Below are 232,002 nucleotides of genomic sequence, written 5' to 3'. Positions count from 1 at the left end.
AAGGTACCTCTTTATCTAGCCATTCTTGCAACTTTAACTCAATATTTGACTTTCCTGTTCTAAGAAAATTGAGAAGCTATTTGGGAATCAGCTGTTGTACAGAGGTTCCTAATTTAAATGGGTTATCTGAAACCCTTTCAGAATGGATTCTGGCCTGGGCATGGAAATACTCATGGATCACTAGGGTAGATGACTAGGGCCTAGAAGATGTGAATTTGCCCCTCTTCTATAGAAGTTCAATTAGACTTCCCACAACAATAGAAAATATGCAGATCCAAGTACCTCCAAAATCCACTTGGCCTTACTAGAGTTCAGCCTGAGTATTGTCTTTTGCATCTAGACTCTGATAATATCCAGACATGAAGACAGAACTTTGATGGCATTGCTTGGTTGATCTAAAGTTAAGATATGCCAATTGATGACTTCACTAAAGGTTTTTTACTACCAAGCATGGTACAAATAGGTTGAATCCCAACAAGAATAATATATTGTTTGTCCAGGAACACTTTGCTTTATTAACAGCCCCAGCAATTGCTCTGGGCAGGACTACATTCCCACTGAAGAAGCAGATCTGCAATTTACAGGCCCTTCTGGATTCATGGGTCCCACTAGAACAGCAAGCTATGGTTGGTGGAGCTTTGCCCAGTTTATGTGGATACATCTGAACTATGAAATCATGGTGATACACTGATTCAGGCCATCAATCACACATGCTTAGACTATAGTAGTATCCTCTGTATTGGGCTGTCTCTGATGATAATCCAGAATCTATGGTTTGTACAAAATGTGGCAGTCAGAATGCCAGAGAGTCATTGCTGAACATGATTATCCATTTGATGCACTGCCTACCAATAGATATCTGAGGTCACATTAAAAGGTTGGATTCGACCCCACTAGTCAGATATGAAGTTTCTTGGGTGAGGAATGAAACATTTTTTTAAAAAAAGTCCAGTTGCCTTTTGGAAAAAGCATCTTTGACACAACCATGACCTCGATGATTGAGAATCTCCATAGACGTTTGAAATGACAGCCTTGAGATAGTTTGTTTCTCTTTATGGCCAGTTTCAGTTATTGGTGGGGAAAGGGAACTAACCCTAGGCATGTAAGATGCCTGGGGATCCAACTCTTTCCACTTATTTAAAAACATCTAATTGAAGCCTTAAGTCATCAGTTGGCATATCTTAACTTTAGGTCAACCAAGCAATGCCATTAAAGTTCCATCTTCATGTCTGGACATTATCAGAGTCTGGATGCAAAAGAAAATACTCAGACTGAACTCTAGTAAGGCCAAGTGGATTTTGGAAGTACTTGGATTTGCATATATTCTATTGTTGCCTCTGGATGGGGTTGCACTATCCAGAAAGAAGTGGTGCATAGTTTGGAAGTCCAAGATTCACAGCTTCTGTTCAAAGAGCAGGACATGTTTGTAACCATAGCTGTAATGAGGAAGGCCTTTGACAGATCTATCTGGTTGCCAATATAAAAATTGGGCACAGAAAAAAAGAGAACTACCATAAAATAGTGCCTTCCACCCTAAATTAATATCTCTCATGGTACCCTTTTAGACAGCTTCAAGAATCTTCTTGGGAGATAGGCGACTATCTATCTATCTATCTATCTATCTATCTATCTATCTATCTATCTATCTATCTATCATCTATCTATCTATCATCTATCTATCTATCTATCTATCTATCTATCTATCTATCTATCCATCTCCCAAGAAGATTCTTGAAGCTGTCTAAAAGGGTGGCTTGAAACTTAAATGGGTCCAAGTAATCCACTTCCTCCAGAGTCTTCTGGAGTAGAAGCCCAAGTATTCTCCCTACCAACATCCCTAAAAAGGGAAGGTTAGACACTGGATAGTAGTTATCCAGGACTGATGGGGCTAGCAATGGATTCTTGAAGAGAAAATGCATCTCAGCCTCCTTTGAAGCTAATGGAACCACCTTACTGAAAGACACTGATACCATCACATGGAACCAACTATAGGGCAAGTTTCATGTAATTTTCACTACCAGGAAGGACTTATATCTAATAAGCAAGTGGTGAAGCTAACATATTGCAGAATCCTCACAAGTCACAGAATCAAACTCACAGATGAGCATATAAGTAATCCTTGATTTATGATCACAATTGGGACCAGAATTTCCATTGCTAAGCAGTTGTTAAATGAGTTGCACCTGATTTTACAACTTATTTTGCCATAGTTGTTAAACAAATCTCTGAAACTGTTAACTGAATCACGTGATTATTAAGCAAAACCAGCTTACCCCATTTACTTGGCTTGTCGGAAATGAGGGAACACATGATCCCAGGATGCAGCTACATGCCAGTGGCCAGGCACTGGAATTCTGATCATGGGCTGTGGGGATGCTGCAACAGTCATGAGTGTGGGGACGAGTCATAAGTCACTTTTGTCAGTTCCTTTGTAACTTCGAACAGTTGCTAAATGAATGGCTGTAAACTGAGGACTACTTCTACAAGCCCTTCTTCCAGGCACCTCAACAGGAACCAAACAGAGTCCAACTCTGAGCCGATCTAAGCAACTTTATCTGCCAAATGGCACAAATATTTCTCACAGCATCCCTGGAGATGATCCTATGGCCCATCCTTTCCAATGGGGAGTAGTGGGTTGCCTAAAATGGTACTGAAAAACATAGTAAAAGCAGAGAAAATTTGCTATCCTTAATATCAGTATGATGTATTCTTTAATATGGGTTCTTAGTCTTCCTCAATCGGATTCACTCTTCATCTTCCTCCTACACACTCCAAGCATCTCTTCACATACTTCATTTCCTGGAGCTCCTCAGAAAACCAAGACAGTGTGGGTGGCACCAATGAGCTGAAAAGGAGCAAGAAAGTGATTACTATGTCCTCCAAAATCAGATCACATCTCAGCTGCCCTGAGGAAATGTGAGACCTCCAGTATGCATCAGGCCTGTGACAACTTGAGACAAACCCATGGTTGCCAAGGAGGCCATGAACTCCCGAGTCACCTCAGACTTAACATTGTCAAGTGGCAAATTGAAATCCCTGAGCCGCATAAGCCTTGGGATCTTAATATGCTTCAGGTAGTTCCCTAAAGATCAACTTGTTGAAACGTTTACAAATTTGGAGCTCAGATGGCTCTCCTCCGTAGCTGCATCACTTAAATTTGATAGAAAACACATAGGCCAGCAATGAAGAGTTAATGGGGGGAGGGGCAGCAGGCACAACTAGCACAATTTTTCAAGAATATAGCAGCTTCTTAAACCCTAGCATTTTCTCACAGATAGATCCATTAACGATTTTGATTTGTTGCAAGCTTGGTGAGCATTTTCTTTTTCTAGAAACATTTCAGTGATTGGTCAAATTGGTTGTATTCCATCCCATCTTTCTCATTATCCCAAAACAGAACATATGCTACTGATCATTCTTCATTATATAACCAGCCTTGTTGCTTCTCAGTGAGCAACAATGAAAGGATCTCGTTTTTGTGTTGTACTGAAAGACTATTAGTTCAACATGAAGTTCCATTATTAATCAACTCTATCATGTGATTATAAAGGTGCCCTCAAGTTGAGTTCAACTTCTAATGATTGCATCTATCCAGTTTTCTTGGTAAAGTTACAGGGTAGTGTTCCATTGTCTTCTGAAATGTTTTTTAACTTCTCAAGTCAATTCAACACAAAGCTTCTACAAACACACCAATCAGAGACTTATGGCCTTTTGTTACTGTAAATACTCATCCAATTTTATATTCAAGGCTCCGCTATAACTTATTCACATGGTCATGGATAGTTTAATATAGCTCTTCTTTATAATGCAGGCAGCCCTTACTTAACAACGTACCAATCAGGCTTCAGGCCCAGGTACAGCACGGAGACGACATTGGTCGCGCTGGTGAATGCTCTCCGGCGGGCTCGGGACAGGGGATGTTCCTCAGTCCTAGTCCTGTTAGATCTCTCAGCGGCTTTTGATACCATCAACCATGGTATCCTACTGCGACGTCTCAGGGGTCGGTTCTCTCTCCCCTCTTGTTCAACATCTATATGAAGCCGCTAGGTGAGCTCATTCGTGGTTTCGGGGTGGGGTATCATCAGTATGCTGATGATACCCAGCTTTTTCTTTCCACCCCGAACCAACCCAGTGAGGCCCTCGACGTGATGTCCCGTTGCCTGGAGGTGGTCCGGGTTTGGATGGGGAGAAACAGGCTACGACTCAATCCTGCCAAGACTGAGTGGCTGTGCATACCGGCATCTCGGGAGAACCAGTTTTGTCCATCGTTAACTATGAGGGGTGAGGTGTTACCCCCCTGTTGATAGGGCTCGCAACTTGGGTGTTCTCCTGGATTCGCAGCTCAGTTTGGAAGATCATATAGGAGCCGTGACCAGGGGGGCTTTTGCCCAGGTTCACCTGGTGCGCCAGTTGCACCCCTATTTGGACCGAGATGCCCTACGCACAGTCACTCATGCACTCGTGACCTCCCGGTTAGACTACTGCAACGCTCTCTACATGGGGCTGCCCTTGAGGACCACTCGGAGGCTTCAGCTGGTGCAGAATGCGGCCGCGCAAGTTGTGATGGGAGTCTCCCGATACTCCCGTGTAACACCTCTTCTCCGCGAGCTGCATTGGCTTCCAGTTGCCCTCCGGGTGAGATTCAAGGTGCTGGTGATGACCTATAAAGCCCTAAATGGCTTGGGTCCGGACTATCTAAGGGAACACCTGCTGCCGGCATCAACTTCCCATTGTCCTGTGCGCTCCCATAGGGAGGGCCTCCTTAGGGTGCCGCCGGTCAGGGAATGCTAAGCACATTGATTTGTGCTTAGAGTGTAAGCCGCCCTGAGTCTTCGGAGAAGGGCGGGATATAAATGGGATTAAAAAAATAAATGCCGGCGGGTGATCCCCAGAGGGAGGGCATTCTCTGTGGGCGCGCCTGCCCTTTGGAATGATTTACCTGTGGAACTCCGGACTGCCCCCGACCTGCGCTCATTTCGCCAGGACCTGAAGACCTGGCTTTTCGATTTATCCAGCCTGGACTGAGGGGGGTTTTAGTTTTAAATTTTAACATTGTTTTATTGTTGGGCTATTATTAATTTAATTCTTTTTAATTCTATTTTTATCTTAATTTATATTGTCTTTTAAATATTGCCCTGTAAACCGCCCTGAGTCCTTCGGGAATAGGGCGGTATAGAAAACTAATTAATTAATTAATTAATTAATTAAATAAATTTTGGGCTTTAAATTTAATTAATTGTTTTTTAAAAAATTTAACTTTTGTATGGTATGATTTTAATTGCCCTGTAAACCGCCCTGAGTTCTATGGGAATAGGGCGGTATATAAGTCAAAATAATAAATAATAAATAAATAAATAAACAACCATTTGTTCAACAACTATTCAAACTTCCTATGGCACTGAATGAGTCTTACTTACAACTAGTCCTCAAAGTTCCAGTAGTCCCTGTGGTCATGTGATCATGATCCAGGCAGTTGACAAGTGGCCCAGATTTCTGACCATCACAATATGCTGTAGTAACATGATCATGATTTCCCTACCGGGTTTCCACAAGCAAAGTCAATGGGGAAGCCAGCAGGAAGTCAAAATACGTGATTATGTGAGGTCCTTGCTTAACAACTTGCAGTGATTGGCTCAATGGTAGTAACTGGGAATTGCCATAACTGATGTTGCTAATCATAGTGGTTACATGACATTGCTCTTTACAATCATATTGCTTAGCAATAGAAATTTGTGTCTTTGTTGCCATTGTTAAGTGAGGACTACTTGTATAACTGGATTTCAACAGTTACAACTATGACTTGCTTAATCATGGTTTGTTGAATAGCTGGATTTGCACAATAGTCTAAGCCAGACATGTCAAACTTACGACGTCACATGATGTCACGCAACGTATCAGGACAGTTTTGCCATTGCCGGCAATGGGATGGGCGCAGCTTCCACATGATGCATCCGGCCCACGGGCTGGCAGTTTGACACCCCTGGACTCTAAGCCTTTAATGCTTAGAACAGACCAATTAATTCTAAAAGGCATTAGTCATTAATAAAAAAACAGTTTGGAATAAATTATAAAAACACAGATTTCAACGTCTTCTGCTTATTGAAATATCATAAGTTGTCGTGTTTATTGCTTATTATGCAGTAGAATTATTTCAGGAAAGCTTTATTTTTGTCATAATACATTATGTGAATTTTGACAGTGATATATTAATTGAAAATCATATGCGTAAGTCAAGTACGTTTGTAGACTCCTTCGATGGAAGTTGAGTAGATAGGCAGCAAATATATTTTGCAAATAAATAGAAGTTGCGTGTCTGGGTGCCCCTGCCACTGGATAATTTCCATTTGTTTTAATGGAGCTCCTCAGGAGGAATTTAGTAATTTGTAGATAAATCTCCTATTTACAGAAATTCACACTCTCCAGAATTCAGAGATTAAAAAGAGGGACATTTGAGGGCATCTAACGCTATTTCTGAGCATCTCTGGGAGCTCTTTTCTCATGTCCATCATTATAAATTGCTTCTGCAGGCCTTCACTTAAAAAAAACAATGCACTGATTTACTTATTCAAGAAGTGTGAAGATTCTGAATTCATTTTTGAATACACATGTATAGCTCTGCACCGTCCTATTACAGAGAAGATCGACAAAGGAATTTCTGCCAGCCACAGCAGAAGCATAATTCACAAATGCTCTAAAAATGGAACTAAGCATCACAGGCCAGTTTGAAATTCTTTTAGTTGTCAGGAACTGGTTTGTATACTTAAAGGAACTATCCTTTCCGTGTTTACTTAAGCTTGAGAACGCCATCGAATACTCCGGGATTTACCCTGAATAAACACGCCTAGACTCTCTCGGGTTATCTTGAGTTCATCCTAACCGGCCCAACGAAAAGCGATTTTCAGTCCACCCGTCCTTCTTAAACCCACGCCACGTATTTACAGTTGTTGCTCTAACTGGAGCCGTTCCGAATAATCCGGGCCGGAGAAACATGTCGTGTCATAAACGTTCTACGGCCGAGTTCAGGGACCGAGCGATGGCTCCGATCCAGACGGACTTTCGGGGGAAATCCGACTCCGGGATTTGTCGCGTAGCGAGTGGGCGGGGCCAGGCCGGGCTAGCTCGGGGAAGTTGCTGAAGTTGGAGAGAGCGAGGGCTGAGCCTGGCAAAGCTTGCTTGGGCGGCCGGGCCTCGCTGGGTGTCTTCGGGGCTTCTCCTTTCGGGTCGGGCGGTGCATGATGGAAGCAGCATGGCGAGTCATTTTTCCATGACCCAGGTAAGGGCTTCCTTATGAGAAAAGGGGGCTGAGGTGTGCGGGCTTAGCTCGGGGAAGGTAGAAGGCAGCCAGGCGCTGAGCTGGCCTCCTCTCGCGAGGAGCAGCGGGGGTCGCGCTTCCAAGCGCTGGCGCAGAATCTCCTTCGCAATGTCGTCGTCGTAGTAGTCGTAGTCCGCTGCTCCGAGCTCTTTCCATCTTGGTGTATCCCCGCCTGGCCGGGCTATAGTCGTAGGGCTTCCGCCCGGCTCCTTCCCGGTTCGCACGTTCTCTTTGCCGCCCGAGCGTTATTGTTTTTGCATCGGGGGCGCGATGTTGCGGCATCTTTTCTCTTTCCCGCTCTCGTTTTTCGTAACTCGCCCTCGTCGTTTCTTTGGTTTTCCTTCATAGTCTCTTCCCCACCTACTTCGTTGTAGTCGGAGAGCCGAGCCGCCCTCTTTGACTATGCCGTGCCTACTACGCCTTGTATGCCGTGTGGACTCGCCTGCCCCCTTTCAGGCCGTCCTCCCCAGCTGCTGAAGTCAACCGACCTTCCAATTCATGCAGCATCAAAGATAGTGCCGGAGAGGGATTCCCTGCAATTCCTAAGCGGGCATTCATTTCTCTCTCCTTTCCAGTGTGGTTACTGCATGGATATGTTACCATATCCTGTGCTCTAATATGGATTGTTTTAAAATGGGCATTTCAAAAGGGTGCGTAGTTTTGGAATCTCTGGGCATTTCCAAGTCCGGTGATTACATTTCTGACACTGGAGATTGCTGGGTTTCCTTCATAGTCATAGTCCATGTGATTGCTTTTTCAGTTTGTGATCTGTTCTTATCGATTCCTTCAGTTTCTTAGGAGAGACATGCTTATTTTAGGCCCATGTATCTCTTTTCCACTTGGGCTTTTGGTATGATTTCTGGTGTTGAAAATTTTATTTTATTTTTTTTATTTTAATTCCATTTATATCCCGCCCTTCTCCGAAGACTCAGGGCGGCTTACAAGCTTAGCAGTAGCCTTCATTCTATGTATATGCCTGCTTATTAGGGCTTTCACACACACCCCAAGCGGCATTATTACAAAGTCAGCTTAATTGCCCCCAACAATCTGGGTCCTCATTTTACCTACCTCGGAAGGATGGAAGGCTGAGTCAACCTTGAGCCTGGTGGGATGCGAACCTGCACTAATTGCAGGCAGCTGGTGTTACTTAAGGAGGCATTAGCCCACAGTTAGATGTATTGCTCAGAAGGCGTCTCATAACAGCAGAGGTATGTTAAATAGTAAATTAAAGGAAGGGGTTCGTAACTGTAGTTGGAGGGCAGTAGCTTATTTTTCAAGGTTTCTGTAACGGCAAGCAAAAACAAACATTGTTTAAATTATTATTCATTATAGTGATTCTAGATGCTACTGGGTAATATAGATTTACTGGGAAAATCCCAAATTGTGCTCCTAGTTGAAATTCAAGTACATGAATTCCTACTTCATATGCATAGAAATGAATCATGTACTTCAGAGGGGCTGATATATGAACACTTAACTTTTAGAATGGGAGATGTAAAATCTTAGTTACTATATGAATCTGTAGTTCTTGGAATCTTCAGTATAAATCGGATTTATACTCCATCTTGTTGTGGATTTACGCAAAGAAAGCAGTTTATAACATAAGTTAGATCAAGGGGTCTTCAAACTCAGCCCTATTATGACTCATGGACTTCAACTCCCAGAATTCCTCAGCCAGGCACATTGGCTGAGGAGTTCTGGGAGTTGAAGTCCATGAGTCATAAAAGGGCTGAGTTTGAAGATCCCCGAGTTAAATGTTACGGTCAGTTTATATCAGACATGTCAAACTCATGACATCATGTGATTGTTTTGCCATTGCCATGGGGTGGGCGTGGCTTCCACATGATGTGTCTGGCCCACGGACCGGCAGTTTGACACCCCTGGTTTATATCAAACACTGCTCCACAGTGTTTATCATAAGATGCTAGCACATGGAGCCATCAAATGAAATTTAAAACTGCTATTCTAACTTGAGAGCCAGTTGGGTATAGTACAGGGGTTTCCAAATATGGCAACTTTAAGATTTGTGGACTTCAACTCCCAGAATTTCCATGGCTGGCTGAAGAATTCTGGGAGTTGAAATCATAAGTCTTAAAGTTGCCATGTTTGGAGACCCATGGCATAGTGGCATAGCTAAAAACTGGGAAATTGTGGTTCTAGTCTGTCCTTACGCCCAAAGCCAGCTGGGTGATTTGGGGTTTGTCACTTTCTCTTAGCCCTAGGAAGGAGACAATAGCAAACCACTTCTGAAAAACTTTGCCGAGAAAACTGTAGGGACTTGCCCAGTTTGAACTGAAGCAAAAAACTTCTATATTTGTTTATAAGAAAACTGCACAGATGCTGTCAACAGGAGTTGATTTTTAACTGAAAGGAGTTTTTACCATGTCGATGATGTGGGAAAGAAATTAGAGAATGGATATATGAACAAATGTGAGACTAGTATAAAGCAGCAAATACATTAGTGCTGTTATATGGGCTTCCATCTTATATCTCTCCCACCACCCTCCAGCATGTTTAGCAGCTTTGTTGTTGTTGTTGTTAGCTGCGAAGTTGTGTCCGACCCATCGCGACCCTATGGATAACATTCCTCCAGGCCTTCCTGTCCTCTACCGTGTTCTGGAGTCCATTTAAGCTCACGCCTACTGCTTCAATGACTCCATCCAGCCACCTCATTCTCTGTCGTCCCTTTCTTCTATTGCCCTCAATCTTTCCCAGCATTAGGCTCTTCTCCAGTGAGTCCTTCCTTCTCATTAGGTGGCCAAAGTATTTGAGTTTTAGCTTCAGGATCTGGCCTTCTAAAGAGCAGTCAGGGTTGATCTCCTCTAGGACTGACCAGTTTGATTGCCTTGCAGTCCAAGGGACTCGCAGGAGTCTTCTTCAGCACCATAGCTCAAAGGCTTCAATTCTTTGGCGCTCAGCCTTTCTTATGGTCCAGCTTTCACTGCCATACATTGCAACTGGGAAGACCATAGCCTTGACTATACGCACTTTTGTTGACAGGGTGATGTCTCTGCTTTTTAGTGTGCTGTCTAGATTTGCCATGGCTTTCCTCCCCAGGAGCAAGCGTCTTTTAATTTCTTGGCTACAGTCCCCATCTGCAGTGATCTTGGAGGCCAGGAAAGTAAAATCTGTCACTACCTCCATTTCTTCCCCATCTATTTGCCAGGAATTGAGAGGGCCGGATGCCATGAACTTGGTTTTCTTAATGTTAAGTTTCAACCCAAGTTTTGCAGTCTCCTCCTTCACTCGCAACAAGAGGCTCTTTAGTTCTTCTTCACTTTCTGCCATTAGAATGGTATCATTTGCATATCTTAGGTTGTTGATATTTCTTCCAGCAATCTTAATTCCAACTTTTGATTCATCTAGCCCTGCCTTTCTCATGATGTGCTCTACATATAAGTTAAATAGGCAGGGCGACAGTATACAGCCTTGCCGGACTCCTTTCCCAATTTTGAACCAATCAGTGTTTCCGTATTCAGTTCTCACTGTTGCTTCTTGGCCCACATATAGGTTTCTCAAGAGACAAATAAGATGGTCTGATACACCCATCTCTTTAAGAACTTGCCACAGTTTGTTATGATCCACACAATCAAAGGCTTTATCATAGTCAATGAAGCAGAAGTTGATGTTTTTCTGGAACTCTCTAGCTTTCTCCATGATCCAGCGTATGTTGGCAATTTGATCTCTAGTTCCTCTGCCTCTTCAAAATCCTGCCTGTACTTCTGGTAGTTCTCGATCCACATACTGCTGGAGTCTAGCTTGTAGGATTTTAAGCATAACTTTACTAGCATGAGAAATGAGTGCAATGGTGCGATAGTTTGAACATTCTTTGGCACTGCCTTTCTTTGGAATTGGAATGTAAACTGATCTTTTCCAATCTTGTGGCCACTGTTGAGTTTTCCAAATTTGCTGGCAAATTGAGTGTAGCACTTTTACTGCATCTTCTTTTAAGATTTTGAATAGCTCAGCTGGAATTAGCAGGTTATATAAGTTTAAATGTGATATGAAGACCTAAAACAGCCACTATTGTCAGTTCTCAATAAGTGGAATTTAAAACAACTGCAACTCACTAATTTTTGGTTAAGTGAACTTTGGTTTACAGAAGTAGCCTAACTTCCTTGGTTTGTACAAAATGCAGAACCAAAAACTTAAGCATACAGAGTCACAACTAGTCAAGTACCCATTTATCTAACATATTGCATATATTTGATATAATTCTGCTTTGAAAGTGAAAAAATATTTTGCACTAATTATAAGTGGAAAATCTCAGAACTCTGTAAACTATTTTTCTCTTCAGAGCAGAAAGTCTTAGGGAAATAGAATGTGAATTGAAATAGTATTTGGTAAAAAGACTGATAAAGCTGTGCAACTGAGCTAGGGTATACTAATAGTTTAATACAACTGAAATAGCTGTGTGCTTAAAACTTAGAATATTATGTGTGAATATGACTCACAATTTAGGAACTTTATTTTCTTTCGAAAACCAGTTTGCTTCTACTATAGCCAAATATCACCTAGGGTCACCGCATCCATTTAGCTTCAGGTCAGAGAATTTATGTCCAAGCAGCGTTTGTTAAACTTGGCTGTTTATATTGACCTCTGTGTATTATTTCTTTTCACAGTACCCTTTTTACAATATTGTGATGTGTGATCTATATTACACTCATTTGTTAAGCCCTGACATGCAAAAATATAAATGTTTTTAATTGAACTGGGAAAATTCCCTTGAAGGGAAAATTGTAGTTGTGAAAATCGCAGGATGTCAAGAATTGTTAGATTATTTTGTTTTCCAGTTTTGATGACATACTTAATGTGAAATGCTCAAGCTTGATATATGTTTTAGCATTACACAATATGTTTCTTCTTTTACTATATTACAGTGATGCAAAACTAAAATAATAGAAAAACAAGGTTTTTCTAAGATTCTAGCAAATATTTTAACTATATAAAAATCTTCTGAATTTTATACTTCAATTTTGTAATTATCCATTCAAGCAAGTGAAGCATCTGTGTATTAGAAGAGGAAAAAATCAGGTATGACAGCATTATACATTGTCTAAAGCAGGGGTGTCAAACTCGCAATGTCATGTGACGTGTCGCAACGTATCATGACTTTTTTTCCATTGCTGGAAATGGGGTGGACACAGTTTTGGCATGACGCATCCAGCCCGCAGGCCAGCAGTTTAACACCCCTGCTCTAAAGACTTGGAAATCAGTTTCAAAATTAGACACTCTAGAAACTCTTTCTGTCATCAGTTAAATATTACTGGTGGTTGTATTTTCAGAGCAATATATTCAATGATGATTCAGAATTAGAGTATATACAATCTACTCTTAGGCTTCCTTGAAGTATCAAAAAAGGAATGTTGCAGAGGGCTGTCGCCTGAAACTCTTAGTTACCCAAATTGCAAATGACATTAATTTAATTCTTACCTGTAATTCTGCTGGGAGCATGATAAGTCATCACTCTTCAGTAATGGATTATTAAAAATGATTTACATAAATAAACTATGTAAGAGCAGAATTATTACTGCAGGTAAAAGGCTATAACATTTTAATGTATTTTTAGCAATCATTTCTGTGTTTCTGAAGAAATTGAAATAAATGACCATCAGCTACAATCTTTCTAAAGATAAAAACTTTTTGTTTCATTTGATCACATCCTAACTTAATTTGCAATCCAGTGTTTTATAAATTTGATTGTTATATTGAATATTAATAACACAAATTATGTAACTTCAAATAATTTTACTACAGGGATATGTTTTAGGAGAGGGGATATTGTTGTTAGCAAAAAGCTAAAATAAAATCTGAAAAAGCTTGAGAAGAGTAAATAAAAATTAAAATATTAAGGGGGGGGGAAAGAAGAGAAGGTGCTTGCCTCAGTTTTGAGATTTTGGCCCCTGATATGCTGCTCAAAACCTGGTGTGGCTCTTGAGCTACCAGAAATTAGCTTACATTTGAGGTAAAAAACTGTTTGGCATCAGTGACATTTTGGAGCAAACAAATTGTGTTAGTGTAGCAAAAACCAGTTGTTCAGACAAATAACATGCACATAACTGATGAGAGGTGTATGTATGGAATTCACTGCATGGGAGAGGTAACTACAGGCAAGTTACACCACTGTTGCAAGCATTTAATTACCGTATATACTTGAGTATAAGCCGACTCGAGTATAAGCCGAGACCCCTAATTTTACCCCCCAAAACTGGAAAAATTATTGACTCGAGTATAAGTCGAGGCTGGGAAATGCAGCAGCTGGAGGCTGGATCCCCCGAAAGACGTCTCTGCTGAGATGAGAGAACGGGGTGGCAAGCTGCCAAGAGAATGGGGCGGTGGAGTGCTCCGCCGAGAGAATGGGGCGGCTTGCTGTTCTCTCGGTGCAGCACGGCAGAGGCAGAGGATCTCGCGAAAGAAGTCTCCGCTGAGCGAGAGAATGAGGCGTCTCAGCACCCATTTTCTCGGCGAAGACTTCTTTCGGGGGATGCAGCTTCTGCCGCCCCTTTCTCTCAGCTGCCCAGTGGAACAGCTTGCCACCAGAAATCAAGAGTGCTCCATCACTGGAGGTTTTTAAGAAGAGACTGGACATTCACCTGTCTGAGATGGTATCGGTCAGTGGTGGCGAAACTTTTAGAGACCGAGTGCCCAAACCGCAAGCCAAAACCCACTTGTTTATCACAAAGTGCCAAGGCAGCATCGGCATTCTGGTGCCCTCGGGGGAGGGGACAGGGAGGCGCCTCTGAGTGCCGCCTCTGGCACGAAAAAAAAGGGGGAGCAAAAAATGGGCCACCGTACCGCAAGGCACAAAAACGCCAACCGCCGCGCCGCAGGGTGCAGATACAAGGCACCGCACCACGTGAGAACGGGGCTGGGCTAGTGAGTATCACGCAGGCACTAGCCCCGCCCCCTTTGCAGCATGTGCCTGCTCGTGGCCCCGTGCGCGCATGCACGCATGTAAAATGCTTCCCCCTCCCTTTTCTTCCAGTCCACCAACCGACAAGGACCTGCTGCTGGCAGCGGTGGTGGCGCACGTGCCAACAGAGAGGGCTCTGAGTGCCACCTCTGGCAGGCGTGCCATAGGTTCACCACCACTGGTATAGGTCGTCCTGCTTGAGCAAGGGGCTGGACTAGAAGACCTCCAAGGTCCCTTCCAGCTCTATTCTATTCTATTCTATTCTATTCTATTCTATTCTATTCTATTCTATTCTATTCTATTCTATTCTATTCTATTCTATTCACTTTCTATATTTCTATTTTATTCTATTCTATTCTATTCTATTCACTTTCTATATTTCTATTCTATTCTATTCTATTCCATTCTATTCTATTCTATTCACTTTCTATATTTCTATTCTATTCTGTTCTGTTCTGTTCTGTTCTACGTTCTGTTCCATTCCATTCCATATTTTCTATTCCATTCTGTTCCACTGTCAGAGCCCATCGGAGGCAACCCAGTCAGCCCAAACAGGAGTTACACTAAGGCTACGCAGCCTCTCCTCTCAACCTGAACCCCTCCTTACCTTTCCTTTTATCTGCATCCTATTTTTAACTGCCGGCTCTGCCCTGCCCTATTTTGTCCTTGAGCACTCGTGAGCTCATCAAGAACAGAAGGTAACCGTGGGGGGAAAGGCAGGGCAAGATCTGCAAGATCCCCATTTGCATTTGACTTTGCCATCCCATCTGGTTCGAGATAACACACCACAGAGAGAGAGAGAGAGAGAGAGAGAGAGAGAGAGAGAGAGAGAGAGAGAGAGAGAGAGAGAGAGAGAGAGAGAGAGACACGCACACCTCAGCAAAAAAGAAAGAAAGAAAAAGAAGTAGTAGAAGAGGCAGAGAGCCCCTGTGGGTAGGAGTGAGGATGGGGAGAAACAGCAAGAAGACCGGGTGGGGTGGGGTGGGTTAATCACTAAACCTTCCAGTGTTTAACCAAAGCAGCTTTTGCATTTGTCAAGCTCTGCTAGCAGGGCACTGGACGGGCCTGGCGGAGCTGCTGAAGGTGAACGGGAGAAGGTGAGTCTTCGCCGAGAAAATCTCAGCGCCCATTTTCTCGGCGAAGACTTCTTTCGGGGGATGCAGCTTCTGCCGCCCCTTTCTCTCAGCTGCCCAGCCCGAGAGAAGGGGGTGACAGAGGCTGGATCCCCCGAAACAAGTCTCCGCTGAGACGAGAGAACGAGGCGTTGGAGCGCTCCGCGAAGTATGGGGCGGGGAAGCTTGCCGCCCATTCTCTCAGCGACAAAGACTTCTTTCGGGGGATCCAGCCTCTGTCGCCCCCTTCTCTCAGCTGCCCGGGCAGCTGAGAGAAAGGGGCGGCGGCAGAAGCTGCATCCTCCGAAAGAAGTCTTCGCTGAGAAAATCTCAGCGCCCATTTTCTCGGCGAAGACTTCTTTCGGGGGATGCAGCTTCTGCCGCCCCTTTCTCTCAGCTGCCCAGCTGAGAGAAGGGGGTGACAGAGGCTGGATCCCCCGAAACAAGTCTCCGCTGAGACGAGAGAACGAGGCGTTGGAGCGCTCCGCGAAGTATGGGGCGGGGAAGCTTGCCGCCCATTCTCTCAGCGACGAAGACTTCTTTCGGGGGATCCAGCCTCTGTCGCCCCCTTCTCTCAGCTGCCCAGCTGAGAGAAGGGGGTGACAGAGGCTGGATCCCCCGAAACAAGTCTCCGCTGAGACGAGAGAACGAGACGTTGGAGCGCTCCGCGAAGTATGGGGCGGGGAAGCTTGCCGCCCATTCTCTCAGCGACGAAGACTTCTTTCGGGGGATGCAGCTTCTGCCGCCCCTTTCTCTCAGCTGCCCAGCTGAGAGAAGGGGGTGACAGAGGCTGCATCCCCCGAAAGAAGTCTTCGCCGAGAAAATGGGTGGCAAGCTTCCACCGCCCCATTCTCTCAGCGGAGGCTTGCAGAGGTGGCGGCGGAGCTGCGCGCGCAGCTCTCCAAACTGCCGCAGCCCGTTTGGAGAGCTGCTGCCTTCGTCCATGTTTGATGAAAGCAGCAGCTCTCCAAACTGGGGGGTGGAAGTTCTTTTTTTTGTTGTTCACTGGAGTATAAGCCGAAGTGGATTTTTCAGCCCAAAAAGTGGGCTGAAAAATTCGGCTTATACTCAAGTATATACGGTACTTGCCAATAGGCTTCCAAGGGCCATGCAAAGTGCTAATTTCAACTTGTAAAGCTTTACATCCATTGGTTTCTAGATACTTTCAAGACTGACTTCTCACCTGTCTCTGGTGGCCAGGTTAGTCAGACCAGAGGTCCCCAACCTTTTGGGCACCAGGGACTGGTGCCATGGAGAAAGATTTTTCCATGGACCAGAGGGGGTATGGTTTTGAATACTGCCTGCATCCTGAGGATGGAGCTTTGCTTGTTTGTGCAGCCTGCTTGTTGCCATGCTGTGGACCAGTGCTGGTTCACAGACCTGGGGTTGGGGACCCCTGTGTTAGACTACTCCAGGGTTATGAGGTGAGAAGTATAGGATCCCAAAGGCAATATTTTTCTTTAATAGGCCCCCACCATATGGAACAGGTTTAAGTTATAGTTATGCTCCTTTTATTTAGGAAACCTTGAAAATGGCTCTTTTGCTAGATATTTGGAGCCTAATACTTTAGTTGTGTAGCACTGTGAGTTTCTGTTATGTTGCCTGTTTTTAATTATAGTACTCTGCTTACTTCATTGTGTTGATTTTATGAGGTAAACTTCTAAGAGTTGCTTGAAGCTGCTGGCTTACAAAAGGATACAGGCATGCTTTCTGAGGTACATTATATATCAAAACTTTATGCAGAAAGTTCTTGCAAAGGAAGATCAACTTTGCTAACACTTTTATATAGTTTTAGAAAAATTGTAACAAAATAAGGACTGAATGACCTAGATCTTGTACACTGGTGTTTTAAAAAGAAAGAATTATTGAACTACTTTGTGGTAGCAGAGATCCTAATTTGCTGAATCAGCTTTTTTGAAGTTGCATTAGCTAGCCTAAAATTTCCCTCCTCATTTTCCCTTCCTTTTGGGTATTTTTTTTCCTAATAAACTTCATAGCAGACTTCCTCACTGGATGGTAAGTCATTTTAATACCCAGATCTTTATCACTTTCCAGTTTTAATTTCATAATTCCTGAAAGTACTCTCAATGTAAAAACATGACAAAACTGTTACTGTTTTGGTTGACCTAATGCATTATCTGCAAAAAGCCCTAGTTAAAGTGACTATACCACATATAAAAAAATATAGTCTACTTTAAAATTGCTTCAATTTAAGTTATAATCAGTAGGATAATTTCAGTCATAAGTTTGCATAACTTTTTTTTACTGTATTCAGTATTTAATTCCCGTTATAAGTGATTATAATAGTGGCTGACAGCAAGAACATGAAAATATAATTTGTAAAAACAGCAAAGACATAATTAAGTCACAAATAGGAGACATACTACAATCATAACTATGAGGAGGTATAGTAAATCTGTGGAACCAACAGATTTATGAAAAACTAGCAGGTTCAAGAAATTTACCTTGACAGAAGTGCCACAGGGAAGCACTGGTAATGTTCTTCCCATAAACCAGAACAAAGGCATTAGAAAAGCTATAGTAGAAGCATGATCTATATTCAAACTATATCATAGTTTATTTTTTAAAAAAGTTAGGTGGCTTGGAAAGCAATAATTATTGGTTGCACAGCCAGATGTTTTAGACTGTATTTGGCATTTTTATCCAACAATTGAGTCCTTCCCAAGGACCGGAGATGGGCAAATATTGTTTTTTAATAATATCAAAGGTACTGTTTTAGGATGTAGACTGTTCCAAGTAAAGCTGCCTTTTACAATTGACTAATGTTCAAATGGTGGTCAACATGTCTTGGAATTGCACCCAAGGCACCTATTACTAATGGTATATCTTTGTGTTTTTTGGCCACAGTTATTGTACCTCTGTTCGCAGGTCTTTATGGTTAAATCTGTCTATATGTTGTGAAATTAAAAGAATTTTTGTCATGCCTTTTGATTGCCAGTAACTCACTACCCTTCCTGGATATCTTGATCAGCAGAGACCACAGTGGCAAACTAAAAACACAAGTCTACAGAAAAACCACCCATGCTAACCAGATGCTCCACTACCAAAGCAACAACCCAATCTCCCACAAGAGAATCTGTATAAGGACTTTATTTAAAAGAGCCCAAACTCACTGCAGCAACCCAGATCAGCAGAAAAAGGAAATGGAGCATCTATACAACACATTCCAACTATATGGATACCCATGCAACTTCATCAAAAAGTCCCTCACCACTCAACCCAATACAGCACAACCAACACAAACCCTAAAAAGAATTACACTGCCATACATCAAAAATATCTCAGAAACTGCAAATAGATTACTGCAACTACATGGAATCAGTGTAGCACAGGGGTGTCAAGCGGGTGGCCTGCAGGCTGGTTGCATCATGCGGAGGCCACGCCCACCCCAGCTCCCGCAAAGTGAAAAAAGTCATGATACATTGTGACACTTCGCATGGCAAGTTTGACACCCGTGGTGTAGCACATAAGCCAACTGAAGTCCTTCAAAACATCCTAAGTAAACCTAAAGACCCAGCAACCCCAGAAGTAAAAACAGGAGTTCATCTATAACATACAATGTAAGAACTGCAACAACCATTATGAGGACCAACAGGCAGAAGACTAGCAGAACTCATCCATGAACACTAACTGGCAGTCAAAAGGCATGACAAAAATTGTTTAATTTTACAACATATAGACATATTTAACCACTGCTTTGGTAGTGGAGCACCTGGTTAGTGTGGGTGGTTTTTCTGTAGACTTGCGTTTCTAGTTTGCCACTGTGGTCTCTGCTGATCAGGATGTCTAGGAAGGGTAGAGCGTTACTGGCAGTCAAAAGGCATGATGAAAATTATTTAATTTCACAACATATAGACAGATTTAACAGATTTAACCCTAATTTCAATTGGGAAAATGTGACAATCCTAGAGCCGGCCAAATCCAAAAGTGTCGGGGAATTTCTAGAAACCTGGCTCTCTGACAAATCAGCCATCAATAGGCACATACACATTTAGCAACATCTATAGATTATACAAAAGAGACAATCTACCAGCCCCAAAGAGAAGGAAGACTCCAGTACCTCTCCACCAGTAATCAGCACTCAGCTCAGCATAGATTAACTCTAAGGTCACCTTCAGACCAACAATCAAGTAAGCAACACCCCAATCAAGAAACTGCCACAGAACCATTAGTAAACAGCCCAACCAAAGAATCCCTAAGACCACCTCCAGCCACCCCGACAGGCAAGACACTAGAATATAAACAGACAGCAAACAGCACTGTGTACCAGATGTTACCTAGTTAGGGTAATGAAACATCTGCAAGAAAACAGGCAAGCTCAGAGAGCATCAAGAACCTCTGTAAAGTTATTTTCCACCACTTTATAACTTTGAATGGATGTTAAACAAGGCAGTTGTTATCGACAGCTACCTGTACATTTTCTAGCCTTTAGGGCCTGATTAGGAGAAGTTCTAAGCAAACATTTTTTATTATTTTTTTAAAAAACAACATTTTTGAGTGTAAAGTTTGAAAAGAGAAGTGTAGTCCAAGGCATATAATTCAAATAGACAGGAATGTGTTAGTTTTTCTGAAGTCTTATTCTTTATATATCTGCTGACTAAAGATGTTTGGGATGTTAAAATGAATGTTAAAATACAGGATGTGAAAGAGCATACCGTATGTTTCCTATGCTACAATAGCTTTAAATTTTTGTTTGAAAATGATGACTTTGCAATAATTGGCCTTAGATGTGACAATATTAATTACTGTATTAAGAGTAGAGAAGGAGAAACAAAAGGTAAATTTCATGCTTTGAATCACTAGGAAAAGAATTGAAAGTAGAACTGCTGATACAAAATGTCCGTATGCAAATTTGTGATGAGTTTATATTTGTTGTATATAGCTCTGACCACTGCATCTTAAAAAGGATATTATACCACTAGAAAATAGTGGAAAGAAGAAGCAACTAGAATGATTGGATGTCTGAGCAACTCCTCTGTGGGGTTAGACTACAGTCATTGCGGGTTTGGGATTGGAATGAAGATGGATAAGGGAGACAGTGACTGAGGTGTAAGCAACCACACAGGACATACTTTACTTTGAGACAGGGAAGTTTTGACTCTACATAGTATTAGAATTCAAGGTCATCTACTAAAACTAAATGCAGAGAGAGAATGACCTCCATAAATAAATACTTTTTCACACATTATATAATTAAACTTTGTAATGTGTTATGATTGGTCTTGAAGGAAGATTTTAAAATTTCCTGCAGAATCAGACCATTAATTATTATTAATTGTGCATGTGTTTGTATGTGTATTTTTTAAGAATTTTGGTTATAATAGTAACATGTAATACAAACTAAACATAAGAGAATAGAAAGGAGTAAAAACTGCAAGGAAAAAGGGAGAGAAAAGTAAGAATGTAATAAAGAAAAGAAAAAGAAATATACAGGCAGTCCTTAACTTACGACTGGTCACTTAATGACTGTTTGAAGTTACAATGGATTCAAATAAAGTTACTTAGGACCTATCTTCGAAGTTAAGACTGCTGTACCATCCCTCCAGTTACATGATCACATTTAGGGCATTGGCAAGTGGCTTGCATCCTATGGTCATATTTTATGACAATTTTGCCATTTTCTGGTAAAACCCAGCAAAAATGCCTGTTGGATAAAATGGGTTTGCAGTTACAACCGTGTGGTTCACTTATCCATCATAAAAATGGTCATAAAATCAAGTTTGGTCAAATGGTGCCTTGATTTATGACTGCAACAACTTATAACCAAAATTCCAGTCCCAATTGTGATAGTAAGTTAAAGATTACCTATATAAAGAAGTGACTTCCAACTTTTATGACAAGTATAAACAAATTTAGTGACCCTTTACCCCCTCTGAAATTACAAATATGTATTTCTTCATTCCATGTTCCATCTCTTATTCATAAACATCATCTTTTCAGGCCTGGTGTCATCACAAAATCCATAAAGAGTTGCCAGAAGTAAAAACATTTTATTTTAATTTTGATCAAATAAACCAACTTTATATTCCTTTCCCTTACTTCTAACAGTCCTGATCTTTAGTTCATTCAGATGTCATAGGATTTGATTTCTCTTCATCACGTCTTTGTCCCATCACACAGACTTCTTCAAGGCTTTAAAACAAGCCTCTTTTGTAAATCCAGTGGGGGAAAAATAACTAGGTCATTCTCTTGGTTTGTCATATGTCATATGTACATGTCATTTCTTCAGTAACCTTCCTCAGAAGTCGTCTAATGATTGCTACTATTGATGTTTGTTTACTACTCTTATCCCAGTTATATTTAGCATGACTACCGTACATTGGAGTCATCCTGGATTGACGGGGAATATAAGCCATAGCAAACAAATTATTTGTAAAAATAATAAAGGGATACAAATAAAATACTGTTGCTGGGAAATGACAGAGGAAAGGGTTATTTTCTTTCCATCTAAACTTGTGGTCTTATCAGGTACATCCACTTGGTCATTGCATAATGTGGAATGCTGGCCTAAATAAATAATTAAATCTTATTTCCTGTTTTAGTAGGGGTCTTCTAATGCCCCATTAAAGCCTAGAACTATAACTTGTCACTCTTGTTTGCCCCTTTGAATTTATTGATTTAAATTAAATTGAAATTTTGAAGTATTTGAGCTAATAAACAGTTTCACATACTTACAGTGCCTAATGATGAAATACAGATTCTCAAAACGAAGTTCCAAGCAATTTTAGAGATAATATTTCAGGGAAGAAGAATTTCTATTTTTGTTATAAGGTTGTAGAAAAGGATTGGGCAAACTTTTGGCCACAGGGACCACCACCATCCTATTTTATTTTTTTTGTAGGAGAGGAAATGCCATTGTAGAAAATTGTAACATTATAACATAGATAGGAGTGGGCAGTTGTTTTGAGCCTAAAGAAACTATGATTTTACTGCTTGTTTTCCTCATGATATGCCACCCTCAAAATGTAAATGTTGAGATTTATGAATAACAACCTCCTCAAGATGGAGTCTGTGTAAATTTTGTAATATTTCAAATTTTTATTTATCAAAATATAAAATGTTAGTTGCGAAGTCATGTCCGACCCATCGCGACCCCATGGACAACGTTCCTCCAGGCCTTCCTGTCCTCTACCATCTTCTGGAGTCCATTTAAGCTCACGCCTACTGCTTCAGTGGCTCCATCCAGCCACCTCATTCTCTGTTGTCCCCTTCTTCTATTGCCCTCAATCTTTCCCAGCATTAGACTCTTCTCCAGTGAGTCCTTCCTTCTCATTAGGTGGCCAAAGTATTTGAGTTTCAACTTCAGGATCTGACCTTCTAAAGAGCAGTCAGGGTTGATCTCCTCTAGGAGATCTCCTTGATTGCCTTGCAGTCCAAGGGACTCGCAGGAGTCTTCTCCAGCACCATAGTTCGAAAGCTTCAATTCTTTGGCACTCAGCCTTTCTTATGGTCCAACTTTCACAGCCATACATTGCAACTGGGAAGACCATAGCCTTGACTATACGCACTTTTGTTGGCAGGGTGATGTCTCTGCTTTTTAGTGTGCTGTCTAGATTTACCATGGCTTTCCTCCCCAGGAGCAAGCATCTTTTAATTTCTTGGCTGCAGTCCCCATCTGCGGTGATCTTGGAGCCCAGGAAAATAAAATCTGTTACTACCTCCATTTCTTCCCCATCTATTTGCCAGGAATTGAAAGGGCCGGATGCCATGATCTTGGTTTTCTTAATGTTTTGTTTCAACCCAACTTTTGCACTCTCCTTCTTCACCCGCAACAAGAGGCTCTTTAGTTCCTCTTCACTTTCTGCCATTAGAGTGGTATCATCTACATATCTCAGGTTGTTGATATTTCTCCCAGCAATCTTAATTCCAACCTTCGATTCATCTAGCCTTGCCTTTCTCATGATGTGCTCTGCATATAGGTTAAACAGGCAGGGTGACAGTATACAGCCTTGCCGGACTCCTTTCCCAATTTTGAACCAATCAGTGGTTCCGTGTCCAGTTCTCACTGTTTCTCAAGAGAGAAATAAGATGGTCTGGTACTCACATCTCTTTAAGAATTTGCCACAGTTTGTTGTGATCCACACAATCAAATGCTTTAGCATAGTCAATGAAACAGAAGTAGATGTTTTTCTGGAACTCCCTAGCTTTCTCCATGGTCCAGCGTATGTTGGCAATTTGATCTCTAGTTCCTCTGCCTCTTCAAAATCCTGCCTGTACTTCTGGTAGTTCTCGATCCACATACTGCTGGAGTCTAGCTTGTAGGATTTTAAGCATAACTTTACTAGCATGTGAAATGAGTGCAATGGTGCGATAGTTTGAACATTCTTTGGCATTGCCTTTCTTTGGAATTGGAATGTAAACTGATCTTTTCCAATCCTGTGGCCACTGTTGAGTTTTCCAAATTTGCTGGCAAATTGAGTGGCAAGTTTACTGCATCGTCTTTTAAGATTTTGAGTAGCTCAGCTGTAATACTGTCACCTCCACTAGCTTTGTTGTTGCTCAGCTTTTCTAAGGCCCATTTCACTTCACATTCTAAGATATCTGGCTCGAGGTCAGTGACCACCTCATTGTGGTTATCAGGGATGTTAAGCTCGTTCTTGTATAGTTGTTCTGTGTAGTTTTGCCACCTCTTCTTAATCTCTTCTGCGTCTGTTAGGTCCCTGCCATTTTGGTTCTTTATCCTGCCCATTTTTGCATGAAACGTTCCCTTCATCTCTCCAATTTTCTTGAAGAGATCTCTAGTCCTCCCTATTCTATTGTTTTCTTCTGTGCACTGTTCATTTAAGAAGGCATTCTTATCTCTTCTAGCTATTCTCTGGAATTCTGCATTCAATTGGGCGTATCTTTCTTTTTCTCCCTTGACTTTTGCTTCCCTCCTGTCCTCAGCTATTTGCAAAGCTTCCTCAGACAGCCATTTTGCTTTCTTGCATTTTTTTTCCTTTGGGATGTTTTAGTTGCTACTTGTACGAACTTCCGTCCATAGTTCTTCAGACACTCTGTCTATCAGATCTAATTCCTTAAATCTATTTGTCACCTCTACTGTATATTCGTCAGGGATAGTGCTTTTCCCTAGTTTCTTCAATTTAAGCCTAAATTTTGCAAGGAGAAGCTCATGGTCTGAGCCACAGTCAGCTTTTGGTCTTGTTTTTACTGACTGCATAGAGCTTCTCCATCTTTGACTGCAGAGCACATAGTCAATCTGATTTCTGTGTTGACCGTCTGGTGATGATGTCCATGTGTAGAGCCCTCTCTTGGGTTGTTGGAAAAGAGTGTTTGCTATGACCATCGTATTCTCTTGACAAAATTCTATCAGCCTGTGTGCCCTGCTTCATTTTTTACTCCAAGGCCAAACTTGCCTGTTATTCCAGTTATCTTTTGGCTTCCTACTTTAGCATTCCAATCCCCCATGATGATAAGGACATCATTTTTTGGTGTTAATTCTATAAGGTGCTGTAGGGCTTCATAGAACCAGTCAATTTCATCCTCTTCAGCACCGGTGGTTGGGACATAGACTTGGATTACTGTGATATTGAATGGTTTGCCTTGGATTCGAACTGAGATAATTCTGTCATTTTGGGGATTGTATCCCAGTATTGCTTTTCCTACTCTTTTATTGACTATGAAGGCTACTCCATTTCTTCTGAGGGATTCTTGCCCGCAGTATTATACCTGATGGTTATCTGAATTAAATTCACCCATTCCTGTCCATTTTAGTTCGCTGATTCCTAAGATGTCGATGTTCAGTCTTGTCATCTCTTGTTTGACCACGTCCAGCTTTCCTTGATTCATGGATCTTACATTCCAGGTTCCTATGGAGAAAAAATCTTTACAGCATCGGACTTTCCTTTCACCACCAGACACATCCACAGTTGAGCGTCCTTTCGGCTTTGGCCCAGTCGCTTCATTCTTTCTGGCACTACTAGTACTAGCCCTCTGCTCTTCCCCAGTAGCATATTGGACGCCTTCCAACCTGAGGGGCTCATCTTCCAGGGTCATATCTTTTTGCCTTTTGGTACTGTCCATGGGGTTTTCATGGCAAAGATACTGGAGTGGGTTGCCATTTCCTTCTCCAGTGGATCACGTTTTGTCAGAACTCTCTGTTATGACCTGTCCGTCTTGGGTGGCCCTGCATGGCATAGCTCATAGCTTCATTGAATTACGCAAGCCCCTTTGCCATGACAAGGCAGTAATCCATGAAGGGGAAAATATAAAATACAGAAATACAATTTTTTTAAAAAAAGAAAATAATAGGAAAATAGGGAAGGGAATGGGAAAAAGAAAAAGTGTAGGGGAAAGGGGAAAAGAGACAGAAAAGCATGAACTTCCGACACTTTTGGGTCAGTAGAATAAGGTAACACACAAACTCAACTTTTTACTAATGGGGTATATGTAGATTTTGGCACACAGGTTGCCACACAAGTAATGATCCTAAGTGTATTCAGTTGTATCAATGGAATTGTGGTGTCTTTAATCATTGATCTTTGCTCAGATGTATTGTAAGAAACAATAGAGCAACCAAGAACTGTTTCATATCCATAGTTGTCATCAATAAGTTGTTGCACTTGCACAAACAATAATGGAGCCAATAATGAGTGTGTACATAACTGTACCAGTGAATATACCTCTGCATGAGTGCTACCTTTTTGTGACTGAATTTTCTTGTGTTCAAACTATGAAATGAAGCATGTGCAAAAAGTGCCTGTAAAAGAAAGAAAACTAAGAGATCACAGTAATTCACTTATAAATAGATACCGTATTTTCCGGCGTATAAGGCGACTGGGCGTATAAGACGACCCCCTACTTTTCCTGTTAAATTATAGGGTTTGGGCTATACTCGCCGTATAAGACTACCCCACTGCATACAAAGTCTGCTTGGATTGGGTGGGTCAGCTCTCCCTGCCTGCCTGCCCAGCCCTCCCTGTCTCCAAGACGGTCCGAGCGGTAGTACGCAATTTTTTTTAAAAAAAAATCCCATTTATATCCTGCCCTTCTCCGAAGACTCAAGGCAGCTTACGATATAAAGCACAAATCAATGTGCTTAGCAATGTACAAAGTACACTTCCGGCATCCAGAGCCTGCCTGCGTTTCTTTAACCTCCACATGCTTCCGACTCTCGACAACTTCAGCGTTGTAAACCTTGCTGCTGTTAGTATCCTGGGTGACTCTTCTCCAAACCCCCTCTACCCCAACCCGGGTGAAAACACTAACGTCCTCCCTGTGTGTGCCTATCCCTCTCCAACCAACTGCCCCCCCTCATCCGTATCTGGCTCCAGCGGGCTCGTCCACACATCCCAGGGCCGCCCTCCAGCAGTCCCCGGCTCCGGTCCATCTGACACTGACGGAAAACAGCCGGCCCTTGCCTCCAGCGCGCAGGCTATAGCATGCAGTCCCGGCACAGGTCCGTCGGCAGGCAAGGGAACAGCTAGCATGTTTTGTAGTGCCCAGGCTTGTACGGCAAGGCAGACTGGGCTGTCCTCCTGAGTGCCTGCGGGGTCCTCAGCAAAGCCCTGCGATGCAGGCGCGTACAAACGCCGTGAAACAGCTGGTCGTCGGGTTTGCACAGCCAGGAACCGACGATCAACTGATAGTCGGGCTTACTGATTACGGGCGACCTCCTCCCTTGTTTGTCGGAGCGCCAGGTCATGGAGCGAGCCATGTGCAGTGGGGGGGTGTGAGTAGGTGAAGCAGGGCTTGTTTTTGGAACGAGACCCCCTGCGGGCTCGACAACGGACAGCAATTTTGTGATTCCCTCCCCCTTCCACCCTATCAATGAGCTGCCGAGGTTGGCTGCGTGTGTGTATGTGTGGAGGGGTGTTGCCTCTGGTTTTTCCTGTAACATCGGACAATAAAACTTCCCCTAACCCTAACACCCGGCGTATAAGACGACCCCCGACTTTTGAGAAGATTTTCATGGGTTAAAAAGTCGTCTTATACGCCGGAAAATACAGTAACTTGAGTTGTTTTAACATTCTGTAATCTTATCTCATGATGTGTAACTGCCATGATTTTACATGATGTATTGCCTTGTAAGATTTTCCTACTGTAAACTGTATCAGTGATTGGGATTACTACATGATGTAAATATAAATATTACCGTATATACTTGAGTATAAGCCGAATTTTTCAGCCCACTTTTTGGGCTGAAAAATTCCACTTCGGCTTATACTCCAGTCAACAAAAAAACTTACCGAGGACTTGTGCGCGGCCAAGGCTTTGGTGCTTCCGGGATCGCGCGCACCTCTCCCAAGCCACCGCCGTCCGGAGACCTGCCGAGGTTTGGGGAGGTGCGCGCCTCCCCAAACCTCCCCAAACGTCGGCAGTTCTCCGGACCTCCGCGCCCTGCCTGCCTGCTTCATTCCGCAGCGGAAAGAAGCAGGCAGGCAGGGCGCGGAAGTCCGGAGACCTGCCGACGTTTGGGGAGGTTTGGGGAGGTGCGCGCCTCCCCAAACCTCCCCAAACGTCGGCAGTTCTCCGGACCTCCGCGCCCTGCCTGCCTGCTTCTTTCAGCAGCGGAAAGAAGCAGGCAGGCAGGGCGCGGAAGTCCGGAGACCTGCCGACGTTTGGGGAGGCGCGCACCTCCCCAAACCTCCCCAAACGGCAGGTCTCCGGACCTCCGCGCCCTGCCTGCCTGCTTCTTTCCGCTGCGGAAAGAAGCAGGCAGGCAGGGCGCGGAAGTCCGGAGACCTGCCGACGTTTGGGGAGGTTTGGGGAGGTGCGCGCCTCCCCAAACCTCCCCAAACGTCGGCAGTTCTCCGGACCTCCGCGCCCTGCCTGCCTGCTTCTTTCCGCAGGCTTGCAGAACGGCGGATCGGCTTATACTCGAGTCAATAACTTTTTCCAGTTTTGGGGGGTGAAATTGGGGGTCTCGGCTTATACTCGAGTCGGCTTATACTCAAGTATATGCGGTAATACTATTAATACTATGATTTTGAAAATGTGTGGGCTGAAACTTGCTATTCTGCAAAAGACTGGCTGATATGAAATAGGAATAAAGAAATAAATAATTAGTATCCTAAGTAATGATTCATATATTTTACATTAATACCCTACTGAATTTGTGTTTCAGAACAACTGTCAAACCTTAAACACAAAATTTAACAGAACTGTCTTTCAGCATAAAGAGTTTTATGGCATAGTCTCAAGCTAATCATAATATTTTGTTGTATCTTACAGTAGTTGTTTCATATGAAAGGGAATCTATTACCATTTTGATTTCATAAGTTAATTCTATGCAAATACTCATATCTTTAGTTTTTGAATGTTTATCTAATTGTACTAATCTATTATATTTTTAAAATTAACCCATTTGGAAAATTGAGCAATAATATATTATTATTATATTTTGTTAGCTGTCAAGTGCAAATCCAGTATACGAAAAATATTATCGTCAGGTAAGTGTGAGCTTGTTTTCTTTGCTTTTATTTTAAAATAAAATAACTTCCCATTTGGTTGTTGTGGTTAATTGTCTTAAATAGAATAAAATAAACCACTTTGTAGTTTATAGAGCAAAATCAGCATTTTAAGTATGCTAAAAGTTAATTTTATATCTTAGCACAAAATCAAAGGACCTTGTTTCATATCCTGAATAATTCCAGTTCAAACTTTATCGTTGTTTAAGTGATTTGTTTGAATACAATGTTTATCAGTACTAATGGTATTTTATGCCCCCTGTCCTTGGTGCTCTCTGAGCTTGGTTGTTTCTAGCACTGATAATGTTACCTGTTCTGTACCAGCCTGCTACCGGCCCTGCAGAAAAGGCAGGGACAACCACTTTTACAAGAAGGCAAGAGGCTGGAACTAAGCCTGCCAAATTTATGGACACAAAAGCAAACAGAACAAGACACGAACCATGAAACAGAAGCTATTCAAACGGTTGCCTTTAGCAAACCAGCCCTCCCACGCATTCCCCTTTTAAACAGTTCAGGGCGTGGCTTCTCTCTGCCTCCTTCCGAGGTGCCTCATTGCCTTCCTCTGTTTACTCCTGATTGACTGCCTCCTGCGTCGGGTGTCCTTGAACAGGGCCAGCTGTGGGTCATCTTCATCCACGCTGTCAGGCTCACACAGCTGGGTCTGCGTCGTAACCAGGTGGGAGGGGCCTGGCTGAGGGCTCTCATCAGCAAGCTCTCCAACACCCTCAGCAACCTCTCCAACACCCCCCTCCTCCTCCTCTGAATCATCCAACCCAACTGCCGAACCCACAGGCTGACCCTGAATCACAACATTACCTGGCTTGGTAAATGAAACATATACAAGAAAACAACCAATATATATAAAAACAAACAAACAAACAAACAAATAAATAAATAAATAAATATTGACTCTAAGGCAGAAGTCCCCAACCTTTTTGGCACCAGGACTGGTTACATGGAGAGAGGTTTTTCCATGGACCAGAGGGGGCCTGATTTTGTGTGCTGTCTGCATCCTGTGGATGGGGCTTTTCTTGTTTGTGCAGACCAGTTGCTGGCATGCCACGGCCTGGTACTGATCCACAGACCGGGGGTTGGGGACACCTGCTCGAGAGCCTGCAAAGATGAAGTGAGAAAAGTTAAGGCTCAAAATGAACTAAGGCTTGTGACCAAAGTCAAAAATAACTACAGAAAAAGCTTCTTTCAACATGTAAAAAACAAGAAAATAGTGAAGGAAATGATTGGTCCATTGGTGGGTGAAAGTGGCAAGAAGGTGACAAGCAACAGGGAGAAAGCAGAACTATTTAACTCATTTTTTTGCATCTGTCTTTACACAAAGGGAAAAAACAGACCAACCTATCAAAAATAGTGCCATAAAAAACAGAATAGAAACACAAGTTAAGATAGGCAAGAAAATGGTAAGTGAGCACCTGTCCAGCCTAGACGAGTTCAAATCACAGGACCAGATGGATTACACCCCAAGGTTCTCAAGGAACTGGCAGATGTGATCTCAGAACGACTGAACTATATTTTTCAAAGATCCTGGAGCACTGAGGAAATACCAGAGGACTGGAAAACAGCTGATGTAGTTCCCATCTTCAAAAAAGGGGAAATGGATCCAGGAAATTACAGACCTATCAGCCTGACCTCAATACCTGGGAAGATTCTGGAAAAGATAATCAAACAACGAATCAGCGAAGACCTAGAGGCAAACAAAGTCATTACTGAAAGCCAACATGGGTTTGTCAAAAACAGATCATGCCAGACAAATCGTATTCCTTCTTTGACCAAGTGACAAAATTAGTGGATCAGAGGAATGCTGTGGATATAATTTACTTGGACTTCAGTAAGGCATTTGATAAAGTAGATCTACTACTTGATAAGACAGAAAAATGTGGGTTAGACAGCATCACCACCAGATGGATTCGTAGCTGGCTGACTGGCTGTACTCAGCATGTGGTCCTCAATGGAACCACATCTACATGGAGGGAAGTGTGTAGTGAGATGCCCCAGGGCTCTGTTCTGGGCCCAGTGCTCTTCAACATCTTCATTAACGATTTGGACAAGAGAATAGATGGGGAACTCATCAAATTTACAGACTACACCAAGCTGGCGGGAATAGCCAACACTCCAGAAGACAGGCTTAAGATACAGGAGGATCTGGACAGACTTGAGCACTGGGCGCTATCTAACAAAATGAAATTCAGTGGTGAAAAAAGTAAGGTTCTACATTTAGGCAAGAAAAACCAAATGTACAGGTATAGTAGGGCATACCTTGCTCAATAGTAGTAACTGTGAGAGGGATCTTGGAGTCCTAGTGGACAATCACTTAAATATGAGCCAGCAGTGGGCTGCAGCTGCCAAAAAAGCCAATACAGTGCTAGGCTGCATTAACGGAGGGATAGAATCAAGATCACGTGAAGTATTAATACCACTTTACAATGCCTTGGTAAGGCCACACTTGGAATACTGCATCCAGTTTTGGTCACCACGATGTAAAAAAGATGTTGAGACTAGAAAGAGTACAGAGAAGAGCAACAAAGATGATTGGGGACTGGAGGCTAAAACATATAAGGAACGGTTGCTGGAATTGGGTATGTCTAGTTTAATGAAAAAAGGGACGCGGTGGCTCAGTGGGTTAGGACGCTGAGCTTGTCGATCAGAAGGTCGGCAGTTTGGCGGGTCGAATCCCGAGTGCTGCGTAACAGAGTGAGCGCCTGTTACTCGTCCCAGCTTCTGCCAACCTAGCAGTTCGAAAGCACGTAAAAAGGCAAAGTAGAAAAATAGGGACCACTACGGTGGGAAGGTAACAGCGTTCCGTGCGCCTTTGGCATCTAGTCATGCCGGCCACATGACCACGGAGACGTCCTCGGACAAGCGCTGGCTCTTCGGCTTTGAAACGGAGATGAGCACCGGCCCCTAGAGTCGGAAACGACTAGCACGCATGTGCGGGGGAACCTTTACCTTTACCTTTAGTTTAATGAAGAGAAGGACTAGGAGAGACATGATAGCAGTGTTCCAATATCTCAGGGGCTCCCACAAAGAAGAGGGAGTCAAGCTATTTTCCAAAGCGCCTGAAGGCAGGACAAGAAGCAACGAATAGATACTAATCAAGGAAAGAAGCAACCAAGAACTAAGGAGAAACTTCCTGACAGTTAGAACAATTAACCGGTGGATCAACCTGCCTCCAGAAGTGGTGAATGCTTCAACACTGGAAGTTTTTAAGAAGAGACTGGACAGCCATTTGTCCTAAGTGGTATAGAGTTTCCTGCCTGAGCAGGGGGTTGGACTAGATGACCTCCAAGATCCATTCTAACTTTATTATTATTATTATTAGTAATAGTATTAATATTAGTATTAGTATTATATAACATCTGGGAGCTGGATAGATGTGTTTGAACATTTATTTGTTAAAAGTTGTTATAGATGTAACTTTTTGTAACTATATATGTACAACACCATGATTTTAGCATATGGTATACATGGTTCTACAGTATTGTGTATGCAACATAATTAAATATTCCATAATTCTTTACTCTATTTTCTGAGTTAATAATTTTTTTGTTAAAACTGTATATTTTTAAAAGATTTGCTTGTTTTAATTAGTTGTATTGCCTTTTTTGGCAGGTTGATCCTAGTAATTCTGGAAGAGTGTTGGCTTCTGATGCAGCTGTCTTTTTGAAAAAATCAGGACTAACAGATTTGATCCTTGGGAAGGTATTGATATCTTCAGATAAGGGGATAATCATCTATTTTGGCTTTTACGAAAACAAAAACACTGTAACTTGCAGAATCTTACATTTCACAGATTGCATTGTTATTGTAATTCTTATTGATATTATCTTATGCTGGTCTTTGACCGAAATAAACATTCAATTTGATCCTGCATATATTGCTATTTTGTTAACAATTTGTCTTACTGCTACATTCTGCATAGGAGTTATAGCTACATTTCTTTAATCATTTCTGTAATTAGTGGAACTTAATCATTTTTTTTAATTAAGTGTGATTATGTGTGTAAAATAAATCATTAAGTTCCACTGATTAAAGATACACGTATATAAAAAATTGTAATTATATTTTTATAAAATGGAATTAATCAGAAGTTGTGGGGGCTCCAAATGGTTGTCCAATGTCTTTTAAGAAGAGATTGGACAACCATTTGTCTGAAATGGTATAGGGTTTCCTGCTTGAGCAAGGGTTAGATTAGAAGACCTTCAAGGTCCCTTTTAACTCTGTTATTCTGCTATTCTTGGAAAGTAGTCATTTTAATTTTAAGTGGTTGAAGTGAATCCAATATTGGGTGTGTCCAGGAGTATTTAGTAGCTGCGTATTGAAAATGAAGCAGTAGGCGTGAGCTTAAATGGACTCCAGAAGATGGTAGAGGACAGGAAAGCCTGGAGGAACGTTGTCCATAGGGTCACGATGGGTCGGACACGACTTCGCAACTAACAACAACAACAACATTGAAAATGAAAGTATTACTTGATTAAATTAAAGATTCTCCAAGATTTAGTGTAATCTAAAGATTTTTAAATGCATAGAAAATATTTAATTTTTAAAGATATTCAAAAACTATAAAACCTGATTCAGATTGATTTCTAATAATTGTAATATTGTAATCTCTGTTAACTAAGATTAAAAAGTTAAGCTGTATTAGGATTGAAATATTGCCAATAATAAATACAACATTTTTAAAATAGATTGATAAGGTAAATAGAAGAACTTTCTGGCATCACTTCACATGCTTCTTTTATCTAACTATATTTTAGGTTTGGGACCTTGCTGATACAGATGGCAAAGGTATCTTAAACAAACAGGTAAGACATATTTTCTTTTGTATATAAATACAGTTATGAAATAACAACAGGAAAAAGCATCTCTCAAAATAGTTTAAAGAGATTTCGGTATCTGACTATAGTGTGAACATCTGTCTTTGTTTTATTAACAAGGTAGGGGAGCATGTGTAGAAAATAGCCTTGAAATTCTATATGTATGTATGTATGTATTTAGCATATGAGCTAGCAATCTATCTTAACAAATCACCTAGATTAATAAAACACTATAAAATATAAATATGTTCAAATACTAATGTCTAGGCCGTCTAAGCATTGAAGCACAGCATCGTTTATATTAAACAAAATCAGATACTGGACCAATATATGCCCTCAGTTTACAGCCAGTCACAATGTGATCTATGGTTTGACATGGGATCCTGCAGTCACACTGTCTGAAGGATACTGTGGCCCCATTTATACGGAGACTCCCAGCAGATGCCTTTTGAGGTGCAAATTCTATTCAGGATTGTCCATTGCTGACATGGTAGTTAAAAGCCTGGCACCTTTTTGGGGGTGTGTGTGTTATCATTTACACGTGTTAAAGTTGTTGGGCGGATGTTGTTCAAGTGCCGGCGGGGACTTCCTGGATTTGAGTCTTCCAGCTGTACCTGTATTTGCTTCTGTGTAATCGAGTAGCATTTTCACTTTTCCCTCATCTTGTCTCTGTCACTGTGTACGTGTGTGCGTGCACACATGTGCACGTGCATGCATGCTTGGAAGCACAAATAAGTTGCCTACGTTCTGCTGTGAGTCACATAACCAGGAGGGAGCAGTCATAGATTGGAGCAGACAGCAAACTTCTGAGAAATTATTTAACTGCCTCCGGCAGGAATGCACTAAGAATAGAAGGTGTGGAATATTTTGGCCTCTGCTTGGCCACTGTCTTACATAGGACACTCACCTTAATGGACCCTTGACCTGATTCAGCAGAACTCTTACAAAATAGAAGATTGACAAAGATGGAAATAAAATTTCTCATTAAGTCTGCACTCCTTGTTATATTAAGCCTAATAGATGGGAGCAAAATACATTGGGCATTGTATATCATTAAAAGTCTCTAAGACAAAAGAGAAATATTACAAATTACAGAATAATAAATTATACAATTAAGCCTTTTGGGAAATGTTCACTGTTTCTCAAGTCTAGCATAGAAAAGTTTATAAACAGACAAATCCTATTTAATTACATGAGCCCTCTGTGTGCTTCCCTCTTCCAATTTATACTTTAAAAACTGTTTAGGGAACAAATCACATTATTTTGTTAATAAAGCACATAATTTGAAAAACAAGGACAAACTTCAGTTCATATCAATGCACAATGCAGTGCAAAATTTTTTTTTAAAAAATTTGATGTTTGAGATTTGAATTAACCATGCGTTATCTATAAAACTGTTTTATGTTACTTTTTTTTCCTTTATAGGAATTTTTTGTGGCTTTAAGACTTGTAGCCTGTGCACAGAATGGATTGGATGTTTCGCTGAGTAGTCTTAACCTGCCTGTTCCTCCACCTAGATTTGTAAGGCACTTTAAAAAATGAGTTAATCCATTACAGGACAACAGAAAACTGTTCACTGATTTGATCAACAACTTAAACATTGTTATGTAATTGTGTTTGCCTGGATTGTGCCTTAATTGTTTAGTGATGGAAGATTTTTGTTTCAAATGTTTATTTTATTCAAAAAAAAAGTTTAAAACTCCAAAAGATTAAAAACAAACAAACAAAAACACATAGCAATAAGACATTTAAAAAAATTTGGGAAAAAAGAAAAGCTAACACCTATACACATCCCCACTAGTTGAATACTGATTGATACGTTACTACCATATTAATTTACCAACACTTGCAAAATAGGCTCAAAAGAATTTTAAGCTACTAAAACTATTTGCAAATTACTAACATGTCATCTATATACTATATTAATGACAAAACTGTTAACAGGAAGAACAATACTGATAAAAAAGACAAGGTAAAAGTTTCAAAAACCTCTGGTAACAACTATTATTGTAACCTGCTTATAGAAAATTTTGTCATGTTATCATCCAAAAAGTTAACAGTAATTCATCCTGGATCAAATATCCACATTTGTTTTTTAATTTCATATCTTATCAAAGTGGTGAGGCTGAAACTAGTTTTGCTCAGCACTACTGCTGGTCAGACCAGGCAAATCACTGCATATATTATTAGTGTAAATATCTGCTACCCTCTCTGCCCATTAATCACATTTTTTTTAATTTTCTGGATTTATTAATTTTATATCACTGTTGTATAGCTTTTTACTCTGTGCTCTCCAGAGTCATGAGATGGCCAGTCATATAAATATGAATGAATGAATAGATATAAGCAGAACATGTGCAGTCTCAAGGTTGGAAAAAGGATGAGCAAAACTTTAAAGGTGCATCAGATAGGGTTTGATTCTTATGTTCCATATAATTATGTGTAATTATTATCCTTTCTTCTCTGCAGTAAAAAGTTAATCTAGTAGTATTACAATTTTGAAATTTCAGCAATTATCTAGTTCCTAAATCTAAGGTTGTATTTCAAGAAGTATAAAGAATTTTGATTATACATGTCCCAAAATCTACACCAGACATTTCCTATGTGCATGATTGTTTTTACATGGAATTGTTTTCTAGTTGCAAAGCTGACATTATTCAGTGAGTTTTTGCGCAATTTCTCTTTTCTGTGAACTCTTGCATTAGTTGATTTCTAGGAATTTATTTTTTCTAATGTCAGAAAAATGGCTGGTTTTCTTTTTAGAGGGTTTTGTTCACAGCAGTTTATCTTTAAAATGTGTTGTATATCATGACTGAGCTATAACATAATTTTTGGTAGTTACCACTTATCCACCAAATTTCTCCACTCTCTGTACCAGAGCAATTCTGGGATTCTGTCTTCTTCAGATTATAATCATAATTCTGTATTTTCCAGTTCTTGTAGCTATTGCGAGAAACCATCATTATGTCAAGTTACCAAAGGTCATAACTGCCAGATAATGTCCCATCTTTCTCATGCATATTAAATAAGTAAGACATTTGGTAGGAAGATTTTTTCTATACTATAGCTTGGTTAATGACAGGTGGCATGCTTAACTCTTTAATAATTGAAAATAATCCTAGCAGCCTATTAAGAATGATCCAAACACCTGCCAGTAATAACCTGCGATGATATATAGTTTAGGAGAGAAAGATAATTCATTTAAATTTTTGAATTCTTTACTTGTGACAGGACCGAAAGAGGTATTTGTGAGTAGAAATAAATGGTGGCATTGAATGTGAAAAAACAGATTTATAACAAGCAATTCAGATAACACAAAATAGATTTTTAAAAACATCTTTTTATTTTATTTTCTATTAGAATGATTCCGCAAGTCCATTATTATGTGGGGGAGCTCCACCTGATATCCCTTGGGCTGTTAAGGTAAATGAATTAATTGCACTACAGCAAGTGATCTCAGTGAATATGCTTCATGGTATTGGATTCTTACTAGAAAAAGTGTTCCACTTTCCTTGTTCTAGCCACTTTTCCAGAACAAAAGCCAATTTGGTATAGTGGTTAAGGTGCTGATCTAGAAATCAGAAGACTATGAGTCCTGCCTTAGGCATGAAAGCCAGATGGATGACTCTGGTCCAGTCATTCTCTCTCAGCTCACCTTCCCCACAAGTTTCTTGTTGTTGTGGGGAAAGTAGAAGGAAGAAAGAAAACTAGATATGTTCGCTGCCTTGACCAGCTTATAAAGTAATAAAAGAGGGATAAACAACAAATAAAATAAATCTAATTGGGAAAACAGGTTTCTTTTTTTATGATGGTGCCTTGCTGTATTGTGATTTGGCAACTAAGCATAAAACCATAGCCACTTCACATATACTAGATACCTGGAAATGGGAGGGGGGTTGCTTAGGTCTTGAGCATATATGAAGGCATACAGCAGATATGGACTGCTATGTAACCCAGTCTTGAAACTATAGCTTTCTTGAATAAAAACTAAGTTATGTAACCCCTTAGTTTCTGGCCTTGATTATGACTTCCTGGCTGCTATTCCACTGCCAAAATACTTCACTTTCTTGTCCCTATATTCATAGACATCCCACCATAAATTCCTACACTACCTTTCTTCCTGCTTATTTCCAGCATAGGGTCCTTATGATTATTGTCCAAGTACTTTAATGGTCTTGTCATTATTGATGTCTGCATTCATATCTCATTATCTTAATATCTTGACATTTTCTTCTTCCAACTTTCTACAAGTAGTCCTCGACTTAAAATAGTTCATTTGGTGATGGTTTGAAGTTACAATGTCACTGAAAACAGTGACTTATCATTTTTTACACTTAAGACCATTACACTCATGTGATCAAAATTCAATCACTTGGCAATTGACTCATATGTATGGTGGTTGCAGTGTCCTGGAGTCATCCTGTACTCCTCTTTTGCAACCTTCTGACCAGCAAAGTCAACGGGGAAGCTAGATTCACTTAAGATCCATGTTACTAACTTAACCCCTGAAGTGATTCACTTAACAACTGTAGCAAGAAAAGTCATAAGAGCCTTGGTGGAGCAGTGGGCTAATGCCTCCTTAAGTAACACCAGCTGCCTGCAATTAGTGCAGGTTCGAGTCCCACCAGGCTCAAGGTTGACTCAGCCTTCCATCCTTCCCAGGTAGGTAAAATGAGGACCCAGATTGTTGGGGGCAATTAAGCTGACTTTGTAATAATGCCGCTTGGGGTGTGTGTGTGAAAGCCCTAATAAGCAGGCATCTACATAGAATGAAGGCTACTGCTAAGCTTGTAAGCCGCCCTGAGTCTTCGGAGAAGGGCGGGATATAAATGGAAATAAAATAAATAAATAAATAAATAAATAAAATGGAGCATAACTCACTTAACAAATGTCTCACTTAGCAACAGAAATGTTGGGCTCAATTGAGGTTGTAAGCCGATGGACCACCTGTAGATCTTACCTTTTGAAAGGTTCATTGATATCTTCAGTAACTCTGCTTTTTTCTCCTTAAGATACAGACTCATTCCAAATCGTTTTTAGGTCCCAATGGTTGTCATTTCTCTTTAAATACAACTTAAGGCCCCTGTCTTTTCTGTGACACAATCTCTTCTCCTCGATCTCTTGTTTACAATGTCCTTTTCTTTTTTCCCCCCCTTTTGTTTCCTTCTGTCAAATGGGTCTGAATCTCCCAATAGCAGTCTTTATTTCAATATATTTCTGAAGCATAATGCTTATTAATAATGCTGTCATTAAACTTGGGTGGTGAATGCCACAAAAGAAGGAATCAAAGTAGGGATTCAGAAAAACAAGGGGAGTCTCTGTTATATTCCAGAAGACTGAAGTATTTAGCTCTTTGAGCATACCTAGTAGTGATGGTATGTTGATCGATGGACGGAAAAGAGAAAACGGAAAGCTAAGAGGTAGGAAATGGAATAATCTGTTGGAAGTGGCACCCTGCTTTTAGGAGGTGAGGAAGTATGTTATAGCACCACATTGTAGGTTCTGTTTCTTTCCCACCTGGCATCGAATCTGTGCACTCCTATACTGGAAACAATAAGGAGTGAGGCAATGATTTCTGTGTATTTTACACATTCTTTAGGTATGCAGGAATGTATTCATTTATAATTTTTTTAAAAAAAATCCAAAATAGTTCATGGAGACCATCCCCTGCCTTTCAGATGTGGAATGTTGGCCACTGGGGAAAGAGAGAAGAATGTCTGAGCCATAATCCCAGGTTGAGGCATTGCTGGTGATGACCTATAAAGCCCTAAATGGCGAGGGTCCGGGATATCTGAGGGAACACCTGCTGCCAGCATCAAGCTCCCTTCGTCCAGTGTGCTCCCACAGGGAGGGTCTTCTCAGGGTGCCGCTGGTTAAAGATTGTCGCCGGGTAACACCCAGGGGTAGGGCCTTCTCAGTGGGCGCGCCTGCCCTTTGGAACCAGCTGCCCACGGAGCTTAGGACTACCCCCGACCTCCGTTCATTCCGCCGGGACCTGAAGACCTGGCTCTTCGAGCTCTCTGGCCCAGGCTGAGAATTTTTAACTTTTAATTTTAATTTTAACTGGGGTTTTTATTTTCTCTCAGGGTTTCATTTAATCTTTTTTAATTGTTTTAACTTTTGTATTGATTTTCTTTTAAATATCCTGTAAATCGCCCTGAGTCCTTCGGGAAAGGGCGGTATATAAATCTAAATAATAAATAAAATAAATAAATAATTAGATAAAAGTAATTTCTGCTGTGGTTTCAAGAAAAAAAGAAAGAAAAATAGATATCTGCACATCTGCACTGTGGCTGTTTAATCAGTTTTTTATAGCTTGTAAGCCCAATAAATGAATATTTTAGGGGCAAATGCTTTCCTTATAGTTTTATTCAGAAACAATAAAATCTCATAAATAAATAGGGCTTACTCTGTATTTGGCACATCTGATGTTTACAATTATATTGTTTCAAAGTACTCCTACAAAACATCAAGCAAAATCTCTAAGAAAATGGCCCTCTGATTTCTTCTCTTGCTGTCCTGTTTTCATTTCCTCTAATCCTCCTGAAACTGCTTTTGTTTGTCAGACTTTGTTAGATTTCCTAGGAAGGGTGACTGTACTTTTTTTTTAATATATAACACGTTCCTGAATTTTTGCATGTGCCAGTGTTGTAAATTAAGTATAGCATCTTATTATCTTTATAACCAGGTAGAAGACAAGGCCAAGTATGATGCCATCTTTGACAGCTTGAATCCAGTTAATGGATTATTGTCCGGTGATAAAGTGAAACCTGTTCTCTTAAACTCCAAACTACCAGTTGATATCTTGGGAAGGGTAAGAACAACAAAGAATTTCGCAAACCATAATATTTGTCCCTTTGAATTCTATAGTTAGAGTTGAAGAAATGTGCAATTGTCCCTCCACTCCCATTATTCACAGTTGCCTAAGGAGAGTCACTAAAAGGGGGCTGCTTGCAGATTGCTGGTTTCTCACAAGAACAGCTTTAAGGAGGTTTGGGGTAGAAAGATTAGTACTAGCAATTGGGCTCAAGATTGCCAGTTTCTAGCGATCTTGCTCAGAGTATGGATAACCCTTGCTTAACAACCACAGTTGGGACTGGCAGCTTGATCATTAAGGAAGACTTCACAAAATGTTGATAGACCTACGACCTCACTTCCATCGCAGTCATTAAGTGAATCACCCATGGTTGTTAAGCAAGCTCTCACGTGAGCACGACTTGTGATTTTACTGCTGGTTTCTCCATTGACTCGCCATTTGCATGTTTCACAGCCAGCTTCAGACAGGAAGCCAGCTGTGAAGCATGCAAATTGCGATTGCATGACTGTTGGCTGCTGTTGACAGTTATAAATGCCTGCCAATTGCAAAGTGCTGAAATCTTGATCACATGACTGTTGGAACACTGCGACAGTTTTAAGTGTGAAGTTGTTCCTTGCTTTCCCCTTAGGTAGCTGATCTCTCTAAATCATTAAGAATTGTTAAGGCCATGCATTAACAGGAGAGTCAGTCTGGTGCAGTGGTTAAGGCATCAGACTAGAAACCAGGAGATCATGAGTTCTAATCCCACTTTAGGCATAAAACCTGTTGGGTGTCATTGGGCCATTCAGTCTCACACAGTCCTAGGAAGGAAGAAATGGCAAACCCCTTCTAAAAACCTTGCCAAGAAAACTTCAGGGACTTGTCCATGTAGATGCCAGGAGTCAAGAGGGACTCAAAGGATCCGTCCTCCAAATGCGTAATTTAGGAAATATTGTTTTTTTGTCTTAAAACTATATATTTCTCCCCCAACCATAAAATGAAATTTTCTAATGATGTATCTAATAAAGATTTGCTGACATACTGTGTAGTCTTAATCCCAAAGATTTCGCTTTCATGTATAATGTTGTACATATGTTGCAAGTAAGAATAGGGGTGTTGGCTCTCCAGATATAGAATTATAATGTGAACCACTATGCTGCTAAATATTTCTCCTGCCAGTCACATGAATTATGTTTCAGCAACATGTGGAGATTCAAATGTGATTTATAAAAACAAAACATCCCTTTCTCAATAAGAATGACATTTTTAGTACTTTATTATTACATAAATGGCATACAAATTGCTCATTTGTATTAAAATGAAAATGAGTTTCTTTAAATTACATTCAGGAATAGGCAAATAGCATATCGGGGAAAAACTTTCTACCTTGTGTTTTCTTTGAAAATATTTTATAGGGAGGAAAAAGGGAGGGTGTTTTTGTTTTTTTAAATCCCATTTATATCCTGCCCTTCTCCGAAGACCTATGGCGGCTTACAATCTAAGAAGCACCAATCAATGTGCTTAGCAATAGCCTTCATTCTATGTATATGCCTGCTTATTGGGGCTTTCGCCCCCCAAGCGGCCTTATTACAAAGTCAGCTTATTGCCCCCAACAATCTGGGTCCTCATTTTACCTACCTCAGAAGGATGGAAGGCTGAGTCAACCTTGAGCCTGGTGGGACTCGAACCTGCACTAATTGCAGGCAGCTGGTGTTACTTAAGGAGGCATTAGCCCACTGCTCCACCAAGGCTCTTTGATGGATAGAAACATTCCTGACCTTGCTAATTTTCACCTGCTCCTGATTTCAGATTTAATTGGATATTGTGATGTGGGAAAGGGCGGTATATAAATCTAAATAAAATAAATAAAAAATAAATAAATATGAAATGTATGATTTGGTCTTGAAATGAATAATTTATCTCTAATCATAAAGGGGTTGGTAGGCCACTATGCCAGCAGTTTGAATATTTCTTAATGTCATAAAATATAATAATGAATATATGATAAAGTTAAGGTATTTGCCTTTAAGTTTAATTTTAATCTTTAACCTCTTAAAAACTACTTGATAACTGGTGCTGAGAATGTGTCACATTGACATATGTATGATCTTTTAAAAATGTAAAGAAAGCAAACGTTATCTGATAATTGACAGTAATTTGAAAAAGTAAAATATCTTGAGATGGGCTTTTTGTTGTTAGGTTTGGGAGTTAAGTGATATTGATCACGATGGAATGTTGGATCGGGATGAATTTGCTGTTGTAAGTATAAATTTATATATTACAAAATTTTGAAACAGTGTTTAAAATAGTTAAAAAGGGCATAATGTAATATTTCTTGTTGCATATAATTTTTTGGAGGAAGAGCTATTAAGGGATCTTAAAATGCAAATTCCAACAGTAATGGTTCTTTAAAAAATGCAATTTTTATCTTTTATCTAATGTGATACTGTTTTCCCATTACATGATGCCTCCATAAAGTGTTTGTTCAATTGGATATGGCTTCTACTTTTCAGAAGAGTTTTTTGAATGCTTATTGTGCACATTGGTCAAAATCCTTTCCCAGAAGGTGCAGATTTACTGTTTAAAGCACGTTCTTCAGTATTCATTTTATTTACAAAGCCAGCACATATATAATGTTCTAAGCTAAATATCAATATAAAATTACAAAGAAATATTGCGTATTTAACCTATATACAATCCTACTTATTTTGCTATACCATATAAGACTTTTAAGCTGTGTTCTACGCAATTGTATCCAAGGGTCCTGGAGGGATATTTCAGGATTTTCTGCGCTCACACATTCTGTTTAACATCTACATGAGGTTGCTGATGACCCATTGGTTTGGGATCATCAATATGTGGAATATACTCAAAGTTTCTCAATCTCAGACTGACCAGGTAATACTGCCAAGGTCAAGTCAGTCCTGACAAGTCTGTGATTGTGTTTTTTTGACACCTCTTGTTCCCAGTGCTAAGGATATTTCATATGTAGTCTTGAATGGGCAGCCCTTTTACCCTTTGGAACTGGTGCCTAGTTAAGGAGTTGTCCTGAATTTATAGCTTCTGCTAAGAGAAAAGGTGGCAGCTGTGGTTAAGAAGACCCTTACACACCAATTACACCAGGGGTCTTTAAACTTGGCCCTTTTATGACTTGTGGACTTCAACTCCCAAAATTCATCAGCCAGCGTGCCTGGTCTGAAGACCCCTGAATTATACCCTTATATGGACTGTGAGGCTCTTCAGATACTCATGCATTATTCACCTGATTAATATAAGGTACTCTGTATGATGCTGGCCTTGAAAAACACTCCAAAGCTGCAACAGGTCCAGCATGTGGTAACACAGCCAATTATGGGCGTGTCTCATCTTGTCTGCGCAATACTTTTGCTCCATGAGCTGCACTGGTTATCATTAGGCTTCTGGGTGCAATTCAAGGTGCTGATTAAAATTAAAATGTGATTCTTCACTCAGCTTTGGGTTGGAATGAATAGCAGGTACCCATGTATGTGAGGGTTGTTTTTTAATATGCTGCTCACAGTTGTTATAGACTTGAATAGCATTATAAATTTAATAAAATTAAAAGATGTCTAGTTTCTGTGCTTTTTTGCTTTACTATAATTTTAAATATAGTAAATGAGCAGAAGAGTAGCTAAGAGGAAAGTCGAAAACATTTAAGAGTTAGCTCAACTACTGCATTAACTATGAGTTTGCATAATAAGAAACTAATGTTTGGTTCATGTCTTTGATAACTTCAAAAACGTTTATTCAGGCCATGTTCTTGGTATACTGTGCTCTTGAGAAGGAACCTGTGCCAATGTCCTTACCTCCAGCGTTGGTGCCACCATCTAAAAGAAAAGGTATCAGCATTCCAGGTGTTGGGCAGTCAGTTTCACCTTCAACACCCAACAAAGAGTGTAATCAGTCCGTGTTACCTGTCAGCCTATTACCATCCACATCATCAGTAACACAGGTACCTTTGACAAAGAGTAATGTTTTGATCTGTTGGGTTCACAAAGTGTAATTGAAATGTAAAACTTAGTTATTGCTTTACTTTGTAGTGGGTTGTATCACCTACAGACAGGATAAAATATCATGAAATCTTCCTGAAAACAGACAAGGACATGGATGGCTTTGTCTCTGGTGTGGAAGCTAGAGAATTATTCTTGAAAACTGGTTTGCCTTCAGCTCTACTTGCACACATCTGGTAAGAGTTTTCCCAGCATTTCTTGAAAAGAATAAATAATCTAATTTCTTTAAAATTGATGAAAAATAACTGGTTATTCTAAATTTGGAATTTATTCTACATGCTGGTATTCAATTGTCACTCTAACCCAAATTATTATATTTTTAAGAATTGAAATAATTACTGTTGATGCTTTTTCTAAAGTGTATCCTAAATTATGATATAAAGTATGTGTTTAATGTCACTCTTCTGGGTGCCAACATGGATTTTGTCATGTTAGGTTCTAAACAGAGATCTTTAAAAAAAAAGATGAAAGACCTTGTATAGAATTGATTTAGAGCCAAGAGGCATAAAATGCAATAATAAATGTTACCTGCTTCAAAATGTACTCTACAAATATTTAGCTCAGTTGTATTAGATTGCTCTATCTTTTCTTTTTTTCTTTGAATCAAACATTCCCAAGTCAAGTCATTCTAAAATATAATGTCATTTATTAATTAGAGGCTTATTACGAAGTGTGAACTCAGGTATTATGAGCAAATGGAATGCAATATATATGGCTAGATTTCAAAAGTAAAGAGCTTTGTAATGATAGTCTTTTAGTACAATCTTTATTCTGTTTTTAGACCATTTTAGAGTTATAATGCTTTCTAAAATGCTATCCAGTTGGTCAACTTTTAAAATAAATGGGTTTTTTTAGTTGTCTCTTAATAAGCAGGCATATACATAGAATGAAGGCTACTGCTAAGCTTGTAAGCCGCCCTGAGTCTTCGGAGAAGGGCGGGATATAAATGGAATTAAAATAAAAAAATAAAAATAAATAAAATAAAGTTAAATAATGGTAGGCTTAGACTTAACAGCTTAATGTTACCTAGATGTGTAGGAGTACATCTCCCCTTATTTCTAACTACCGTATTTTCCGGCGTATAAGACGACTTTTTAACCCATGAAAATCACCTCAAAAGTTGGGTTGTCTTATACGCCCAGTCGTCTTATATGCCGGAAAATCAGCGGGTGGCGTCTGGCGGGAGCCGGCAGGGCAGTCCTGCACACGCGCGCACTCCCCGGCTGCTCCTTAGCAGCTGGGGAGTGCGCGCGTGTGCAGGACTGCCCTGCCGGCTCCCGCCCGACGCTCTTCCCTCTTGAGGCAGCATCGCTCCCCGGCTCCTAAGGAGTCCTCGGGGATGCTGCCTGAAGAGGGAAGAGCCGGCTCCCGTCCGACGCTCTTCCTTCTTGAGGCAGCAGCTGCCTCAAGAGGGAAGAGTGTCGGACGGGAGCCGGCAGGGAAGTCCTGCACAAGCGCGCGCACGTACTGTCCTGCGGGCTCCCGCCAGACGTCAGCCTGCCCTGCTTCCTCCACAGTGAGAGGGGAGGGCGTGCCTTCCCGGGCTCGCTGATTTTCCGGCGTATAAGACGAAAAATCTTGAAAATCATCTCAAAAGTTGGGGGGTCGTCTTATACGCCCAGTCGTCTTATACGCCAGAAAATACGGTAGTGTGACTGAAAGTTAGGTTGGAGAAAGATAACATCTTTCCTCATAAAAACTGCAGTGTTGGGTCAAAGCAAGATATGTCTAATTCCAGATTAATTTTTTTACCGAAAATAGCCAGTTATTTTGAACGTTTTCTAACTGGGCAGGAAGGTAATGCCTATCCACATATATTGGCCGTTCCATATTTTCTGCTGCTGCTATTCTGTGCAATAATGTGTGAACTATCGTATATCTGTAAAACCTTTTAAAGTATACATAGTGACATAATGTTACAGAATTGTTTTAATCATTGAACATAAGTAATTTTTAATCTAGACAGCATGTCCGTGCTATGAGAAATTTCATTAGTCATTTTCTTTCTTCAATGGATTTTACAGGGCTCTTTGTGACACAAAGGATTGTGGGAAACTTTCCAAGGAACAATTTGCTTTGGCCTTCCATTTAATCAATCAGAAGCTGACACAGGGCATTGATCCTCCTCAGGTGCTAACTACAGACATGATTCCTCCATCAGAGAGAACTGCTTCACAAAATGTGAGATTTCGAACATTTCATAAAATGTGATAAAGATTGGGAGTCCGAATAAAATATCGTACTATGTGTTTGAACTTGGTATCTCGGATAATAGTAGATATAGAAACTGATTAACAGGAACACACAAACTCTGCTCATATTATCTATAAACTTTCCTTCATCTCACTAGCCAACCAAGCAGATACAAGTTGTTTGTTTAAAATAAAATGTTACTTTATTAGAAAATGGATCTATGACTTGCAAGCTTAAAATTGCTTTATTGAGTGCTGTTATATCTTCCTGTTCATATTTTAGAGCTGATAACAATTCAGTTCAAAGACCAGGTGGATTAAGTGCTAATAAATTACTAGAGTCAATTCCATGTGCAGTAAAGCATGCATGCAGATGTGTTCTCAACATTGCAGTCAGTGGAAAGGCAAATAACATATTTCTGCTATATATTATGCAAGAAGCATCGAATCATAAATTTCTGATCTCTTTTATGAAGTATACTTATTGAAAAAAATTCCATGATTCCTAAGATGTTTATTTTAACAAGGACATACTGAAATAATTTCAGAATAAGCAGGATAAATTTATATGTTGTGTACTTTTGTGGCATTGTGCCATTTTAAACAATATCCACCCAATAAAAAAACAAAATGCTAAAGTTCTCCCAGTTTGATAATTGAGCTTCTTCTTGGTTGTGCTAAGCCATATTACTCAAAATAAACTGAACTCCTTATCAGAAATTACACTCAAAAGTTCTTCATTTTGTTTGACTTCTACAATACCAGATTTATTTTTGTTTATTTTGAAAAAAGTTGCTTTTATTTCTTGCTTTACTAATCTTTTTATATGTTTGCTTTCTTCCTATGTCTTTCCTAGTTTGGACTATATTTTCCATTCTGCACCATTCTGCTTTGCATCTTTATTATACTGTCAGTTTCTTAAATCTGCCATCACAAGGTTAGAGATTCTTCACTTTTCCAATATTGATTGTTTAGTAATGAACATCTTTTTCACATCACACATTTTCTTTTTAAACAGCAGAGTGCTGCTTAAATTTCTGAAAAAGCTGTGCTATTCTCACATCACTGTTCTTACTTCAGGATGCTGCATGTATTTCCAAAATTGACAGAACAATGTTCTGTGTACTTGATGCCTGCTGACAACAACAACATATTTTATAAACATTTATATTTTTTCACAGTTGTTTGGGCTTAAATATATGCCCTGAGTTTAAGATGCATACCTCAGTTGAATATTTAATTTTATTATCAGACATGAATTGTGAAGTCTTAACACATGTAATATCACACATATATGAACACACTAAGCCTTAAGCTATAATGAGGCTGTAATTATACTGTTGATAGTTGCAGAAAGGTTCTAACCTGAAATATGAAAAATAATGAATGACCATGCACCTTTAAAAAGGTGATTCTACAAGCAGAGGTCTGTCTTCATTGAAAATTAGGCTTTGTCCCTTTGCTTCACATTCTTGAAGGGAAATAAATATCACATATCCTTGTGTCTTTGGTGCAATGAATTATATGTATTAACAAGTGCAACTATGTGGTTTACTGTTGCAAGTTCAGAAATATGTCAAAAATTCTCAACTGAGAGAAAACAATTATCAAGGAGAACTCATTGCCAATAAATGAGTCAGTATAGGTATTATAGAAAACTCTGTTGAAGCATACACATTTATATCTATGTAGCAGAATAGACTAGTTCAGACCTGGATATTTTATGGTCCCTAGGCCACAGCCAGCCCTTTGGCTGTCTCTGTCCAGCCTGCATGAAGTCAGTTGGAAATTGGAAATCAAATGTTTCATAAGTACGCCACGGGTTGGGAGAATAAGTCGAGTCGGATCCAGATCTGCACATCACTATGCAGTCCTTCAGTCAGCTGGCCAGTTGCAGGAGGGCGAGAAAAGAGAGTGCTTTTCTGCACCTGTGCAGCACTCACCCCTCTGGAGAAATCTGAGGAGGCAATGGTAGTCATTGTATGAGGGGACCTGGGCTTGGCCACCCACTGCCACCTTGGTCAAAGCGCATCCCTGCAGGCACAGCTGAGAGCTCTTGGTTCAGCCTTCCACATCAGCCCCAGTTTTTGATGTGGCTCCTTGGGAAAATTAATTGTCCACCCCTGGAATAGTCAGTTTGATTGCTATGTTACAGTATATAGTTTTATCATCTTAAAAACTGATTGAAATCAAAGGAAACTCAGTTTAGCCTTTGAAGCTCACCACCTGTTTGGAGCTTATGTAAGCTTTACGTTTGGAGTTTAAAAAAAATAGGCGGTACATTTTCTTTGATCTTAAATTAGAAGCCAGTTAATTTTTTTCCACCGAGACAATCAGAGTATTTGTTCTGGAGGCAAGTAGAATCAGGCCATATTTCCTTGTTTATTTTTCAGAATTTACTACGGCCAAATTCTATAGCAGATTTTTCCGCAATCAAAGAGTTAGATTCTTTAAGCAATGAAATAATTGACCTTCAAAGGTAAGACAAAGAAATGTACAGTTCAATTATAGTGATTTTTAATGTTTGTTTTATTATTTAGATTTGTAAGAGCTGCTCCATGGAGCATAGACTGGGGGAAAAGCCAATTTTTTAAAGACTGTCTAAAAATGTGTACTTTTGATGCAGTCCAAAACTGGGCAAAGTGGGTTATTCCAAAGAGGTGGCACCATGCAGAGGGGCATGAAATATGCCTGCTTTGTTAGATCCTCCAGGATAGACAGAAGTAAGGAGAGAGATGTGGTCCCTCAGATAGCCAGGCCCTATGCCATGAACAGCTCTATAGGTGATGACTAGCATCTTTAATTGCAACCAGAAGCGTATTGATAACCAGTACAGCTCATGCAGCAGAGGTGCTACATGGTTGTATTGAATTTTGCCCAATTATTCACGTGGTTGCATTTTGGACCACCTGCACCTTCCGAGTGATCTTCAAGGGGACCCTCATGTTGAGCACATTGCAATAGTCACACCTAAAGTGATCAAGGTATGAATGACTGTGAGTAGACTCCAGTCCCTGAAACAGCTCAGTTGGCACACCAGATGACCCTGGAAAGGCCCTCTTTACACAACTGCCACTTGCTTATGGATAGGAGTTGTGAACCTAGAAAAAAAGCCCACATTATGCACCAGCTTTGTATGAGGGGGAACCATTCAGATCAGCAATTGAAAATCACCAGCATCAAGAGAACAATGTATTGTACCTATAGCCACATATTCTTTTAAGGATGAGTTTGAGCCTGTTCTTTCCTATCCAGACTCAGTCTTCAAGCACTGGGATATTACTTGGACTGCATTATTTAGTTAACTAAGACTCAAAATATACAGCTGAGTATCACTATATTGTTGGTACCTGACCATTGTTAGTAGATGACCTCACTAGACACTTTCCTGCAGATGTTAAATATTTATCTTACTATGGTATCTGATTCTGAAATGTATAACAAAAACTTTTATACAGCAACTGTGTTGATTCATAAACTGTTTAAATTCCTGAGCTCTGTCTTTTCCAAAAGTATTTGGATTATCTGGAACAATTTGTACTTCTTGGCATTATATTCAAATTAAGCATTTCTTCTGTGGATTATTTGATCCAGATGCTATTGCTGCTTGAAGTTCCAATGCCATTAGACATTCTAGAGGGATTAACTGCAGCTCCTGGCTCCTAAACCAGTAATCCTGCTTTGAAGGATGTTGATGAAATTGATACTACGTACTTATGTGTCCTTTGAAATAATGGGAATATCTTGTCCTGATAAATGGAACATTGCAGTATACAAAATGAAATTAGTTTCTGTAATTTTAAAATGAGATTTAGGTAACAACAACAATGAAATGCTTTGTGTGTTTTTGAAGCCTCAGTTTGTTCAAAAATTTTTTAGTTAAAATTAGTCTGCTCTTGAAGATATACAGTGCAATCAGAAAGTATTCAGACCCCTTTCACTTTTGTCAATTTTGTTATGCTGCAGCCTGATTCTAGACTTGTTGAAACTCATTTTTTTCTCATTAATCTACCCTCAGTATCCCATAATAACAAAGTGAAAACAGACTTTTAGAAATTTATTTATTAAATTTATTAAAAAGAAAAAACTGAAATGTCACATTGGCATAAGTATCCAGACCCTTCACTTAGTACTTTGTTGAAGCACCTTTGGCAGCTGGAGTCTTTTTGGGCATGATGCGACAAGCTCTTGGTCACCTATCTTACTAAGGCCCTTCTCCCCAAATTGCTTAGTTATTGGGCAACCAGCTCTTGGAAGAGTCCTGGTTGTGCCAAACTTCTTCCATCTGAGCATTATGGAGGCCACTGTGCTTTTAATAACCATCAGTGCAGCAGAAATTTTATTGTAGCCTTCCCTAGATCTGTGCCTTGCAGATTAATGAGAAAAAAATGAATTTCAATAACTAGAATCAAAATTGATAAAAATGAAGGAGGTCTGAATACTTTTATCTGAATGCACTATATCTTAGGAATTAGAGGATTAATCCATACAGTCTGGTCTGGCCCTGCTGTTGCATTTTGGGTTGGCAGCAACAGAACTGCTAATATGGTTCTGGATCATTTCTATATTAAAAAATATGCATGTTCTTCTTAGCTGTGATCCTCATATTTGGAATCTATCCAGCAGTGTTAATTTTTCTGGCATGAGGATTGGCTAAATGAATGATTATAAAACACAGAAGAAGAAGTCTGTCTGATTTGCAACACTAGACTGTTAACTGGTGTGTATGTGTAGTATTTTAATCTTTCTCATTTTTCAGAAAATTTGAACAATTGAAAAAAGATTGGGGATACTCTGCTGGATTTCAAAGATCCATTAAAATTGGTTTTTTCCCCAGTAGGTCTTAGGGGCAAAAGTGCTATGGAAAATTCCCTCATATGATTTAGCATTTTGTTGGAAATGGATTTATTTTGTCAATTAAGTGATCATTTGCCTCTAATATATTCCTGTATCATTGGTGACCTTTTACAGATACCTGCTTGCTTCTGTTTAGCTAAGCAGTTAAGATAACCTTCATGCCTTGGATGACCTTGGTAAGAGTATATACTCCTAGTGTGTACTCTGAGCATAGTTTGCTCATCCCTTCAGTGAACACACCACTACCACCACCACAATGAGGCAGCAAGGCAGACTTTGGAGAGGATTCCCTGTAGCACTAAAATCAAAATGTATTTTTACCATGATTTGCAGTGTTTCATCACCACTTCTTATTCTGATACATAGATGTTTTCCTAAATACTTTGGGGACAGTAACTTCTTGTTTTTTAAAGTATGGACTTTGGTGTTTTGTTTTATTTCTGAAGTATGAATTTTTTTTTTATTTTTTTTTATTGAAAAGTTTTAACATACAATTTTCCTTTAAAACCCCCCCTCCCCCTCCCTTCTCCCTCCCCCCCTACCTCTCCCCCCTCCCCCCCTCCCCCCCCCCGACTTCCCAGAGCTAAATACAAGGTATATAAAAAAACAATCATAAACAACCATATACTAACAACTATAAACTCTAAAATCCATCACTCTCTAGCTTATATAGGATAAAACAAACCTTAGTAATATTGAATATATATAAAAAAAACTAAAAGAAAAAAAGAAAAAAAGAAAGAAGACTCATTCAAATGCTACATAAAACTTCTTAACCCTATACTTGTTCTGGATAAACTCAATCCATTTTCTCCATTCCATAATATAGCGTTCTTGCGAGTGATCTTTCAAGTAGGCCGAAATCTTCGCCATTTCTGCCAGGTCGGAAACTTTTAAAGTCCACTCTTCTATGGTCGGCAGTTCCTCTTTCTTCCAATACTGACCTATCAAAAGTCTTGCTGCCGTAATAAAATTCAACATCAACTTAGTGTCCACAACTGTAGCATCTGTAATTATTCCCAACAAAAAAAGTTGCGGACAAAACTTTATCCTCTGTTTAAAAATCTTCTGCATGTTCCACCAGACTTTTATCCAAAAAGCCTTAACCTTTTTACAAGTCCACCATATGTGAAAATATGTTGCGTCTTCATCACCGCACCTCCAACATTTAGGCTGATAATTCGGATACATACTTGCAAGCTTTTTAGGATCTAGATGCCATCTATAAAACATTTTGTAAAAGTTCTCTCTTAGATTTTGAGCTTGTGTGAATTTTACGTTCCTCACCCAAATCTTTTCCCACGTATCCATTGTGATAACTTCCTGGATGTTTTGGGCCCATTTTATCATACAATCCTTAACAAGTTCTGTTTCCGAATCAATCTCTATCAGCGCAAGATATATCCGTTTAATATGTGCGGGTCCCTGATCTCTAATTTGCTTTATCAAATTTTCATCAGTCATTGTAAAACCATTTTTCTGGTCTTCTTTCCACCTGGCCCGTAACTGAGTATATTGAAACCAGTTTTGAACAACCTTCTCTTCTCGCAAGAGGCTATATGATTTCAAACACCAGACATTTCTTTCCAAACTTAGGATCTCCTTGTACGTAGTCACATCATGTTTGAAACCAGCATGTATATTTTCTATTGCGTGTTTTGGAATTGCCCATAGTGGTATCTTGCAATCTAACTTATGTCTATACTTCTTCCAGACTCTCAGCAATGCCTGTCTTAAAATATGCACTCTAAACACATTGTCTACCTTCTTATCATACAACAAATATGCATGCCAGCCAAACAACAAGTCATGGCCCTCAAGATTTAATAATCTCTCTTGTGTCAAATTAATCCAATCACTTATTGCTACTAATGCAGCAGCTTCATAATATAATTTAAAATTGGGCATTTTAAGCCCACCTCTCTCACGAGTATCCTGCATAATCTTAAGTTTAACTCGTGGCTTTTTCCCTGCCCACACAAATTTATTGATACCTCGCTGCCATTCCTCCAAATTAGAATCTTTCTTAAGAATCGGTATCATTTGAAATAAAAATAAAAATTTAGGCAGGACATTCATTTTCACTGCTGCAATCCGTCCCAACAAAGACAATTGCAATTTTCCCCAACTCTCCATTTCTTTTTGAATTTTACCCCATAGTTTTTCATAGTTATTTTTATATAACTTTGTATTAGAGGGTGACAAAAACACCCCCAGATATTTGACCCTTTTAGCAATCTCAAATCCAGTTAATCCTTCTAAAAGAGCCTTTTGCGATACTGTCATATTTCTGGCCAAAATTTTGGTTTTCTGTGTATTAACTTTAAATCCAGAAACCTTCCCATATTGTGTTATTATCTCCATCAGGTCCACAACAGAGTTCTCTGGCTGAGTCACTGTAACAACCAGATCATCTGCGAATGCTCTCAATCTATAATCCTGATCTCTAATTTGTATCCCCTTAATTTTTTCCGAATTCCGTATTTTAGTTAACAATATCTCTAATGTTAACACAAATAACAAGGGCGATAATGGGCAGTTTGTTTTTGATATAATGCCCTGATCGGTTGCACAAAATTTTCCCCAAAATCCATTTTATCTAAAACTTTCAACAAAAATTGCCAATTCAGTTGATCAAAAGCTTTTTCAGCATCTAAAAAAATTAGCGCCGCAGAGATCTGGTTGTTCCTTTCCAAAAACTCTAACACATCAACTATATGCCTCACATTATTTTTCATTTGCCTACCACTAATAAATCCTGTTTGGTCCCCATGAATCACCTGTTGCAGAACCCTCATCAGTCTATTAAGATTTTAAGGAGAAGGAAGGACTTTACATTTCTTGTGCAAGAGCTCAAGCAACGAGATATAAGGTTCAGATGGGAGATTCCAGAGGGGCTGATGGTGATGCATGAAGGTAAAAGGTATCGGCTGATTACTGTGAAGCAAGCGCGTGACTTCTATAATAACGTTTTAAAAGCAACCCCATTAACACTTCTGGAAGCTGCAAAGGGATCTGGAGAAGGAGAACATCAGGAGGTTGAAATAGAGGAAAACGGTGCTGGAGGAGATCAAGCTATAACTTCTTTGGATGATCCTAGAGAGCAAAGGGTAACGCGTGCTGCTTTAAAACGAGCAAAGAAAATAAAAGAACAAGACCAGCAAAAGTTTTTGGAACTTTCACAACGTACTTACAGCCAAGCAGTGGGAGGAGCACGGCCTAAAGAAGATAGTCCTGTCAAAGCAGTGCTCCAAGAGCTTTGGGAGGATATGCATGGCAACTAAATTTTTAACTTGGAACGTTAATGGACTAAATTCACCACAGAAGAGGAAGAAAGTTTTTCAATATTTAAAACAATTCAAGATAGATGTTATATGTTTGCAAGAAATGCATATTAGAGTTTTGGATCAAAAGTATTTATCGAATTCAAGGTTGGGTACGCAATTTGTCGCTTCTGCAATGAATAAGAAAAATGGAGTGGTTGTTTATGTTAAAAGTGCCTTAACAGCAGACTTAATTGAAGCAGATAAGCTTGGAAGATACGTTATGATAGAGCTGCTGTTAGAAGGTAAAAAGACGCTTTTAGTTGGACTATATGCACCTAATCAACAACAAGCTGACTTTTTTAGTTTGCTTCACACAAAGCTTACCCAGTTGGATTATAAATCTTTTATTTTTATGGGGGATTGGAATGGTGTTTTGGATGTACAGATGGACAAGGCTGGAGCTTTTAAGCGCATTCCAAGTCATGCTAGACTGCCTAAATCTTTTTTTGAAATGAAGGATGACTTGGAATTGCGAGATATTTGGCGTGAGAGACACTTGCAGGAAAAGGATTACACTTTTTATTCTGATAGACATCAATCTTTTTCGAGGATTGATTTTATTTTGTTGACTAATGATTTTTTTTTGAGGACTAAAAAGGTGAAGATTTGCGCAAGAACTATCTCTGATCATAGTCCAGTTTGGTTAGAGATTGATAAGGAGAAAAGGGATAGGCGCTCGTGGCGCGTCAATGAGAATTTGTTTAGAAATCAGAGAAATGTGGAGGAATGCAAACAGCGGATGAAGGATTTTTTTGAAATTAATATGAACAAGGGTACCTCTATGGATATGGTCTGGGATGCTAGCAAGGCCTACATGAGAGGGGTGTTGATATATATGAATAATAAACATAGACGTGCTGTGGAAGCTAGGAGGGAAGAACTGGAGAATGAAATAAAGGAAAAAAAAGGCTTTGATTTTGAACTCAGAGGATGTGAAGACTAAGGAGGCTATTAAACTGTTGGATAATTTGATGAATTTTTTAATGAACTGTTTGATTCTGCGTGCATTATTTTGTATTTGGGAGGTGAGTGGAGGAGAGAAAGACTTTGGGAAACTGTTATTTCACCCATTTTATTGACTTGTTTTGGGTATATATACTTGTGAAATTTGTATGAACAAATTCATGCAACTTTTTAGGCAACATCTTAGGACACATTTCTATTCTTCAGGCACTGAGATATTATTACTTGGACTGCATTACTTGGTTGACTAGAGGGAGGAGGATGATTGGCCCAATGTCATCTGTTGGCTTCTGTGCCTAAGGCTGGATTAGAACTAGTCCATTGCCTTAACTACTATGCCAAACTGGCATTGTTGTACATTAATTTTGACTTTAAAATGATATATCAGTCCCGGCAAATAAATTTAGTTAGCACTTTATTAATATAATGATTAAAAGGTAAATGATTAAAAGGTAAGTTAAAACCAGCCTTTCAAGTTGCTATATTCACTATGGTATGTCAGTAATAAAGCAGGCACAGTTATGCTTATTGCCTTCAAAAGCCAACTTAAAATATTTTTGAAGAACTACTGGATTTTAACAATAATTTGGCTTTTTTTTGCATTGAAGCAGGTTTGTCTATGTATTACTTACATTTTGTGAATGCATTAGTGTTCATTTATTAACTTTTCTTTAACCAAAGCAAAAGAAAGTGTTGATTTTGCATATTCAATGACACTATGAAAGTGTTATAATAGAAGAATTCAATAATAATAAGGATTTATGTGTCTTTTCCAGCTATTCCACTATCTAGATATAGGCTATGTTCATATATTTTTCAAAGCCGCAACATGGCTTGTTAGTTTTGGCTTATAATAATTTGAACTCCACCATACACATACTGTGGCTTAGTGTTACAGGTAACTGCAACTCCTGATATACAAGAGTTTGGCTTTAACAGTATTTCTTTTAGTATAATTTTTCAGCAACATGGAAAATAATGGTGGCAGGTGTAGAATAAGACATTCAGTGGGTGTGGTCAGGCGATTAATAAGGTAATACTAGAAATAGCCTGTGTGAATGATAAATACAATGTGTAAATGGATGCATGAATAATCTAGCTAAATCCAAAGGTGCTCTTTAGTTGGGAGACATCTTTAGCCCTTGGAAAAGGGTACGCTAAGCTAAAGCAAGGACATGGTCTCCTGTTTGATTTACTGTTAATGAATGAAAAAAAGCTGCTCTCGAATTGATGTAGTATAAGCTTTATGAAAGCTTCTATGAATGAATGTACAAAGAGGATTGTGAAATTGAACTGTTACATTTGTGGTTTTTCACATTCATTCCCTGACTGAAAACCTGATGAAAGCTGCAGCATCCTAAGGCATGGAAAAAAAATGTAGACATATAGCTTATCTTTAAGATTTTATGCTTCAAGTAACACAAACCTTAGTATTTTTATAGAGAAAAGAAGAGCTAGCACACGGCTTTCTATCTTGCATACAATACGTGCAATTCTAGTTCCAGAAGGGTTAAGTATATGAGAGTTGATGCAGTCCCTCCCTCTTTTTGCCAGACGGTTGTTCCATAGCAACAGTGAGATCACTGAAGACAGTATTTCATTGATTTTTTTCCCCTTTCCCCTTTGCTTTCTCTTTAAGCTGTCATTTCCACCTATCCATGTCTGGGAGAGTAGACATTTTTTTATATTTTAATATTTGAGCTACGTAGGACATTCCTTTCAGCTTTTCTTTCTAAAACAACAAAATCAGTCTTATAAAAATTACATGTTTAACTATGCATTTAAAAAGAGAGACTGGTTTGGGAGGTTGGATAACTGTGCCTGGCGTAACGGATGTTCTTAAATATTCCTGCCTTATTTGTTGGTCTTCTAGGGAAAAGAACAGTGTGGAGCAAGACCTGAAGGAAAAAGGAGAGACAATCAAGCAGAGGACAAGTGAGGTCCAGGTAATTGTCATTGGAATTTTCAGATTTGGTTGATATAAATAGAGGTTATTGCAAAAATGTCTTTCAGTGAATGGATTAGCCTTTTACCAAGTATGTTATTAGGATTTGTTCTCATTGTGATCGATATATTTGTTAGCTTAGGGATTGAAATGGACATGGTTAATTACATGAATGTCTACATTACTTGGGAAATAGGCTGAGGGGGAAATGCAGCATTTTTGTTAGATGACAATTTTGGCAGCGATGTTAGAATCCAAGCACTGTGGCTATGAATAACAGCTTCAGGTTTTTGTGTGATACGAACAAGGATTTGCATCTAGATTTTATATTTTCCTTAAAGTTGAAAATCTCTCTCAGTGCTTAAATGTAAATCCAGATGAGATTTATGCATGAATAAATGAATTGTGCATCCTAAGCTTTTACAGAATCATTTGATCCCTATCGTAACAGAAACAAATATGGAGCAAAATGCAGCCTGTTATTAAAGACTCCATAATAGTTCTTTTGGATGGAGCCTTTTTAATTTATTCTTAACCAGTATTTTGCTGATCATGCAAAATCAAGCAGCAACTTATATAACGCTATTTAGTTAGTTAACAGTTTTGCTACAGGTGTTGAGATATCTTAAGATTTCATATAATGCTAGCAAAATAATTCCCATGTATGATTTTTATTATTTCTTTCAGTGGATGACTTAGTCCTGTTCAATAGTGATTTCTAAAATATTTGCCCTAGGAGACCAAAGAAGCGACTACAGACCCCCGAATTTGGCTCTGGAAATTTCTCTCTCTCCCTCTCCCTCTCTCCCTCCCCCCCCCCACACACACTATCAGTAGTGTTCCATTGTAATGGAAATGAATTTTAAAATTTAGAAGAAAGGCTTTAACAGAGAAGTAAATTAATGGTTTCCCTTGAATGTTCTCTATTATAGATTGATGAACAGCTTGTTTTTGTACAATTATTTCTGTAGTTAGATTAATATTACATTAAGATTACAAGAAATATTACATTTCTTGCAATCATTCCAAGAAATACATTCCAAGAAATAATCCATGCAAAATAATAATAATAATCCAGCTTGCTTTATATGCTTTTCTGGGAAGACATTGACATTTTACAAGATATGATTTTTAAAAATTTATTATAATACATTTTTTGTCATGTCTTTGTACCCAAGGACTTTAGCCAGGAGTGAAACGTTCAGTATCATCACTATGAAGTAGGAATGTTTACAAAATGAGAATATAGCAGAACCCAAGTGTTCTACCAGAATAATCAAGTTAGTTGTGATTAAAATAATTAAAATAAAAATGGCTGAAACTTTTATTCTTATTTCAGAACAGCCCACTCTGAAGTTGAAATGGCCCGTTTTGTTTTCTGTGACTGGAAAGCCTTGATCTGTTCTGAAATTAGCATTTTATTCCCATAATAAAACAAACTGTCATAACATGTCTTGCTTCCAGTTAAAAAACATTTCACATTCAAATTGAAATGAAATACCACAAGTTTAATGAAGTTTAATTCTGTTAGTGATATTGAAAGTTGTGGTCAAGAAGCAATCTAAATTGTGTGAACCTTTTTACTGTTGATAAATCTTGAAATGTATTGTATTTCACTGATAGGTGCTTGTATCCTGCAGTGTCTTAGCAATGTCTTTGGATACAGGTTTTAGGTAGCACTGGATGAATTGCAGTCGTCCTGTTTGTGGGCCACTCTTATGAATAATGCCCAGCAATAGCCAACAGACATCAGTTTGGGAAACATTTTATTCTCTACCTTTAGCTGCCTATCTGCTATTTTCACCCACTGAATTGCACTACATTTGTTACTAAGAGGCAAATTTTCTCAGTAGTTTTGGTTAAGTATTGTTTTTTCGTTCCGTTTATCCAACTCATTACTTTCTCATACCCTTCCAACCTCTATTTTGATTTACCTTTGTCCTTTTCTGTGTGTATCCTATGAATTTCATATGGCCTTGTTCATGATAATCCTTGCAAAGTATGTATGCTGAGGCTATTTTCTTTTCTTCATTTTTTCAAATACGTACCTACCTGTTCACATCCTGTCCCCTTCATCTTACATCACAAAGTTAAAATCATTATCATATACAATCATTACAACATCATAGTTTAAGAAGAAATGCAGGCCTGTATTTTTCACTTTTCAGGATCTTCAAGATGAAGTAAGGAGGGAGAGCAATAACTTGCAGAACCTTTTGACCCAGAAGCAGGAGGCAGAAGAAATCCTGAATGGTCTAGATGAGGAGAAAGCCAAGTTGGAAGAGCAGCTTAGTATGATACGGCAGAAATGTACAGAAGAAGTTGATCTGGTGAGTATTTTTACCTCAGCTGTAGAAAGCTGCATTTTCTGCATGGTTTCACTGGGACTGTTGTATACATGTTGTATCTACTTAGGGATTCCTTGTATAAAGAGATTGGCATGGAAATAAATGATTAAAAATTATTTTTTTAAAAAAAGAATAATCCCTCGACATCATTGTTGATTTGATTGCTATGGGAATTGTTGGACTATTGTTAGTATTCTCTTGTGTTACATGGTTTAGAGTTTTAAGCATTTTTATTTATTCATTGAGGAAGCTTTAATTAATTGTATTTGTATTGTCGTTACTCTGGCTTTTATTAATTAAACAAAGGGAAAAAAATGAATTAGAGAAAAAGAAGGAAAGGAAAGGAAAGGCTAATTGTAGCCCCACATTTCTGGGACACGAAGGGGCTGAGGCTAAAAGGCGCTGCTCTTCTGTGGCAATGCTGATGCTGTGGAACAGCTTTCTACAGAGGTCTTTGCCTCCTCCCTTCTGGCTTTCAGGAAACTACTAAAAATGGAGTTATTCCGGAGGGCATTCTCTTAATTTAAGCATTACATCACCTTTATGTAATGGTTTCAGTAAAAGACTACTATAATTCATGGTAAACTTTCATACATGATCTGTCTTTCTAAGCATGAGTTTATAAATAAATAAATAAATCATTGTTATTAAATAAACAGAGAGAAACAACTGAGATAGGAAAATCTGGCAAAGAGCAGGACATTCAAGTCCACTCTAATTTTATGTTTTAAATTTTGAGAATAAACAAACATGAAAGTATGCAAGAGGAAGGAGGAAGCCTCTGGCACACTTTTCAGTTTCCCAAATCACGATTTTGCATTTCAGGAATATTTTATCTGGGCCATCTGGTAAAATGACACAGCAGGAATAATGTTTATGCAGTACAGCTTTCCTTGAATGTGCCATGAAAGCAATCTCATAATTCAACTATTAGAATGCTAGAGTGGAATATTTTATTTTTTTATTAATTTATTTCTATCCCGCCTTTTATTATTTTTTTACAAATAGCTCAAGGCGGTGAACATATCCAGTGCACCTTCCTCCTCTTATTTTCCCCACAATAACAACTCTGAGAAGTGGATTGAGCTGAGAGAGAAAGACTGACCCAAGTCCGGTGCCTTAATCACTAGACCAAACTGGCTCTGATATTCTTCTGTTTTGGTTAGCTCTTTCTTGTTAAAAATGTTGATGGAGAGAACTGCTAGCTAGTTTTATATTCACCTTTCACTTTATAGATTACATCTCTGAAAAAAGAAATAGGAGAGCAGGAATCCAAAATCTCTGGATATAAGGATGATTTGAGTAAAGCCCAGGAAGAGCTTAGCAGGCTACAGAAAGAAGCTTCAGAGTTAGAGAAAAGTGTGGAGGAAGGAAAATTGCAATTAGAACCTATTCAGCAGGATCTTCAACACTCCCAACAAGAAATTACTTCAGTAAGTAACCCCTGAGATTGTTCTTTTTCATCATGCTTCCATCGTTGGATTTCCTCAATTACAAATGTTATTACCATATCATTCTACATTTAACTAAGAAATAAACCTGAACTCAGATTTTTAAAGCTGAATTCCTCCTGTTTTGGCTTTCTGTGTCATTCATAATACATTTTTTTTATAGTATAAATACTCAAGTTTCATGGATTATAATTCAGATGAGTGAGAGCAGTGCTTTTTTGTAAAAGAAAAAGGTGCCGGAACTCACACATGTTATACAACCCGCCTTGCCTACCCTACAAGGTTCCATCCAAAAAAGGTGCCGGAACTCCGTTCTGAGCGTTCAATGAGAAAAAAAAGCCCTGAGTGAGAGCTATTACCATGAGATAGGGAAATATATGTGTATTTATGTTGCTTTTATATATTTAATGATTTTGTCAGAATCCATTTATATCACATTCATAAATGTATGTTTAAAACATTATCCCCCCCCCCTGGATTCTGCCATCTCCCGAGGAAGGAGGAGCGGATGTGGATTCAGCCTGCCTTAGGTTATTTCAAAGACCAAGGGAAACCTTTTGAACTGGGGGAACAAAGGGGAGGGTTAGGGAAGAAGGCATCTGGCCTGTGTCTCCATTTGAATCTGTAAAGGAAGAAGGCAATAACCGTAAAAGATCCGAAGTTCCCTTTTTCCCACGAAAGGGATGACACAAAGTAAATGATGGGGGGCTGACCAAATGGGGTTGAGGGAAGGGGGGTTGAACCAGGAACTCTTTATAAAGTTTCAATCTGTAAAACAATACCAGGTCCTGTCTTGTATTTCCACAACCAAACATGTCCTAGTAAAAATTCCTTTTGGGCTAGAACTGACTCCAAGAGTTTTTGTTTCCCTAAGACGTGGATTGGGGTGGGTCCTGACAGATTTATATGCCACCCATCACTATTTTAGCGCTCTGTGTTTTACAATATCATTGCTTTTTTATTGATAGCAATATTGAGCAATTGCTTTTTTGCAATTCTCCAAAACCATTTTATCAATCAGAAGTTGATGTTTTGCACCTCTGCTTTTCTTTTTATTTCCTTTCTGTTCCATTGGAAGGATAAGTAATCTTGGATGTGAGTATGTTAATGGCCTATAGGTTCATAGTGTTGTTCCTTTTGCTGGATTTTTTTTTGAATCAGATAAATGTTGCCAGTTATTAACCAGTCAAAGCTCTTTTCTTCTTTATGCAATATTTCATTAACCTGTTTAGCTGTAATTGGATGTTAACTAGTCAGATATGTGAGCCCAAAGTCACACAATTGATCATTTCCAGGTCTACTATTTAATCCTTTTTATTCAATTTTTAACTATTTCTGCTTTTATTGTCAGTTCTTCCATTTGATGTTTAGTAAATTCATCTTCAGATATTTTTATCCATCCAGCATTTTTATTATAGTCTTTTTGACTTTCCCATAATCTTTTTCTAAACTGGATTGTTTCCTTTTTGCTTGGTTTTCCATTTTCAGAATTTCTATTGCCATTTATTCTTTGGTAGAATTGTTTATTTTATTTGGTTTGTTTATTATCAGGCGCAAGAAAAATTGCTGGAGCTCAAAGAGTTGGAAAACAGCCAGTTTAACTGGGAAGTTCAGCCACATGGCATATTAATTAATGGGAATGCAGATCACTCTAGCCTCAGCAACAGCAGCAGTGAAACTGTTAATCTAAATGAGAATGCAGAAAGAGAAAATTCAGCAGATTCTGAACAAGTAAATTATGAAACTCCTGTGAGTGGTGCTTGGATTATTTTTCAAAAATCTGATGAAACTCAAGTGAAGCTTGGGTTTCAATGTGATAAATAAAATATACCAACTTTTGTTCTAGATAGAACAAGTCCAAAGTATATAAGTAAATTGATGAATTAAAGTATTTTTGAATAATTATTACCTAATTAGGAGATTTCAGAGAAGGTTGAATGTGTTGTTATACACTTTTTTGGGGGCGGGTGTTGCCCAAACGTAGTATAATATTAGAGAAATAGTGTAAAGGCCATGGATTTTCTTCTTCCAAAATAAAAAAAATGAATGAACTTAATTATTTACAAGGTTCACATAGTTCTTATAGATTTGATTCAACTGGTAACAAGAGATTTATATTGCCCTTTTAGATGTAACTTGGTATTTGTACCCTAAAAGGGTACAGTTGTAGCCACATTTAATTATATAAAAGTCTTCTTTATAAGGCTTGTTTCTTAACATGATTAAAAGAGTTTGCATGAACATTATTAATACAAAAAGTACATGTCAGAGTTGTATCCATTGTGAAGAATTATCATCAGGGAATGACATCATATAGATTTGTTGAGTCAATTTTTCTTAAAGTCACCAGAAAAAAATTATACCAATCTGTAGATTGTTGTTGGGAGAACTTCTATGTCTGATTCTTTTTTCTTTCTTTCTTTTTTTTTGCTCTGAAAGGCTAGAAATAGTCCTGAAGCGACACATGAAGATACAGAAGAAGAAAAAGAGGAACTGCCATCAGATGTTACCAAAAAAGTGAGTTTAAACATTTTAATGTTTAAGCATTTTAATGTACAACATTTAAGCATTTTAATATACAACTTCTAAGAAGCATCTACATTTTGTAGGTTGATGTGAGAACCTATACAGGTAGTCCTCAACTTACGACCACAATTGAGCCCAAAATTTCGCTTGCTAAGCGAGACAGTTGTTAAGTGAATTTTGCCCCATTTTACAATCTTTCTTATCATAGGTGTTAAGTGAATCACTATAGCTGTTAAGTTATAACACTATTGTTAAATGAATCTGGGTTCCCGCTTGACTTTGCTTGTCAAAAGGTCACAAAAAGGGATCACATCTTCCTGGGACACTTCAGCCGTTATAAATATGAGTCAATTGCCAAGCATCTGAATTTTGATCAAGTGACCATGAGGATGCTGCAACAGTCGTAAGTGTGAAAAATGGTCCTAAGTCACTTTTTTCAGTTTCATAACTTTGAACTGTCACTAAATGAACTGTTGTAAGTCGAGGACTACCTGTACAAGGAGTAGGTTTTTTCCCCCATTATTCCCATAAGAATCTTACAATTCCATGCTCTTCTGAAGTATCCTCCATACGAGACTGTATGGAAAAGTCAGACTAAAATAATTGGTGTACTAATGCTAAAACTGGGAGGATCCATAAGCAGAAACCCGCTCACTGATACACAGGATCCGAGCTCCACTTTATTATATTGTAATTTCCCTAAGGTTAATTACAAAGGATCGTGAGAGTACAGAAAAATAATGTACTCAAGATCTTTTTTTTTACTGATTTAATTAGTTTGGGAGAAGAGTTTCTTGTCTTTAGTGAGACGTAAGTGAAAGAGGGGACTTATATCGGAGTTCCCCAACCTTTTGGGGTTGGTGGCCTGGAGCTGGGGGAGGAAGAAAGAAGGGATGGTTTTGTGTGGGGATGAACCCGCATGCACTCACACAAATACCCATTGCTTGCGCGAGTGGGGGCATGAGCACTCTTGACGCTCACATGAGTGGGGCCACAAACACCCACAATGCTCATGCGAGTGGGATTGTGCGTACACACGCTCACCGGCCAGCCATTCACATGGCCCATTGGCCAATAGTGGTAGTGGGCCGCAACCCACAGTTGGGGACCCCTGACTTATGTAATAGGATGAATAACAATATGTACATTTAAACTTTTTTTCTTCTAGGAAGATCTAGTAAATGAAGATTCTCATCAACCCTCTGATCAGACAACAGAAGCCAACTTGGACTTTTTTGAGTCTGATCCCTTCGTTGGTAGTAAGTATGTTCAGTTTTCTTTCCCTAACAATTTACTAAGGATTCATAGTGATACTTCAATTGACCTTTGAACCAATTATCCAGTGAGTTAGTTTCATTTAATTGGACAGCCTTTTGATGAGAGTGGATTTCTGCATTTATCAAGGCGATTGAACTAAATTAATTATATCAATTTATACAAGTTTTTTTGTTACAGTAAATATTAAGTATATTATTGTCCCCACTTAAATTTTCCTTGTTTGAAAGCTTTGCCTTTTTTTAAAAAAAGTACTAAATAAAGGCTAAATAACTGAAGATCTGTCTATTGTTGCTCAATTGATATCAGCTTCACTAGACTAGATAACCTAGACCAGGGGTCGGCAACCTTAAACACTCAAAGAGCCACTTGGACCCGTTTCCTAGAGAAAAAAAACACTGGGATTAATTAAAAAGAAATAGAGGCTGCTGTGCATGAGTTTTCTCTCCCTCTCTCTTTCTCTCTCCCTCCCTTCCTCCCTCTCTCTCTCTCCCTCTCTCTCTCTCCCTCTCTTTCCCTCCCTCTCTCCCCCCCTCCCATTCTCCGATCTTCTGCTCACCTGGCAAGCTGGCTTCACACTGTTCTCGGACAAGCTGACACACATACTTATTGGGCTGGCTCTCCTGCTGCTGCTGCTGCTTCCTGTGGAAATGCAGCAAAGGCAGGAGCCCCGCCCAATAAGCTTTTCAGCTTCTCAGAGAACAGTGTGAGTTACACACACACACACACACACACAAGGGGGGGAGGAAGCACAAGTGCCTCTCTCTGTCTCTCTGCAAATGGCAGAGGACGACTGGGAGCCGCATGTCTAGGACCTAGTCCTAGACCAATAGGTTATTCAGAGTCACTTTGGATAATGAAATGGGCAGCAAGTAAAACTCCACAGGAAAGCTAAACCAGATTTTGAGATCAGCTATAATAAGATAACTTGTGTACCTCCTCCTCATAGTTGTGAACGTATCTTTCTGATCCAGTTCTGAATGTTATCTGGCTGTTTTGGATTTAAAATACATTTTATCCCTTGTCCCATTGGCAAAAGGGTTTCATATCTCTGACAAGGTCACCTTCCTTAGTTGACCTAGTTCCTCATTTCTATAGTTAAGCGACATTTGTTTCTTTTTTTGGTTTGTGGACACTAAGACTTCCAGTGGGAAAAAGTCCAAATAGTTATCAGTGGATATTAGTGAAGAATTTTTTTTAAAAAAAAGCTATTGCACTATATAGAGTGGTTGTGGCAAACAGAATGAGATAACTATAAACCTTTATCCATATTGCGATAATTTTGAACAAAGCTGAACAATGTTTTACTCTCTAAATAGATGATCCTTTCAAGGATGATCCATTTGGCAAGATTGGTGAGTATTTATTTTCTTTCCTTTTAATCTTTTAAAAGAAAAAAAAATCAAGATGGGAATCCATAATTAAAGAATGTTAAAGACTGCATAATGGGGTGGAATTCTTTATTGTATAAATCCTCCAAATATTTTGGTTTCAGTTAGTATATCAGCAAGCTAGAATGATGGGATTTGTAGATCAAACATTTGTGGGGGGATGGAGGGGACCATTTTGGAAAAGACTCATGTATGGTTAAAAATTGAGTGTGTTGAAGTAGCCTTTACGCTGGGGGACAAAATGCAACATGGAGCATTAATTAATGTTCTCATTGGTAGAGAATACATAAACTAGCAATATAATATTAAAGCTGGGCACGTTTTATAGTTTTTGTGATAAATATTTACAGTAGGAAACAACTAAGCACACTTCTAGTAACATTGTCTTCATTTTGCTGTCTTTAAGATCCTTTTGGTAGTGATCCCTTTAAAGGTTCAGATCCTTTTGCTGCTGATAACTTTTTTAAGCAGTCATCATCAGATCCCTTTGGGAATATCGATCCCTTCAGTGCAACCAGCAACAACAATTCCACAGTAAGTCTGAGAGAAGAGATTAGTATTGTGTGTATGGCGGATTTTGGTATGAAATGTCTCCATTAGTTTTCATATAAATAAACTTGCTTGTTCCTTGTCCTCTATGGACAGGTATATTTCACAGACATTAGACACTTGACCTTTTATTTGCACAGCTGCATCATGAATCTTTGCGATCACCTGGAGGTTTGGCTTAGACAACCTAAGTCTCTTGGTATTTAATGAAATCTAGAATTATTAGATAGCATGAGATTTCACAATGGCTAAATAGAACTGTTATATCTTAGGAAGTTCTCAAAACAACTGTTCCCCATTTCCCTTTTATTTTAAGTGAATCCACTTGATCCTTTAATTCATGGCCCATATAATTCATGGCCCAGCCTTGGTGGAGCAGTGGGCTAATGCCTCCTTAAGTAACACCAGCTGCCTGCAATTAGTGCAGGTTCGCATCCCACCAGGCTCAAGGTTGACTCAGTCTTCCATCCTTCCGAGGTAGGTAAAATGAGGACCCAGATTGTTGGGGGCAATTAAGCTGACTTTGTAATAATGCCGCTTGGGAGGGGTGTGAAAGCCCTAATAAGCAGGCATATACATAGAATGAAGGCTACTGCTAAGCTTGTAAGCCGCCCTGAGTCTTCGGAGAAGGGCGGGATATAAATGGAATTAAAATAAAAAATAAAAAAAATTAATGTGATACACTTAAATGGTTAAGAGTACCATGGTTAAGATTACTGGTGTTTGTGGAGAACCAGATGTAGACTAACAGTATTCTTCACAGTGCTGGTGTTTTAATAACTGCAGAAGGGATACCGGTTGGTTCAGTTTGTAACCATATATGAAAGGTTATTGATGCTTCAACCAGAAAAGAATTTGTTTTAATACTGCAGTTTTGAAAATAACTTTCTGAAAAGCTAAATACTGGAATGACTAGATGGAATATATTTTAAATGACTCAAGTATAGTTTAATGTTCATTTAGATTTCTCTCTTTAATACTCAGGCAAAAATTAGCATGTTTGATTTTAAGAATTTGTAGCAAGCTAGTTAATGGATTTTAAATTTTAGACAGAAACATTGAAACATAATGATCCTTTTGCTCCTGGTGGAACTGCTGTGACTGCATCAAGTGATCCAGGTAAGAAATTATGATGACAATATTAAACTATTTGAGATGTGAGGCATATTTGGATTTTTGAGAGTACATCATAGCTGCTTACCCAAAATGGCTCCCACAGTGGGCATAGATTATCAAGGAGCCTTTACAAGAAAGCAGAGTGAAGACAGTTCCTACGATACCTCCTCAACAATTATAATCAGGCCCAACTTACTTTACTTTTTTTCTTTCCAAGGCAAGTTTGCTCATTTACAGAATACTGGATTATGATTACCATTGACTGTTAAGCATGCTACTGAAATTATGCAGTTTAATAATTTTACTTTTAAATTCCTGTTAGATTAAAAGAAAGTAATGTAGGGGAATCTGATAGATACCAAGTAATGTCTCCATAGGAATTCGTTGTCCATAAGCTATATCAGGGGTCTCCAAACTTTGGCAACTTTAAGACTTGTGGACTTCAACCCCCAGAATACCTCAGCCAGCCATGGTGACTGAGGAATTCCATGAGTTGAAGTCTGTAAGTTTTAAAGTTGCTATGTTTGGACTATATTTTAGAACTCCCTTGTTATGAACAAGCCACGTTATACAGACTAAGCTTCATTACTTCCCCAATTTAAGTGTGTTAGATTTACCTGCATTTTTTAGGTTTCTAAAAGACATCAAGCTCAGTCAGATTAACCATTTTAATAGCTTAAGTACTTTATTTTTCAATCAAAAATGAACAGTTAATGCATTTTGATGTGTTTCATAATTTTAAGCATAACTTGACCTTACATCTGCCAGAATACATTTTTGTGTTCTCTTAACTTAGATTAACTTCTGTAAACATGTTAAATTTGATTAGCTTGAACCCAAGAAGTATAATTCATTTAAAATCATTAGCATTAAATGTGATTAGCACCATAATCAAATGTGATTATGTAATGGCTTTGAGGTACCGGTTTACAGAAATATTTGATACAATGGTACTTAATTATTATACTTTGAAGGCATCAAATTTGACATAATTGTCACACCCAACAGCAGACAAGGATTTAAACATTTTAAGAGCCGAGGAGTTATTTAACACACCAGAAGTGAAAGCATATTCTGACACTGCTTCCAGCATCTGACCATTTCACATTTAGAAGCTTTTATACTCAAAACTTTTCTGAATACTCCCTTTTCTATTTTTCCCAGTTAGACATAACATTTTGGTGTTATCTGAAAATCTGTTTAAGTTGAAAGCTGAAGTTCTGACAGCTGAATTTCTACATGCTGGTGTTTTAAGGGTTAAATAGATACTTGGACAAGTCCTAAATTGCTCTTCCAGCTCAGATGCTGCTTGGGCTAAGCTAGTCTTTATTCCTTATCAACTCTTCTCAGATTATAAAGTAATATCACATGAGCCTCATCATTTCAGAAAAAAATTGACCAAATGATTCATAACATTACATAAGGTTTTACTAATGTAGTAATAAATAAATTAGTAATAAATCAGTTTATTTGGACCCTCATGTGCGAACCCGGTCTTTTACACTATGACTTATTATATAAACATCCAAAGCTGCTTTTTCATGCTACCTGGGGTTTGTATTCAGATGCTACTGTTTTTGTGTCGGAAGCACCGAGTCACTTTTGGTTTGAAAGAATTAGTTAGTGACATCATTATTGCCCAGGAGACACCCAGTTGGGGGCTCCTTTCCTGTCTCCATTAATATGCCCAGCAAATGGGCACCTATTTATCTACTTGGGTTAGCACACTTTCAAACTGCTAGGTGGGCAGGAGCTGGAGCGAATGACAGTAATCTGTTTCCTGTTTTTCATCTTGCATGGTTTTTGGTTTTTGAGTCTCCAAATCAGTGTAGACTCCTGCCTAGACAAGTCCTTACTGCTTCCTGCCTGGACAAGTCCTTACTGCTTTCTTGGCAAAATTTCAGAGTTGGCTTGCCATTGCCTCCTTCCTAGGGCTGAGAGTCCAACCGAAGGCCACCCAACTGGCTTTGTGCCTAAGGCATATCTAGAACTCGCAGTCTCCCAGTTTTCTACCCTGATGCCTTTACCACTGCATCAAATTGGCTCTTTTTAGATCCTTGCATGTGTAGTCCATTGGATTTATCTTCTTTCCTTCATGTTTTCCTTTGCTTACTACAGCTACAGATCCCTTTGCATCTTTGTTTGGAAACGAATCATTTAGCTGTGACTTTGCTGATTTCAGCACTTTGTCAAAGGTAATTTGAAATAATTAATGCTTGTGGACAAAGCATAAACTTGTTGAGTAACAAAATAAAACCTCAGCAAACATTATTGTAATTTAAGCTAAATGGTAACTTAATTCCCATTTTGAACTATGTCTCATTAACTATGGGATTATTTGTTTTCCTAATAAAAGTGTTGTGGTTAATGGAAATTACACCGTGGGCACTCATACAGTCTCATGCATTAGCTGATTTTTTTCCCTTCAGTTCTCAGAATATAATCTCTGGAGTGGACTAGTTCAGCTTATTTCTGAAGTTATACTATTTGGTAATTCATTAAGCCAACCCATAATCTAAATTTGTTGCAGCAGAATTGACATTGAAATAGTGAAACTGAGTGTGCAATCCTTCAATTCAGTTTCGTCATTCACAGGAAATGATACAGCAAAAACACAACATTGAAGGACACACACAAACACACCATATAGTAACTTTACACACAAATAGTTTTTTCCAAAGGGGCCATCAAGATCTATACTCTTCATTTAAATTAAAAGGACTTTACAGTGGCAAACATCTGTCTATCATTAATATTTAATGAAGTGGTAATAAACAAAGATGAAAGATCTGAGTAGCTATAGAAATTATTACTTCTTGGAGCACCCTAAATCCCCATTAAATAATACACACTCTCCATGTTTAGTGACCACAAACCATTCCTTAAATTGGAAGCAAAATAATTAGAGAAAAAGAGAGGGTGCGAAGATCACTCGTTGCTGCCATCCTGTTTAGATAAAATTCTCTCATGCAGCATTATTCTCACTCCAGTGCACATTGTTGTCAAGTGCAGAAGTTGGATTGCAAGTGGAGTTGGAAAATGATTTTAAAAAATTATTATATTTAAAATTATTAAATTATTATTACCATCATACTGTGAATAGTTGCTAAATAAGGAGTGGCTGCATAGCCTTTGTTCTGTTTCCTGTAAATATACCATAAAATTGAAACTTCAGATAGCACCTCTAGGGAAAATATTAAAGCATGCATATATGATTACGGAGATCTTTATATTAAAGCATGCATATATGATTAGGAAGTCCTTAACTTTCAACCACAGTTGAGCCCAAAATTTATGTTGCTAAGTGACAAACTTGTTAAGTGAGTTTTGCCCAATTTTATTTTTTCTGGCCACATTTGTTTAGTGCAGGGGTCTTCAGACCTGGCCCTTTTATGACTTGTCCACAAGTCATAAAAGGGCTAAGTTTGAAGATCCCCGGTTTAGTAAATCACTGCAGTTGTTAAATTAGTATCATGGTTGTTAAGTGAATCTGGCTTCCCCACTGACTTTGCTTGTCAGAAGGTTACAAAAGGTGCTGAAATGATCCCAGGACGTTGCAACCGTCATAAATGTGAGTCAGTTGTCAAGCATCCAAATGAAAATCACGTGACCATGGGGATGCTGCAACGGTCATACAAGTGAAAAATGGTCATAAGTCACTTTTTTCAGTGCTGTTGTAACTTCGAACAGTCACTAAGTGAACTGTTGTAAGTCAAGGACTACCTGTACTGTAAAAATGAAAAATTGGATAAAGCATTGGTTTATGGTGAAAAACTGGCTGGTGGGAATCAAGTAATGACATTCATAGGAGCTTAATAAGCAGCAGTTGGGAGCAACAGTATGAGGCTTATAATGATCAGTAAATAAAAAAAAAGACACTAACTTGTGCATAATGGAGTTATTTCCTTTCTTTTTTTTAAGACGAACAATGAAGATCCTTTTAGTTCATCTGCAACAAGTACTGTTAACAATATAGTTATAACAAAAAATTTGTTTGAGGAAGCTCCAGTCAAAAATGAAGATATTCCTCCTGCTTTGCCTCCTAAAACTGGAACACCTACCAGACCTTGTCCTCCCCCACCTGGTAAGAAGCAGCATTAAATCTGTAAATACTGAGGTTTATATGGAGCTTTTTTCAGATGTAATGAAACTGTAAAAGGAGCGTTCTATATTTTTTAACAGAATAATAGAGTTCGAAGGGACCTTGGAGGTCTTCTAAGCTAATCTGCTCAGGCAGGAAATCTAATACCATTTTAGACAAATGGCTGTCCAGTCTCTTCTTAAAAACCTCCAGTGTTGGAACATTCACAGCTTCTGGAGGCAGGTTGTTCCACTGATTAATTGTTTTAACTGTCAGGAAATTTCTTCTTAGTTCTAGATTGCTTCTCTCTTTGGTTAGTTTCCATCCATTGCTTCTTGTCCTGTCTTGGTTAGTTTCCATCCATTGCTTCTTGTCCTGCCTTCAGGAGCTTTGGAGAATAGCTTGACTCCCTCTTCTTTGTGGCAACCACTGAGATATTGGAACACTGCTATCATGTCCCTCCTAGTCTTTCTTTTCATTAAATTAGACATACCCAATTCCAACAACCATTCTTTATATATTTTAGCCTCCAGTCCCCTAATCATCTTTGTTGCTCTTCTTTGCATTCTTCCTAGAGCCTCAACATCTTTTTTACATTGTGGTGGCCAAACTGGATGCAGTATTCCAAGTGTGGTCTTATCAAGGCGTTATAAAGTGGTATTAACACTTCACATGATCTTGATTCTATCCCTTTGTTAATGCAGCCTAGAACTGTGTTAGCTTTTTTAGCAACTGCAGCACCCTGTTGGCTCATATTTAAGTGATTGTCCACTAAGATTCCAAGATCCCTCTCGCACTTAACTATTATTGAGCCAAGCACCACTTTTAATATGTGCATTTGTTTTTTCTTCATAAATGTAGAACCTTACTTTTTTCACCATTGAATTTCATTTTGTTATATAGCGCCCAATGTTCAAGTCTGTCAAGATCCTTCTGTATCTTAAGCCTGTCTTCTGGAGTGTTGGCTATTCCTGCCAGCTTGGTGTTGTCTGCAAGTTTGATGAGTTCCCCATGTATCCCTTCATCCAAATCATTGATGAAGGATGTTGAACAGCACTGGGCCTAGAACAGAGCCTTGGGGCACCCCATTACACACTTCCCTCCATGTAGATGCAGTTCCATTGAGGACCACACGCTGAGTACGACTGGTCAGCCAGTTATGAATCCATCTGGTGGCCATGCTGTCTAATCCACATTTTTCTATCTTATCAAGTAGTAGGTTGTGGACTACTTGTATCAAATGCCTTACTGAAATCCAAGTAAATTATATCCACAGCATTCCTCTGGTCCACAAATTTTGTCACTTTGTCAAAGAATTCAATAAGATTTATCTGGCATGATCTGTTTTTTTACAAACCCATGTTGGCTTTTGGTTATGACTTTGTTTTCCTCTAGATGTTCGCTGATTCTTGCTTGATTATCTTTTCCAAAATCTTCCCAGGTATTGAGGTCAAGCTGATAGGTCTGTAATTTCCTGGATCCATTTTTCCCCCTTTTTTGAAGATGGGAACTACATCAGCTCTTTTCCATTCCTCTAGTAGTTCCCCAGTGCCTCAGGATCTTTGAAAGATATAGTTCAGTGGTTCTGAGATCACGTCTGTTGGGGTGTAATCCATCTGTTCCTGGTGATTTGAATTCATCTAAGGTAGACAGGTGCTCACTTACCTTTTTTTGCCTATTTTAACTTGTGTTTCTAATCTGTTTTTTACGGTACTGTTTTTGATAGATTGGACTGTTTTTTCCCTTTGTGTAAAGATGGATGTAAAAAACAAGTTAAATGGTTCTGCTTTCTCCCTATTGCTTTTTACCTTCTCCACTTTCTCCCATTAATGGACCAATTGTTTTCTTGACTTTTTTCTTGTTTTTTACATGTTGAAAGAAGCTTTTTTTTGTTATTTTTGACTTTTATTGCAAGCCTTAGTTCATTTTGAGCCTTAGCTTTCCTCACTTCATCTTTGCAGGCTCGGGCTATTTGCTGCTGTTCTACCTTAGTTATGTGTCCCTCTTTCCACTTTTTATACTTGTCCGTTTTGTCTTTCAATTTATAAAGAGAGTTCTTTACGCAGCCATACTGCTTTCTTTTGAGAGCTGTTATTTTTCTTCTTCATTGATATTGTGCTAGACTGGGCTTTTTCCCCACATTCTGTTACAAAAATGCCCAATTTAGTTACAAACTATTTTTTATTTTTTAAAAACTTTGGGTTATATTTTTTTACATATCCAAAGCAATAAATTATAAAAGAAGCTGTTCTTTTGTATTGCTATATTAATACTATAAAAAACTAAATTCAGTTTGATAAGGATGGCTGATTTGAACCATTTTTAACCTAGGCTAATATGAACATTGTGATTTGAATTAAATGACTAGTTCTCATTTTATATTTCCAAAAGCATCCGTATAATGAAAATAGTGGCACACATTATTTACTCTGCAAGTCAAAACCCTCATCCTTTAGAAACTTTAGAATATTTTAGAAAATCACATGAGTTTAGGATATGTAGCATTACTTATACTACTGTATACTGAATAAATTATTGTCATGTTCATAATTATGCTAACTGGTTATTTTGGTGTAGGAAAAAGACCTATCCACAAATTGGAGTCTTCAGAATCTTTTAAATTAAATGATCCTTTCCAGCCTTTCCCAAGTTCTGATGGTTGCAAAGGGAAGGAAGCTGACCCATTTGCTCCTAGTGGAGTAGGCAAAGAGATGGATTCCAATAATTTTGCTAATTTCAATACTGTAAGTATGGAGATATTCAGTTAAATAATGATTGTTTTGTAAGAACAGTGAATGTTCCTATGAACCTTGAGGATGGGAATGGGTTCCTATATATTAGCAATGTCTTGCTTAAAGAATACATCAGCAAGATCTATTTGGAGACAAATACTCATTGTTAGCCTTCCAATAAACACATTAACCACTACACAACAATTATATAGTAATTCTGAAAGTTCTCTCATGTTTTAATCTAGCTGTAATTGCATACAGTATTATACAATGTCCATATATCAACCTGTAAGAGTACTATTGGGACGCGGTGGCTCAGTGGGTTAGGACGCTGAGTTTGTCGATCAGAAGGTCGGCAGTTTGGTGGGTCGAATCCCGAGTGCTGCATAACAGAGTGAGCTCCTGTTACTCGTCCCAGCTTCTGCCAACCTAGCAGTTCGAAAGCACGTGATAATGCAAGTAGAAAAATAGGGACCACTACGGTGGGAAGGTAACAGTGTTCTGTGCGCCTTTGGCATCTAGTCATGCCGGCCACATGACCACGGAGACGTCCTTGGACAAGTGCTGGCTCTTCGGCTTTGAAACGGAGATGAGCACCGGCCCCTAGAGTTGGAAACAACTAGCACGCATGTGCGGGGAAACCTTTACCTTTTAAGAGTACTATATATGCTTCTGTTGCTGTTAGAAAATGCACTGTGCAGGATTTAAAAATATAAATTGATATTGCAACAAGACAATGTTAGCTCTGAACACTTTCCTTAGCAAGCAGTCATTCAGCAAGTTTCTTGTTTCCCGCCCAGGCATTTGAATAAGCAGCCGGCTGCAGTGTTTGCATGATCCTTAGTTACTGTGTTGCATGACAGTCATATGATATATATTTGCTTGAAAAAGGTGGAGAAAAAGTAAATAACGTTCTGAATCTATTGACCACATGATACAGAACTCTTCACAAATTTAGTTTTCTATTTTTTGTGATTAATTATAGTACTAGTATATTGTATGATGTATTTTAAAATAATTCATCTGTTTACTTAGCATATGAAAGCACATGGGACTTTTTGCCTGGGTTGGAAGCTAAGTGGAGTCTGATCTAGTTAATACTATGATGGGAGATTATCAGAAAAGTAAAAAAAAACATTTTAAGGAGAAGCAATGACATATTCCTTCCATATTATAGTGTTCATAAGTTCTTACTTGCTGTTCCACTAACAAGTCCATGTTTTTTTCTGTTTTAGTATCCTACTGAAGAAGTTATGATTGAATGGGCAAAAAGAGAAAGTGAGAGAGAAGAGAAAGAGCGACTAGCGAGATTGAAGCAGCAAGAGCAAGAAGATTTAGAACTAGCAATTGCACTCAGTAAATCTGAAATAGCAGAAGCATGAAGAGTTGTTTCAAATATTTCTCCTTTTCCCTGGATATCTAAGCTATACTTAAAGTAAATCAAGTTACATATGAATGGGAAAGTCAAAAGGCTTTAAATCCTGCAAATGTGATTTTTTGAGCAATTATCTTATTTGTAACTTTTTCATATCCATTATTTTCATTTGGTAATTGTTTAATATAGCAATTTTCCATTTGTACTTACCTTGGAATTCTTCTTACTGTACACTATTACACCAAAGTAGCTTATTTTAACATCAAAAAAAAAACCCCTGACAACTCTACATTTTAAAAATTAGAACACCGATGCACAGCAATATATTGTGGACAGTTTCAAAGGACAAATATGTTTCATGCAAAGTACTTTTTTCTATGTGTAATATATTCTTTGCAGTGTGAAAATCTTTAGAAATGCAGGTGTGAGTAACTGTGTGAAGTGAACACATTTGTCCTTTAAAGATGGCTAGGTCACATATAAGAGATTTATCTTCTAAAATATTCTTAGATGGCATGTTTTATGTCTTTTCAGAAGAGTCCTATTTGCAATACCTATAATACTGAATTATTTTAGTTCTTCCAGGTGGCCTGCATTTGGCCTGTAAGTAAAACTGGTGATATAGTTAAATCAAATTATAGTTATTTAAAAAGAAAAATCTAGCTTGCAAATATTCAGGTAATTAAAAATTCTGATAATCCTGCTTTGTGTTAAAATATTCATGTCTGGCAATACAGTATTAAATTTTATATTTTATGTTTTACAGATATAGCATTTCATATTTAATATATGAAGTGCATTATGCTTCTTGTTTTCTTTTTACTGGAAGCTCCAATAGTGGACTGGATATCTAATCGAAAGTATCTTTTCCCCCCTGCATTAACTACCTTTTTGCCTGTCCATTAAAAGTCTAAAGAAAGTTAGAATTTTTCCAGGGAGATCATAAAATTAGACTGGCCAAATTCACTGTCAGGAATTCTGATACTAATTGAGCCAGTTTCTTTTGTGAAATATGCAAAAATTGGTGATTTGACAGCTGAATATGAAATAAGGTAGGGAGTAGACTACACAAAAAAACAACTTACAACAGTCAGTTACTGTTGTGTATAATTTATTGAATGCCAACTGATGGTTGCACCTTAAATTAAATACCCTTATGTGGTCACCGAGTCAAAATAAGATTGAATGTTAAAGAAAATAAGTTATTTCCTATTCTGTATAGTATGTTACATAGTGCAGAGTGTTGAATTCATTCCAGTTATCTTCCTTTTTATTCTGAGATGCTTAGTTAGGCTGCAGGCCTACAAAATAGGTGGTCCTGTGTCATCACCACCCCACCCCAATGCATGATATGGTATTTATGACTGAATTGGATTTTTTTTTCTTCTGCTGCAAAGGATTCCATAATTGCCACTGTCAGGATAAGGTATTTCCATTTACCTGTGGATGCTGCTGTCAAGAATCTTTTGAAGAAAGTAGTGTGTCCTCATTTTTTAAATATTAGTTTAGATAAACTTTCTCTTTTGCACTGAGAAATGAGAATTTAAACACCTAATAAACAAAATAAAACCTCTTGCCAAGTATTAATAACCTTAATTTTCTCATGGACTTTCATGGCATTAATCATACAAATTGTGTGATTAACTGCATTTCTCATTTTTAAATGTTTACTTGGTGGACCAATACATTATCTGTGTCACCCATATTCATATATACATGTACATGCATATGTACACAAACATTAATTCATTCAGGCATAGGATTAAAAGTTCTGAGACCCCTGATGTGACATTTTATGTTACTGATAGATCACAGAACTTTTACTCAAAGTATCTCAATAAACCACTGCTATGTCAGCTTTGATGGCATTACTACTAAAGGCTTGTAAGAACTTTTTCAGGCAGGGTTAACCTCTATTTATAGACTTTGTTTAAAAATTCTAAATACAGCCTGTAATTATGAATTAAACTCTTTAAGTATATAAGATGAGCCTAGAGGGTTTTTTTAAATGTTTTATGTAAGGCATAAAGCATCACATCTTTGGATCACTGTTCAAAAATTACTTCGCCTGATACAAATATATAGAGAGGGGGGGAAACGGCTCAACTAATACTTCTGAATATGAGAAATATCCAACCTCCAGATGTAAATTGCCATCTCCCTATTAGCATGATATTAGATTTGCAGACCGACCAATTCCAGTATGGTACATGAGAATACCATCTTGAAAACTCATTCTGAAATAGAAAGTAAGAAAAGGATAAATACAGTGTCTTTTCACTTCAGTACTGTATTACAAAGCATGGAAAGTTTATAATTGATCCCCTTTTGAAAAGTCACCTTTTAGATTGTTACATGATTATTATACAGTTCCAATATGGTCTGCCATAAAACATCTGCATCAGTAATTTAGTGGCTGGATTTATTGTTTGCACGAAGTTGAACCCAAATAAACAAAATTATTGGTTAGCACAAATGTGCTAATCCAGCCACTGAAGTCAGATTAATTCTATTGACGAGTAGGATTTCAACTTTTCAAAATTTCCTTCTTTTAGGATCTAGTTAAGAGTTACCTTTGTCAATATTGGTCTAATTGAAGCCTTGCCCAACTTGCCTTTCTCCAGTTGGGTCAGTTCAGCAATTCCCAAATTGTTGCTCTGAGTTGCAGTCAACAGATTTAAAAGTATCACTTTGGGAAAAGCAGAGCTTTGCGTGTATTTTGATCTGTTTCAAGAGGCCGCATGTCTGTATTTGAGGATTTGCACATAAGAACACTCAAGTGGATATGAATGATGGAATGCCCTAATTGAGCAGAACAGTATATGAGTGCTGGTTGGTATCTGTTACATTTGTAATAGCTTTAAATGACCCACTTTACTAAGAAAACATCTTGATCTACAGCTCTTATTTCCCACTTACCTCTTTTATACTGCTCCCAACTTCCAACAATATGCATAAGAGTGTCCATGCTGAGAATAATTTAGAAGCATTTCTGATTGTACAAATCTTAACAGAAAAATAATGTCCTTGTGTGGTCTGGAGAACATCTAGATAGCCTTCATAGAATGCACAGTTTTAATACATAATCTATGCAGTTCATCAAGTAAAATGCCCTCAAAACCTGTCCTATGTATATTTTAACAGATCTGAAGGACTTGTGCTACTATAAAGTTTAAAATGACTTATCTACCCATCTGAAACTTTTGTAACCTTGGATGCTTTACATCAGTTATTCTGGTTGATACCTAATATTACTATTACATTGGTTAATTTTGCTTTTTTTAAAATTGACCTTAAATATTGAGGTATTTGATTCTGTCTACATAGAATGTAGAATGTACGCATGATCAACACACGTAGATTGATTATGTGCCATCAGGTTGATTTGATCTGGTCTGACTTTGGATAGAAACACGGCAGACTAGGATGTCTCTGTGAAATAGCGGGGATAATGCAGAGGCAAAGATCAACGGTCAGACAATACGCCCAAGCTAACAGAGCTTTTCCAGACAGAGCAGCCAGAGATGGGGGTAAGCTCCACATGAGGAAGCCCACAGGAAAAAGCACCCATATATCAGCCTTTCCAAGGAAATCAGACAGGAAATAACTAGATTTAGTTGCAAGTCTTAAAGTACAAATCTACTGCCATCTCTTTTTACTGACTGATAAGTTAGTGTGGATTCTCTTAAGTTTTTCAACCGTTAAACCCCTGGGAGCTCCTCCCACTCTGTCTATTTCCTAGGCAGTATCTTTTCCCCTTATCCCCCAAGATTACCCAAACCTCCAGATGTAAACTACCATCTTCTATTAGCATGGCATTAGCTCTACAGACTGACCAATTCCAATTGGTATATCACACTTGCAACTTTGTGCAAATTTTGTTTAAAGGATACTGCCTGATCCACTTTTTAAAGCACATTTAAATGAAGCAAATTTGACACTTGAGGGCACTTAAAGCCACTTGCATGAGTGTATCTTCGATCCACAAAAGATGAAAGTTGAAAAATGAAAATGCCAGTTACCAAGATTTTAAAAGAATTAAAATGCAAAAGGCTTATTGGGAGTTTAGAATAAGAAAGCTAAAAAACAGGCTAAAAGAACAGTTAAATTTGGAATATTGCTTCTTTAAAATACTTATTTTAATTGAACAGATAATATACAGTATATCTCTTTGGGAAAGAAAGAATATATTAAGGAAGCTGACTGACAGACTGTTAAAGAGATAAATAGAAGGGAAACATGAAGTTCTAAGAACATGTGATTACAGAAGTACGGAGTGCTGAATGGGACCAGTGTTATGAACATAAGGGGGGGGAAGCCTCACATTTACTCCCCTTTTATGGATTATAAATTTGAAATATATAAAAATGTTTATTACTAAAGGGCAAGAAAGTTATTGTTAGCCTTCATAGACAGCCCAGACAGGAAATGAGCAAATTCTATTTTATTGGAAAAGATAAAAGGTAAGGAGTCCCTCTGGTCCCTCCGCTAGTCGTTGCTGACTCTAGGGGGCAGTGCTCATCTCCATTTCAAGGCCATTGAGCCATCACCGTCCAAAGGCATATCCACGCTCGTGGCCAGCATGCAGACACAGAGCGATGTTACCTTCCCACCAAAGTGGTACCTGTTTACTTGTATGCTTTCAAATTGCTAGGTTGGCAGGAGCTGGGGCGAGGATGAGTGCTAACCCTGTCGCATGGCACTCGGATCTTGAACCTGGCTGCCAGGTTTCCAGCTGACAAGTCCAGTTTTCTTAACCACTGAGCCACCAGTATAAAAGATACATTAGAAGAGTTTTGAAAGTCTGAAAGTACAATTTTCCCATCCTCATCATTAAAAACCTTACAACTTGGTCTCTTCTGAGCCTCTTGTTCTACCCACCGCACAGCTGCAGGCTATGCTCGCTCTTATCTAGGCAGCATCTCTTCACCCCATCTTCCAAGGTCATTCCCACAGATCATTCCAGTTATAAAAATGCGATCTGAAAACGCATTTATTTGAACAAGCCGGCTTGGCCTGATGGGGGATGGGTTGGGTTTTTATTGTTCTTAATATTTGTATTTACTGTTTTTACCTTGGGCATTATGTTTAATTCCTTTTAACTTTTGTATTTTTGTATTTTTATACATTTGCCCTGTTCACCGCCCTGAGTCCTTCGGGAGAAGGGCGGTATATAAATAAAATTATTATTATTATTATTATTAAAAGGGAAGGGAGGATTGTTAGACCACTTCAAAATAATATATCTATGATAGTATCCTCTTGTATGAATTTATCTATTTCATTGGCCAGCAAGATTATTATATGTGCATAGAAGGCAGATATATTGAAGTTACCACAGTGGAAGATTTTATGGAATACTAAACCTGGACTTTTTGCTGGAACTGGAAGAACTAAAATAATTTTAAGACTGGACAATTAAAATAGCTTTGATGTGTGTGTGTGTGTGTGTGTGTGTTTGTGTGTGTATACATGTTAAAGAAATTACATTTTTTTAAAAAAAACTATGAGCAGAATAACTATGGTTTAATTTATACATCAGGCATTTGCTATTCAGCATAAAGAGTTGGGTGCATGTTTTCTTTTCCCTTGAACCACTTACGTTCTTCCTGTGAATTTAATTTTTAGACTAGCTGCCCATCCAGCCCTGTTGAAACCTTATGGATTGATCCGCGCGCCTCTCCCCCCACCCCGCAATTGCAGAACTTGTAAATTTCATACCAATGCGGAGAACACTTAATAATTAAATGAATCCATCTTTCCTTAAAAAACAAAACAAAAACCACCACCACCCTCACGCGTTCTTCTTCCTCTTGGTTGATGGATCCAGTCAGGAACTGTTCGATCTTCCTTCCAGCAAGAAGGAAAGACAGAGAAAAGAAAGAAATCTTTAGTCTTGGGCGTTTCAGATACGCAGGAAATTGATGGAAGAAGCCGCTTGCTTTGAAGCCTAAAAGCTCCCTCTTGGACTTGGCGCCACACCCAGATCAGACGCAAAGGAGCTCCTGGCCGAAGTTGGTGGACAGCAGCGCTTTCCTGGAGTCTGGAAGCGGCCCCGTTGAAGAAGCTAGAAGAAGAGGTGGAGCCCAACCGGCTGGAGGGTTGCTCCGAAGGTGCTGGAGCTTCGCTACGTTTCTGTTACGAGGACAGCCACTGGCTTGCAAGCTGAGGCGGGCCAGCTTCAAGCGCCCCCTGGAGTTCAGAGGAGAACCTCTCGTTAGCCAGTTCGGTTCTGACAAACGCTACCCTGCCGGGCCCGATGGATACGCAGCATACGCGGAGAAGGAGGGGCGAAGCCAAACACCCTAGGTAGATACGAAGACGGGGTGTGTGTGTGTGTTGGTCCCGTATTTGCGGGGATGGCGGTTTCCCTGATTTTCATGCCTTCTGCTTTTAACAGCACAGGCGTGATGGCAGGCAGAAAATCAACCGGTGAAGTTTTGGCTTATGACTAATCACCAGACGGACTGTCGTATTATTGGTCTTTACTGAGGTTGAAGATGCTGTATTTTGAATTACGGAGCACTGTTCTCCTTCCTTGCCTTCTTTCTGATTACTTGGAATCTTTTATGGAAATGTGTTACAGAAAGCAGACTATGGCTAGGCTCACTTGCTACACTGGTACAAAAAGGAACCATATTTTAATGAGTTTTCTGAACCTCTGTTCTTATCTAGTTGTTGCTGAATTTTTGCAGATAGCATATAGTCCTATTTGACCTACTGGATATTTCAAACCCAGAAGAGAGTGCAGTTAGTTTGTTCAGTGTGCTATTACAAACTGAGAAGGAGTTATTAGTTATTAATTAATTATTGACTAAAGTTTGATCTACTTAACGATTGGCAAATGTGCACTGCTTATAAATAAGTATGGAGCATATGCACGTAAGGAAGGTGACAACTGTACCAATGAACTGAAATCATGAGCAGATCTAAAGAACTAGCCGATAGAGAATGTAGTGGCCCTGTGGTCCTGAAGCATTTTTCTTAGTTATATAGGCTGGGGAGAAAGTAATAGTATGGTTTTCTTACAGTTCATGACCACTTTTAAGTCCTACTCCATAACTAGAGTTGTGGAAATAAGGATGAAACGAGCTAAGCAAATTGTACAGAGTAAAAAGCAAATGTGGTAAAAAATAAACCTAAAATACAGAAGTAGTTTTAAAATGTAGCAGCAGATAAAATTACATTTACTATCTGTTAGATAGTAAATAAGTACAATCCTACATTTTATTATCATAGCTAAGTAGAGAGATACCTTGATTAAAGATAAGACCAGAGTATCTTGAATTGTCTTCTTGATGAGTCATTTGACTGAAAAAGAGAATCAAAGCTGGGCAAGTAGGACTACTGAAAAAATAGATTATCTTAAATTATAAAATTTGGGGAGGGTTCTTTGCAGTCTTGGTTGTTGGGATGTGCCTGGCATGACAATTATAATATGGACTATAGTTAATAAACATTGACATAATAAATGTACTAGGCATTAAGGTGTAATTAAATTGGTAATTATTTCTGCTATAACATAGAACACAGCAACATTCTGGGAATTTGGATCCAAGGAGCACCTAGTCGTCGATTCAAATTATTACAATTAAACTACATAGTCATATCAGTAAATATCAGTATAAAGTCTCTCTGCCAGTTGTGGCCTTTTATAAAATCACCCTCACTGTCCTGGGGAAGGGGCTGAAAGACACATAAAAACTTATACACAGGAACCTAGCATAATATCAAATGTATATCTCTGTACCCTGAAAGATTAAGGGAAGGCAGGCTATATATTTTGATAACTTCAGTTTGATACTAACCAGAGTCAAGAAGAACAAGAAAAAGCTTGCTGCTTATTTCCTTTATTAGAGCCACCAAATATGACCTGCAAAAATCTGGATAATCACCAGATGACAGCAAAGTGGAACAGAAAGCAGCTATTTGCTGCCATCAGGTGATTATCCAGATTTTGTTGCTGCTCAGATCTGGAGCCCAGGTTTTGATGAGATGTGAAGTGAACTACAGGTAGAGGAGCTTTGCTTTTCACTCCTCAGGGCAGGTTACTAGGTACAAACAGCTGTAGAAAGTCTCTTGATGTGAAGTCGAGGCAGGGAAGCTCTGCTACTGTAGCCTGCTAGCATTGTAGACAAGGAGGGATCTAGTTCTCCTCCTGTGCATGTTGAGGAGGGAAGGAACAATTCAAGAGAAAATTGCTTCAGTTGGCTCTATGTCATTTTGTATATTTCCAAGACTGCTTTTTTTATGAGTGCTGAACAAATAATCCACTGTTCCTTTAAATCAAGATCATATGCCACTGTAATTCACTCCTTCCTCAGGATATTGCAACTAGGTGACTTCCTCATCTTTCCATAGCAACTCTAGCTGGGAAAGACACAGTAGTTGCCCACTGACATTCAACTCAGCTGACAAGAATTAACCTTCCAATCACCAAAAACATCTTTTGAATTACTTGTGAAAGGTTTTGCCCTAGAAAACCTTTCATACAGAATGCACAATTCTCCCCAGACTATCTTCTAAGGCAGTGTTTCTCAATCTTGGCAAACTTAAAGTGGAGAAAGGCCCGAAATCTGTACAGAACTAGTTTCCTAGCCTCTTACCCCACCCTTTATTAGGAGCTGCATCTAAGCCAGGAGTGTCAAACTCACAATGTCACGTGACGTGTCATGATGTATCGTGACTTTTTTCAATTGCCAGCAATGGGGTGGGCATGGTTTCGGCATGATGCATCCGGCCCGTTTGCCAGCAGTTTGACACCCCTGATCTAAGCAATCTCCACTTCTTGAGCAGCTGGCAGCCATTTTCTGCCATGGGAGTCTCTTCAGGAGGTGGCTCCCACAGGGCCTCTTTATCTGGCCTTGCCAAAAGGGGCCTCTTGTTAGGCCACAGGCTCCTCCTAAAGTGTGCCACAGGGCCTTTTGGGTACCTGCAGCTGCTGTGCTGTTTACAGAGTCTACAGCAGGGGTCGGCAACCTCGGCTCTTTTATGACTCGTGAACTTCAACTCCCAGAATTCCTGAGCCAGCATAGCTGGCTCAGGAATTCTGGGAGTTGAAGTCCACGAGTCATAAAAGAGCCGAGGTTGCCTACCCCTGGTCTACAGGCAGTCCTCGACTTACAATCATTTGTTTAGTGACTGTTTGATGTTACAGCAGCACAGAAAAAGATGACTCATGACTGTTTTTCAGTCTTGCAACCATTGCAGTACCCCCATAGTCACCCCATGATCAAATTCAGACCTTGGCAACTGATTGATATTCATGACAGTTGCAGTGTTCCCTTTTGCGACCTTCTGACAAGCAAAGTCAAAGGGGGAAGCCAGATTCACTTAACAACCATGTTATTAACTTACCTGCAGTGATTCACATTACAGTTGTGGCAAAAAAAGGGTCAAAAATGGGGCAAATGGGCCATTTAACTCTCTTAGTAATGGAAGTTTTGGGGTCAATTGTGGTTGTAAGTCAAGGACTTTCTGTACTGCCTAGCCCTTCCTGTTGGCCTGTTTCTGGCCTCCCAGGCCAAACCTGTTGACAGGCCTCTTCAAAAGCCTGAGTGTTGCTGGATAATCCCTGGTTTTCATTTTTCAAGTGCTGCTGAGTCTCCTACCTTGCCGTACCTTCTTTGCACCTATATCACCTGCTGTCAATTCGGGCATACCTAGCCATCTGCTATTTCATTAGATTTCAACAGCTGCAGCTATTTAGCTTAAAGGGAAACATACTTTTCATCTCCTTAAAACTTTTATTTCATTTTCTGTCTCCAAGCAGCCCAAATCTGGAAACCAAATCTGCATGCCTCCCCTCTCTCTCATGCTCCTTTGCTTTTCTTCCATAAACACACATGCAAATCCTGGCTAAGCTGGAAATTTCAGCTTTTCTCTCCTCAGTAACATTGGGGTAAGCAGGTGGAGAACATTGTATAAAAGCAACAGGGAAGGGAAGAGCTGTGAGGAATTTCTTTCCACGTCATGCTGGACCTTTTCCCTTTAATGTGTCCTTATGGTGCACAAAAGCATAAATGGATCTAAATATCCCATGAGCCTGTAGTACTTAAATGGCCTCAGACCAGCATTTCAATTTCTTTGGACTCTGTTCAAAAGAGCAATCCGGGAAAAATGAAATTATAAAGACAGTTTTGCATCTAAAACTGGTTAGCTAAAATCGTTGGAGAATTTAATCCTGATTTCTCATTATATAGCAGTGATCTTCTCAACACCTTGTATTATAAAACAGTCATCCAGTTCAAGAATGTATGTTATATATAGGTAAACATTTTTCATCTCTTGATTTTTTCCCCTTCATGTTCAATTGAATCTTAGAAAGACAAAGAAACAGTTCCAAATTGTCTGCCTCTGATTCAGTTCCAGTGACTGCTCTACTCTATACAAGGTCACATTGAGGCTTGGTAATTGTCCTGGATTACGGCCCTTAATAGAGCGGTATCGAGTGTAGTCTGGAGCTTCCATTGTAGCTTATCCCGGACCAGGAAACCCCAGCAGCAGTGAGTTACATCCTTATCCCCACATGTTTAAACCACTCTATGCCTTAGAAAATGATTCAGAAATTAAAACTGATACAGAGCATACTAAGGGAGGACATCTGTTACATCTTAAATCAGTGTTGTAGCTGTACTGATTGGCAATATTTTTTATTTATTTTATTTTAATCCCATTTATATCCCGCCCTTCTCCGAAGACTCAGGGCGGCTTACAATCTAAGCACAAATCAATGTGCTTAGCAATAGCCTTCATTCTATGTATATGCCTGCTTATTAGGGCTTTCACACACCCCCAAGCGGCATTATTACAAAGTCAGCTTATTGCCCCCAACAATCTGGGTCCTCATTTTACCTACCTCGGAAGGATAGGTAAAAGCAATAGCCTTCTGAGACCAAGTCATAATGCTAGTTTTCATGTTTAAAGTTCCATTTGGAGATCTGACGAAGTGGATTGGGAGCCAGGGAAGTTTCTATGAAAATAAATCTGTTAATCCCTAAGCATCTGGAAATCGCATTTTTTGGCCTCTATTTGACACCTAGTAACTACAAGATGGATTAGTATCAAAGGGTCACTATTGATTTTAGAGGATGTTGGCTAAAAGTTTTAATCATCTTGATTTTTTTTTCATTTTTCAATGAAAAAATAGAAATTGATGATATTTTATTTGTTGCCAAATTTTTAAGAATGCGGTCTCAAGAAATGCTCAAGGAGTTGAAAAGTACACTAAAAGACTGCATTCTAAAAGAGGATGCGTAGGTAGTTACGCTAGGCAAGAAGCAGAAAATTGGATATAATTGTTGCCTTCTTAAAATAAGCAGAAATATTTGTCTTTGTGAGATAAATTTGTGGAACCAATTATTCATTTAGAATTTATTCAAATTGAGAGATTCTTGACATTTTTTTCCTAAACAGCCAATTTATTGAGAATTAGTGAGTACAACATCTGTCCACCCAGCAGCTGGAAGCTATCTGCTTTGAAGTGTGAGAGAAGAACTAGTATGTGGATTGATTCCACTAGTTTTAGGCTCTCTTGCTGTATTAGGTTAGTAAATCAGCTTTAAATGACCTTATTTTGTTTCACTGTATTATTAAATTCATAGTCTGTGTTCTTATATAAGAATTCCAGGCCATTAACAAGAAGTAAAACAAATACAATATATAAATTGTGACATTAAAGTAAGCAAAAGCAATTAATTTTTTTTAATCTGTACAGATTATATTCTGATAGCTATCGTGTTGCTTTCCCGTGCACAAAGTGTTTCATGATTCTGCCAGAAAACTTAGTATTCATTCTTTTTTTTCTCCCCAGTTCATCTACAACAGATCTGAATGCTGCTCTCAATGAATGCATGGTAGCCGTCAATTTCTTTCTGAATAACAAATTCCAAGATGCCCTTACTTCTCTGCAAACTAAGTGAGCCACTGCTTCTATCTTCCCTCTTCTGGTTATGATCAACATACATAATTACAGGATTTAGAGACAGGGAAATGTTTTATAAGACTTCAAAAATTAAGAATTTCAAACATGTTGATAATAACAGCAATTAGTACCAGCTAACATGAATTTGTAAACAATCAATTGACAAACTGACAAAACTCTGCTAGGTTTAATGTAATGTACTGGACTGCATGGATAGATTAAATGAACTGTATATTGATTATAACAAAACATTTGAATAGGTGTCCTTTGCTACTTAGTATATGACATACAATAATAGTATTAAGTGGATTTACACCTAATTGCAGAAGTTGTCTCAAAGATTACGCTCTCATTTGGGCTTCAACAAACTAGAGGTTTTGAATATGAAATTTGCATGGTTGTCTTCAAGGCCTAGCATGCTTTTATTAATGATTTTGGTCAGAACTGAGGAATCTGAGCTATGGAATCTTCAGAATGGTAGCCTTGACCAGATGATCAAAGCCCGGTTACTTTTTACATGTGAGTGACACACATCTAAAAAGGAGGGACTTAAATTGCCTGGTTGTGCTTATCCTTTTGAAGTTGTTAATCTGACCCTGAAGATAAAACAATCTATGGCTAACGGGCACTCAGGTGGCCCTTCATTCCCATTTCTCCAAATCCTGACTGTGAACCTGATGACATGTTTCTCCTGCTATTTTAAATTAAGAAACATGAATGTGTAGTATAAACTCTATAATACATATAGTGTATAGTTAAGAAAAAATAAGGAAGCACTGAAAAAAATTCCTGAATTCTAAGAAAAATAAAAAATCTCAAGATTTTACCATCCCCCTCTTTGAAATCTGAAAGCTTCTTTTTATAGAAAAATAGAATTTGATTTTCCCTTGTTGAAGTAACAACTTTAAACCTTGCGTTTTTGAAATTAGGAAACAAGAGCTCATGGAAATTAGATTAATTAGAACTTCTGGGTGAAGATTTTTGGTGGCCTATTGTTTAATTATTCACCAGTGACAAAACTGTTCAGATTTTTGTATTGTAAAAATCTGAATAATGCAAACTTTGGGATATTTCAATATTCCTGAGGTCCAAATACATATTTTGAAACACATAATTAATGTACAGTTAAATCAGACATGTCAAACACAAGGCCCAGGGGCCGGATGCGACCCGCAAAGTGGTTTCATGTGGCCCGCGAACCCATCCTGGAAACAGTGAGGAAATGGCCCCCACTGCCTTGGCCCTGCCCCAGGCTGGCCAGGAGCCAATGTGCAATTTTGTGGTGGCCATCTATGTTGAAACACATTCAGCCTTAGCTCCACAAGGCCGTCTGGAAACAGCGAGGGACCAGCTGCTGCCGTGTCGGCCCCACCCACTGGGCGCACGCTGGGGAGGTATCATCCTTTGTGAGGAATGAAGAAATGCACCATTGCCTGGAAGTGGCCAGCACATGGCCCTCCCTACTTCGGGCAGACCAGGGGCTCGGCAGCATTGCGCTTCTCTTTAGATTCATGCCACGTGGCTCAGCCTCTCAGCACTGTGAGGAGAGCACCCCGTTGCCTGCCAAAACCAGGCAGGCTGGGGGCTGGGCAACACTGCACAGGTAACATTGACTCTCATGCTGCTTATGGCATCCCCTCCCCCAGAGCCCACCAAGATATGTGAAGTAGGCGAGGGCCATGTGCTGGCCACTTACAGGCGATGGTGCATTTCTTCATTCCTCATGAAGGATGACACTTCCACAGCTGCGTTTCTTGCCTGTTTTTCTCCCTCCCTCATCTCAAATATTTTCCCACCACTCGGAAGGAAGGAAGGAAAGAGAGGGAGGGTCTAAGAGAAGTCCTGCCTTAGTCCTTCCCTGCTAACCTTTCACCATCCCCTTGCCCCCTCCTCCTGGCCTATCCTGGGGGGGTGTCTCCCATCCTATTGCTAAGGAAGCTTTGGATACAAAGCCAGGTCTCCTCACATGGAGAGGGAGTGGGCCTCCCTCTTGACTTTGCCCTCGTACCCATCATAAGCAACCTGACTAAGAAGAGCAAGCACAGCAGCAGCAGCCTTGAGGAGGTAAGTGCAGCTGGGTGCACCCTTGGGGAATTGGGGCTGGGTTTAGTGCTCCGGGTGCTTGAGGGCTGGGCTGGGCATTTGACCTCCATGCCAATGTCCAGGGGCCCCCCCACATGGCCTGAGAGAGACAGTGAGGCTCCTCCAGTGGACCATGACTTGGCACTTGCCCCGGTCCCATCTCCTTCTGCCAGAGACCCTCAGATCTATCCCACTCCTGCCCAGGCCCCCATAGGTACCCTTGACGCGAATGATGTAGAGCTGGCCATGCCCACCCAGTAGGCCACATGCACTCTAGCAATGCCCACCCAGTAGACTGCACCCACCCTGGCCACATCAACCTGGCCCCCTGAGGGCAACCACAATGCTGATGCAGCCCTCATTGAAATTGAGTTTGACACCCCTGAGTTAAATGCACTAAAAAGACACTGAATGGCATAAAAACAGACAATGAAGGTAGTGATTACGATGACATGTAGTTAGCAGCTTAGGATTTTTGTCTGGGAGAATTTTCTATGTTTTATTTGAAGCTGTTTATATTTCCTGTTTGGTTGCAAACAAATAAAAATAAATTTACAAAAGGTATTTATTCAGAATTTAAACAGTGATTTATATAACCCTGGAGGACTGGATGTAAATTATGGTGTACTTTGCTGGGATGGTTTCTCAGTGTCAGTTTCTATTGATGCAGAACCTGTGGAAAGTCACTGATAGCCGTAGAGTGAAGAAGCATATTGACATTCTGTGTTCTGGGGGAAAACATGAATCATATGCTATTCCAGGGAATGCTAAAGGAAAATGATAACAATAATTATATTGAAGTATTGAAAAGATAGCTTTAAATGCTTTAATTTATTAAATTGGTAAGAAAGACTGAATAGTAATAGCAGGAACAGATATTTTATTGCATCTCATGATACATAAAATATCTAAATATATTCACACATGTATGGCTGTACGGTATTCTATTCTATTCTATTCTATTCTATTCTATTCTATTCTATTCTATTCTATTCTATTCTATTCTATTCTATTCTATTCTATTCTATTCTATTCTATTCTATTCCTTATCTAACTCTCTGTTCTGTGTCTGTTGAATGTATTGGTTATGAATCAGAAATGCTTGCTCACAAAGTTTCTCTATATTGAGGAATGTTGTGAAATGTATACTGTTTTAAATGCATCTTTTTAAAAAAATGTAGAACAGTAGGAGAATTTTTTTGTTTTAGCATAGTGGATACAGCTCTCCTTGTTATAGTTCAATCTGCTGTGCTATAGAGAGACACAAGATCCCCGAAAGAACAAAGCTCTGGAAAGTAATTTCTTGTTGGATGTTGCTGCAGTCTCACTTGTTTCTGTATGACACTGCAGATGGCTAATATTGTTGCCACTGGGGATTTTGGCTGATTGCCTGTGGAGATGTAAGAGAAAGGGATATGAGCAGCTGGAATGGACTGTCCTTGTGTAAGCGTTCCAACCAGATGGCCATTTTACAAGTGCTCTCCAGAAGTCCTTGAACTGACGGAAAAGTCTGTTGGCATAAAATTTGCTTCCCCAATTGCTGTGACTTTGCTCTGTTGTTGAACGTGAGACAACTTAAGGAAACCAGTAGATGGATTCCCCCAGTCTTTCCCATCCTATCAAGCTTAACCTACTAGCAGGACAACAACTATCAATCGGTCCTTAGCATGGGATGGGGCACCTTAGAGCTAATGAAAGTGGATAATTGAAATGGCATCTTTAGGGTGTTTTTTTTAAAAAAAAACAACAACTTTTTTTTAAATTGCATGTCACATTGCCCAACAGTCTGCAGGCAAGGAAGTATTTCATGTGTATATGACTGATCAAGCTGTTTCTTAACATGGTCTTATTGGGAAAGAAAGAAATGACTAAAACAGTGCCACTTACAAGTGCAAAGAAAGAACACCAATTGAGGCAAAAGGGAGCTGTTGGTAATGAGTAAGTGATATCCTTGACTTAATGTTGCCATAGAACAGCAGTGCCGGCAGCAGTTCTGTTCTTATGGCCATGCTGACGGCAAGTGGAAATAGCTCCTGAATGGCCAAACAGTCAGAATGAAGTAGGTAAAATAGCAGTGCCCCCCCCAACCCACCCATCAGAGTAATAACAGCATTTCAGGCCACGTGAAACTATTCTCTGTGAGAAGTGGTAAACCGGTAACGTCCCCAATTTTAAGAGAACCAGCAATATATAAGTAGGAGAACCTGACTTTCTTTTTTTAAATCAACCTCCTGTGTAGTTCTTCCAAAACAGTATTACAAGATTGCTACTCTTTCAGAGCCCCAAATCCACGTTTATAAACAATCTAACACTCTTTTCAAATGATGCAAAACTCATGTTTATAAGGAACCTGAATTACACCTGACAAATATTTCAGAAATTCTCGGTCAACTGAAAGAGCTTGATGCTTTCTCTCTCTTATGTAGCTTAATAACTACATAAAACCCCTGGATAAGTTCATGCATTAGTTTGGAGTCTGGCACCCTAAGTATGCTGATGATACCCAATTATACAATACATCCCAACCTGGGCCAGCCACATGATGCTGTCAATACAGGCAGTCCTCGACTTACCATCATTTGTTTAATGGCATTTGAAGTTATGACGGTGCTAAAAAAAAGTGACTTACAATCAGTCCTTGCATTTATGACAGTTACAGGGTCCCAGCAGTCATTGTGATCAAAATTTGGATATTTAGCAACTGGCATGTATTGGTTGCACTGTCCTAAGATCACATGATCACCATTTGTGACCATCCCAGCTGGCTTCTAACAAGAAAAGTCAATGGGTAAGCCAGATTTGCTTAATAACCACAATGATTTGCTTAATGACTACAGCAAAAAATATTTTACTGGGTTTAACTCATGCGCTTTGCTTAGTGACAGACGTTCCGGTCCCAATTTTGGCCGTGAGACGAGGACTACTTATATCCAGTGTTTAGAGGCTGTTTGGGTTTGGATGGGTAGAAAACAGACTTAAGGTCAATCCTGATAAGATTTGCTCATAAATTTTAATATGTAATCTGCCAGTCTGGCAACTGAGAAAACCTTGGCCTTCATAAAGCATTCCTTTATTGTCTGTGATTTTCTCACTTTCATTTTTTGTCTAGATTTCTAACATTCCTTCTCCAAAATAACAGATATCATTTTATTTCATGGTATCTGAAGCAGAACATCCAGATTCAGCCATAGTTTCATTCCATTAACCTTGTGAACTCTCAAGCTTCCTCCTTCCATTATATATTCAAGATGGACAGTATTTATTTATTTATTTGTTATGTATATGTAGAGGTGTGGGTCTATACCAGGGGTCTTCAAACTTGGCCCTTTTATGACTTGTGGACTTCAACTCCCAGAATTCCTCAGCCAGGCACGCTGGCTGAGGAATTATGGGAGTAGAAGTCCACAGGTCATAAAAGGGCCAGGTTTGAAGACCCCTGGTCTATACATATGTTGCATATAGTATGCTTAGGTGTGTGTCATGTATGTGCTTCATTTTGAGAGCGGGCAACTAAATTTCATTTTTGATGTGTGCCGTTGTGCCCACAGTAAAAAATGACAATAAAGGTTATCTTATCTTATCTTATCTTATCTTATCTTATCTTATCTTATCTTATCTTATCTTATCTTATCTTATCATCTTATCTTATCTTATCTTATCTTATCTTCTCATCTCATCTCATCTCATCTTATCTTATCTTATCTTATCTTATCATCTTCTCTTCTCATCTCATCTCATCTCATCTCATCTCATCTCATCTCATCTCATCTCATCTTATCTTATCTTATCTTACCTTACCTTACCTTACCTTACCTTATCTTATCTTATCTTACCTTATCTTATCATCTTATCATATTAGTGAATTTTTAATCCTAAGAAGACAACATCTGTTGTTTCTTCAGTTTCTTCTCCACCAGTTTGCATTGGGTTGTCATTGTATGTTGACATTGTTGACATAATCTTTGTTTTTTGTTTTGTTTTTAAAAAAGTTGGAGTAGTGGACTGCCTTTTGTATGCTCTACTTTCACCTTCAACAGAGTTTCTTTCAGTCTGTTATTTACAAGCCCTCCCCATAAAAATGCCTGATTAATTCAAATAAAATATATAAGGCCAGGATGGTAATAGGCATACGACACAGGCACAAGAATTTATAAAATAGTAAACTGTAAACTTTCAAAAACAAAACAAGACATATGATTTGATACATTATACGTGTTTTATAATTATAAATTAAAATGTGCATTATTTTAATTTATACATTTTTGTTTATTCATACTATTTTAAATATAAATATTGTGTTAGGAATATTTTGTATTATAAGGAACTGATGGGCTAATAACAAATTTAAGTTTATAGTGCTATCAGTTTGATATGGAAATGCAGGTGTTATAGGGAATATACTTTAGGGATTGTTGTAATTAGCTTCAGTTCAAGACCTCTTTAGGAATCACACAAGCCCATCTTTTGTTTCCCAGTGTATGATGTTCCCCAAAGAATAGTTGACTGTGCTGTATCTAATGTAATTAAGTGTTTCAGATAATGGATGTTCCTTTCCTTTACTTAAGAGCTCATTTAATTAACATTTTATCCTATTGGTATCTGTGTTAAGTAGAACATTGCAGAATGCAAAGACACTAATCTCACTGGTACTTCAAATTAAGGAGTGATACATGAAAGAACTGGAACAACCCTTTAGGGATAACAAATTACTGAATAAATTAAAATGAATGGCATCTTTTATACTCTTTAAAGGTTTCATAGAGGGGAAAATAGGATTAATAGAGAAGAAGAGGGAACACTTAAAATACAGGGACGAAAATGTAGACAGGCCTCTGTTTTATTGAATCTGGAGACTAGTCTCTGTAGTTATATTCTTTGTGGCTAGTAGTCCAGTTTCTGGTCTTGCAGTTTTCAATTTTATCATGTAAATATCTAGATGTCCATATGTCAGTGCAATAAATTATGTAATTCTTTCAAGTAATTTATTAGCAAATGAACATATTAGTAAACTGATCAAAGAGAATGATAAACAAAAAATACTGCAGTAGTTCTTTGAGAATGCTTTAGATCAGCCATTGTGACCCAATACAGGCAGACATACAGAAATTAAGCAAATCTATGTAAGAAACAGAAGTTTTAAAAAGAGCATTTAAAAGCAATGCTTTGTAAACATTGCATTGTTAAATTTAAAAAAACATAATTAGGAAATCCTGTAGGAAAGACTTTAGCAAAATGTAAACCTTATCTCCTTGATGCTTCTAAGGGGAGCAAGATTTTAGTGAAAGTGTCTGCCTTTCAATACGTTTTTGCAGAGGATGTCTGTTTTATTTTCAAGCATATTATTAGGAATACAATGAAAGAAAGACACGAACCATTCTTTAGGATCAGCCTCATGTGGAAAACCGCATCTGTAACATTTCGTTAGCCTCTCTTCCTCTAGGATATCTCATAGAGAAAACACTATATCCTAAAATAAATAGATGTGACTCTCAGTATGAAATTTAATTTATAAATAGGATAGATTTTATACTCTTAGATAGCACTGCCTTTAATGTTCCTGTACATTCTTAAAGACAAGTTTCTTTCTTTTGTTATGCTACCTTTGGGCCTTGTCTACATATTTCTCTAACTTCTCTCCTATAGAAAAAAGGATAGCATGTATCATGCTTTGACTTATGCTACCATTTTGGAAATTCAGGCCATGATGACCTTTGACTCCAGGGACATATTGAATGCGGGACATACAATGGAAGAAGCTCAAGTTATATGTCAGAAGTAAGCACATAAAATGCAATAATTATGCAATTAGTACATAAGATGCTATTTTTTTCTTCTGTTCAGTCATCTCCAGTTCTTGAAGACTGCCTGGACAAGTCCCTGAAGGTTTTTTTGGCAAGGTTTTTCAGAAATGGTTGTCACTGGCTTCTTCCTAGGGCCAAGAGTAAGTGACTGGCCAAGGTCACCCAGCTGAGTTTCTGTCCAAGGTGGGACAAGAATTCAGTTTCCCAGTTTCTAGCCTAGTGCCTTAATCACTATACCAGGCTGGCTCTCTAAGATGTTATTACAATAATGTTAATTGGAAACATATCTAAAAAGCCCAATAGTCTTTTTCAGAAGCCTGAAAGTAGCATGTATATAGTATACACACTATTCTCTTTCACATAAACTTTATAATCCAAATTACAGGAAAGGGTTAGAAAATGGTTAGCAAGTAAAATCAAATATATCAGCCAAGGAAGACAAAAAGGAACTATATGGTGGATCCATAAATCTCTTTCTCCATCAGAACTTTGTAATATTTTCATGTTATACTTTTTCAAATAAAAAAGAAGAGTTCGATTGGCTTAATAACTTAACCTTACCTGTATGCCCTCTGCCGGATCCTAAAGTGATTGGTTTGGGCACATTGTAGCCACTATGCTGTAAAAACAACTAAGGGACAGTTGCACCCCAAGTCTGCTCAAGCTGTTCTAGGCAGACTAGGATATCTAATTTAGCAATAGCTCTACAGGTCAAGGTATTCTTGCCTGCCTCCATCAACTAGGAGGTACATGTAATTTATTGATAGGGTGTGCAAATAGCCTAAAACTTTTGTTTTAATAGTAGAGTTCTGTTAAATTTAATATGGATATAGAGTAGAACCAATTAATTAAACTCAGAGCTGGCTTGGTTAAACGAGAAGATTTCCCCCACACACACACACTTTCATCCCCTTTCAGGTTAGCTTTTGAATCTTATGTCAGATTGATATAGGTAGCTCTCAACGCACAACCGGGTGCTTAGTGACCATTCATACGTATGGCAGAACCTCCCCCCAAATCTATTTATGTTATGATCCAGTTTCAAAGTTACAGTCACTGTAGTGTTCCCATAGTCATTCCTCCCTGCAACCAACTGCAGGGATGCGGCAGTGCCCCCTCTCAGCTATCTCTCCCTGTCCAATCCTGCCAGGTCCCCACAGGTCTTCGGTCTGTTTTCCACCTCACCAGACTCCACACCTCTCCAACCCTCCATCACTGCACACTTACCTTTAGAAGATATCCAGATCTCACGTTAGAGAAGGAGGGCAGGCTGTTCTATCTCTCAGTGTCACTAGTGCACGTGGTTCCACTCCAAAAGCGGATACCGTTTTTGGAATGGCCACAATGAATTTCAGGAGACCCAGTGGGGGAGGGGGGAATCAGGCCCAAGGTCTGCATGGACCCCAAAGGGCAAGAAGTAAACCCAGAGTGCCTCAGGGCTGGGGGGAAGTTTGGGAGGCTCAGGGGCAAGTGGGCCTCACCCAGCATTAGATCTTCCAGGGAGTCCCCCCATCTCTGAGGCACCCTATGTTCTGCTTAATGCCAGCTTGGTTGCTTAACAACTGCATTGGGGGGAGCAGGGATAGGGGTAGTTAAGTTAGGTTAACAACCGTCATGATGTGTGACCATAATAGGCAACCTCCATTACAGTCATGAATTGAAGACTACCTATATAACAGGTATGAAACTTACAAAGTGAAGAAAAGTAGCAAGAGTATTGAAGAGTGTCTTTCAAGAGTATTGAAAAAGATATGTAATTTTTTTGATTTGAGAATAAATGTCTATGTGCTTTTATTAAATACTAAATTTCAATGAATTAAAATACAGGGACGAAAATGTAGACAGGCCTCTGTTTTATTGAATCTGGAGACTAGTCTCTGTAGTTATATTCTTTGTGGCTAGTAGTCCAGTTTCTGGTCTTGCAGTTTTCAATTTTATCAATTTTATCATGTTTGGGAGGCTCAGGGGCAAGTGGGCCTCACCCAGCATTAGATCTTCCAGGGAGTCCCCCCATCTCTGAGGCACCCTATGTTCTGCTTAATGCCAGCTTGGTTGCTTAACAACTGCATTGGGGGGAGCAGGGATAGGGGTAGTTAAGTTAGGTTAACAACCGTCATGATGTGTGACCATAATAGGCAACCTCCATTACAGTCATGAATTGAAGACTACCTATATAACAGGTATGAAACTTACAAAGTGAAGAAAAGTAGCAAGAGTATTGAAGAGTGTCTTTCAAGAGTATTGAAAAAGATATGTAATTTTTTTGATTTGAGAATAAATGTCTATGTGCTTTTATTAAATACTAAATTTCAATGAATTAAGTGGGATTTACCTTCTAAGTAAACATATACAGAATTAATATCTGAGATTCATTTTCTCCCCAGGAGAGGGGATTACAGACCTGTTAACCCCCAGTATTTTAAACTAGGGTTCCTGTTAGCACCAATCATCATGTCTTACAGTTGTCAGGAATTATAGATTCAATCAATTCAGAAAATATGTTTCAATTTTGAGAAAAGTCAGAAATTCATGCATCCAATATTATGCATTCCAGAATGTGTGTCAATTATATTTCTGAATTATTTGCTTAACTGCAATATTGTAAGTATACTTTAAATCTTCAGCCTCTATAATTTTTCTTTAGGTTTCGGAAAAAGTCTTCTGTAGCAGACTCTTTCAACAATTTAGTGTACAAAGACAATCTTACTCAATTAACTGAAGGTAAACAAACAAAAAGTTAGCACTCTGTTATACTACAGATAGTCCTCGACTTATAACAGTTTGTTTAGTGACCATTCAAAGTTACAATGGCACTGAAAAAGTGACCTATGACTCTTTTTCACACTTATGACCATTGTAGCATCCCCACAGTCACATGAATCAAATTTGGATGCTTGGCAACTGATTCATATTTATGACGGTTGCAGTGTCCCGGGGTCATGTGATCCCCTTTTGTGACCTTCTGACAAGAAAAGTCAATGGGGGAACCAGATTCACTTAACAACCGTGATACTAATTTAACAACTGCCATGTTAATAATTTAACAACTGCAGCGATTCACTTAGCAACTGTGGCAAGAAAAGTCGTAAAATGGGGCAAAACTCAACAAATTTCTCATGTAACAACATAAATTTAGGGCTCAATTGTGGTTGTACGTCGAGGACTGCCTGTATTCTGTTGATATAACTGATGAATACGTACTGTAAACTTCAGATATTCAGATGTCTACCTAAGTTTGGGAAACAGTTCCATATCCGTTGTATTGTAGAAAGGATTTTATCTTCCTTTCACTTGCTTGTCTCTAAAAATGGCCTCTTAGAATTTTTAAGTGGTAATAGGCGGTCCTTCAGTTTCTTCTTTGAAAAACACTCTTTTTTACATTGATAATAATCACATTATGTAGAGAAAATTTGAAATATTTCTTTTTTACTTTTTCTAGAAGAAATCCATGCAGAAATTTGTTATGCTGAATGCTTGCTTCAGAGAGCGGCTCTTACATTCCTCCAGGTAAGGATGTTGTTTCAGGACCTGGTATTGTGAAGGCAGTCAGGGGAATGCGAGAGTGGCAAGTATGAGTTTTTGTTTTAAATACATAGTTTATCGCTTATGTTTTTTATGATATTTTATATGCAACTAATACATAATTAAGGGACGCAGTGGCTCAGTGGGTTAGGACGCTGAGCTCGTCGATCAGAAGGTCAGCAGTTTGGCGGGTCGAATCCCGAGTGCCGCATAACAGATTGAGCACCTGTTACTCGTCCCAGCTTCTGCCAACCTAGCAGTTCGAAAGCACGTAAAAATGCAAGTAGAAAAATAGGGACCACTACGGTGGGAAGGTAACATCGTTCCGTGCGCCTTTGGCGTCTAGTCATGCTGGCCACATGACCACGGAGTTGTCCTCGGACAAGCGCTGGCTCTTCGGCTTTGAAACGGAGATGAGCACCGGCCCCTACAGTTGGAAACGACTAGCACACATGTGCGGGGGAACCTTTACCTTAATACATAATTATCAAGGGAATTTTATGTTTTAGTTTATAAATAGCTAAATAGTGGGAAAAGTTTTTTTTATTACAGTTAGACTGAGTTTTAGCAATTTGCCAAATAATTATCTCATAATTAGTCACTGTCCATCTGAAGCAAAAGTATTTAATTGACTAATAAACTGATATAGACAATCTATTCTATTTTTCTTAGGATGAAAACATAATTAGCTTTGCGAAAGGCAGCATCAAAATAAGAAATAGTTATCAAACATACAGGTATGTGGTATTTGAAATTGTTTGATAATTGGTATTTTTACAGTGACAAACTGTATTACTCTAGATTAGGGGTGTCAAACTGCCGGCCCATGGGCCGGATGCGTCATGACGAAACCACACCCACCCCATTGCTGGCAATGGAAAAAAGTCACGATACATCACAACACATCATGTGATGTTGCGAGTTTGACACCCCTGCTCTAGATATTTCTGAATGTTTTTACGCATCACATAGTCCTTTAAGGTAGAGCAGATCAGGAAACATACTCCACAGGAAGATCAGAACTATATTTCTTGTAAATCTGATTGTGCTACTTCTCCCTTCCCTCTTCTTCCCCAATACTCAGGGAGGGGTTCTCCTGAGTCTCTTCTTAATGCTACAGAGAGTCCTTGACTTATGACCATAATTGGGATCAGCATTTCAGTTGTTCATTGATTTGGGCGTTACGTGAATCATCAGATGTCTGGATCTGATGTTTACCATGGTTGTTAAGGGAATCAGACTGTCTTTTTAAGTGAATCTGACTTCCCCAATTTACTTTGCTTTTTGGATGCTGTCTGCAAAGGTTGCAAATTATGATCACATGACTCTAAGATACTGCAGCTGTTATAAATGCAGGTTGGTTGCCAAGCACCTAAATTTAGATTATGTGACTGCAGGCATGATGTGACAGTCATAACTTTACGGATGGGTTGTAACTCACTTTTCTGAGGCTGTCTTCACCTTGAACTGATGTTAAATGAATGGTCATAAGTTGAGGACTATCTGTGCTGTTAATTTCTTTTCTTTTTATTTAATGTGTTTAAAGTACAATCTTTTATTCTAGAATTCTCACTAGACTTACAGCACTTAATAAATACAGTAAGATGATCTGAAAAATATAGCAATGAAACAAAAGCTGTTAAAGTAGAAAAAGTTGATGCAATCAAAATCACAATTAAAAATCATTATTTGCAGAGCCATTGTTTCTTCTCCATCATGTGGATAAATAGGCTAGTCAGGTCCAGATCAAGGAACTTCAAGACCTTCCCAGACTTCTGTGTCTTCTTTCTAAATGTTCAGTATTGGAAAGAGCAACTACATAGGCTAGTCGTAACTATCATTGGAACTTCTGTTTCCAAGCTTAGAGTTCATTACATCTTCAGTTTAGTTTAGTTTAGTTTAGTTTTATTTGATTTCTATACCGCCCTTCTCCCTAGGGACTCAGGGCGGTTCACAGGGCATATATAAATAACGATACAAAAGTTAAAAGGAAATTAAACCAGTGCCCAGTTAAAAAACAATAATAAAGTACTAAAAAACACCAATTTAAAAACCCATATTCCCCCATCAGGCCAGACCAGCTAATTCAAATAAGTGGGTCTTCAGCCCGCGGCGGAAGGTTCGGAGGTCTGATGCCATCCGGAGCTCAACCGGCAGTTGGTTCCATAATGCCGGAGCGCCCACAGAGAAGGCCCTCCCCCTGGGGGCCACCAGTCGGCATTCCCTGACCGGAGGCACCCTGAGGAGGCCCTCTCTGTGGGCACGTACTGGGCGGAGGGAAGTTGACGCCGGCAGCAGTCTTGAAGGGAAATCTGAGAGCCCTCATGGAATGCTGTCTCAGGAGGCAAAGGGTTAAAAAATATTTTAAGTATGCTTAAAAATGTGCAAATTCCTCTTCCCACCTTTGTGGAAGGGATTTTCATATTGTGGAGCTCAGTGGTGGGATTCAAATATGTGAACAACTGGTTCTCTGTGTGGATGCCGCTTCCGGAAGTCCATTCTGCTACTGGGCAATAAAAAATTAGCTACCAGTTCTTCCGAACTGGTGTGAACTGGCTGAATCCCACCACTGGTGGAGCTCCTCCCAAAAAGTCCAAATGTGGATAGTGCTTATTTATAAATAACATCAGGTTTTTCTCATGTCCCTGGGCTAATAATCGTTGCTTAAATTTGGTGAGCTCACCAAAATGGCTGCTATAGGAAGTTTTTTCATTCACAAAATGGTAACATGACATCTACCAAGCGAAATAGTTAATGCTTCACCTTCTAAACAAATGCATTGGCCTGTAGCTGTTCTCACTGTTATTTTCAGAGAATTCTTTTGGGGGCCCTGTGGAAATGAAAAACATGCTAGAGGCTGACACTTAGTTTTCCAACACTCTAGCTTCCAATTCATGTTAAAATTGAAACACTGTACTCTATTCACTTTCTAAAAATCAGATGACATAGGAAACCATGTAGGTGTCAAGGAAGGTGTCTCTTTGCTTATTGGTGACACATGCCCCATGTTTGACACCCAAAATTAATTATTTCTAGTGGCCCTTAATAATTACAGTATGTGAAAATGTTGTATATTGCTTTTATTTTTATGCTTAAAAAATTTGTTTAAAATGAGATCTTTGGTTTTGCTAGGGTACTGGAGAATTTAATACGGTCTCCCAATTATGTCAAAGGAGAAAATCATCCCCATTTTGAAGTTGGTGTAAAGTTGGGAGTTGGAGCATTTAATCTGGTATGTACTGAAGTTCTAATAAATATTTAAATAGAATTATTTTAACTTTGTGCCAGTTGTTCTGATGCTAGTATGTAGAGCACCAGCAAATAGTCCTTCAGGGCAATGGCAATGGCTCTTTCACATGAGCACTTTATTTTGGAATTGTCCCATCACAGATATGTAACATATGAGGGTGAAAGTTCATTCTCCGAGCTTTTGTTACCAGGCTGGGTAACATCTTCAGCGGAGTTTAGGGGATATCTGTGTTAGTGGTCTTCTGCTTATAAGGGCTTCAGGTGTGGGTGAAGTAACTCATGTCAAAAATATATCAGATTGCTATAAATACTCCCTGTATTAAAGAACATATACAACTAAACAGCATAAGCTTCAAACTGAACTTGAATACCTTTTCAAGATCCATTCAAACTATTCCATTATAAAAATAATTACAATAGTTCATAGGCAGCATTCTGTATTCTTGGAGGAAGGGTAGCTTTCAATTCCAAGTTTCACATAGGAAGGAAACTTCAATTATAAATGTGTTAATTTTTTTTAGAATTTTTAGCTTTATCAGCTGTCTCCTAAAACTCCTTAGTTCGCTTAGATCTCATCAGTTAACAGCTGCAAAATTGTCAAATGTTGTCAGCGTTATAGAGACCCAATTGTTCTTTTCATGTTGTCTCTATAACACATCCTGTTATTTTCTCTATATACTTCATCTGTGAATTTCTTTCACTACAGTGCTTCACGGGCAGTGCTGAATCTTAAAATCTTTGGGTTCCTCTACTGAGCAGTCCTGTATGGGAGGGTATATTAGGCTTCCTCACAAATCATGCTGTCTTAAAAGAGTTTATATCATTTACTACTAAATTTATTACCCATCTTTTTGTTTCAAGATTACTTGTGACTTCTTTGGTTCTAACTGCTTTGAAGCCAAATAAGTATAGAACAGCATATTTTCTTGAAATCTTCTTTGTACAATCTTCTCTCCACCAAATAGTCTCTCTGAGATGACTCTGAGCAGTACCAGGAAATGAGGGGTCCTTGGTACTCTCTGAGCTTGCTTGTTTTCTTGCAGACGCTTCATTACCCTAACTAGGTAACATCATCAGGACTAACACTGATGATGTTACCTACTTTTCAGTTACCTACTTTGGGTAATAAAACGTCTGCAAGAAAACAAGCAAGCTCAGAGAGCACCAAGGACCCCTCATTTCAACCCTGAGCTAGAAATATTCTCCTTCATTGGTAACAGGAAATTTTCATACAAGCAGCCCTTGACTTAATGACTGGCCACTTAGCAACCTTTTGAAGTTATGATAGATCCTCAAAAAATTACTTATGACCCATATTTGAAGTTTTCATGTTAGCCCCCCCTCCCACAACAGTAACTTGGTCATACTTTGTCCCTCAGCAACCAGCCCATATTTATAGCTGTTTGTAGTGTCCTGTAGTTGTTGTTGTTGTTAGTTGCGAAGTCGTGTCCGACCCATCGCGACCCTATGTACAATGTTCCTCCAGGCTTTCCTGTCCTCTACCATCTTCTGGAGTCCATTTAAGCTCACGCCTACTGCTTCAGTGACTCCATCCAGCCACCTCATTCTCTGTCGTCCCCTTCTTCTATTGCCCTCAATCTTTCCCAGCATTAGGCTCTTCTCCAGTGAGTCCTTCCTCCTCATTAGGTGGCCAAAGTATTTGAGTTTTAGCTTCAGGATCTGGCCTTCTAAAGAGCAGTCAGGGTTGATCTCCTGTAGTTAGTCCTGTAGTCCTGTAGTTACGTGACTGAAATTTATGTTTCTTTTGCTGGAAACTGGTATTTACCTCCAGTTTCTGGCAAAACCCGCCCCATTGTTAAAATTGGTTCACTTAGTGACCATGCTATTAAGTGAACATTGCAGTATTCACTTAACAAGCACCACAAAAAAAAAATCATTACATCAGATCTGGTCACATCGTGACCTGTTTTACAAATGTAATTGTGGGACTAAATTGTGATCGTAGTTCAAGCTCTTCTTGTGCTGTATTTAAGAATAATAAAAGAGCAGGAATATGAAGTTGACTTCAATGGATATGAACTACAGTGTAATGGAAAGACTATAAGTTCTTTTATTAATGAAGAACTTCTATAAAATTTATTTGAGCTTCGGATGGCCCCAGACCTCCGGTCCTTTCGCCGCGACCTCAAAACGTTCCTTTTCCATCAGGCTGACCTGGATTGATGATGGGTTTTTAAAAGTTTTAATTTTTAACTGTGTAATTAATATTTGGGGCTGTTATTTAATTTTTTCTTAACTTTTGTACTGTTGTTTTTTATTGCTGTTAGCCGCCCTGAGTCCTCTGGGAGATAGGGCAGCATATAAGTCCCATAATAAATAAATAAATAAAAATTTAGTGAGGGCAAGCTGTTTCTTTTTCTTTCTCCTCTCGCTCCAGACTCTATCTATGTTGCCAACAAGGATTGCACGATTACTGGAATTTGTTGGGTTTTCTGGAAATAAGGCAAGTGTTTAGTTTAATCTGCAACACATTAGTGACAAAGAGTATAGGTAGTCTTTGACTTACAACAGTTCATTCAGTGACCATTCAAAATTACAACAGTACTGAAAAAAAGTGATTTATGACCATTTTTTACACTTACGATTGTTGCAGCATCCCTATGGTCACGTGATCAAAATTAAAATGCTTGGCAACTGACTCATATTTATGACAGTTGCAGTGTCCCAGAGTCATGTGATCACCTTCTGACAAGCAAGACCAATGGGGAAGTCAGATTCACTTAATAACTGTGTTACTAACAATTACAATAATTCACTTAACTCTGGCGAGAAAGGTCATAAAATGAGGCAAAACTCACTTAACGGTAGCAGGAATGTTAATTGTGTTTGTAAGTTGAGGACTACCTGTGCTTCATATATTATTGTTTGTAAGACTGTATTTGTTACTGCTTATATTTTACAGATGCATCTTCCCATGGTTTTTAATCCTTGCTCTGTGGATGGGCATATCAAAGGATGGGGCCACAAGATACTTGAGGCATTGGGAATGCCATTTTTTAAGCTCAGTGGTAGGATAAATACATAATAAATGCAACGCTGCTATAGTTCCAGTTCTATTCCCTCCAAAAGCCTGCCATAAATTGAATGCATTTAATAATATTTAGCTTTATTAAATGGCTATAGACTACACTTATTTTACGGATGAGAATCTGTTGTAGAAAGGGAAAGAAAAAGAGAGATATATCCAAATAACTCAATAAATCCTAACAGGAAATTGAATTTTATACTCCTTAATCGAAGTTTGCATTAATTGCCTGGGATTCTTATCTCAAAACATAATTAACTAACGTAAGAATCACAGTTCCTGGTTTTAGAAGAGGAAAATTCTATTTATGATGAAAGGAGGAGGTGTATTTTTGGAATAATAGTGGAAAAAACCTCTATAAATAGTGAGCAAGTGGATTCTCAAATCAAGAAACGGGTTGCTAAATTATTATAATTAATCTTTAGATAATCTATTATTCAGAAGTTATAGCTTATTTCTGCCTTTTACTTAAGAAAACCACCCAGTGTCAGTTTTTCTTCCACCCTAAGTTCCTCATTCTGTTATTCTTCTGTGGCATTCCAGTATTTCCTATGCTTACTTACTATGTATCTTCAGATTTTATTCATGGTGGATTCTTACATGGAAACATGTAGGGGAGATTTTTAAAAAAGCGAATCTAACCAATATGCATAGACAAAACGCTGTTTAGAGATTAAAGTCAAAATTAAATATAGCTTATATTATATGCCTGGAAGATTGATGTGAATTGTTTCTTCAGTTCTTCTGGATTGTTCTAATGTTGACTTTTGCTTCTCTGAGGAGCAATTTTTAAGGTTTTTTGTTGTTACGTTTTTGGTTCCAGTTTGCTTACATTATCATTTTTTAAAAACTACTGAATTAACATCAATATCAAAAAGACATTTCTAATTATTTTATTTATTTATTTATTTATTTATTTATTTGATTTATATACCGCCCTTCTCCCGAAGGACTCAGGGCGGTGTACAGGGCAATAAAAATAAGAATACAGGATACAAGATTTAAAGTTAAATGATTGTGCCCAATTTAGTAAGTTAGTTAAAAATAATGTTAAAACCCCAAACCCATCAGACCAGGCCGGCTTGTTCGAATAGATAAGTTTTTAGATCACGCCGGAAGGAGCGAAGGTCGGGGGCCATCCGTAGTTCAGCCGGTAAGCAGTTCCAAAGGACTGGTGCGCCCACCGAGAATGCTCTCCCCCTGGGGGTCACCAGTCGACATTCTCTGACCGGTGGTACCCTGAGGAGGCCCTCTCTGTGGGAGCGTACAGGACGGAGGGAAGTTGACGCCGGCAGTAGTTGCTCCCGTAGGTAATCCTGACCCATGCCATGTAGGGCTTTATATGTCATCACCAGCACCTTGAATCTCACCCGGAAGGCAACTGGAAGCCAATGCAGCCCCCTTCTAAAGAAATCAAGCCTGACGCTACAGCTTTTCATCATTAATATCCCATCAGAAAAAATAAGCCAATAAAATAAACATTTGCTACAATACTTTATGCGTAAACATTATGGGACAGCGACTGCATAAATGTAACGGATCATGATTTAGCAATTTTTTTGCAGCCACATGCCTACAATAAAAAGACAGCATGACTTCTTAGTCTATATGTAAGGCAGATTGTGTGCAAACACTACTTTCTTCATATGGTATTTCACAAAAGAAATGACTAATTACAACATTAACATTTAGGGCAACTTATAATGGTTGGTATTTCCTCTCAGGCTAGCCGTGTAAGCCATCTAATTATCTGATGCAGGTCTGATATACTGAGAGATACTAATCTTTTGGTTTCCTTGCAGTAGAACAGACAAGGCAAGCTAGGATGTGATTAATTTGTAACCCTTTATCTGTGTTGCAGAAATATGGCTTGCAGCAACTTCAAGAAGGAGCATCAATGTGTGGCTTTAGATCTGTGCTATGTACTCTGCTACTGTTGTGCTATTATACTTTCCTCACCTTTGTGCTAGGTAGGATTTCCTTTTTTCTCTAAACCTGACTTGTTAAAATAATCCAATATAGGAAAGATTCAGGTTCATTGCAAACATTATTTTAACTTTATTTTAATGAATTAACCATTTGAAAATAATTCTGAATTCTTCAGGTGTGATTGGCTGGTTCTTCACAATGTCCTTATCTTCAGGGAGTACAAGCCACTTTTAAATGGGTACAGTTTTTTAAATTAATCGAATTTGTATAGCTGCATTGAAATGATTTTAAGTATGAAAGACTATTGGAATTAAAGAACAGCAAATACAGGTAGTACATTTAGTGACCATTTGAGAAAAAGAACAAAAGCAAGATTTTCCCTATTTTTCTAGAGTTCCTTTTCAACTTATGTCTGCCTCTAATTCTGTTGGACCGATTATTATGGTCATAATTATTACGAGCAAAAAAGGCCCTCTCATATAATTTTTAAAAGTTAGGATTTAACAACTATTCCTATCATCGAGATTGGGTAACAAAAGCCTCTTTAGGGTATAGGCCTTGCTGATTTGAGGCATTAGTTGGAGGTTCAAAATGAAGCTCACATTTTTTTTTTGCTGGTTATCACCTATAAAGTTCTGTAAGGCACAGGACCAGGTTATTAGTGGGACCCCTTTCCATTGTCTCTGCTCACTTACCGGTTCTGACTAAGTGTACATGTTCCTCATCTCTTCTGAGATGCAATGTCATTTAATGGAAGCCAGGAGATGTGCCTTCTCTATTGTGGCATCTGATTTCTAGAACTTCATTGGCCCCCAAATTCAGATGGCCCCAATTTTATCACCCTTTTGGAAAGCCTTTAAAAATCTGGTTCTTCCCTCTGGCTGGGATGAGGACATTCGGTAAGTGTAAACTACAGGTAATCCTCAACTTACAACCTCAGTTGAAACTGGTATAACTGTTGCTAAGTGAAACAGTCATTAAATTGTGCATGATTTTATGACCTTTTTGTGAGGCCATTAAGTGAATCACATGCTCTTTAAGCAAATCACACACTCATTATGTGAATCTAGCTTTCCCCATTGACTTTATTTGTTGGAAGCACTGGCAAGGTCAGAAATGATCCTGGGACTGCAACAATGCTAAATACATGCAAGTTGCTAAGTTGCAAATTTTAATTACATGATCGCAGGGATACTGCAACAGTTAAAAGTGTGAATGCCGGTCCTAAGTCACCTTTTTCAATGCCATCATAACTTCAGTCATTAGACAAATGATCATTAATCAAGGACTACCTGTATGTGGTTTGAAGTAAATAATTTTGTGGCTTGTGGCACATTGAATATTGTTTAATGATTTGTTGTTACATTTTTTTAATTTTTGTTTTGGATTTCTTTGTGTTTTTTTTAAATGTACTACCCAGAGCTGTGCGAAACAAACTAGGTATCTCTATAAATTGCTAAATAAATAAAGCACTGGGTTTCCCCGAAAGTAAGGCCTACACCAACAATAAGCTCTAGCTTGATTTTGGGGGGTAGGACTAATATAAACCCTATCCCAAAAATAAGCCCTAGTTTTGGGATGAGGCACACACGTAAAAATCATGCTCGCACCCACTTACCTTGCAGCCAGGCCTCTCCTTGCTGGCCCACTTCTTCTTGTGAGGCCTCTTCTGCAGCCAGGCCTACATTTCTCCGTCACAGGATTTTCCGGCAGGACTGTACAACCAAGAACTGAGCTATGGATTCAATCCATAGCTCAGTTTTGCAAGATCTCAGCAGCCGAGCACCAAGCTATGGATTGAATCCATAGCTCGGTACTTGGCTGCTTAGGCCTTCTGGAAAGGCCTGATTGCAAAATGCAGGCCTGAATTCAGCTGCAGAACTTCAGCCCCAGAAGAAGTAGACCGGCTCGGTGGGGCTGTCGGTGCCGGAGATGAGGTAAGGCCTACCCCAAAAATAAGACCTGGTTCCTCTTTTGGAGGCAAAAAAAAAGTTCCCTTCTTATTTTCAGGGAAACACGGTATTTGTCTGTGAAAAGAGCAAGCCCTTTCATTTGTTTATACAAATCCAATAAAAGGAGTCTTACTATATTACAAGTATATCATTTACTGTTTCATTTTTATAGTTCAGCCAGACTTGGGCTACCAATTTTTCTTCAATTTTACTTTTCCCCCCAATTAATCCAGGGACAGGTAAAGGAAATGTTGAAGAAGCAGAGAAACTTCTCAAACCTTACCTGACTCGATATCCCAAAGTAAGATAAATCTTATGTTGATCTACCAAATACTGTTATGCACTGCTTCATTTTTAAAAAAATGCACAAAAACTAATGTTTTCTCTTGGATTTCTTCTAGGGTGCCATATTCCTGTTTTTTGCAGGGAGAATAGAAACAATAAGGGGCAATATTGATGCAGTGAGTAAATGCTTTTCTTTCCTTCCTAAGCTATTATTTCAGTTTAAGAAAAAACATAATTTATGATCACAAGAAGAAGTGGAGTGTAAGATAATTTCCGTAGTGGATTAAGGGGATTGTTAATTTTGAGCCGCTGTACATGAGGCCTCATAGTTGGCATGTTGGCTAGTTGCAGTCTTTTAAGGACTCTAAATGTAGAGACTGTGGGAGGGGGCTGTGAATTATGCAGAGAGGAAGTTAGAAATGTCTTTGTTCTTAGAGAGTCCTGATTGGATGCCTTGTGGAAGTAGACACCCTAAGAAAATAGATTTCATACAACTGAGTTGAGGAATTCAGTCCCAAAATCTTGGGAGAAAGAAACCAAGGTAAAAGATAGAAATCAAGGTAAAAGAAAGTAAAATTAGCAGTGAAAATGCAGATAGACATTACACAAAGAATACACAAAGCAAAGGATTCTTTCTTTATTTCTCTTGTTATTTCCCTCAGTTGTGAGTAATTGTGATTAAATTATTTTTTTCCAAATGCTTATTTTATTACTTGTATTATAATAAAAACCCTGTTAAAAGATAATGCCAGTTTTGAAGTGATAATTGCGTGGTCCTGGTTCCTAGTAAAAATAAAAAATGGAATATTTAATTTAAGAGTTTGTTCCTCTGGAAGTGCTTTTTCTTGTTCTGCTCTACCCAGATTTCAGATGAGAGGGGCTCTTTCTCCTATTCAAGAACTGGTAGTGGCAAATGAGAGAGAGAGAGAGATTTGAACTAATAATGTTAGGAGTAAATGGTTGATTTAAGATTTAAGGAATACAGGTTCAAAATGCCACTTGGCTGGGAGGATCAGTGGAATAAATTTAAAAAGCAATCAATAAATAACATGTTGTAAGGGAAATGACTAATACCATGTACTTTCTCTGTATTGTCTTCCCACACACTTATTTTCTCAGAAATTGTTTCCGGATATTAGTGTTAGTTTCTTAGACTAATGAATGTTTGGAACACATGTTTTAAAGTTATATTAATATCCAGTCGGGTTTATATTTGTCTTTGCTTTTTCAGGCCATCAGAAGGTTTGAGGAATGTTGTGAAGCCCAGCAGCTTTGGAAGCAGTTCCATCACATGTGCTACTGGGAACTGATGTGGTGCTTCACATACAAACACCAGTGGAAGATGGCATATTTCTATGCAGATCTGCTTAGCAAAGAGAACAACTGGTCAAAGGTGAATTAAAAACAATAATGCGGCCAGGATTACAGATAGTCGCTGACTTACTATCATTTGTTTAGCAATGGCTTGAAGTTACAAAAACATTGAAAAAAGTGATTTACAACCAGTCCTCACACTTACAACCGTTGTCACATCCCCATAGTGATCTGATCAGAATTCAGGCGCATGTATTTATGACGGTTGCAGCATCCTGGGGTCATGTGATCACTATTTGCGACATTCCTAGCCAGCTACCTACAAGCAAAGTCAATGGGGAAAGTTGAATTCACTTAACAACCTTGTGATTCGCTTAATAACCATGGCAAAAAAGTTCATAAAATTGTCTTAATTCAATTGACAACTGCCTTGCTTAGCTAGAGAAATTATGGTCCCGATTGTGGTCATAAGTTGAAGACTACCTGTATTTGATAACAAACAAGGCATGTTTGCTCACAGAATCATATAACTGATTATTATATAACTGATAAATAAATGTATTCCAGGGCATCTTTAAAGTAGCCTGGACTGACTTCTGCAGAATAAAAATAAAATAGCATTACTTCTGGACCGGAGGGCAGTTTAGGAATGTACTGCTGACTTTTATCATAGAGTAGTGGTTAACTTTCCTTTTTAATTAACTTTCCTTTTTAATTAATACAAAATAGTATTTTCAATTTAAATGGGACTCTCCAGTTTGGTTTATAGGAATGCTTCCTAATATATACCATACAGGTAGTCTTCAACTTACAACCGTTCAAAGTCACAACAGCACTGATAAAAGGGAGTTGTGACTGTTTTTCACACTTACAACCGTTGCAGCATCCCCGTGGTCACGTGATCAAAATTCAGACACTTGGCAACTGCAATGTATTGATGACGATTTCAGTGTCCCAGGTTCATATGATCATCTTTTGAGACCTTCTGACAAGCAAAGTCTATGGAGGAAGCCAGATTCATTACTAATTTCACAACTTCAGTGATTCACTTAACAAGTGTGGCAAGGAAAGTTGTAAAATAGGGCAAAACTCACTTAACAACTGTTTTGCTTAATAACAGAAAGTTTGGATTCAATTGTGGTTGTAATGTATTGGGCTTGCTTGTTAACACCACGTGGTAATGGCTGGTAGGCTGCTGGAGCAGGGAGCTAGCTAACGGCTCCCAGCATTTCAGACAACCCGTCTACAGCACTGCCATTGGTTGCCCCCAGGCAGCAATAGGTTGCTTCAAACCTATTGGCTGCCGCCTAGGGGCCAGAGTATAAATTGCTGCATCTGCAGCCCTGTTCTCTAGTTCAGATCCTGCAAGCAATAAACCATGATCTTTGCTGAACTCACTCGCCTCATCTTCATTCCTGCGCAACCAACCCAGTACACAACACTGGCGACGAACGTGGGATCCTGCTTCTCTGTCGAAGCTGAAAGTCACTAGGGGAGAGGCAGTGTTCGCCTGGTGGGAAAAGCAAATTCCCCCCCATGGTCGGCTAGCTAAGCCACACTAGCGACCATGCGCTCAGAGAACCAGTCCCTGGGCAATGGAGAGGCAGGATTCGAAGACGCTGAGATCTAGCCACGAAGACCAGCAAAATGCCCAAGGTCTGAAGGCTGCGAGAATTCGACATCAAGCAATCAGAAGGATGGCCCTCGTACCTGTCCCAAGTCGAGAACTACCTTTGGGCGAACCAGGTTGCAGAGGACGGACTGAAGGCCACCACGCTGCTTTGTGTGTGCAGCCCAGCGACGTTCGATCTGGCCAAAAACCTGTTTGCGCCCATGCCGTTGGAATCCGTCTCCTATGCCGAACTGAAGAAGAAGCTCAGAGAACACTTCCAACCAAAGATGTCGGTGATTGCATGGCACTATGCCTTCAAACAACGAATACAGCGACCAGGAGAGACCACATCCGAGTACATTGCGGCCTTGAGGCAGGCCACACGCCTGTGTCGATTTTCAGATGTTGAAGAGCGACTTCGAGATTGTCTCATCTGTGGCCTGTGCAACAGAGAACTGCAGCAGAAACTTTTTGCCAGAGAGGTCCTGTCGTTCGCAGATGCCCAGAATGAAGTCATGGCAGACGAAGCTGCCGGTGGAGCCATCCGAATGATCTGGCCCGCCAGAACGACACAACGCGAAGAAGCTGTTTACCACGAGGACGCAGAACTCACCGAGGACTCCAAAGAAGACGCCAAAGTTGACAAGTTGCACAGACAATCCGACCAACAGCTCCGCAGCAGCAAGCAACAAGAGACTACTTACAAGGCAGATCTCTTGCCTAGATGTCCAGGTTGTGGCGGCCGCCACCAACGTTCGGACTGCAGGTTCCAGACAGCCATGTGCCGGGCCTGCGAAAAACCCGGCCACATCGCATCAGTTTGCAGAGGTCACCAGAGGGACCGGCCATCGAATCGCCAGTTGGAAGATTCGACCAGGAGAGGTACCGGGGCCCCGGGGCCATTCAGTGTGGGGTTTTGCTCAAGCCGTAGAAGTGTCTGCTGTACCGGGCCCTGACGCTCCCTTAAACCCAAGTATAGACTTCAGGTGGAGCTACAAGGGGTCCTCTGTAAGATGGAGCTGGACACAGGCTCCGCCGTTTCCATTATTCCATTTAATTCTGTGTGCAGTCGCAGTAGGAGATGGGCCAAGCTGAGGCCCTCTGACATACTTTTAACAAATTTTCAGAATGCAAAAGTCGTAGTCAAGGGTGAAACCACCTTGGCCGTTAAATTTAAGGGGTTTTCAGGGCACCTGGATGTTGCTGTAGTAGGGGGCCAGAGAACGAGCCTAATTGAGCTCGATTGGTTTGATGCACTAGGCATCCAAGTAACCAGTATCAACCGGACACAAGTCGCGAGTCTAGCATCAGTTTGCGAGGACTTCGCAGATGTATTTGATTCAGCCCTAGGAACTTACACGGGCCCGCCAATAGCATTCAAACTAGACCCAAATGTGGTTCCCATCAGGATTAAGCCTCGCAAAGTCCCCTTTGCCCTCAAGCACAAAATAGACATGTAACTAGACAAGCTTGTAGAACAGGGCATTTTGCAATCAATAGATGGTGGGGAGTGGGAAACTCCTATTGTAACACCACTTAAAGCCAACAGGGAAGTCAGAATATGCGCAGATTATAAATGCACAATTAACCGGGCCCTTAAACAGCATGCATACCCAGTCCCAGTGGTGAGCCACATCCTGGCATCCTTGCAGGGTGGCACCACTTTTGCGAAATTAGATTTGGCGCAGGCCTATCAGCAACTACCTGTTGATGAGGCCACGGCTGTAGCACAGACAATTGTGACCCACAGGGTAGAACAACAGCTAGTGACCCTCTTTTACCGGTCTACTATAGAGAGCATCCTCGTATGGTATTGTGGTTTGGTATGCTGGTCTGACAGCCGCGGATAGGAAAGTATTACAGAGGGTAGTGAGCACAGCACAAGACATTGTGGGCTGTTCCCTGATACCACTGGATGACATCACCAGGGCTCGTTGCCTTGGAAGAGTGAGGAAGATTCTCAGGGATGACTCACACCCTGGACGGTATCTCTTTACTCTCCTACCATCCGGTAGGAGATATAGGAATATAGCCAGCCGTACTAACAGGCTGAAAAATAGCTTTTATCCGTGGGCTGTTAGGCTTTTAAATGGGACATAATCTTATGCAGAATTGACTTAGGAGGCCGGTGTGTGGTGTAGTTGGTTCACATAGTGTGGTGGGTTGTCACTGTGTGTTGGGGGGAGAGAGCACGGGGGGAGGCTCAGCTAATCTCAATGTACACATGTTGTACTTTGACAATAAAGGTTTATTATTATTATTATTCAGAGTAAAGCGCTTGCAATTTGGGGTCAGTGAAGCCCCGGGCATTTTTCAGGGAATCATGGAACGCACACTCAAAGGCATTCCAGGGGTTTGCCCCTATTTTGACGACGTGCTTATTGACAGGGAATCCACAGAGGTGCTAGCAAGGAGGCTCAGAGCCGTCCTGCAGAGGCTGCGTGAAGCAGGCCTCAAACTAAAAAAGAGCAAATGCAGCATTGGGGTTCCCTCAACTGAATTTTTGGGGTTTTGCATTGATGTTAATGGCATCCACCCAGCTGAGTCCAAAGTGAAGGCCATTCAGATGGTATCGAGCCCTAAAACAAAAGGAGAGCTGCAAGCATTCTTGGGCCTCCTCAACTTCTAGCACGTGTTCCTTCCTAACAAGGCCGCAGTGGCAGAGCTGTTTCACAGGCTCTTAGATAAAAAAGCTTCTTGGAAGTGGACCAGCATTCACGAAAAAAGTTTTTAGGACCTGAAGGCACTTCTGTCGGTCAGTTCCACTATCACTCATTTCAGGGAGTCTAAACCAGTCTGCTTAGCATGTGATGCATCCCCATACGGGGTGGGTGCAGTCTTGAGTCTCTTAGAGAAAGATGGAACCCAAGTTCCCATTGCATTTTATTCAAGGACACTGTCCTCTGTTGAGCGTAACTATGCTCAAATTGACAAAGAGGCATTGACCATGGTAGCTGGAGTTAAAAAATTCCACGACTACTTGTATGGCAGGGACTTCACGGTCTTCACAGACCACAAACCACTACTGGGGTTATTCACCACAGACCAACAGACACCCCATATATTATCCCCTAGAATGCTGAGATGGTCTACTTTTTTTATCAGTGTACACATTTAAGCTGATTCACAAACCCGGCAAAGAAATGGGCCATGCAGATAGCCTGAGTAGGCTCCCACTGCCACAAATCAAACCAGATCCAGGCCCAGTGGCCTGCATATTGTCCATTTCCCTCCACGCAGGGGACATAGCTGCAGAAACAGCGGCTAATAAGACACTAAGTAGAGTGTTTTCTTGGGTGCACACAGGGTGGCTGGCTAAAAGCCCAGGTCCTGAATTTCAGAGTTATTTTACTAGAAGACACGAGCTAGCAGCTCACAAGAGTTGCATCCTATGGGGGAACAGGGTCATAGTCCCCACCTCACTAAGAGACAGGGTCTTACAATCACTGCATGAAGGTCATCCGGGTATTGTCTGTATGAAAGCTTTAGCTAGAAGCTACTTATGGTGGCCAGGTTTAGACAAGGCCATTGAAGCCCAGGTGCATGGATGTTACACATGCCAACAATCAAGGCCTGAAATGCCGCACGCTCCAGTTCACAGGTGGGAGGAGACTCACACTCCCTGGTCTAGAATTCACATAGACTTCACTGGGCCCTTTCAGGGACAGCTCTTCCTTATAGTGGTCGACAGCCACTCTAAATGGCTTGAAGTAATACCAGTGGCTAACATGACTACTGGTAGGACCATCCAGGTGCTTAGGAAACTGTTTCCACGCATGGGCTGCCAGACGTCATAGTATCTGACAATGGAGCCCAATGTACAGCGGCAGAATTTCAGGCATTCCTGAGAGCAAACCTCATCAGGCATGCAACGTTGGCCCTGTTTCACCCTTCTTCTAATGGTCAAGCCGAACGCATGGTCCGGACCACAAAAGAGTCACTGAAGTGTATAGTGACTAGGGACTGGCATCACAGATTGGCAGATTTTTTACTTTGCCAGTATTCCACGCCCTACACGGCTACAGGGAAAAGCCCAGCAGAGCTGCGCTGGGGGAGGCAACTGATCACAAAACTGGACTGGTTGCATCCAGATAGGGTGGCAGCAAAAGCTTCATGCCCAAAACCCCCAAGGGGGCTGCAAGTGGGTGATGGGGTGTGGGCCAGGAACTATGGGCATGGGAATTTGTGGGTGCCTGGAAAAATTACTAAAACATCAGGCCCCCTCTCTTACAAAGTGGGGCTGGAGGGTGGGCAAGTTGTCCGGCACCACATTGATCAGCTTAGGAAGCGTTTCCCAGAACGGCCACAAAGCGAGGACTTCGTCACAAGTCCTTACTGCTAAGCTTGTAAGCCGCCCTGAGTCTTCGGAGAAGGGCGGGATATAAATGGAATTTTTTTTAAAAAAGGTCCACAAACTGGCAGCCAAGCTGGCCCATGCATAGACTCTGAAGGCTCACACAGCCCAAGCAATGAGGAGTTGGCTGTAGAGGAGGGGAGCCCAGACATGCAACATGGTTCCCCTGACGGAGAAAGCCAACCTGATGGCTACAGCCGCTGTGCTAACTCTGCTGAACAAACTGACTCTGGGGTGGGCCAACCTGGAAAGGCCAGCCAGAGAGCACTGAGCCACTCTGAATCACTTGAACTAAGAGACACTGGTCTACCCAGCCCGGCAGGCAAGCTGGTAGGCCAGGACGTGCCTGGGTCCCCCAGGCATTCCACAAGGCCACGCAAACCTCCTGCTTATCTGCAAGATTTTGTTCTGAAATAATAAAGCTATAATGTTGTATGTATCCTTGTATTTAACGCTGACCTACAAGATTGTAATGGACAACGGAGCTATAATGTTGTAAGTACTTATTATGCTGCTAAGTGGAACCTATTCATACCAGTGTTAAGTCTTTGTAAAGAGTATTGCTGTAATTACTTTCTATTGTTGCTATAATGTTGTTCGTTCTAAGGGGGGAGGGGTGTAATGTATTGGGCTTGCTTGTTAACACCACGTGGTAACAGCTGGTAGGCTGCTGGAGCAGGGAGCTAGCTAACGGCTCCCAGCATCTCAGACAACCCGTCTCCAGCACTGCCATTGGTTGCCCCCAGGTGGCAATAGGTTGCTTCAAACCTATTGGCCGCCACCTAGGGGCCAGAGTATAAATTGCTGCATCTGCAGCCCTGTTCTCTAGTTCAGATCCTGCAAGCAATAAACCATGATCTTTGCTGAACTCACTCACCTCGTCTTCATTCCTGCGCAACGAACCCAGTACACAACAGTGGTCATGAGTCGACTATCCATATGATTTGTGAACCCAATCAATGAATGGATAGTTTCAGAGTTTGTGCCTAACTGAATAAGAACCCTTTTTATTTCATACTGATCAGATATATTTTTATTCCCATGAACAGTACAGTTGATAATTGTCTTCCCACAAATACAAATGAGTTTTTTTCTTAGGTTTGAGGAATCGGAATTAAAATCTGTCAATTAAGAGTATTTTTTTTGGGGGGGGGAACTATGTGACAACATGTGATTACTTCTATTTTAAAGTGACCAGGTAACCCACTTAAATTTGAATCCTCCCTGGCATAAATCTTGGAACTGGCTATATAGGAATTACATTTTACTCTTTTCCAGGGGTTTTAGTTTTCTCTTTTAAAAATAGCAAGCCCGTTATGATTTCTTTAAATTAAATTTCTTTCTCCACATGGGCACCCTTCTCCCACTCTTAAGTGCAATGTTTCATGAGACTGTGTAAATGATTTAGTCATAAGTTTTGCAATGGAAGTCTGTGTATATAAAGGCCAAAATTTTATCAATTCCAGTAAGGAGAGGACCCAGGAATACCACACAGGTAGAATAGCCAGGGCTTTTTTTCTCATAGAACGCTCAGAACGGAGTTCCGGCACCTTTTTTGGATGGAACCTTGTAGCGTAGGCAAGGCGGGTTGTATGACATGTGTGAGTTCCGGCACCTTTTTCTTTTAAAAAAAAAGCACTGAGAATAGCTATGTAAAAAAGTAGTGCTGCTGTTCTAGTAGTATAACCTTACGGTCCTTTTTTGTATTTTTAAGCATATGAATTCACACTAACATTAAGAGAACAAAGGTAACTAAGTAGAAAAAGAAATGGGGAGAGGGGACAGAACTGATGCAAATTCCTTTTTAATAAATTATATAACTATTCATCTGTGTATCGTGTCCTTGGCAAATAATTATGAATGGATCCTTATGAAAACAGCCCATTGTAATGTTGCATTAGATATTATATTGTTAAGGAAGATATTATGTTCTTTTACAGAATTCTGAAAAATTCTGAGGTGTAATTCATTTGCTCACAAATCAGCTCTGTGTAGTTTTATATTTTCTTGCTGACAAGAACAGTTATTTTCCCGTTACTAGAAAATAATGCACTTTCTGCTCCTTTCTGGCTTCAACATTATTGATCTGCATGTTGTATTGGAGATGACCATGAATATATCTCAAGGGTATTGTTTTTCTTTTAGGCTACTTATGTATTTATGAAAGCTGCCTACCTCACCATGTTTGGGCCAAAAGATTATAAACCTTTTGGAGACAATGAAGTTGAGCTATTTAGGTAAGATTTTTTAAAAAGGAAAATAGATGTCAGAATGGAAGATAATGATCGATATTGAGAGCAGAAAAACTTCTTTCATTCAAATCACATTTTAAAACTAAAGTTATCATTTTATGTACTTGTGTGAATTTTATATTTATGTCATCTTTAAAGTTAAGGGAGATCTAATGGAATATTCTGTTCATGGCTATGAGTTAAATTTTGTCACAATTATTCAGAAAAGGGTATATGTTCTTCTGCTGATAACCATATACTTGCCCTAATGCTGGTAATTTCTGAGCTAAGAGAACAGCATTTTCCTAAGACAGGAACAATTTCTATCTGGATCACTCTGCCCATTGTCAGCCTAAAATCTCCCTGGGATGCCATCCATTGTACCTCTTCAGATTCTTCCAATCTCTAGATGGAATTTGGTTGTCTGTAACACAAAATCTTTTATTGTATAATATAGAAACAATATCATTTTTTCCCTGTTCTGTTTTGACTTCTCCTGTCTTTCCTTTTTTCTAGTTTTTAGAAGATTACAGTTATCATACAGAAGATCGTTTAAATGTGTATCTCCGTTTTTCCCCCCAGGGCTGTGCCTAGTCTGAAATTGAAAATAGCAGGGAAATCCTTGCCTACCGAAAAGTTTGCAATTCGGAAATCCCGGAGGTACCTTTCTCCAAATCCTGTTCCACTTCCTGTGCCTGTTTTGGTAAGCTGAAAAAGATCCCTCCTCCACATCTGTTTCTTATATATAGTCATACTAGACTATGAATGTTATAAAGATTGATTTGAATATATTCATAGACCAGAACATTTTGTACAAATTCTCCTGATATTTCTTTTGCTGATGCTGGAGATAAACACTCCATGAGGATTCAAACCTGCTTTTATCAGTGCATGAATAAAACCCTTTGTGTGTGCATCTCTGAATAGCCGGTGTGCTTTGTTTTGCTTACCGTAAACAAAAGGAGTAGATCATATGAACCAACCTTTCCCAAGCAGGTATCATCCAGTGCGTTGGACATACTAAGCATGAATTATAATGTTGAAGCCCATCACAGTTGGAGAGAGTCACACTGGAGAAGTCAGATGTGGACAATAGCATATGCACAGATGTATGAGTCCACTTAACCAATTATACATAGGGTATATGAGAAAAAAGTACAAAATGCTGTGTCGGGTTCGAGGATCAAAGAGACTCAGACTTCTAGCGTGCCATGACTTTATTAGGAAGAAAATGTGGTCCTGAATGGGGGAACAAAGGGTACCAGTCCACCTTTATACCTGGCCAGGTGAATACCTGGCCAATAGAGTTAAACCCCTGCTTTCTGCCGGCGGGTCAGCCAATCTCTTTAAATCCGGCTCTCCTGCCGAACGCTATCCCTTTAAATCCTGCTTTCCCGCCGCTGCTCCTGCCCGGAGCTGTCCAGCTCCGCACTTTCTTCAGTAGCTGTCACACGTGTATGCTGTGCTGCATACACTACACCCGTTTCCCCATAAGCCAGAACAATACCCTATTTCCATTTCCAACTTCTCCCCCCCCCAACATTCTATATACATATTGATTTCCCACAATCTTTCCCTGCCCCCTTACATTAGTACATATTCTGAGAGGTAGGCAGGAGTCCTGTGGGACTTGCCAGAACGCCTCAGGGGTTCTTTCCCCTCAGGCCCAGTGTTGTTTTTGAAGGCCTCTGGCCTGGGGCTGGGGATTTTCCTCAATTCAGGTGGTGATGTTCCCGGGGAGGGGAACTGCCGGTCCACCTGGGTCCTGTAGTTCTGTGTACTCCCAGGGCTTCCACCAGCTGAGGTAGTTCAGTCACTCAGGTCCAGATGTTGGTGGGGTCGGGATTGTTCCAACCCCCCAGGATTGGGAAGTACTTCCCTGATTATTGTGTCCCTCTGGACCCTCTGAGTGGACTCAGGGTCAGGTAGGCCCCCCTGAATGTTGCTGTCAGGTCCTTTTTCAGGCGCTCGACGCCTGAGCTGATCAATGTGTCTCCTCCACTGGAGGCCCCCCTCCACCCCTATGATGTAGGACAGTGGCCCCGTTCGCTCCACCACTTCCCCCTGCACTCATGCATTCCCAGAGCTGTAGTTCCTTGCCCACACAGAGTCTCCCTTTGAAAATTCCCTGGTGACTTTTGGGTGGTCTGTGACTGCTGCTACTCTGTCATGGTGTAGTCTGTCCAAAACGGTTGTGAGGTGCCATCCCCAACGGAGTTCTGCTGGGCTCTTCCCGGTAGCAGTGCAGGGAGTGGTGTGTTGATGTAGTAAAAATTTGGCCAAGAGTTGTTTCCAGTTCCCTTGGATGATGTGCTTCAATGCGTCTTTTGTGGTGTGCACCATGCGTTCAGCCAAGCCATTAGTCGAAGGGTGAAAGGGAGCAGAGGTGACGTGTCTAATCCCATGGGTCTTCAGAAAGGCCTGGAATTCCGAGGAGGTAAATTGTGGACCGTTATCAGAGAAGGCCATGAGTGGCAAAGAGCCCCAAGAGCACCTGGACTGTCCCTGTTGTGGTCATGCTACTGACAGGTACCACCTCCAACCATTTGGAATGACTGTCAACTACTACTAAGAATGATTGGTTGTGCAAAGGCCCAGCATAGTCAATGTGAATCCTGGACCAGGGTGTGTGTGTTTCTTCCCATTTGTGGACTGGGGCGTGGGGCTGTGGTGGCCGCGATCTTTGGCAGGTGTAGCAGCCTGCTACCTGGTTCTCAATATCCTTGTCCAGGCCCAGCCACCACAGATAACTTCTTGCCAATGCCTTCGTCCGCACTACCCCAGGGTGACCCTCATGTAATGAGTGTAACACCTTGTCTCTCAATGTGTGAGGTATGATGACCTGGCAACCCCACAATAGGCAGCCCCTGTGTGATGACAACTCGTGCCGCCTGGTGAAATATGCCGTGAATTCTGGCCCAGGAGATTTGTCTTGCCACTCCATGCTCACCCACGTTTGGACCCTACTTAATATTTTATCTGTTGCCATATCAGCTGCGATGTCAGTGGCACTGAGAGGACACTCTGGCAGATCCTGAATGTTCAGTATTTGAGCTGCAGGAGCTGGGTCTGGTTCCGTATTGTTTAAGGGCAGTCTGCTTAGGCCGTCAGCGTGGCCCATTTCCTTGCCCGGCTTGTGTACTAATTTACAGGAGTAAGCGGAAAGGAAAATGGACCACCGGAGCATTCTGGGTGACATGATCTGTGGGGTTTGCTTGTCTGTGGTGAACAGACCAAGTAATGGTTTATGATATGTAAAAATAGCGAAATCCATACCAAACAAATAGTCGTGGAATTTCTTTACTCCAGCAACTATTGCCAGGGCTTCCTTGTCTATTTGTGCATAATTCCTCTCAGCCGCTGACAATGTCCTAGAGTAATAAGCAATAGGGACTTGTCTGCCATCCTCTTCCAGGTGGCTCAATACAGCCCCCACTCCATAGGGGGATGCATCACAAGCAATGCAAATTGGTTTGGTTTCTATAAAGTGGGTAATGGTGGCATTGCTTGCCAGGAGGTTTTTTAATGCCAGGAAGCTGGAATCATGTGTTTTGGTCCAGTTCCATGTGGAGTGCTTGTCCAATAACCTGTGCAAAGGTTCAGCAATAGATGCCTTTTGGGGTAAAAAAAGCAAGATAAAAGTTAAGTAACCCCAGGAAAGCTTGCAGCTCCGCCTTATTTTTGGTGTGGGTGCCTCTTTGATTGCTTTCATCTTAGATGCTGCGGGGTGAACTCCCTGAGCATCAATTCTGAACCCCAAAAATTCTGTCTCTGGCACCCCAATGCTGCACTTATCCCTCTTGAGCTTAAGGCCAGCAGCACAGAATCTTTCCAAAACTGCCCGCAGACGTTCTGCCAGAACCTCCTCTGAGTCCCCAGCTATAAGGACATCGTCAAAGTATGGGCAGCCTCCCGGTATTCCCTTTAGTGTACGCTCCATCACCTCTTGAAAGATGTCTGGAGCTACGCTAACTCTGAACTGCAACCGGTCTACCCAGAACGCCCCCTTGTGGGTGACTATTGTTTGTGCAGCGGCAGTCTCTGGGCTGACCGGGAGCTGTAAGTAAGCCTGAGCAAGTAAGCTTGGCGAAGATTGCGCCTCCCTGGAGTGATGCAAGGATGCTGCTGACCGTGGGCACAGGGTATGCGTGTGGGTTTAATGCTTTATTGATCGAGCTTTTATAATCAGCGCAAATTCTGATGTCACCGTTTGCTTTGAGAGGCGTGACAATGGGGGTTTCCCATTCTGCTCCCTCGACTGGATGCAGCACCCCCTGCGCCACGAGCTTGTCAAGTTCCCGCTCAATTTTGCGTTTTAATGCGAACGGTACCCTCCGTGGCTTTATTTTAATGGGTTGTATGTTGGGGTTCATCGGACGTGGTGGCTCAGTGGGTTAGGACACTGAGCTTGTCGATCAGAAGGTCGGCAGTTTGGCGGGTCGAATCCCGAGTGCCGCGTAACAGAGTGAGCGACTGTTACTCGTCCCAGCTTCTGCCAACCTAGCAGTTCGAAAGCATGTAAAAACTCAAGTAGAAAAATAGGGACCACTACGGTGGGAAGGTAACATCGTTCCATGCGCCTTTGGCGTCTAGTCATGCTGGCCACATGACCACGGAGTTGTCCTCAGACAAGCGCTGGCTCTTCGGCTTTGAAACGGAGATGAGCACCAGCCCCTAGAGTTGGAAATGACTAGCACACATGTGCGGGGGAACCTTTACCTTAATACATAATTATCAAGGGAATTTTATGTTTTAGTTTATAAGATTCAGAAGTAGATTAGTTTAATAATGACTAGCACGCATGTGCGGGGGAACCTTTACCTTTACCTATGTTGGGGTTCAATTTGAATGTGATTGGTGGACCTGTGTATTTTCCCAGCGTTCCATCGAACACGTCTGCAAAAGCCTTACACACAGATTCGATGCTTTGCACTTGGGACTGTGTCTGGTGAATTCCGATAATGCGAATTCCCAGAGCTTTGAACCAGCTCAGCCCCAGCAAGCTAGTCCTTTGCCCCTTGACCACTAGGATGTCCAAAAACCCCTGGAACTCCCTGTACCTCACAGGAAAGGTAGCCTCCCCCCAGACTTGTATTGGGGAATTCTGAAAATCGGTGAGGGTGATGCTAGATGGTCTCAAGGGAACCCGCTGGCCGCTCCGGATGCAAATTAACTTATAGGTCTCATACGAAATGACTGAGACAGCGGATCTGGAGTCCAGCTCCATTTTACAGGGAACCCCTTGGAGATGCACCACTAGCTTAATTTTGGGGGTGAGTAGTTGTCGAGCCCCCGTATTACACACCTCACCTCTGCTCTCTGTGTGGCTGATGGACACGATGCGTTTCGGAGCCCCAGTACCTGACGCCAGGTGAGCTTCAGCATCCACCTCGTGCAGCGTGTCCCAGTTCCTGCTCCGGCAAACGGACACGATGTGTCCCGTCTTGCCACATGCTCGGCATTTGGCCATTCTGAACTTGAAGGTGGATCGATGATGGTTCCCCCCACAGCCGGCACATTTCTGCTTGGTTGAGCCGCACTTACAACCAGAGCATTTCCTGTCCTGGCCGTTGGCCGCAGCTGTGGACCGTTGACCCCTCAAGCTATTGCGCTATCCCATCGGGTGGGGGGCTCTGAGCTGTAGCGCGTCCTCCTCCGTCTCCAGATCACCCATGCTGCTTCCTCCGGCCCTGTGCATCTGATGGACGGTGATGCCCTGATTGCCTCGGTTGGTCTCAGTCATCTCTGGCTTCTCAGCTAACTCCCAGGCCAGTACTTCTTCCTGTACTTGCTTGAGAGTCAGACCTGGTCTGGCCAGCAGCTTCTGCCTCAGTTTTCGGTCCCTGAGGCCGCAGACGATTCTGTCCCGCAACCTCCTTTCTAAATTGTCAAAGTTGCAAAGGCAAGCCGCCTGTCGGACTGCAGCCATGAATGCTGACCCCGATTCACCCGGCAGCTGGTTCCTCTTTACAAACTCGAATGTCCATGCCATTTCCAAATACTGATTCAGTTTGTCCATGAGGTCGTCGTACTTCACCTCCCCAATGGCCGTGGGCGAACACAGACCCACTGCCAGTTTATAAATGTCCTTTCCGCATGTGCTGAGTAGGGAGGCCACCTTTATCCTGTTCTCAGTGATGCGGTTTACTATGAAATAAAACTCTAGCTGCCCCACGAACGCTTCCCATTCTTCAGGCTGGGCGCTATTGAAAACGGGAGCTAAACTGACCGGTGCCAAGGGGGCTTGACCGACCTGAGCCATGGGAGCCTGACCGTCCTAAGACATCTCAAGCGATCCGATCAATCCTGTTCCGCTTCAGGTGACGACTCCCTGCCAGACGGGGTGTCCTGCCAGACGGGGTGTCCTACCGCCCTTCGGAACAGCATCCCACCTTTGTCGCCAATGCTGTGTCAGGTTCGAGGATCAAAGAGACTCAGACTTCTAGCGTGCCATGACTTTATTAGGAGGAAAATGTGGTCCAGAATGGGGGAACAAAGGGTACCAGTCCACCTTTATACCTGGCCAGGTGAATACCTGGCCAATAGAGTTAAACCCCTTCTTCCCGCCGGTGGGTCAGCCAATCTCTTTAAATCCGGCTCTCCCGCCGAACGCTGTCCCTTTAAATCCTGCTTTTCCGCCGAACGCTGTTCCTGCCCGGAGTTGTCCAGCTCCGTGCTTCCTTCAGTAGCTGTCACACGTGTATGCTATGCTGCATACACTACACAAAATAATGATAAAGTCTGTAAATCAAGCCAATTAATGATTCATGCTGGATACCTATTAACTGTAAGGGTTTGGTATATAGAGCTCCATAGTGCAAATGGAGAAAACTATAGATGGAAAGTATTCCTGAAAAAAGTCACATTTATAGTGTGCAAATAGATGTGTATCTCTTTGTTTCAGAAAATGAAATTCTTAATTGACTTTTTACCTCATTTATGGCTGATAATCTTTTTTTTTCCATTGTTGGTGGAACAGCATAACAAGAGCACCAGATGGTGCTCACTAATAATGAAACTGTAATCCGAGGAATTAGAAATTGGAATTGCACTATTTATAGTAGGCTGTTAATCATTAACTGCTGCACCAGGGCAATTTTTATTCTGGTGGAAAGGTCCTTATTACCAAGCATATAGAAGAAAGTGTCTTTTATATTGTGGTTCTTTTCCTTCCAACTCATGGCTAACTGATACTGACACAGAAAGGACTTTTGGGAAAGAATGGCTAACTGGAAACAGCTCCAGTAAAAGCAGATCCAACAACTATTGTGGAATGCAGAGCCAGTTAGTTGACCAGGTCTTCGTAATTCTTCTCCAGAGAAGAGGCCTTGAGATCCTGCACAAGTGCTCCAGACAATTGCTTCCCATTGGTAAAAGAGAATATTAGGTTCAAATAAGGGGTCCTTGGTACTCTCTGAGTTTGGATGTTTTCTTGCAGATGTTTCATTACCAAACTAGGTAACAACATCAGTGCACAGTTGTTCTTCAGTAGGACAACACAAGACAGTAGTCTCTTGTGAATTAAGAACTCTGGAAGACAAGGGGAAGCCCTTTTCACTCAAACCATGGTCAGTGCGTTTATGGATACTGGGTTCACATGCTTCTTTTTCTAATAACTTTCAGAAGTTGCTTATTAACTGCTTTTTAGTTATTAGGAATCTTTGGATTTACAAGTCTGAAAATACTGGGTGAGCTTCTTTTAATTTTTTAAATAAACAGCAAAAACATGATTAGAAACTTGATTGTGAAAAGTTACAAATGAACTAAGGATCCAGATGGATTTGAAGTAAGATTTTGAAATTAATTATAAGAGTCCTTCCTGTGGGAAAAAGCTTTTGTTTTCAATTATTTTTTAAAAAATCATAAGGTAAGGTTAGACACCAGAGAAAACCAGAAGGAAGTAAATATTACAATTAAAGGAGAAAACCACTTAAATTTGACTTAGTAATACAGAATGAAAAAAAATATTTTAACACTGTATGTGTTGAAGGATATTTTTGAACAATGGACCCAGAAGCTAATTTTAAGAGTGTCTGCCTCTATAGATAGTTTTTAAAGATGTTATGGAAGAAGAACAAGTTTTGCCTGACGAAAATGATATGAAAAAAGATGCTACGCTGGACATACAAGTGAAATAGATGGGTATCTTAGTAATTAAAAGGGATATACAAATAAGAAACCAAAGTAGTTAACTGGATTTATTTATATTGGATTTGAAAAAAGAGGCTTGCTAAAGCTTAAGAATTTTGTGAGAAGAGACAATAAAAAGAACTCATGTTCTATCTAGAACATTATTTGAAAGCACTAAAGATCAAGATTGTTAAAAAGTAAAAGGAAGGAATATAGTGTTGATTTGTTTGATCAAGGTTAAAACAGACATTTAGACTTTTGCTGCAGAAGTACTTCAAGAAAATCAGTGATTTGATAATAGTTGTCACATGACTCAGCTCCATGGGTCTCTTAGGCAATACCTGAATCTAGCTGGCTGGGCAACAAAGCCGTTCTTGCATCAAGTGACTCCATCATCTGGAACCCTTGCCTGCTCTCATATACAGGTTGGGCACTGCTTTGAGGCTAAGTCTCAAGGTTAAGAGAAACACAGAGAGACAGAGACAGAGAGAAACAGACTTTAAAAAGTAGAGGGCTTTTTGATGGAAAAAAGTTATTTGAAAGAGGAAAGAATTTATCTGAATTTAACAGAAAGGAATTACATTCTCTTCCAACGCTTCCTACTATTAATTTTAGTTGATTAAATTTTTATGCCACCCATGTCCCCTAGAACAGAGGTCCCCAACCTTTTGAGCATCAGGGACTGGTTCCTTGGAGAGAGGTTTTTTTGTGGAGTGGAGGGGGCAGGGTTTCATGTACTGCCTGCATCCCACGGATGGGGCTTTGCTTGTTTGCGTGAACTGGTTTCCGGCATGCTGTGGCCTGGTGCCGGTTGAGAGACTGGGGCTTGGGGACCCCTGACCTAGAAGGTGACATGGGCGGCTTTTGCTTTAGTCTTTTAAGGTAGAAGATTAATTGTTGAAATAAATTATTTCAAATTAACATTTTTTCAAAGATCTGGGAAAATAACAACATACTGTCAGTGAGGCAGAGAATGTGTAGATCAAGAATTGTTGGTTGGCAGAGTTTTGCAAGAAGTTAGCAAAAAGAAAATTCTGTCACAAACTTAACAAAAATACTTCTCAAATATTTATCTGATGTACTCATATATTTTGGAAGAAGTTTCTACAGTAACATACATTATATTTTAATATTTTTTAGGAAATGATGTACATCTGGAATGGTTATTCAGTGATTGGGAAGTGCCCAGATTTAACTGAAAACATGTTGGAATACTTAGCAGATGCAGAAACAATCCTGGAAAAAAGCCCAGGTAATCCAGATCTCGTTTCAGATGCATCCTTGCAGAGGGTACAGCCAATGAAAGAGATTGTGCTTGTCTTGGAGCTCTAGGAAGTTAAAAAGATTCACCCATTCTTCTGCAACCAGTGATTGGACTAATTGTAAGATAGTAATAATAGTAGCAATGTTATCATTGCCAGCCTGGTTACATATAGGCCCTGTAGTGGGCTGTGCCTCAGGAGTTGGGGACCCCTCATCTATAGGGAAAAATGAAGCTTAATTTCCCAAAAGGCTTTGGCCAATTAAGAGTGGAAATGAGAATAAAAGAGTTTTCCCACTCCAATTCCTAATCTTAACTTAGGGTATATTTGGAAGTGTTAAGAATGGTAATAGGAACAGACAGTTTCTGGGGAACAAATTAGGTTTTGATTTTGGAACAGCATGGGTGAATGTGGTCCACTGTTCACAGGTAGCTTGTAGTAGCTTAAAGTGTAAACATTGACTGGGTTTAAACACTTTTGTAAGTCAGAATTTACATGTAAAATTTGCCTTCCGATTCCATATGGAAAGTGAAAGTAGTTCACAGTCATTACAAAAAACAGTGAAGAAACAAAAGAAAGTTGACTTTAAAATCCAGCAAGGAGTTGGAGTAAATCAGCCTTCAATCAGTCAATTAACTTTTAAAAATATGAATCATATAAAGAAACAAAAACTTTAAAATGTGCAGTTAAAAGCCACGACAGGCTTAAAAAAAACCGGAACAGTTAAGAGGAAAGATGGAGACCTGACTCCCTGACCTTTCCTACCAGGAATTGCAACCTCCAGGAGTATCCAGAAAGTTGTTTTAGGTCGTTCCAAGAGGCTCCCAATCTAGGGATCCAGCTGCCAAGGAACCAGATTAGGCAGCAAAATCAGCTGTTTGTCAGCAGGAGAAGCAAATTCCTCCCACCACTCAGCATGCCATCTTGGAAGAGGAACCCTGATTGGATTTAAACACTTTTGTAAATCAGAATTTCCTTCACTGTGCTCTGTTGAAAAATATATCTGAGTTTATACAATATACTAAACCTGAGACAAGGAAGTGCTGTAATGATAATGTAAAGTTATCAATATATATAAACCCAGCCAGTGAGCTATATATGTTACCCAGCCAGTAACATGCATACGTTACTGACATAATAGCAAATTCTTCATGCTATCACAGAATTTATGGAGTCACTAATTCAAATAATTGGATATTATACCATCTAAATATTGTATGAGGATAGTTTGAATACGTGTTATCAATAATTATAATTAATTTAATAACTACCTTACAATATTAGATGAGAATATTAAATATATTTCACTATGTTCCCTGCCTTAAAAAGTTGTCTATCATGATCCAAAATTGCCTGTGCATCTTCTTTTATTTTACAGCTACAGATGTTCTCATTGATGACCATTGTGTGATAAAGCTTCTGAAAGGGCTATGCTTGAAACATCTCGGCAAGGTATCGGAAGCAGAAGATCACTTTACTTATATTCATTTCAAGTAAGTTTCCAAACTGGAAGATACTAATGAACACTAAACCAGGCATGGCTGCATTAAATTATCAAAGCTTTCAAGCAGAGTTTCTTCATGTCAGTTAATAATCTATGTATTTATATAGGTACAAACTATATTTATATAAATTTTAACTGGTGTACAGGTAAAATCAGAAGATGGGTTTTAGGAGAATATACATTATTGTGGAAAGAATATTGGTCATTTCCTGAGAGATGATTTATCTGGTAACTTGGTAGCTCCATCAATCTGGGATAGTAGCTATCAGGGTCAAAAAAAGCTTAGTTTTAAAATAGCTAAAGTGACTTCAGTTGTATAACTTACATATTGGCATTCCTTGACTTAGGACCGCAATTTGGACTGGGCATTTGATCACTAAATGATGCAATCATTAAGCAAGTCATCATGTGACCAGACCTAATTTTACAATCATTTTTACTGCAGTTGTTAAGCAGTAAAACAGTTAAACAAGTCACATGCTCATTAAGTGAATCACATGGTTGTTAAGTGGATCAGCACACAGAAGTATTACCTAACTGGGTAATGAAATGTCTGCAAGAAAGTAACCAAACTCAGAAAACACCCAGGACTCCATGTTTTAAGTATTTCTCCACTTTCAATACATTCATCTCAGTAAAAATGGCACCTAGGATGAATTTATCCTTCTTTCAACACTTAATAGGAAGACCATATGATTATGCTGCATTATTTTAGCAAGGAGCCTGTTCTGTCCTGCACACTGAGGAGTTTTAAATGTTAAAAACCAGAAACATTGCAAATATTTTTAATTTTAATATAACACGGGAAAGCATATGCTTAAAATGGACAGTTAAAAAAGGTAGATTTTATCTGATGCACCCATTTTCTTTGTAGATATTACAAATGTTATGTTAACGTGGAGATATTAGAGTGATTGCAAGAATAACTACAATGGACGTTTGGATGAAAGTGTACATAATCTGCTAACCTAAAATGCATGAATTTCCTCTTGTCATCTCTGAGTAACTTCACTTATTCTTGCCTATAAAACTATTGTTATTCATTATATGTACCTTGCCATTTCTTCTTTTAAGTGAAAAGAAGATCAAGTATGATCATTACTTAATTCCAAATGCTCTGCTCGAACTTGCTTTGTTATATCTGGATCAAGGTAAAATAGAAGAAGCAATTAAGATCCTGGAAAGAGCAAAGTAAGCCCATTGAAGTATATTTTTCTCATTATTAGTAGTAGATAAGGTGATGGAAAGGGTTGAAGTGGTTTTTTTGAAAAATTCTTAGAGGGGCTCCAGTGACGTATAGCTCTATCTTACCATGTAGGTTGTTTATTTTCAGTCATTTTGGTACACAAACATTGAAAATATACAATTCAGTAAATGAGAGTTGAAGCATACATTTGTTATCTATTTATAAATTATACCCAAATTTATATTTGTTTTTTAATCAATGTTGTTAGACTTTGAGCAAATTGTGAATGCTTATGCTAGTGTATGATACTGGTCTCATCTAGACAATCTGCGATATAATTTTTTTTTAAAAAAAAGGTCATGCATTTACGTTATGTATGTTGATCTCATAGCTGAACAACTGAAGTATCTGTTCTTATTGGCAGAATCTCTGTTACAACTAGCTACAACTAGTTATAGAGATATTTTGCTGCAATCCAAAGAATGTTTACCTAATGATCCCAGTGTGTTCAGTGGAACTTGTTCCTTACTCTTACTATTATTTAAGATTTCAAATAGGATAGTCTAACAACAAAATCAAACTCGTTTAGCTACAATCATATTAAATTTACCTAATATAGTAGGCAGCAAACCCACTTGACAATGGCAGATGATTTTTATATCTAAACAAATAAAGTTCAAAGAATGTATAAATAAATTTCAAACTTAATGTTTATCTTACCTAATGTTTCTGAACTCTTGATACACCTCACAGGGAATATCAAAAATATAATAGTGAGAGACCCAGCCAGGAAAATGCAAAAAAGCTGAGGCATGAGAGAGTAATTCTAAGGGGCTACCATGTGGTTGTCATGGTGGCTGTCAACTCTTAGGCCACTCCAGATCCCTCACCAAAGAAGGCAGATTGAAGATCCTAGCCCTGTTAGCTTGGGGAAGTGTGCCACCATCCAGAGTTAGGTTGAACAGCTCTGGCAGGGACTGTACTGTGTAGCAGGGAGACTAGTACACTGGTTGCAAACCTAACTTGCCTTTTAGATCTCATGGACAAACAAGGTTTCATATCTGATTTATCTGCAAAGTAACATCTCTGGATGCTAGCAGATACTCTGGATATAAGCACAAAAGCTACTCCCCATTCTTTATTCTGGGATTGTGACTGGTATCAGGCATAAATATTTTTACCTGAAGCAAAGCCTTATTGAATGCAGGAGGCCTATGCTTTGAGCAGGCACGAGTAAGATTGCACTATTTCAGTGAATGTAGTAGAAGTCATACATAGGATTGTATATTAACTTGTTAATATGTATGAAATGTTTTATTTATACCAATACATTAGCTTTAAGTAAACATCTTGTCTTGGAAAGTGCTAGGCATTGGAGTTACATATAAACAAGCTGTATTGTTCTATGTATTGTTCCCTTTTAAAAGTGAAAAATTTGGAAAACAGATTTTTTTCTGTGTAAATATTGCTCTATTAAGTATAGATGATGATAAATGCTGTAGGTATGAACCTATCACAAATATCTGTTTGTTTTAGGCAAAATTACAAGAATTATTCCATGGAAACAAGGACACACTTCAGAATTCAAGCTGCTTTGCATCAAGCCAGATCTTTCCCAGATGATGATGATCATTCTATAGCAACTGTGGTTTTGTAAAGTTATTGTGTTTTTTTTAATCACCAGTTCATTTGGTGTACAGATCTTCACAGATGGACATTACTGGCAATATTTTAAAATATTTTCCATGTTCACATTCAGCACAAATGTCCTTTAATTTTAAAAATCCGGAGGAATCAACACTAAAAAGCAGTATTTCTTTAATTACCCTTGTGTGCCATTTTCAGCCAGTTATAAGCATTTTAAAATATAGCTGTCGGAGAGTAATATGACACAAACTAGTAGAAGTTTGAAGACTTTCTGCTCACATCTTGATCAGATTCAGATGGTTATTAATTTTTAAAAGTACTAATTAAATGGATCTTGTTTTCTTTATAATGAAAGAATAACTGGCCTGTTAAATTGCTTATTTAAATAGAACAATGTGTAGTCCTACAAGGTTGCTTATCACAATTAAATAGTTGAAGAAGGTAGAACCTCCCTCCCACCTTTCAGCTGTTCTTTAACACAAGGGTCCCCAAACCTGGCAACTTTTAAGACTTGTGAACTTCAACTCCCCGAATTCCCCAATCAGCCATGCTTTAATATGTAAGTGGTCCTGATGTGGCAAAAAAATCAAGCTGTGTAATATTGCTGTTTTGCCCGTTTGACCAGAATTTTAGGATAACTATTATTAGCATAATTGAAGAACTACTAGAGCAAACAATCCTGAAGCAAGTTTAAAGTATTTGAAAACTTTTAAACCCAAGTTTAAAGTATTTGAAAATAATTAAATTATTAAAATACTTTTAATATGCTATTACTTCATAGTCAGTAGTAAAAAATTGATGTAGATGACCAGGATGAGCCCAACGAGGGGTCAAATGCATCATAAGTCACGAGTCCCTGCGCGCCCGCAAGAGATCTAAGGCCAGCCCACCTTGAATGCCTCTCTTATCTCCCGCTTATTTCCCTTGATGGTTAGTTGGTCAGATTCTTGTAGAGAGTTTAAGCTTGCAATAAATCTTTATACTCATTTGAACTGCCTGGATCTCCTGATTTCCCCTGATGCTTGACATTAATTCAACTTAGGAAAATTATTTCACAAAATTTTTTATACAAGATAGCATTTTAAACTGGAACATGTATAATTCGGCTGCTGACTCTCAATCAGTGGGATATCACTGGTGAGCAACAGAGTAAGTCACTGAAACTTTAATTAGTTTTAAAACTATATGGTAAATACAGATAATCTTCAACTTACAACCATTCATTTAGTGACCATCCAAAGTTACAACAGCACTGGAAAGTGACTTACAACCAGCCCTGACACATTGTCACAGTATCTCTATGATCACATGATCAAAATTCAGGTACTTGGCAACCGCCTTGTATTTATGATGGTTGCAGCATCCTGGAGCCACACAATCACCATTTGTGACCTTCCCAGCCGGTTTATGTCACACAAAATTAACAGGGGAAGCCAGATTTACTTAAAGCCCACGTGATTCATTGAACTACAGTGATTTGCTAACAACCGTGGCAAAAATGACCGTAAAATTGGGCATGGCTCAGTTAACAACTGTGGTTGGAGGACTACCTGCATAATAACAGAATGTCTGCATTTTTTTTTTACCAAAAGGGACCTTTTTGATTCATCACTGATGGAATCAGTTTCTTTGAGTGGGAATTCCTGGTCTACATTAATCAGAGCCTCAAAGTAAAAGACTACAGACAATACAGTATTGTATCTTATTTGTGTTCTGCACTTATTCACTGATTGGAAAGTTGTTCTTGAGAAATTGCTAATTTCTTCTCCAGTTAAATTAATACCATATCCTTCAGCATTTTCCACACTTAACTGAATTAATTTCACAACTTCAGTTTGTACCTTTGCTGGTATATTACATGAAAGAAATGTGTCAGTACCATGTTTCAATTTTTGCAGAAACCTGAAACGATAATATGTGATTTATTCTTTCAATGTGCAATTAATTAAGCATCCTGTGACAGGATACTGGGTTAGATAGACCTAACGTAATCTTTATTTTTGGATTTAAACCAGAGAATCTTTTCCCACAATAGAAATTACTTGCTTGGTCTTGAAAGTAGAAATTGTTTAATATTTTCCAGTTTTTTAAAAAAAATGCAAGTTTGAGTAAGAAATTGCCAACTTTACTGGAACAAATGCAATACACACAGTAACTGTTTATACCATGTGCATAGTAGAGAGACAAAAAGCCAGTTCTTGTGCTTTGGCTGGAATATTAAATTATTTTTGTGGTTCTTGAAATTTGTAGCATGTCATTTTGTTCAGCAATTGACTGTCTTTCCAAAATACACTTTTTATTTAGTGGCCATCCTGCAGTAAAGTTAAAAGTCTTCCATCTTTTTTTTTTTAATCTGTGAGAATTGGTGCTTGATCCTGGATATATTTATTTCCCAATATGGATGCTTAGGCTATAATCATAGTTCTGTTAGTTGTATTAGAATATGACAAGTAATAATTTTTGATAAATTGAACTCATACTGTAAGCTGACCTTTGATAGGTTCTATTGAAATGGGTACAGATCAGGATTTAAGCAAATAACCAACATTATAGACATTTCCAACGTAATTTGGGAAACATGTTTAGAGATTCACCTATGGAAATTTGTGCTGGAACATTTAGAAGTAAATCAAATGTTTACTTTTGATTTAGTAAATTTTTTTAAAAAAAAAACATTTTTATCACAAAGTTATGCCACTAAATTAGAAAGCTATATTGTGCAACATTCAGGCAGCTGGGCAAAATCCAATGTTATATAGTGTCTATGTAAAGATAAGTTTCTTTTGCTCTTTATACATAACTCCCAACTCCTCCAGAGCATGTCCTCAAATTAGGAAGCAAATAATCATTTACAGAGAAATAGCAATTATTGTCCTAGTTGAAATATATTATTAGGTAAATTACTTCTTTCTAGTTCTAATTTCCAATAGATTTGACATAATTTTTAAGTACCTTTGGTATTGTGCTTGATTTTTCCTAAGTATTAACTGAGAAATGTCATGTGCCAATTGACCAAATTGTTTGTGTAATTTGTAGAGAAAAGTACATGGTGATTTTAAGGCACAGAACCTGCTTCCAAATGTAAGTATTGCTTCTTTGTAGCAGAGCACAAATATGCTTTGACGATTATAACCATGTATTTGGAATGATAAATTAAAACGGCTGAATTTTTCTTCCACCAGTAATCGAGGCCCTGGTGCTGAATCTAGGGTGCGTGCACACACACACAATGCGCACGCACACAAACACAAATCACCTTTGCTTATCTCATGATCATATTTGAAAATAAAGTTTGGGAAATAAATATTAAGTTCTCAAAGAAGCCTGCTGAGAGTTCGTAGAGTAGTGTCTTTTCTGTCAAAAGGCACAGGAATTTATGATGAAAGTTCTGAGGCTCTTGGTCTAATAGTGATCAACCAGGAATGGAGTCTGTGTTGGAAAAGACCGTGGATTGACATACAATTTTGATATGCCAAGATCAAAGGGCAGGATTTTTGCTAGTCCTGGAACTGTCACAGTTAATTTCCTTTGTAAGGGTAAGTCAAAACATGCAAAAGAAGGCTGCTATTCTCAATGTGCACATACTGGGAAGACACAAGTGGCAATTTGTCCACTAGATGCCTGCTCCTACAAGAAAGGTTATCACAAAGGGGGAATTAAACAGTCAACACAAAAGATTTAACAATTGCAGAGTAAATTATTTGGGCTACTTAACATATAACATGTGATGGAATTATATGAGGCTTCCTCACATACCTGACTGCAGCCTAGTAGCTTGCTGAGCAACTGATCAGAAAAGGACTAAGCAGGCATTGTACAAATGTTCGCATCCATAACTCTGATCTGAGTCTTAAAGAAAGTTTCTGAACAAGCCATTTAACTTTTGCACTAAGCTCTATGGTAGCTGACTCTTTCAATAAAAGGTGGCCTAACAACCATAAGAGGCACCCCACCCCCAAGCACACGTCAGGATACTGGACCGTAGATTGGTGATTCTACAAAAATATGGTCTATTGGAAAGTTGGCAGTGATGGCAGCAATAAATCAGCAAGTGGGAGGCAAGGAAGGAGAGGTTATGAGCGCCCTCTGCAAGCTACACCAGAGTCTGGGGGGAGAATAGGTTGGCTGTGTTTCCCCCCACACACCCAGTTGTAGAAATTAAGATGTACAAGGACATAAATTCTCAGCAAATCAGTACTATTCTTCTAGCTTTTAAAAAAAAAGAGTCACAGAAAGAAAACAATGAACTTGAAAAATGTGTTTAAAAATGGTTCATTTGCCAATTTTAACATCCAAGGTAAAAGAAACAAATTCTGGCTATAATACTTAACAAGATAGACATTAACATTTATGGAAAAAATATGGAATGACAAGGTAGTATGATTTACTCTGAAAATATTGCACAATTTCCTTTTATCTCTCTTCTAGGAATTAAGAACAGTTGAAGGGGGTTGCACTAAAAAGTTTCCTATAAAATGCAAATTAGTCTAACATGGTACTTGCTTCAAATTGCTTTCTTCAATGCATCAGTCAGAGTGTAACAATCTGTATCTGATGCAGAATTGCAATCAAACTACTTAGACAGGTACAAGGGTGCAGAGGCAAATATGGAGCTTTTTTCCCAGCCTGTTTTTTTTCCATTTGTAAGGCTAACTCTGATCATGGTCAGTATGCTTTGCTCACTATAATTTGGAGAGAAAATCTGCTTGCATAGGAGCTGTATGAATAAACGAGTGTACACTTTGGATACGGACTGAAACAACTGAATGAAAGATTCTGCAGTATAAGAAATAAGTCATATTTCAGATGTTTGCATACTACTAACCTTGTAGAAATTATTTGACATCTAATTACTCTATACTCATAAGCTTACAGTCGTCAGTGTAGCAGTTTGTTTAAATACAGATATTAAAATCATGTGTTAAAATAAGGCCAGTCCTCATAATACAGTGCTATTAACTGGAGCCTGTATCTCATGCTAAATTAAAAGAATTGTCTTTTAAGTCAAATGTATAAAATTACATTAAAGAACACATAATAGGACAAAGCCCCACATGCTAAATTGACAGCTGCTTTTATAACTACACTTTCTTTGCATGACTTTCTTTGCAAGCACCTTTTGGTCATTTCAGACATACAAATACTTGATATAAGCCCTTCCCAGCTGCAGTTCACTCACTTGATCAGTCCTATGTAATTCGGTGCCAAATACAATTTTTTTGCCTTTTTGTACAAAACATATAGATTATTTAACATCTGCTTGACAGACTGCTTTGCCAGCCAACAAAATACAAGATACATTGATTACATAGACTGGGACACAGTCTGGTCTTTCAAATCGAAGAACTACAAGAATGAGAGATGCAGTATCCTTTTGATATGGTTCCATGTAATACTTGCTGTAAGAAGGGTATTTAAACAAATTTTGTGATATAGGTGATCTTTTAGCATGCTTACATGTTCACCATTCTCTGTCTTTACCTGTCAATAACATTGATCTTGGTGTCTGAATCCAGTAAACTTTAGGCAAAAAAAAAAATGAGACAAGGAAAGAAAAGCCTAGAGAGGCAAAACACTGATTTGTTTTCCGATTTTTCTTTAATACCTCAACATTAGAATGCCACATATACAAAAGAGATAGTGCATCTCACATTTGCTTATAAGCTAGGACATCTTTTTGAAGTCCACATAATCCTAACTGCAAACAACATATAGTACTTGTACAACAGGTTATAAATAAACTGATTTTCAAGCATAGAGCCAGCCCAAACATATGAATATGCTATTTAAAAAGACCTAAGGCAAAATGGATTCCATTTTCAATGGATTAAAAAAAGAATTGTGCAAACAAGCTTAAAACTATTTTTGTGCCAGTGTTATAAAAATGTAGGATTTTTTTTTGTAAATAGAACATTGACCCAAATACCAGAAACCTGTGAGCAATCTGAGCAGACAGAGTCTTTTCTTTAAGAGAAAAGGATGTTTTGGTACCTCTTTCTCTTTCATCAAGTACACCTGTATATCTCACACAGCTTCTGCTCTCCAAACACTTTTTCCCATGGCAGCCCTCTTGTGTGAGTCAATGATGCTTCAGCAGAGTAGCTTGCTAATTTCAGTCCACACAAATTTAATATTTAGCATCTACTATTACCCTCCACACAATTCCTCTGGGTGGGTGTGCTAGCAGGCTTTCATGGAGAGTAAAACTATTTTTAAGTACTGGATCAAGGCTTTACATAAAAATAGCATCCTATGTATTCCCTAAAAGATGTCTCTGCTTCCCTTTCATTATCAATTACCTGCAGCTAGTTGTAAATTATTCTTATAAGGAAATGAACTTTTTGTGTGCACGGTTTTGTTTACTAATCTCTGGTTCTTTGGGTAGAATAGGAATAATCCATTAAAAATGATGTTTTCTTGACAGGTCAGAAGAGACAACTCTGGCTCAGTTAGTCTCATAAGAGGACAATAATGCTGCATCAACGGGCTCCATACAGGAAGGACATGTGAAAGATCTCATCAACCAGTCATCTATACAGTCCAGATGGTAAATATGCATGCAGGGCAGAAATCTGATAGGGTCTCCGTAAACAAAGTCCATCATACAGATGACGCACCTAGAAAAAAACAAAGAGAAACAAGATGGAAAAAATGCAAACTGTATAGAAATAGGCTCATGAAATTAGGGAGAAAAATCTTGTGAACCTGCTTTCTAATACATATTAAAGTTGTTATTTGTTAAATCTTTGATGTTAAACTTCTAGAAGTTATTATTACATTATAATCTCTAGAAATCCATGTGAAATCTATTAAGGCTGCAAATCTGTGCACATTTATTTCATACTAAACCGCACTGAGCACAGGGTTCAGTAAGTATATGTATAATCCTGCTGCAGGATCCATGTTAAATACAGATAATAATTTCACTGAAGACAGACTGCCTTTATTTCATGCTTTTTAGAGCTGCAATTTCAGTTTAAGTAATTTAGAATAATTTAGTTATTTAATACAGCATTGATTACCCAATTTCTTTTTGAGAATTTAATTTTGGGGAGGAGTGCATACTTCTTAAGCCACTTGGAAATGCTCCGTATTTTATTATTAGTGAGTTTTGACTCAATAAAGCACTTAACATTAATCTTAGTTTTGCTAATACGTTACTTCATTTCTGGGTTAAATACTGCTAGTTTTTCAATGTTAAAAATAGGGGAAATAAGCCATTTATGCAATCTGAAATTGCCTTGGAATAATTCGGTGAAAAATATTTATCACATTTTGGATATTCAGCTTTTTTTCATAACATCATCAGCACATGATATGGATTCTACATATATGCAAAGAAACTCACTGTTATTTGTTCACTCAGTATTTTGTGCTTGTTTAATTCATCAACAAAATCACTCAACATATGATGTTCCAAGATGAGAAGATAATCCCCCTTTAGATTTAAAGAATTTAGTGCACTAACACAGCAGCAATAACCATAATCTGATATTGGTCCATTCCTGTAAGACAAGTAGCTTCAAGTCAGTAACATTTGAGGATTTTCTAGCACTGTTATTTCAGTGTCTCCAGGAATATTTCTATGGAGTTTACATTGGATCATTCCAAACACTGAATTTGTTCTTGATGGTTAAAATCCACAATTCCTTTCTCATAAATGAGCATGCTACATCAATGAACCAGAATTCGGTAGAATTCTGTCAGAGAAGGAAACAGGGCTACTATTTCTGCCAATTCCTTCTTCCAACAGTCACCAATGCCATCCTAGATGCCCGTGCATTGCAGGATGTCCCTGGGTATGACACACTCGGAAGACTGGTTTAACATTTACATGATGCCACTACTGAGGTCATTCAATGGCATAGGGTGAGATATCTTCACTGTGAGCTGTCCAGGTGATGTCATCGAAATTCAGGATTAGAGCCTGTGGGATTAGAGCCTGTGGGGGTTTGGATGGGGTGGAACAGGCTTCAACCCAATCCTAACATGACTGAGTGGCTTGGGTTCCATCACCCGTTTCTGGCAATTCTCCATCTCTCATTTTGCATGGGATTACGCTATCCCACACAGAACCAGTGTGCTATTTCTCTTTACAAAACAGAAGTGATTGTGACTTGGGAAACTTTTCTGTAACTTTGTAGACAGGGGGGTTACTTCCCAGATGGACTATTACAATATGCCCTACTTGGTCCTGCCCTTGAAGTGCATCCAGAATCTGCACTTAGTACAAAATACTGGCAGTTATAAGCACTTTTTAATCTATGGATGTCATAACTCTGCTTTTTTAAAATTATTATTATTATTATTATTCACCATTAGTCAATTGCAAAAGGGGGCCTTACTAGGAACTGCTTCCATCCTGTGACGATATCTATAATACCATCAAACATCACATCTGCCTATCCCAGGTCCTTGGTAAGGACTCGATAGGTAGACAAAAATGCCAAATCCAGTCTGAACATCTGACTGTGCGAATAATAATAATAATAACAACAACAACAACAACAACAACAACAACAACAACAACAACAACAACAACAACAACAACAACAACGTTGGAAGGGACTTGGAGGTCATCTAGTCCAATCCCTGCTCAGGCAGGAAACCCTATAGCATTTCAGATAAATGGCTGTCCAATTTCTTCTTAAAGACTTCCAGTGTTGAGAGTATTCACAGCTTCTGGAGGCAGGTTGTTCCACTCATGAATTGTTCTAACTGTCAGGAAGTTTCTCCTTAGTTCTAGGTTGCTTCTCTCTTTGGTTAGTTTCCATCCATTGCTTCTTGTCCTGTCCTCAGGTGCTTTGGAAAATAGCTTGACTCCCTCTTTTTTCTGGCAGCCCCTGAGATATTGGAAGACTGCTATCATGTCCCCCCTTGTCCTTCTCTTCATCAAACTAGACATACCCAATTCCAGCAACTGTTCCTTGTATGTTTTAGCTTCCAGTCCCCTAATCATCTTTGTTGCTCTTCTCTGTACTCTTTCTAGAGTCTCAACATCTTTTCTACATCGTGGTGACCAAAACTGGATGCAGTATTCCAAATGTGGCCTTACCAAGGCATTGTAAAGTGGTATTAACACTTTAGGTGATCTTGATTCTATCCCTCTGTTAATGCAGCCTAGCACTGTGTTGGCTTTTTTGGCAATTGCAGCAAACTGCTGGCTCATATTTAAGTGATTGTCCACTAGGACTCCGAGATCCTGTATAACAGATCCTGTATACCATTCCTGCATACCAGTCCATTATTACTATTGTAGTATATGTAGTATAGGGGAAATTAGAATAGCTTAAAACCATACATTTATCAGTATACAGTTATATATGTAAAAATAGATAGTAGAATTCTACTGTAGATTTTTCCTCCTGTTGACACATTATGATCTATAAAATTTATTTTGGCTTTTGGACATTTTCTAATATTATTTTCTATTTTAATATCTTCAAACCATAAGCTGTAAGAAAAAGATTTTGATATCAGTAACATACTATACAGATTCTTTGAATTTGTAAACTGCTTTAACAGCTATAAATGTATTTCCAAACAAATGATTACTGTAAAATATTATGCAATAATGTTCTGTCCTTTTGCAGTAACACAATCTCTGCAAAACAATTTCTATCAGTAATGCTACATTCCTGTATACCAGTCCATTATTATTATTGTAGTATATGTAATTAAGGGACGCGGTGGCTCAGTGGGTTAGGACACTGAGCTTGTCGATCAGAAGGTCGGCAGTTTGGCGGGTCGAATCCCGAGTGCCGCGTAACAGAGTGAGCGCCTGTTACTTGTCCCAGCTTCTGCCCACCTAGCAGTTCGAAAGCACGTAAAAATGCAAGTAGAAAAATAGGGACCACTACGGTGGGAAGGTAACAGCGTTCTGTGCGCCTTTGGCGTCTAGTCATGCCGGCCACATGACCACGGAGACGTCCTCGGACAAACGCTGGCTCTTCGGCTTTGAAACGGAGATGAGCACCGGCCCCTAGAGTCGGAAACGACTAGCACGCAAGTGCGGGGGAACCTTTACCTTTACCTATATGTAATTATGTGGCATATCTGCTCTGAATGATAATATGGAAAGTATTGAATCCCATTAGCACAACTGAGTGTTATACTTGTAAAAAAAAACATGCACTGCCACACAGTTTATATCAGCATGAATGGGAATTGTCTCTGGAAATAAATTGATTACTACATTCATTATTGTCAGGTAGAGGCCGGAGCAAAATCACTCAGACGGCTTTCATTTCAAAAGGTGGACTAGAAGTTGTGGTCTCTGGCTTTCTGCATAAATATAAATGCATAAATATAAAACATTTATGCATGAATGCATGAATATAAAACAGGTTGTTGAGATACAGAATAAGAAGATTTTAGGTAAAGAAAGATAAGAATGATAAGGCTGTTTTAAATTTCACATTTCACTATGCAAAAGAAAATGTACAGCTACTTCCACCCCTTTTTCAAAAACAACAGTTTTTCTGTGGTGAGGAAAAATAAAATCCAGAAGTTGTGAGAAAACATGGAAAGAATTCAGAAGAAAAGTAAAATCATCTGGACTTACTATAAAATTTTGTTTAAAAAAAAAACACTCAGGGCAATGCACAACGAAGATATTTATTGTCTGGCAGCATCCCAGAAAACATCTGCTTACCATTAAAAAAAGAAAGACAAGAGAAAAGCAGTATATAGAATCCAAGAAGGTGAAGAAAACTGTAAAAGAGGAACAAGATTTTTGAAAAGCCCATGAAAGCCATCTCTTCAGTGAGATTACTACCATGTTTCCCTAAAAATAAGACCCAGTCATGTTAAATGCTTGTTAACTATTTAGATTACCTTGCTAGGCCCCAAACATGGGACAAATCTTTATTTCCTGTTTCAGCCTAACCGAAGGCCATCAACAGGCAGTAGTCACAACAGTGACAGCTCATATTTGTGTAAATTTTTTAGATTGCTAACAAAGAATTAAAGGGAGACTGATATGCATTTCAAACTTTTTTGTTTTCATCAGTCAGCCATACCCTTCTGAGATTCGAACCTGGGCTGATTGCACATTAGGCAGTTGTTTTTAACCTCTAGGCCACAAGCTCTATCTCACTTTGTTAGCTGAGAAGCAAGGGAGATATGTGTTAAATGCTTGTTAACTATTTAGATTACCTTGCTAGGGCCCAGGTTCGAATCTCAGAAGGGTATGGCTGACTGATGAAAACAAATAAGTTTGAAATGCATATCAGTCTCCCTTTAATTCTTTGTTAGCAATCTAAAATTTACACAAATATGAGCTGTCACTGTTGTGACTACTGCCTGTGGATGGCCTTCGGTTAGGCCAAAACAGGAAATAAAGATTTGTCCCATGTTTGGCCCACTTCTGCGTAGCCCACTGCACCATGCCGCCACCACGAGGTGAGGCAGATGGGGGAAGGGGGTGGAGCTTCCCCAAGCGCCCCATAGGCATCCAAACACTTTTCTAGGGCTTATTTTTGGGGTCTTATTTTCGGGGAAACACAGTATCAGAAATGGCACTTCTTCAACTTACTCTCTGATCTTTTTCTCAGAACCATCTCTTCCAGGGTCATAGACTCCTTTTGGCAGGTGCTGTATAAGGCCTATCCGTTGTGCTATTCTAATCTGTTCTTCCTCCGTAAGCTGGGTGGCTAGGCGGGTCTGGCTAGGTGTCGGATGGTAAACTGGAACTTGTTCCTTAAATGAAAGAGGACAAGGGAAGAAAAGAAAAACAGTTAAATAGGCTTTTTTTAAGTTGATGACACAAATGAAATGGAAATTATTTGCTACAATTTCTCTTTCTGCTGGAAGGTTACTCACAAGACAGTTCGTTTCTTTGGCTTAATAAAAAGAAAATTGAATAAGTAGCAATTCCTCTGTCACTGCTGGCATGAATTTGTTTTAAGCTGCTCTTTGCAAAGACAATTTAATTTTGACTCTATGGGTTAATTAAATAGATGTACAAACTTGACATGAGTATCTACTTGCAGGCTTGGCTAATTGATTCACTTTTATTCTGCCAATACGGAGAAGCTGTCACTGATCAATTTTCAATTTTGCTTTGTATAGTTATACTGACATCAAGGGAAGAAGGATGTTAAAAGATAACATCCACCTTTTAAGCAAACAAGAACGTAAAGGTTATACAGTGTCTAATTAAAACTTGTTAGTTAAATAGATTTCTCTGCCCCATCAACTTTCCTCATTCATGCTGATTAGGAAATACATGAGAATCCCCTAAAAGTACTGAAAAAGCAAATAAGATGATGTACTATAGTATAAATCTGGAATACCAAAACTTCAGCTAAGATATAGATGCCAGACAACTGGGTATCTCATGCTTGATAACAAATCACAGAAAAAAGTTTACATTCTTAATAGAATTTATCTATAACTAAAATATGCCAAGTAGCTGGAATATGCTACCTAGTCATTAGTTTGTAGTTTCAGTGGGTTTTAATTTAGTTCAGTATTTTCAAAATGAGTTCCATTTGTTAAGTTGAATTTATAATAAAAACTCACCTCAGAGCAATAAATTGGACACATCCCAATGGATGTTCTTTTCTTTGCATGCACACGCCCCACTCCACAACAGCCAAGGGGCAAAAACCTCTTTAAAACAGCCATGCAAGTGTTACAAAAGATACAGCTGCTTTAATAATTGAAAGAAAGCTGCTTCATTATCAATAACATGCATTACAAGAGGCCTCCTACAAGTGCTCTGCTTAGCTGTATTAATGAAGCCATTCAGGTATACAGGTAGTTCTCAACTTTCAACCTTTCACTTAGTGGCCATTCAAGGTTACAGTGGCACTGAAAAGAGTGACTTATGACTTATTTTTCACACTTACAACCATTGCAGCATCCCCATGGACTTGGCAATTGACTCGTATTTATGACGGTTGCAGTGTCCCGGAGTCATGTGATCACCTTTTGCAACGTTCGGGCAAGCAAAGTCAATGGGGAAGCCAGATTTATTTAACAACCATGTTACTAACAACTGCAGTGGCTCATTTAACATCTGTGGCAAGAAAGGTCGTAAAATGGAGCAAAACGTACTTAAAAACCGTCTTGCTTAGCAACAGAAATTTTGGGTTCAATTGTGGTTGTAAGTTGAGGATTACTTGTAATGGCTAAAACCAAGCTGTGAAATGATTTTTTTTCCCCATGCGTCCCTTGCTCTTGCATTAAAAAAATGGGATGGGAAGGTGAAACTCCAAATGTCCACCACCAACTAGTAAACTAAATATAATTCTCAAACAAAGATCCAATATTAATGTGCTGGCAGTATTAATATTTTTCCTCATTTTTGGAATAGACAAATAACATGATAGATGCCAGATAGATATTGGTTAATCTACAGAGGATATTGTGTGCAGACAACAAAAAGAAGTGTCCACATTCTGCGTTTGTCTGTTTCCTCGAAATGATCATTTATCGATCAGAAGAGAACAACTAACATGCTTCAGAGGGCTTTGTTAAATTTGCTGACACTCTCTTTTCGGTGGGCCTTTATTCCATTTACAGGTCAGAAACCTAATTAAAGAGCAACAAGGACCACAACTTAAATGCAGTACTGGTAGTATCTTATGTTGAAACCTCTCTATAAATTTGAGGGTTGACTGATGGAAAAGATTCCTACCAGAGGATGAACCCCTTTCCTTGGGGAGGCTTTTCTCCTGGAAGTTAGGATTAGGGCAGTTACTTTGCTACGATGGCTGGGATAAGTAAAATCAGAATTTGGGCATCAGCCCATGGAGAAATAAATAGTAGATCAGCTCTCCCCTCCAGGGTTCCCCACTGTACCTCTGCACTGTGTTTTTGATTTGGCAGGTTTAAGCTTGAACAGATTCACCGATACTATATTTCATTTGGCCTCACACATGTTTTAAAAGTCCTGAGACGTAAAAATGTAACAATTTTTTATTTGATTACATCATTTCTTACCATTTTCTAAAAAAAGAGGTATTCTGGAACTGGAATTCAAGAAAAAGTAAAGTTACCAAGAGGAACAAGCAGTGAATACACAAACCATATTTTCCAAGAAATCAGAATCAATCAGGGCCGATGGGGGAGTTGTAGTTGGATCATTCAAACAACACTTCATCCCAGACCCTCTAGGTCTGAAAGGGTCATTACTCCTTAGCTGTGCTTATTATTCAACAGGTTGTCCACCCCTTATTTTAAGCGAAGGGCTGAACTCAATTAAAGAGAATATATCTTGCCTACAGGGCAAACTTTCAATCCCATCCTCTGCAACTAAAATTGGGGAAATCCTGTGTCTGAAAGAGTTGACTGTCCCTCCCCTCCAGTCACTGAAAGTAGATCCCGGATGGAGGAATCAGTGGTCTCACTCAATATAAATAATATTTCTCTGTCATTTATCCATCCTTCGGGTCTGGATTATGTACAACAATATTCATTAGCATGTGCATTAATAATGATTACCCAAAAAGGAAGCTTTCTTCTGTATATTATAGGCCACTTGAGAGTATTTTATTGCAATTAGGTAAAACTTAAAAACAGGATTTTGATATCTATTAGTCTAATTACACTGAAAACTTTTTTTATTGATTAGGTCATATATCTAGAAATGTACTAACTTGATTACTTTGACTATGTGAAAACTAAGGGAATCAGAGAGGGAATCTTTATTGATGCAACCTGAACTATTTACTAACAACTTATTTGTTACTTTCCACTACCCAACCACCATATTGCTTCACTAGTACATGTATATGTAAATATTGAAAAACCAATAAAACTTGAATAAAAATAAAAATAATGATTTTGTAATACTCTAAAAATAGCTCATTGTATCTTAGAAATTCATAAAACCCAGATAAAATAATCTGATGATTAGTTTGCTCCATATAATAAAATGATAAAACGTTCTACGTGTTTCTTCAAGGATTTCACTGGACAACAAAGATTTTGCTTCTTGAGCACTTCTAGGTGCATCTTATAGATTTTTTTTGCTGCTAGTCATGAAAATAACCTGTAAGTTAACCTATCACTTTTATAGAAATGTTTTATAGAAATACTTCTGCTTCACAATAGCAATGTACGCCCTTCAGTACATGTTAGCTCTGCTGCACACATGAAAGAAGCATCTGAAAACACGAAACTTTTATTGAAGCACATATATTACACCGAATATAACTGGAATATCTGTGGAGATCTAAGAGTAGTGGCTCTACTGCTGGGAATGCAGCTCAGATATACCAAACACTGTTGTTACATATGTGAATGGTACAGCTGTGCAAGAGAGTTGCATTACATTAAAAAGAAATGGCCACTCTGAATGAATTTGGTTCATATTTTTTGCCTCCATTCCACATGAAACGTGGACTGATGAAAAATTCTGTAAAAGCGATGTGCACAAGGAAGGTGAAGGTTTTTGTTGAAACAGATGTTTCTAAGAATAACTGATGCCAAGATTAAGGAAGGCATTTTTGTTGGTCCACAGATCAGATATTTCATCAATGACAAGCAGTTCAAAGAACTGTTAACGGGGTCAGAGAAAATCAGCTGGAAAACATTCAAGGATGTTGCTGAGAATTTTCTTGACAACTACAGAACACCAAAGTACATTCAGCTATTTGATACATTTCTCGCAGAATACAAGACCAGGAAGTGCAACATGTCACTGAAGATTCATTTTCTGCATTCACACTTGGGCTCTTTTCCGAAATCTAGTTGCAGTCAGTGGCAAACATGAGGGAAGGTTTCACCAGGATATTACCACAATGAAAAAATGGTTCAGACCAGTTAAGCAGACAATAGATTAACACAATGTGTGACTGAAGTCACTATGCATCTAGTTAATGAAGTGGCACTTCTAGTTTTTACTTTCTTGCTTGCTTTTTGTATATTCCTGGTAGATTTTCACATTTAATGGATATGGACATGCAGCTACAGGCCTTGGGTTTCGGCCTTTGCCAGTAAGGCACCTTCATTCCATTCTTTGAGACAATAACTACAACTGTTCTACTTGATGGTGCTCTTTTCTTTTTTGCTTTCTTCTAATGAACATATTCAACCTCCCCACTCCCCAAAATAAGAAAATATACAGAAATAAAACAGCTATAGTAATATTTATTGACATAAACATTCACCTGTAGTTAAACTTCAAATTAGTATTTATGACTTCAATACATATCTTCATTTTTTGTTGTTCATAATGAAAACTCACTAATTTCTAAGATTTCTGCTTACTTGAAAGATCATTCACAGGAAAGATATATTTCAGTTTGGAGGAGATGGATAGATTATATTCAGAATAAATATGGGACTAAAAAGTTCCATTTAGCTTATGAGTAGATTTTAGAGGGATATTGTTATTGGTACTTTGTATGTAGTTATGTTAAAGGAGAGTTAAAGCACATTATGAATTTGGTTAATTGTATATTATGCATAATTCTAACTATAATCCTGTATTTAGCTCTGGGAAGTGGGGGGGAAGTGGGCGGGTTTGGGTGGGGGGGATTTGGGGATATATTGTAAAATCTTGTTTTTGTAAAACTCTTTAATAATAAAAAAAAAGAAAACTCACTAATTTATTCTTGCAAAATAGAAATTAAGTAGCACTCTTATAAGAGTTCCAGACTCATGGACTTTATTTATTTATTTATTAAAGCGATATACCGCCAATCTCACTAGCCAATATGCACTTTGCATTTGTATCTTTTTTTTTTACCCCACCAGAGTTTTTCATCTCATTTTAGATTTGGAAAACTAAGTTTTTAATTAATATATGCAGTTATCATTCTGTTTATTGTTATGCATTGTCTTTATGTGATTACAGTATTGAATTTATCTGTAATTTATTACTGTAAACTGCTTAGATTAAAGTAATAAAGAAAATGGCTTAAAACAGATTTCTTAAACTGCTGGTTAGCCAAAGGCGATTTGTCTACATTTTGTAAAAACTTCAAGTAATACGGCATACTAAAAATTAAGTTTTTCTTTGCCCATAAACTAAACATTAATATCATATTATGGGCTAGTTCTTATATTCATGAGGTCTGGGCTAGACAAAACACTAAATATATTATCTCCTGCATTTCAAAGTAAACCTCTGCTAAGTGGAATATCATGTGGATTATATTATTATTATCTATCCATGCAACTTTTGATTGGAAACTAATCAAAAGAGGACGACAAAGTTGTTAATGAACCATGCATCTCCTTGTTACAACCAATTGCTTTTTGCACTTCAATTACTGCACAGCATGTTCCTCTCATTCCAAGACAATATCCTAGGGACTATTCCAGACAGCTGAGTTTTCACCCTCAGCTCTTTCCTCACCTGGTTCCTGTACTCACCAGGTGCAATAAGTTTTGTTTTATCTTGCAAAAGTTCCAGTATCAGGTCTCACCGGGAAACCCCCTTTAACAACATAGGTTAGGTCCAGGCTCCATGGGGCTCCACATGGACAATCTGGAGGTTATACCTCATTAATGAAGTGCAAGTATTTGAAATTACAATCTGAAGAGCTAAGCAACTGGACCACAGACAGGGATAGATCACAGGATATAATGAGGAATATCAGTGGCAATTGTACAAATAGACATTATTGTCTGAATGGCACTCTCTTTTTGTCACCTGGTTCATTATGTCTGCAGAGGCTACAATGATTTTTGTGAAATAAGCACACACTTAGGAGATAACATGGATCTTAACATGATACTCCAACACTAAGAGTTTCACTCATTTATTTGTGCTATGTGGCTATTAGTGCTCATAAACAGGAAAATGTCCTGATTGTTATTGATTAAAACAAAGTGATAGTTAATAAAATGCCAGGTCAAAGCATAACATCTCAGGTCAATAAATCTGACATATATTCCCTTCCACCTTGCAGTAATTATACACAGGAAGACAGAAAACTGCTTCATACAGCACAGTTCAAAATGAGCAGATTTTTTGGCTTTTTACAATAAACTGTCAGAAAAAAACTAGAAAAACTTTGCCACTGCACTGGCCTTTCTATATTTGCAATAAATTACTGTAGACTGTATAACAAGTCTATATTTCTGTTTGCAATAAGCCATAACTTGTCTCTCTCTGCAAGCAGTGACTATGCAGTTTTAATTCCCAGGGCACACATCCAAGAATGATTTCATTTAAATATTAACTATTTCTAATACCCATGCCAAGTTTTCACCGAAGATACATACAAGAAACAGAAGCTACCGTATAAGCCGACTCGAGTATAAGCCGAGACCCCCAATTTTACCCCCCAAAACTGGAAAAAGTTATTGACTCGAGTATAAGCCGAGGCTGGGAAATGCAGCAGCTGGAGGCTGGATCCCCCGAAAGACGTCTCTGCTGAGATGAGAGAATGGGGTGGCAAGCCGCCGAGAGAATGGGGCGGTGGAGTGCTCCGCCGAGAGAATGGGGCGGCTTGCTGTTCTCTCGGTGCAGCACGGCAGAGGCTGGATCTCGCGAAAGAAGTCTCCGCTGAGCGAGAGAATGAGGCGTCTCAGCGCCCATTTTCTCGGCGAAGACTTCTTTCGGGGGATGCAGCTTCTGCCGCCCCTTTCTCTCAGCTGCCCAGTGGAACAGCTTGCCACCAGAAATCAAGAGTGCTCCATCACTGGAGGTTTTTAAGAAGAGACTGGACATTCACCTGTCTGAGATGGTATCGGTCAGTGGTGGCGAAACTTTTAGAGACCGAGTGCCCAAACCGCAAGCCAAAACCCACTTGTTTATCACAAAGTGCCAAGGCAGCATCGGCATTCTGGTGCCCTCGGGGGAGGGGACAGGGAGGCGCCTCTGAGTGCCGCCTCTGGCACGAAAAAAAAGGGGGAGCAAAAAATGGGCCACCGTACCGCAAGGCACAAAAACGCCAACCGCCGCGCCGCAGGGTGTAGATACAAGGCACCGCACCACGTGAGAACGGGGCTGGGCTAGTGAGTATCACGCAGGCACTAGCCCCGCCCCCTTTGCAGCATGTGCCTGCTCGTGGCCCCGTGCGCGCATGCACGCATGTAAAATGCTTCCCCCTCCCTTTTCTTCCAGTCCACCAACCGACAAGGACCTGCTGCTGGCAGCGGTGGTGGCGCACGTGCCAACAGAGAGGGCTCTGAGTGCCACCTCTGGCAGGCGTGCCATAGGTTCACCACCACTGGTATAGGTCCTCCTGCTTGAGCAAGGGGCTGGACTAGAAGACCTCCAAGGTCCCTTCCAGCTCTATTCTATTCTATTCTATTCTATTCTATTCTATTCTATTCTATTCTATTCTATTCACTTTCTATATTTCTATTCTATTCTATTCTATTCTATTCTATTCTATTCTATTCTATTCTATTCTATTCACTTTCTATATTTCTATTCTATTCTATTCTATTCTATTCTATTCTATTCTATTCTATTCTATTCTATTCTATTCACTTTCTATATTTCTATTCTATTCTATTCTATTCTATTCTATTCTATTCTATTCTATTCTATTCACTTTCTATATTTCTATTCTATTCTATTCTATTCTATTCTATTCTATTCTATTCTATTCTATTCTATTCCATTCACTTTCTATATTTCTATTCTATTCTATTCTATTCTATTCTATTCTATTCTATTCTATTCTATTCTATTCTATTCACTTTCTATATTTCTATTCTATTCTATTCTATTCTATTCTATTCACTTTCTATATTTCTATTCTATTCTATTCTATTCTGTTCTGTTCTGTTCTGTTCTGTTCTGTTCTGTTCTACGTTCTGTTCCATTCCATTCCATATTTTCTATTCCATTCTGTTCCACTGTCAGAGCCCATCGGAGGCAACCCAGTCAGCCCAAACAGGAGTTACACTAAGGCTACGCAGCCTCTCCTCTCAACCTGAACCCCTCCTTACCTTTCCTTTTATCTGCATCCTATTTTTAACTGCCGGGTCTGCCCCGCCCTATTTTGTCCTTGAGCACTCGTGAGCTCATCAAGAACAGAAGGTAACCATGGGGGGAAAGGCAGGGCAAGATCTGCAAGATCCCCATTTGCATTTGACTTTGCCATCCCATCTGGTTCGAGATAACACACGAGAGAGAGAGAGAGAGAGAGAGAGAGAGAGAGAGACAGAGAGAGAGAGAGAGACAGAGACAGAGACAGAGACAAGCTTCCACCGCCCCATTCTCTCAGCGGAGGCTTGCCACCCATTTATCTAATGCCTGAGAAGAATCGAGCAATTTATAACCATTGACCTTAACATTTTAACACCACGGAAGTAAATGACCAGCGACCGATGTCCCTTTCCTTTGATTGAAAAGGGAAGGTTTTACTCCCTTGTCAATTTTCCTAAACCCATCAGCTCAGTTCTAGCCAAACAAAACAGAAGCGGAGGCTCAGCATTGTTAAAAGGAGCCAGAATGTTGCCCAGAGAAAAAATTCATTTTCCAATCCTCCATCTGAGTTCTGATTTTCGATTGTGAAAAAGAAAAGCTGTGTTTCACGAGCTTCTGTTGTCTTTTCTTCACCGGTGGAGAGTTTCTGCAGATTTAATTGCAGCGTTATTTGTGGTTGATCATATCCAGCCATCCTACCTGGTACTTGCCTCCGTTTCCCTGCTAAAGCCAGACAGGAGGAGAGCAGTTACACACAAAGAACTGGGTTACAAATAAAGGTAACGGCAAAGAAAGGCTGTGTTAGAACCCTTGAAACGACAGGCGATCCCACATGGTGAAAAGAAGCGCGTAAGCCAAACTTACTCCCCTTCGGAAAGGCGCATTTACCGCGCAATCCCAGGAACCCTAAAAAAGGAAGCCCGGCCAGCAAAAGAGCCTGGGGATCCGAACGAAAGGCGGCGGTCCCTGCAGTTGAACTAAGAATGAAAAAGATGGGAAGTGGCTGCTTCTTTAAAAGCTCTCTTCTCTCAGGGATGCCCGAGATAGTGAATTGCAAGCAGAAATGAATTTCTCCTTCCGTTTCTGATCCGCACAAACACCCAAGCGTGAACGCCGTCACCTGATAGCTTGGGTGCCTGTTCAATTCGTTTGAGAGAGAGAGAGAGAGAGAGAGAGAGAGAGAGAGAGAGAGAGAGAGAGGATGAGGATGAGGATGAACGAATTTTGCAGCGCGTTTGCTTTCAGCTTTCAACGAAGAAGGGAATGTTCTCCACTTCTCGCCTCAACTTTTTCTTTCCTCAGGAACCAGAGGCAAGGGCTTTCTGTTTGTTTGTTTGTTTTACCACGAGTTGACAGTTGGGCAGAAACCAGAGGGGGGAAAAAAAAGAGTTTCGGGCTTCGTGGGAACCGAGGAAGCAAAACAAGATGCAAAGTCTAAAACCTATAGGCTCATAGACCACCCCGGTTTCTTGAAACAAACCGGGATTTCTCTACCCCAACCTTGAAACCATGGATCGAGTGAATCTCTTTACCGAAGAATGTGTGTGTGTGGAGGAAGGGAGGGAGGGAGAGAGAGAGAGAGAGAGAGAGAAAGAGAGAGAGAGAGAGAGAGAGAGAGAGAGAGAGACGCACACCTCAGCAAAAAAGAAAGAAAGAAAAAGAAGTAGTAGAAGAGGCAGAGAGCCCCTGTGGGTAGGAGTGAGGATGGGGAGAAACAGCAAGAAGACCGGGTGGGGTGGGGTGGGTTAATCACTAAACCTTCCAGTGTTTAACCAAAGCAGCTTTTGCATTTGTCAAGCTCTGCTAGCAGGGCACTGGACGGGCCTGGCGGAGCTGCTGAAGGTGAACGGGAGAAGGTGAGTCTTCGCCGAGAAAATCTCAGCGCCCATTTTCTCGGCAAAGACTTCTTTCGGGGGATGCAGCTTCTGCCGCCCCTTTCTCTCAGCTGCCCAGCTGAGAGAAGGGGGTGACAGAGGCTGGATCCCCCGAAACAAGTCTCTGCTGAGACGAGAGAACAAGGCGTTTCTCTCTCCCCCCCCCCGCTTTTGCCACTTTTGTGTGTGCATGTGTGTGGCCCATCTACAAAGCTGCCGAGGAAGGAGAAGCGGGATACTGGTTGGGTGGGGGAGCGGCAAAAGCGGGGGGGGGCATAGAGAAATGGCTCCGCCTTTGGTTCCCCCTCCTAAAGCACAGGGGCGCTAGAGAAAGTTTGGAGTTGGGTAAGGAAGCGCAAAATTCAGGAAGGAAAGCGGGGCGGCGGGCGAACAGGAGACCTGCTGACGTTTGGGGAGGTGCGCGCCGGGGAAAAGGCCGGGAGAGGAGGGGGTCCGGGCTGGGGGGGGAGGGGTGGAGGAGAAGGAGGCTTCCCGGGCTGGGGGGGGGGAAAGCAGAAGCGAGGGATCACGACTCCTCCCGCTTGGCTGCTGCCGCCGCCTCCTCCTCCTCCGCCGCCGCCTCTGTCTCTGCCGCTGCTAGGAAGGCTGCCGGTGCTGCGGCCGCCTCCGCCGCCGCCACTGCCTCCTCCACCCAACCAGTATCCCGCTTCTCCTTCCTCGGCAGCTTTGCAGATGGGACACACACACACACACACACACAAAAGCAGAGAGTTCCCCTTCCCCCTTGTACAGGAATGAAAGGCCCCCCGAAGGAAGCCCAGCCTCTTCACCGCACCGATCCGCTGAGGAGGAAAAAAGCTTATTTCTATTGCCACGTGCAAACTAAATTAAAACAACTTGGGAAGCTCGCCCGTGGGCTGCATTTAGAAGGATTTGGGGGCTTTTGTGATTTGCTTCGCCTACAAGTGCCTTCACCACGACTAGCCCATGGCTCCAATTCAACAAAAAACGCTCTCTCGGTGCCTTCCAGATGCGCGAAGGTCACCCTGACTACAACCAGCCTGGGATTTGGAAAGGCTTCCCAGGTTATTGGGACAGACTGGCTTGAATACTTGGGGTAACATTTTTCAGGAGGAGGATCCTTATGTCCACCCCGATAGGGCATCTTCCCCTCACAAATCTTCCCTTCCCTTCCCTTCCAAGCGGGAGCCCCGCAGCAAATGACCAGCGTTTGGACAGCGTGTGAATGGGCGAGCGTCGCCGTCCCCAAACAACGCAATTCCTTGCAGCGATGCGGACAAGAGGGAAAGGAAGCCCAGCGGCCAGACTGCGCTCCCGCCCTGCCTCCCCAAGGGCTTGCGCGCGGCCTCTCGCGAGGTTGCTGCCCCTCGTGAGCCCGCTGGCTGACGCTGGCTCCGTCTCTCTCTCTCTCTTCCTTCCTCCCTCCCTCGGTCTCCCCCTTCCCCTTTTCCGGCTCAGCCCCACGTCACCAGGAGAGCAAAACGGGGACATCATGGCAGAGCGGAGGAGACACAGGAAGCGGATCCAGGTACCGGGCTGGCTTATCTCCTCCCTCTTTTCGCAACCGCTCTGCGGGATGAGTTTCCCTTTTCCTTCTGGCTCACCCCCCCTCCCCCGCCCGGTCACCCTTCCCTCCCTCCTCCCCCTCCGCCTCCTCCGAGGCCGCCGCCAGTCAGCATCTCTCCTACCGTTTTTGCGGCTTTTCCGTCACCCCCGCCGCCGCTCCCCCTTCCCCACGGAGCCGGACGCATCCAGCGCCTTCTTCCTCTGGAGGGAAGCACCGAAGCCTCGGCCGCGCGCAAGTCCTCTTTTTTTTTGTTCACTGGAGTATAAGCCGAAGTGGATTTTTTCAGCCCAAAAAGTGGGCTGAAAAATTCGGCTTATACTCAAGTATATACGGTACATTAATCATGGGCTGACCATTAAAGCTGTGTTTCAGACAGTAAAACAAGCTATGATTGGCAGAGTCTAAATAGACTATATCAATGCAGCATGAAGCAATATCAGAAATAAAAGCTAAGCAACTACCACATAAAATAGAGAAATATATAAATTCTACTAGATCAGCTATCCAGAGCTATTCTGATGTTATTCTTGTGTCCTGTAAATGTGACTTTGAATCTTTTCCCTTCTAATTCAACTGATCCAGAGAAAATGCAAGGCAGAATTCTGACTAGGATATGACTTTTTGTAATTTCCTTCTAAAAACTGCAGCACCCAGAGTTGTGTAGCAACTGCAAATAATACTGTACATTCAAAATTCTTCCATGCTCAAGAGCTACCTAGATAGTGATTATTATATCTAAAAAAGCACTCTACATTCCTCAAGTCATCAAGAACCGTATGTTATGCTTCACACAATATATGCTACAACTTTTGTATTCCTAAAGCATTTAGGAATACAACAGGGCTATTACATCATAAACCAAAAATCTGTCCACCATATACAAATTGTTATTAGAGACAAAATATGGATACTGTTCCATTTCTCCTTTAATTTGAGAGCTGCAGTCTTAGCCACCTATCTAATCTAAGCATTTTGGCATAATATTTGAAATTTAGGAAATAAAATTTAAGATATTTTCTCTTAAAGGAAGAAATTATTGAAAACAGATGCTCTGCTATAATCACTCTACCAAAGCCAAAATTCAATTGTTAAAATATACAAAGAGAATTTTACCAGTTCAAAAAACATGTGTCACTTTGGCTACAAATACATCTGCCAATACAGATTTCTGATGCAGCAGAAAAATAAAATCTTATGATAGTTTTCAATATGGAAACTGTAGTTTTCTTATAGAATTAACTAAAATGCTGAAAGATACCTGAAGAATTCATATAAAAAAACAGATAGTGTTAAAAATGTGACACAGAAATTCTATGCAAAGAAAAGCATTAATGAGATTTAATTTTAACCTTAATTTTCCTCAGCGTGGTCACCTTGCTGCTGGTTTCTTAGTGGAGGCTAGAAACTTCTTAGAATTGATTTTAAATGTAATTATGAAATATACATACATAACATACATCAATAGATTGAGATAAGTGGTTGGGTACTAATATTTAACTTAAAATACTGAATTGTTGTAGGCAGTGATTTACTCTGTGATTATTAAACATTCAGTGAGAAGAGGAAAGGTGCGTATATTGCAAATGTTTAAATAGAAACGTTATAGGATGGTCTCAGTTGTTAAAATATCCAAGTATCATTCAAAGGGATGACTGAAATAAGAGGCAAGATCAGCAAGGACAACATCAAGTTTTGATAAAACCTGTAAATTTACTTTTTAAAAGCTGATTGTTTCGCATAATACTGTATATGCAAAGAAAAAAAATATTAAAAGGTCCTCCTCTCTCTTCTCATACTGAGGAATAGAAATGAAAACACAAGTATTGGGTCAAGGCCCCAACTACACAAACATTTGAAAAAAATTATAGAATGCTCATTTGTGGCTGCCTACGCTGATAGGAAATGAAATGTACAGGATAATGCATATTATGGGTGGGTCTTACAAGTAATTTGTGTATGCAAGACTATAATAAACATGGGTAGGTTAGTTATTACTGTTTGATAGGATATACAATATAGCACTCACTTTTGATTTTAATATTGTATTTTGAGCAGCTACAACTCAGCTGCGACTTGGTAAATAAAAATGGATTGTTGCTGTTATCTTGTCCAAGCAGTTATATTTTGGTATGTCATGTTTTTAATTGCATACTTAATATCATATAAGTCACCCAGAATTTTATTGGAATTGGGTGGCCTTAACAAATAATAATAATAAGTAACAACAACTGGAGCACAACTTGAACACCACCAGGATTGATAAATTTACCAACAGTCAATTGTAAAAGGCAGCTTTACTTGGAACAGCTTATATCCTGAAGCAACAACTGTAACACCATCAAACATCCACATCTGTCTATCCCAGGTCCTTGACAAAAATGCCAAATACAGTTTGAACATCTGGCAGACTGTGCAACAAACCATAATACTGAGATTCAGCAATAAAATAATATTGCTTAATTGAAGACTTCTTGCATGTATAAGGTAAATTGGATCCAACAAATCAATGATATCAAATGTGATCTCAAAATAATTCAAGACAACACATCTGACAATGAAATGTAGACATCAGTACATTACCCGAGTAAAATTTTAGACCACATTTTCATTGCTTGTAACAAAAGCCTAATTGTAGCTTCATAATAAATTTATTTATACTGGCGGAGGAGAAAATAATTTTATTTTTATTTTATTAAAATTTTATTAAAATTTATTTTATTATTTTATTAGACTTTTATCCCACTTTTATTGCTTTATAAATAACCCAACTAATAACTAATACTCCTTCCTCCTCCTAGTTTCCCCACAACAACAACCTGGTGAGGTGAGCTGAGAGAGCGCGAATGATTTTCCAGGATGCAAAATGATATTTGAGAGAGAATTACTGTTGTAATTTTTACTGGGCCACAGGGAAGTAATTTTTTGGAGCAGAGGAATACATCCTGTGGCAATGGCAGCTTCAATATTACAAAGCCCTGCTACACTCATTTTGATCAGATAGACAGAAAGGAAGAAATGTTCTCTTTATCTCTCTTATAAATCCTAATACTGATATTAGTAGGAGCTATTTATTCTACACTCAGTCATTAAACAGTGTATTTTGTCGCTTGTTTGGGAGTATTTATGGGACGAGAATACCTCGGTGATCTCCCCTTGTAAAAGTCTCATTCTCCACCCTTTCAGTGGGAGATATGGTATCTTATTGTCCTGAGATGCTTTCTCAGAAGAGCTGAAGGTATTACTCTGGACCAATAACTAGTAAAACTGGTGTAACAAGGGAAACACAGGCTTTCTATACATGGTCCCATCAGGAGACTAGCCACAGCATTCTGTACCAGCGGATTCTCAAAACAATCTCATGTACAGTATCTTACAACAGTTGAGATGCAACTAAATTATATATCACGGTGTCCTGAGGTAACATTGAAGGGAATAGGCAAAGTGGGCACACAATGAACTTGGATATTCAGTTTGAAGAACTAACCTGCTAATGTATGGATGGTGGGATGTAAGGAGGGACATTTTGATTAGGCCAGTTCATGGTTAAATTTTGACTTAGCATGTTGCGTGAACCCAGCCAATTATGGATCAAATTAATGCAGTACTTTTCAAAGATGAAAATGGTGATGATCTTAAAAAAAAGAGTGTAGTCTAGTTTTTTTCTCCATCCATTGATAATATGTCCAGATTTCTCTTGAAAAAACAGAACTCCTTTAAAGAAAGAATGATATGGTAGTGAATTCTGGATAAAAGAGAGTGGCAAGAAGCCAGCTAGTTTGTCTCCTGAACACCTAAGAGATCAGTTCAGCAAGATATAGATTTTATATATCTTAGATTAGATCAGTTCAGCAAGATATAGATTTTATCCAACTTTACCTTATCCAATTTTATACAACCTGATTTGAGCAACAGAGGCATTTAATCTGTTGTTGCTTATGGCCATAAATCTGTCTCAATCAGTATCTGCCAATACCCAATGATTCAAGAAGAACTTGGCTTGACAGAAGGTCTTGTCACAGGAAACATGTTATTTTCAATCAAAATGGCTCACATCATCATAGTCCTACTGTTGAATTGATAGAAGAGATTTCTTATTTCTTAAGCTAACATGTAACCTTCCCATTATATTTGAAACTTCACCAGATTTCAAAATTTCAAATTTATGTATTAAAGCACTTTTTGCCCACATGTCCCTCTGGGAAAGGTTTTCAAGATCATCTTTCACCAAATTGGGTGCCTTCCAGATGTAACGAGACTACAAATTCCTCAAATTCCCAATCACTATATCTGAAAAATGCCTAGTTTGCAGAGATTATTCAAAGCCATTTTCTGCACTGAGCCAGGAAATATGTGACTTAATATTTATTAATGCTCGAAGCTGTTTGTTGAAATCAATATTCTAAGTACATTTACTTAATATTTAAATGATTTTAAGATATGTGCAAATAATAAAGAAATAATTATCTTTTCATCCAAACAATTCAGAAGGAAAGCCATTGTACAAATAATGTTTTTTTCATTATTAGTAGTTTAGATCAGGGCTTTTCAACCGGTGGTACAGGTACCACCTGTGGTACACTGGCACCTGGCAGGTGGTACGCGACCATCCTAGAAAAGTGGTAGCGGGGGAGGGGAATGAGCTGAACCGGTGGCAGCACCCCACAAGCCTGAGTGAGAGATGGCTGGAGCTGCAGGGCTGTCAGAGCTCAGCAGAAGGGCCAGGACCAGAACCGCTTTCCAGCTGATTGGCACTTCTTCGGGGCTGTCAGGGCTCAGTGGAAGCGCCAGGATCAGTGCCAGACTCCAGCTGGAGCTTGGCGCTGATCCTGGCACATCTGCTGAGCCCAGAAGAAGCGCCAATTAGCTGGAATGTTGCAACTCCAGGATCTTGCGATTTACATTCAGATGCTTGGCAACTGATTCATATTTATGACAGTCACAGTGTCACAGGGTCATGTGAAGTGACCAAACCCTGCTGCAACCACTGGCAGAGGTGGGGGGGGGGGATAAAAACCAAACACCCCACCCCCGCTGCCAATCCTCAACATAAATGCTCACAACAATGAAAACCTCGGACAGGAGGAAGAGCGCTGCTGGGCGGGCAGGCAGGCGTCTTGCTCGGTTGTGGCTTGGGCACTTTTTTCAGTGTCATTGTAACTTCGAACAGTCACTAAGCGAACTATTGTAAGTTGAGGACTACCTGTACTTCCTCACTTTTTTCCTTTTTTTCTGGTCATCAAGTTTTTGACACCTTGCTAGGCGACTGGTGTTACTCAGATGTTGCCATATCCTAAAAGTGGTACAATGGGTGAAAAGGTTGAAAAGCCCTGGTTTAGATCCTATACACGCATTTAAATTGATTAAGAGTTGAAGGGGCTTTTCTCCCTTTAGCATCTTGCAGAAAATCAAAGTGTTATAAAATTTTAAGTGACTTCCTAAGTGTATCACTGCTACATATAGGTATCCTTTATATGACAGCAGTTTAATGTTCTACATATTTGTCACTAAAAAAGTATTAAGATTTAATAATTGTAACAATAATTATTTTATATTCTGGAAATGATTGCCAGTAGTTAGACAGTTGGATGGAAAACAAGATTAAACAAAATGGGCCAGCAGAGCATGGTTTGAATAATCTGCATGACTAAAATTCAGCTAACCTTATTATATTCCCATTTCTATTCAGATGTCCTAACTGCATGCCTATTTATTTATTAATTTACTCATTCCTGAAGTCTCTGAGCTCCAGTCAAAATAATTTCAGATGAGGCCCAATAGCAGAGGAAAACACAAACAAGACAGAGGATTTCAAAACTCATTTCAAAATTCATGAATCTTACTTACATGCTTCAGACAGTAATGAAAAGAGCAGAGGAAATGGCACAATAAAAAAGCAATTCAAACCTCCTCACTCTGTGTAGGTGAGACGCTGATTGCCCTTCCATCTAAACTTGGAAAGAGTTACTTGAATTCCTAACTGATACGGAAAAGAGAGTATTTTATTGGCACGGAAAACCCCACTGAAAGTCTTAAAAAACGGAGACTGTGTTTTGGCAATGTTCAGATTTTTCTAAACTTAGTCTTTAAGAATGAGATGATTCAAAACTGTCTTTAAGAACGTTTGTATTGCTCCTTTTGCTACAAAAAAGAGAAAAAAGCTATATACTTAAGTTTAGAAAATAACATGAGATGATGGTAAAAATAAAAAATACCTCTTACTCAAGACATGCTGGTTTTCTTCTCCACAAGTCATCCGAGATGCCACAGATAACAGCACTAAGAAATCTAGAGCATGTCAAGAAATGGCATGAGGAAGAAGGTCTGATACATTCATTTAAAACTGGCCACAGACCCACCAAAATGACATCATTTCTAGATAGACCAGAAAGAGTCCTTTAGCATCATTTATGAATACAGCAGTTCTGTTAAAGCAACATTACAAAAAAGGATAGAAGAGGCTTTAAGCAAGATGGATGGACACTACCAAGCAAGAAACAGAGTTAATAATTTAAAGGTCCCAGAAGATGATGTATCTGAAGCTGAGAAAAATAACTTTCTTGGTGACTTACTAATGTATGAACAAAATGAAATTACACTGAGACCTGGCAGTTCCTATTCTCATATGCTAAAGTATAAACAGTAAGACCTCTTATAGATCTTGTATGCTCAGGTTGAAAGCTCTGAAGACTTGATCACAAGTGAAGCAGAAAAATCAAATAATAAAACCCACCCCACAAAAACACCACTAATGTTATAAGGGACTTAGGAAATAAAAATGCAAAGGCATACCGTATTTTCCGGCGTATAAGACGACTGGGCGTATAAGACGACCCCCCAACTTTTGAGATGATTTTCAAGATTTTTCGTCTTATACACCGGAAAATCAGCGAGCCCGGGAAGGCACGCCCTCCACTCTCACTGTGGAGGAAGCAGGACAGGCTGGCGTCTGGCGGGAGCCGGCAGGGCAGTCCTGCACACGCGCGCGCTCCCCAGCTCCTAAGGAGTCCTCGGGGAGCCATGGCAGGCGCCTCACGCTCTTCCCTCTTGAAGCAGCATCGGCGGAGCCATCCGGCGTTGGGCGGGAGCCGGCAGGGCAGTCCTGCACACGCGCGCGCTCTCCGGCTGTTAAGGAGCACTCCTTAGGAGCCGGGGAGTGCGTGCGTGTGCAGGACTGCCCTGCCGGCTCCCGCCCAACGCCGGACGGCTCCGCCGATGCTGCTTCAAGAGGGAGGAGTGTGAGGCGCCTGCCATGGCTCCCCGAGGACTCCTTAGGAGCTGGGGAGCGCGCACGTGCGCAGGACTGCCCTGCCGGCTCCCGCCAGACGCCAGCCTGCCCTGCTTCCTCCACAGTGAGAGGGGAGGGCGTGCCTTCCCGGGCTCGCTGACTTGCAGCCAAGCCAGAGCCAAAAGAGGCTTTTCCTTCCACCCACCCTTTGGAATAGACGCAAGAGCTCCCGGGGTCTGGCGTTTGCAAGGGGGAGGGGAAGGGGCTGAGAGGCTCTTGGGGGTGGGAAGGGAGAGTCATGTTGGAGGGGGGACTGGACTAAGGAGCCTTGAAGTTGCTTTGCAAGAACGGGGGCGCTCGATTGATTTATGTACTATTTTCCGGCGTATAAGACGACTGGGCGTATAAGACGACCCCCCAACTTTTGAGATGATTTTCATGGGTTAAAAAGTCATCTTATACGCCGGAAAATACGGTATGTACAGCAATGTTGAATGTTCATAACATTCTTTTCTTCTGGGCTAGATGGAAAAGGCAACAGAGGGGAGAATCAGAGTATGAACCACATCTTCTCTCCATAATTGTTGAACATCTGATGACGGCTAGAATTCAAAAATACTTTTACCTTGAAGGTTATATTCATCTATGATATTCACTTTCAGCATACTTTAATTAAATAGCAAGAGAGATTAACCTGATTCTGCAGATGTCAGGCCCATAAATAGCTGGGAAGATTTCTGTGCTTTGTTTTTGTAAAGTTATTTGTTACTCATTTATGGATTATAAATACAGTGAGCTTTATGTGAATCACAATAAATGGAGAAGTGATATGATTAAATTCATAAAACTTTCAGATGCTTAACTATATATGCACTGTCATAATTCTGAAGTGCTATAAAAATCATCAACAATAAACCATAAAAAATAGGGAGGAAAACAGAAAAAATGAATTAAAAGCAAAACTCGGAAATAATTTAAAGAAGCAAACCAAACTGTATTATTCAAACCCTAACCCACTTGGAAGTAATTCTAATTGTAACAGAAGATTTACTTATAAATTTACAATTTAATTGTGAGTAAATATGTACTGAATTTATGTATTTTCTTCATTGCTACTATAAAATTATCTATGAAGCTTTGTAGACTAACTTTATATTTTATAAAAAAGGGAACAAAAATGAAAATCCTTTTATATTTTTTTAAAGTGAATTCTAAATATCAGAGTTCAGAATAACATAGTCCTTGTTTTTAGCATAAATAAGAATGCTCAGTTTCTATTAGTAATACGCCTTGAAATGGGCACTTCTGAAAATAACTGATGTTCTGCCTATTGGTAGCTGTTACAATCTTGGCAATGCTAAAAAAAACTTTTTATAAATGGCAGTACACAGCTTATTGCTTTTTAAAGCTATACAACGCTCTGAAAGATAAGCAATGTTCTTGTCTTGTAGTGCAATATTTAATATACTTAATCCCAGTTAGTACTGATCTTAACATTTATATTATTTCCATGCAGCTATTCGTCCCATTCCTATGTATGTTTACCTGCAAATTAGTTTTAATAAGTTTAATAGGGTTTACTCCCTTATATATGCATATGATTGCAGCCATAGTTATCCAATGCACAAGGTAAATCCTGCTGAGTTGAAAAGGATTCACTCAAGGTAAAACACACAATAATTCTTCTAACATAACATAATCCTGTGAATATAAATGTGGAAGAAAGTTCTGCTGTTTTCAGTAAAGTTTACTTTCAGAAACTGTGTGAAATGAAAGTGTTATGAAGGCATATATCTGGAACTACCAGATCTGGGCTACAAACAAGCACTAGAAAAACTGGTAACTCTAGAATATCCCCAGCAACACTTACTTCTAACTAAACATGCATAGGAGTGTAATGCTAGAGTATACAGTACTATATACCAGCCATCTTTCTTTCATTTATCTGTCAAATTACTCAGGTAAACAAATCAATTGCAGCTATTGTATACTTAGCATTAGCATTCAAAATAATTCATTGCATTAAGCTAAATGCTTGCTATAATTTATTTACTATCATCTAAACTTCTTGAAATATTTTTACACCTTGATGTAAATACGTATGGATGGATTGTAATTGACCGAGTGCATCATATATGCATGCAACAAAATACAAACTTAGAAGCTTAAAAGTTGTTTAGTGGTAGACACTCTGTTAAGTGGAAATAAATGATGAAATGATGAGAGTTTTACACATGCATGAGTAGTTTCACTGGACTCTGACTACTGTTCTTAGCAGCAGCATTATGCAAAACTCTGGAAGAAATATATAAGGGCTGCAATCCTACGCATACTTACTTGGAAATTTAACTCATTGAACTCAACGGAATTCTGAGTATATATTTAGGATGTGAGTACAATTCATTTCTGAAGACTGGTAGCTCATCAATAATTTCCCAAGAAAACATCTATCCCATATCCTGAAAAAATAAGCAAGCATTGAGAATAGATCAAGGCTTCTTAAATCTTTAATAAAATCTCTAAGCAATATTGCTTAGATTTTCAGAATATATTTACTGATTTTCCAGTGCCAAGGACTGAACCTAGAATAATTCCCTATTGTACATTTATTCTTTAAAAGGGGGCTGCAGTGTTTATAGTAGTGAAGTAGGATCTGGAGGATGTAGATTGCGATGTTTATTGACAGAACTTTGGGGGATTCATGATCTTGCAGCCTCATCTTCCTCACAAGGTTATCTGAGGAGAACTAGCAACGCTGTTGAAAAGGCAGACTACATGCATATAAATTATTATCCACGCAGAAAATGAACATGCAATGCCATTATCTAACCAGTGCAGAAATGGCTACAGTAGATTGGTCATTAAAACTCTAGGGTTAAATAGAGGACCTCCACTAAGTACAATGGAGCAGAGAAGCAATCTTGACAATCGTCACACCTTTTGCAGTTTTCTTGGGTCATGTTTCATTTTTCTCAGGAGCAGTGCCCCTCCAACTCCATAGCAATTTTTAAGGAGTAACACGAGCTGCCTTCTTATCCTCTTCCTCTAACATCAGCAGAACTCCACTTATCACTTTTTTGATCTAATCCAGCTATTAGTCATATATTTCCAGAGTAGTAAAAAAAAGTTGGTGATGAATAAGAGAGGAAGAAAGAAACAGAACATGGTAAGAGAATGATAGAAAATCAACAATAAAATGTTTACTTCCTATGCTTGCTACAGTTATAACAATTAAAGCATATTGCCACAGAACTCCCTAAATTATGTGTTATTAGGATTACAAAAAAGGATTTCTCTCTCTCTCTCTCTCTCTCTCTCTCTCTCTCTCTCTGTCTGTGTGTGTGTGTGTGTGTGTGTGTGTGTGTGTGAGAGAGAGAGAGAGAGAGAGAGAGAGAGAGAGAGAGAGAGAGAGAAGAGAGTGGGGGAAGGAGAGGGAGATTGTTACTGGTTTAACAAGGTAATAAGAAGGAAGCAACACCAGACAGTGATGTCACTCTGTGTAGAAACAAAGGAAGCTTGCCCAGGCTGAGAAACTAGAACCTCCTTTTATGACCCAGATAAAGAAAAATATTTCAGAAATGACAACTAGAAATTCCTAGAATTAAACACCAAATCTACCCAACATTATAATCAATTAAATGCAGTCTTAACTGTACTACTTGGAAATAAAATTCACTGACATTAAAAGCTGAATTCCTAGTGGAAAACAGTTGGAATCTAATACATCTTAATTCACCTAAGATGGATGTTTGTTTGTTTGTTTGTTTTTAAAACTCTGTATTTTGCCCCATATTTCAAGCTTAAGTGGCTTATATTTTGTCTTTAAAGAGTCAGCCTATAAAACCACAAACAGAATTTTGAATACTTGACTTTTTTAATGCAGTACTGAAAAACAAATGAGGGAGAGAAGGAAGGAATGAAGGTCTGGCTCCACCAGACTGAAGGAGGAGGTTTAGATGAGAGAGATCTGGCCAGATGTTAAATTTCAGGCCTCGGGACTAGAGTACTACTACTGGTAACCGTATGTGAAAGGAAATCCCCTACTTTTGTTTGCTCATCGGTGGCCATTTATTCCAAACCGGCAACAGAACACTTTTATTTTTAAAGGCAAAACACTCACACCCACGAAATCAACGGATGGACATCTTGCATCGGTCCATTAGCGACTGTAATTTCTGTTTCCCTTCCCGATGAATCCGGGGTCAAAACAAGCCCTTAAAGGCGTCCTAGCTGTGTCCTCCCCCTCCCCCGAGTTACCTTCCCCTCTCTCTCTCTCTCTCTTGAATGTCACTACAAAAGTATCGATCCTTACGGTGCCACGAGACCCTCTTTCTCGTCCCTTGTTGCAACCGATCCATTCCGCTACCCCGTTAAGAAAATTTCCCCTCGCTGAATGTCATTCTCTTTCTAGCCCCAACCGGGACCGGGTTCCTTCTCGATTCCTCGCAATACCTGATATGGCGGCGGCGGCTCCTGATCCGCTTCAGTCCCATCCCCGTAGCTGGCCCTGTCCGATTGGGACTCGTGCAGCAGGGAAATATCATCCGAAGTGGGCGATTTCAAGCAATTTCCCATCTTCCCCAAAGGGAAGTGGGGGGTCTTCTCCTTCTCAGTAACACAACGGCAGCTCCAGGCGACAGCGGCGGCCCTCCCTCGGCCTTTCCCGGGCAGCAGCTACCCAATACTGGAAGCTCATGCCAGCTCCCTACCCGACCTAAGCTGCTTAGCCTCTGCTCCGTTCGCCTCGAGGAGTGACCATCTCTTGCTCGCCTTCCGTCAGAATGCCCAGTCACCGACCGCTCTAGCCCCGAAACAGCAGCAGGAAGGAAGCGGAGAGGCTTCGGCCCTCCAGCACCATCAGGCCCTCAGCCCGGGGCTCCTCTGGACCGCCGGGAGTTAGGTGAAGGGGGGAGGCGGCGTCCAGGTATACAAAGCCCGTTTCCTCCCTAAGCCTAAAGCGACGTTCTTCTTCCTGGTCACCGGCCGTCTACGAAGCCAGCTTTGTCGGCCGGGCCTCCTCCTAGCTCCTCCTCCTGGATTGATGCTCGCCGCTTGCTACGGCCTGGTTTCACTCGCCGCATGCTCAAGTCCCACCTTCCCTTCGAGCCGAAGGGAACGAACACCCCAGGAACAGGGGTAGGCAACCTCGGCTCTTTTATGACTCATGGACTTCAACTCCCACAATTCCTGAGTCAGCTATGCTGACTCAGGAATTCTGGGAGTTGAAGTCCATGAGTCATAAAAGAGCCGAGGTTGCCTACCCCTGCCCCCAGGATCTAGCTTTCTGAAGAGTTTCTCACGATTGGGCTGAGAGAGGGATTCCTTCTGCATACAAGAATGGACCGCGGATTAATTTTATAATTAAAATAGGGCCTCAGCAGACCTCAAGTTGTATGTTTATTAGGGGGAGGGGGGAGGGGGCTTTGCATTTCATGAAACTTCTGGCACGTTTTTGTTAAAAACGATGGCAAAAAGCTGAATCCTTTGCACACTTACTCAAAAGCTCAATTCATTCCAATATGGTTTCTAGTTGAACATTGCAGTATCACTAGTTTATGACTAGTCAAAGGTTAAAGATATATTACGTTACTTGTGGTCACGTAATTCAATTGGACTTGAGCAAATAAGCGTAAGATTGCATTGTAAAAACGTATATTTCCTCTGTTGGGTTTGTTGCGAAGACAATATTGGATGTTATTTTTAAAAACACCCTAAAAACGTGGGTTTTTAAATCTTAACTTTTTCATAGGCATTTAGACATTGTCCTACCTCAAAATCCTTTTGAAGTTGTATACTAAATGATCTTACTGAGGTCTTAAGCAATATTGCCACAATCTACTTTTGCAAAGAACCTGACTTGATACTTCATATCAAACTGTTGAAAACAATACCTAAAAAATTATGCATTAATTGGCAAAACCCAATTAATTCTTATGTGGTTAATTCTACAGAATGCCAACAATTGTTCAGCTTACAACCATTCTTTATTTTTCATTTTTCTGTATTAGTATAGCAATTGATGCCATATACATTTCCAACTACTTTCCATTCAAGTTAAGATTGTGTGATTTAAAGTTGTCACAGTATGCATGGACTCCTCAGGCATTTGGTGTGTATTAATGGATTTCACTGCTGGTGGAATAAGTATCTACCAGTTGCTGTTCTGACCTGAGCTCAGGGAGGTTGTAAGTTGTGACAGTTGGCTAGAGTGGTAGGTTTAGCCATTGTTGTTGTTGTTAGCTGCGAAGTCGTGTCCAACCCATCGCAACCCTATGGACAACGTTCCTCTTGCCCTCAACCTTTCCCAGCATTAGGCTCTTCTCCAGTGAGTCCTTCCTTCTCATTAGGTGGCCAAACTATTTGAGTTTCAACTTCAGGATCTGGCCTTCTAAAGCAGACATGTCAAACACAAGGCCCGGGGGCCGGATGCAGCCCGCAAAGTGGTTTCATGTGGCCCACGAAGCCATCCTGGAAACAGTGAGGGAACGGCCCCCATTGCCTGGGTCCTGGCCCAGAGACCCTTCTTCTGCCAGAGATCCTCAGATCTGTCCGACTCTTGCCCAGGCCCCCATAGGCACCCTTGATGCGATGTAGAGCTGGCCATGCCCATCCAGTAGGCCATACGCACTCTAGCCACGCCCAACCAGTAGGCCATGCCCACCCTGGCCATACCCACCCGGCCCCCTGAGAGCAACCGCAATGCTGATGCGGCCCTCAATGAAATTGAGTTTGACACCCCTGTTCTAAAGAGCAGTCAGAGTTGATTTCCTCTAGCACTGACGGGTTTGATCGCCTTGCAGTCCAAGGGACTCGCAGGAGTCTTCTCCAGCACCAGAGTTCAAAGGCCTCAATTCTTTGGCGCTCAGCCTTTCTTATGGTCCAACTTTCACAGCCATACATTGCAACTGGGAAGACCATAGCCTTGACTATACGCACTTTTGTTGACAGGGTGATGTCTCTGCTTTTTAGTGTGCTGTCTAGATTTGCCATGGCTTTCCTCCCCAGGAGCAAGCGTCTTTTAATTTCTTGGCTACATTCCCATCTGCAGTGATCTTGGAGCCCAGGAAAGTAAAATCTGTCACTACCTCCATTTCTTCCCCATCTATTTGCCAGGAATTGAGAGGGCCGGATGTCATGATCTTGGTTTTCTTAATGTTGTTTCAACCCAACTTTTGCACTCTCCTTCTTCACCCGCAACAAGAGGCTCTTTAGTTCTTCTTCACTTTCTGCCATTAGAGTGGTATCATCTGCATATCTTAGGTCAGGGGTGTCAAACTAAAAGAGCCTTGGTGGAGCAGTGGGCTAATGCCTCCTTAAGTAACACCAGCTGCCTGCAATTAGTGCAGGTTCGCATCCCACCAGGCTCAAGGTTGACTTAGCCTTCCATCCTTCCGAGGTAGGTAAAATGAGGACCCAGATTGTTGGGGGCAATTAAGCTGACTTTGTAATAATGCCGCTTAGGGGGTGTGTGAAAGCCCTAATAAGCAGGCATATACATAGAATGAAGGCTACTGCTAAGCTTGTAAGCTGCCCTGAGTCTTCGGAGAAGGGCGGGATATAAATGGAATTAAAATAAATAAATAAATAAATAAATAAATAAATAAATAAATAAATAAATAAAACTCAATTTCATTGAGGGCCGCATCAGCATTGCAGTTGCCCTCAGGGGGCCGGGTGGGCATGGCTAGAGTGCATATGGCCTAATGCAGGGGTCAGCAACCTGAAACAGTGAAAGAGCCACTCGGAACCGGTTGCCTCACAAAAGGAAAAACTGGGAGCCGCAAAAAATGTGTGCACATGCGCGTACATGCGTGCATGTGCAGAACAGGGTTTGACTGAAGAGTGGAGCCAAGGGGAGATATGCACCTACCCTGCATATTTGAATTGATTGGTTGAACTTTTTTAGTCCCACTTTTTTTTTTTGGACTGCACATGGCAGAGGACTGGGAGCCACAAGAGACGGCTGAAAGAGCCGCATGCGGCTCCGGAGCCGCAGGTTGCAGACCTGTGGCCTAATGGGTGGGCATGGCCAGCTCTACATCGTTCACATCAAGGGTGTCTATGGGGGCCTGGGCAGGAGTGGGACAGATCTGAAGGTCTCTGGCAGAAGGGTCTCTGGGCCAGGGCCAAGGCAGTGGGGGCCGTTCCCTCACTGTTTCCAGGGTGGCTTCACGGGCCACATGAAACCACTTCGCGGGCCGGATCTGGCCCCCGGGCCTTGTGTTTGACATGTCTGTCTTAGGTTGTTGATAATTCTCCCAGTAATCTTAATTCCAACTTTTGATTCATCTAGCCCTGCCAGAGATCTTTTCAAGAAAATTGGAGAGATGAAGGGAACGTTTAATGCAAAAATGGGCATGATAAAGGACCAAAATGGCAGGGACCTAACAGAGGCAGAAGAGATTAAGAAGAGGTGGCAAAATTACACAGAAGAACTATACAAGAATGAGCTTAACGTCCCAGATAATCACAATGAGGTAGTCACTGACCTCAAGCCAGACATCCTAGAATGTGAAGTGAAGTGGGCCTTAGAAAAGCTGAGCAACAACAAAGCTAGTGGAGGTGACAGTATTCCAGCTGAGCTATTCAAAATCTTAAAAGACGATGCAGTAAAAGAGCTACACTCAATTTGCCAGCAAATTTGGAAAACAACAGTGGCCACAGGATTGGAAAAGATCAGTTTACATTCCAATTCCAAAGAAAGGCAGTGCCAAAGAATGTTCAAACTATCGCACCATTGCACTCATTTCTCATGCTAGTAAAGATATGCTTAAAATCCTACAAGCTAGATTCCAGCAGTATGTGAATTGAGAACTACCAGAAGTACAGGCAGGATTTCGAAGAGGCAGAGGAACTAGAGATCAAATTGCCAACATACGCTGGATCATGGAGAAAGCTAGGGAGTTCCAGAAAACATCTACTTCTGCTTCATTGACTATGCTAAAGCCTTTGATTGTGTGGATCATAACAAACTGTGGCAAGTTCTTAAAGAGATGGGAGTACCAGACCATCTTATTTGTCTCTTGAGAAACCTATATGCGGGTCAAGAAGCAACAGTGAGAACTGGACATGGAACCACTGATTGGTTCAAAATTGGGAAAGGAGTCCGGCAAGGCTGTATACTGTCGCCCTGCCTATTTAACTTATATGCAGAGCACATCATGAGAAAGGCAGGGCTAGATGAATCAAAAGTTGGAATTAAGATTGCCGGAAGAAATATCAACAACCTAAGATACGCAGATGATACCACTCTAATGGCAGAAAGTGAAGAAGAACTAAAGAGCCTCTTGTTGCGGGTGAAGAAGGAGAGTGCAAAAGTTGGGTTGAAACTTAACATTAAGAAAACCAAGATCATGGCATCTGGCCCTCTCAATTCCTGGCAAATAGATGGGGAAGAAATGGAGGTAGTGACAGATTTTATTTTCCTGGGCTCCAAGATCACTGCAGATGGAGACTGTAGCCAAGAAATTAAAAGATGCTTGCTCCTGGGGAGGAAAGCCATGGCAAATCTAGACAGCACACTAAAAAGCAGAGACATCACCCTGTCAACAAAAGTGCGTATAGTGAAGGCTATGGTCTTCCCAGTTGCAATGTATGGCAGTGAAAGTTGGACCATAAGAAAGGCTGAGCGCCAAAGAATTGAGGCCTTTGAACTATGGTGCTGGAGAAGACTCCTGCGAGTCCCTTGGACTGCAAGGCGATCAAACCGGTCAGTCCTAGAGGAGATCAATCCTGACTGCTCTTTAGAAGGCCAGATCCTGAAGCTAAAACTCAAATACTTTGGCCACCTAATGAGAAGGAAGGACTCACTGGAGAAGAGCCTAATGCTGGGAAAGATCGAGGGCAATAGAAGAAGGGGACGACAGAGAATGAGGTGGCTGGATGGAGTCACTGAAGCAGTAGGCGTGAGCTTAAATGGACTCCAGAAGATGGTAGAGGACAGGAAGGCCTGGAGGAATGTTGTCCATAGGGTCACGATGGGTCGGACACGACTTCGCAGCTAACAACAACAACAACAACAGCCCTGCCTTTCTCATGATGTGCTCTGCATATAAGTTAAATAGGCAGGGCGACAGTATACAGCCTTGCCGGACTCCTTTCCCAATTTTGAACCAATCAGTGGATACGTGTCCAGTTGTCACTGTTGCTTCTTGACCCGCATATAGATTTCTCAAGAGACAAATAAGATGGTCTGGTACTCCCATCTCTTTAAGAACTTGCCAGTTTGTTGTGATCCACACAATCAAAGGCTTTAGCATAGTCAATGAAGCTTTTTTTGCTCAGCTTTTCTAAGGCCCACTTCACTTCACATTCTAGGATGTCTGGCTCAGGGTCAGTGACCACCTCATCGTGGTTATCAGGGACGTTTAGCCATAAGAAACTTTAAATATGAGTATTGCTCTAATTATCTTTGTGGGATTAGCAGGTTGCTGTAAAAAGACTTTGGTGTAGTGAACTTTGTGATTCCTATATTCTAGGAATATAGACCTGCCTGCCAGACCTATGCAGAAAAACATGATCCAACAGGAAGGTCATTCTGCAGGATGCTTTGCTTCCACATGGGGTGATATTTAACACACACACAGGACATCCCTAAGCAATAGACCAGACTCATGGAGAAACAGAACATCCTACCAGTTTGGGTATTTTTCTCTACATGGGTCTGATAGGCAGTTTGCTTTAGAATCCTGGCCTTTGGCTTTTTCTTGTATTTTATTTAATTTTATTTAATTATTTATTTAATGTTTGTTATCAAAACAGGTATATCAATTATACCCATCAACTATAACAGAATAAAAACTGATGGAGGGGAATGGAAATGCCCCATCTTTCTTACACCTTTACCACAGAAATTCAATAAACTACAAAAGGAAAAAAGCATCTTGCTCTCCATCCTACTTAGCAGTGCACCTCAGGATTCTTTTTTGCCAATAAGCAAGAAAATAAATCATTCTGGGGCTTTATTAATTAGGCTTGCTGATCCATAGTCAAAATGGCTGTTATGATTTTGTTGTATTACATACTTAAGATTCCGGAATTATCTTTTAAGATCAACACAGGTGCTCCTTGGGGAGCACCTGCGGCCGGCGTCAACTTCCCTCCGCCCAGTACGCTCCCAGAGAGAGGGCCTCCTCAGGGTGCCACCGGTCAAAGAATGCCGACTGGTGGCCCCCAGGGGGAGGGCGTTCTCTGTGGGTGCACCGGATCTTTGGAACCATCTTCCGGTCAAGCTCCGGATGGCGCCCGATCTCCGCTCCTTCCGGCGCGATCTTAAAACCCATCTCTTTGAACAAGCTGGCCTGGCCTGATGGGACGGGGTTGGATTTTATAAATGGATTTTAACTTTTAATCTGTATTAATTTATTACGGGCACTGTTTAATTACTTTTTAATAATTTTTAATTTTTGTATCTTGTTTTTATGTATTGCCCTGTTCACCGCCCTGAGTCCTTCGGGAGAAGGGCGGTATACAAATTAAATTAATAAATAAATAAATAAAATATATCCATTGTTAAGCTATGCAAAGACTTGAATTCCCCAGCAAGTTGGAACTTCAGCTTCCCTTTTAAAGAACAAAAATTTCCTACTTTATTTCATAACCTCACTATATGCTAGTGAGTTATGCAGCTAGGTCAATACAACCAAACTTTGCATGACACTATATCACAAATAAAATATTTGTTTTTGATTAAAAAGTACGTAATGGCAAGCGTCTCAGTCCCATGAATAAGATCACAATTTTTTTCATTGACAGTAAAAATGATCAAAATCTATGTTCTCTTAGGCCACAATATACTATTTATTAATAAAACACTGTTTACTGATGTTAGGTTTCACTCTTGATGCTACCACAAAAGCCAATGACCCACAGGAACAAAATCTCAGTCAATGCATTGAATGCCATTGATTCACATGTCATGAATTCACCCAGATGGACTTGAAAGGTTTGGGTACTTTCTGGTTCTGGTTAGGAAATAATCAGTTTTATCATAATAACACTCCCCCAAATAGCCTCAGAATCCCTGCTTGCATGAAAGCAAGCATAAATGTAACTGAATGTGCAAAATAGCTTACAGGAACCTGCATTGAATGCATGAATATCTAGGGGAGTTTGAAATCATTTGAACAACCTCCAGAGAGGGTGAGTCTTATCTTGACGTAATAAATCTTGAATAGGTCTTCTAACAGTATATTCCCTTAGCCCATATACAATATATTCTACAAGTTCTATGGATGCTATGTTGTTGCATCTGTGTACACACACACACACACACACTATTGTGAGTCTACAAAACATTTTGTGGTCAAAATATCCGAGATTCAAAATGTCTAACCCTAACCAGAAATGCCATTTTTAAAATGGAGCATCAAGAATGGAGAACTTCCTATAAAGCTGGAACAAGACTGTCACAGAACTTTGTGTGCTATTCTTAATGCAACTGTATTCAGTTAAAAAATTTGTTTTACAAAAAAATTGAATCAACATTTTAAGATTAATTAGAACTTTTCAATGTAATATAAAGATAATGATCATGGATTTTGTACTTCAGAAACATGAGTCAATGATTGTACTGGACGTGATGTATTATTGGAAGAAGCCCTTACGATATCATTTTCAGATTTTGATCTTGAAATAGTTGGTTTCTTGAGCTGCGGTGACATATTGGTATTGATACAGTAGTTTTGCTCATCTTTCAAACAGTGGTTTGTTTGACATGCAACAGTAACAGCTTCCTTTGCTTTGGTAGTAGTGCTGAGCAGATTTGAATATGGTTTTTCTACAAATTCATCTGATAAAGAAAATTGCGCTGAGCAAATATCACAAACATCATCACAGAAAGATTGTACACTTGCATTGGACCGGGATGGAAACACATATGCTCTGGATCTCACAGTCAAACCTCTGTGCGACTTTTTTGAACTTCCTTCTGTATCGGTGCTATCATATATGTCTTTCATAGTAACACGATCAGATTTGGTTTTGGCATGGGCTTCTATACCTGTAACGAAACAGTTAATATTGTTCATTAAAAAATGTATGTTAAAAACGAACTTATTTTAATAATAGTAAAACTAACTTGAATACTAGTTGATATCTATCTTCTATTCCAAAATTCCTCTATATATTATTTTTTCCCTCTAATGTTACCAAAGAATATATCAAATCATGTTAAAAAATAAGAAATAAAAACTTTAACTCAGACAGGGCAAAATTATTTTGGATATGTTACATTATCTTCCATTATCTATCTGCCTGCTTTGTAAGATTTCACGGAGTACCCTATTCATCTTTCATGAAGACATGCTTAAGACCAAGAGGACCTCCTCAATAGCTAAAAAGAGAAAATGGAGCTCCTTGCTCCAAGTATCTTCCCCTTCCTCACAATGCTTTTCTCAAAAGTATTCTTAAGATTGGAAAAAAGAAAGGGAAAAACTTATTAGGATTCAAATTCTATTGTGTACAGCATAAAAATATTTTTCAAATATTAGGTTTCATCACATCTATTTAATGTAAGCATTAACACTAATATGTTTATTTCTTAAAGCAAAGTAGAAAAGCTGCTTTTTAAATAAATTTGTGCCATAGGAAAATGGGTACAAGGTTTATTATTTAGAATAGGGGTAGAGAATCGCTTTGAACCCCGGGACCCTTAATTTTAATTTTTTTTTCAGCAGAAAATGTGGCAATTACATGGTATCAAAGGGGATGGAGAATGAAGAGATTATTTTAAATATTAATTGCTGTTAAATATTAATAGTACATCAATAATGTTGGTGAATTAGCACGTTTATCTTTCTGTTTCCCAAAGAAAATTTGGGAAACAGAGAAATTTGGCAGAGAATTTTGTTATTATAATTTGACAGCCAAATTTAAACAGTGCTAGAGACCGCAAAAATAGCTCTCAAACTTCATAATTTGGATCGGGGTTCTCACACTTTTAATTTCTCATGGATTCCTTTTGACCTTCATTTATTTCTGTAATTTTATCTCTAAAATTAGCACAGAGAATGAGTTGTGAGGTTTTTGAGAAATTGATCATTGGCCTAAGAAGTTTACTATGGCCCTGATAGCACCATAATAAATTGATAGGAATTTTAGATTTCTAACCCTAATCTCTTAAAATACATTTGATGGTTCATACAAATATCTAGAAGTTACCCTAAATTTTATTTTAATACCATGACAAACTGACCTGATAATCAAGAGTGTCATAATGTTTTGACTGTACAGTTCTGATCCACTAGGAAAAGTCTGCACAGTATGATCAAATTACTTCGCTGCCCTCATTGCGTCCACAGATAATCGCCCGGCCGCCCTGTTTGGGGTGACTCGCTCCCTCCTGAACCAGGAGGTGAGGGAGGAGCCCCTGCAGGGTCGTGCCGAGGAATTTAGTCAATATCTGGCGGATAAAATTGCTCAGATTCGGGCTGGATTAGACTCCGACTGGGCAGAGTCTGACGATGGGGAATCGAGCGGTCTTGGGAATATTACTTGGGAAGAATTCGATCCTGTGACTCCGGAAGAAGTGGACAGGATCATGGGGAGGCTGACTTCCACCACTTGTTTACTGGACCCGTGCCCCTCCTGGCTGGTTTATGCAGCGCGGGAGGGGACATGAGGCTGGCTCCAGGCAGTAATAACTGCTTCTTTGAGAGAGGGCAGCTTCCCCGCCACCTTGAAGGAGGCGGTGGTGAGGCTCCTCCTAAAGAAGCCTGCCCTGGACCCGGCCATTTTAAATAACTATCGTCCGGTCTCCAACCTTCGCTTTTTAGCGAAGGTTGTTGAGAGTGTGGTGGCTCATCAGCTTCCTCTGTTCCTGGAGGAAGCGGATTATCTGGACCCCTACCAATCGGGCTTTAGGCCCGGGTACAGCACGGAGACGGCATTGGTTACACTGGTGAACGATCTCTGGCGGGCTCGGGACGGGTTGCTCCTCTGTCCTAGTCCTATTAGACCTCTCAGCGGCTTTTGATACCATCAACCATGGTATCTTACTGCGGCGCCTCAGGGGGTTGGGAGTGGGTGGCACTGTTTTACAGTGGTTCTCCTTCTACCTTCTGGGTCATTCGCAGTCGGTGTTGACAGGGGGACAGAGGTCGGCCTCGAGGCCTCTCGTTTGTGGAGTTCCTCAGGGGTCGGTCCTCTCGCCTCTCCTGTTCAACATCTACATGAAGCCGCTGGGCGAGATCATGGTTTTGGGGTGGGGTATCATCAGTACGCTGATGATACCCAGCTTTTTATTTCCACCCCAGATCAACTCAGTGATACCCTCTCCGTGATGTCCCGTTGCCTGGAGGTGGTGAGGGTCTGGATGGGGAGGAACAGGCTTTGTCTAAATACCGACAAGACCGAGTGGCTGTGCGTACCGGCATCTCGGGTTGTCCATTCTATTCCATCTTTATCTATAGGGGGTGAGGTGTTACCCCCTGTAGATAGGGCTCGCAACTTGGGTGTCCTCCTTGATTCACAGCTCAATTTTGAAGATCATATAGGAGCTGTGACTAGGGGGCCTTTTGCCCAGGTTCGCCTGGTGCGCCAGTTGCGGCCCTATTTGGACCGGGATGCCCTACGCACAGTCACTCATGCGCTCGTGACCTCTTAGATAGACTACTGCAACGCTCTCTACATGGGGCTGCCCTTGAATACCACTCGGAGGCTCCAGCTGGTGCAGAATGCGGCCACACGAGTTGTGATGGGGGTCTCCCGATACTCCCATGTAACACCTCTGCTCCGCGAGCTGCATTGGCTTCCAGTTGTCTTCCGAGTGAGATTCAAGGTGCTGGTGATGACCTATAAAGCCCTAAATGGCATGGGTCCGGGTTATTTACAGGAGCACCTCTTGCCGGCGTTAACTTCCCATCGCCCTGTGCGCTCCCACAGAGAGGGCCTCCTCAGGGTGCCGTCGGTCAGGGAATGTCGACTGGCAGCTCCCAGGGGGAGAGCATTCTCTGTGGGCGCGCCTGCCCTCTGGAATCAGCTTCCAGTTGAGCTTCGGATGGCTCCCGACCTTCGCTCGTTTCGCCGCGACCTGAAGACTTGGCTATTTGAACTTGCCGGCCTGGACTGAGGGATTGGGATTTTAGATCTTAAATTTTTAAATTTTTAAATTTTAGAATGTGTTTATTGTTTAGGGCTATTTGATTTAATTTCATTTTAATTTTTATACATTGTGTGTTGTTTATAGCGTTTTAATTGCCCTGTACACCGCCCCGAGTCCCTTCGGAGAGGGGCGGTATATAAATCCAAATAAAAATAAATAAATAAATTATAATTTGCGTGCTGGAGAAGACTCCTACGAGTTCCTTGGACTGCAAGGCGATCAAACCGGTCAGTCCTAGAGGAGATCAATCCTGACTGCTCTTTAGAAGGCCAGATCCTGAAGCTAAAACTCAAATACTTTGGCCACCTAATGAGAAGGAAGGACTCACTGGAGAAGAGCCTAATGCTGGGAAAGATCGAGGGCAAGAGAAGAAGGGGACGACAGAGAATGAGGTGGCTGGATGGAGTCACTGAAGCAGTAGGCGTGAGCTTAAATGGACTCCAGAAGATGGTAGAAGACAGGAAGGCCTGGAGGAATGTTGTCCATAGGGTTGCGATGGGTCGGACACGACTTCGCAGCTAACAACAACAACAACAACAATAATTTGGTGATTTGCTATATGTTATCTTAGAGACCTTTATTTTTCAAATGCTAGATATGACACATATGTGACATATACAGTATGCATATATTTCTAATATTTAAGAAAATCTGGTACCAGTTAACACAATCAGATTTAAATATAACCAAAGGTAAGATACCCTTAACAAATGGACATATCCTTAGTTCAACAATATTTTCTCACATTACATAACTACAATTCCCAGAATCTTAAATCACCATGTCCAATAATGAGGAATGGTTATACAGGTAATCTTCACTTAATGACAGCCATCAGGGTTGGAGTTTCCATCACTAAACAATGCAGTCGTAAAGCATATCATGTAATACCATATCACTTAGCAATGGCGATTGCTTGGTATCAGGTGAACCACCAGTTTGTTAAACAAGGGAATCCAGGCTGGTTATGGAGTGCCCAGATCACGTCACTGTGGTGCCACTGTGATGGCTGGAACCTTCAGGATTGGTCATAAGTACTGCTTTTCAGCAGTTATAAATTTGAATGGTCAATGAATGAATGGTCATTAACTGAGAATTACTGGAATATATGTGGAGATCAGTATGCTCTTCCTATTTGATAGATAGATAGATAGATATGGACATAGAGAGATATAGATCATGGGTCGGCAACCTGCGGCTCCGGAGCCACATGCGGCTCTTTAAGCCGTCTCCTGCGACTCCCAGTCCTCCTCCGCCATGTGCGGTTCTGAAAAAAAAGTGGGAGTAAAAAAGCCCCATTGAGAGAATGGGGCGGCGGAGGTTTGGAGAGCTGTGGCGGAGGTTTGGAGAGCTGAGGTTTGGAGAGCTGCGGCAGAGGTTTGGAGAGCTGCTGCCTTCGTCCGCGTTTCTTTTGGCCCCGAAACGCGGACGAAGGCAGCAGCTCTCCAAACCCCCACCGCCCCGTTTGGAGAGCTGCTGCCTTTGTCCGTGTTTCTTTCAAACACGAAGGCAGCAGCTATCCAAACGGGGCCGCGGTTTGGAGAGCTGATGTTTGAAGAGCTGCGGCGGAGATTTGGAGAGCTGAGGTTTGGAGAGCTGCCTTCATCCGTGTTTCTTTCAAACGCAAAGGCAGCAGCTCTCCAAACGGGGCGGCGGAGGTTTGGAGAGCTGAGGTTTGGAGAGCTGCAGCAGAGGTTTGGAGAGCTGCTGCCTTCGTCTGTGTTTCTTTTAGCCCCGAAACGCGAAGGCAGCAGCTCTCCAAATGGGACACCGCCTCCGCCGCCCCGTTTGGAGAGCTGCTGCCTTCGTCTGAGTTTGAAAGAAACACGGACGAAGGCAGCAGCTCTCCAAATGGGGCACCGCCTACGCCGCCCCGTTTGGAGAGCTGCTGCCTTCGTCTGAGTTTGAAAGAAACACAGACGAAGGCAGCAGCTGTCCAAATGGGGGGGCCGAGGTTTGGAGACCTGCGCAGCTCTCCAAACCTCCGCTGCCCCATTTGGACAGCTGCTGCCTTCGTCCGCATTTGAAAGAAACACGGATGAAGGCAGCAGCTCTCCAAACGGGGCGGCAGAGGTTTGGAGACCTGCGTAGCTCTCCAAACCTCCGCCGCCCTGTTTGAAGAGCTGCTGCCTTTGTCTGCGTTTTTTTCTGGGCCGAAAGAAACGTGAAGGCAGCAGCTCCAAACGGGGCCGCAGAGGTTTGGAGGCCCCAGGGAGAGGGGCAGGGCACTCAGGTGGCTCCGGGCTGAAGGCGGCGCCGCAACCCAGCGCTCGTCGCCAGGGAGACCTGCCTCTACACAGGTGCTTCCCGGCTCGGAGGAGTTGCACTGCGGGAAACGTTTGCGAGGCTTCCTTCAGCTGGGGAAGGGCCCCTTGCCTCCGAGGGGGGCCCAGGCGGGATCCTCTGAAAGGCCGTTTTCTTCCTCGTCTTCGCGCAGCCCTCCGCGGTCGTCTCGGCCTGCAAGTCCCCCCTCCCCCCCGGTAAGCTGGCGGCACCAGGCAGCGACAGGTGCGTGCGGCTCAGGATGCAACGCGGGTGTCGGGGATGCCGAGGATCGGCAGTGCAAGCAATCCAGGGCAGGAGCTGATCCCGAAGCTTCACAAAAGGCGGAAAGAAAAAAGTCCCAGAGAGAGAGAGCGCAGGGCGGGGGGAGAGCAGTTTTTTCTGAGGGAGGAAAAGCCAGGACGGCACTAGAGGTGGATGGGGGCAGGGCTGGTGCACGTTTTGCCTTGTTCTGCACATGCACATACGCATGTGCGTGCACATTTTGCGGCTCCCACTTTTTTGTGTGTGACGGAACCAGTTCCGAGTGGCTCTTTTGCTGTTTCAGGTTGCTGACCCTTGATATAGATATATAGATATATATACACATACATACATATACAAACCTCCCCAAACGTCGGCAGGTCTGCGCGGAGGAACGGAGACCTGGGGAGGTTTGGGGAGGCGCCCAAACCTCCCCAAACGTCGGCAGGAGGAACGGAGACCTGCCGACGTTTGGGGAGGTTTGGGGAGGCGCCCAAACCTCCCCAAACGTCGGCAGGAGGAACGGAGACCTGGGGAGGTTTGGGGAGGCGCCCAAACCTCCCCAAACGTCGGCAGGTCTCCGTTCCTCCGCGCCCTGCCTGCCTGCTTCTTTCCGCTGCGGAAAGAAGCAGGCAGGCAGGGCGCGGAGGAACGGAGACCTGCCGACATTTGGGGAGGTTTGGGGAGGTGCGCGCGGAAAGAAGCAGGCAGGCAGGGCGCGGAGGAACGGAGACCTGCCGACATTTGGGGAGGTTTGGGGAGGTGCGCGCGCACCTCCCCAAACCTCCCCAAACTTCGGCAGGTCTCGGACGGCGGTGGCTTGGGAGAGGTGCGCGCGATCCCGGAAGCACCAAAGCCTCGGCCGCGCACAAGTCCTCGGTAAGTTTTTTTGTTGACTGGAGTATAAGCCGAAGTGGAATTTTTCAGCCCAAAAAGTGGGCTGAAAAATTCGGCTTATACTCAAGTATATACGGTACATTTAACATATTCACTTTACTTTGCAAAACTCTCTTAGCAATATATATTCTTTGTAGATTACATTCTTAGAAACTGTTTATACCTGCTGTCTGTTTTTTTCTTGAGTCCTATTAAATATAAAAAAGATAATCAAAGCATCAACATTATGTTAAACAAACTGTATTAAGAATTTTTCTAATGCTGGAGTTATTAGGTATGCCTCATCCTGTATTAACTATTAAATATTAAAATATGTTGAAGATTAACAAATCTTTTATTATAATGTAATTATAATTAAATAAATAAAAAAATTAAATGGTTTTAAGTCAAGGACTACCTGTATTTCATAAATCAATATAATTGATACTAAATGGGCTATGCTGCATTTAGAATATAGAGAATAAAATACATAGCCTATCACCACAGTATAAAATTGCTTTCACAACAGAGTTGCACGGTATCCGAAAGCCTTTAGTGCTATGTTAGAAACATTCAAATTTTATTGACCAGGCACTAAAGAAGCCAAGGAAATATCAGATTCTTAAAACTAATTTTGATGTATCAATTACTACTGGACTTTTCATATCCCTTTGGAGGGAGAAGTGTTTTTTAAATGTAACATGTATAACCAACAGTTTAGTATGTCTTTTTCTATTATAACTGCATTAAAAGAAATTATTTTTTTTAAAAAAATATTAAATATAAATTGAAAAAATCTGTATACCAAAAATAATATATTTATGTCACTGTCAGATTCCATTATGGTTCCATTATTATTAACAATGTAGATGTGTTTTGGCTCTATACATACTTATAGGCTGAATATGAATTATTAGCAACATCTGGCTTTATCAAAGCTGTGGAATATAGGTGCAATGTACTTGTGTATCTGGTACAATATTCTAACCAATTCCAATCTATTCTATTGGGATTCACTCATTGAGATTTCACAATTATATATTGTATGTGTCAATTTTCTGCCTAGTAGTATTCTGTATTTATTTATATCACCCAAATGAGTAACTCCTATTGTGAATTTATACAAGCATGTTTATAATTTTAATTAGCCTCAGAATATTGTGAATCTAAAGAGAAGCCACATATATTAAGAGTTCTTTTTTTATAACTATTAAAGTACTGTATCTTACCTTTGGTTGTACAAAATTAAAATTCTGTGAAACAGAAATAGGGGCATAACCTTGAGAATCAGTAGATTTAGACTTGCGAGAGGATTTCCCATCTTTCAAAACAGTATTGAAAAATTCTAAAACTAGTCTGAAATATTTAAAAAATATATGATTAAATACAAAAACTGAACATTTTTGTACTAAATTTTGTAATAAAAAATATATAAAACTAAAGATTTCTTTGATTTGCTCATCATACTAAGATGAAAGCATTTAGCAAAAAAGGAAAGAGAGGAAAAGGATGAAATCAAAAGTGCAGAAAAAAATATAAAGAAGAAAAAAAATATAAAGTAGATCCTTATAGACAAAAAGTCTATGGAATTTGCCTAAGTATTGAACATAGATGTCTTTTCTCTAATCAAAGCTGTCAGTTTGGCCACCTCAGAAATTTCCATCATCTTCACCATCCATTCTTCCATTGGGGGTAATGTCAGATTTTTCACCTTTGCACTGCAGTTATCATGTATAAAAACAAAGCTCCGTGACTTTTTTCCAGATGATTACTGATCAGTTCCAAAAGAAAAGCCTCTGGTTTCAATTTTATATTACTCTTAAAAATCTTCTGAATTAAGATATGTAATTGAGTCCAAAACTCTCTAGTCATTTTCACATATACCAAGCATGGTAAAATAACCCCACTTACTGATTATACTTCCAGCGTAAATTTGAAGCACAATAAGGAAATTTAACTCACACCAGTCATTTAGAAACCACTTACAACAGACTTCCCAGGGGTATTTACAATATCTTTGCCCCAAACTGCCTTTACTTCTGGTTTTTGGCAAGACTGGGCCATGCAAACAATTGATTCACTTAATGACAATGTCCTTCACTTAACGACCATGTAGGTCACTTTATGACCACTGCAAACAAGGTCGTAAAATTGGGCTGTCACATGAGTGAACGCATGCCCCCCACACACAATCCCTAGCTATGTATAGCAACCACAGCAACCTCTGATCTGTCAAGTAATAAAAATTACCATCAGAAAATCATGTTTTTTACCTTAAAAAGAAAAACAGGTGTGTTTCAATGAAGACACACTATTTTCAAAATGCCATTATATGACACAAAAGACTGAGAGAACACTGCATGACGGGTTGTTATTTTTGAAAATAAAAAAGATTTACTTTATTATTTATATTTATTACTATTTATTATTTTTAAATAATAATAACGGCAATATTCAAACAGATCTAAATAGATGTTAACTAAAATTTGCTGGAAGATTGAAGCTACCAGAATATATTTCTGCAATGTAATTGCAAGTCTGATAGAAAAGATACATTGATTCTCAACTGCCAAGGTACTAAATGTCTATGGAGTTTTGCTTCTCATCCAAAAAACGTTTTCTTTAGAGCTGAAGAAGCTTCTTGGATGAGAAGTGAAACGTCTTCAAAGAAAAACAAGAAAGTCCAGTTGCCTCTTGAGAAAGCACCTTTGGGACTTCCAAGATACTAGTAATGGACCATAATAAAGGTATTACTACTTTACAAGGTAAATGATTAAAAAAATATGCATTTTGTTAAAAGAAAAAAGCACTTGAGTTAAACTGCGTTGAGTTCATAACTAAAGTGTAATCTCATTTCATTTAAGGTTAGAAAGCAAGTTTTTTCCAAATAAAGTACTCTTTTATCTGGAGATACTCTCTAACCGAGTTCCCCAACCTTTCCAGCTTTGCTGGCTGGTGGGGGGGGGGAGAGGGGATGATTCTACATGAGAGGTGGGTGAGTGCACACGCATGCACTCCATTTCTACAAGTGGCAGGCCTGGCCAGTTTCCAAACGGCTGAAGGCCCAGTAGTGGGCCACAACCCAGGGCTGGAGACCCCTGCTCTAACAGACCAAATTTTATCTAATTTTCATTACATTTCATTCTAAAAATATTCCTTTGTCCAAATAATCTCAATACATATGTTATTAAATAAGTTAGGATTTGTGTTGTATATTAATCTGGTATTAAGCAATACTGTATTAGGCCCGGGGTACTTGCGAGACCACCTGCTGCCATTGTCAACCTCCCATCGCCCGGTTCGCTCCCACAGAGTCGGCCTCCTCAGGGTGCCGTTGGCCAGGCAATGCCAGCTGGCGACCCCCAGGGAGAGAGCCTTCTCTGTGGGCGCGCCGACCCTCTGGAATGAACTACCCCCGGAGCTACAGACGGCCCCTGACCTTCGGTCCTTCCGCCGTGACTTGAAGACCTGGTTGTTCCAACAAGCGGGCCTGGACTATGTTTTTTAATTAGGCTTTTTACTGGGTCTTGTATTTATTGCATCTATTGTTTAATTATTTTTTAAATTTTTTATTTTGTTTTTTAATTTTTATGGTTGTGAGCTGCCGAGTCCTCACGGAGAAGGGCGGCATATAAATTTAATCAAATCAAATCAAATCAAATAGTAATAGTAGTAGTCCGCAATTTACAGTTCATTTGGGGACCATTCAAAGTTACATCATTGAAAATGACTTATGACCATTCTCACACTTAAAACTGTTGCAGCATTCCCATGGTCATGAGATCAAAATTCAGATGCTTGGCAGTTGGTTCATATTTATGACAGTAGCATGATCACCTTTTGCAACCTTCTGACAAGCAAAGTCAATGGGGAAGCTAGATTCACTTAACAATCTTACTAACTTAACTGAAGTGATTCGCTTAACTATGGCAAGAAAGGTCATAAAATGGGGCAAAATTCACTTAACTGTCTCACTCAACAAAAATGTTGGACTCAATTGTCGTTGTAAGTCGAGGACTACCTGTAGTCTGTTTGAAATGTTTGAAACAAATTGTAAAACCATTAACTTACCTTCTTTTAAGGTAGAGGTAAAATCCTATTAACACAATAATAAACAGAGCTATTCCAAAAATTGTAGCACCAGCTATAAGAGCGTTGCTTAAATGTTGCAAAGCACCTAAATAAATAAAAAAGTTAATGTTAAAATATTATGTACTTCATTTTAGATTTATAATTTTTAAGATCTCTTCCATTGTAATTGCCCTAAAATCATGTTTATTCAGAGTAAGCCCACATGATTAAATGTAGTCCTATCTGCTGCATGACTGTGAAGAAGGGCAATTTTCAGTAAAGGAATGGTGCTAACTCTTCACCATTATTCGTTATTCCACAATGCATGGCCTCCTAGTTTTTTCCGGCTGGACTCCAAAATCAGAAGCAAAGAAAGATAAATGTGATTGGAAAGGGATGGTTAGAATAATAATAGAATTCAGCATCTCTGCTATGACTTTCAAGCAAATCTCATGTCATCCTAATAGCTGTGCAGGTGTCCCATTTTTGAATAAATTATATAGCTTTGAGTATTTCAGAAGTCCTGCATTTTATAAAATCCATTATTCATTTTGATGTTTATGACAATTAAACAATTACAATCTCCATTCCAACATAAGTATGCAAGGATGGAAATGTGTATTAATAGAACTTTATGCCAGAAGTCAGATAGTTCAGCATTAGTCAGAAATTTGCTGAAGGTCTTCATTTCATATAATAAAGTGCAAGAGCTACAGCATGATATAGTGAATCATATTCAAAAAGTGGCCAGGACCCTTTTTGGGAGGGAGACTAAGAGGTAAAGTTTATATCTTAAACCTACAAAATATTTAAAGGACTCATTTTATCCTTTATTTTTTAAAACATCTCATTCTTTCCATTGTTCACAAATGGGGAACATTTAGGAATCCATTGTTGTATATTATTTTTGTGGAACTTGTCTGGGGTGATTTGCTTCACTTATCTTTTTTCCCCATTTACCAAGATCATTTGAGCCAGAATTGCCATTGATATTACTGATGCAGAAAACAACTGCATTAAGCTTCTTATTCTTCTTCTAATTACCTTCTACGTAGTTATTTCTGTTGAAGTATCTGTGTGGAAGAAGAGCTTTGACTTCCTAATCAGGGAGTTTCTAGATAGGATCAGGGAGACTAGAGCTTTTATTCCTGAATGTAAAACAGCCATAAGCTGAGCAGACAATAAGTGTGGGGTAGTGTCTTATACTTTAATAGGGTGGGATATCTGAGCCCATCTTTGTTCAGATTGTTAACTTTATTCTGACACTCTACATTAACTATACCACTTTAAGAAATGACAAGGAAAATCTCAGCATCTCCAATAAAAAAATAAGCTAAATTTCTGATGGGACTATGGACCATAACAGTTTCTTCTAAATGTAACAGGACAAGGAGGAGTAATATAATACAGCAATAGGCAATTTTTTAAACAGGCCTGCTTGAGTTTTAATACCCTTTCTATGATTGGAACAGACTTTGTAAAACAGATTTTCCAATTATCTTCTCTACAGCTCCCATTACCCAAAACGTTTTAGGTCTGGAAGATCTTTAGAATTGCTACAGAAGTCTGAAGGGAGAAAGATTGATAAAATTAGCCAACCCCCAAAACAATAAGAAATATCACTTACGATTTATGCTAATAATTCAATATATATGAATTTAAGTGATACATAATTTTTATGTTAATAATTTGCTTCATCAGGTCAGAATCAATGTTCACTAGATTTGAAATCCTTTTGTTGGTTGCCATGGAGAATTTACTATATGTAGGATATGAAACCAGTTTCTTTCCTTTTTAAATTTACAAAACTGGATATAAATAAGTTTATTGATCAATGATACTTTTAAACTGAAGAAGTTATTCAATTTATACATTTAACTATATTAAAGCTATTATTTCTTTAAAAATATATACAATGAACACAAAAATAAACCTACCTACTGATATTGATTCAGTTTTATGTTTTGCTGATCGCTTGGTTCTTTCAACAGTTGACGATGAGCCATTAAAAATATCTTTGTAGAAGTAGATTAAGTCTGGAAAACCCTCTTTTTTAACAAGCCATTTTACCATCGGTATTTTTAGAGATGACATTTCAAGTGCTTTTGGACTAAGACTAAAATACTTTTTAACTCTTTCTGAAGATGGCAACAGATATCGCAACATTTTTTTCACTTTGATTAATTGCTTTGTCTGATATTTCTTTGAGCTAAAAAATTCTTGCTTCATACAGATTGTAATTGTTAAAAACTTAAGATTTATTGTGGAAAAATGCATATAGCAATTTTTGAACAAAGTCCCCCTTTCATTTTCTCCAAATTTACTTTCTTTTCTGAGAATACTGCCCCATTTTGGTATTAAATATTTGTCTTTATAATTTTTTGTTTGAAACACAGGGTTTTTCTTTTGAATGTTAAACATCTTTTTATGAGTTGAGTATACTTTCTGTATGTGACTGTTTCTTTGATAAGTGAATAAATGTCTGAACTGAAGCTTCTGATTTGAATAAATTGATTGTTTATTTCTTGTTTTCTGTTTCCACATCTTGATTTTTTCTTTAATATTTTTTTCCTGTTGTAAACTTTTAAATCCTATATATGTATTTCTTTCTCTATTAAATATTTTCTGTTCATCAGAAACTATTCTGTGCAAATTTTTAATGTACTCATTTGTATTCACTTTACAAATTTTTTCTTTTACAGAAGCTAAAAATCTATCAACACTATTTTTACATTTTTCTTTTAAAATATTTGCTTCAATATGCTCTTTTCCTTTATGTTGCTTTATAAATTTTAATATTATAATACTTCCCAAGCTTTTCTGACTTTTTTGTAACAGTTCTTCACTTCTTAGTATATTTGCTTGATGTGCCATATAACTCATTGGTGATCTGGTTTCCATGTATTTACATCCATTTTCAAAATATGATGCATGTGATTTGTTATCTTCAAATATCTTTCTCACATTAGTATGCCAATTCATTTTTACTTTACAATTTTTAAGATTTGCATTGATCAACATATTGAGTCTCCTTAAATAATTTCTTTCCCTCAGAATGTTACTAAATGTTATTAAATGCTTTTTTGAAATTTGTATGCTTGTTTTTCTGTCTCCAACTAAATATAGATTTATTTTAAACAGAACTGCATATTTTTGTTGATGGTTCTTAATGGCACTTTTGCCATGAATTTTGAAATTCATTCTGAAGCTTTTGTAATTTCTGTTGTCCTTTTTCAGTGTAGACTGTTCTAAGATTCTATTCACTGATATTTTGTATGAATCATTATCAGATGTTATTAATAATTGTTGATGCTCTTTTAAATGCCCTGCAACAAAACAAATAACCCTAGTTTAATTAAATATTTCAAATCACATTATCATAAAGTCAGGATTATATTCTAAGACTTGTTTTAATAACAGTAATTGTTTTGAACAAAATAGCTCCCTTATAGGGCATGTGATACTATATACCAACAAATGTTTCAGAGATTTTTAACGTTATTACATTAGATTAACTTGCTTAGGTTTAAAATTGTAACTATAAAAGCAATTTGGATGTCTATGGAAATGGTATGGGGTGATGCATCCATCCTTATTTTTGATTACTCGGCAGCTTTCAATACCATCAAGTTTCAATATCATCCTCCTGGCCAGACTCTGAGAATTGGGGATGCATTGTATTACTGGTTTGGTTTCTTTCTGAGGTCAATTCCAGTTGTGTTGTTAGGGCAGGAAGAAGTTCAACCTGCAGTCCCTATCCTTTGGGATGTCTCAGGGCTCAGTGCTTTTTCCCATCAATGTCTTCTTAAACCTGCTGGATGAGGCCATCCTATGACGTTTCATCAGTAAGACAATACCAGCTTTATATAGTTTTATTCCATACAGCATTAGGGGTGTGGGTCTATACATATAGTATCTATATAGTATGTTTAGGTGTGTGTAGTGTATCACTTTGAGAGTGGGCAACTAAATTTCATTTTTGATGTGTACTGTTGTGCCTACAGTTAAAAAAAATGACAATAAAGGTTATCTTATCTTATCTCTACCTCAGGTTGTCTGAGTGATGCCATAGAGATTTTTCTCAGTGCTAGAAACAAATATCAGGTTTCAGCTCTACCCTAGCAAGGCCAAACAGGTCTAGGTTTTTGGACTTTTCATCTTTGATTCTGCCTCAGACAGAATCAGCACTGTCAGTGGAATCCTCCCAGACTCACAGATTCTGCTCAAATAAAAGGTGGCAGCCATAGCTCAGATGGCCTTTGCACAGCTTTTGGATTATGCACCATTTCTGGACAAAGAGGCATATTCAGTCACTTATGCTCTAGTGGCCTTTGATTCCAAAACTGCCACGTGTTCTACATGAGACTACCCCTGAAGAGCATTTCAGTCAATATAAAATGCAGCAGGGTGAGCTATTTGTTTATTTACATTCCATCTTTATTATTTCTACAAATAACTCAAGGCAGCACACATGTAGAATGTACCTTCTTCCTGCTATTTCCCCACAACCACTCTGTGAGGCTAATTGGACTGGGAAAGAGTGACTGGCCCAATGTAACCAGTTGCCTTTCATGTCTAAGGTGGGACTTGAACTCAGTCTCTTGCTTTCTAGCCTGATGCCTTAACCACTAGACCAGGGGTGTCAAACTCAATTTCATTGAGGGCCACTTCAGCATTGCGGTTGCTCTCAGGGGGCCGGGTGGGTATGGCCAGGGTGGGCGTGGCCTACTGGGTGGGCATGGCTAGAGTGCGTATGGCCTACTGGGTGGGCGTGGCCAGCTCTACATCGTTCGCATCAAGGGTGCCTATGGGGGCCTGATCAGGAGTGGGACAGATCTGAGGGTCTCTGGCAGAAGGAGGGTCTCTGGGCCAGGGCCAAGGCAGTGGGGGCTGTTCCCTCACTGTTTCCAGGATGGCTTCGCGGGCCACATGAAACCACTTTGCGGGCCGCATCCGGCCCCCGGGCCTTGTGTTTGACATGTCTGCACTAGACCAAACAGGTTCTTATATTATTATCTTATTAAGTCAAGTTGTCTTAAAATTGCCTGTTGTTTGGTGCATAGGTCACCTCTACTATTATTATGTGAGCTGCACTGGCTATCAGTATGTTTCTGGATGAAATTCAAGGTGGTGGTAGTCACCTTTAAACCTTATGGGACCATCTCTCCCCAGTTTTTTCTACTCATCTCATTCAGTCCAGCAGAAGGGGAATGCTCTAGATGCCATCTGCTAAGAAGTGGCATTTGACTCAAGAGGAGAGCCTTTTTTGCCATGACACCAGCCCTCTGAAACATCCCTCTAGAGATCAGATTGACCCTGATCCTGCAGGCCTTCTGCAAGGCCTTGAAGACTTCATACTGTACATGCACTGAGGCTGCAGTGTTTGTGAGAAAGCCCATCTCCCATAAAATTTGCATCAGCTGCAGTTTTGTAAACCTTTTAAAGAAGACTTTCCTTCTCACCTGATCCTTATGGCGCTTAAAGTATCCCCTTTTGGCAGTAAATTTGACTGTTCTACAAAAGTAATATTGTAGATTCTTGGGTAGTTTTTACCAAGGTCCAGTGGTTTTTCTATTACTTAATGAAAAGTTGAGCAATCAAAATTTCTAGATGCCATTCTCAGCAGTTGCTTAAATAGGTATCCAATATTCACAGTGTAATGCAGATTTTTACTTATTTCAGATATACAATGGATTTATTATTTCAATTCTGATATAGTATCTGATTTCCACCACAGAACAGATAAAGTTTCAGTTCCGCCGTATCTACAATAGTATAAAACTAACTCATTAAAACTCCAAGTCCAAACTACAAATATTTTCATTCTCAGATTTTAAAGTCATTCATAGCATTGAACCAGGTTGCTTTTATGCCGATTCTCTCATATTGAGAATGGCAAGAACTATTAAACTGGAACCCAACTACTAATCTCCCGTATTTATTTAGACGCTTAAAGTCATTACTTTTAACTTCACACTCTTATTTACAAAGGAGGACTTTCAAATTCTACTAAGCTCCTCATCCGCCGAAGACTCTCATGCTTTCCTCAACTTAGCGCCTTCCGAGAGAATAAAACCTTCGCGACCGATCCATAATTCCCAGCCGTTCAGCTGAAGCAGTTAGGTTTTATATGGTCCTCACCTGGCCACGCTTCACAGAGGAGAAGCAGACGGCCTCGTTCGCGCCACTCCGTGAACGGCGCCAGAACTAGGAATGCGACCATAAGGGCTCCAGCTCTTAGCATGGCTTTTTTCCGCGCACGAACTTCTCCCAGCCCGCCATGGCGGCTCTAACGGTCCGTCGAGCTGAACGAACAAGCGAACGCCACAAGAGACGGCGAGAGAGGCTCCCGCGACGATTCTGACCTCGCGCGCGAAGAAATTGGCGGGCTTGTCAACGCGCTTGTTGTTAAGGTAGCGCGAGCGGGGCGGGGCTTCAGGCAGCCCGCTGTCCTAACGCATTTCGAGAGTGTGTCGTTGAAGGCTCAGGTGCTGTATCTGCCCTAAGAAGACGATTCAAATAAACGCTTTTTAAAAATTACTTACCTGGTCTCTGATTCTGTTGAAAGACCGAAACGTCAAAAGTGAATTTTTTTTTATTTTTTATTTTAATTCCATTTATATCCCGCCCTTCTCCGAAGACTCAGGGCGGCTTACAAGCTTAGCAGTAGCCTTCATTCTATGTATATGCCTGCTTATTAGGGCTTTCGGGGGCCCCCCTAAGCGGCATTATTACAAAGTCAGCTTATTGCCCCCAACAATCTGGGTCCTCATTTTACCTACCTCGGAAGGATGGAAGGCTGAGTCAACCTTGAGCCTGGTGGGATGCGAACTTGCACTAATTGCAGGCAGCTGGTGTTACTTAAGGAGGCATTAGCCCACTGCTCCACCAAGGCTTCAACGCGGTTCCCCCCCCCCACCGCGTCCGTCGGTTGCTATTAATGTCCGTATCTTTTGTATCTTGATAAATTTCCTAGGAAGAGCAGAAGTGTTCAGATTTAAATTGTGAAGGCAGATAATTCAGAGAAATAAAAACAATCCAAGAAGCAGCACTGAGAGGTTTCCCAAAAAGCTCTGTTTTAGCCATTGTTTTCTCTCATTTTTAGACACGTAATACAAAGACTTAACTCTTGGGAAGTCTATAAAACTGGGAAAGATGGATGGACTCAGTTACTGCGGCAATGAGTGCACCATTGGAAGATATGAAAGTTAGGAACAGTTAATCATGAAGAAAATCTATCTGTCTAATCATTAAGAGTCAACACTGATTATGGCAAACAATCAAAAATCTCATGTAACTGAGTTTATGGAGGCCTGTTTGGAATATTTTCCACTTGCAACTATTCTGTTTTTGTAATAGTCTATATCTATCTATCAATCCATCCATCCCACTTTATTATTTTTATATTTTGTTTTCATTTATTAAATTTTTATGCCGCCCATCTCCCCTATAAAGTGATTCTAGGCGTCTTATAAATAACTCAGGATGACCAACATACCTCTTTCTTCCTTCTATTTTTCCCAAAACAACAACCCTGTGAGGGGGATTGGGCTGAGAGAGTGATTGGCCTAAAGCAGCAGTCCCCAATCTTTTTGGCACCTGAAACTGGTTTCATGAAAGAAAATTTTTCCGTGGACTGGGGAGGAGGGAGATGGTTTCGGTTTTGCTTGCTCGCCCACCGCTCACTTCCAGTTCTATGTCCTGGTTCCTAATAGGCCACCGACCAGTACCGATTTGGGGGTACTGGTCAAATATACCTGATCAATGAGAATATCATTTTTGACAACTAACATTAGGATGCAGTCTCCTACCTATTGACCAGTCCCTTTAAATTCAGCAGAGCTACTTTTGAATAGACACCTGTAGGATTGGCTTTTAAGATGCTAATTTATTTCTGACAGAATTCTCTGCAATATTGTACATTTTAATTTTTTTATTGTTCCACATTAATGATACATGGCTTCAAAATCAGAAGTTCAAATAAAATCAACTGATGTATATTCACTGTTCAGCCCTGATATTTTCATATTAAAGGTAATACATAGTATTATTTTTGAAATAGTAATCACAGTAATGATTATTTGGGTTCTCCACTGCCAGTTTTATACTATACAAATTATCAGTTCTGCCCACAAGATGGTGCTCTCTCAAACATAATATACCGTATTTATTTGTATATTTGAAGTGATTTTGTCCAAAAAATATTTCAGCTCTATTTTTCAAAGAAAAGATTAAGGCTTTATTTTAAAGTATTTGAACAATACTTTAGCCAATTTTCTTCATATAACTTACAAGTTTTACAATACAATATTTCAGTTCAGCATTCCAACTATTTTTTTCTTGGCCTTAATATATTTATGTTTTTCTTCAGATTTTGTATTAACTGTTAAATAGAATATGACAACTACTCTACTGTCTAATTTGATCTCCCTCTTCCTTTGTTTCGTCATATTAAGCTGACAGAATAACAATTTTAAAAGTTGCATGTACTAGAAGGTATACATTTGTGGAGTCTGTAGTGCTCTTTGAGCTTGATTGCTTGCTTTCATACATTTTATTACAGTACCCAACTAGGTAACATCACCAGTGCAAGTAGTTTGCTCCTTTATATATAGTAGCTTGCCCTGCCACTGTTTGTGGGTGTGGCTTTGTTCTTGATAGTTCCTTGATTCGGGTATTGATTTCTATGTGATTTTTTGTCTGGTATTAATCCCTGCTTATCTGGGTGTTTGAGCTGGAGAGGATGTGTTCCAGTCTTTTTGTTTCCTTCTTATTACCAAAGGTTCTTTTCCAAAAGGCAGCTGGACTTTGCTTTTCCTTGAAGACATTTTACTTCTTATCCAAGGAGCTTCTTCAGTTCTGACTAAATGAAGGAGAATGAAAGAATTTATATTCCATGCAGTCATCTGGTTGTCATCTGAGAATTGTTGAGACTTGGAAGTTTTATCTGTGCCCTCAGGGTCACCTGAATAGTGTAAATGGGTGTGGAACCTTCTTGGAACTGCTGAAAGGACTGTGTTGAAAACAGGAGATGGGTGGTGTCCTATCCCTTCCCTCTGTTGAGAGAGTTCTGATCAGTCTTGATGTGTGTAGCCTCTTTGACCCCTCTTTCAAACTAGTGGTCCTCTGTCCAGAATGTGGATTTTGCTGTCTTCAAAAGAGTGACCTTTGTCTTTCAAACGCAGATGGACCCCTGAATCTTGTCCTGATGAGTTTATTCTCCTATGTTATGCCATTTATTTATGAAGTGGTTGTTTTGTTTCTCCAATGTACAGATCTGTACATGTCTCACTGCATTGTACTGCATAGAGGGGGAGGGATACGACACCATCTATCTCCTGTTTACAACACAATCCTTTCAGCAGTTCTAAGTAGGTTCCACACTCATTTGCACTCCACCAAGTGGCCTCAACAACTCTCCAAAAGAGTGCTAATGATCAGATGACCGCAAGGAATATAAATCCTTCCATTCTCCACCATTCATTCAGAACTGAAGGAGCTTCTTGGATGAGAAGTAAAATGTCTTCAAGCAAAAAACAAAGCACTTGCCTTTTGAAAAATCACCTTTGGGACAACCATGACTTGGAAGACTAAGAATCTCCATAAACGTCTTAGCTTTTTATTGTCTCTTAAAAGACAATAAACAGGGAACAAATCCTATACTAATTCTCATTGAAGATGTTACATCCTTGGATAGTTAAACATCTGCAAGCAAACAACCAAGCTCAGAGAGCACAAGGACGCCACAATTCAACCCTGAGCGACAAATATTCTCATTTTCTTATTCAGTTAAATATCTAGTTCATTGTGGGAAAAGAAATAGTACCCTAATTTTATGTAACATTCTCCCTTGGAGGAAAGGAAGGTCCCTACTGTATGTGCATTTGAAAACTAATCAAAGCAGCATTGTTCCAGTGAGTTTGGTCCTTAAGCTAGTCTAACTTAATGGCATTTCCAATGTACTAAATTTCCATTGCATATTTTATTAGTTATATATTTTATGTGCCCTGCTCTTAATTTGATTGGAACTTGCTAAAAAAATTGTAAAGTCAGTCAATTGTATACACCTATTATTCACAGGCAAGAGGCCCTGGGAAGCCCAGTGCAGGCCTCACACAAATGTTTCTCTGTTCAGGGGCTGAAAATCCTGTTTGGATTTTGGCAGGGAGGATTTTCAGCTCCTGACTAGAGCCTCCCAGGGTCTCCTCATTACCCAGAAGCTCCCCAACTCTTTAACTGGAACTTTATTTGCTTAACGATCTGTGCAATAGCTTAACAACCACAACTAAGAGTGTTGGGATTGAACTCATTGAATGAATCAGTCACATGGGCAGTCACATAGGTGTCCCCCTTAATGACTGCTTCCCTCAGTGACTGAGATTCCAATCCCAGTTACAGCCTTAAGCTGAGACCAACTTTCTCCTTTTTATCTAAATGTAGTCTTGCTCCAACTCTTGTTGCTATTGTTCCAACACTACTACTTATCAACATATGGGTCATTTCCCAAGATTTATTTGTGTGGTAAGATCTCCATGCTAATCTCTGATCAAGAGCTTGGTCAGAATGTCTACCTTCATATTTGGTGCTGGAACAGAAACTCAATAGTGCTCTTGTGTGGTAAATAATTCAGTACATGGCACTTCACATCATTATGGTTATTTTGAGAATTCACAATATGCACCAGACATATAGACTTCTGTCCTCTAGTATGAGTGATTTATGTTCAACCAAAGTGAGCACATTGCTAGTGATGTTGTGTTATATACAGTTTCCATGAAAAACAACTCCATGGCAAATTGGTTTTTATTTGTTTATTGAATTTATATAGCTGCCCATCTCACAAGGATGGCAGGTAACAATCCAACTCTGAAATTGGAAAAAATGCCATATTTTGACTTATAGTCTGCCTTCTTGCCAATTTAGTCCATATCAACATGATCATCAATTTTGTTTATGCCAGCAGTTTTAATTTCATGTTGATTGTACAGGTAGCCTTCAGATAACTACTCATTCAGCAAAAGTTACAGCAACATTGAACAAGTGGCACTTTTGACCAGTCCTCAAGGTTCTGGCCATCCCAGCACCACTGCAGTCACATGATCACAATCTGGGCACTTGGCAACCATCTCATACTTACAATGGTTACAACAACCCTTGCTCACGTGATCGCCATTTGTGACTTTCTCTGCCAGCTTCCCACAAGCAAAGTCAATGTAAAACCATGTTTTCTGGTCCCAATTACTGTCACTAACCAAGGATTTTACAGTTAAGTATTACATTTTTCATTGTGATGTAGTCACTCTGAGATAGTGCAGTGACCTTCAGACACAGAATTCTGGTTGCTGCTGAGAAGTTAAGCTTGTGATCATTGGTATGTATTACAAATATCCCGTGGTCTCTTGATATAGTGGTTGTTTGCTACCATGTTCTGCCTTTTGTGTCTTCTTTCTGGTACTCCATTGCCAAGGTTTTTTTTTGCTTCCCTGGCTTCTTACAGCTGCAATATAAATCAATATTTGTTGACTTTTCTCCTTTGGTTGATGTTACTGTATGATATGTCTTAAATGTTTGATCTCAAAATTTTCACTGAGCTTCTAGATGATCACATCTCCACCATCCTCTTGTTGAAAACATGTCATCGTACTATCTGAAGATCAAATTGTATTGTAGAGTATAGATAGAATAGGAAATAGTCTTCAAGAAAAGGAGGAAAAGCTGCTACCAAGGAAACAGTCAGATAAATGAGGCTTAAGTCTGGCCCAAGAAAATAATTTGAGAAAATCTCTTATAAGCCCCTCCTTAGTTCACCCAAAGATAAAGAGACGGAGGGGGGAAAGCAAATTTAGACTTGGATTCTTAATCTGATCTACCTTGTAGAACTGACATAGATATGTCTGTCTTATTGATTTAATTAATTAATTTTCTTCCCTTGTCTTTCTGAGCTGCAGCTCATATCAGTAATTTTAAGAATAATGGCCAACTAAACATTCCTGAACATCAGTGTTGAAAAAGGCACCTCTGTGGTAGCCAAGGAAATGAACAGATTATCAAACAAATCAATGCAGAGTTTTCACAAGAGACACAATTGACAGCCTTAAATTTTCCTACTTTGGGCTCTCTTTATGCAAGACCTAGCTCTCTAGAGAAGGCTGTAATCTTGGGAGAGGAAGAAAGAAAGAGAAGAAGAATGCCACCAGCAGTTACAGTGGCAATGAGTATATTATTGGAAGACATCAAATATAAATTTAGTGACAAATTGTCATGGAGGCAATCTATGTGGTTGCTAAGAGTCAGTGCTGACTTGATGGCAGATAATCAATCAATCAAGTTCTTTTTTTGTAACACAGACATAAAATATAAGTTCAGTTGTTTTCCCTTCTCCCATTACCAATTCCCCTCAATTGCCTTGCAATAGGCCCACAACCATTTTGTCTTTGTTTTTTCTTTTGTAGTCAAATAAGTCTCCTGCCCCTCTTTTAGTTGGTTTAGATATTTCTCATAGGTCCTAGCTCTTTCTGCTTAACTTTTCTGCCATATTTCTATAGTTTCTGATGACAGCTTTGTACCTTTATTTGGTTATAAATCTCCTTCCATTTCTGTACTCTGTATTTTTAGTTTTCAGACTTTTAAGTGAAAGCTTTGGGTGTGCCCATATTAATATTTTTAAATTATGTTCCTTTGTCTTGCTAGTAGGAATTGTTTATACCTGCATCCTCAATATCTTATTCCAGAAGATTTCTCATTCTTCCCAGATCTTTTTTTTTCTGTCTGAGTTCATCAACATCTGCTGTTCTGAAATCTGATATGCAAATCTTTCTCTATATTCTTCTCCCTTTGATATCGTGAATTCAAGGATAACAGGCTCAATCTCCCCAAGGTTTCTGTCAAATTAATCTTTTCACTCATTTCTTTCCTGATAGTAAGGATTAAGTCCAGTGTAGCTGATCCCTTATGCCTTCTTCCAGCTTCTTAAAAATAGAGCCGCCAGTAAGAGAGAACAGAATTCATTGGATCTGTGATTTTAGAGAAGTTGGATTAGTTGACTTAGCAGAGATAGTTGAAATTTCCCATTTTTACTATTCTAGGCATCTTTAAAAGTTTGGCAGTCTAGAATGAACTTCAACAACACAATATCATTGTTGTTGTAGTTAGCTGCGAAGTCGTGTCCGACCCATCGCAACCCTATGGACAACGTTCCTCCAGGCCTTCCTGTCCTCTACCATCTTCTGGAGTCCATTTAAGCTCACGCCTACTGCTTCAGTGACTCCATCCAGCCACCTCATTCTCTGTTGTCCCCTTCTTCTCTTGCCCTCAATCTTTCCCAGCATTAGGCTCTTCTCCAGTGAGTCCTTCCTTCTCATCAGGTGGCCAAAGTATTTGAGTTTTAGCTTCAGGATCTGGCCTTCTAAAGAGCAGTCAGGGTTGATCTCCTCTACGACTGACCGGTTTGATCGCCTTGCAGTCCAAGGGACTCGCAGGAGTCTTCTCCAGCACCATAGTTCAAAGGCCTCGATTCTTTGACGCTCAGCCTTTTTTATGGTCCAACTTTCACTGCCATACATTGCAACTGGGAAGACCATAGCCTTGACTATACGCACTTTTGTTGACAGGGTGATATCTCTGCTTTTTAGTGTGCTGTCTAGATTTGCCATGGCTTTCTTCCCAAGGAGCAATCGTCTTTTAATTTCTTGGCTACAGTCCCCCCATCAAGAGAGAAATAAGATGGTCTGGTACTCCCATCTCTTTAAGAACTTGCCACAGTTTGTTATGATCCACACAATCAAAGGCTTTAGCATAGTCAATGAAGCAGAAGTAGATGTTTTTCTGGAACTCTCTAGCTTTCTCCATGATCCAGCGTATGTTGGCAAAGACCACCCAGAGGCTTCAGCTGGTGCAGAATGCGGCCGCGCGGGTAGTGATGGGAGCATCCCGATACTCCCATATTACACCCCTCCTGCATGAGCTGCATTGGCTACCAGTTGTCTTCCGGGCGAGATTTAAGGTGCTGGTACTTACCTTTAAAGCCCTACATGGCTTAGGCCCGGGATATTTGCAGGACCGTCTGCTACCGGGGACAACTTCCCATCGCCCAGTGCGCTCACACAGAGAGGGCCTCCTCAGGGTGCCATCAGCCAGACAATGTCGGCTGGCGACCCCCAGGGGGAGGGCCTTCTCTGTGGGAGCACCAGCCCTTTGGAACCAACTCCCCCTTGAGCTTCGGATGGCCCCGGACCTCCGGTCCTTTCGCCGTGACCTCAAAACTTTCTTCTTCCATCAGGCTGACCTGGATTGATTATGGGTTTTTAAATATGTTTTAATTTTTAACTTTGTAGTTAATTTATTTTGGGGCTGTTATTTAATTCTTTTTTAATTTTTGTATTGTTGTTTTTTATTGTTGTTAGCCGCCCTGAGTCCTTCGGGAGATAGGGCGGCATATAAGTCCCAAAAATAAATAAATAAATAAATAAATTTGATCTCTAGTTCCTCTGCCTCTTCGAAATCCTGCCTGTACTTCTGGTAGTTCTCGATCCACATACTCCTGGAGTCTAGCTTGTAGGATTTTAAGCATAACTTTACTAGCATGAGAAATGAGTGCAATGGTGTGATAGTTTGAACATTCTTTGGCACTACCTTTCTTTGGAATTGGAATGTAAACTGATCTTTTCCAATCCTGTGGCCACTGTTGAGTTTTCCAAATTTGCTGGCAAATTGAGTGTAGCACTTTTACTGCATCGTCTTTTAAGATTTTGAATAGCTCAGCTGGAATACTGTCACCTCCACTAGCTTTGTTGTTGCTCAGCTTTTCTAAGGCTCACTTCACATTCTAGGATGTCTGGCTCAAGGTCAGTGGCCACCTCATTGTGATTATCAGGGACATTAAGCTCATTCTTGTATAATTCTTCTGTGTAATTTTCCCACCTCTTCTTAATCTCTTCTGCCTCTGTTAGGTCCCTGCCATTTTGGTCCTTTATCATGACCATTTTTGCATTAAATGTTCCCTTCATCTCTCCAATTTTCTTGAAAAGATCTCTGGTTCTCCCTATTCTATTGTTTTCTTCCCTATTCTATTGTTTTTTTATTGTTGTTAGCCGCCCTGAGTCCTTCGGGAGATAGGGCGGCATATAAGTCCCAAAAATAAATAAATAAATAAATAAATTTGATCTCTAGTTCCTCTGCCTCTTCGAAATCCTGCCTGTACTTCTGGTAGTTCTCGATCCACATACTGCTGGAGTCTAGCTTGTAGGATTTTAAGCATAACTTTACTAGCATGAGAAATGAGTGCAATGGTGTGATAGTTTGAACATTCTTTGGCACTGCCTTTCTTTGGAATTGGAATGTAAACTGATCTTTTCCAATCCTGTGGCCACTGTTGAGTTTTCCAAATTTGCTGGCAAATTGAGTGTAGCACTTTTACTGCATCGTCTTTTAAGATTTTGAATAGCTCAGCTGGAATACTGTCACCTCCACTAGCTTTGTTGTTGCTCAGCTTTTCTAAGGCTCACTTCACTTCACATTCTAGGATGTCTGGCTCAAGGTCAGTGGCCACCTCATTGTGATTATCAGGGACATTAAGCTCATTCTTGTATAATTCTTCTGTGTAATTTTCCCACCTCTTCTTAATCTCTTCTGCCTCTGTTAGGTCCCTGCCATTTTGGTCCTTTATCATGACCATTTTTGCATTAAATGTTCCCTTCATCTCTCCAATTTTCTTGAAAAGATCTCTGGTTCTCCCTATTCTATTGTTTTCTTCTATTTCTTTGCAGTGTTCATTTAAGAAGGCATTCTTATCTCTTCTAGCTATTCTCTGGAACTCTGCATTCAATTGAGCGTATCTTTCTTTTTCTCCCTTGCCTTTCGCTTCCCTCCTTTCCTCAGCTATTTGCAAAGCTTCCTCAGACAGCCATTTTGCTTTCTTGCATTTCTTTTTCTTTGGGATGGTTTTGGTTGCTACCTGTTCTACAATGTTGCGAACCTCTGTCCATAGTTCTTCAGGCACTCTGTCTATCAGATCTAATTCTTTAAATCTATTTGTCACCTCTACTGTATATTCAACAGGGATATGATTTAATTCATACCTGAGTGGCCTTGTGCTTTTCCCTACTTTCTTCAGTTTAAGCCTAAACTTTGCAATGAGAAGCTTGTGGTCTGAGCCACAGTCAGCTCCTGGTCTTGTTTTTACTGACTGTATAGAGCTTCTCCATCTTTGGCTGCAGAGCACATAGTCAATCTGATTTCTGTGTTGACCGTCTGGTGATGTCCATGTGTAGAGCCATCTCTTGGATTGTTGGAAAAGAGTGTTTGCTATGACCATCGTATTCTCTTGACAAAATTCTATCAGCCTGTGCCCTGCTTCATTTTGTACTCCAAGGCCAAACTTGCCTGTTATTCCGGTTATCTTTTGGCTTCCTACTTTAGCATTCCAATCCCCCATGATGATAAGGGCATCATTTTTTGGTGTTAGTTTTATAAGGTGCTGTAGGGCTTCATAGAACCGGTCAATTTCATCCTCTTCAGCACTGGTGGTTGGGACATAGACTTGGACTACTGTGATATTGAATGGTTTGCCTTGGATTCGAACTGAGATCATTCTGTCATTTTGAGGATTGTATCCCAGTATTGCTTTTCCTACTCTTTTATTGACTATGAAGGCTACTCCATTTCTTCTGAGGGATTCTTGCCCGCAGTAGTATACTTGATGGTCATCTGAATTAAATTCACCCATTCCTGTCCATTTTAGCTCGCTGATACCTAAGATGTCGATGTTCAGTCTTGTCATCTCTTGTTTGACCACGTCCAGCTTTCCTTGATTCATGGATCTTACATTCCAGGTTCCTATGGAGAAAAAATCTTTACAACATCGGACTTTCCTTTCACCGCCACACACATCCACAGCTGAGCGTCCTTTCGGCTTTGGCCCAGTCGCTTCATTCTTTCAGGCGCTACTAGTACTAGCCCTCTGCTTTTCCCCAGTAGTATATTGGACGCCTTCCAACCTGAGGGGCTCATCTTCCAGCGTCATATCGTTTTGCCTTTTGGTACTGTCCATAGGGTTTTCATGGCAAAGATACTGGAGTGGGTTACCATTTCCTTCTCCAGTGGATCACGTTTTGTCAAACTCTCTGCTATGACCTTTCCATCTTGGGTGGCCCTGCACGGCATAGCTCATAGCTTCATTGAATTACGCAAGCCCCTTCGCCACGACAAGGCAGTAATCCATGAAGGGGACAATATCATTACTGGGTTTTTTCCCCCTATTTTTTTCATCCTGGTGTTTTCCTGCAAGTGCAGGGTCTGCTTTTTTTCAGATCAACTGAGTGTTGATCGATTGGTTGTGACAGGAATTGACTAACCAGCTTGTTGCCCAAGCCTGACATTGTCAAGAGTTGAAACAGAGTGACTGGCTCCAAATCACTCAGCCAGCTTTCATGCCTAAGGCAGGATTAGAATTCATAGTCTTTTGGTTTCTAGTATGGTTCCTTAACCACTAAACCAAACTGGCTCTCTTTATTTTTACTCAAATACTTTCAATAGGACTTCCATGCTTTGTAGGTTTATATACATATGTATGCATTCTACATGTACAATACAATACTCCCCTTTCTGCTGAGTCTGTTCCATTTGAATAAATTACAGTATTGCTTTCCAGTATTCCTATCACATATGTTTTTGATATCATATTTGGGTTCCTGTGAGTTTTTCTGTTTGAAGTGGCTCTTGAATTTCTTTCACCCATGTTTCTTCTGCCCTAGCCTTGGATTTCCTTCCATAGTCGACTGATTTTAGTTGCCTGTGTAATAGAACAGGAATTCTTACCTGACGCTCTTTTTCCTCCAATCATGGCACTAACTTGCACTTTCAGGAAGTAGGGTTTCCCTTCAGCGAGAAGTGGATCACTATGAAGCTTCTTTTACTGCCCTTGCTGCTTACAGTTTATTCAGATCCCCACTCCACATTTCCCTTCTCAAAATCTCCCACAAAGCACTTATTCCTCTTTTACTCCTTTGTCCCCTCAGAAGAATTCCCTACTTAGATCAATAACTCTGAACTTTATTATAATGTATTATGATTTTTTAGAATTCTTATAGTTGAACTCTACAATACAGAGCAAACACGTAATAATAAATGCACATTGCTAACAGGAAGGAATTTAGAACTATAGTGGTATCCTGTAGGATGTCTATATTTCATTATGATATACAATGATTTACAGAACCTTACACTTCCAGATTTATGTTCTGGTAATTGTGGTATTATGATTACTGGCATTACTTCTAAACACAGGAAAGAAGTGTGCTGATAGTTGCAGTTTCCCACCTCTTAACAGGTTTTAAGTAAACCAGTGACTGTCTGAATAACATTACATTAAAATTAACGTGCTACAACTTCCAATATAGTAATTAAAAATACAAATTAACAATTTTCAGTTGAGGGGTACTTTGAGATGCTGTTCTATGAAAATATTTCTCTCTATTTTTTAGTTGTTTTTTTAATTCCATTTATATCCCGCCCTTCTCCGAAGACTCAGGGCGGCTTACAAGCTTAGCAGTAGCCTTCATTCTATGTATATGCCTGCTTGTTAGGGCTTTCACACTCACCCCAAGCGGCATTATTACAAAGTCAGCTTAATTGCCCCCAACAATCTGGGTCCTCATTTTACCTACCTCGGAAGGATGGAAGGCTGAGTCAACCTTGAGCCTGGTGGGATGCGAACCTGCACTAATTGCAGGCAGCTGGTGTTACTTAAGGAGGCATTAGCCCACTGCTCCACCAAGGCTCCTATTGCAAAGAAGCATGGCAAAAGGAGGTAGAAGAGAATCTGGAGGAAAGGGATCTCAGCCATTTGCTTTCTACATTTCAGGGCCATCTCCTTAGGGCGGATAATGCTGGCAGTTTGTATTATCCACTCACAGGTATTTGTAATTGGAATGGCCTATAAAAAGAATAATACTAGAACAGATCTGGGCTACAGAAATCTGAATTCTAATGACAAAGAGAGCTGCTTGCATTTCTTTGCAGCCATTGAACAGTATACCTAATCAGTATACATTGTATAGGGAGGTCATATTTGCCTGCAGACCATTTCTACCAGCCAGTGATCTGTCATGCTGCCCTAGCCTAATGCCAGGATTCCTCCATGGACATATGTTGGTCTTGCAACAGAGCACAATTAAGTTTACTTTTAATTAAGATAGAAAGGCCAAATGAGTTTCCCAGTCTCTTGCAGGCTGCCACCATTTCCCAGAAAGAATACTTCCCTCCAAAATTGCTTCTGATGTATACATGATGACTGGCAACACTGAAGCCAAGAAAAACAAATTTCAACCAAAAGTACCATATAAATACTAAAACAATTCAAAATTATAATTAAAGCTATTGAAATCAGTTAAAACTCTGCTTAATATATTTGTTTAATGGCCGTTTTTTAAAATGAAGAAATTAGCTGTTCAACTCCACAAAAACAGTACATTCCAAAGAACTAGGACAGCTACAAAGAAGATAAGTAGGCAACAACTGTTGCTAAAGCACCTCATATGAACTCAAGTCTGGGTGTGGGGGTGGATATGCATTGTCCATAGGGCAAAAACATATAGAAAGAAATGTATTCTAAAATAAACTGAATAAATCGTATAACTCTTTGGAAGTCATAATCAGCACTTCGCATTTTGGCCAGAAAAAAATGGGCAGCTAATTAAAGCTTTTAGTGTTTCTTTCAGTTCTTCCAAAGACTACTGCTGCTGACTTCTGCACCAATTGAAGATTTATACTACGGGCAGATTCGCATGCAGTAATTTACAGTAGCCAAGTACAATGGTCACAAGTGCCTGCATCGAGTTGTTCAGGTAATTTTCTTCCAATAAAACATGCAATTGATGTATTAATCAGTTGTTAAGTGAATCTTGTACATCAATATATAGAAAACAGTTTCAAATTATTTACTGTATATGTTATGCTAATAGTCTCATCAAAACAATTATGCAGATCAATTCCATTAGACTATTTGCTAATTATAATACTGACCCAAGTGTGGTCATTTAATGACAGGCTCTTGACAGAATCTTGCTAATGCAATTTAGTTAGAAACTAAAAAATTCAAAGGACAGTATGAAAGTTTTATCCTTATGTTACAGTGACCCAGCCAGAGAACTCTGTTATGGACCTGATGGAGATAATAACACAATATGGGAAGGTTTCTGGATTTAAAGTTAATACACAGAAAACCAAAATTTTGGTCAGAAATATGACAGCTTCGCAAAAGGCTCTTTTAGAAGGATTAACTGGATTTGAGATTGTTAAAAGGGTTAAATATTTGGGGGTGTTTTTGTCGCCCTCTAATACAAAGTTATATAAAAATAATTATGAAAAACTATGGGGGAAAATTCAAAAAGAACTGGAGAATTGGGAAAAATTGCAATTGTCTTTGTTGGGACGGATTGCAGCAGTGAAAATGAATGTCCTGCCTAAATTTTTATTTCTATTTCAAATGATACCGATTCTTAAGAAAGACTCTAATTTGGAGGAATGGCAGCGAGGTATCAATAAATTTGTGTGGGCAGGGAAAAAGCCACGAGTTAAACTTAAGATTATGCAGGATACTCGTGAGAGAGGTGGGCTTAAAATGCCCAATCTTAAACTATATTATGAAGCTGCTGCATTAGTAGGAATAAGTGATTGGATTAATTTGACACAGGAGAGATTATTAAATCTTGAGGGCCATGATTTGTTGTTTGGCTGGCATGCATATTTGTTGTATGACAAGAAGGTAGACAATGTGTTTAGAGTGCATATTTTAAGACAGGCATTGCTGAGAGTTTGGAAGAAGTACAGACATAAGTTAGATTGCAAGATACCACTGTGGGCAATTCCAAAACACGCAATAGAAAATATACATGCTGGTTTCAAACATGATGTGACTACGTACAAGGAGATCCTAAGTTTGGAAAGAAATGTCTGGTGTTTGAAATCATATAGTCTCCTGCGAGAAGAGAAGGTTGTTCAAAACTGGTTCCAATATACTCAGTTACGGGCCAGGTGGAAAGAAGATCAGAAAAATGGTTTTACAATGACTGATGAAAATTTGATAAAGCAAATTAGAAACCAGGGACCGGCACATATTAAACGGATATACCTTGCATTGATAGAGATTGATTCAGAAACAGAGCTTGTTAAGGATTGTATGATAAAATGGGCCCAAAACATCCAGGAAGTTATTACAATGGACACGTGGGAAAAGATTTGGGTGAGGAACGTAAAATTTACACAAGCTCAAAATCTAAGAGAAAACTTCTACAAAATGTTTTATAGATGGCATTTAGATCCTAAAAAGCTTGCAAGTATGTATCCGAATTATCAGCCTAAATGTTGGAGGTGCGGTGATGAAGATGCAACATATTTTCATATATGGTGGACATGTAAAAAGGTTAAGGCCTTTTGGATAAAAGTTTGGTGGAACATGCAGAAGATTTTTAAACAGAGGATAAAATTTTGTCCGCAACTTTTTTTGTTGGGAATAATTACAGATGCTACAGTTGTGGACACTAAGTTGATGTTGAATTTAATTACGGCAGCAAGACTCTTGATAGGTCAGTATTGGAAGAAAGAGGAATTGCCATCTATAGAAGAGTGGACTTTAAAGGTTTCCGACCTGGCAGGGATGGCGAAGATTTCGGCCTATTTGAAAGATCACTCGCAAGAACGCTATATTATGGAATGGAGAAAATGGATTGAGTTTATCCAGAACAAGTATAGGGTTAAGAAGTTTTATGTAGCATTTGAATAAGTCTTCTTTCTTTTTTCTTCTTTTTTCTATATTAGTTTTTTTTATATATATATTTAATATTACTAAGGCTTGTTTTATCCTATATAAGCTAGAGAGTGATAGATTTTAGAGTTTATGGTTGTTAGTATATGATTGTTTATGATTGGTTTTTTTTATATATACCTTGTATTTAGCTCTGGGAAGTCGGGGGGGGGGAGGGGGGGAGGGGGGAGAGGTAGGGGGGGAGGGTGAAGGGAGGGGGAGGGGGGGTTTTAAAGAAAAATTGTATGTTAAAACTTTTCAAGCTTTGCTGGCTGAGGAATTCTGGGAGTTGAAGTCCACAAGTCATAAAAGGGCCAAGTTTGAAGACCCCTGGCTTATAGCATTAAATATTGTTATCCAAAAACTAGGTTAGGTAAGCTGTCATTTGCAGAATGGCTTTTCTTGAATAATCCTGGCAGTTCCTTAAGATATTAATATCTTTCTTAAGATATTAAAAATATCTCAACATTTATAGAGGCAATGTGTTAGGAATGAAGAAGTTAAATGCAGGTTATTATAAACAATAAATCATGCTTTATATATCACAAGGATTAGGTTAGGTTTGTGAAGTATGTATCTATGAATAAAATACGGGACTGAAGTGTGAAACCAAGATTGTAAAAAATAATTCCACCTTGTCCCCATTCTGATTTTTGAAAAGTGAGGTTCAAAGGTAAAAAAGATGAATTCTATCAGTTAAGAGATTTGCTTTATGTAAAGAAAATCACTTAGCTAAATTTAATTTTAAAATATTATTCCTGAGAAACCAAATAATAATCCTGAGCCTTAAGTGAATTGGATCTGTTGTCAAATACCTGGGTTTGATACACAAACCAGTTAATAGGTCAACTGAACTAAGGTCAGGTATATTTGAATAACAGTTTTCATTTTCAACATCTCCTACCCTGACATCACCATTTCAGAATTCTTCTGTGTTTTAGTGGGCTAAAGCTAATCAAAAACTATTCCAGATTTTGTTTCTTTGATGCTAGTTTTATTAAGGCAGTTTCCCCAAACCAGCTATCTGTCATCCATCCATCTATTCCTTTTTCCTTTTCCCAAAACAGCCTAAAGTCCCAATTCCTATTTCTCCAATTTTACAGACAAACTTAGAGAGACTGTAATCCTCTTCGGTGTTCTCAGAGAGATTCATATTGGCAAAGAGAAATTTGCATTTTTCCCAGGTACAGCTATAATTGCTTTCCGCTCCAAAAAGCCACATTTCTGGGCCTCTTGCCTAGAGCAGAAAGCAGGGCTGCTGGATAAAACCAAAGGACAGCTTCTCAAGTGCTACAGTATAAAAGCACATTATAGTGTTTTGTTTCCAGCCAAGGGAAGCCAGGAAAAAGATTCTCAAGTTTTGCAGTAATATAGCCATTCCCTTTTAAACCTTTTATTATTTTCTGGCCTAAATCCAGAGTACCTCAATTCTTCAGCTACTGTCTCAACTCATCAACTGAGATTCTTAAAAAAGATAAACTTCTGAACCTAACCTTGACTAAATTGTAGCCTTCCACACACAGTAATTTAATTCCATTAAAATGAAAGTTTACATTTTTACACATTTTTTTAACTTTCTATTTTTGCATTTCTCTCTTTTTCTATCAATGTCGACACCCCTTTATGGACTCCTCTTCTGGATTTAACAATGTTGTAAATTTTATCCTCCTGTAACCAAGTCTGAAGTCCATGTTTCTCAAGCAAACCCTATTCTTGATGTTGGTGAGTTGGCTGCAGCAAATTGTCCCATTCCGAGCTAAAATAATCAAAAGCATCCAAAACCCAATACTCCAAACATGATTCAAATCTACCAGTCAAATTCCTCACTCTAGCCAATTCTTAATACCCAAAAGCTTTGTTCTTCTGCATTGCTATCATTTTTGTGATTTATTTATTGAATATAGAGTCTATGTTGAGAATCTAAATTTCTGATAACCTAAGGTCCTTTCTCCTCAATAGTAATTGCACTGCAGTCTGGAGAAGATGGAAACAACTGTTGGCTCCTAACCATCTCCTCTTCTTCCATTCCTTGATTATGTGATAAATGTCTATGCTTGGGAAAGCAGCTGTAGTCATGACAACAATGCTTCCCATCCCACTTCCCCAAGGGTCAGCATAGCACATGTTTTTCAAAAGGTTGTGAAAACTTACGAGCCCTAGAAACCTGAGAGGTGGGCTCATGCATGCATGCATTTACTCACAAGTAAGCCGATGTTCAAGATGCCTGGCTGAACCCTTGTGTTTTCAAGGATGTGTTGATATCCAGAGGCAGCCTCTCCTCTTCCAGACCGTTAGCTTACAAAAGCAAACACTAAGACACTGTAAGGGGGTGTGTGCAGGAGAAAAGGAGATAGCAAACTGTTCTCTGTGGGCGCGCTGGATTTATGGAACCATCTTCCGGTTGAGCTCTGGATGGCGCCCGACCTTCGCTCCTTCTAGCGCGACCTAAAGACTTACCTGTTCGAACAAGCCGGCCTGGCCTGATGGGCGATGGGTTTGGGTTTTTATTGCTTTTTATGTATTTAACTTATTGTTATAGTTCTTGGGCATCTTGTTTAATCTCTTTTAATTTTTGTATTCTTGTCTTTTAACATGTATTGCCCTGTTCACCACCCTGAGTCCTTCGGGAGAAGGGCGGTATACAAATAAAATTATTATTATTATTATTATTATTATATAAGCAAGGAAGCAGAAGACGATGTCCAAAGACTGATCGCTATTACAGGCAGACAACTAGCAGCAAATCCCGCTAGGAATCTTTTGGGAGGTTAGCTGGAGTGCACAGAAAGCAACATTGCTTAAGAGCAACGGGGCTCAGCAGCAACTAGAAGAGGAGCAACCACGCTGAAACTGCATCTCATCATAACTAGCACAAGAACTTTTGAAGAAAGGCAAAGGTTGTATGCTTTTTTTATAAACTTTGAGACTTTCGTCTGAACTGAGCATTACAGACTAAATATTAAGGACATAGTTCGTGGAAACATCACCTTACAAAGTCCTAGAAGGGTGTTGTTGACCCAGAGGAGTAAGCAGGTGTGTGCTGCAATCAAGTATTGTGTATAGATTTGCTTTCTGTGTTGTGTCCAGTCCTTGGAGAGCAAAGAATCCTCACAAGGGCAAATTGGTTCAGTAGAAAGAATGGGAAACTAGCAATTTTGTAGAATTAGGATTTAAAAGCATAGTGCAATCCTATTATTTTCAAAGAATAGATACAAATACCAATCTAATTTCAATTAAATTTAATCATTTCTTCATAAAATATACAAATTAAGCCAATTTGGACTGTCAATAATATTTGAAAGTGGTATAAATATATGGTAGTCCTCGACTTACACCATTATTGAGCATATTTCTGTTACTAAGTAAGGCAGTTGTTAAGTGAATCATGCTATTTTATGACTTTTTGCCATGGTTAAATGAATCACTGCAATTGTTAAGTGAATCATGTTGTCAATAATCGAATGTGGCTTCTCCCATTGACTGCTTGTCAAAAGGCAGCTGGGAGGGCCAAAAATGGTGATCACATGACAGTGCAACCATCATAAATACATGCCAGTTGCCAAGCACCTGAATTCTGATCATGTGACCATAGGAATGCTGCAATGGTCGTAAGTGTGAGAACTGGTCATGTTTCTTTTTTCAGTGCTATTGTAACTTTGAATGGTCACTAAATGAATGGTTGTAAGTCAAGGCCTACCAGTACGTTAAATAAGGAAATCTTATTAAAGTTATATACAGTTATATTTTAAGCAGTCTCTTCAAAGTATTACAAAACTGCACAAGAATTATTTTAGCACTGAGTTTGCTGACTGTCACTGGAATTCTTCACAGAACAAAGATGCTCTTAACTCTACAAAAATCAGGAATCAACAAAGAACTATAGAAAGTATTATACTCCATCAAGCTTTTATTGGTGGAAATATTGGTCTAAAAATTGGAACTTTCTAAATTCTGTTAGCAAAGATGTAATCAAATTGATACATACAAACTTTGATGACAATGCCAAATTTAATAATGCTTTTTTGTCAAATGTTTTTGAAGAAATTAAGAAAATTATGTATTTTTAAAAAATTATGTTGAGACTAAATAGATAGTAGATAGAAACAATCTTTGTTAATTTTGATCAGTGAGCAATATAAATTTATTACTTGTTTACTGACCATATTTTATGATATGAAATGATATTTATTAATTTATCCTATTTCCTAATACTTATCAATTGATCCAGGAAAATAAATTGATTAAGTATTTATTGTTAACTATTGAGTTTACTCTTGTAAAACAAAAGTACATTTTCATTGTTTCAGGGTTATTTTAAAATATGGGAAATTGCTTTGCTGAAAATTAATAGTAACAAAGGACTCCTTAAAACTTATTAATTGTAAATTTAATAAAGTTTGGTCATTATTTGTTTGCTATAAAATGTCCTAGTAAACTTACTTTCATTTCTAAACAGGTTGTTTTAGATAAAACCTATGGGTATTTAAAATGTTTGTGTAGGAGTATTTGTTCATTGATAGACATGTTAAATTGTTAAATTGGTTTTATTTAAAAATGTATTGTTATTGATACTTTCCTTAGTTGTTTTTGAATTTTTCTGGAAAAAGAAAGGAAAATATGACAGCAGTAGGCAGCTGTATACTACCTTTCTGCCACTCAAACACCATTCTGTAAATTTGAAAATTTTATTCCTTTAAATTTAACAGAGATTTTAACAAGAATGCAATAAAAATCATATGACAAATGTCTATTTCAGAGAAAATAAACATACATCTTCGTAGGATTATGGGTATTTATTTATAAATGTTGGTCCAAATGATTTATTGTATAGTTTCTTGATTTTTATCTAGGAAATAAGCTGTGTTATTTTGCAATATAACTTTTAGAAATACGTTTGTGAATAAGTAAATGAGAATGTAAAATTTAGTTATTTTTATGGATCTTTACAGATAAAGTTAATAAACATAGAATTAATTCTTAGTATTAAAAGTATTAGTATTAAAATACAAAAGTTGAAAAGAAATGAAATAGCATATAATACTGGTACGGTAATTCCCAGACATTTAGTCATAGAAAGGAATACTACAGAAGACAATATTCAATTTCCAGTGCAAAGAGCTATGTAAGGCCTACTTGTCAGTGGGACTGAGGAATATATTTCTAATGTTTGCAGTGAACTTTTCTGAAATATAAATAAATTATTGGCAGCATAGGGTTCATAATAAGAGCAGTTTAATGACAGGAATACCTTAGGCGCAACTCAATACTATCAACATTGTTGCTCTTGTTTAATTGTGCAGTTGTGGCCCTAGATTAGGACTGGATGTCATCTCTTGATTGTATTGTAGCTTAAAAAGAAACAAAAGTAAACAATATTGCCAACATACCTTAAATTCAGATCTGAAATTATGGGAAGCAGCATAATAAAACCATTACTTTAAAATCATTACTTTTTAAGAGTTGCAGATTGTTACAGTTGGATTTTTTCCTGTTATTTCTACGATCAACCCATGACCCACTAGTACAGGGGTGTCAAACTCAATTTCATTGAGGGCCGCATCAGCATTGGGGTTGCCCTCAGGGGGCCGGGTGGGTTTGGCCAGGGTGGGCGTGGCCTACTGGGTGGGCATGGCTAGAGTGCGTATGGCCTGCTGGGTGGGCATGGCCAGCTCTACATCGTTGGCATCAAGGGTGCCTATGGGGGCCTGGGCAGGAGTGGGACAGATCTGAGGGTCTCTGGCAGAAGGAGGGTCTCTGGGCCAGGGCCAAGGCAGTGGGGGCCGTTCCCTCACTGTTTCCAGGATGGCTTCGTGGGGCCTCATGAAACCACTTCGCGGGCCGGATCCGGCCCCCGGGCCTTGTGTTTGACATGTCTGCACTAGTATAAGAAGTAATGACTCTTTATTATGAGGGTAAGGCACAACTAATATTTTAATAACCTTCACTAAGATGAAATTGCTATGCATTCTCTTGTACACACAATAAAGTAGGTAGTTTGGCCTACCTGAGCCAGGGGGCAAAAAACTTAGACTGAGTTGGGAAGTTTGCTTACCTGACTAATAGAGCAGGAACCATTAGTGCTCTACCTGTCTTGAGTTTAAACTGGAAACCTTTTCATTGCTGTAATTAAACCAAAATGCTTTTTTAAATTCCTTATCTAATTAAATAATAAAGCAATTTCAGAAATTCAAATATTTAAATATCCATAAAATAATTGACATGAAATAGTCATTATTTGTTTATAAACAATGGAGTTACAGTTTCATTTAATAGGGTCAGCTAACTTGGCATGTTAGTAATTTATTAAATATTTCCTATAAAAATAAGCTCAGAGTAATTATAAACAAAATAAATTGCAATATTACTACCAAGTGGAAATATCTTTATAAACAATTAAAAAAAACTCTAAACCCTAAACTAAGCTTCCAGGTAAATGAAGCATAGGAACCTGAAAGATGACAAATATGTTTTACATGTATATATCTCCTTAATGCTCAAAACAAATATCAGCAGTCGAGACTTGACTTAGCAACCGTTTCTTTTTTTGATAGAGGTTAGTCAGTATTTTGTTTTTTTCCTGTTAGAATGATAAAAAAGAGCACCACTGGTCTTGAAAGATTTATGCAGTCTTTAAACTTGTGTAAAGGTAGTCAATATTTGAGCAATAGATTGTATACCCAACAAATCTGTTTAGGAAATTAAAAACTCTGACCTGAAATGTAATTTAAAGTATCAAGAGCTCTCTAAGTTTTTATATGTATAATTTTATAATTTGAAAAGTAAGGAGATTCTTGCTTAAAATCATTAGAAAACTATTGTGATACCTATATACAGATGAAGTCTGAAAATCAGCAATAAGACTTGTCCTGAGTATAAAGGAAATTGGATGCTTGGCTTAAGTAAGACTCCATTTTGCAATGCTGCATGTTCTCAGTGTTTTGAGAAGGACAATTTTACACAGCTCAATTTTGAGCAGATATCAAGAACTTGTTTTCTAAAATTTCAATAAGACTCTTTCTTTTTTATGACAATAAACATTTTGAGAAGTTATATTCTGAAAAAAAAGTTGTGCTAGTCTGTTATCTTAACACTGTACATTTTTACATAATGCAGTAGTTAATAAATGCAAATCCTGGGTGTTTAAAGAATAGGCTACTTTCAGTCTGTAGAAAGCTTGACCTCAGGGGTCACAGAAACTGTTGACTCATTGTTTTTACAGCATACAGTATATACTATTAGCCCTTTGTCACATTCTAAGAATGACATCATCATCACTGCTATAAGTAGTAGGTACTGTATGAATTAAGAGGATTTTTGTATTAAAGATTAGTTAAACACTATATTTCTAATATAGAGAGATTTTATACATGTAAATATATTTATCAGATTATTTCTAGCTTTCCACTTTAAACTGTTATTTATGACTATTCATATGTAGGGAAAATTGGTAATCAGAAGAGGAGTTGCTGGGAGCCTTTACCCTCCCTCTATGGTGCAGTCTGTTGCACAGATCCAGGCTTCTAGGCAGGTTGCCAGAGAGGGCAAAGACTGGAGGATGAGTGCCATTGTCAGCACTTGCCTTCAGAAGGTGGGATTTGAATGGGGAGGGTAGGATCTGGAGCAGAGGGGACTAGATCTTTAGCCTCTTAATGGCTGAGCAACAGCACACCCTAAGCCTCTCCCTAAAACTGTTTACTTGAAGCCCAAGTCTTTTCAAATCTCTTGCTATATATAGGGAGAACTCTGCAGTTAAGTGGAGGCAGAATCCAATCCTCAGTATGAAAATTCATCAAAGAATGCATAAATATGGCATACAAAAGTTTGAAAGCAGGGGGGAAAACAAGTCCACTTTATAAGATTAATACTTTTAAAGAAGGCTTGGTACCTGCAAAATACATAAATGGTTAGCACAGAGGTTTATTTCTATTTCATACAAACATTATGTTAAAAATATTGTTTCAGACTTTAAAAAAAATCCAAAATAGGAAATGCTGGTTCTGTGTTTATTCATAAAAGCCTAAAGTATAATCCTATAGACACCTAGTAAAAATTCAGCCAAACTGAAATGGGGATTATGTCTGAATAGGTAGGCATAAGATTGTGCTGCAATTTTGTTTTACTGGTACAGTCTTAATCTGTGCATTTTGAATGAGGCTTGAATATCATGAGTAAAGCATCCTCTTTTTTAAAAAAAAAAGATTAATTAGATGCTGAGGTAGAAATAAAACAGATAGCTTTTCAAGTTCTTTAATATCAGATAGATTTTTTTCCTTTGTCTTAAATATTGAGAAAATGTTCCAAAAGCATTCTGGCACTATTATGTGTTGTTGTTTTTTTCTTTTTCAAATAAGCCGTGGTGAAGTTATCTTATCTAAAGTTCAATTAAATCATTTCAAATAGTGTTGTAAAATGAGAAACAATATTTAGTCAACTCATTTAACTAGTGAAGACAGGCTTCTGTAAAGGACTTAGAATGAACTACTTCCAGTCTTTAAGTGGTTTATATTGTCTGAGAACAACTAGATATATTTAGTTTATATATGTTCATATTACTGCAGTAATCATTCTCTTATAGGACAAATAAAGAATTCTAGTCAGAAGGAAGTTCCACTAACTTCAGTGAAACTTATCTCCAGGTGAGATAACATAAGATTAAAGGCTCACTGAATAGTAAATTGAACATTACAGATGAGGGGTAAGAGAAATTGATTTACTATTAAAATATATGCATATAATTTAGTTTGCACTTTTGGGAACATTGATCACATTCTTTACTGAGTTATGCTAGAGTCAGTTTCTTTCAGGGGGAAAAAACAACTACATTATTACATCTTTAAAATCAGCTTTATTTACAGATTTAAAAAGAAACGAAACAGCAAACTTTGATATTGCTGAGACAAAGGAGCCTACCTATATAAGCCTAAAGTTTGATTCTTTAATTTATCTATGAAAATCCCTTTCTCTCCCTTCTCCTCTCCTATTTGTTTGTCTTCTTTAATGTGGTAATAGGTGAAGAGAGATTTTTTTTTAAAAAAAAATCTGCTTTTTACTAACAGCCACCCTATCTGGAGTGAAAAAATCTGGATGACCGATAGATGGCAGCAAAGAGACATAGAAAATTCTATCTCTTTGCTCCCATAGATTGTTCAACTTAATTTTTTCAGCTCAAATAAAATAGTTATATTATTATGAAATATAACTGTTCAGGGACTTAAGTTGTAGTTTCTGCTCCTTTTTTAAGGAAGTATAGTATTCTCCAAAACAACTGACCATAAATTTTATTTATATATTACCTTTATTATTTTTATAAATAACTTAAGTGGCTAACTTTGTCTTTCGAATAGTGTTTTCCCCACAATACGTGGGTTGGGCTGAGAGAAAGTCACTGGCCCAAGGTCACCCAGCTGGCTTTCTTTTCTAAGCCAGGACTAGAATTTATAGTTTCTAACCTGATGCCTTAACCACTAGACCAACATGTGAATACTGCATGAATATTCTTTAGATTGAAAACAAGTAATTGAAAAGAGAATGAATGTGTGGGTTTATGGGTTCATCCTATAAGTATTATATATTTCTTAGTTAATTTGTACCTAATTTAATTATTAGTAATACCTAGAGTATAAAAATCCTTTTCTCATTTTTAAATTTAATTGGTATCCCATGTCAGTTCAATATATCATTCTTCTAAGGACGCTAATAAAAATGCTGCAACATCAGAAAAAGGAACATAATACTGTAATTAAACAATGTAATTGCACAGAGTTTTCATAAAGGCCCAAAATGGAGATCCTAAAAAAATACCTTCATTTACATCCAAATTTCAACATATCTTATGGATACCAAAATGGGCAAGGTCAATGTGGGCCTAACAACACACACACACACACACATCTCTAATAATAAAGAATTTTCTTCTCCCCATCATTTATTGCATCTCAGAAAACTGAAGCATCAGTAGAATTCGAGATGATGGTAGTACCTTCATGAAAGCAATAAAAATAGCAAAACCAAGCATAGCACATTTTTATTTAAAACCTGTTGTCTTTCTGATCAAGTAATATAATAGTACCTTTTCCTGAAGTAATGGGTTTTCAACTTTATAGAAAACTTTCAAGACAGTATGAGGAAAACTACTGGGCTACCGTTTATGAGACCAATGAATGTGCCTACATGACAAAATTGGGATGGATTTCTCTGCAAGAAAAAAAAATACAGCAGAATGAACAAATACTTCTATTGTCACATAATGCTAAGTAGGAAATGAAGTTTAAATCATGGTTTATTAAACAAGCCATGGTGGCCTAGTTTATTTGTGAAATTGGCACCCAGTGTCATTGTTAATATATAGCAGGAAATGAATAGGCATGCATTACCAATTCTAGAATTTGCTCCAAAGGGTGCCAAAATGCATTCTGTGAGTTTTATATTAAGATGTCTATATGCCTGTAGATACATTAAGACGCATGAGCTGACTTTGTAATAATGCCGCTTGGGGTGTGTGTGAAAGCCCTAATAAGCAGGCATATACATAGAATGAAGGCTACTGCTAAGCTTGTAAGCCGCCCTGAGTCTTCGGAGAAGGGCGGGATATAAATGGAATTAAAATAAAAAATAAAAAAATAAATATTAAAGTAGGCAATAGGTTTTCTGTTTTGGAATATCATGCATGAAGACAAGCTTATTTGCCACTTCTCTGTGTATGTTGGGCTGCACTATACATAATACATATTGGAAAAAGTACCACTCTATGCAAATTTATGGGATAACACTTGCATATATGATTATATATATAAATATATCCATCTAATCAAGTAGACTTTAGCTCAGAAAAAAGCATGCTATAAATTTCTGTTTTGAGACATAGACAGGACATTTTGATTTTCTTAGTGGAGTGTAATAAAATAACATAGAATCATAATGGTTTTACTGATTCATAAAATGAATTCTGATTTTGTCAACCATACTGATTTTATTGATTATATCAATGTTTATTTAAATTGAAAAAAGTAAACTTCCATTAACTTTTTATACTTAAATGTGTTACTTTTTGCTTCTAGAGGATACAAATTAGATTAGTAGAGCTAATTGTCTGATTAGCAGTTTCTTAATTACTTAGTTTTCCAGGACTTTGGTTCTATACATGTAGCAGAATTACACCCACTTATTTTAAATAGAAATTGCTTTGAAAGCTAAACAAACTTTGCTTTCAAACAAAAATAACAATTGATTACAAATTAATCATGAGTCAGCAATGTGATGTGGATGCAAAAATGCTGATCTAGTAGGCATTGACTGAAAATAATTTATTTTAAAAGTAAACACAGTATGATATTATATCAATAAAGGTTTCCAAATCATATATTTTCATGCAGCATTACTCAGACCTCTCCTAAATTATTGTGTACAATTATGGGCACCACACTTAAAATTTAGACACACTGCAAAAAGTTCAGAGAAGGTCAAGGGATTGAAAATTAAGTACCATAAAGAGAGTTTGAAGAAACTGGAAATGTTGAAAAAAAGGGGGTGGGGAGAATATAATATCCTTCAAGTTATGAAGGATGTCATGGTGGGAAAAGCTTTGTATCCTAGAGCATAAAGATAGGAAGAATGGATTTAATTGAATGTTAGAACAGAAAGTTCCTTAATAATGAGGGGATTTGACAGTGAAAATCATTATCTGGGTAAAGAGGTTGAGGGTAGCTTGTGTTTCCTGGATGTATTCAAACAGAAGCTAGACATCCATCTTCTAATGATGCTTTTATTTAGAAGTTCTAGATTTGATTTGATGCTCCTAATGAACTCCACCCATTTTGTAATTCTTAAAATGGAAACCTAACTCAGAAAGTACATAAAAATGTCCTCCTTAAATATTGTTTAGCTTAATCCATGTTTAAATAATCTAACAAGGCAGGATTCAAAATATTGTGCATTCTATTTAAGTTTAATAGAAATCCAATATTCATAGGCAGTAATCCATGAAGGGGAAATAGAAGGCAGAATTCATCAAATATAAATTCTATTAAATTGTTCTAGGTTAAAGTAGACTTTTCCTACCAATGTTATTTTTCCTACTTTTAGAATGTAGGAAATACTGCAGGCAGCTTAATTAACAGCAGAAGAGCTTTGTTTCTTTTTAACTGTGTAACTTTTTAAAACATCTTGTATTCCTTGTTTAGTAGCATCCCAAAATAGAAATCATGTAATATATATACTGCACTATAATATACCATTATAATATGGGTAAATATCTGCAAATGTATGCTGCATCACTTTATATTAGCATATACTGAAGATAAATCCTTAGCAAAAACAATCTGAATGTAAATGTCATTTAGACTGAGAAGGAGAAAAGGCCTGAAATGGAACTTCCCATTCAAACCTCCAGTAAAATGGCTGTTACTCGAACATGACCATGACGATAGCTATTTTCTTCTGGTTAGAGGACATTGGGGTAAAACAGCAGGAATAATATATTGTATGACAGTCAAAAATTAACTTCTAAACAAGGATGCAAAGTTTACTGTCCTAAAAATGCCATATTTCTCTATTCACATTCTGTATCAGTTAAGTCACCCAATTCTTAAAATATTGATTCTATTCTCAAGCAAAAATCAATTTTCCAGAATATGTTCATGAAGAATAAAACTTGACAATGTAAGTAAAATTACATCTTAAAATCCACCCCACAAATCATGCTTGTTTTATTATTTATATTGTATTAATGTATGAAAAACATTTTCTGATACTAGAAAGGCCCAACTCTGATTATTAAAAGTAGTATTTCAAAAGTAGCAAAAAAATGAACCCAAATGTTTACTACTATTTAGCTGCTTAAATCTTAATTTAATCAAGAGGAACAAAGGTTGGCTTAAAAATGTCATATTTCCTTCAAAATTGTAATATTCTTCATGGTGTGATCATTTTGCAGAGTGGTAATGATCTTCTAAATAATTACATTATTGCCTGAAAAGGGATAGTAATATTTAAGTAAGATAAGATGGCTGATTTTTTCATAAGCTTTGGAAACATAATCATAGGCCCAAATTTAAGGGCATAGAAAAATGAAAAAATAAAGGTCTCCTGTAAGGTGATGCTTTCAGCTTTTAGGCCGATACTGATATGGAACTTTAGGATGGCATTAAACAATCCAACTTAATAGATAAACAAGTTTCTTCCCATAGAGGTCATTCTAAAAGCTGCAAAGAGCTGGCATCTCTTTTTGATAAGTGCTTTGTAAAAATGAGATTTCTCCAAATTATAACTCCCATTTGGCTGATACCCAGTAATATGGAAAATAACAGGACCAAGTTATGGATTTCGTCTAAAGCAGGGCTGGAGAAATCTCTTCCTCCTCTCTATCATTCACACGGAGCTGATATTGAGAAAGGGGTCTGTCCTGTAGTCAAGGTGATTCACAAATGCGATTTTCTTCTTTCTTAATTCCACGTGAAATACTGGCGTCGATTGGGCAACAGAAAAAGCAAGTTAAGAATTAATTATAAAACAGCTGTAAAATAAAATGCCAATACCTTCCTTGCCGTTCGCCTTTGTTTTTCCGTGTGCTGGGACCTCTTAGGGCGAAGGCCGCCTTGGGACAGTTGCCTTTTGGCGATTCCAGAAGGAAAAGGAGCCGCTCCAGCTCCAGCTTCCCAGACACGCGCAAACGCACAGCGCCTTCTCCCTCCCCCGGCATCTTCCTCGCCGAAGGAAAACTGCCGAGGGACGGCGTTTTTGCCTCGGCGTTTCCGGCCGCTTGGCTCGGACTTCAGCGTTGGTGAGAAGCCGCAAATCTCGCCCATCCAGCGCGGCAGGTTGCACCGGCTGCGAGAGACCTCCTCGAAGCGCGGTGGGCGAGGGCGCATCCTAAATCGCTCCTGCTCCTTCCTGGCCTTGCCTGGTTCCGGGGAAGGGGCTGCTGCGAGAGCAGGCCACGCGAACCACCACCACCACCCCCCCGGCTGACCCAGAAGGGCAAAAACAAAGAGCGCCGAAGCCCGCGGAGGAAGAAGCCAAACCAATACTGTACAATCAGACTGTTAGGGAAGGCGCGGAAATTTAAAAATGTTTGGACAGGAAGAGAAAAGGAAAAGAAACCGTAAAGGGGGAGGGACGCAGATGGGGACGGGGACGGGAAGGGGAGCGCGCGGGGGGGGGGGGAGAGCGAAGTAACGGTTCTGAAGCTGCCTCTCCCCAGCGGCTTGGCTCTTAGGCGCGAACCCCCGCACGGCCCCAGCCTTGGCTTCGGGCACCTCGGCGGACTGGAACCTCGGACGATTCCCAGCAGGAGAGCCACGAAGCGCCGCGAAGGAAAAGACGCGGCGCAAAGGCCGGGAACAGCTCCGACATTTTGAGCACCTCGCGTCAGGGCCACGCTTCTTGCTCCCGGTCCTTGGAAGGAGTGGAGCGGGGGGGTGGGGTGGGGTGGGGGGGAAACTCCCTCTTCCACCCCGGTTTTGTCCTGGGTCTGGCTAAATGAAGAGGTAGCCGGCTCAGGATTCACACGGATTACCCAGGGGCAGAAAGCCAAATACAGATGTCGACTCCACGGGTGGTGGTGCTTGTTCTTCTGGTGTGCGCGGGAAGCACCTTACCTGCGGCGCAGGGCATCCGGCTGAGTTTGTTGTGGCAGCCAAATTACATCTCCCGCTTCCCCGGAGGGATCGCCCAGGATCTAGCAAACATGGGTTAGGTGCCCTGGGTCGCTTTCAAATCCGCCCTCTAACTTTGTACTTCAGCAGCGAGCGCGCCATTGCTAAACCCGTTCGGAATATGGGCGTGAAAGATCTAGGACGCTGGGGACTCATCTACCTCTCTACTTCTCTTCGTCCCCTCCCGTTAGTTTCTTCTAATATGTCACCTACCTTCTTCCACGCGGGTGATTTTCAGAGGCACTCACTTCTGACAAGTAAACTGCTCCAGCTCTCCCGACCTTTACTTGGGAATAGCAAGTCTCACTGAGATGACCCTGGGATCCAAGTCTCCAAGGCGCAGTTTCCAGGGGTCAAAGAAAGCGCCCTAAAAGTCAGTGGCACTCCGTTCCTGGTGGCGGGCAACAAGACAGTGCAGGACTGGCAAATAACAGAACAGGGCTTGGAGGAAACTGGTTATACTGAGCCATCTCCCCTTTTCTGTTCCCTGAACATGGGCAGAGTGCCAGCCGTCCCAGGGACCGAAGTGAAGTCTTCTTCCAGGTAAACGGAGTCTAGTACGGCTCACCTGCTCCACAGAAGTCAGTCTGAAGATCTTCTCAATTGACTACAAATGCGACTTGGGTTTATTGAGCCCGAATTTTTAAGCCGTTGTAGGCTTTGGATTTCCACCCATATTTAGTCTTGATCTGCTTCAAAGGTGGGACTAGGTGTAGAGAATCCAAATATTAGTGCTCTGAGATAATAAAAAATATAACTCTTTGGTTTGGACAAAGCAGAACATGTCAGATTGAATCGTAATCTCAAATTTGCTTACCTATTAACAAATCCAAATGAAATAAGGGTGTAGCTGCCCACCTCTAAGACATTGCTCTTTAGTGATGTTGGTGCCAAGTGAAAAATAGTTAAAGAGCATGGATAAATATATGGCTTTTTGAGAAAACTTCTGGTGTGATTGGTTCCCCACCTTCTGCATTATATTTAAGGGAAATCGAATTAATGTTACTTGGTTGACAATACTAAGTTCATATTAACCACATTAACTATGAAAAGGTTTTGAAAAAGAGAGAGCATTCTTTCCTCCTTTGGCTTGACATTGGGGAAATCATGCAAGTCATTTCTGAAACCACAGGGTTCAGATGTTTCTTCTGTGTTAACAATTTGACTAACTTTTATGAAACCTAATTATGAAACTCCATCATCTGCTAAAAGCTTGCCTATATATTTACTAGTTTTTCAAATATTAAAGCTTTTTTTAAAATTACACCCCTCATGAGGATGGGAGGGGCAGGTTCACCAGAAAGGAAATATGGACGGACGTTTTGTTTGGTTTTACAGAGAGCAAATTCCTTGGTTTGCTTTTTAATGACTGGAAAATGATATGATTGGTTTAGTTTTTAACTGGTCCTTCGGAAATTTCTTTTCGAGAAAGAAAAAGCTTCTACAATGGAGGAGAAACGCTGGATTGGTCACCCCTCTTGGAAATAACAGTCCTAAGACTTGAGTCACATAAAATATCACACTTTCTCAGGTTTTTATCTTCATAGCAACAGTTGAAGTGGGACACACATCCCATCTTACCACACAGTTGATGCAGAGAATTCTTTGTGGAGGCGAATGGCAATGAATTCTCTCCATTGCAATAAACTGAAGTTTTTAATCAGTAAACTATCAGGAGGAAAGTGAGATTATTCTAAATAATTGATAAAAGGTATAGGTTTTGTAATTTATTCCCATGCAAAATACATCTGTTTTAATAGTCAGCTTTTCTACTCAGCAATCCTAGAACTCCAAGTAACAGTGCAATTCTAGCTACATCTGCTCAGAACTAAGCTCTATTCAGAGTTCAGTGCAGTTCAAACCCACATAGATACATAGAAAACTGCAACCTAAAAGAATCCAATTTCACATTTTTGCTTCTGAGCGTCTGTACTACACTGTTCTATAGAAATTTATGGACTCTGTAAAAGAGGCTTTGATCAAAAATCCGAAGTCTTAACAAAAATAAATGCTTATTCAGGATTAATCCTACTGGAACAAATTTGAGTAAATAGTACTAATTTGGCAGTTTAATCTGAAAAATCTAGAGCATTCCCAAAATCTGATCAAGTCACTAAACATGATCTAATCTTATAAATTACTCTTTTATCTTAAACTTGTGTTTGTGCAAATAGCCAAGAAATCATATTCCCACTCTGTGTGACTTTGGACTTGATACATTCCTTCTTACTTTATTATTATATGTTATATTGAAGCTTCATTATTCAAACTATCCCAAATTGAGATTTCCTCTCTGTTCAGATACATGTGGTGAATCAACTGAACCTTTGGTCCTAAACATGTGTAACTAGAAGAAAGCCAGATTTCAGGAGAACTTCCTTCAGAAAAAGAGACGTTTAGGAGATAAGGCACGGCAATAAAAATATAAGAAAAATAACAATGAAAGCATTTTCAGTGAATCTTCCGTAGACCTTTTGTTAGCTTATCCATCTCATCAAAAGTTTGTGATTCAATTGTCCAAAAGTCTCTCTTTCCCTCCCTCTGCTCCTTCTGGCACAAAAGGTCTTTCACATATACCCTCCTTCATGCACTGTTTCGTATTATGTTAACCTCTGTTAAGCTAGGGATGGGAAATCACAGTAAGCCTTTATAGATCTTGAGAAAGAAAGTTGTCAGCAAGCAGAAAAAGAGATCTTCAACATTCCCTCCCCCCATCCTCCCTTAAATGGAGGGTGGGGTGAGCAGCAAAAGCAAACTTGAAAAAAAGAAAAAGCATTCATAAGATGCCTCCGGGAAAAAGCTGCTACTGGAGTGGTTTCCCCCCCCAGGGAAAAATAACACCCCCATGTCTGCATTTGAAAAAAGACCGACCCCACCTATTTGCATATTTCGATTAAGAGAGAGAGAGAGAGAGAAAGAAAGAGGGGAAAGCAGAGGCGACAGGTGTACAAGCAGGCACTTTGGAGTCCGGGGTAAAGGGTGGGCTTCAGTCCCCGCTGAGGACGCCCTCTCTCCGCCTGCTGTTCTCCAGCAGTTTGGCGACGGCCTGCCTCTTGTAGAGCTTCGCCAGGTCGTAGGCGGTGGCTCCCTTCTTGTTGCGATGCTCCACCCGGCTGGCCGTGCGCTCCAGGAGGAAGGCCACGACAGCCAGGTGGCCCTCTTGGGCGGCCAAGTGCAGCGGCAGGTTGCCCTCGTTGTCCTCCACGTTGACGTCCGCTTGGAACTCCAGCAAAGTCTGCAGCGTGTCGAGGAAGCCGGCCCGGGCCGCGTCGTGCAGGACGGCGAAGCCGGTGCGGTCTTTCAGATCCGGGTCGGCGCCTCGCAGCAGCAACTGCCTGGCGATCTCCGGGTTCCCCAGCTTCACCACCTGAAGGCAGAGAACGAGGAAGAGAAACGCGAGGCAGTGGGCAAATGCGCCCCCTCCCCTTAGGGTTGAGTTCACACGCGTGACACGTGTACCCCCCCACGCTATGGTCGGGCCTTGCCTGCAGAGCCTTTGCCTGTTTGGACTATGGAAAGAAAGCTCGTGGGAAAGTTCGCGCCGGAGCCTACAACCCTAGGAAAGCGGGATGTCAACTTCTTCGGGCATCCCAGGATAGTGAATATATGGCTGGTGCCTTTGATTGGAAGGCTTTCTGAGCTGGGATATTTTGGGATGACACCAGCAGCTGCCTTCTGTATGGTCATCTCTGGCCTCTTGCTTGTTCTTCAGCGTTAATGGTGTCAGAGAGACTACCCACCACCCACTCCTACTCCTGCTTTTAAAAGCCGAATTTCAGTCTTTTCTGAGAGATACTGCAATGGAGAAGCTATAACTGCCAAAACGGTACTGCTCTGACATCCACCCTACACCAAACAGAAACAAATATTGTGAAAACAAACAAATATGATGGGAAACTATATTTCCTGTTGTGGCATGATAGAAATAAAAATATATATTAAAGAACAGGGTAAGGGGATGAGGTTCTTGGCTAAGGTAATAGGTATATAATGATACTGATGGTCTTGTCCTACTTTGATAGACAGTAGGTTTAAAATCCAAAGAGCCCATTTCCCACTTGTATAAAGTACGGAGGACTTAAATGACTATTTCTAATGAAAGATGTGTCCACATAAGGTGTGTAAAAACATAGTGTCTATATTGTGCCTTATTAGCAAATATACTTTATGTGTGAGAGATAGCTCCACTTCTCTCATTTAAGACTTGCCAGTTGCAATTGAGAACAAACCAAACACTATCCTAAACAAAAGGGCAGATGGTGGATTTAGAATGTAATATGTTTTGCAATCCTGGATGGATCTAAATCGTTCTTGGGGAAGGAAGTGAAAGCAAACATGGAAAACTAGTGAAACGAAAGAAGTAAGGGGGAAATTGAAGAATGCCACCATTAAAAACAAAGCTGTGTTGCTTCTGCACTTGCAAAGAACTGAAATATAATCCTATTATGGTCACATTGTAGACTAATTGTAGATTACTCAGAGAAAACATTTTAATCAATGAGTATATTTCCTGTGTCCCTTATCTGTGGACTAACCAATCAAATGGATTTATTTAATTAAAAATATATATCTTAGTAAATTCAGAAGGTCTTACTTCCAAGGAAGTGTATATGTAGGTTTGCAGTTTTAGTTTCTTTTGGGATTGTTATGTGAATGGAAATCAATACCTCTAGGTCTATTGCTTATGTTCAGTTTGAGTAGGAAGTTTTTAAAAGCTGTTGGCTTCCCTAAACATTCCCTTTCTGTGTGGATGTTTTGCTATTATCACTTAAATACACATTTTCTTAAGAATCTCTACTGTTTGTGGTGAAAGAAAAAAAAATGATATAGTAACTATAATTTTTCTTATATTTTCAAAGCCCATCTCAGAGATCCTTGGACTTTTTTTGCTTTCTGAATATTTTAATCGTTGTGTCTTAAAAGCCACAGCCAAATATCACATACTGAAGTTTACACCCTGGTCAAGCTTTGTTACATGGAACAGCTAACTTTCAAAGATCAGGTGTTCTTTTGCTTTCAATATTTTTTCTTCAGTCCTGTTTTACCTACCCATTTATAAAACAATATTGCTGTGTGCCCTTTACATTTTTTTTTCTGGGGAGGAATGCTGTCTTCTGTTTTAGTATACAAAAAAGGAGCAGTTACAGTAAACAAAACTGGAAAATCCATAAAGCAAGAGGGAGTTATGTGAGAGAGCATATAAGACTCAGAATGTAGATCAGCAGCCACAAAGATGATAGTTTACTAGGAGATAATCTCTTCCTTGGTAATCCAATCACCTGCACTCTTGTTTACCAATTTGGAATGCATAGGAGTACAGTTAGCTTTTTGGGAACTAACATCAGTTATTATGATAAAATGAACATGTATTCCTTAAATTTTTATGATTTCACCATCTATCTCCTGTTAAATTCATAATTTCGGGTAAATACTGTACAAAACTCAGGATCAGGTTCCAAAACTGTAGAATATAAAGTTATCCATACTATACAAACTATGAGAAAAGTCTGATTTTAAAGACAGTTTTAGATGTTTCTAAATGTTTTTTTTTCTGGTGTGGAATTGCTTTAACAAGGGAAGGGTACAGATAGTATGCAAAGGCCTAAGCCTAGCTGTTCTTAGCTAGATTGAGAAAGGGGGCCTTCACATAAACACCTGATTTGAAAAGGGAAAAAGGGGAAAGGGGAAAAAGAGAGGAAAAACATTCAGAGAAGAGACAGAAATAATTTAAATGAGTGAGACCATACAAGCCAATGTGTATTTTCACTTTCTTTGGTAAGCAACATTTCGACTATCAATTCAAGTTCTATCATCCACCCACTAGATCTTTCTGGATTACACATACCGAAAATAAGAATCAGCCTTTTCTGTTGTGTTTACTTTTATTCAGAGAGGTGTGTGTGTGTGTGTGTGTGTGTGTAGCTTGCCTCAAATTATGGTTAGTGATGAAGCTGCAATGAAAAGTAGGTGGTGGAAAAGACATTCCCCCCCCAGTAAGCAGAGATGTATCTCGGCTTATCATGAAATGGGGGGGAGGAGGGGGCCCAGAATCATTGGTTCTTATTAAATAGTAAGAAAAAGAATGGGCAACTTAGTAAGGAGGTGGAAATTGAGGTGTACTTCTGTTTTTTTTTTACCAAATTCAGCCATTGGTTGCAAACATGACCTACCTGTTATGGTACAGAAAAACCTAAAAGGATTCAAGGCATTTATGCTCCTTGCACATTAGAAAATAATTTAGGATTACTGAGCTGAATTGGAAAAGAACACCAAGAAAGGTCATATTACAGGAGGGTTTCTTTCCATTTTAAAGAGGAGATTGGGTTGCCGGAGTTTTCAGCCCTCGCCCACAGGGATCCCTCTTACAATATTTCAGAAAGTGGATCCTGTCTGTAGTTGAATCAACAAATTGCTTTTAAGGAGCCTGCTGGATATTCCATGCAGTACTTCCGACCAGATCCACGGTCTTGCATCGGAAAATCCTCCCAGATTTTCACCTACCTTTTTCTTCTTGTCTGGTTGGGCACCCTTACCTCTCCCCCCCTGCCCCCCTCCCCATACACACGTAACGCTTTCAGCACCGTTATCCAATGTTCTCAAAGGAAAACATCTTTCAGCGTGTGCAGGGTTTTAGTAGCTGGAAGAGCTCCAGCAGCCGCCTGTAAATCTAAACACTGGAAATGGGTGTAGACGACGTTATACCTACGGAAAGGAAATTCTCGCAGTGAAGCGATCCACCGATATATCAAAAAGCACCAGAAGGATGGTGAATAACAAAGCATTGGATTTTCGTGATCCAGCTCGCCACATTGTTTCGCCGCACATCGCAGTTATTCAGGGGCGATAGTATTATTATTATTTTTTGCGCGGGGGGGGGGAACATGCTCGCCAGAATGCGAGAAAAAATAAGCCCCAACCGCCACTTTTTAGTAGTCAGACAACACACTCCCGTCAGATACCAAAACAGATATAATCTGGATTTCAAAAAACGAAGTGTTTACCGACCTGCTCTGAAACACGACCTAGCCCGGATTGTTCCTTTCCCTCCCCCTCTGCCTCCGCCACTTGCTTCCCTGTCTCAGAATGTATTTATTTTTTAAAAAAAGACGAGGAGTCTTGCAGACAAGGTTTATCCTGAGATTAGAGAAACATTAAAAACAGGTTTTGCCTCAAGTACGTCACTTTAAGGAGTTGGAACCGTGAAACTTCTAAAATATGGCAACCAACTCGCTTTTTTAAAAAATGCTGATTTTTTTCCTCCCTTTTTAAAAACGGTCCTTTCCCCCCCCCCCCGTCAAACCAGTTCACCTAGTGGTGAACGATCGCCTCTGTCCGCCCAGATACCAACCTGCAGCGCAGTTCTCCCAAATCCATTTTGTGCATTGACGTTTATATTATTTTCCAACAAATTAGTAACTTGCGCTAGGTCCCCTCTGGCAGCTGCGGACGCCAACTCATTCGCCAAAGGTTCGGCCATTCCTTAGGGCGAATGACGATCGCCAACGAGTAGAAAACCCGGGCTCGGATTTGATTATCTTAATGGTTGTTGTTTTTAGCCGGGCATGGCCATCGGAAACTGACAGGAGCGGGGATGTTAAATCTTCTGGAGTAGACCTTCTTGTAGTAAATACTCGTAAAAAAGCTGCTTGCCAGAAGCCCGCCCCTTGGTTCACACGTCATACATACTGCTGCACCTCTAACGCGCACAACACCCGCCCCCCGCCGGACCTTGGCCGGGGCGCATAAATTGATTCAAGCCCTTCGGCGAGCATATCGGACACACTTGGGGAAAAAACCCAAGCCCAGTAAGGAAGGGGAGATGGAGAAAGTAAAGAACAAGGTGGAACAAGCAGAAGAAGCGGAAGGCACAACCCACCAGTTCTGTCCAGCCGAGACCCGGGGCAGGC

General features: G+C 39.6%; 5 protein-coding genes across 8 annotated transcripts; 2 read left to right on the top strand and 3 right to left on the bottom strand.

The window, feature by feature from the left end:
• Window positions 1–7,123: 7,123 nt before the first annotated feature.
• EPS15 (epidermal growth factor receptor pathway substrate 15) lies at window positions 7,124–78,531 on the top strand. 3 transcript variants are annotated; one of them, XM_081323417.1, is made up of 25 exons: window positions 7,124–7,273; window positions 28,708–28,749; window positions 32,392–32,481; window positions 33,537–33,584; window positions 35,022–35,117; window positions 36,957–37,019; window positions 40,285–40,410; window positions 42,592–42,651; window positions 44,162–44,362; window positions 44,451–44,596; window positions 46,445–46,601; window positions 49,006–49,091; window positions 57,632–57,704; window positions 59,872–60,033; window positions 61,287–61,484; window positions 63,054–63,233; window positions 63,942–64,019; window positions 65,197–65,287; window positions 66,623–66,658; window positions 67,101–67,228; window positions 68,293–68,362; window positions 70,478–70,554; window positions 72,281–72,443; window positions 75,018–75,184; window positions 76,408–78,531. In XM_081323417.1, exons 1-25 carry the CDS (start codon window positions 7,247–7,249, stop codon window positions 76,552–76,554), a joined length of 2,712 nt encoding a protein of 903 aa, XP_081179543.1. In that variant the 5' UTR covers window positions 7,124–7,246; the 3' UTR covers window positions 76,555–78,531. The 3 variants fall into 3 exon arrangements, with proteins under 3 accessions (XP_081179543.1, XP_081179542.1, XP_081179544.1); XM_081323416.1 differs by having other exon boundaries at window positions 63,054–63,251; XM_081323418.1 differs by lacking the exon at window positions 63,054–63,233.
• Window positions 78,532–82,700: 4,169 nt separating this feature from the next.
• Window positions 82,701–133,789, top strand: TTC39A (tetratricopeptide repeat domain 39A). Its single transcript, XM_081323431.1, has 18 exons — window positions 82,701–82,856; window positions 88,360–88,464; window positions 96,196–96,327; window positions 98,998–99,074; window positions 99,793–99,860; window positions 100,548–100,612; window positions 103,008–103,107; window positions 105,523–105,588; window positions 108,032–108,140; window positions 110,285–110,352; window positions 110,453–110,512; window positions 111,568–111,729; window positions 119,762–119,853; window positions 120,430–120,550; window positions 129,118–129,229; window positions 130,618–130,732; window positions 131,818–131,934; window positions 133,466–133,789. The coding sequence occupies exons 1-18, from the start codon at window positions 82,807–82,809 to the stop codon at window positions 133,584–133,586; spliced, it is 1,740 nt and encodes a 579-aa protein (XP_081179557.1). The 5' UTR covers window positions 82,701–82,806; the 3' UTR covers window positions 133,587–133,789.
• Window positions 133,790–137,832: 4,043 nt separating this feature from the next.
• RNF11 (ring finger protein 11) lies at window positions 137,833–169,061 on the bottom strand. Of its 2 annotated transcripts, XM_081323434.1 has the most exons (4): window positions 168,523–169,061; window positions 145,113–145,276; window positions 140,925–141,081; window positions 137,833–140,193 (listed from the first exon to the last, which is right to left on the bottom strand). In XM_081323434.1, the coding sequence occupies exons 1-4, from the start codon at window positions 168,643–168,645 to the stop codon at window positions 140,104–140,106; spliced, it is 534 nt and encodes a 177-aa protein (XP_081179560.1). In that variant the 5' UTR covers window positions 168,646–169,061; the 3' UTR covers window positions 137,833–140,103. The 2 variants fall into 2 exon arrangements, with proteins under 2 accessions (XP_081179560.1, XP_081179561.1); XM_081323435.1 differs by lacking the exon at window positions 140,925–141,081.
• Window positions 169,062–184,467: 15,406 nt separating this feature from the next.
• Window positions 184,468–193,911, bottom strand: LOC308665415 (uncharacterized protein). Its single transcript, XM_081323428.1, has 4 exons — window positions 193,787–193,911; window positions 189,583–190,971; window positions 187,646–187,751; window positions 184,468–184,930 (listed from the first exon to the last, which is right to left on the bottom strand). The coding sequence occupies exons 1-4, from the start codon at window positions 193,887–193,889 to the stop codon at window positions 184,741–184,743; spliced, it is 1,788 nt and encodes a 595-aa protein (XP_081179554.1). The 5' UTR covers window positions 193,890–193,911; the 3' UTR covers window positions 184,468–184,740.
• Window positions 193,912–225,815: 31,904 nt separating this feature from the next.
• Window positions 225,816–231,772, bottom strand: CDKN2C (cyclin dependent kinase inhibitor 2C). Its single transcript, XM_081323436.1, has 2 exons — window positions 231,444–231,772; window positions 225,816–227,462 (listed from the first exon to the last, which is right to left on the bottom strand). Exons 1-2 carry the CDS (start codon window positions 231,570–231,572, stop codon window positions 227,082–227,084), a joined length of 510 nt encoding a protein of 169 aa, XP_081179562.1. The 5' UTR covers window positions 231,573–231,772; the 3' UTR covers window positions 225,816–227,081.
• Window positions 231,773–232,002: the final 230 nt, after the last annotated feature.

The sequence above is a fragment of the Vipera berus genome (genome assembly GCF_964194415.1).
Source record: "Vipera berus genome assembly, chromosome: 3".
NCBI lineage: Eukaryota > Metazoa > Chordata > Lepidosauria > Squamata > Viperidae > Vipera > Vipera berus.
The sequence above is the reverse complement of the archived record's forward strand: the minus strand, read 5'-3'. Positions and strand labels throughout refer to the sequence as shown.

Bases quoted from the DNA above. Each gene is read 5' to 3' on its own strand.
- EPS15 (XM_081323416.1), top strand. From the start codon at position 7,247: ATGGCGAGTCATTTTTCCATGACCCAG. The intron at 32,482-33,536 runs GTATTGATATCT...ACTATATTTTAG, and splicing joins CAGATTTGATCCTTGGGAAG to GTTTGGGACCTTGCTGATAC. The intron at 65,288-66,622 runs GTAAGTATGTTC...CTCTCTAAATAG, and splicing joins GTCTGATCCCTTCGTTGGTA to ATGATCCTTTCAAGGATGAT.
- TTC39A (XM_081323431.1), top strand. From the start codon at position 82,807: ATGGATACGCAGCATACGCGGAGAAGGAGGGGCGAAGCCAAACACCCT. The intron at 82,857-88,359 runs GTAGATACGAAG...TTTTCTCCCCAG, and splicing joins GGCGAAGCCAAACACCCTAG to TTCATCTACAACAGATCTGA. The intron at 103,108-105,522 runs GTATGTACTGAA...CTCTCGCTCCAG, and splicing joins GAGTTGGAGCATTTAATCTG to ACTCTATCTATGTTGCCAAC.
- RNF11 (XM_081323434.1), bottom strand. From the start codon at position 168,645: ATGGGAAATTGCTTGAAATCGCCCACTTCGGATGATATTTCCCTGCTG. The intron at 141,082-145,112 runs GTAAGTTGAAGA...CTTGTCTTACAG, and splicing joins TCTGAGAAAAAGATCAGAGA to GAATGGACCAATATCAGATT. The intron at 140,194-140,924 runs GTGAGTTTCTTT...GTTTTTTTCTAG, and splicing joins TACTGAGTGAACAAATAACA to GTGCGTCATCTGTATGATGG.
- LOC308665415 (XM_081323428.1), bottom strand. From the start codon at position 193,889: ATGCTAAGAGCTGGAGCCCTTATGGTCGCATTCCTAGTTCTGGCGCCG. The intron at 190,972-193,786 runs GTGAGGACCATA...GTTTTGTTGCAG, and splicing joins CCTCTGTGAAGCGTGGCCAG to GGCATTTAAAAGAGCATCAA. The intron at 187,752-189,582 runs GTAGGTTTATTT...TTATTTATTTAG, and splicing joins AACTGAATCAATATCAGTAG to GTGCTTTGCAACATTTAAGC.
- CDKN2C (XM_081323436.1), bottom strand. From the start codon at position 231,572: ATGGCCGAACCTTTGGCGAATGAGTTGGCGTCCGCAGCTGCCAGAGGG. The intron at 227,463-231,443 runs GTTGGTATCTGG...CTCTGCCTTCAG, and splicing joins TTGGGAGAACTGCGCTGCAG to GTGGTGAAGCTGGGGAACCC.